The 288,358-nt window shown below is 40.6% G+C and overlaps 5 protein-coding genes across 10 annotated transcripts; 1 reads left to right on the top strand and 4 right to left on the bottom strand.

The window, feature by feature from the left end:
• Nucleotides 1–79,599: 79,599 nt before the first annotated feature.
• On the bottom strand, nt 79,600–121,923 carry opa1 (OPA1 mitochondrial dynamin like GTPase). Of its 4 annotated transcripts, XM_073476241.1 has the most exons (31): nt 121,735–121,923; nt 120,151–120,475; nt 119,790–119,886; nt 119,478–119,585; nt 117,857–117,910; nt 116,069–116,151; nt 114,080–114,235; nt 111,796–111,849; nt 111,430–111,534; nt 111,127–111,213; nt 110,353–110,466; nt 110,076–110,156; nt 109,919–109,993; nt 109,763–109,834; nt 109,381–109,480; nt 109,149–109,279; nt 108,634–108,706; nt 108,345–108,417; nt 108,145–108,260; nt 107,121–107,185; nt 106,804–106,880; nt 104,909–105,074; nt 104,456–104,608; nt 104,130–104,238; nt 103,198–103,277; nt 102,810–102,950; nt 102,481–102,597; nt 102,280–102,373; nt 101,153–101,263; nt 81,734–81,807; nt 79,600–81,515 (listed from the first exon to the last, which is right to left on the bottom strand). In XM_073476241.1, the coding sequence occupies exons 1-30, from the start codon at nt 121,761–121,763 to the stop codon at nt 81,743–81,745; spliced, it is 3,111 nt and encodes a 1,036-aa protein (XP_073332342.1). In that variant the 5' UTR covers nt 121,764–121,923; the 3' UTR covers nt 79,600–81,515; nt 81,734–81,742. The 4 variants fall into 4 exon arrangements, with proteins under 4 accessions (XP_073332342.1, XP_073332344.1, XP_073332343.1 ...); XM_073476243.1 differs by lacking the exon at nt 114,080–114,235; XM_073476242.1 differs by lacking the exon at nt 117,857–117,910.
• A 1,408-nt stretch (nt 121,924–123,331) lies between these two features.
• atp13a3 (ATPase 13A3) lies at nt 123,332–162,068 on the bottom strand. Of its 2 annotated transcripts, XM_073476063.1 has the most exons (34): nt 161,926–162,068; nt 150,839–150,919; nt 147,439–147,525; nt 147,170–147,343; nt 145,545–145,778; nt 145,164–145,234; nt 144,843–144,926; nt 144,440–144,509; nt 143,045–143,179; nt 141,760–141,832; nt 140,744–140,875; nt 140,418–140,600; nt 139,868–140,025; nt 138,838–139,026; nt 138,606–138,667; nt 137,966–138,116; nt 137,665–137,784; nt 137,333–137,350; nt 137,007–137,160; nt 136,722–136,842; nt 136,423–136,547; nt 134,322–134,482; nt 133,821–133,949; nt 133,617–133,696; nt 133,453–133,495; nt 133,231–133,340; nt 132,784–132,880; nt 132,615–132,687; nt 132,303–132,480; nt 131,958–132,136; nt 131,766–131,854; nt 131,473–131,553; nt 129,825–129,917; nt 123,332–128,469 (listed from the first exon to the last, which is right to left on the bottom strand). In XM_073476063.1, the coding sequence occupies exons 3-34, from the start codon at nt 147,487–147,489 to the stop codon at nt 128,272–128,274; spliced, it is 3,816 nt and encodes a 1,271-aa protein (XP_073332164.1). In that variant the 5' UTR covers nt 147,490–147,525; nt 150,839–150,919; nt 161,926–162,068; the 3' UTR covers nt 123,332–128,271. The 2 variants fall into 2 exon arrangements, with proteins under 2 accessions (XP_073332164.1, XP_073332165.1); XM_073476064.1 differs by lacking the exon at nt 129,825–129,917.
• A 4,711-nt stretch (nt 162,069–166,779) lies between these two features.
• Nucleotides 166,780–173,514, bottom strand: tmem44 (transmembrane protein 44). Its single transcript, XM_073477091.1, has 10 exons — nt 173,278–173,514; nt 173,075–173,201; nt 172,903–172,993; nt 172,534–172,694; nt 171,403–171,489; nt 171,134–171,304; nt 170,794–170,955; nt 170,439–170,507; nt 170,204–170,341; nt 166,780–167,050 (listed from the first exon to the last, which is right to left on the bottom strand). The coding sequence occupies exons 1-10, from the start codon at nt 173,445–173,447 to the stop codon at nt 166,862–166,864; spliced, it is 1,365 nt and encodes a 454-aa protein (XP_073333192.1). The 5' UTR covers nt 173,448–173,514; the 3' UTR covers nt 166,780–166,861.
• A 1,253-nt stretch (nt 173,515–174,767) lies between these two features.
• lsg1 (large 60S subunit nuclear export GTPase 1) lies at nt 174,768–180,777 on the bottom strand. Its single transcript, XM_073476935.1, has 14 exons — nt 180,556–180,777; nt 179,905–180,031; nt 179,579–179,699; nt 179,406–179,492; nt 179,163–179,249; nt 179,010–179,070; nt 178,339–178,515; nt 177,226–177,588; nt 176,987–177,088; nt 176,731–176,874; nt 176,205–176,328; nt 175,954–176,033; nt 175,503–175,673; nt 174,768–175,366 (listed from the first exon to the last, which is right to left on the bottom strand). The coding sequence occupies exons 1-14, from the start codon at nt 180,652–180,654 to the stop codon at nt 175,187–175,189; spliced, it is 1,923 nt and encodes a 640-aa protein (XP_073333036.1). The 5' UTR covers nt 180,655–180,777; the 3' UTR covers nt 174,768–175,186.
• A 1,798-nt stretch (nt 180,778–182,575) lies between these two features.
• On the top strand, nt 182,576–184,617 carry fam43a (family with sequence similarity 43 member A). Of its 2 annotated transcripts, none has more exons than XM_073476321.1 (2): nt 182,576–182,655; nt 182,772–184,617. In XM_073476321.1, the coding sequence occupies exon 2, from the start codon at nt 182,808–182,810 to the stop codon at nt 183,846–183,848; it is 1,041 nt and encodes a 346-aa protein (XP_073332422.1). In that variant the 5' UTR covers nt 182,576–182,655; nt 182,772–182,807; the 3' UTR covers nt 183,849–184,617. The 2 variants fall into 2 exon arrangements, with proteins under 2 accessions (XP_073332422.1, XP_073332423.1); XM_073476322.1 differs by having other exon boundaries at nt 182,627–182,655; nt 182,775–184,617.
• Nucleotides 184,618–288,358: the final 103,741 nt, after the last annotated feature.

Here is a 288,358-nt window from a genome sequence, read left to right as displayed (position 1 = left end):
AGTCATTTTACAGTCGTAGCTGGTCAAAGTGGAGTTTTATAAAATATATACAGTAGTAGTTTAGTCCTAGCAACTAAGGGGCCGGACCTCCACTGAAGGCTCGTAAAACAAATTTGGGGGCGTGTGAGATGAATGATGGAGAAGGAAGGGAGAAAAAACAAAGTTCTGCTAATCCAATTTTTAGGCATTTTCTCTAATCTTTCCTGTAAAATATTGGACAATTATCTGTTTTTGAACCATGAACAGTTATTTAAATGAAAGCATCTGATAAGTTTATAGGTGAAATGTCTCTTTTGTACAACTGCTAACAACTCATAGATATGCCAAATAAGGAATCACAATCAAAACTGTGGTTTTATCTATACCTCCCCAGGAGGATTAAAACAGTTTCAGGGGAGGCTCAGTGAATGGAAGTGAAAAAGTACTGCTTTAGTTATCAAACAGTGATAACACATAGCCTAAATGTGACAAATACTTTTGAACAGATATTTTTATGTATTTTGTGCAGACAAAAGTTATTTCAAACAGCAATATTTCACATTCATGGTTTAATTGTTGGGTGTAATAATATTGATTCCATAGTTAAAACTAAGGTTAAAACTTAAAACTAAGTCAACTAAAAGGGGGATAATTGGGATTATAATGTAGCAGAAAAGGGAGCATGCACTATATTAAGCGTAGTACTTGGTTACATGTTCTCAGTTGCTTTCCACCACTGAGTAGTAGTAGTAGTAGTAGTAGCGGTAGTAGTAGAAGCAGTTATAGTGACAGTAGTAGTAGTAGTAGTAGTAGTAGTAGTGGTAGTGGTAGTAGTGGTAGTAGTGGTAGTGGTCGTGGTAGTGGTTGTAGTAGTGGTAGTAGTAGTAGTAGTAGTAGTAGTGGTGGTAGTAGTAGTAGTAGTACTACTACTACTACTGGTAGAAGTAGTAGTAGTAGTGGTAGTGGTCGTGGTAGTGGTTGTAGTAGTAGTAGTAGTAGTAGTAGTAGTACTGGTAGTAGTAGTAGTAGTAGTAGTAGTACTACTACTGGTAGAAGTAGTGGTAGTAGTGGTAGTGGTCGTGGTAGTGGTTGGAGTAGTGGTAGTAGTAGTAGTGGTAGTAATAGCAGTGGTAGTAGTAGTAGTAGTGGTAGTGGAAGTAGTAGTGGTAGTAGTAGTGGAAGTGGTTGTAGTAGTGGTAGTGGTAGTAATAGTAGTAGTAGTAGTGGTGGTGGTGGTAGTAGTAGTAATAGTAGTAGTGGTAGTGGTCGTGGTAGTGGTCGTGGTAGTGGTTGTAGTAGTGGTAGTAGTAGTAGTGGTAGTAATAGCAGTGGTAGTAGTAGTAGTAGTAGTGGTAGTGGTAGTGCTAGTAGTAGTGGTAGTGGTTGTAGTAGCAGTTATAGTGACGGTAGTAGTAATAGTATCGAAGATAAATATGTTTGTTTCACTGCTTACTTACGTTTCAGTCAGTCATTCACACACAGTGATCCACTGATTTAACATTTGAGGCGTGAAGCGTGACTTATTTCTATGACATCAGCTCATCCAACATTCAGAGGCAGCTGATGAGGTCAGCCATCAGTGGCGTGATCACAGCGGTGAAAACAGGACAGACTGGTGCTGAGTGGGTGAACCTGGTTCCCAGACTGCATCCAGGCAGACGATGAGTAAGCTCTGACTGGCGGGATAGTCCCGTTTACCATTTCTTCTGTCGTGATCTGTCCTTCTAACATAAAACTAAATGACCTCATTTACTTCATGTAAACTGATTAGGAGCATAACAGTACAGGGCCGTGAGCTTACACTTGAGATTCAGATGCCCCCGCTCTTTCTGGGGGCTAGTTGTGATGTAGCTTTTGTTTGTGAGAGCTGTCTAGCTGTCAATTTAGAGCTAGCTATTTGCCCTGGCTAGCTTGACTTTTAGCTCACCCTTTTACCCCTGACAGTGTTTTGTACTCCGGCTGAAGGAACTGAATTAGGTATTTGAATCCCTTACTCTCTATGACAATGATTGGCTGCATATCGCCTTCAATCATTGGGCCTCAAACGGCCGCTCATCACACTTTCTCCAACGTTATCTTTGGCAGGCGAGCCATCCTTGGACATGGAAGCCGGTTACCTGTTTTTATACTACTACTAATCTGAAGAGCAGCATCACAATTTACATTTACCGTTGTTGCTTTTCCAGAGGAATTGTTCCCACACTGAGCTTTGTTTAGTGTGCTTAATTTTTCCCTTCAGACTGCTAGCTAGCAAAGCCATTAGCGGACTGTGTGTGTTTGTGTATGCAAATTAACCAATAGAATGACTAACCACTCAGGTATATTCTTGTTGGTTAACCGTTGACATCCCGGTCTCAGTGGACACAGCCAATTCAGACTCATCAGTCAAACAAATGAAGACCACATACATAATGCATTAAGCACTAAAAGGTTTTTGTTGCCATGGTTAAGAATCAACAGTCCGTGGCAGCTTAATACAACATTGTTGTTATTTAAGGTAAATATGCTCAGTATTGACCGACACAGCCAGGAGAATGTGGTTGTTTTGTGGTGAATATCTATTGAAGAGGTTCTGGTGCTGTGTGTGTTAACCACAACTGTTATACACTCAACAAAAGATTGTGGTTATTATTAAAATTTAAATAGTATTCTCCCGTGCAAGGAATTAATTCTTAACGGGAAGAAAACCGTACATCCTCCCACACATACTGTCGTCATCCATGCAGACGATGAGTAAGCTCCAACTGGCGGGATGGTCCCTTGTTTACCATTTATTCTGTCATGAGCTGTCCTTCTAACATACAACTAAATCACTTGCAAAAATGTGCATACTTAAAGTTGCAAGCTCACAGTCACACGCTGCCACACTATCAATCTTAAACAAACTTCACAGTTGTCCCTATATACACAGTCAGACATCACATGCTCCACATGTTCACTCCCTGTAATCAGCACGCACACGCAGCACATCCGCCAGACTCGCCATGCTAACACATCCGACCTCTTCCCTGCCCACAAGCCAAATATTTGCTCTTGTTCAGATACGGGCCTGAATGACGGGACAACATTTCAGTCTTTTAGCCCTCCGTCTCATACACTCCCATTCTTGCCCGTCATTAGTGCTCAAATAACAGAACGACTCATTTATTTCAGTGGGAACACGTGCAGACACCAAGGGTACTGACAAAAAAAGGCAGGGTGAACCTGAAAACAAAGTTTTGACAATTGGTCATAAAATGTTATCTTCTGTCTGTTTATCACCAAGTTGGCTGAATGTTTTATACTTTTGTTTGTTTTAATGCACAGTATGTCTCCTTTAAACTACTCCTGATACTGAGAGGATTATCTAGATGAAATAAGCATTTTTTGCTGCAATCATTGTTAGTGTATAAAAACACAAACATTTTTGGGACTAGTTTCTTCAACTTGATTTTATTGATTGTTAGTTCATCATGTTACTTTCCTATTACAGTGAAGTGAGTATCTTTGGGTCGTGGACCAAATAAGATATTTGAGGACATCATCCTGGGCTTTGGCAAACACTGAATTGCTATTTTTTCTATATTTAAGACCAAACAACTAATCGATTAAAGATGCTGTAAGTGCTGTCGTCCTTTTAACTAATTTCCTGTCCAATTTGCAGTTAGCAATCTGCTCCCTCCTCTCTACGTCACCACACTTGCAAGTCTCTTTTCTTTCTTTTTTTTTATTGAGGCAGCCCTCTTTGCCTCTTTGTTTTCTTCAGGCGTTTTTCATCGTTGGGCCTGTTTGGTAGTAAAAGCCATCATCTGGAACACTGGAATAGGTAGCTTTGTTCCTCCAGTGCCAGTAAACAGGAGGATCCTGCTCTCTGCGAGTTCACGAGCTGACAGGACCGCCTCTTTATGGAATTCTCTATCCTGATTGGATAAAGTGGGCAGAGATACCGGAACATTGATTTTCTCTTTTACTGCAAGAGCAGGGGGAGGAGAGACATGACCAAACACTCTGTAACAGTGATTACTAACACTTACAGCAACTTTAATAAAGAAAATAACTGACAGATAATTTGACTATGAAAACAATAGTTGCAGCCCTACTGCCAAGATCTCTGAACACATGGCTGGGCACCTCAATCAGCCTGTGATGTATCAGGACAATAAGTATATAAACAATGGCCTCCAGTTGGTGGTCACCATAATGTAAACAACCACAGATTTAGTCAAACCCTTGACAAAACCTCCACATGAATTTACAGTATAAATAATTTATCATGTGCTTTACCAGCTATTATCTGGAAAGACACATTCCATATATTTTATGAGATCCAATCTATATACTACACATGAGTGAAGAGAGTTGATACTTTGAATTTGACTGGTAAAGGTTTCAAAGAAAACTGCATATTCACAATATGTGGGTCAGGAGTACAGGGAGGCTAAATTGGGGAATGGGGTAATGGTGAGTCAAAGGGGTGACTGACGAGGTCATCTGAGCTGTCACAGCGCATGGACCCTCACCCCCCCGACACAAACACGCACCCCGCCCTTTCTCTAGGCCCCCGTACGGTAATTGGGCCCTCACATCAAACAGGCTTCATTAGAGGGACTCCAGGAACTGCTAATCCCCTGCCTTCACACACAGGGGGAGAACTGTTTTGTGGTGCATGGCGTCCGCCACGCCGAACAAAACATCTTGAGGAAACATCAAAGCCTTCCTCATCCGCGTCCCCCAAACTAAAGACTTATATATGTGTGTGTGTATGTGTGTGTGTGTGTGTGTGTGTGTGTTATTCATTCGCCCTCGCTGCGCTGTTGCTATCTGCTCATGCTGACGGCTGAACAGGACAGGCATTTTTTTTGCTGGCAAGTCATCTGGAAACAAAGGAGAACCTCTAAAAACATCAGACATCAGTGGGAAACAGTTGCCACTCGGGTACAATGGGGCCACCGTGATGCCTCAACTCGCCCCAACTTGGGCGGGACCCCATCACACAAACATGAACGCTCACTTTCACTCATCAACACACTTTTCCTTACACACACATACACACACACAAACCACATGAAACACAGAAAGGACTGCTGTGACAAGCAAAAGATGAGATTAACTTTTCTCTTGAGGGTTTTATCTTTAATGTCTTCTGTGGAAATTGCCCTGTAGCACACTACGTTAATAATTACACTCAAATCAATTAAAAAAAAACAAAAAACGCACACACCTCATGTCATGTCGTGACAGATGTTTGACTTTCAAACAGAGGATTAAAACAGGTACACACACAATTACTGAGATACACTCAGTGTGTAGATGTATAGAAATACTTTTCAACTTAACCTTTACAATGCAGTAACAGATGGTTATACACAGAGGCACCATGTGAAGCCTTTTTCTTTATGATGTTTTGGTATCTGTCACAGAAAAAAATGATACCCTCATTAAAAATGAATCCCTGGCTTGATCCCTGACATGCGAACGCGCAGGTGATGTCTGAAACCAGCCTCCAGCTCCTCTGAATAACGATGGAATCGAGCCCACCTCCATCATATCATTCATTCTCTTTTATTGGCCCACTAAGCTGTTCGGCAGCTGTGCTCCTGATGCCTCCATTGACAAAAACACACACAAAACTGGCAAAACATGAGAGGCACTCCGCTACCAAACCACACCTAGACCAGCTTGTACCACAGTGTCACACACAAACGTTTCTCACACACACAGCTCAGCTCAAATGTTCATTCCCACCCATCCCTTCCTATCTAAACTGACCTGGCTCATCAGTCCAGCTGACCTCTCTAGCCTCACGCACACACACACGGACACACTGAGGATGTGCCGACAGGGAAGAGACTACCGGCTCTTAATTAGCAGGAAGTTGCAGTGTCAAGGTGTCACAGGCGTGTAGTGCGGAATAGCAGTGCTGGTCCGTCCCCCTATTGATTCCCTCCGGGAATGCTTTGTTGTCGCTTTCCCAGCATCAAACGCCTGCCTGCCATTCACCGCCTGGGCCACAGCCGTTTTCCTCCCCGCTGTGTTGGGATTCTCTCGTAAATGAGAAACACAGCCATTTAGAGACTCAGATGTTCTAATTTTGACCCCACGCTTGAAAGCTGGAGGGAGAGGGAGGGTTGAGGGGGGAAGAAGGGACATCCTAATTGGCAATTTGGGATCCTCCATAGCGGACGGGCACTCGAGTAAGAAATGATTCAGCCTGCCTACTTTCATCTTCCCATCTTCAACTCATGCCACCTCCCTCCACCCCAGGTTTCCCTTGCAACCATTTATTTTCCTGCTTGTCAGGTCTTTAACTCCAGTGCTCGCACACGCACACACTCAGTAACACACACACTCAATCATGAGCGTGTACGGGTGGTCCGTGTGTCTGTTGGCGTGGGCCAGGCGGCGCAGCTTTGCGGAGAAACTCTTCCCAGGCTGCGTTGTAATTGTCGAGGAGGGCGACCTTGGCTTCCTTTTAAAATCCCGCCGAGCAGAACATTTATTTAAGGAAGCACTAGGGGCTGGAGGGGAGGAGGGGGTTAAGTGAGCAGGGGGGGAGCGACAGGACGGACCCACGGCCTCCAACATCAAAGACCGAACTAGACGACGTGGGACAGAAAGGGAGAGGGAAAGTGACATGAGGAAATGAGAGATGGCAAACCACAAGACCACATTCCTGATTTTTTTCTGTTCTGGATTGTTAGTATACATTTCCCGGAGATTAGCATAGCCCTGTCTTGTTTTTCCAATATTAATTTATGACCTTTCTTCTCATAGTCAAGTGATCTAAATGGATTACCACAGAGAAGAATGAAGTGATGAGATGGTGTCCCGTTCGCATGACTGTATCTGGTGGAGTAACGCAAGGACAGGGAGGTGAAGAGGCAAACAAGTCTGTCAGATTCAGACAGTTTGAACATTACATGTCTATTAAGCTGATTACTCCGAGGGACGTAAGAGGTGAGTGGAGCGGTGTGCTACATATGAGTCACATTAGACTGAATAAAACTAAATCAGAAGATACATTTGCTAAACTTGCTTTTCTAAAAGTACAGTAACAATGACTTTTGTGGTTTTTCATTAACAATAAATTAACATTAACACGCAGTTCATTTGATGTTTATAATGTTATATGAAGCATCTTCAATGCAGATAATGTCAGTGTAGGAGGATGTCACCCTAGGCAAAGATACGACAGGATATTAGGGATTGCCTGATATGTTTTTTCATGGTCGATACGGATACAAATACTTGTAATCAAGGAGACTGATGAACTACAGTGACTACAAACAGAGAGAGATGATAATTGTTCGATTGCGACTGGAAAGAAAGTGACTAAAAGCCTCTCAATCATCACACATAAACCTGCACGTCCCTGCAGCATTAACACAGACTGGGAAGCAAAATCCTCCAAGTGTTTCTCAAAAGTCATTAATGATGTCTGTCCTCAGCTCGGCGGCTCATCTCTCTACCTGCCAGCTTCTGTGTGTCACTGACTGATTCTGTCTGACAAGCCAAGCGTGGCTGAGAGAGGGTTAAACACTGGTGCATGAGGCAAACACATGTTAAGACACACACACACACATATGGGGCACATGCAAACACAGACACACACTGTCTGTCTTCCATAACTCCATATTGTTTGCAAGCGCCAAGGGTGGAACCTTCCTCTCTCTCTCTCTCTCTCTCTCTCTCTCTCTCTCTCTCTCTCTCTCTCTCCCTCCTCTCCCTGAGTGCCGATGCTCGGTCGGCCGCAGGGCTGAGGAATGTGTGAGAGCCATGTGTCAAATCCCCAGACTGTGGGAAAGTGCTGCTCTCTGCTGAACTCCCTCCTCCCTCCCTCTCTCCTTCCCTCCATGCCTCCCTCCCTCGCTCTCTCATTTCGCTGGACCGCTCTCCAGGCGAGCGCCCTGCCCCGCTCCGACCCTGTGCGAGTGTGTGCGCATGCGAGTGTGTGCGCGCGTGCCTGCCTGCCTCGCAGCACACAGGAAGTGAGCGGAGAGCGTCTGCCAGCGGAGCTCCGCCTGGAACTGCCGCTTCCTGCAGACAGTCTCTATGCCAACACCAAGCCCTCCACAACACACACATTCACACTCACACACAGGCAACCTCCTCAACTCCCTGTCAGGAACAGCCAAGACGCCCCGAGAAAGGAGGGAGGCTGCTCTTTCCCTCTCTTTCTCTGTATGTTTATCTGTGTATCCCGTCTCCCTCTCTCTGCCTCTTCCTCTTGAGCATAAACACTGACATCTTCTCTCCTCTCTGTGTACACTGCTTTCATTGCTTTGAGGATCCGGAGCTGCAGCTCCACTCAGAGTTTTTTCTCTGATGCTTGCCAACAAGCCAGATAGCCTTCTTCAAATAACAAATTGTTCAGCATAAAACTATAAATCTCCCCAGCATCAAGTGCACACATCCGCCGGTGTCCTCTTAGTAGAAAGTTCACTCTGCGAACATGAAATTTGCACATAAGAATTAAACACTTTAATGTGTCATCTGAGCACGCTCCAAACTCTGCTGTGATGACTTATTCATTTACATCTCAAATCAGATCAGATAACGTTTTGTTGGCATCAACATCGGTATACTTTTCAGTTAAATATTCCACTGCTCCCCTCCTCCTCTTTCTCTTCTGTTTTGTCTTAAGTGCTGTTTAATGTGCTATGGTTTTACTATGGAGTAGAACACAACAGATGTATTGGTTGGCTGATATTATTGGCCAATATTGGCCTATTACAGATATATTGGTCTTGGCGTATATGTTGTCCGATCTGTTGCCAATATGAAAACTTTTATTGTTATAGCATATTATGCAGCAAAAGATAATGGAGTTAATGTAAATTGTTAAATGCCGAGTTAAGTTTATTGTTTCAATACACGGATGTCATTTTTGGACAATAAAGTTTATTTTCAAACAGTAAAATATCACATAAAACCAGCGTTAGTTAACCACATTTGAGTGATAATTGCAAAATATGCGTGTTTATGTATAATATACTATATAGATTTGTTCATTTCCGTGTCATGGTCTTGCTTTTGAATATTTGGACACTCTTTGGAAAGATATTTCTTCTCAGTTATTCCTGTTTTGGGTGCGGAAATTAAATCCCTTTTAAGCTCACATTGTGTGCGGTGTGAACACTGTCCGCCTTCCCTGGAAACCTAGATTTATCTGTGCTTCTTCACACATAGTCAAGCTGTTTTTCCTTTTTTCTTCACGGTGTTTATGTTTCTTTCTCTGGTCAGCATTTTACAGAGCGGTGCGTTTGTCAATCCCCCTGCGCTCCTCTGCAACAGGGCCTAAAAATACACTCCCTACACCTGCCGTGCTTCACCCGGCCTACCCATGTGTCATAAAACACGTCTGCTCAGACACACGCTCACTTTCTCTCACTCAGGCAGGCTGTCCTGATGACACAAGCAGTCCTCCTGATCCGTCCTCCAGCTGGAAGAAGACAAGTAGATCTGCCGTTTCCTGTCAATGACATCCCAAGTTTCACAAAATAAAGCTCAGACAGATGTACATATCAGCCCTGTGGGACATGTCCTCACTCGCCTAAGTTGACCCCAGTGCCCTCTGCACCTTTTCAGCAGCTGACAAGCCAGTTACAAAGATGAAAACACATTGTATTCATGGATCTCATCCATGATATTCTCCTTAATACTTGAGGATTTTTATATGTCAGTTCCCTCAAAATGCCTTTTAAGTTTGTGGTCATTCTGTGAATAATACCACAGCTATTTGGGAACAAAAAGACAGCTGTATTTCTGTTAAGCTGCAAAGGATGTGCCCACTTTCTAAAGACTGCCTTCCAGATCACAATAAATCAAACACACCATCGACTGGATGAGATATTGGTAAACGTATTCGGGCTTGTTAATGGAGGCAGTTTCCTCACTATGTCTGCACAATACCATCTCTGAGCGGTGCACTCACCCACTCACTCACTCACTCACACACACAAACACACACTGCTATCCTGAGTGCGAGCCAGGCGCCAAGAGCAGATCCACAATTCGTCCAAATCTCCCTTCTCCACATCAACGCGCAGACCGCGCCAAATACCCCCACAGAAATAAAATACAAATATCCCTGGGAGAGAAAGAGAGAGAGAGACAGGAGGAAGAATAGTGTGTGTGTGTGTGTGTGTGTGTGTGTGTGTTTGCGCGCGCGTGTGTCTGTGTGCGGGTTGTGTGTACGGTATACCACGGCAAGTCCAAGGATGGGTGCAATTTAACTGAACCAGTGGGGAGGATAAGTGGCCAAGGGTTTCACGCACACACATTCACACACAGACACACACACACACACACACACACACACACACACACACACACACACACACACACACACACACACACACACACACACACACACACACAGCCCTGGCTCTCTCTGCTGGTTGAATAAGCAGTCTCTGTGCCATATTGGTTTGGGCCTCCCCCTCCTGTGTTAGACCTTGTTAGCCTGCCAGCCCTCCGTCTCATTCCCACACTCCCATATCTGGCTCTGCGGCTGGCGCTGGGATTCCCCCTCATCATAGACACACACACACACACACACACACACACACACACCCTTCCATCACAATCAACTCGGGGTGGTCATTCACTTTTTTTTTTACCCTTTTCTTCACCCACTCATTCCTTGCTGTGATCGCCCGTCTCTCCAGTCTTTTCCCACACACGCTGTCTCATCCCATTACTCTCTTTCTTTGTTGAAGCTACACGTTTGCAGCACATCAGGACAGGTTAATGTAGATGGACACAATTATGGGTTTCTTTGTGGTTCTTTGATCTTAATGTGTTTGGTCTTCAGAGGTGATCTTCTTCGTCTAAAGTTGCAACAGCGTGTCGCAGCAGTAATGGAGCGTAAAATGTCGATGAAGCTTCACATAGTTGTAGTTTGACGCATGTAGGACCAGTGAAAATCACCTCTATTGTTAGTTTCTATAAAGTTATGTTCTGCAGATTGATTTTATAAGTACTTTCAGGTTTTTTGGTCTCATACAAATCCACACTTTTTAATTCTGGGGACATCTTTGATGCTAAGCTTTCAACACAGTTTAAAGTTGCATTTCTCATAGATCACCTCTTGATCAACAGTGTGGAAAGTGCTGTCTACTTGGATATTCTGTTAATAACATTTAGGATTTTCTAAGGCTATGTTCAGACTGCCATCCCAAATCCAGATTGTGTCCAGATTCATTTTAGGTAGTCTGGACAGCAAAACACAGCATGAAATCCAGCATGGATCCAAACCACATTAGGAGGTGATTCAAATCCAATTTCTACAAATGCATTTCAGTCTTTGAAGCTCCTGTCGGATTTCAAAGTGTTTCTTGCGTCACTTCCAGTGTGACACACAAACAACCTCAAGTCCAGAGTCACAGTGGTGCAGCTGGGTTGCTAAGCAGACTCCATGCTGCTACTAGCAGAGCAGTATGAAGGACAACACAGATAACAACAGTCCATGGACACTCATGGTGTAATAAAATGTCTGCTCTGCAACTTGTTGTTTGGAGAACCAGAGGCATTGTTGTTACCACAGTAACCGGTGCAGACAGGTTAGTGATGTCAGGATCACTTGTCAATAACAGTGAGAGCAATGTGCCGTGAAGGTCTGATGTGAGAAAGAAACCTAAATCTAAGTGTCTTTGTTTGACTGTGGTGACTGTTAATAATCATGCTACTTATGTATCCTTCGTAAACAATATCAGTGTATTATAGTTGTTTGGCAGTGGTGCCTTGTTGGAAGGTTAATGACCACGTTAAGTAATTGCACAAGTCATTTCCGTCCACTCCTGTACTGTATGCTCTGACTGTATGCACCGAGCGATAAGACGCTACACACCCAACATACCGCTGAATGACTAGATGACCGCTTCCACTCATAACAACCATTGCTCGCCTTACTGGCAATGAAGCAAAATGCCTGTTAGTCAATCTCCGTGTGGGACATGTTTGCGGTTTTGAGAATGATCAAGAGATGGAGATTACTTGTGGGGGGTTAGGGTTACTTACTCATGTTTTCTCCCAAGATCCAAACTGAGAGCAGCTGGCATCATTACACGTCTACAGATTGTATTATTTCTGTTACAAACAATAGAAATATTTAAACATGTCGACAACTACATAACTGTAGAAGAATTCTGCATTTGCCAGAACTATGCTTGGAGAGATGGGAGGATCAATCGCCATCACAGAAGAGCAAAAACCACTTGAATTCTCTCTGTGTGGCAGTTTATCATTCCCGCGTCCACATGCTTTGACAGCACTGAGCCGTTGCATTGAGGAAAGTGTGTGCAAGTGTGAATTACAAAAAATATCTATATTTACACAACCCTTTTTTGACAGACTCCTGCCTCCTAAACAAACGCTAAAAAATAATCATCTTTCAAGAGTAAACCTCACACTGCCGGCTCCATTAAAGCCCACTTAGCCCTCCTGCCAGAGGAAGCGCTGCTTTATAGCGCGGTGAGGGTCAAGAGAGGGCAGATGATTTACAGCCGGCAAAGGGGCTGGACATGCTCAAACACCAGTAAATAATCTGCAGAACAGAGTTTAAACAATCTCAGTTTCCACAGCTATCCATTAATTGGACATTAAATCATGACATCATAGAAATAGCTGAGATATTTCAACTTAAAAATCTACTTGGGGGAGGCAGGTGAGGTCTGTGTGGGCATAAACTTTTTTTCTTTTGAGCTGAGGTCATGTTGGTCATGCAGCGATGAGGTCAAGGAAACAGGAGAATTATAGCTGGTGATGCACTGTTTTATATGGTTTAAAGTTACCTCTGTAATGTGAAGCTAGCAGACTGATTTACCTGTGTGTTCACTGGAAAAGTTATTGTGCGGTTAAAGCTGAAACGACAGCTCTGATAGACTTTGCAAGTGGAAATATCTAGTAATTCAAAATGAGGGTTGGCGAGGCAGAAAGGTGAGGACAAGGCGGCACTGAGGAGAGCAGAGGGAGTGGGTGAGGAGAGGCAGAGAGGGGAGGAGGTGCTGGAGAAGGGGTAAGGGAGGCACCGCGGTCATCTTATCAGCCCTGCGAGCTGTGAGTGATCTAAGTGGGCTGAGAGGAGAGGAGGGCCTCTGTTGTGCCCTGTGATCCAAGACTGTGCTTTATGGCATGCTGCAGATCTCTATCAGTGTGGGAAAAGACTGGGAAGCCAGAGGAACTGTGCTTATACGTCTGTGTGTGTGTGTGTGTGTGTGAGAGTGCGTGTGTGCGTCAATGTTTGTTTGGTTTGCGTGTGGTTTCTGCCACTAAAGCAATCAAGAGGGCAGAGCCTTGTGTGCACGAATGTGAAGTGTGTATGTGGGTGTGTAGTTTCTAGGTTTTTGCCACTAAAGCAATCAAGAGGGCAGAGGCTTGTATGTTTACAGTGTGTGTGTGTGTCTGTGTGTGTGTGTGTGTGTGTGTGTGTGTGTGTGTGTGTGTGTGTGTGTGTGTGTGTGTGTGTGTGTGCACTTGGCTGCTGCTGAGCCTGATAAGGACTATAAACATCATCCAACAGCAGGCGGGCAGGTTCACCCATACTCGACGATAAGACAGAACTTTGACCCCTCACAAGTCTAACCGACCATTTAATTCACACACACACACTCTCACACAGCGTTAATATCGGGCCATAAAGTAATATCTGCTTCTGCGTGTCGCAATTAAATCTAACGTCACTGCCATTCCATCGCTTAAAACACTCAAACGTATCACTCACCGGGAGCTCCAGTCATCTGAATGCCTTGTCACCAGATGGCTGTAAAACAGACTGATCACTCATTAGTAATGTCCTGCGCTCAGGGCTCCAGACTATTAGCAGTCCTTCATCCCTGCCGGCTTTAACTGCCATCAAAGGACGCTCATACTGCGTGATTTCACTGAGCGAGGCTTCCCAAAGGCAACAAAAACTATGAGTTCATGAGTGCGCACACTCTGGATGCCAGCTGAGAGATGCAGACACAGTCGTGCTTCAATAAACCTGCAGAGGGGTCACAGGGTGATGAAGCTACAGCTAAATCGGTGGCAGGTTTAGCTATTAGTTGAGTCACAGATGAGTTCATAAGAGAGGCGCACTCCAGGGGGTCACTGGGTAAATCATGCTCCATTTCACCAACGCATTCACACAAACACACTGACGCCACACACACACGCCCAGACTCATGCAGACACCAGACTCCATGGTGACACACTCCATCAGGGCCACTGTGAGTCACCTGTGTAGCCTGGTAGACAAGCAGCCTGAGGCGAGGCGACACGAGGGGTGTGTGTATGTGTATGTGTGTGTGTGTGTGTGTTGTGTGTGTCTGTCTGGCTCCAGTGATATCATCATTAGGAGACAGCGAGGGCCGAGCCGTCTGATGGACGGCACACTCCGCTCCCCTTCTGATCCGGCCACCTCTCACCCAAAATGACCATCATCCCACTACTTCATAAAATAACGACAGAACAAAGAAATGGATGAGGGGAGACAGTGAGGGAGGAGCAGGGGAGAAACGGGAGGTATGGATGGTGTATAAGCAGCCGGGTCGTGGCCTTGTGTTACGCCAGCCTCTAGACACGTCCACTGGGAGGAGACCTGGCCTGCGTTTGGCAATCAGCAGCCACTTACACACTAAACTTGGAGTGGACACAGACATTAAACAGCCATTACATCAATAGTATGGATGGGCCGCACTTTAAAGGTGTACTTATCATCTGCTTTATGACCAACCATAACCACGATGAATAGCAGCTCGGGTAAAAAGGGAGGGAGGCAGACAGAGGATGCAAGAAGGTGCACTCAGTTTTATATATGGGGATTTTTAATTTTTACACAAAAACAAAATCGCCACAAAAGAAACACACAAGCAAGGCTGAAACTACATGTGCTGCATGTTGTTTTAGCATCGAAAGATCATAAATGAACAGCTAACGAACCATTGCTGAGCTGACATGCAACATCGATGCTGCATTTTCACAGTCCACCCAAAATAAAAACGTGGTCATTATCTGCTATCTGGGGGGAATTTTGTAAAACATTTCTGCAGCTTCACAGCAAAATAGTGTTGCAGCATTCTTTTAAACAACTGAAGTAGATGGGGACTTGTTTTAAAAGGTTAAAAAAACACTTTTAGCTTAGCAGCTGAAGCAAAGATTCCCCCTTAAAAAAGAGTGTAGATAACATCTATTCAAATTAATTTTGCATCTCAAGACTTCTGGAGACTTTGGTTACAGTGGACAAGCTGTCTGGAACAGTTTTTCAGTTGTTTTGTAACTTATCCCCATCTACTTCATCGGCATGGGGGTGAGTAGATAATGCCTAAATTTTCACTTTTTGGTGAAACACATCAAGCCTCTTCAGTATGGGAAGGAGGAAACCTTTGACTAATTACTGACTCATTCTCAAGCTGTAGGTAATAATTACAGCACCTGCACCTTTAATTGTCCAGCTCAGATGAGTCAAGACACGGTCACCTACTGTGACGTTTGCAGCTGGTTTTCATACAAAACATGTGGCTAACCTTTCCTCAATGATCTGTAGAATTGCGAGCTAGCTATTTATCAAATATAAGCAAAAACATGTGCAACTTTCCATTTAAAAATCTCAATAGATTGAACTCAAAATGTCTGCAATGTTCACTTTATCGTGAATATGCATGTAAGTCTCAGAATGTAAGACGTTGTGTTTCCGTGAGCTCAGAAAACAGCATTTCAGACATCTACATGCAGAGAAATCTTGCAGAAATGTTTTATCTTCTCAAGATGTCTGAATTGCAGGATACGTGTACTCTTGTGTGAGTGTGCATTTACAGTATACAGTGTATCACTTGAAGACACACACACTTTGACACATGGACAGGAGAAGCAGGGGATCGAAGGCAACTCTGCATTTAATGGACGAACCGCTGCATTTCCGAGCTGCTGCCTCCCTCTGTGGGGACAGAGCCATATTTAGACAGATTTAATTGGTGCACTTCGTTGCCTTGAATTACCCACAACTTTCTCCATCACCTTTGCTAACACGTGGTACGCCTCTGCCTGCCAAATTGGCGTAAGTGCTAAACAGTGTAATTAAAGATGAGGAAATCGCAAAGGCAGTGAGGTGGCAGTGCAATATCCTGACCACGCATGAGGAAAGAATTGGATTTCCTCACTGAATTAACACTTATGTATGCAGGTTTTTTAAACACAGGTTAACCCGCTGAAAATAGGCGCTTGACTCCTTCCCACTATTAATGAAGGAGTTTCACTTTCAGCTTTTTTCCCGATGTGTCACATTCAACATCACAACAGGGAACAGTAGAAAGCAGCACAGAGCACAGTGATTATGTTGGTGTGGTTACTGTTTTGTCTCTCTTTCAAACTCCGTAACGCCATGTGCTTTACAGAAGCCAAACCGGGAAAGATATCAGCCAAAATGCACTGCACCAACGCAAGCAAGATTCACGACAGCTTCAACCAAATTGATGCCCTGCAGACGAACTTCTAATAAGCATGGAAGAGAAGGATATCACGCTGATGCTCAAGATTACCTAGAAAGATGAGGTTATTCAAACATTAGACATTAAACTCCCATTTGTTTGAGTGGTCTGGTGGGAAGAGTTGACAACATCATGTCATGTCACGGCACCCTGTACAGAGCCGTAAAAGAAGTTTGTGTTGCGTGCGTTATAGAAATATAAACTGTGGAAAAATGGCGTTTTAAACATTATTTTGGGGCAAAGTCATCAGACTTTTTTTAATCAGATTTGATTGATGATTTTATACATGCAGTTTTTATGTCCAGGTGACTATTAAAAGTGAAGTTGCGGCTCTTTCCCCATTCATTTATATATGGGCCTGGTATTGTTAGCCCAAAATAATAGCCCGAGGTGTTGCCAAGATGGCTGCAGAGTGGCAAGTCTTGCCTATAAGGATTTTGAAGAGATGGATTTTTGCACTGAACTTCGAGAAGAAAAACAACATTTCCTGTCCATTAGCTGGAACTGATAAATACCCATAACTGCTGCACAGTCATTTGACCTGGGAATGAATGAATGGCCATGGTACCCTTTTGCATTGTGAATGCCAGGTGTTAGTGGATGTTGGGGTTTTTTTTGTCCAGTGTATAAAGGATATTCAGATATGATTCAGTCTCTATTTACCTTTGTCTTATCATCAGATACTTACAATATATGCTGCATTCTGACTATCACACCACCTTCATTTTTTAGCAGGAATCATCATTAAAAAGAAGTTATATATTGGTATTTCACTGAATGTATTACAAAGCTTTGTGGTTGAAGAAAGGAAAGAAGAAAAAAACACAGCTTTGCATGAAATCACACCAGTCATTACTTCTTCGCAGTCATTTCAGCCCCCGCCATCCTCCCTCCTGCCACCCAGCACCCATCCACATGACCAGAACTTATTGCCTTTGGCCATCACTAAACTAAACCTCAACCTGGAGCCTAGCCAGGGGAAGACCATAAAGCAACCGCATGGGGTCACAGGACTCGGCTCATCATTTCAACACTCATTATCAGAGACGTTATCACACACAAACCTGCCTGTCATGTTACCATGAAATGTGGGTCAGCTGATGCAGCGTGTGAGGTGGCTGAACAAAGAATGGCTCAAATCAAAGGTCCTGCTGCTACATTGAGGAGTTTCCATATACATAAGCAAGTCTGTCACTGACCTTAAGAGCTGTTAATGTCTTTCACACCTTTAGGCTAAAGGCAGCGGTTTGAGTCACAGCTTCCTTCTCCAAACAGTAGCACCCATCTTCTCTACTGAGGCATTGTTCAACTCAATAAGGCCTTGTGCTTCCCAGCAAGGGTAGATAGGAGGCTGTTTGCACCTCTGCCCCCATTTACAGGCATCATGTCATGCCGACAATGATTTAGGAAGATGATGTTAAAACCTCCCAAATGTCAGGTGAGAATTTACACGTTAATGCAAAGTCAGCTGAGATGTAGTGGATCAGATGGAAAGGCTGGAGGGACTGTCACATGGCCGACGAAGGCAGTAGTATTAACAATAAACACTTCACAGCAAAGGAAAAGTGTCAGCAGCCACACATGTGTGTTTTAGTCACAAAGCAGTGATTTATTTAAGATTCAAATTCAATCCACAACGGAAGATCTCAAATGTAACAAAGGATGATTATGAGAAAGACAAACTGGATTTAAATATAGACGAGATGAAAGAAGAACTTAATTTCACCATTCATGGATATTAATACAAACATACCCTTTATTTACTCACGTTCTGAAAGCCACACATTAAGATCCCTTCAATGTACATGTTAGTTCTTTATCAGGGTTCAGCCGACAGACGATGCCAGTCATCGACTACTGAGCTCTGTATCATCATAATATCTGGATTAAAACAGCGTTTGTGACATGGGGGAGAGAAAATTAAAATACGTTTGTTGCTGCTAAATGCACTAATGTTACATCTCTATGTGCTGTTTATTAATTTCTTATTAAACTTGCCCAGTTTAGATAGCCCAATACACACGGACCGCTGCTCAACATTTGTAATCTATTGATCAACAGGCTGGACAATTCACCCTAAAACGTAAATAACCCACTTCTTCATTAAAGCTCATCCCAGGCCAGTATGCAAATCCGTGCAAACACCAACCTAAAGAATACTTGTTGGGACACATCAGCTCAATGCTCAAACAGTCAGGCCCTCAAAGCACAAACGGCAACAGCCGATCAAACATCAAACGATCCCCTTTGACATCGACCAGTCTCAAATCGTGTTGGACAAAGTTTGCCGTCTCCATCTCAACTCATCTTACACCAAAGAGCTCTGCCTCTCATTGTGAGTGGCATAGAAAGCAGAGTGTTGACAGAGAGGATGGAGATGGCAAATACCTCGGAGAGCAGATTGGCTCATGTCCCACATCTGCCCTGCATACTGTGGCTGCTGGTACAGCAGCCTTGAAGAGGTCATCCTCAAGTGGGTTGAGGGCAAGCTGAGGTTTTTGTGCCTACACAGAGTGATTAAATCTTGGAATTAGGGGGACAGCAGCAGACATCAAAACAGAGAGAGAAACCTATCCATCTGGGGCAATCAAGGAGAGTGAGATTAGGTGTGTCGTAAGTGTGTGTGTGTGTGTTTGAGCCCCCCACCCCTCTGACACACATACTGAAACAGTGCACTTTGCTAATTCCAACAGTCAAAAGACCTCCCATGAAAAAAGGGACTCTTTTAAAAGGTAGCAGTTGCCCTGATCCCATATCTGTTCTCTGTACTGGATTGTATTGGGTACATTAACATGCAAATATCGGCTAAATCCAGCTCTGTTTCGAGGCTGAACAGACCTTTCACAGCTCTCTGAAACGGCAGAACGCAGCAGGTCAGGGAGGAGTAATCCACATACAACTGATACCAGCAACCCAGAAAGAAAGGCTTTTAAACAGTGAAACCAAAAACCAGACACCTCTACCAAAAGGACAGGTCAACAATAAGACTTATCAAATAAGCTGTCAACAATTTATCTCCAACTAATCTGAAAATAACTTAATCAGTTTGAGTACTTTTAGGAAAAAAGTAACAATTATTTGATCCCAGTCTATTAAAGGGAATATTTCTAACAATTTGTGGCAGTTTCCATGTATTAATCACTTTTTTATTGGCTGTACGTGGGTGGATTGTAACATAACCGTCTCTCTCGGTTGCCTATACAAGCCGGTGGACTTTCTGCAACAGTCCAAAGAGTGTGACTTGGTTCTATGTTCTCCAGTGCATCGTCTCAGCGCCTCTCTAGAGCAACAGTAGCTAACGTTAGTTAAGAAATGGAGCCAGCTGATATCAACAAACGATCGGCTTCCAGCACAACACACCAGTTGTCTTTGCTCCTTTATGACAGTAAACTGTATATCTTTAGATTATGGGCAAATCATTTTCTGACATTTTATAGTCCAAACAACCAATTGATTAATCAAGAAAACAACCAACAGAATAGTCGACAATGAAAACAATCATTAGTTGCAGCCCTAGTTGTCACACTGACTTATTTTCCTCACATTGTTTGCTTGATAATTCTCACACTGCAGCCTCCTCCTACCAAATCCCAGTCGTCTATTTACCAAACAAGTCTTATTTCACACTTTGATATGATAAATTAATAAATCATAAACACAGAAAACAAAACTGGCCTAACCTCGCCTTTTATCCTAAATGATTTCACTACCCACTCAAAGAAGATTCAAATAGGTGTTTGACTAAGGGGGCTCCTCTGTTGACCACATCAACCAGAAGAGAGATAAAAATCTCCTTTTCCCTTCCTTTACCTTTAATGATGCCTTCTTGTTATCTAGCCGTGCCTCTCAGGGATGCGCCTGCCTCTCAGCCTTTGAAACTAGTTGCATTGTTTCAGGCAAGGTTCGCGCTGAGGTTATGGGTAATTGCAATAGCTGTTTTACATTTCAATCGGCGGTATAATCTCCAAGTCCCCATCTTTCCCAACACAAAAACACTGATATCCCCCTAATTCAGCCATTTAGATGTGATAATGAAGGGATCGGCCTAAAGTTTGTTATATAGCACGAGCAGCTCCACTGTTTCTGACCGTCTTTACATGGTGTTTTCTTTTTTTAGATACAGATGTACATCTTCAGGTACTGATGGTTTTGCTTGTGCTTTTAGTTGTTGCTCTAGTCTTGCATTTTCATTGCGCTACCTACTGAAGAAGTTGCATCACTGAGAATAATTTTTTTTTGTTCATTATTTCCAAGAAGTCCTTTGTCTACACTCAAACACCTTGTGAAACTTACAAAAGAACAAGGCTCGTCTGTGTGTTTGCACGTCACTCTCCTTATATGATGTTCATTTGACACAAGGGTCTTCCCTGTCAGTTCCTCTTAATGGCTGACCACTTGTCCTGAGGGAGAGTAGGCACTGTCTGACATGGCCCTTGACGCTGAAGGACCCTGAGGTATACTGGCTGGTCCTCCATGTCTCATGTTAGAAGTTTTATTTTTATTTGTGGCTGGAGGAGGGTGCTTCTCTCAACAAAGCCTCTTTCTGCTCTCTGGTTTATCGGAGAGTTTCCTTCCAATAATGACTTGGTCCCCCTCCACCTCACGCCACAATAAAAGCCCTCTGTGACATAACTGGGGGTGAATTAGCATGGCCACAATGGACAGCGGGCACAGCGACCGGACCTCCACACTTTACAGTCTATCAGGCCCGACCAGCAACCACTCTTCCTAAAGACCCACCTCTTTACATTTCTATGGAGCGACTCATTAGCTATGTAGAATCCCCTCTTTCTTAATGCATCTTGCCTCTTTGTGCGACGGCCAGTCTTTGTCTCTTCTAAATGATCCCACACAAGGCCCATTTTCTGGTTAATACATATTTACAGCCATGTAAGGTTTTTGTGGGGATCCTGTAGTTTTATGTTGCAGGCTGTCACTCTGGACACCATAAACCCATTACAAAGCTGTTTGGGGTAATTGTTTGGCCGTATACTAGTTCTATTTGTGGAGCTCAATGAGTCGGCATCTTCAGAGTGGGCAGATGGCTAGACAACACATGCTGGGGATTCCCAGGGACAACCTGACATAAACCTGACTCACATGCTTTTGTTGAAACTTGGGTTGCCAATTGGATAATGCTTGTGCAAGGAAAACAAAAAATACTGCCAACGTGTTCAGTTTTCCAGTGATGGGAGTACATTTATTGAGTATTTCCATTTTCTGCTACTTTATACTTCCACTTTACTATATTTTGGAGGCAAATATTGTACTTGTACTGCTTCAGTTACTAGTTACTTTTTAAGATTGCATGCTACATTAGCGCCAAAGTAGCACATTATAAAATTAATTTATTATCTCCGTCAAAGAGGTTACGTTTCCACCTGTGTCTGTTTCTTGGTTGGTTGGTTTTTCAGCAGGATTACACAAAAACTACGGCACAGATTTCCAGGAAACTTGGATGGAAGACTGCGTCTCTGCCCAGGATGGACCCCAATAACCTTTGGTGTGGATCTGGGATCCAAACATGTTTTTCTCACTTTTTTAACACTGCCAGTTTTTCTTTTTTCCGACATGTTTGTAAGTTTCTCAGGGAATAATGTACCGATTTTGATGAAAAAAATCAGGCATATTTAGTGACGACAATTTTAAGCAGATCTAAATAAAAATCCGGATCTAGTGGATTTATATATGTTATGATAGTTTTTGATATTGGATTAGGTATGTTTGAATTAAAGGGGACTGTTGGGCCTTGGCGGAGGTATACACTCTACTGAGTGCCAGTTTTATTGGCAATTGGATTAAAGGCTGAGTACAGAATACAGAATATGTTAATACATGTACAATTCATTTTTACTTGTACTTCTGATACTGAAGAACATTTAATATCAGATACTTTAACACTTTAACTTAAGTACTGTTCGTACGGGGACTTACTTTCACCAAAGTCATATTTTAACACAAATCTTTGCTTTTACTCAAGTATGACTTTTGGGTACTTTTAAAACACCTGTTCTGCCCAATTCACAGAAGTTATGATGGAACTGAAAAGCATTCAAAAGATTTTGTCTTAAATAAGATCATGTCACAAGCCTTACAAAGTACCATGTCGATATTCAAGTGGTTGTGGCTCTCTTTTATTTTAGAAACTCAAAATCTTGAAAGTTTAGAAAGTACCGATGCGCGATAACATTGGCATGTCATCAGTAGGCCTTAAAACGAAATATCCACATCGGCCTGAAATCAAAACTTCTGCCAATATGACAGGCTGATAGGATGATAGTTAATTATGCGCACAAGAAGCAAACCATTGACAAAGTAGTTTCTTTTTTTGCCTAGTAAATATGTACACTTTGAAAAGCATTGTGTCTGCATTCGCCAGGGGGTCATCCCAATAAGAGTAGACATAAAGGCTCTCTGCAATTTGGAGAAAAAAATATGTGCATTTTCTAGTATCAGCATTGGCCATCGGCCGTAATGAGTTGGAAAAGTTTGGCAAAAAACAATATTGTGCATCCCTCGTAGAAAGCAACTTTTTTAGGCATGTGTGTGTCTGTGCGTGTGTGGGTGGGTGGATGGATGTGTGTGTTTACAGTAGCCTCTTGGGGGGTAGGGGTCACCCGATGTCCTGAGTGAATTAAAGGGGCCAGCTGTGATACCGCCTGAAAGGAACATGGAGGCAGACAAAAGGAGAGATCCCTGCGCTCCCCCGAAAGACAAAAGAGACAGAGACAAGAGGCTGAAACCATACAATCATCTCACCATCTACAATGGCCAAGCTCCTGTAACAAGCAGGATCAGGGGGATCGGCGAAGGGCTAAGCCAGCCGTGGCCACAGGTTTCAGTGCAAGCCATTAATTCCACTCTGCTTAGCACACAATTAATTTCACTCTCAAGCAGCAGCTCAAAGCTTCGCGATAAGAAGAGGGCTGATTCCAAAACCAAGATTAAAAGGTGAGGCAGTAAAGACTTCACTAAGAAGAGCTCTGAGCAGATGCTCGTAGACCAAAGAAGTGAGAACAGAAGAGGCCAATGATGAGAAAAAGTAAAGTGTGTGGAAGGATGAAGTCAAACACAAGAAGCCCTTCACATCACTATTGTATTAACTGTGGCCAGCATTTGCTACTGACTCACAACGCACTGACTGACTGACTGACTATGCCAGTTAAGCAATTTGTCAGCGCATGCAGAGTTTTTCAATCTTCTTTTTATTGTTGACATTGTATGAAAAGATCTTTGGGACTAAGTCAGGATTTGGATGGATATTAACATCCCGACAACAAAATGAAACAATAAAGTTAACCAAGCTGAAAAAGGTGCCCCGCTGACTTTTCCATTTGAGCTAATGTGACCAGAGTTAATGCTCCTATGGGCTTAATTCAGCCACAAAAGTAGCCAAACCATGGGGATGGCTAATTGTTGGTGGACTAAAGCACCTGCCAGAACCCGAGGGAGCTCAGGAATTGCGGAACTGGTCTTTTCCCAAAGCAGAGCCCATGGTTCCGGATTAGATCCCTGGAGTGCAGACATCCTCTTGGCTCCCCTCGTCTTGTGCCCTAATGGCTACCCTACAGAGCACCGTGATTTCTGTCTGCGGCCCCTCAAGCTATGTAAAGCCAGGTTACTCCCCCAACCCCCCGTCAGACATTTTAAATACTATAGTCTCTTTAAGGGAGTGTGAGGATGTTTTTCCTATTATTAAACACTGTTGCAGCATCTTTTGACATGGTCAGCAGTGATGTTTTACATTGATCTACTACTAAAAAATGGCTTTCTGGCTTTTGTAATGCTTTGCTACTGAATACAGTTGACAAAAAGGTCACCTATAAGTTTTTATTCTTGTGGATACCTTTATGGACTGCTGTAAAGAGACTGTTTTTAGTCACATTGGAGGTGTGTCAGTGTAGCTATGTCCTAATCTGGTAAATTGTCAGAGCGTTTTTACAGAAATGTGATCGCGTTCGTTTTCAAACCTGCCAAAATGTAAAACTGGCTGAGAGATTTGACAGGGGCTTATGACCCTAATAAGAAAACCTTTCCATTCCTGATCAGAGCTTGAAAACTAATTTTGTTGATTAATATGAAAGTGACTCAACCAATTATGAAAGCTTTGCTACACCTAGAAGAAAATCCCTCATCACTGGAAATAATTTCTAAACGTGAGCACTTACAAAAAGCAGTTGGTTTGTCGTAATTTTTTAACTTTTTTCAACACAAAGACACAGTGTGTGTTCTAGTGAACAAAGATTTCATCCAAAGGAAGAAAAATTTACTTAAACAAGAAAAAATCAATTGGAGTCACAACCTAACATAACTTAAATTGGCAATACACAACTTTTTTCTTTAACTTATCATTCTGAAGTTAATACTGACTGCAACATATAATGACCAGAAAAATGACACCACCTGTGCACAGATCAGTGCCCTTTAAGCTTTGCTTTTATTCTACAGTTTTGTCTGCCACCAGGCTGGATTCTTCCCAAAAAATTTTGAATTGTGGGATAAGGGAGCTCACCATTGTGCTACCAAAGCAGGAAGGAATTGTTTTCAATGGTTTCTATCCCCAGGTAACAGTGGAACAACTGGAATAACTTTGGAAACTCTCCTGTGCAAAAGAAAAAGAACTGAGCTGATGGAGCCAGAGGAGTTATATTATATTTTACAATAATTCAGTTTCAGATCATGATGACCGAACTTGTCTCTTAAGCTGATGCAGCTCTGCCATCGGCAACATGTTTGCTTGAACGTTCATCCATCTCCATACGCTGGAAAATGCATGAAGGCTGACAATAATTTGCCCATGGGCCAGGGCTAAAGAAGAAAGCTGCGACCTGGGTTTAGTTGATGACTAATGCCCCACAACCAATCGATTGGCCAGTGAAGGTCAGAGATAAGAAGCTGGACCCGTTGGCCAGAAGAAGTCCATGACCTCTAAACCATCCATCTCTGTCCTCATCTGGTCCTGCTGAACGTTTGGCACTCAGTTCTTCCATGAAATTCTCCTCTGACAAAGCAGGCAGATGCTATCAGCTAGTTTGCCCAGCATGGCCTATTAGGACATAATACCACGCCCACCTCTCTCTCTCTTCCTCTCTCTGTGCAGCTTGGAGACCCTGACCCATCGCAAAAGACATAGAGCACATTGTACCGAGCCTCCGGCCCCTTTCAAAGTGTCAGGACCCCGAACTAAACTTCTCCAGAGATGAGTAATGGGATCTACTGGCCCATATTGAACATGCTTTGAAGACAACCCTGGGGTTTTGAAAGATGACACAATGGCTAATTTCATAGTGAGGTCAAACTTTGGACTTTATTAGATTCAACGTTTTTTTTCTGCCAGATGAATCTCATTTATTTGATCGTTTTAACTGATTCATTTACAAAATAGCAAATACTGAAAGAGAAAGTGAAACATGAATCAATAACATAAACACATTTACAGAGAACTTTAAAATAACAGAAGCAGTTTTATAGGAAAATGCCATCCTAGGGACTATTGTTTCTGATGGATGTTTCTTATGTAGTTATCCAGAAAACATAAATAAATAAATAAAATAAACCAATAAAAGCATTAACGTCGTACTGAACGTTAAGTTGGATTTCTCAGGTGTGAAAGTGATCATGTTAAAAAAAATCCTAATCTTAGAATAACCAACTGTTGAACATTTCTGGGATGACCTACACATTTCTGTTGGATCTGGGTGACAGTGGTAGAGAATAAGTACATTTTCTGAAGTACTGTACTTTACTTGAGTATTTCCATTTTCGGCTACTGCATACTTCATGGCAGTTCATATTGTGTGTCTTACTCTTGACAACTTTAGTTACTAATAACTTTGCAGATTTAATATAATAATACAAAACTTGATCAACAAAAAAATGATGATGCAATATTATAGATTTTGAGTCTTCAACAGGGGGTTTGTGCCCTCGAGGGGGTCTCCAGCGCAAGTGGCTACGAAAAATATGGTTTGATAACATTTTTTTGAGGGGAGTGTGTTAAATGTGTCTGACAATTTACTGTAACATGAATTTAACATATTATTAGACGTTTGATTTGGCAAAAAAAGAAATGAAATGCAGCACTCCGGGCAGGCAGACTGAGGGAACAAAAAATGAGGCAACAAAAGCAAGACACCAAGAGCAAAAAAACTAAACAAACCAGGATGAAGCAAGGGGAACACAGGCAGGAACAACACTTGAAGGGACATACATGGACTAAATACACAGGGTATAATTAACTAATGAAACACAGGTGAACAAGAGAAAAGGCAAGGAAAAGACAAACATAGGAGGTGTAAAAAAAAAAAGATGACACAAGGATGAAACCCACAAAGAGTTTTCAATCTCAGCAATACAGCAACATGAACTTTCATTACTATCTGTTGACTGTCTAAATGTTTGAGTATGTCCTTAGCCCACTCACTGGTGGAAACTATTTGTAAATGCTTGAAAAAAGTAAAAATACATAAATATTAGTAAGCAACTAATTATAGCAAATAAATGGTCTTAAGTGTATGAATGCGGTGTTGTTAGCATGCAATGGTATTTTGAAAAAAAATGGATGCCAGTCGTAACAGATGGTCACCTCTAACAATGCATGTGATGGATGATGGCCACCAACTATGATATTTAGAGCAATTATTGCTGATTCATCCCTTTACAAAACAACCACACCACATTACACACCTGATTCCACTGCAGCTGCTTTCAGTCTACTGAAACTGGTGACATTTCCATCCTGTTGTATTAAATTTTCCTCACATTACACCTTCCTCTCCATACATCTTCTAACATCCCGACTGGGGAGTTGAAACCTATGATGTAGGAAACTCTAAATCCCTCTCTCAACAAGATATCCTCTGCCAACTCAGGTGAGCTATATTCAGGTGCTTCTCTTTCTCACGCTGTTCTGTAATGCAAACGCTCCCAGCTGAAATTCACTCAGGCTTTCTGTAAGCCCAAAGAGACTCAGCCCGCTCCCCAAACAAGTCATTTGCCTAAGCTGGCTGTCAGTTGGGTGCATTTGTTTGCACTGAGAGTTTAACTCTGCGGGGCATGGAGGATGCTAATTGTGTTGATTCGGAGGGGGTCCCACAGGTGTGTGTTTATTGAGGAGGAGGGGAGCACCTGTATGAATACACTGGCATGTCTGCAGTTTACACAGAGGCAAGCAGGGAATCACTGGCACACCTTTTCTCTTGATAGGCAAACAGCGGTTCAGACTTCATGGGGTAAGCATCCTGCAGAGCCTTTCTTAGTTTGGTCTAATGTTAGTAATTATACCACCAGTGTGAACGTCATGCCATTAACAAAACAGAGGTGGAGACAGAGGGAGGATATGTCGGCAGGAGACTGAGTTTGGGCCTACCTGGAATTAAACATGACAATGTGAATGAATTGGTAAGACCTGGGGCTAACACGAAGGGTTTACATTATATGTAAATGAAGTAATGAATGGCTCATGAATTAAAACAAAGAACACTCAGATTACTTCTGAACCTTTTAACTTGTTTAGATATTACTTGAACTTCACTAAAACCTCTCAGAGCGGCTTTTCAATTAACACTACTCTCACTACTTTGACAAACACAAAGCTGGCTTGAAAACAAAGCCCCTTTAAAACACTACCTTCTTCACCCTGCCCACTTGAAAAGGGCCCAAATTGCAGCAGCTCAAACACAATATGGATGTGAGGCGAAAAAACACAAAAAAGGCATCTGTGACATAATATCAAAAGAGGCCATTTTCTTACATTCTGGCGGGGCTGAAGCCAGCGTTGGCCACTGTGGTCAGCAGCCATTGGAGTGGTCAGCGTGGAGAATTCTCTGTGCTCCATCATTCTGATGGCTGTGTCCAATTGCATTATGCCAGAGCAGCAGGTAGCCCTGGCTGCCGGGGTCGCAGCACTGACAGCCTCGCCCCATTGGCCCAGGGGCTCTGGCCAAGGTTAACGGGTCAGGGCCTTGTCCGGACACAGCCCTGGCTTCTGGCCAATGGGTCGAGCTGGTCAGCAGTGGGGAGCAGTGGTGGTCGGATGGATGATTTATAGATGCAGCGGACGGAGAGAATGCTAAGAGGTTGCACTTAGGGGGTTTCTTAAAGGTTCTCTAAAGGCACAATATGTTCATGCTTTAGCACTTGACTTGAACTGTTTGACTTGAGCTGCAGCCTTTAAAGACTTTTTTATACATTCTAATCACAAATCTGATGCCATTGAGTCATCTTTTATTTTCCCCTTGCATGTTTCCCCTGAAACCTTCTGCTAATGAACAAAACCTGGGCTAGCTCACATCTTTAGAAATGTGGTTTCAGAACTATCTGCTGCCAAAAGTAAAAGACGAGCTTGATCTGTCATCCTGTTGCGAACTGTTTATCGCTTGCCAACCTATTTAAGTGATTCCATCAAACTGGGACACTTCAGAAGTAAGTTTAGAGCCTCACAAGTTTTCTGGTCATGGAAGGCAGGCAAGCTCTGATTGCCCTAAAGGGTGTTTTGTTCTTGTTAGGGTATTGTGAACAGATGGACTTGATACCCACTTGCCCAAATCAAAGATGGCATTTGTTTTTGATGTTGGATGATTTTAGGGCTACACAGACGATGCAAACAAAGCCTTTTTATTTTTTTAAGTGATCTCACAAAAATCAAATCAAAAGACATTATACTATCCAGAATTTCCTGATGACTCACTTAAGCCCCATTTAGCTTAACCGAAAGAGCATGATGATGACTTTGTTAAGAAAACCAATATTCAAAAGTTACAAATTATCAGCACAAGCAGCTCAACTTTCTTTGTATCATCACACAGAGTAAACATTTGGCATTAACGCCATAAAACATCAAGGGAAACAGCTGGCTGGTTCATATTGCGAACAATGTCAACCATGGAGTGAACAAACTACGTAATTCTATATGGCCACAAAGACGAACTATTGGGCGACATTTCCCACATTCAAGGAGTCATAAACCATCCCGTGACTGCAGGAATGGCCCAGCATGTGGTTTATTTTTTGGGGACACACTTAAAGGTCAGGCAGTGAGGCACAGAAGTCTGTGAATGTATTCTTTGGGCAGAATCACCAGCTGCCATTTGCACGTGGGTGGACAGTTTGTCTCCACTGGCCTGCAGAGCGGAGGCCTACGGCCATGAAACCTTGCTGCCCTTTCAGCTAATTGTTTGTGGGTTGCTTTTAAATTTATTGACAGTCTTGGTGATATACTGCTTCTATTGTGTCCTCAGCCTATTGTGAACGGCATTAACTATGGCTCACGCTTCTCTGCTCTTGTGCTCCGTGGCTGACCAGGGGCCAGAGAGCAGTGTGATGCCCAGCAGGAGTGCCCTCGCCGTGGGCAGGAGAGGAGACCTTTACAGGTGCCTGAGCCCTTCTCTTAGCAACGCCCTGCTGCTCAAAATTTGTTGTCCCCCCGTGGGTGTCTTTCTGAGAGTGTCAGCTGCGAGACCCCTGAAGGGAGATTTGTTGATATGATAACTCGATTAGGCTCCGGGATGGATGACATGGTGGCAGAGAGCAAGTCTGCAACTCCCAGGGAGGCGCTGACTCCTCTCCTTAACCTCTCCTCAGGAGACCAGCGTTCTGCACAAGCCAGGCATGAGGCTCCCAAAAGCCCACGCTGAGCCTCCGGTAATCAGTCTCCCAGGCACAATGGTGCAGTTCACTAACCAAGCAAAGAATCATGATCCTTTTAATAATTTAAGTATAGACACAGGAACGACTAGAAGACTTCAGACAAGAGAGAACTCACTAATTAAGAGCGCTGAATGTGAAAGTTCCTTATTATGTGGACTTTATTTCAGGATTTATCATCCTCTCTCGTGCACCTTATTTTCCTAATTGGCCAGGCACCAGTTCCCAATTAACTGTAATATCATTTGATGATTGCCCTAAATTGGCATCAGATATCAGCATACAGCTTAAGTAGGATAAAGTTATGGACTCTGTAAATTGGTAATTAATTTTAAGCCATCAAAGCATGACTATTTTAGTCGTTCGGGGAGGGATATGGATTGATTCCCAGGTAGTCAGACTGGTATTATCAAGTAAGACTCTAAGGTACCCTAATGTGCTCTCAATACTGCTCCACTTCCGGAGTAATCTCAGCTCACCGGTGTCAGCCAGGGTTGCATTATAAACTCTTTTTACCCGGTGGTTAAGTTTGAGACTCACAGTGGATTTAAATCAAAAGAGCTGTTCTCCCTCGATGAGGCTGCTAAAAGCTCGGGCATATCCGTGCAGGTGTAACAGGGTCAATCTGTAACCACTGGAGAGTTAATTAGAGATAAAGTGTATGTTAATGGCAAGACCTCGCTTCGCTCACACATTCCAACACGCCCAACTTGTACACAAAGTCTGTTTGCTGACTGGTTGGTTGGCACTTGCAAAAAACCCAACTTCTTAGGCTTAGCCCACAAGCCATTAAAGCATGTTTTCATGCTTTCCCTCCATCCAGAAATTACAGAAGAAAGCTACACAGCTTGATGCTTTTTGTCTTCACAACGGAGTGAAAGCTAACAATATTACTTCCAGCTATGACCGTAAACACTCAGGTCTAGAAGATCATTACATGGCAAGAGCGCTCTCCAGCTGTCCGCACACATGGACATAATGGACACACACACTGCTCCCTCCCTCCATGCCTCTACTCAGCGCCACAGAGCCAGGCAGCGGCTCAGACAGGATGTAGCACATGTGTATCATATTAGGCAGGCCTTCCCAGCCGGCAGGCCCATAGGTGATATTAGATCTACAGCTGGCCCTCTCCCTCTGTCTCTCTGAGCTGCTGCCCAGCCTGCAGCCCTCTCAGACTGATATTTCACACATCCCTCCGCCCGTCTCACGGCCCAAGTCACAGGTGGGAATGCCTTCACGCAGAGCAACAACAAGAGATCCTGTTGTAATGAGTATGTGTGTTTTTTTCCCCCAAAGAGGAATCGCAGACAGGGGAAGCCATTCAGCGCGGCCCCTCCGGGTCACGGCAGAGATGTGGAGGGGCTGACCCGACATGGCCCACATCAAAGCCCCTGACGGACACAAACTGGCGCGGGAGAGTTCAGGTGAACATTGCTGTGTGGGGAAAGCGAGCAGCTCTGTGTTTGTCCATGGTAGAGAGGAGCTGGAGAATGTCGCTGAGTGCCAACTCGTCACCCCTGAGCAACTGCAGGAAGTAGCTGCATGATGCTTGCCATCTGTCCACGTCCAGGGGGATCATGAGAAGAAGCTAAAATATCTTTGTGAGCCAAGATGATTTTTCAAGAGAAAGCTCTTGTAAATATGAGCACCTCAAATGCCCAAGTGATATCTCACAGGTGAGCTTGAAATACTAGACTTCTGTGTTGGACATTTGTCAGACAACAGACAGGATGGAGGAGTAATAGTATACAACAAAGTCAGGACAGAGGGCACTAACGAGTACAGAGGGATGCATTAATTCTCATCTGGGCCATAAAACATCTATAAACCTGTTTCCCACTCCTCCTTCTTTTTATGCTGGAAAAACAGCATCAATGATCCACTCTGTCCCTGACTAATTAGAAGCGTCTGCTCATGGAGATAGTGGCCGACAAAAAACAAAGTATTGATTTTTGACTGTGACCCCGGGCTCTGAACGGAGCTGAACATCAGACAATGACTGGTTAATGTGTTCTTGTTATCAGAGGTCACAGATGTAACATGAGGTCAAGAGAGACGATTCACTAAAAAATAATGATGAGTTAATTTCTGAACCCTGAAAACAAAATAAATCTAAGCTAGAACTAAAATTATGAAAATAATAACTGCATTGAATTACAACTCAAAACTGAAAAGAGCATATTATTTGAGAGTTACCATGGAAATGGCAAACCACAGAAATACATTAAGCTTGATTGGCGCTCTCAACACATGCTGCTTGGCGTGTCGCCCGAGCTGTGATGCATTAATCAGAACGCAAATTCCCTCCTACTCCTCACTAGAACACTTGCTGTCTTTTTTCACACGCACTCACGCTCACCACACTTCAGCTTGTGGTGTTGTGAGTGACGCAGGGAGGGATGTCGTCAATTAAGTGCGGTCGCTTAAAAGATGAGATGACTCAAAATATTGTTTTCGTGCATATTTCCACAAAAAGAGCAGTGTCACGTCTGACATCCACAGACTTTAAGAAGTTGAAAACAAGACTCAAGACTGCCAGTGACGCGTAGGAAAATCTAATTGTCGAGCTCTATTGTTACGTAGATGACACTTACATCCCGTTACCGCCATGAGAATTACTAAATAACTGCAGCTACAACAGAGCATGAACTACGCATCTGATAATGTTTGAAAGAGTTTGCAATATGTGAGCTTAATGATTTATAAATGTTACAAATATTTACAGTACAGATGTGACAGAAGATTACTTTAATTATTGATTAATCTGCAAATTATTCCCACAATCTTTTGTCTAAAACTCAAAGACTCTCCATTTATTGTCATAAAACACAAAAAAGCAGAAACTCCTTATATTTAAGAAGCTGGAAACAGCAAATGTTTGACATTTTTGGTTAAAAAATGACTGAAACAATAACTGGATTATTAAAATTGTTGGCAAATAGTTTTCTTTCAATCAGCGAATCAATTAATCGACTGATCATTGCAGCTAGTTAACAGTTTAAAGATTTTGCAAAAGTATGACGAGCACACATAGGCAGGCATGTGATTAACTGATGTAATGTCTATTCTGTAAAGTCATATGCACACTAGTAAGCCAATGTCAAACCTCACAAATTTCTCTGTCCAGTTTTTTATCTTATTCTTATGCTTGAATGCCTTGATGACTCAGACTGAAAGCTTTCTGGTCAAAACACCCCCCAACTATAAGACGGATTATACCGTGTTTCATATGAGCGTCAGGTTTACCATAAATTGCACCAAACATGTGCACAACATATGCAGTGATATTTTAATCAATAGTCATCCGAACGTTACATATGGGAAGCCACAATTTGGAGAACGAAGCTGTTGAGTGAGAATAGAAACAGTCTGGCAGTGACAGTCGTGGATGACTTCATCACCTTTTTATCTTGCAGCAATGAGTGACAATTTTTGCAAGTACTTCACAGACGTCAACCCTGATGAGTAGGTCTGACCCATTTAACCCTGCTGTCAAGAGCACGTGCACGCTTCATGTCAAAACTGAGAAGCAATCAATGTCACGATCCTCCATTCAGAGACGGAAACTGCACAGTACTTATGGCCAGCTGTTCGACCTGAATATCCAGTGGTGTTTACCTAAACCTTATAAATTTTGCTTTTCCACAGTGGTGAACATATAAAAGAAAAGAACAAGACATCATAGGCAATAAAACTCCTGAACCCTGTACCATTGTAGCATTGTGTTGGTCGCTGGTGAGGGAGTTGGACCTTGATTTTTTCTGTCTACTGTAAAACAATGTAAGCAGCTCATTCTTTTAATCTCATCCTCCCCATTACACTGTGCACACTGTCTGTTGCATTCAAGTAAAACAAACACAGAAAAAATACTGCAGGCTACCATGAGTGCAAAAACACTTCAAGCTGCTGCTGCACGCGTTCTATCTGCCAGATCATCCAGTGCAAGTTTTTGTCGAGGGGAATCAGTTCTTCCTCCTTCTCACACATGTACATGCAGGCCTGGGACAGATAGGGCCAATTCATCCTGTGCTGAAGCCAATTGTGTCCCAGGCACGCACAGCTCTGAACATCACAGTGTAAAGCCGGTTTTCCAACAATCAATTTAATGTGTAATACAGCAACAATTCTTGTGAAAGAATCGCCCGCCACAGCCAAACATAAACTAAACCATCTTCTTCCTCAGCCACGTCTCCATTATGATCCCTGTTATTAATGCCATCAGAATGAGCCATTTCAAAGCTCTATAAAGGAATTTAGCGATTCATATCATCTATCAAAGACATTTCAGAAGTGGGCTGGCTCTTATTTAATGTTCACATGGAACATGAACTACCTAATCGCACACAGACAATAACACATTTCTCCCTGCTGCCGCTTTAAAGGAACCCCCAAAAAAGCCCTGAATCTAACCTACAGACACGACCCACCAAGCGGAGAGTGTGCAACAATGAAGATTGCTAAATCAAAGACGAATGTTTCTTTTCATTACGAAGAGGAAAAACAAAATACAATCATGTCTCCTTTACATCAAACAAGTCAGACCAAGAGAGAGACCAAACTCCTGTCTGAGCAGATGAAATTGTTTTCTTTAACCGAAGGATGGCTTTTCTGTGGGCGCATCCCAAATGAGGGGGTCAGACAAGTTAAGGCTTGTCCCAAAATGGACACATGTTCTCCATTGTCAAGCCGACTTCTTTCCCAGCCAGGAGATCAATGCGACCTGTCAGAAGTCACCCACTTGCTGTCAGACCTCAGAGTGACGCTTTAGGGGAGCTGCGGTTAGGGGAGGGGGAGGACAGCAAATTATGTCGAGGAATCTCATAGGGCTGTCTGCAGTTTTGCATTTTAATTTGAGAGGAGGTGGGGGGTAATGGTTAAGAATCGGGGCCCTCTGGAGGTGGCCGGTTGTATCCTGCAGGTAGCGGCACAAGCCGGGGGTAGATGAGAGGCGGCAGATGTGGTAGAGGCTGTATGCTGGCATCTGTTGCTCGTCACAGCCACAAGTTACACTTTGTGAATGAAGAAGTGCAGATAGAATTCAACTTCTTGAGACTGCCATGAGAGGAAAACAAGTTACAACAAGGTTGACAACAAGAGGAAGCAAATATCCGATTAATTAAACACATATTTAGGTTTAGAGACGATGAAAATCTACTTATTGCCCCTTTAAAGTAGCATTGGAGGATAGAAAAACACCAGAAAGATAATTTAGCAATTTTGTCAGAGAAGTTATGGTCAGTTTAAGGTCAGGAGTGTTGACTTCAACGACCACAGCCTTGCTGTCAATCAGTCAGGCCCTGATCTAGAGGCCATATGTAATGTAAAATCAGTGTTTGGGTGCAGCAGGCCTGATGGACAGCTGCCCCTCCTCGAGCCCCGGCTACAGCACCTGCTTTGTCTGTCTGCTCCGCTGACACGTGTCCTTCTTTGTGGCCCCATGCAGTTCCCCCACTTTCAGCGCCAAGTGGGGCCTCATCAGGCAAACACATCCGGGGTATTACCAAGGGTGCTGACTGACTGACAGGAGGCTACGTAAGGAGGGGTGGGAGGGGGTTGTTGATGAAGGAAGGCTGGAGTTTGAAAGTCCTGCACAGGTTGTGGAGAGGTCAGAGGGAAGAGGTATGTTGAGGTAAAGTAAGGCCTTGGGCATGGGCCTGGTTGGACACAGGGCAAACTACAGGTAAACAGCCAGATGATGACTTCCACAGCATGGACGGAGTGGGTGGGGTGGGTGGGGCAAACAAGATAAGCAGAGCAGCTAATCATCTGTCAACTTTTACGGCCCGTAACAGATGAGCAGAGCTGTAGCAGATAGTAGGAGGCGGCTCGGGCTGAAAGGAATGAATGGCGGCTAGAGGGGGCAGTGGGCGGGCAGCTGTCAGTCATCGGGGCGAGCGAGGCCTGGGGCACACCTGTGCACCTTTGCAGAGGGCTAGATGACCCTTTTAATGGGTTGGGTCAGTGCAGGACAGTTTGATGAGTAAAGCAGGATGGGGATGTTGTTATTCTGCATATAAAAGGACTGTTGACCCTCAATTTAGATCACCTGAGTGATAGCAGAGCAGGTCAGTGAATCAAAGGCATTGTTGTGACCTCATGCATTTTGTGGCCCTTTAAATGTGGTTTATGTTATACCAGCTATTAACTCAATGAGGAGTCACACCTATAATTACACTCTGCAAAGACAGACTGTTACATTGTTTAAACCGCTTATTTTCTCATAAAGAAGCTAGAAAGGTTCAATAAAAAAACAGGACAGCTGTGCTTGTTTATTTTACATTAGTCATTATCAATGAATCAGCCATTCCTACTGGAGATTTACAGAACGGCAAGAGGTAAGGCTGGGCAATATATTGATATCATATCATTATTGTGTTGTTAGACTATATATAGTCTTAGATTTTGAATATCGTTATATTTTGATAGGTATACGTGTTGTCTTTTCCAGGTTTTAAAGGTTGCATTACAGTAAAGCAATGTCATTTTCTCAACTTACCAGACTGTTCTAGTTGTTGTCATACTCATATCCACATTACTGATCCTTATTAATCAAAACTCTGATTGTGTTAAAGGTGCACTATGTAGGAGAATTGGCCACCTGTTGGATTCCTACTCTAAACAAATAGGGGGCAGCATATCAACAGAGTAACTGCTAACTGACGCTGACGTTAGCTAGTTAGCTCAGTTAGCGGTGCAGCTAGTGTAGAGCGTAGAGCACTGGTGGAGTGTTGGTGTTGTTTTCACCGCTAGCACAGGAGCTTTGGGCAACTGGGGGGCCGGAGGTTTTCAGGTCCACGACAGGGAGGACCTTGTTGGGAATGCTGCTAGGGAGTGGCACCATAACATAATGTCAAAACTGTTATTTCTTCACGTTCAGTCAATAAAATTAGTTAATTTTAAACTCAAAATTCTTACATATTGTACTTAGTGCTCGAGGCATTTGGTAGAAAATATGGTGATATCACCCAGTCCTAGCTTTTATGAAGTTCTTTAGAGGAGATTTCAAAATCAGAGATGTATTGCATATCGTGATATAGCCTAAAAATATCGTGACATTATTTTAAGGCCATATCGCCAGAGACATTAAAAGAAAGAGAAAGACCACTTCAGGCATTTTGAATAGAAAAGTCTGCAATGCCAGAGATGGCGGTTGCGGATTTTGTGCGATCGCAGACGGACTTCTAATAGGCATGGGAACAAAGAATATCTCACTAATGCACACGATTACCAAGAAAGGTGAGGTAATTCAAAGATTAGACATTAAAGTTGCATTTGCTCAAGTGCTCTGGTAGGATGAGCTGACGACGACGCGTCACGCTTTGTGTCGTGAAACCGTGTGCATGCACAATAGAAGTATAACCCGTGGGAAAAAAGGTGTTTTAAACCTTATTTTGGGGCAGATTCATCAAACTTTTCAAGTGCTTTCTATCAGATTTGACTGGCGATGCTACACATGCAGTCTCTATGTCTGGGTGAACATTAAAAGTGCAGTTCTGACTCTCCCCATTCATTTATATAGGAGCTTTGTCTTGTTGGTCTGAAATAACTGCCCAGGGGCATTGGTGAGACTTTGATATCACCAAGCGCTACCAAGAGGGCCATGACAACACATACAACTGTCTTCAAAATTAGAGATGATATTTTGAATTATTTTAACCCTGTACCCAGCTCTATGTATTCACATTAAACGCCACATGTAACATATGTCATGTAAATATCGAACACTGTACTCATTCTGGATTCCGCCCTGGCAGGCAGACTTTCTCATGTTAAACAAAGGAACTCATTCACTGACCGCTGAGCACGGGTGAACAACTGTACAACAGGAGTAGGTGTGGGAACATGAACCGTCTATCCTGTCCACATCTGCAGCGCACTTCCTCCCCCACAGATGAGGCAGCTGTTGTACGGTAAACTGTGCCGTGCGGCTCCCTCCTCGGTCAGAGCACTTTCCCCATTGTTAGGATGAAAAGCGCCGCAGCGGTGGTGGCCCCAGTCCTCAGGAGCAATGCCTGGCTTGAGCTTATTTTGGTTGGGCTTGCCCAAATAAACACGCCGAGACCTCGCAGCCGCAGCTGTGGGCCTCTCCCTGGCTGACCTCCCGTCCTGTGACTCCTCCACTCACAGAGAGAAAACAAGTGAGGGAGAAAGAGACAACTAGCCCGAGCCAAAGCCTGCAGAGGTTAGAAGGGCCAAATGCTGCTTATTATCAGAGTCAGGTCTTTCCCACGCCTGCAGGCCTCGTGTGTGCAGCCGGCGGCGTGCCTGCTTGCCAGAAAGTGTTTAGCTAACTCATCTACAGTCATCCTCCCACCGAGGGAAGGGGGGTGAGGTTTGGTTTCTCACTGCTGGACAGAGAGGAAGGTTTATTCAGCAAGTTTCTGTGCAAAGACTGCAAGGTTTAAAACCAAGAGGGTGGATGGAATGCAGAGCGCCTTTCTTCTTTTAACCTCCTGCTCTCAGAATGGATGAGAGTGTGAATTCGGAGTTTGACAGCTGAGTAAATTGGACTAATGGGCTGAGCATGCTGGGATGAAGGTCACATTGTGCCCTCTCCTACAGCCCCGCTTATGGGTATAAGGCTACAAACTGCTGCCTTGCTGCAAGAAACAAGGGCATGTTGTTGAGAAAACACACCCACATGTTGGCATCAAATTTTCATGAAAGGATCATCTTAGACAAAAATATCCTGGAGCTAACTATTTATTCCAATCAGATGAAAAATTGGCCTAGACACAAAATATAGAATTGTAGCTATCAGCTTTTAAAAGGACATTGTTTTGCAGGTTTTGCATACAATAATATTTTGCCAAAGACAGCCGTATATTATAATATAGAGCATTGTAATGTATTCAAAAGTCAAAAGCTTCAGAGGGAACAGGTGGATCTTATGTTGTGACAGTTGTGTCTATATTTCTGTGAATCTAACAGCTGTTGTTTGCTTTTTATATATTTAAGAAAAATATCTGTAATAAAGTTAAAACAGCCCAGTCACCAGAATAAAATGCTGGCATTGTACTGTTCTGCAAACCACAGCTACATTAGATTTGTATGTTTCATGTGTATCATATCCATCTGTCTACAATACGTATAATATTACGTTCAGATTACAAGTTCATGGGAGGACTTTTTGTGTGAAGAGGACGAGGATGGTGGTGGCGTGGAAGCAAGAGCAACTATTTTGATAATCAATTAACAATTTCAGTCATTTTTTGTGCAAAAATGTCAAAATTTGCTGCTTCCAACTTCTTAACTGTAAGGATTTACTGCCTATCTAACAGCTGTTGTTTGCTTTTTATATATTTAAGAAAAATATCTGTAATAAAGTTAAAACAGCCCAGTCACCAGAATAAAATGCTGGCATTGTACTGTTCTGCAAACCACAGCTACATTAGATTTGTATGTTTCATGTGTATCATATCCATCTGTCTACAATACGTATAATATTACGTTCAGATTACAAGTTCATGGGAGGACTTTTTGTGTGAAGAGGACGAGGATGGTGGTGGCGTGGAAGCAAGAGCAACTATTTTGATAATCAATTAACAATTTCAGTCATTTTTTGTGCAAAAATGTCAAAATTTGCTGCTTCCAACTTCTTAACTGTAAGGATTTACTGCCTATCTTTGTCATTTAAGATAGTAAATGAAGAGTGTTTGGATTTTTCACTGTTGTTGGACAAAGGAAGAAATTTGAAGACGTCATTTTAGTGATTATATACATTATATAGATTAAAACATATAATCAATTCAATTACATTCTCAGACTCACAAGAGGGTCCACAGCAATGAAAAGAAAGACAAATAAAACATACAAGATAAAACCACAACAATTCAACATTCAATTTAAGAAACAGATCATATGGGGCCACCCCGCCAGTGTTTTTCTAAGCTCGTATGAGCACCGAGAGCAGCTCCTCCTCGGGCAGGTTAAAGCCTCTATGATGCTGTTCTCAGACTCAACCAATCACTTAGTCGTGGAAACAACTGGCAGATTCATCAATACTTTTCAACCAATGAAAGCAGGCAATTTTAGTAACTGTCGGGACATTTTGCAGCCTTCTTCGTGGCAACGATGCCGGATATTTTTAACGAAATGTCGGGGTGTTTGTCAATAAAACTAGCTATTTGAATCCAAAACATGAACTTTTCCTATCCCTAAACAAAAACAGTATTTGTACCTTAACTTATCTAGAACTTAAGTACAGCGTTGTCACAAAAATGTAGCACTGAAATGTAAAGTGACACAAAGATGAATTCCTTGGTTTGCAGAAATGTACAACACCAACATTTATTCTGCCGATTGGGTTGGTTAATTATTGTTATATACATTTAAATCAGTATATTAGGAATATATATATTACATACATATACAGTATATATCATTATACCACAAACACCCACACAGTAAAACACCCACATCCACCCCCTGAATTCCTCCTACACACAAACCCACACACACCCTCCACCACCTACATATGTGTCCATCAGCTCACACAAACACCCACGCACACACATCCATCAACACTAATGAATGCTCAATCACCCACACAGTAACTCCCACGCACACAAACACACACCGACACATTCTCCAAGAACAGCAGCCTACACCCTCCTACACACAGGCACTGGCCGCTCACACACTCTTTACCCCCTGCCTGGCTCTCCTCGCACTGTCAGCCTGATGCAAAGCTGAGTCAGCAATCAGCCATTGGTGTGTGTGGGGGGGAGCCTGCAGCCTCTCTGGGAGCTCTGTGGCCTCTAGAGGGGACAGATGGGCAGAGAGAGAGCTCCTGGGCAGGTAGTCATCCCCAGAATGTGGGGGCGTCTTCGGGGGGTCTTGCCGGGGGCTGAATGGCCTTTAAATGCCCCCCCACCCACACCCACAGAGAGCATGTAGAGCGGGGCTATTGTCACTAAAGACTCAGCCTCCCTCCTCCTCCTCCCCCTCCTCCTCCCACTCTTTATGCTGAGTGGGTGCATCACAGGGAGATCACCACCTACAAACACACCTGCAGGAATGCACAGGAATGAATATGTAGTGTGTCAGCAAATGGACCGACATCTGTTCTGTGGAGCCACACAGCCTTCCTCAGTGAATATGAATGACATCGCTCCAGATTTCCCACTGAATAAATGGGATCTTGGTAGTGCTTTCTGCAGCAAAAACAACGGGTTGTGTGCTGAGTATCTGCCAGGCGTACATCCAGCCTTACAACTGACAATACAGTTGCTTTAAATCTCAGACTGTAGGCCTGTGGGATTATTTGATTTTTATTTTTTAATTAGGATTTTGGCTTCAAACGATCATGAAAACAAGATACAGAGATAAAATGTTTATTGTATCGCAATGAATCTCTCGTCTAGATATATTGGCTAACCGATATTATCAGACGATATTGGACTATCACAGATATATCTGTATCAGTGCGTGCGTTGATCGATATGCGTCAATGTGAAGCCTGATTTTTTTAAAATATTATATTGCAGAAAAGGATTATATTTTTTTAAATTCCTAGCAAGGTTTGCCAGGAAACAAGCAAGTTAGTTGTAACAGTCAATGTAATAATAATAAAATATGATCTAATAAAAAATCTAAATCTAATATAAAATATCTTGCCCTCGTTTAAAAACCACATTTGAGGGATCATTGCAAAAAAATGTGTGTATTTTTCACTCTCCTATTTCAGTATCAACAACAGCCCAAAGAACCGGGTATTGATCGGGCTCTCCTCTTGTATTTTCTTGCGTTATAAATCCACCCCTTCACTTTACAACAGTACGCTCTCTCCCATCCCTTAAAACCCAAACTCACTCTCAGCCAGACTGTGGCATTTTTAGTTCAACTCACAGCTGTCAAGTGAGGCGTCATTCGGAAAACCCAGTGAAGCCAGCCGCCGCTTGGACTTTGATGCGTGTCCATCTGTGGTATTACGCTACCGGTGCTTGGAGTGGCCAAAAAGGAAAAGAGAATTGCATTTCAGCAATCCTTTCTCACTGTTTATATATATCAAATACACAACAATATCATATTAAAAGGGCTCTTTGTAACAATTTGTAGCAATTTTCATGTATTAATCACTTTTTTATTGGCCATATGTGAGCAGGTTGTAACGGGACACGAAAAATTAGATCTTCCCTGTCCCTCTCGGCTGCCAATACAAGCCTGTGGACGATTTGTTAAAGTTGTTTGATGCTATTGGACTGTGGATTTCTTTGTGAAGGTCTCAGATTTTCTGCAACAGTCCAAAGGATGTGACTTTATTTACGTTCTTGAGAGCCTCGTCCACTAACATATACTAACAACCGGCTTCCAGCACAACACAGAAGTTCCACAGTGTCCCTTTAAACATCACATATCACAATGTTCTATTTATATATTGTATTATATATTATACAACCGTATTATATTATCACCTCCGGCAAGGAGGTTGTGTTTTCACACGTGTCCATTTGTTTGTTGGTTGGTTGGTTGGTTTGTCAGCAAGATTAAACTAAAACTACAAAACTTGGATGGAGGATGAGCCCAGAACAGACCCCATTACCTTTTTGTGCGGGAAAGGGAATCTTTTCTCGCTTATTTTAACATTGTGAGATGTTAAAGGGCGCTTTTCAACATTTTAGTTAACTTCTCAGGGAGTATGCATGGGTCTTGATGAAAGAAATCAGGCTTATTTAGGTGGCTGGTATCTACGAGTGGGTACAAAAGGGGCCTTGGCGGAGGTATGCACTCTACATAGTGCCATTCTAGTTATCATATAATTAATATAAGACATTTGTTTTTTGTTTTTCAGTTTGAATTTAAATTTGAATTTTAAATACACCCTGTGTTAAAAGGACATGTTTTTTGAAAGTTCAGTAAATCCATGATGTTTCAAAAGTGAAAAAAACAATCTCAAGATTGACCACAATGATCCTGATTATGATTTTTTCCACAGTCGAGCAGCCCTACCAGACTGTGCCCTTCTTCCAGCGACCTGGGCAGCCTCAGTTCAGCCTCGCAAGAAATAATTGAAGCCAGAAATAAAAAAAAAGTTCACCAATGAAGCAGAAAGAGAGAGTCAGAAGCTTGGGAGAAAGTTGAGACTGGGCATTAAATCTCCAGTCCCTTACTCTGTCAGCAGCGTCACCGCCACAGAGCCACGTCAAAAATTACACAGCAGCTCCAGCAAGCAGGCAATTACAGAGTGGGGTCTATGAGTGACGCCTGTGTAGGACTGGCTGGCACTCTCCTCCCTGACATCCGCAGAGGTACTTTCAATTTACAGCACAGGGTTCATTTTCAGATGAGTCCAAGAGCTGGGCCCGCTCCCAAGGCGCTCTTTCTGTTTCTCTTGGTCATAATTACATTAAATATAATCATTCAGGCCCAAATTGCTAGTTAATGGCTGTGGTTGTAACTCAACCAACGAGTGATAGACTCAGAGAGAGAGGAAGCAACAGGAGGTTGAGAGAAATCCGTAGAGGAGGAGTGAGGAGATAAAGGTCTTGTTTGCCAGGGACTCTGTCTGGGCTTGGTGGCGGGCCTGATGGCAGCGTGTCAGTGTCATTACGTGGGTGTGTGTTCAGGAGCGGTTTCAGCCCAGACGGACGTGACACACACATTCAAAGGCTTGTCAGGAGGCCACCCACGCCTGACACCAGGAGGGTGCCAGGTTCTGACACACGGAGCGTGGTGAGGCGCCAAGTTCGTCAAGAGACAGATCAGTGCCTCCTTGCCACATGTCAGTCACTATCTCTCACAATCATGTCTCACTCTCCCCTTTTTCTCCCTCCCTTCCTCGTAATCTGAATATGTAAAACAAATCATTTGTGTTTCAGATGAACGCAGCGTAACCTCACTGCAACTCCATCTTCTGAGGAGAGCATTCAAGGCGATACATTTCAGAGTTAAATGACAAATATCTGACCTCCTCAGAGAATAATTTCATGTTCCTAATCTTGAGGATTTAAAGCTCTCATGGCAAATATCGTTTACGGTAACATCACAGAGCAAAACTCTTTCTTCACATTTAATAGCTTCAGACAAAGCCCAGATGTGGAGACAGTGCCAGTGGCTGATATTGCCAAGCGTTGGTAATTTCTTCTCCTCAAGACCCCTCTACACATGAGCATCAACGACTGTGGACTGACAGGCTTCCCTCCAAAATGTTGCGTGTGGTTTCACTCCTCATGCAAATGCTTAATCACCTAACTTTACTGTTTGTCCCAACTGGCAAAGTAAACACAAGGCACACTCGGGCAGGCGTCTTAAACAAGCTGAAGGGTGTAGGAGGTTTCCAGAAATAAACCAGAGCACGCAGTAAAATCACAGCCGAGGGAGGGTCAAGTGTGCAGGATTTCAAAGGGAACCCATAAAAAGACGCAATCTGGTTTTCACATTTCCACGGAGGAGGCAAATGTGGCGGAGATATCATGCCACCACCGTTTCCAGGGAAGGGGTGCTATCGCCGACGCTTACTGTAACTCGATCTCTGTTCATGTGCGAGGATTTATGGCTGTTGTTAAATCAGCAGTTCTAGAAACATGTGCCAATGGAGGCAAAATGACGACGGCAAATGATTTTATTGATCTTCATATCAGAAAAGGGAGAAAATTGAGCAAACGGTTGACATGCAGCTTCCTCCGTCATGAAGTCGAACTGCAACGATTAATCAATTGATCAACTCGTTGTCAACTATTTCAATAATCAATTCATTGGTTAGAGTAATCTTTTAAGAGAAGAAAAGTCTGAATTAGCTCATTCTAGATTCTTAATGTGATTTCCTCCTGGTTTCTTTAGTCCTCTGTGACAGTAAACTGAATATTTTTGCATTGTGGACAAACAAGACATTTGAGGACATGATCTTTTCACCATTTTCCGACATTTTACAGACCAAACAACTAATAGATGATTGACAGATTGATCGACAATGAAAATAATTGTTAGTTGAAGCACTATCTTGAAGGATCATCTTAAGATTCATGCACAGATCCTTGTATGGCTGTATATCACGTCATAAGTGGTATCTGCTCCAAGTATTATTCCACCTGTTACGACAACCTTCTGTGCCATCAGTCACTGCCCCTCACATGCCATCAGTGTAAGGTCTCTAGACCCCTCACATTATCATCCAGCGATTGTACACTTGCTGTCTATCTCCCAGAGACCTCAACTCCTGAAGCAACACACCAAGCAGGATAATCCCTTGTCAACATGTTCCTGATCCTAGGATTGGGCTGTCCCCGGGCCCTGATCTCCCTTCTGCCTGCCTCCTTCCTTCATCACTGGGTCCCTCAGGCCGACATGGGCCCTGACAAAGCCCTAATCCATCACCTCCTGTCAGGGAAGGCCGCACCGCAACACCCCCACCTCATGGGCCAGCATTAGCCTAATCCACTGGGCCGGGGCTCCATGAGAATAGAGCGGCCACATGGCTTCACCCTGGTTCAGTTTACTCGTCCCATCTGAGTCAACACAGTCCCCAGAAGGACAGAGGGACACACCATGGAGTCCCTGGACCTATCTTGAACCATCCACTGCACCCATCAGGCGGATGAGGCTTTACCTTGGGTGGTGACGTCTGTCTGGCAGGCCTCTGGTGTGGTAATGTAATCCCTGGAGCAAACACTGGCCTCCTTACTTCTGAAGGGTGTAGCTCCGTCAAAGAGGAGAAGCACACTTTGATGATGGTCCTCATCTGTGAACTGACAGCAGAAGGAGCCTTCGTGGTGCAGAGACACTTAGCTAATGATAGCTGGAGGGCAGAAACATATGAGTAAAAAGTGAAGTTACATTTTTACTGGTAAAGTGGTGAGTCAGCTACAGTGTTAGCAAACAGCTAAAGGGGCTTTCAAACAGGCTTGTAAGTTTGGCTAATGTTTGCTAGAGAAAACTAATTATAAGTGAAACTGACAGATATCTTAAGAGCAAACAAATTCACAAAAATAACTTTTGAAAGCAGCTCACACGTCACACGTTGAGCTGAAACGTCAACAAGGGTCACTTACAGCCGGCTCAGTTGGGAGCGTTTTGAGCACTTGCTGCTGATCTTAGATCTTAAAAGAAACGTTTTCATGAGTTTTTGTTTGAATGTTTCATTCCTTACATTCATCCATACATGAAGTAATATGCTGTCAGCTCCACACTTCTCTGTTTGTCAGGAAACTTTCTTTGATCCTGCCTCTGTTTCAGTGAGCATTCAGAGCCAACACTTCCCTCTAGTGGTGGAGGTATGAACAGCACCTCCTGCTCCATTCTAGTGTGAAACAGCAGGATCACCTCTGAGCCACACTGTGTATTACAGCCCCAACAAAATTGTTCTTTATTGTTGGTGATGATGTGAAGCACTTTGTCGTTAAATGTCTGTCTTTGATTGTGCTTGTTGTAATGTTGTGGTGGTTTTACAGTTGCCACAGGCACAAAAAGAAATTCTGAAAACATAATTAACTAACTAACTAACTAACTGGGATGGGAGGGTTACTTTAAAAATGTATTCTGATACAGTTACTAATTACCTGTTAAAAATGCAGTCGGTAACATAATCCAAGTATCATAGTGTTAAAGTTATGTAACTTGATTACTTTGCTTTACTTTTGTATTACCTCAATACCAAACATATGAAAATAAAGACAAAGAGAGAAGAGAGAAAAGAAATATCAAGAAGATGACTTTTATTTTATTTATTTTTTATTTTATCTTAATAATGAGAGTGTCCTCTGTAAGAATACACACTTTCTTCTCAAGACCAGAGTGATATACATATGTGCATGATGATAAACTAGTATATCATTCTATAACATAATACAATACAATACAATATAGTTGGTGTAAAGACAAAGACAACTTTTAAGCTGAACCTGTCATCATCATCACCACCTGTTGACTCTGGGGATTTTTCATTATGTTTAAGAGGCAGTTACACCCATAATATACCATCAATACATCTATGCAACACTGTCATGACACAGTCCTCTTTAAATGAATGAAAATGTTCACTTTTAATTTATCAAATTAAAGTTGTTAAATAAGGTTCGAACAAAAATGCTCACACTGTTTGTTGTAGTTTAAAGGAATATTTCTTTAATCCAGAGACCAAGACCAAGTTAAAAATATAAACTTAAGCCAAAAAATAAAAGTTAAAAAAAAACAACAGTGAAGGGCTACAGGCAACACTGAAACTACTTTAATGATGGTACACAAGAGTTTTAGCAAACAAAAAGAGATGAAAGTGTTTATGTGGCTGTTTTGAAGCTGCTATGAGGAAAAGGATGAAAGATAATAAGTGGTCCAGTTTGTGTATATACAGAATATACATGTGTGTGTGTGTGTGTGTGTGTATGTTCCAAACGTCTAACCTTTCGTCAAGAAGAACAATAGGACGAGACTTTCACAGTTTTATTAGACTCTCTCTCAAAAGTACTTAGATTCACTTGGGAGAAAAACATGAATGCTCTTAGGGTGCTCTGGTGATTATCTGACAAATTCAGTGGTGAATAACTGAACTAATAAATAATAAATAAGACAAGGAAAAGATTTAAAACATTCACAGATTGTAATACAAAGGATTTTCCTTGGTAAAACTTTTCATGTTTGTTTTATTTTGACCAAAATCCAAGTATAAAATTGTCAAAATTGGCTGCAAATTGACCCCAAATCTTGGTGACGCACTCAGTAAACAGAGAGAAAAACACACCTGAGCCTGGAGGTGTGGGAGCCACGTGCAGAGGTAACTGAACCCAGGTCTTATTTTGCCTAACACTATAACACCCTGCATGGCTTGTCCCTTCTCTCCTTTCCATGCTGAGTTGAGTTACCTTCCCTTCTCCCGGCAGGTCTCCCTTTATCCCGAACCTATGTGATGAGCACATTTCCCCGAGGGCCCTTTCAGCTCAGAGTCTCACATTCTCTGCAACACATATTGTCTGGCCTCAGATGAACAGACAAGGAATTCTGGCAGGAAAGGGAGTTATTCTGCCCGAAGGGGAGAGGGAGCTGGTGGTGGGATATTTCAGGATCTCTTGGGGCTTTGTTGGCATCCCGTACGGCTTTGTTATCAGCTCCAGTTGGGACTTAGGGGATATTCAAGGGGAATCCTGGGCTGCGGGTGGGGCGAGAGAGACTTGGCAGTAAAATATACAAGTAAAATGTGGATTTGATTTGTGTTGAGTATACATGGTTGTTATAGTTTTATGGTTTACATCAGGACTTTTTTTCACGTCATTGTGAAATATGCTTTTCATTCCAGTTGAATGTCAGTTCGAGTAAAAGTTATTTTACGGTTCAGTTCTGATGTTGATGTAACTATCAGGTGAAGAAAAAGGAGGCAAGAAGCGAGGAAGCGTCCTTACTAAAGAGCAGCAGATTGATGATGTGATTCCAAGAAACCTTGTTTTTATTCACAATCTCATTCTTTTCAGACACTGCTCAAAGCTTGTGATCATACATTAGGGTTAAAATGAAAATCAAGACAAAATTTGAGAGTTTTGCGTTTCAGCTGAACTCTCTGTGGCTGTGGCTGGTCCAGTGGGTCATCCTCTAATTGTAGGCTGGTGGTTCAGTCTCTGGCTCCACATGTCCACAGACATTGAACGAGACACAAAACCCCATTTTCATATTGATAAAGTCAGTATGTGTATTTGTATAAATTGGTGATGAGAGGCAAATTGTTAAGTGCTATTTAAATGCAGTTCGGTCCAGACCATGATCTCATATAAAACCGTTGATCTGATCTTCCCAGTCTTATATCAACAGCTATCAATTGCAGTTTGGTAGCCACTTTTCAACCAAATTGCAACAACAAATACTTTTTGTAATTACTTGAAAAGTTGAGAACAGGTTCGATAATAATATTGATTAAATCAGAAAGGTTGATGTCATTAGCCTGGCACAGTCCTGCATAAGTCATTGCTAGCACTGACTCAAGTAAATCAGAATAATAACCAAGATGAATCCTTTAAAAAGGACATATTTCATTAAAGGTACAGTGTGAAGGATTTTAGTATGATCTCGCAGTGAGACACCAGATTGCAACAGAATGAACACCCTACCCAACGACGGCCGCTGAATAAAAAGTGAAAAACGCAAAAGACCCTCTCTACAGCCAGTCTTTGGGTTAGTCCTTTATGGGCTACTGTAGAAACATGGCCATGCAACATGGCCGACTGTGGCCCAGTCCACATTGCCTGCCTGAGCAGTGTATGACAGCTGCGTTGCTGAACTGCTGCGGCTCTCACACAGCACTGCTTCTTCCAGCCCTAGCTTTCTACATGGAGTTTGCCTTTGATGATTTTCAATAAAGATGATGCTGTGATTTTACTTCACACTTACTCACACTACTTGCGTGACGGGAAAAAAATAGGCTTTGTCCTGTATACATATATGCCGACATGAAAAGGGAGATGTTCTGCAACGCAGACACACAGCTCACTCAGGATATGCATACCGGGCATAAGGTGAATATACTATAATAATGAAAACATAATCGTGATTAATATTACTCATAATCATAAATGACTGTGTTCGATTTCTGCAAATAGCCCCTTTCAAATACTGCACACTCAACCTTTAATCAAACATAAAGACACATAAACCCTTCATACTTCCTGCATTGCAAAAAAAATAATTTAGACTTGACATACTGTTCAAATATAGAAGCAGTGGGCTGAAACAAAACTTTCAATGACAACAGTTTTCTTCTTAAAGCCCTGCTACCCTGTCACATTACCCTTCAGGGAGCAGCAGTAGTGCTGACACACCTTGGCCTGCAAGTGCTGCCTCTGCCTAGGTAGGTCACTTATGATGCTGCTGGCCTCTCAGCCTCTCAGCTGCTCCCTGTGTCCTGCACCACCTCAGCCGCTGAACAGACAGCAGCTACATTAAGCCCCTCTGCCCCACAGCACTTTCACCTGCCGAGTAAAGGCAGCCCGGATAATACGAGATCACCTTGCACCGCCTGCAGCTACACTGAGCACACAGCCCACAAATGAGCTGCTCCCAGACAATGGATTGTGTGTGTGTGTGTGTGTGTGTGAGGGTAGTGTCTGGTGGGGCTTGTGTGTGCATGTGTGAGTAAATTTCATGGTTATATCTTCGTTTTCGCGCTCAAAGTGCCAGCTTGATCTGAGTACAACCCTGTCCTCAGCTGGATGGAGTCCTGTGTCCTTTTCACTGTTATTCAGAGGAATTTTCCCATTAAGAAACCTGCTCAACTGCCCTAAAATTACTTCACACACTAAGCTGCCCTTGTCCTCACTTTAATCTAGCCTTTAAAGTCTCTAATCATTATTATGGCACTCCCCAGCTCAATGAAGGCAATAGAAACATAAAGCCTCTCTCAGCAAGCTAGCACAACACTCTAGGACAGCTTCCCCTCTCGCCTTTGTAGGGTTTTGGATTATAGATTCATTTTTGCTGGACGTGTGGTCAAATTCGTCCCTGGGAAAAGCCCTCAGTATTCCCTCCTTTCATCTCAGTCTCATTTTCAGGGTATCTAATGGTCATAATCGAGGCGGCCATGCTGGGTGTGTGTTTGAAGGAGCGGTCAAGGAGCCCCTAATCCCCTCATACACAGTTTGTAGTGGTGGCCCCCAATACAAGAGCTGATTTTGTTGCCGAACGCTGAGAGAGAGCGGGGTGGATTTGAGTTTTGAGTCAGGCACACACCCACTTACACACACACATACATACAAAGGCACAAATGCTCTGGTGGGAATCTGAGGATTCTTGGCGTCATAGCAGATGGACATTACAATGCAAGAGAGAATTCATACGAAAACTTTGAATTATGAGAGATATTTCCAAACTAGTGGTTTCCACAAAGCTTCAACAATCTACTGTGATCTTATTGAAGCATGTATGAGAAATCTATTCGTTCAGTTGTTTCAAAACTTCATCTCAGAGTTCTCAAAGTGATGAGAGGTCAGCAGTCACAGAATAAAGTACAAAAAACATATGGGGAGGTATCAAAGTAACAGAAGAAGTTTATAATAAGTCATATCATAAAGCAAACTGTCAACTTCATGCTTATAAACATGTGTACTTGATGTGAAACACTCAGCAAGCTAGTTGATGTCCACGTCCAATCCTGCAACTCTAACTTTTCACTTACAGAACTTTACATTGCATCTTCTCACATGAGCGGTGAGTGTTGGAATATAACTTTCGCTGACTTAAGTACTGTACTTGTACTTTACTTTGGTATTCATTCTATAGATGTTGGTCCCCAGAGTTAGAACAAAGCTTTTAAATATGCTGCCCCTTTGTCCTGGAGTAATCTACAGAAGGACATGAAATTGTCAGAGCCAGTAACAATGGGGGAATTTGGTCGATTATACTCTTGGTCAGTGTGTTTGTTCTTAAAACTCCTCTAAAAATGTGTATAATGTTCCATTTTTATCCATCATAAGCTGTATTTTTCTTTTTTTCTTTCCTGATCTTGTATTGTTCTATAGCTGAATATTGTAATTCACTCATTTGTAGAGTGCAGCACTGAAATGTGAATGTGTGTATGTGTTTACTTTTGTCACAATGTTTATGTCCCTCTTCAAAAAGAGAGTCATCCAGTAAAATGAAATATTTTCCTTCCTTTATAAGCTCAATATATCATTTCTGCCTCCAGGGATCTCTCCGCCAAAACAATGAAAACAATACAGGTAGTTTGGTGACATTAAGTAGCGCTGACTCATGGGAGTTGTTGTCGACATTGTGAAACAATCGCGATTGCTGATGAAAAGCTATCTGACGTGACTCACGTTTTAAGTTTTATTCATGTTATGCTCAAGTAGCCGACTTCCTTCCTCACTCTCTGACTCGTTCTCAGAAGTTACAGCAACAGGCGACACAATGAAACGCACCGTTAGCCTAAATAAAATCCACTATTGTGAATGAGAAACCCAATTATTTAGACTTATTTAGCTACAAAGTTGCAGACCTTCAAAGACGTGCCTCAGCAAGGTTTTGTCAACCAGTTATTAATTATCTAACTCAACACTGATTGCCTTTACTCTCCCATGACAGTGATGAAGTGTTTCAGGCAACAGATATGGCATCAATGAAAATCACCACAGTTCTGCACTCCTCTTTAGATCAGCAGAGGCTCCAGCTCTGCTGCTGTTCAGCAGATTACCAGAGTCAAGTGTGGTTTAGTTCTCAGCCGAATGCCCACTCCTCTCCCAGCGAGAGAGACGCAGGACTGAAGATGCTCTCTCAAGCAGCCGGTAGTGAAAGAGTGGAGACCCTCACTGCTAAATGCTGGGGGCCCTCTTCAGACAGATAGCAGCGGGAGGTCAGCCTCCGACCCCCAAGTGATCAAGTTCGCCCACTCCACAAGCACCTGGCCCCTCGGCTGGACGGCCTGTCACTCACTGACGGGGTAGAAGAAGAGGGGAGACTGGGGGGTATTATGTTGGGCAACAGGGGGAGAGGAGAGGAGAGGAGAGGAGAGGAGAGGAGAGGAGAGGAGAGGAGAGGAGAGGAGAGGAGAGGAGAGGAGAGGAGAGGAGAGGAGAGGAGAGGAGAGGAGAGGAGAGGAGAGGAGAGGAGAGGAGAGGAAATAAACGAAGATGAAAAGAAAAGAAAAGATGAGACAAAAAGGAAGGGGAAGAGATAAAAGAAAAGCAATTGAGGAGAAGAAAAGAAAAGTAAAAGAGGAAAGGAAAGAATAGAAGAACAGGGGGGTGGAAAGAAGATGGAAAAGAAAAGGAAATGAAAGAAAAGAAAATAAGAAGAGAGTAAAGAAATGGAAAGAGGAGTGAAGTGGAGTGGAGAGGATGAGACACTCAGTATTTTAACATTCACATGCACGAGTGTTTCATCCTTCAGCGCCTCCCTCAAAGCCTTCTTCTCCTCTTGTTGGAGCATTTTGGAGACCAGAGCTGGACTCATGAAAACCTCTGAGGTGGGCTCACCAGCTGAACAGCTCCCTCACCCTCCTCAGCCTCCCATGTATCTCCCACTTCCCGTGTCGGCGTGTCTGCCCGTCCCGTGGGGCTGCAGGTTTCTGGTCCAGCAGCCTGGGACAAGGCCTCCATTAACTGCAGGGCTGTGCAGAGGGCACGTGGGACAAAGGGCCCAACACGCTGTCCCTGCCCTCAGACAAGGCCTGAAACAAATGTTACAGGGCTGGCGCAGAAGGGAATCATCCGGCCGGTGTCACTGAATACATTTACCTACCTCAGAGCCTTTTCAGCCCTGTGCTTTGTTTTAGCCCAGGAAGAAGGGAGGGCGTGAATGGAGGGGCGGGAGGAGGTGGGGACTGGGGGGATGTGAGTGTGTGTGTGTGTGTGTGTGTGTGTTCGGAGGGAGGAAGGGAAGTGAACGAATGAAATGAACGAAAGAAGCTCCAGGTTTCCACAGTGACCGCCTGAGCCCCGAAAACACCACAGAGTTTCTAAGGGGATGGGAGGAGGTGTGTGTCTGTGTGTGTGTGTTCTCCCCCGACAAGGACGCCAGGAGGTCTTGTTGATTGTTGTGTTTTGTTTTTCTTTTGGCCTCTCGCTCCCTTTTCTCCTCCTTTGTCTCTGCTGCCCTTCCTGGGGTCCTTTTAGGCTAATTGGAGACCTGGAGAGCAGAGCAAACTCCAGACAAGACGTTCTCTAAGCTCCTCGACTCCAGTTTGGTCAAATAATTAACAGCGAGAGAGAAGCATGCGGTCAGTCACAAAGTCAGATGGCCGCTCTGAGTGGTTTGCTGTTGTTTCTCTTAAAGTGGTTGACTTAAGTTTGGATCCCTCACACATACAAGAGGAAGGACTGGAGTGCAGCAGAAGATCAGATCAGGAATTAGTATCAGCTACACATTCAAAGCTTTGTCGTGTTTGAGTCTTCTGAAATTTTAATTGTTAAAGGAAGATGCAGAAGTATTCATCATAAAACACTCTGCAGAAGGATCACCTAAAGGTTCAAAATGCATGAGGATATTTTTTGTAGGAGAGTAACTTTATTTCTTTAAGTTTTTAAGGGGGTTTTCTGCTAGTTATCTTTTTGTAAGAGAGGGATATTATTAAAAATATACTTTATCTTAAGTCTTGACTCTAGCTCAATACACTGTGCAGTTTAAAAGTTGACTTTACTTTCAAAAAGTCAGTAAACAAATTAATCAGAATTTGTTATTTACAAATAACACCTTTAATAGTCAGATTATCATCTCATAAATTGATTAATCGTTTGGTCTCTTGTGTTGTATAAAGTAACCAAAAGTCAGTAGTAATAAAAATCCCTTAGTTTCCTAAAGCCCAAGGTGACATCTTCATAGTGATTATTCTAACAACCATAAGTCTTAAAATCAAAAGATATTCTTTGCACAATGATGTAAAACTAATAAAAGCAAAATAAAGATCTGGAGTTTGGGTATGTTTGGCACTTTTGCTTGAAAAATAATATAAATCAAATACTAAAATGTTTGCTGTTGATCGACTAATCATTTGATTCACAGATTTTTCCAGCTACAATCTTTTCTGCCACACTGTGTAATAGTTCAATTGGCAAATTACAATTTAAAACTATTTGATGAACTTTAATTTGAGAGGTATTTCTGTACAGCCCGTGCTACAGTATAATGTAATTCAAATAAAGAGAAGACAGTATCAGAAAGAGTCCACTGACTGCACACCTCCCTCAAACACAAAACTGAAAAACTCAAACTCATCCCCTGCCCCAACAGAAAGTAATTAGTGTGTCATTTCTCCCATAATCCCTTCAACTAATCTCCTCCAATCCACTGGGTTTGATTCAGTCATCTTTTCTCTCATATTCTAATCCATTTTGCCTTTGAGTTTTTGTGTGGGTCGCAGCGCGCTGCCCTGCTCACAAAGAGCAGTCACTGAGCTATGACATTAAAGGTTTTGTTGGGCAGGCCTCGGCCCAGCGGCCCCCTTATATGGGCTCACTGTGCAAGGAAGTGCGTGTTTTCATCCTTGTTGTCATGGGGATGAACACACACACGAGCACACAGCCGCCTCCCCCTTCATCAGCCTCCCCTTGTAGTGATTTTAGCTGACATAAATTCATTCTTTTGTGCGGGATATGCTGGCTCGTCTCCCACCATGTCACTGCTTTCAGCACCTGAACTTTAAAATATGAACCAGGAAGCTCTGTGTTTCTGTAATATAAGGGTGGTGCGGGGTGAAATATGCTTTATAAAGGTATGGCCCAGGGATGTGAGGAAGGTCTTATGTATAACTCAGGCCGTGCCACCGCAAACTGCCAGCACTATCCATCAAGGCTTTCAGGGGAGTCACAGAGAACAGATGAGAAACAGAGCTGACTGCAGCGTAGGGTTAAACATGACCTCGGAAACTCACCGGCTGTAACCACACACACTCATACTGTATATCATGTATGAACTGCACGTGGGAACATGGTTACATGGTTGAACATGTTCAAGCGCTCAGTGAACACCCACACATGCACGTGTGCATATAAACATGGGAAAATATAAAGAAAGTGATGCTCGTGTGAACATGTAGGCTACTGAATGTGTATATATAGCTTAATGCTAACATGACCTCTGGATTAGGGTTAAAGATTTAATCCATATATAAAAGTAACCCTTCTCTCATAATATAGAGCTTTAATAGTGTATAAGAGAGTGTTGCCCACTGATGTGCTGACGGTAAAGACATTTTCTCTCAACTTCAGGCTTCTCAGTGTGAGGAAGTTTGAACTAAGCTGCTAACTTTACATTTCTTTTGCTGAGAGTGGAAGTCACAACACCAGACGCCACATGCACATTTACATTTCTTTCAAATATTCCAGTAAAATACCTGCATATAAAATGTTTCATAAGTAGAAGCAGTATAAGTTTATCAGCACTTAAAGGTGCACTATGTAGTTTTGAGGACAAAAGTGTAATGAATAAACTTAATAAACCTTACTAATATTGTAAATATTATATTTCTAAGTTTGACCATTTTTTTTCCAAATGGCACCTTTAAAGGTCCAATTTGTAAAATAACTGATTTTTTTAATCCAACTGATCTAATACTGATGTTATTGGATGGCGACCGACCCAACCCACAAATCCCAAAGTGCAGTGCGTTTAATGTTAAAGTTTAATGTTGAGATGGAGCTAATTTGAACCATCTAGTATACAGTATAGTTTTTATGCTTATTTTTATGTATTTTTATTTACCACTCAGTCACCTGTTTCCTCTCCTCTTGACTCTTGAGCTGCTGCTACAAAAACATTTCCCTGGTTAACAATCAATAACATTATCTCATCGTAAAAGTCTTAACCTGCAACGTAACCAGTGAGTTTAGCTGTTAGGTAGAAGTAATGGAGTAAAAAGTACAATAATTATCTCTGGAGTGTTGTAAAGTAGAAGCAAGCAACCTTGTCTCCTTTGTAAGTTTATATTCTACTAAATTGTTTTGCCAAATACATTTAAAAGTAGCAGAAATGCTCACGCAAACACTTAACTGAGATACTGTGCTGGTTACTTTCCACTATTGGTGACATATCTTTTCCATATCACTATTATTAGGAATTCATGTTTAAGTTCAATACTACAAAAGCTAGAAAAGAGCAGAAACGTTTCACAGTGCAACCTGTTCGCAGTCTCAGGTTGTCCAATACAGACTCAAACTCACTGGTATTCAATTCTGGTTTGTGGATTATCTGGGAACCAGAACATTGTTTCTGGAAAGTCATATTGCTGTCTTTTTTGTATTTTTTATTGGTTTTAGTACCGATTGTTAAACTCTATTCACCTCCATTGTCCAGGTTGGGTTTTAAAGGTCTCAGTGGCCAAAATCTCAAAACCTGGTAATGGAAGTAAATGGGAAAATGTACTATTGTCACTTGGGTGAACGGACCCTTTAATGTTCGATGACATCATGTACAGAGAACCTTGTCCGAGTTCATGACTCTGACTTGGAGCTGCTGTATTCATTATCCATCTGTCTCTCTGGCTCTCTCTGTTATTATCACTTCCTTTCCCACTCTGCCTCCTCGTGGGTTTCTCTCCATCACTCTGTCTGTCTCTCAGCCTCAGACTGCCTCTAACCTGTCTGTCTGCCACTGCCTCTGAACCGAGATATGTTTGCCACACATTCACCACGGCCATATGTCAAAATAGGGGTCCTATTGTCACACGAGACACCTCCCTCAAATCTCCATGCTGGCTAATTGAGTTTGTCTGTGAGGCGTTCATTCACTGTCAGATTTTGACAGAGAAGAGAGCCAAGTCCTTCCTCGTCAATCTTTCCCGAAAGTCAACATGGGCCAGACGTACACGCACACACACAGAATCACACACAACTACAATACAGCGCCGAGGGGTCTGGGACATCCCGCAGACAGCATCCTGTTCCCGCTGAATGGCTCTTGTGTCACAAAGGACAATTTGGCTTCTCTCTGGCCCGACTACCTGCGTGGGATCTGAATGCCTCCCTGACTGACTTGTGGCCTCAGGTTTTTGTGTTTTGTTTTGGGAATGTCTCTCCCTTCTTCCCTCTCTCCTCCTCCCTCCCTCCCTCCCTCCCTCGCTCCCTCTCTCTCTTCTCTTTCTCTTGGTCTCAAGTGGTCTGCAGAGGGTGTCCTGGGAACCTGGCTGGCTGCCCCGCTGACAGCTCGCCCCCCCCCCTCCACCACCACCACCACCACCCCCCGATTCCTTCAGGACGGACCCCCTGAATTAGCCCTTATTAGCCCACTGTCTGACACCCACTCTGGACACTCACTGGCATGCACATGCTTTACATACGCACAATGACATGTGAGGCAGACACGTTAACAGGCAGACACGCTGACATGCAAATGCAGACATATAGACGAACACACAGTGCGGACAATGGCAAAGCCTAACAAGCAGTATGCCAGAGAGAGAGAGAGCAATAGGCATGTGAAGAGAGCAATTTGCCAATTTTCAACTGCACACACAGACGAACACACACTCCTTATGTTGTCTCTTAGTTTGCAGTTGCATCTCATAAACTCTGACTTTTGACATTTGACGTGAATTTTCCCAAAGAAAGAAGCACCATGGTGCTGCTGCACAGTTCTCATGGATGTGACAGTATGTGCAACACCTGCTTTGTGTACAGTTACTGCCTATATTATGGGTTATGATGCCCTGCACTAATACTTACAAAAACAATATAAATACAAGACAGAAAGAAGATTGTGTAATGAATTGGTCCAGCCAAATTGATTGGAATGAACTGTAGTCATAGTAAAAGACTAAACAACTAGAATGACAGTCAATAGAGCCCATACCTTCACCAAGGCCCAACAGTCTCACTTAGATACCAGCCACCTGATTTTTTTCATCAATATCCATCCATTATTCCCTGAGAAATTAGTGAAAATGCCCTGTCTTGCAATTTTAAATAAAATCAGAAACAACTCCTGGATCAGTCCCTTTATTCAGATCCACACCAAAAGTTCATGGGGTCTATTCTAGGCCAAAACCCATCCTCCATGAAAGTTCTGTGGAAATCCGTTCAGTAGTTTTTTGCGTAATCCTGTCTACAAACCAACCGACCAGCAAACAAATGGACATGGGCAAAAACATAACCTCCCTGGTTGAGGTAAAAAGGATTTTGTCGGATGCCTGGTAGCTCAGTTGGCAGAGCGTGCGCCCCTGTGTACAGAGGCTGTGTCCTCGTCGCAGCGACACAGGGTTCGAATCTGACCTGTGGTCCTTAAAAAGGCAGTAAAAAAGCCCAAACATAAACTGTATATTAAAAATATTGAGCATTGAATTGGAACAAATGTGAGCAAACCTGATTTCAACAAAACTTTGATGGATGAGGGTTCTCTGCCCTGAATAGACCCCATTAACTTTCGGTGCAGATCCAGATAAAGGGACGGATGCAGGAATTTTTTCTCAACATTTTTGTTAATTTCTCAGAGAATAATGCGTGGATCTTGATGAAAACGTATTTAGGTGGCTGGTATCTACAAGGGAGTAGAAAGGGGGGCTGTTGGGCCTTGGCAGAGGTATACACTCAACTGAACTCTATTCTAGTTAGTCCTGGCTTGTCTCGATAAAGCTCTCTCTCCCTATTTAAACAGAATAAATTATCTTCTCCCATTTTTCTGGTGGTGTTTCTATCCATCTGTAAAGAAATGCATGTCCTTGGATTAAATACCAAGCGTGTACTTCTGTAGTTACAGACACAAAGCGTGTGGAAACAAAGGGTAAAACCTTATGAGGAAAATTTGTTCTGCCTTAAAAACAGTTGCATTCATCTCTGGTGTCATTTTCAGTGCACGGCACATAGTTGTTGGCTTAGTCACTAAAATATCATTTAATATATTTCACAACAAACATCTTTAATACGGTTTGTGTTGAATGGTGGTTAAGGTTCTCCTGTTGTACTGTATGTCAGTGTGTTCAGTGTGGCTCAGTACCCTCACTTTGCCTGTCAAACTTCACCCTGTGTAATACTGCATACAGTAGTGTATCTGGGACTGGTGATTCAAACTGAATCTGATACTGGAATTGTTTATTGGAGTTTCTGTTGTGAGTCAACTGTCTTCACATCGTGTATGTGCCGTGTCTGTGTGCTCCAGTGTGTGTGTGTGTGTGTGTGTGTGTGTGTTTGTGTGTGTATGCAGAGAATGTGGCGGCAGGCAGCAGTTCCCCCCTGAGGATCCTTGCTCATTACCCAGAGGTCACAGCCCACGCCTGGCCACTTCCTGCCTGACCTCCCTCAGGAGAGCAGAGCATGCTGGGCTGTGGATCACACGTGCTGGTCACAAACAATCCTACTTCCTGTCCCAGTTTGGGTTAGAGACACAGAGAGAGACATAGAGAGGAGGCATAGAGAGGGAGAGGGAGAGTCCTGGCTTCTATCTGCCACTTGCTGTGCTCACTTCCTCCTCTCTCACGCTCTCTCTCTGTCTCTTGCTCTTATTCATTAGCCTCCTGACTATTCACCCCGGCCCAGCCAGCCCAGCCAGCCCAGCCCCAGGACTGGGAACAAAATACTCACTGGCCATCTTGTTCCAAACTTCCTCCCACACTCCTCCGTATAAAGACATGAGTCATATGGGCCTGAATCAAGTTTGAATGAGGAGGCTTTTACATTTGGGACTTTCTCAGCGTATTGGGGGAAATTTGTGAAACGAGCTTGAAATAAAGTCATTCTGCTGTTCAAGGTAGCAATTTAAGCCGTTTTTTTATGATCACCACCAAACATAAAACAACTGGACTGTAGAAAGGACTGCATCATTTTGGAAGTAATAATAAAAGCCCCAACAATACTGAGATTACGAAACCAGTACCAAAACTCATATTAGAGAGTTTAAAAAATGCAATTACATATATTAACATATCAGCCAATAGTCTTTTTCCAGAATATTTTACAGTTAAAAAATAAACGAAAAACAAACTCTATCAAACACAACACAGATGACAGGCTTTTTTAAATTCCATCATTGCTGTAAATATTGTATAATATACTTATGTTCATCCCGATTATGTTTTATTCTTTGCACTCTTTTTTCTTTTGCCTTAAAGCCAATAAATGTCAATTCTGAATCAAGAAGCTTGTTTGGCTTGATTCAAAAGGCTTCTAATAAGTCCTTTCACCCTTCCATGCAGGACAGCTGAAATCTTAAATCTAATAACAGATAGATTTCACATATGCTCACTTCACCTCAGAAACTTTAGATGTATAGCATCTGTCACTATATAAGTGTTGGCCAACACAGGGTATTGAAAATCCAGAGAGGACCTTTGCTGAAAAGCTGGGCAAAATGAAGACTGATGTGCTGAATAGCATCTCAGGACATCTTATTGATGCCAGATGGGCTTTGTGAGCACTAGATTGGCCCCAAGAAAGAGACCTTGCACAAACATTATTGTTTACCAGTGCTGAGCCATTGTTGGTCCTGCGTCTGTTGCTGACGCACAAGCATCCTGCCAAATTAGACTGCAGAGGCAGGGGTGCTGCTATCCCCTCACTTTCACAGCTCCTCTGTCTCCCTTGGCTTGACCACAAGCCGCTTTTTATCATCGGTAGGCAGTCGCTACAATGACCCTCCAGGAGACTGACCCCTTGGCTCACCACAGGGGGCCCAGCCATGCCTGAGCCGGGTCAGGGCAGTGGAGGCTGGCAGTCGGAGGGCAGCGCGCTGGTGTGGAGGCTGGTCCATGGTTGTTGACTCTGGGTCCTGACCCTGGCCTGCTCCCCTCCTGTGGGGTCATGCCTAGACCTCAGAAGAGCGAGGTCTCCTGCAGAGAACAGGGGATGAGCAGCTATTCACTGAAGCTGAACCAGGAGCTGCGTCCGGCTCAGCGCTGACCACCGGGGACCGAGCAGGTCAGCCGGGCCAGGCTCCTGCTGCTGGCCACAGATCAGAGAGTGAAAGCAGCCGTGCTCATTAGGGAAGGCATTCTGCTCTGGAGATATGTGTGAAAAGTCCCAATTAGCTGGAATTAGGTTGCACGGTGCAGTGACACCCCAATTTATCATATTGATCAGACTCCTGGCGTCCAGTCCCATTCCTCATATTCACAAAGGCGTGATGGTGGGGAGCAGCACAACCCAAGCGGAACTAACGCTAAGAAAATCCAGATGGTGATTCCTGATTCATGCAACGATATCACACATACGCACAACCTGGGTGGTGCAAACATTAACATGTAGAAAAAAACAGTTCCTCATTCATCCACTAACACAGATCCCCCTTAGGAGCTTCAGCAGCATGTATGGTCAGGTCTCTGATCTGATGTGATCTCACAGGGATGAGACTGCTTGGCTTCTCTACCTGTTCACACCAGCTCACACCGTGCTCTCAGTGAGCTGTGTTTGTGTGTGTGTGTGTGTGTGTGTGTGTGTGTGTGTGTGTGTGTGCGTATCGAATTTTGTGCTATGTGGGTATTTGATGCAACAAAGCGAGAGGTTTTCCAGTTCAGAGAAAGTGAGAGTTTTACCTAAAATGAACAACCCTAACCCTAACCCAACACAGCCGTGGTTTTGCTGAAAATTACATTGCCAACATTTATTCCAGCAAATGTGTTGTCATGCTAACAGCTATTTGGAAGGCTGTAATTAGTCACACTTGTGCTTTGAGATAAATGCATAACGAGGTAATGTTTACCACTTTCATCATCTTAGCTCAGTGTGTTAGCATGCTAAGGTTTCCTAATTACCACCGACTGCTTGCCTGGCGCATAGCTTATGCCAAAAAAGTTTCTAGCTTCTGGCTTAGTTTTCTTCTGTGGGCTAAATATGTGCAGCAGTTGTAGTAGTAGTTGACATTGTAATGTCATCATAGAATCTCCTTTCTTGGCTAGATTAAAGTTTATAAATCTTAAATCTCCATGGACCAGGAATTCATGATAGCAAAAGACATAACTGACTTTATTTGCAGTTCGAATTGTCCTGTCAACAGTTTCACAGACATCTGTTTTATAATTGTGCTATGGGGAAAATGCTTTTTGGGCCTCAGGGGAATTTTGGGCATAATTAAAAAGCAAGACTGAGTGTCAGAGCTGTATCCAAGTTATATATTATACATTAGCACTAAATAGAGTGAAGAACCAAAAGGGAATGCTTGTTCTTAAAGGTATTTGGCTAAAAGAACAAATTATTGGACATACTACAGCTTCTTCCTGGTGGTGGCACAACACAGAAAGTCAAGGGATCAACAAAGTGAATGAAATTCATCCTGAGTGAGGCATTTATGTGTCCACTGAATTTCTTGGCAATCCATCCATCCAACAGTTGTCAAGACATTTCACTCAAACCCACAACCTGGTACGGTGGCATGAGATAAAAAGTAAGTGGATCTCCAGGGTCTTTAGGATTAATCCCCTGGGAACCATGAATGTCACAATTGAGAAAAAAAAAACATATTGCAATCCATCCTACAGTTGTTAAGATATTTCAGTCTGGAGCAGTTGGTGTACTGACCTCCTGACAGACTCACATTGCAATCCTTAAAGTACATAACAAAATACACAACCAGCCTGCTATGCCCTCCTCAGGCACCTCTGGTTTCAGGCTGAATAGAGAGAAAAGTCAAAAAAGTGCAGAGGTCAGGAGGTGAACTGATAACGCTCAAGGACAGGTTGTGCCTTGTTCCATAAGACTCCCCCATGTCTGTCTCCCCCTCGTCCATCCATCCATCCATCCACCCAACCACACATCCATCTCTCTCTGTCGACTCTGTATGATGGAGCTCAAGCTTGGAGAGGAAGCCCTTGTCAAGATAGGGTCCTTATCACGACTGGGTCAGCCCCTCCTGTTCCCATCATCCATCAGGCGGGCAGCCACCTGGACGACTGCTGACCCTCGCTACAACCTGATTTGACAGCCCCGCATGGCGGACACACAGGAGTGAAAGAGATAAGACAGATAACAAACCAGAGCACATTCTTGTATTCCAGCCTTTTTATTTCATGGCATAGTGTGTGTTATAAAGTCTATCATGCTTTTTTTCATCCTACTTAAGATTTGTTTCATATTATTCAATAAATGGTTGTTGAAGAAATAAATGTTAACCAGAGCCAAAGACAGGTCAAAACTGTCAAATTTAAGCAGGAAGCCAAATCTCTCCTCTGGAGTTCAAGTCAAACCGGCCTCGTCTAAGCTGCCCTTGACTGTATTTTCATGACCCGTGGAAGTGTGGAAAGCCCTCAGATCTCCTCAGAGACCCCCCCTTCCTCGCTCTGCTCCTCTCATCCTCTCCACCTCCTCCTCCTATTCTGTTTGTTTTGCTTGTATTAGTACCCCGGAGGGCCGAATTATGGATCAACGGAGGAACATCCATCTCCATCTCGCCTTAGCCTCCCGCTCGTGCTAAAATAAGTGGCCAATTAACTTGGCGGCGACCGTGTGTGCTTGTCCCCATCTGACTGTAGATTAATGACCGGCCAACGCTTTCCTTCCCCAGGCCCATTTATCAGAACCAGCAACTAGGTCACATGATGATTAAACATCCGGACAGACGTGGCCTCCTGAGGCCCAGGTCCCAGCATCGCTGTAGGCTCCCATTGGATTTAATTGCTCGCTTTTCTCTAGGCCGTGAGAGGAAAAAGGGACGACTCCATTGGCAGGTCCCATTAGCCTGTGAGGCGACGAGAGCTGAGGAGTCTGGGATGTCGCACATCCTGTGAGTGTGTGTTTCAAGAGGACTTGTAGTCCACTTCATTAAAACATACCCACTTAGGTGCAGTTGGACTTTCTTTAGACTCGCAACAGTGTTGCCCATCTGGTATCAAAGACTTGACAACCTGTGATGACCTGACACAGAAGTAGAGAGGGAGGGTGAAACTGAGGCTTCTTATTAAAGGGGAATTCCAGTTTCATACCACTTGGCTCTCATTTTTCGTGGTTGCCATCTTTTCTATTGGTAAAAATAACACAGTAGTCTGCGAGTTAATTACTTGTAGCAACATTTTTGAAAAGAAGAAATGATTTAGAAAAAGAGTAAATGCACATAATGGGAGATGTCACTGGGGGATCCATAAGAGGACTATTCTGCTGAGGGAAAGTGCCTTTAGTTAGTCATCACATTAGACAACTTAACACGTTTATCTTTCAGTAAACAATTAAAGCAATGGATGATTAACATACATGCCAGCACTAAACTCGCTTGCTGTCTGTGTGTTCTGCAATGTGTGCTGTAAATGTCACCACCGTTCTTAACAACTGCCTGTTTCCAATCTAAATTGCATGCAGTGTGTTCCAGTCCCTTCTTAAATAAACTTAAAACTAGATTAAACAAAACACCTTTTCTGGATAAGTTCTGACGTGGCGAAGAAGGAGAAGCGTTTCCTCTGTTAGCGTCTTCCTGGATATTCCCACAGGATTACCATTCCCAGATTTACTTCCCACATTCCCTCATGGATGGCCAAGGTGTCTGGTTCTGTTTCTTCTTCTTCTCTGAGATTATTGATAGTTGGCAAACAACTAGTTTTGTTTCTAGCTACTGCCCTCTACTTTGTCCATTCTTTTGCAGCCGTGCATAACATACATGTAGCCTATATCACCAACTTCTGATGAAATGACACTTTGCTTAACAATAAAATGGAAACGGGGCTTCTGACTTGGAGGAGAAAACCAGACGAACATCCGTCACAGTTAACAGACTGATTTCTTGGTTCTTGGTTTGACCTTAGTTGCCATTGCTGCTGATGTTCCAGTGCATTTTGAGGCTATTAGCACCATTTCAGATGCACTCACTTTTGACATGCATAACAAAGATGGTCCATCTATGTTAGCTTGTTTCGGTCCTTTCTGATTGTCTGACTGCTCAAGTTTTTTGTCATATTTCGTTCCAACAATGTCGCTGAGTTTCCAGATGTGAAAAGTCATTTAGTAGCTTTACAGTGATTTCATTTCACAGTCTTCAGCATGAGCTGCTAAGTTGTCATCATATGATCAAACATGATGATAGAAAGTGGTTTTATATAGACGGGGGCCTTTCAGGGGAGTGGTTAGATGGTTGAGAGCGCTGAAAAGAGCTACTACGAAGACCTGGAGTTAAGATTATTTTGTCAAAATGCTATTTTACGGTGTTCATGACCCAAATTTTGTGAAATTCATTATTTTAACTTATACTGATATAGCCTGAAATCAAAGTCGTCATGGATCTTCATCCTTCAAAACATTTTGAGATGATTTTGTATAACAAGCTTTTGTTTCAATTTATAAAAACGCAATATCCATCAAGCTCATATTTCCTTGTGAACAGACCTCCCTATTAGCTCTCTTTATGTCCCAAGCATTCATCACGAAATGTAAATACCCCGAGCATGTCAACAGAGAATTTCACACTCAGTAAAATGAGGATCCTTATTCTCTTTCTGGCCCTCAGGAATGTGTCTTGAAGAGAGGCTTGAGTTACCTCCCTGCATGCTCCCACACCACTTCATCTCCCTGCACACCTCATTGATCAGTATTAAATGTGATTAGCGCGTGTAAGTTAGCAAGAGGCGCTTGATGAAATTAGTCAGGCAGGCGGTTGTAATAGAATTAACGTGTGTGTGTCAGCCTCTACGGGCGGCCTGAGGACACGAGCAGCTGTGAGACTGGAAGTGAATCAGGAGTCTGGCAACATCTTTTTATCGGCCGCTAATTGAGTCCTGAGTCAACAAGTGGAGGCTGTATGGAGTGTGTGTGCGTGGAGGGAGTACGTTGGACTCAATACACCTGAAATCTTTTTTTATCTCCACCCACAGATTTTTGGATATGTAGTTAGAAATTAGCTTGTCTCTCAGAGGATATTCATGCTTCACATGATCTGATTTTCGGTTTCTTTTTAACTTTAAAAGATTACTCATGTTACATAGTTCATGTAGCTTCTAACTCAGTCTTTACAGATAAGGATGAGGCCCCTTTTCGAAGGCAGATATCTGATGTATTTTCTTCCATTGCTGGATGCATTACACCAAGAGGGATAACTGCGTTAGGACGCAGTCCCAGGTGCTTTCTGATCAAAACATTTTCCTCGATTTAAGCCCAGAACACGCTGGGAAAAATCGCTCAGTAAAACATCTGTCCTTCGTACTCCTCGTCCTCTCAAGTTGATCAGTTGTCTCTTGTAGGAACTCAGAGGACGCAAAAATGGGAAGTAAGGAAAGTGAATGATTTGTAGTACTGTACAAATAAACAGAGAATGTCAGTGCATATGAAGAAGTATATCAAATAGTAGTTTAAACATGGTTAAGATACTCTTGTTTTTCCTCAGTCAAAGCTTCCTAAAAAAGTTTTTGAAGATGATTTTTGAGGATTGAGTTTGCACACAATTGGGCCAGTTTAGCAATAAACCATTTTCTTGGTCACAAATTAAAGGAGGAAAAAGGGACGGAAAGAAGAAAGCAACTTTAAAGTCATATGAATGGTAATAGTTTTTTAAAAATCAAGTTGGACTCAAATATTTGGATGTTTTACGTTCTTCATGATTATCTGAGGCTTTCATCCAGAGCCATGTCATCCTCTGGTGACTATCGTCAGAAGTCGTCCATGGCTGGCCAGAGTGAAGGAGGGTATCGATGGCATTTGAAAGGCAGCAGAGCGCTGCGGCCAGTCTGACCCTGTCCTGCCCCGGCCTTTCAGCACCGGGCCTTTCAGACACCACTGGACAATACGGACTGCTCTCCGGCCTCCGACTGGCCTCTGAGCCGATTAGGAACCGGACCTGCCACAGAGGGACAGAGCCTGACACCACCCACATCCAACAACAACCCCCTCCAACCCCTTACTGGGCCTCCGAAGGGGCTGCTCGGGGCCAAGGTCAGCGGCTGGGCTGACCTCTGATCTCCCGCCATGTTTGGACACGTCCGCACACAAAGCGAGGCCCAAGGCAGCTGATTATAATATGTGGGGTGATGAAAGGGGGCAAGAGGGCTCCGGACTGTTGCATGCAGTTGTTTCAGTGTGGTTGTGTATATTTTGTTGGCATGGCGACCTGGTCAGTGACTGTCGGACCACCGGACCTTCACCGAAACCCCCTCCCCTCCCCCAGATGTGCAGCTCTTGTCCCAGGTCTCTTTGTTGGGAGCCAGGAGGGAGGAATTACACCAGGGATGATCCCGTATTACTGGGCCTGCCTGCCTTTCAGGTTGGGCTTACTTTTGTTGGCTGGCTCTGGTCTTATCCTCCTCCCAGTGTTGCCACCACTGAGCTGATCCCTTTGATGTCCTCATACACTGACCACCTAGTCGCAACAATTCACAGTTTGTCCCTTCAAAAATTGGAGGCATTGTGTCGGATTTGGTGCAAAGGTGATATGCAACACAGTGGATGAAACAGCTGCATTATAAGATGAGCAGTTCAATTTCAATATGAAGTGACAAAATGGACCTACTGTGACAAAATTGTTGTCTACTGTTGTTTACATTTACAAATACTGACATGTAGAAAGACGTACAGAGCAACATGTGTCAAAACTACAAACAACAAACAATGAAGGGTTGGTTCACATATACAACACACTGTTTCTTCAGTAAAGGGCATCGATTTTGTAATGAAAGATGCATTTTTCTAAGCATAATGTTCTTCATTGATGTGACGGCCGCAAACAAAATTACATTTACCTTCATTGTATTAAGGTGGAGGTAAATTAAAAATAAAACACTGAATGGAACAAGGATTGAATGAAAGAATGTATTTTTTGTGATATCGGTGGTGTATCATAGAGACAGATAAAAACAAGGAGGGATGATTTGAGTGTTATATAGTAATTGTCCTGTGCATTACTTATTGTTCTGGAGTGAGTAAATAGACTTCCATTTTTTGTCAACTTATTCGTACTGAATACAAGGTACAAGGTAAATTTAGGTGAGGTAAAGTCCTTGTGTCCTGTTACGTTTTTTTTTTTGGCAATGAAGTGTTGAGGATGAGTTCAGGAGTCTCACAGCTTTGGGAATGAAGCCGCTCTGCAGTCTGGTGGTAAGACAGCAGATGCTTCTGTATCCTTTGCCAGATGGCAGCAGGGTGAACAGACTGTGGCTGTGGTGGGAATAGTAATACTGGGTAACATAAACAGTATCCATATGTACAATATGTGCCATATCATCGGTTCGTAGGTTTTTCTGGCTTACACAATGTAATTCTGTATAATGGCTCTGTGCCCTCAAGATAATGATCAGTGTTATTTTTCTCTCCCTCTTGCTTTAGTCCGTCTGAATTTACAACTGGACGGTCTTCATTTCGGAAATGGTGGCAGACAAAATAGCACAATGAAAGCAAAGTTTACAGAGAACTAACCTAAATGCTGATGGTGTCATTATGTTATAGCAGTGGTTACATCAAAGGGCAAGCCAAAATCTCAAGGCACACCTGTATTTATATCTGTGTCAAATAGCCTCTATAACATGTGTTATCTAATACTGGGACATCCTAGAAGGTTTTTAAAGCATTTTTTAGGGTATAGAATTTGCCTCTGTATTGGGAAATTAATGCGCACAAAATACTGGTATAGTAAATTACAAACTCGTGCATTACTTGTTGTATAGTTGCATATTGCAATAATAATGTACGGTTGTCTCACACCATTTGGAAACCACTATGATATGATGGCCTTTGATGATAGATAATATTGTATATGTATGTATTTCAATTGTAAAATGCATTTACCAAATTTGCTTTCTTTAGTTAAGTTTATGTTCTTTTCTTCCCTTCTCCTCTTTTCCTTCAGTCAATCTACATTATTGACATGCACTTTAAAAGGTCCAAGACTGTTTTATTATTCATAACATTTTCTGTGTCTTGCTATAAAACAGTTACGCTTTTCAAGAAAATGAACCTGGGTGTTGAAACACCAGCAGAGCTGCTCCTTGTCTCTACAGTGCCCCCTGTGTCCTGCAGCTGTCCTCTCCATTTGGACTGTATTAACCTGCGACCCACAACTAACCCCTCACCTCCCGGCTATGTGTGTGTGTGTGTATCTGTGTGTGTGTGTAGTGAGACGCCTTGTGTCTGACCAGTGGTCCATACCTTTCTTACTGTTCAGTTTGCGCAGCCAGAGGGTATGTGGATGTGTAAATGTGTGTGTGTGTGTCGTGGTGGTGGAGCAGGAATGGCTGGCGGTCTCGCTCTGACACCCCTGTGTGTACTCATTCAGCACAGAGGTCGTGTGTCAGGGGTCAAAGGGTCTGTGGGGGGAGGAGGTGGTGGTTGGTAGTGGTGGTGACTCGGGGGGGGTATGGTATGGTTGGGGGGGTGCACATGCCCCAAGGTAGGTAGGCTATCTTAATTGGCCTCTGGAGACTTTGGGGAACGTGTGTGTGTGCTGTGGGTGTTTAAATGTAAACGTTTGTGTGTGTATGTGAAGATAAACCTGCTCTATATTTATGGCTGTGATATCAGAGGACGATGATGATGTGTGTGTATGTGTGTGTGCGTGTGTGTGTTTTGTGAGCAGGAATGTGTAGTGTCTTGGCAGAGAGCGCCTACAGGTGAACATCTGATGCAGTCCATATAGGGAGGAGGAGGATGAACCCACAGAAACAGATATAGCATAGATATATTTGAGACTTCAGAGGTGATGAGTTGTATTTTTGATATTATGTTTAAAGTTTCATTTCATATGAATTGCTCGCTTTACTTTTTTTAGATGCATCCCTTATGGTCGGCCTTTTTAAATTGATCATATTTTAATATATACATTGTTTTTTACTTTCCCTTTGCAACATGTGTTAGTAAGTGTGTTAACAGGGACTTTCATGTGCTGTTTGCTGTGACTTGTCTGTCTCTTTTTCGTTTTTTGTCATTATGAATGTGCAATCAAGCTAGTCTCCACTTCGGGGATTGGTGAAGTAAATCTAAGGTAAATCTAAAAACAAAAAAAGTAAACAAACATTAACAAAACTGAACAGTAAGTATAAGAGGATTTAGAAGAACAGACAGAAGTAGGGAAGTTTATCAAAAATGAATAAGAAACAGTTAACAAAAAAAAAGCGTACCCACATTTTTCCAAAATCTCTATGCTTGTCAAAGAGAAATCAGTTTGAACTGTGATATATATTTTTTCTGTGATTTTCTGGTTAAACCTGGTTAATTTGTGGATAGAAATCCAAAAGACAAAGAATAAAACAACATGAAAGTACAGCGCAAGGTGATTCATTTACATGGCAAAAAAAAACTGATCCCAATGTCCTGAGTGTTTGTATGTGGTTGTTGAAAGTGTGTTTGAGAGTCTTGAATCCTTAAAGAGCACCAAAAGCTGCTGGACTCTGCTGGTGGGAGATAACAGACTAAATGTATACATTTCTGTTCAGAAGAACTATTGGTCTATGTGTGTCTGTGTGTGTCTGTGTGTGTGTTTGTGTGTGTGTTAGGCTGCCGTGGTCCTGTTTGCTCAGGGACAGTCAGTCAGTCTTGTGCCCTGCGACAACATTATCCACCTATTAAAGTCCTGCCATTATTTACCTTCCTCCTCGGGCCGTGTCCGGCTGATAAAAGGCTGCAGTGTCTGTTTCACTCGAGGCTGGAGAGACGACGACATCTACAGTCACTGAGTGTTGGCAGAGCAAACATTCCTGAGTACCCTGGATCACACACACACACACACACACACACACACACACACACACACACACACACACACACACACACACACACACACACACACATACAATGAATAGGATGAGCACACACATTCAGCCAGGCAGGGAAGAGTCTTGAGAAACAATTTTCTAATCTAAAGGGACAATCTCATTAACACAGAGACATGCACAGCCTTGTTGCATGTGATAGTGAAGATATTAACTGATAATGGAGATTAATTGTGTTCCAGTGTCATCCTTCACTGCAGCAGTGTACAGTAAGTGCTACAGTTGCCACGACTTGCATAGGGATTGTTTCTGATGTAAGCAAGAAATGAATACACTTCATTGTTTTGTACTGACAGGAAACTATGTGATACGAGCGCTGACAGATGCCAATCAATACTCATTTTTACCACCATGCACAAGCAGCTTTGAGTAACTCTGTTTTCCTCTGTGCATTACATTGTGGGGCAAATTAGGGGGGTTTAGTACACATGTTGACTTTTAAACTATACTTAATTTTGTTTCTTGCTTAAATGAGTATGTAGAACGTTTTTGGGACAGAGCTGATAATTCATCATTCACTGTGTGCACACTGTTTACACACTTGAAGTGGGTTGCGCTACAAGGGATTAATCTAAAATAACGATTTCACAGACGGATTTATGATTTCTTGGAGCAGGCTGGCTATTTCAAATCTAATGTCACTAAGGACAGCCTCGCAAAACTAATGCAGCGTGGTTCTGAGTGCATTGAGGGAGATGGACCTGTGTTGTCCACTGATTCTGAGACATCCAGACAAAGGCAATGTTATGGAAAATGGTGTTTTAGGCTTCTTTCCCTGGTGGGAACATTTTCTCATGCAAAATATAACCATTCAGTATGGTTGAAGTTGCTTCTGTTTGGTCAGGTCAAATGCAAATAACTGAAATAGCAATATGTAACATTTCTGCATTGAAATGTCTAAAAACGACTTCTAAATGTTGTTGAGCTTGTGTACTTACATTATCCTGAATGTTTTCAGCAATGTTCAAGAAAGAAATTCGAGAAATCCACAAGTTTACTTTCTGTAACAGTGTCTTTCATTTGGTCGCCTGTCGCTACAACATCCGGGAGAGAGTCAGAGAGTGCGGGAGGAAGTCATCAAGCATGACTAAACAGAACGTGAATGAAACATTACCTCAACATGAACATTTCTGCCTGAGTCATGTAGATTTTCATCAGCAGTGTTGTTTCTTTAACAATGAATGAATGACAACAACTCCCATGATGCCACACTGCTTGCATATTGTGTTTTGTTTTGATTGAGAGACTTCTAGTGGCAGAAATGACATACTGTGCGTTTAAGTCGAAACTGTCGCCTGGATTTTAAAGTTTGGACCAGAGCGGCTAAACAAAGACTTAAAGAAAGGTTTCACACACACACACACACACACGGGCATGTCCTGGCCTGCTGTTGCTGTTGTCCAACGATGGTAAAGCTGTTCTCTAGCAACAGTCAAACACTCAGTGGGCAGCGGAGAAACCCTGACTGACTGGTTCAATATTTGCTGGTCCAGAGAGGAGGCGTGTGGAGGCTGCAGGAGGTCAGGGGGTCAGCGGGGCGAAGCGGTGGCCTTTCAGGCTGGACGTGGCTGACCTGCAGGTGAACAAACAGAGAGGCTGCAGCGGAGGAGGAGCACAACGATGACATGATCCGAGATCGATTTCACTTTAAAAGTTTTGTTTTTTATTCAATATGTACGGACGGACAACCGACCCCACAAAAGCTTGCAAGCTCAGGTTTGTTTGAATGCAGCTGTGTGAACAGCGTCAGAGAAACTGACAAGGAAGTTACACACACTGATGGCTACAACGCTTAAGTTTCAAATTAATGCAGCTATCTCACTTCTCCATGTGTGTTACATACATTCATCAGTAAATCAGGATGTTTCATCTTCATTTTGCCAAACGTTGCCCTCTCAGAGCTGTTTTTCATTCAGTTCAACATCTGCTTCTATCCTCTTTTATCCTATTTTCAACTCTTATTTTTTAAAAGGTCATGTGAAAAAAAAAGCCTTTTTGTCTGTGAAGCAAATTTGCCTGAATTCCTGACAACACTGACGATGTAACGTGGCAATTCCCCTGTCTTAATCTGATGTGATGTCAGGCGGGTTGAAATGGAAGTATTCTGGAAAACACTGCACCATTCATAAAGGTAAGCCTGTTTTACTGTTTAACTCCAGAAACACATGTAAAACAGTCTTGTTATAAAATGCAAATCTAATTAAAAGTATAATCTCAGTGAAAATCAGATCAGGACTTCCTGAAAAGAGACAAAAGCTCACAAACTTGATCACTTTACCAGCCGTGTTGGCATTTCTGCTCTGCTTTAACGCACGATGCTGCTAACGCTACAGAGCATCGCCTCAAACATTCAGGCTCACCGTGTTTGCTTTTGGTTTTAGCGCCTGCTAAGATACTATTGATGGCCAGTCAAGTAATGTCACCAGACCGTTTTTGGTCCGGCCTCACTGTGGCACTTAGACGATGAAAGCGGGTCCTCAGCGTCCCCCATCCGGCAACAAGTGCAGCCCCCTGTCAGCGCCACCCTGTAGGAGGAGGCAGATCAGCCTGACTGACGTAAGTAGTGTGGACAGATACAATTTCAGCCTGGCAACGCAGCCAGGATCTGGCAACCCTTCTCTGTGTTTACCTAAAGGCTAAGGCAGCTGAGCCCAGACCTCACCTGCTGGCCTCACTGGTTGCCATGAATGCTCATATAATCCCACTAAGTCCATGCAAACCCAGAGCCGCTTCTTGTGCTAAAAGCTCCGAGTCCCTCCCTCTCACTAAGACCTCCACTCGATTAAGAAACAGTTTGTGCGACGATCACTTTTTCCATGGCAACTTTGCGTAACTCCTTTCTGCGGAGGAAAGTTCCCACCCCTCTCTTGTTACACACACAAACCCTTTCATTTCTTCACCCACTGTTTCAGTCACACTTTACCCGTCATCTTAAAGAGGCCTTAAATTAAATTCCTCTCAGACTGTGTCTTTATGATAGTGTTCACACTGCAGACTGAACCCTTGGTGATATCTCATGTCTGTGGGATTTGATGTAAGATGTGCATGGAGCAGTGCACGTTTTAGTACCTACACTCTCCTGTCTTGTTTACAACACATTTCAGTGGCAGTGTCACTGAGGTTTTTAAACAAATATCAAATTATAATCAAATCAGCTGTTTGGCTTTGTTGTCGTTTGTGCTTAGCTGAGGTAGCATGAGGGGAAGAAATGACAGCTGTTATAGCAGAATTTTTTCCACATTTGGTTATTGTTTTGGCGTCACTGATAAATTCAGATTTCCATGTGTTTGATTTGAAAGATAGTGAACACTGACTGTCTGGTTCTGAAGCTCAGAGGACATTTTACTGACAAGCAGACATTACTTCAACTTGAGGAAGATCCCCATAAGATTGAAATATCATCTGTTAAATAAAATGTAGCCTAATGTAATTTGCAGATATTGTTCAGGCCTACAATCCTTTTAGATTTTGTCAGATTCAGGGATATATAGGCTACTGTATAAAGGGATCCACTTTAGTAGGCTAGTTCAGGGGCCTCACTACAAAAACTTCCAAAGTTTGAAATCCTCGGCCATCTTATCTCAGTTCAGAATCTAGGATTTTGGTAGGCTATCAGGTACAGAAACATGTATCCTAAATTGGGATTGCTGTCTTACATTCAAAATAACTGCCAAAAATTGCAGCACTATAGTTCAGTATGGCAAGAGTCGGAAGATAACTAACACCAATCTTAGCCTAAGAAAAGCTAACACCGAAATAAGCCTGTTAGAGAAGCTAACAAACGTGTTGACTGTTGGAGAGGCTAACAAAGATGTGAGCATGTTGGAGAAGCTAACACCAATGTTAGCCTGTTGGAGAGGATTAAACCAACGTCAGCCTGTTGATGAAGCTAACACTGTTGTTAGATTGTTGGATAAGCTAACAAAGATATTAAACTGGTGGAAGGTAACACTGTTACTAGCCTGCTGGTTATGATGTTCTCTTTCAATGTTAGCCTGTTAGCTTGACATTTTCTATCACCCTGTATTACTTATATCATGTCTTCCACCGACACGATCAATGCCTTCAACTCATCAAAGCTAAAATTGATTGCTTTTCGTTTCTTGCCCATTACAGCAATCTAGCTAGCCTGTGACAAGTAAAGTGAGGCAGCTGTTGTCATGGATACAGGCATGACAGGAAGTGCCGATTGAAGAATGGAGTTTGCAGTTCAGGTTAGGATGTGAGATAAGATGCGAGGTCTAGATAGGATAGGACACAACCAAGAGTTTGGGAACTGCTTCTGTAAGAAGATGGGATTTGTCCTGTCTTTGAAACCTATTACAGGACAAAATGAGGTCCCTGCTAGGTTTTGATGGTCCACACTAATTAATGAGGACAAATTTAAAGCAATGGTGTGATGACAGTCCAGCCCTTGTGTTTGTTTTTTTCTGTCGTATGGGGGCGACCCCCTGTGTGAGCGGACACTCTGCATCTTTGGGAATTAGCGGGAAAATATAGATCCACCATCAGGGATTTATTAATGGAGGCAGTTGCCCTCCACAATGGGCTGATTCATTTATGACGTCCCGTGCCGTGAGACGATGAGGTCATTTTATGGATTCTTTCAGGGTGGACAACAGAATTGAATGGTGAGAAACATGCGGTGGTAGGCTACTCTGCCCGGCCACCCCTGTGGAAAAACACACACACTCACACACACACATATGTATATATGCCACACCACAGGATTCACACGGTCCATCCTCCTTCAATTCCTAACATTGAAGCACTGAGTGCTGCCATAATTTATAGCTCACACAGAATAAGAACAGGGCTCTCTGTATATGTGTGTGTGTGTGTGTGTTGGGGGTATGACAAGAAGGGTCACCGACCTTTGTGACTTGGCTAAAATCCCCATGGGCCTAATTCAGCATTGGAATGGACCCCACAGCGCAATGGGAAGATGCCTCTAACATAATGAACACAAAGGCCAATTGTGACGCTATTCTCTGCAGGGCAGAAAGCAGCGGGCCCCGGGGACAGTAGAAGGTTTTGTTGGTTGAAACGGAGAAGGAAGCCTGTTGCTTCAGCAAGCCTCTGATAAGATTCATCAGCAGTGACTCAACAGTGGCAGTTTGTCTCCCGGGGCGCAAAGTGTTAGATTTACATCCACTGTATTTATCTGCACTCGTGGACTGAAGTGCTGATAAGTGACTCTCAGAGGCCAAATCAGTGTCTTTTATGTGTTATAGTGTCTACTCAGATATTACACAGTGTCTCTGAGAGTCATTACTGTCCATATTTGTTATGGTAAGTCAACCAATCTGGGACTTTCTTCTTCTGTCAAAAATAAATACAAACTGGTGCATCATAGTGCTTCAGTGGTCGTCACATACCAAAAAGGAGAAAATAACAACATGGCTAAAAGGTTTGCTATGCATGCATGCAAAATAATAACTAGCCAAAAAAAAAAAATGAAAAGCAGGGGAAAAAATATTGTTCCAATCAAGTTCAAGTACGACAGCAGAATCAAGGAAATCAACATTTTATAATGTATTTTTCAAATGATGATATTCTGTTTCAGCATGATGCTATTTTAATTCAAATGCTGCAAAACCGGTGTGTGCACAGAATTACGACATCACTTTTATCCAACTTTAAACCCACAAAAACACAAAATCTCACAAATCTCTAACATGAAAATAACCAAAACTGTTTGAATTTTGTCAAAAAAAAAAAAAGATCATGTTCATCATGTGTGGCCCAGTTGCCAAAGAGTGAGAAAATATGTTTTTATGGCCTTTTAATTAGTAATTTCTATCAAAGTCCTAAATTTAAGCAAACAGAGCAAAGGCTACACTGGACAATCAACATTTAATCATTTTAATTTAACCTTTATTTAACCAGGAGAGTGTCAATAAGATTGAGGATCCCTTTTTTTAAAACGGAGACCTGGCCAAGACAGTCAGCAGCATAAAAATACAAAGTTATAGACAGGACACACAAAAAGGACACAACATACAATAAAGAAGGGAACTACATTTCAACAAGAGAAATATCTGGGAGACTTCAGACTTTCTGAAAGGTAGCACATCACTTTCTCTAATATAAAGTCATAAATCTTTACCTTTTGTGCACTTGTATATGACCTTGTTACTTTATTACAAGAAACCAGCGAGAGACAGTTTAATAAATCATCTTTAAAGTACACTTCTTAAACCACTGTAGTGTTGGTAAATGTCCACCTGAGGTTGTTTAAAAGCAGCTGTGCGGTGTCCAAACAGCCAATTTGAGTCAGTATCCCGTCAGTTGACAGCCATGTACGTTAATCTGGTTGCCAGAATCTCTGCCTCTCCCACAACCTCGACCGACAGCTTGATAACAGAGGGAACAGAAAGATGAGAACAAAGCCGGCATCGCCAACAAGGCGGCAAACAAATGCTAACACTGCTGCTACTGCCAAAAAACGCCCATCCCCACAATTTATTGCCCTTTTCTTAGACTTATTCAGCGTTTTCATCATATACCGACCCGCCACACCCCCTGCCAAAAGAACCAGAATGTGTCTGTGTGATGAGGTGGGGGGATTAAAAAAAGAAAACGAAGCAACAAGATCGGCCCTTTCTTTTTCTTAAGAAAGACTAGAAATGAAGCTTTGTGCACGTCCGCTGCTGTGGCATATTTGAAAGGTCTGGCCTGGCTGCTTTTGTGTCACCAGCATAAAGGGGATTGAGGGAAAACACAAACTGAACCACTGTGCCGTTGTGGCTCTGGCTATTAGTCAACGTGACGGCCTTTGCAGATGCTAATGGTGTATAGTGTGTCCCTGCCGGCCTCCCTCCTCCCAGAACGTGGCTATCTGATAGCACAAAGGCCTTCAGCTGGAGGTTGACTTTTCCCCCTTTCTTTTCAAGGCTGCTACAAAGTCATTAGGCTTTTTTCACTCCTTTTCCCTTGTTTTTAAGAAAACAGGGGAATATAATAGCCACACAGAAAACAAAAAGTTGACGTGAGGCAGTTAGCTCCATGTGTAAAGCCTCAGGTGATGGTAGGGAGGATGAGGCCTGCCCACCCCCTCTACATCCATCCCTCCCCACGGCGTTGTCCTCTGAGCAATGTGGAGATGAAGTAACAACCAGGCTCTTGTGAAAGAAGAGAGGATGCCCAGGAGTGGAGGACCTCTGGACTCTGACTTATTAATCAGTCAGGCCCTCAGCTGCCTGCCTGCCTCTCCCTAGCTGCTGCCTCAGGCTGCAACATGTCTGCAGCCTGCTCCGGGTTGAGATAACAGCCTGCAGAGTTAAATACTCTGAGGGGTTGCTCAGACCTGGGGCAGAGGCCTCCTCACATCAGCACACAGGTCATTGCATCCAGAAGCAACCAGCTGTAGGATAACAGCAGACTAATGGAAACACACGTACAGGCAACACAACTCTCCGAGGACGAGAGTGAACCAGCTGATGACATTTGACTTACCAGGTTACCATCTCAATAACTACCAGATTAAATTTAGTATCTTCATCCATCAGCCTCAGTTGTACTTGTTTGGCAAATGTTAGCATGTTTAGCAGTTCACCCAAAAGTCAAGCTTTAGAATCAAACATTACAGCTCAACCAAAATCAATTAATTAATACTCACACCCTGCACTGTCACGAGCATGAGCCTCTCCTCCATGAGTGGATGCACACTTCGTTCTGCAAGTGTAGTTCACACACGTTGCTATTGAGTTTTTAAAATGTAATATTTTGGTGCTAGTCTAGTGCTATCTAGTTTAATTATGATGGAGAGAAGGCGGACATCTTTAGGCTGATATCTCACAAACAAACAATCTAGATGGATAAATATCACCACAGGCAAGAGGAAAAATATGTTTTTGATTCTTGGGTATATTCGTCCTTCAAACCTCAATTTTTAAACTGATATACTGGATGAAATAGTTGTTGTCCAGTGAAAATGCTTTGGGTAATTTTACAGGCATGTCTGTTATTTATTGCTTTAAATTTTATATTCTGATATTTCATTTTTGTTCTGATGGCTGTGGTTAAATAAATAAATGAATTAAATAATCTCTCTATTGTTATTACCATCGTTACTACCATATTTGTTTCATCCAGCCCGTATGTATGTGAAGTCAGGGCATTGCTGTAAAATAACTTAATGCTCAGTCAATCTCTCCCTGAATAAACAATGGTACATGGATGAAAGGTCCTTCAAACTAAAGTTGACAATTGTAGAGGAATCTGAGGTTATCAAGTACTGGCACCAACGTGACCCTGGCAAACCTTTAGAATTGTCTACTTCAGCTTTAACATTGAGATTTGAAAATATTTCCATAATAATTGGGCTAACTGAAAATCCTATATTCTCAGAAGCTAGAAAAGAGCAACTAAATGGACCTTGAGATGAGACCGTTTTGTCAACTTTTCTGCATTCTATTTAAGCTTCTCATTGGCTAAAGGTTCAGGTAAATGGACATCGTTCAAGGCAAAAATAAAAAAAAATAGAAAGAAAGAGGTGTAACACTGACTGTAAGTGGACCAGCTGACACGTCATGAAAAAACTCATTTTTATTTGTCAATTTTATTCCCACTTTTTTCTTTTCAACACAAATTTAATAAATAAAGCACATCTGATGGGGTACACCATGCAAACATTACTTTCTACAACATAAAACGTTTTTTTTGAACCAACTCACCAATTTTCTGTTACACAAGTGTGTCACTCTGCATACACGTGCTGTACATGATAGTATCTCCATGACTTTCCATTAACTTTACCTGTACAGAATGGACAGGATACTATATATTTATACCCATATACACATGAATGAAAAGATGGGGCTAATGCAGTCTCTCACTCCTCTTTCAGTCAAACATCAGACTGTTTTTTCAAGCGGAGAAGAGTGAGTGGATGTCTACATGGGTGATGGAAAGAGTCCAAATGATGGAGATGGAGATGCAGAGAGAGTGGATATGAGATGAAGCTGAGGAAGAAGCACAAGAGCAGTGTGGAAACATCCGGCCCCGGACAGTGACTTCAAGACGGAAGTTTAAAATTACCTACCAGCATGTACGATATTTTCCTTTTTACTTAGCTTTGAGGATGATTCCTGCTCATTTAGATACTCAGACAGGAAAAGAGAAGTGGATCGGTGCAGTGTACATGTGCATGGACATAACTGACCAACTAAACAAAAAGGACATTAAACCTGGTGCAGATTTGAAAATAATTGAGAAAACCCACCTACCCACATGTAACTGATGGAACTGGTGAAGATGGACTAGGCACTAAACTGGGAAAGACTAAAGCACAGGTCCGAAATAGAGATAGACAGTGTCATAGCTTTACAAGACAAATTATTTACCTCTAAACTGGTTCTTCTTGTATTTTTAAAATGTTACTATGACAAACCTTTTTTAATTGATGGTGTTATATGGCTGATGAGAGACAAAGTCCTAATTATTAGCACGTAATCAGTTAAAAAAAACGCAGCACTTTGTTTAATAATGTGTCTAAGTCATCTATCTATTATATTTTTTATCTATTTCTGTTTTGGATGTTGCTTTATTATCTGTCAGTTGCAACATGGGGACAGTACAGATGAAACGGTAATGTACAAACATCACACACACGGACAAAGAAATAAACAAAAGGTAAGCAATGTGCATTTGGCAAATAAAATTGTCAAATAAACCCCATTCGATCGAAAAAATAAGAAATAAATCTATCCACAATATAGTTTCCAACACCTTCCGATCGTATCTGGTTAATGAAGAAGTAAGAGTGTTGACTGGAGGGAAGCTGCATATTGAACCAAGTAGATTTAAGGTGAGAAGACATCTCATTCAGGGGGAAATGCAGAGTACAGCTGCAACCTGGAGAGATAACTTAAGTGCTTTGGGATCCTAAGTGCAACAAAAAAAAAAAAGAACTTGAGGTGGTGTCATGGCGTATTTTAGGAGCACCAGGCGAGATAAAGGTATGAAACTCTAACCTATTTCACCCACCGGGAAGAGTGCCAGTGGCGTTTCTTTTTACAGAGATCAGTGAAGATGCAAACTTCTTTAATCACATGTACACAAACACCATCAGCTGAAGAAAGAAAAAAAAAAATATGTGAGCACATAGAGTCTCATTTATTGAAAATGCGAGGTTAGATGTCTGACAACACTGTGCAAGCTTCTCATTTCCCTCCAGCTCTGATCGTGTTTGGGCTCCTGTGCACAAGTCCCGCTGTTAAGCCCAGGACAGTCTGAAAAGCTTGAAAACTGTTCCTCCATCTTGTCTCTTGGTTTAGATCCATCTTTCCATCAGTGTCAAAGCGGGACAGGGAGCCAAGCAATGGATTTTAAAATCATGTGAGTAGTGTGGCAGGGCCAGGGGGTGATGACGGTCATTTACAGATTTAGTCGTCTTTGTTCAGTGCATTTCTCTGTTGTGATCCATGAATCTACTTTCAATAGTTCTGTAAGAAAAGGAGGGAAGGGACAACAGATCAGATATACAATACCTGTAGTACACAGATTTAAGATCTTAACATATACTATTATTTAATAAATGATTAAATAATAAGCAGCAACTTGTTATTCAATAATAATTGTATTGGAATGCTTTGATGTTGCTGCATTGCTGATGATCATTTCAGTACAGGTGAGTTCTACTATCAGGTACAGAGACAAATACCTGCTTCTCTTATTTTTCCTTGTGAAGAGCTTCTATGAAGGCTTCAAGTTTCTCCTGGATCTCACGAACTTTCTCTGCAGGAAAACACAAAGTAGGTTGATTACTCAAACTCCTGATAAATACACAAAATACTGACCAAAAAAAAAAATATATATTTAAAAAAAACTTCAAACAATGTCAATTAATTGATTAGTTTTGATTCCAGAAAGGCTTTTTTAATAAAAATTCCAAGAATTCTTTCAATTCCACGGATTTATAAATGTGAAGATTCGCTGCTTTTCTCCTATAATACTTAAATAAATCAGCACCTATTTTAATGTGTAATTGTTTGTCATTTTTTAAATAGATAAATGGAAAAAAAAATAATGATTCAAGTTTCTCACATGTGAGGACTTGCAACTTGTATGTGTTCTAAATCAATGTAAAGCCATCATCTTTTGGTTTTGGACTATTGATTAAAAAAAATAATAATTGCAATGGACATTTTTTTTTCTGATGTTTAAAGGTCGAATTTGTAAGAAAATTGATTGTTGAGTCTCAATCTTAACTTGTCAAATACTGATGCTTTGGGTTGGTGAGAAAATAATCATTGGATATACATTAGCAATCACAGTAATCATTGGTTGCAGCTCCACTCAGATCAATGTCTGCTTTTTCAACTGTTGGTCTGACAATGCAAGACATCTGAAGGAAACAATTTTAGTACTAATGTACTAAATGAAGCAACATAGGACGGGCAGCAGGCTGTAAATTTGCTTTGAAAAAGAGAAATAATTAAACAATATATCTCATCCCGACAGTATATATATTCATGCAGGTGGAAATTCCCTCATATTTTTCACCAAAACACCAGATGGTCCCCTCTGACACTGACAGCCAAACCTCAAGGCAGACCTCCATCACACATCTGATGGTGAAGGCTTGTGTGCCCTTTCTCAGTTAGCATAGACCACATCAAAGCTCTTCACCCTCCCATTCTCATGGTATGTACCTCACGGGCACGTTGCTAATGGACAGAAGGAGACGCCATAACAACATTTCACATGAAAGGAGGGGAATCTACTGGAAAAACAGTCAGTCACCTCTCTTCATGAATACACTCCTATTGTCCGGGGACTGCATAAGACGAGCAATCCTTCCACCCAACATGTACTGTCACACGAGACGAGCGAGCCATCTAAAGCAGTCTTAATCGCTGATTAAACAGTGGCTGAAGGAAGTCTGTGGGCCAACACTGAAAAAAGGAAGCTGTGGCTCCCAATGCCAGCTGCACCTCCAGGCCTGGCTGGCTCTCCAGCTTCCCTGTCACCCTCGCTAATCTGTCTGGATCTCCCCCAAGCACAAACTCAAACACCGGCTCTGAAGAACAAACTAGCACTGCTCCATCTTGATCAATCAGCCACACGAGATCCATAGGCGACCTTTTGTCGATTGTTTTCCTATGAGGAGGCCCAATGAAAACAGTTTTAAAAAGACTTGTCCGTTTTCAGGGAGATGAATCATTGTGGTTTGGACCTCAGAGCAACAGTGTCCTGAGTGTCCATTTCAGGTCGGCACAAAGGTGATGACTGTGTGCGTGCTTTAGGGTGAAACTAAATATCGTAGTCAGGGGCTTGTGTGCAGCCCCCTTTTGATGGGAGCACGGCTGCCGAGGTATCCTTTTCCTGACGGGTGAAAAGCACACGGCCGTGAGAGACGCAGTCACACCCCCACACACGTCTCGAAACACTCGCAGAGCTGAGAAGTGCTGGATAACACACACATATGCACAGGTAGGAAAAATTAACTGACAGCCAGAAAAGCTTTGCCCTGAAACACACAGACCCTACACCACCTCAATGTCTGGAAAACCAGCAAGAGCTGTACAGTCATGCCACCTCCACCTCTTTTAACCTTCCTACACACTTGGTGCTGGCAGGTGGGGGAAAAAAAAAATCCCCGGCCTTTGATACTCTGTTAACACACTCAGGCAAAATGGCAGGGCGTTAGGTGGAGATTACAACACCTAATGGAGGCATTAAGGGGGCCTGTCGTGGGGCATGCTGACAAGTCACTGCAGCAGGTGTGGGGTTGAATGAAACATAACCCCGCAATATGCCATTCCAACATACAGCCGACCGCAGGGCACAGCTCAAAGGCAACTGACAGAGTTCAGCCGCGTGGGCTGTGTGCCTGACCACAGGACAACATAACTCAATCCAAGCCAATCAGAGCAGGATTACCAACATCTGTCCGACCTGAGGAGAAAGAGATGTGCGGTACAAGGGGGTGGAGTTTTGGTTGGTGTTAGAAAAGGAGGACTGTCAGATCATCAAAACATGGGAAATCCCCTGGCTCAGGCTTCAAAGCCTCTAACAGGGTTTAGATGTGGCTGATGATAAGGTGCTCTGCGGAGCCTGTGTTTCAGATGCAGACCGATTAACACGGGTCAAACATTAAGGATCCTGCCAACTGTCGGGCAGACATGACAAGCTCTGCGGAATCACTGGGCAGCAGTGGTCTAGATTAGAGGGCTTGTGATAAGAAAAGAAACAGGTTTGATTCCCAGATTGGCTGGGAAAACTTACAGTGGGCTTAAATGATTCTGCTTTACTTCAACACCTGCTGCTGAGGCAACTATTGATCCAGAGCTACAGTGGAGTACAGCACAGAGCTGTGACTGTACAGGGTGGCTCTTGTACAGAGTGTAAAGCCATGTGTGCCTATACAAATTTGACTTGACTTCACAACATATGAGACCCTTTAATCTTGTGCCACATTTACGTTGACATTAGAACTGCATAAAAAATTGAGCAAAGTGGGGGTGCCAATGTGGCAAGAAGATGTCCAGGAGGAGCGTGAGCCAATGTAATCTGGCAAGGCCCTTCAGCAGCCAATCAAATATGAGCAAGCGTACGTTCCTGGTGGGTTTCTTGATAATGTGAAGTCCATATTTCCCTGTTTACCTTGCAAATGTCACGATAAAACATATAATACGGCACCTGAAGCAACACACCAGCAACGTTATATCTTAAATTTTTTTCAATGCAAGGCTAAGGGCTGAAAGATATGCAAAAAAAAGAGTCACATTTCAATTATTTTGACAGATATTGTGATTGTGATGACAATCATGAAATTGGTATTTTTTGCATGTAATTTTCACTGAAAAATATAGAATATAATACATATAAAAATGATTATATGACTTCTGTTGGAATCCGTACCAAGCAAGCACATTTCCATACATTTAGAGAATAGTATATGTAGGCTGGGGTTCTTCATTTATAATGCTAACTTGTGACACAATTTAACTTTATCAAAAAATTGCAGCTCCTGCAACTTGAATATCACACTTGGCCATACTGCGATTTCGGTAATATTTTTTATTAATTGTGCAGCCCTACTGACAGACCCCCAAACTCATGAATCTGTTACTAAAACTTGACTTCTTTGATCGAATTTTCATCGTCCTGACAATACCACGAGATAAATGCCACCAAAAATTTTATTTTTTTAAATGCAGGTATGTTTCACCTCGATTCAAATAAGAAATAAAATCTCAACAAATCCTCATGAAGACCAAAAGAACAGACACTACGAATGTATAACTGAATGACAATCAAGTGCAGAGTAAATATTGCAGTAAGTGTAATCAGTTTCAGGATGCAAGTTAAAGAAATATTGGGATCTGGACCAAAAACCTTTGTCGTCTGTGTCCGTCACAATGTTAAGAAAATTACCAGCCACCTATCCTGATATATATTTTAGCTCTACCTAAGTTTTACTACCTGCACAATTAGAGCTACACCATGATATTTTGGAACACAGCCAACCCATGGACCATTTCCTTACAGCAGGCTGCTTAATGACTTTAAAATGAGCCCACAGCAGCTTTTAGGAGCCCAGGAGGCCACTGGTGAATGTGAATGGCGTCTTTCAGAAAAGCCAATATTCTGTGGATAAAAACTGTGAGAAACAGATATTTATTTCCCCCAGCACCATCTGTTTGCCACCAAAAGACAGCAGCAAGAGGAAGAAAAGGCCACAACAAGGCTTTCTTTTCACCGTCCTGTGGAAATGCAACAAAACACAGTGGGCAGAGTCACCATTGCCTGTTCCTCACTGAGCAGCAGTGGGAGTAGCGATCTAAAACTCCATTTAGGCCCCTGTTTACCTAAGAGATGAGCCCCAAAACACAGTCATTCAACCGCTCACCCCTTTATCTGGTCATGAATATTCCCATAATCCTCTGGCCTCTATCCCAGAGGCCCCTTCTATATAATGCTGGGTGTTGTGCGGGTTGGTGCGGGTGGAGGGACTCTCGCCCATTGACAGAGAGAGGGAGAGAGTGAGGGGAGCTTTTTTCCTCCCAATCCCCCCTTTCAAGGCCTTCTCTCGGCTGATCTCCACATGAAATGATATCTCATTCACTCTCACTCTGTAGAGTCCTCTAAGCCTGCTACGGCCGAAGCGCTGGCAGAAGGAGTCCTGAGCCACAAAGCCTTTAATTGACATGTAATTAGACTGTGAAACTGCGTGGCCCTGCTGGACAAGTAGCCAACACAGAGGTGAGGGAGAGCAGAGGAGAGAAAAAGATGAGAGGACAGGGAGGTCTGCAACTTACCATGAGATGAAAAATAAATTATTGCTCTTACTAAGGGAGATGACCACTGTTCTGTAACAGAAAGGGTGGCTGTTGTGAAAAAGTGGCAACAGAAAGTTTTCAGCGGATGAAGTTTGGTGCAAAGGTTGAGGCTACTTTAGCATGCTGCTCTTAAGATGTGCTACTGACAAGCTCACAGCATGGTCACTGGAGAGAGTGGGGTGCAGGGTTTGGTTCCTGTCCCAACCTGTCATCATTCACAAGGAAACTTTTTATATCTCATGACGGCCAGGGTCAGCATGAAGGTGGGGACACTGAACGTTTAAATGATCTGCTGTTTCCTTCTTTGAAAGCCGATCTCTTAATGTAACAAACAGAAAAGCCATTTTCCTTAGCATGCTGCTTGATTTGTCACTAAATCTGGATTGTCACGCTATAAAAAAACTGAGCCATGGGAGACATGGGCTGAGGGAGAGCGGAGATGTCGACGGCCCCAACGCCATGTCGGTGACAGAGCAATGAATCAGCCCTCGCACTCACGGCTCTTATCTATAAAACAGATGCCTGGGACAGAGCAGCCCAACCTGGGGAAAGACATACGTAGGTCTGAACAGGTCAAAGCGTGGGGTCGGCCAGAGGGCAGACTAAACAAAAACAGGGAAAAATCCTTTGAAAAGAGCCAGGTGACGACTGTTGTTGGTCTGTGTGGTACTTGTGCCTTTGAAAAGCAAGAAGATTTTAGTGCAGGGGTCATAAAGATGAAGATTGGATGTGGTTTTAGCTTTAAGCCTGACGGTTTCAACTGAGGAAAGCTAAAGCCGTGATTGTAAATGATGCTGATGCAACACAGACTAGCTGATAAACAGTTATTTCCCATGTCCATTCTTGAAAATGAACAGGGCTGAGACAGTAAGTCTGCTTATGACTTATAACATGGTGTAAATCACAATAGTCAGGAGTCCGAAGCTTTCTGAGACACACCTTTTGCAGTCAAATGGAGCCCTGTGCTGAGGCTAAGTGGCAATCAATCTTGAGTAACCACATGGAGATGCCTGGGGATGTGAGGCTGACAGGTCTGGTTTAAACTGAGATCCCATCATAGTCCCTCAGAGAAACACCACACTGTTGAATCAGCCACAGGTGTGTGAACCCAGTTAACTAATGATGAACTCCGGAGTAAGCATACAACACAAAAACATGCTCAACTTCAGCCCGGCTGATAACTGGGCGTAAATGGAAAGAATCGTTTTTTAATAACCCTCTCAGTTCCTTCTTGACACGGCGCTGACCCCAAACAAGACGACAGAAAGAGATAAGAAAGGAAAGCTCTCCTCTTCCCTTTGCTGCCCTCAGGTAAATACATGTTACCAGCTGCTCTGGACCCCACACACACACCGTCACATCCATATAACACTGAAGAGACACCTGGAATTCCTTTGAATTCCTCGAGCAAAAAGGCCTGTTCAGGCCCACTGGCTGGAGTCACTGGACAGCAGGTATTATTCTTGCAAAGACAGAAAAAGTAGTAGTTCTGCCACAGAAAGTGCCAAATTTCCCCTCATAAAAGGTAACGTTACTACACTAGAGATTTTCAAGAACTACTTCATCTTTTCCTCGAGACTAAAACATGCCAGCATAAATAAAATTCATCCTCAATAGTTAGCTGTTCTTTTTATGCACTGCATTAACTAGCATCATAATTTCAGGAGATTTTGGGCATGTGTTAATGTGACTGGGCTGTCACAATAACTACTTTTGTTGGATGATATACTGTCCCACACATAATTGCGATTAACAATATTATTGCCATTTTAAGACTCTTTTATACTTATAAAATATAATATTATAATAGCATGATAATACAAGAACATTGTTTCAAAGAGCAATTCATTTGTAATTCTTAAGAATATTCAGACATCAGAATTTGGTTGTGAAATACATCAACAGTAGAGTGCATACCTCCACCAAGGCCCACAAGACCCAGAATTTCTGTTTATTAACTATTCAACAATAAATCAAGAGGAGGGTGAAAGCTTAGGTTTGCATTTTTTCACCTACAACAGAGAAGGGAGTATATGGTTTTCCTATTACCTCATCCTAACCAGCATCTGATGTCAGCTCTTTGTGTGTGTGTGTGTGTGTGTGTGTGTGTGTGTGTGTGTGTGTGTGTGTGTGAGTGACGGCAGGATCAGTGGGAATGTGTCCCTGGTGGTCACACTGTGCTGGAAACATGTGAACAGAAGCCTCGCTGAAGTTCCCCTCCCATCACACAACTCCTTTTCTTTCCTACTTTCCCACACTTGCTCTCTCTCTCTCTGTGTCTTGCTCCCTGAGGAGAATGAAAAATGGCTTCACATCCTCCTTCATAGTTTTTATTTCTTTATCACCACTTCCATTATCACCTCTTGATCGGTTGTCAACTAAAACACACAGCTCTTTTTCCTTGTTTCTTCAGTCCACTGGATTTATTTCCTGAGTTTGTGTCTAGGGAGGAAATTCAGAAGCAGCCACATCACCTGCAGATGGTTTATCAGCCAACTAAACCTGACTGTAAATGGTGTTACAGCGACATCGCTAACATCTGGTAATGAGTGGTGTGGTTAAAATAAGCAATTTAACAAAGATACTTGAGTCCTTGATCTGCGCCAGTTTCAACAGCCGAGCCCCTTGGCTAGTGATCAACAGCTGTATTATCAAGAGTCTGTCAATCAGAGCATGGATAGCTGCGTATGTCTTAGAAAGACATTCCTGGTTGTTGACATGAGAGGCAGGATAGATGAACCAGAGTCAAGGAGGAAGCGAGAAAGACGGGAAGGGAATAAGGGGGAAGAGATGGATGATGGGAAGGTGGAAAGAAGCTCAGGTCATGACTTTGGTAAATGGGGGCAGGTGGCGGGTGGGAGCTTCGATGGAGCGAGGTGAAGGAGGAAAGGAAAGACAAGCTGAGGTGAAAGAGACTCCTGTGTTTTACAGCGGTTAAAAAAAATATGTAAGGAAGACAGAAGACAGATGTGAAGAGGAAGTGAGTGCAGAAGAGTGAATGAAACAGAAGAGATGCCACATGCTTAATCTAAGTCTTGCTTCTTATGCTTTGTCTTGTGAGAAGAGAGGGTCGTGAGGGAGGGAGTGGAGAAAGAAGCAAGTATGAAAGAAAAACTAGCAGACAAGTCATCTATTCCTTGCATTCGTCATCTAACTGGATTTAACATTGTGAATTGAAGTCCACCTCCACTGTAATTCAATTTAATTATTGGTTTCACATATCATACATTTTTTCCTCTCTTTCATATATCATACATCTCACTTCCTTCTTCACAGTACAGTCCATATCTCATTTCAAACTTATGCATGCCATTTAAAAACTAGTCCTCTACCTACGCCAACGCAGGCCTCTTTGATTCAAACAAGCTTTATCCAATATCAAATAAAACAGAAATCCACGAGAACCAGATTTTTATTTGGAACCACATCAAATTGTACTCGCTCATAGATACCAGCCACTTAAATACGGCTTTCATCAAGATCTATGCAATATTCCCTGAGAAACACTTGATCTTGCAATGTTAAAGAAAGTGAGAAAAAATTCCTTGATCCGTCCCTTTATCTAGATCCACACCAAAAGTTAATGGGGTCTATTCTCGGACAAGACCCATCCTCCATCCAAGTTTTGTGGAACTCTGTTTAGTATTTTTTGTGTAATCCTGCGGACAATCCACCAAACTGCCCCACAGACATGGGGCGAAAACATAACCTCTTTGGCGGAGGTAACTATCATAACTGTGACAACTATAAATAGATTCTGGATTTTACTTTATATTTTATTCCTATTTAATCATAATTATACTGTATGTTGAATATTGTTTTGATTCCTATTTCATGTTGTATTCGTGAAGCAATTGCCAAGACAATTTTTTTGTATGCCTTCAAACTTGGCTAATAAAACCGATTCTGATTCTAATTCTGAACTGGAACAAGGTTGGGTACTTGGTTTAATTAATTGAATTAGTTTAATTTAATACAGGACCTCTTCAAAAACTCAATTTAAGAAAAAAATCAAATTTCTGAAACTAAATACAGGCAGTATCAAAACAAGGGCAGCAGGAAAGAAGCTTTTTATCAACTGTCACTAATTTAGCAGTAGACTTGGTGCAAAGAACGCCGTCTTAAGATGCAGAAAAATACATTTACAAACGTTTTATGGTGTTTGCAATAGAAAAGAAGTAAGTATGTTAACTTCGGAAGTTGCTTTCACACAACATTAACAGCACAGGATTAGATAAAATGCAGGAGGGGCAGCTTCAACTGTGCCAGTGTTATGACAACTGTGCATCTACTGTTTGTGTACTCGATGTTCCCGGGGAGAAAATGGATCATTTGGCAGCATCTTTGCAGTCTGAGGTTTCCTCCAACGAGGGAAAAAAACAAACCTTTACACTGCTAAGCCTCCTTAGTTTACAGAGATACATAGAGATACTGCTGACTAACTAGTGTCTGTTTAATTGTGAGATAGAAAAGATAATGGCAGGCAGAGTGGGAATGAGTGTCAGAGAGGGAGCAACAGAAAAAGACAAGAGCAAATGAATGAGAGATATAGAAGCAAGCCAGTGTGATAGAGAGTGATGTGAAGAAAGACAACAACAGAGAGAAGTGTTGATGGAAAAACAAAACAACAGAGGAAGTAATTCAAATTCATAAAGGTCATATTGAAGTAAGAGTGCATGTAAGAGCAACAGTCCCCAATGTGCTGAAGAGCAGACAGTCTGCCCACTAACTCACTGCATAAAACCACTCCCACGTTCCAAAACGCAGACCAGTTGACCCAGGTCGTGTCTACACTGATGTGGATTTGTGATTTGAATTTCCTTTTTTCATTGTTTTGGCTTTTTATACATAATAAGATGGCATTTTCAAGTCCTGAAAAAGAGAATTTTCAAAAGACAATATGTACAGTTAAGATTATTGTTGATATAGAATTGTGGATGAAAAAGTGTGGATGGTGAAAACTTGTGTCAACCTTCAGAGACACAAACACAATCTGACACTGTCCAAACATCTGGTAGCAAACTGGGGAAAACTTTGTGTATTCATTTTAGGTTGTATGTTAATATAGCCAAGCAGCTGCCTGACATGGATGGCAAGCTTGTCAAAAGTATCGATACTCTGACACCTTTTTAATACCACTTAATATACAATATCCTCATTGTAGTAGTATTGAAAGTCCAGAAGCTATAAAGATATTACTGCACAGATATTACCATTAATACAAATGTGTTGGTATGTGTTACACGACACTGAGCAGGTTGTTAATTTAACACACAAAAAAGAATGTGGTATACTCCTTTGTGTCTACTTGATTTCTTGTTTTGGCATGGTTTTAATACTAGTATTGTATCAAAGTTTAAAATCCTGCATATCTTGACAACGTTAAAGTCGCAATATTTGACATTAACCAAAGATGTCTATGTATTGTGTTGCAGAGAAATCTATTGAAGTTAGCATGCTAACCATCTAGCCGCTGAACACTTTGTAGAGCTGAATTCTTACCTATTGCAACTTTGTATAATGGCATGATGATTTGATTTGTGCTGTCAATGCAGCAGGACAGAAACTTGTGTTGTAAACTGATCAAATCACTATTCTCTACTCATGGTAGTAGTCCTTACAAGATGAGTGTTAAACTGCACCATTTAATTCTTTGACATTTGAAATAAATTGTTGTGTTTCTTATTTTGATATAGATGGTGAAATGAACAGAAGAAATCTGAAAACCTTTTAACATTCACATTTTTTTCTAAATCGAGTGTGGGCACGGCCTCACTCAAACAAAATGTGCAAATTATAAAAGAGCCCAAGATGCTCATGCCCCTTTCCTGTTTCATGTGTAAATTGATTCAGGAGAACAAATTTTGAACAATTGGATTCAACATATGTTGGTCCATTGGTTGTATTTCTTGCTGGGTGTTTAGACAGCTTACAGTTAAATAGTCATCAATAACTTCAAAATAATCTAGTTTCCAGAAGCACAGCCATAAAAGCAACATAAGATAGGAACATAACTTGCCCTCATAAAGTCACTCAGAAAACATGAACCAGCTGTAAGGTCTGTGCAAGGCAACAACAGAGTGCTGACCACCTATACTCCTCTCCCCTCTGAACGCAGCGCATGTGCACACAACACCTCAGGACGATACGTCATCCCTAACAGAGGAGCACTTCTCATTGAGCCCTCACTAATCATGCTGCTCAAAGGAGGAGGAGGAGGAGGAAGAGGGGATGAAAGGAAACAAAGTAAGTATGAGGCTGAGAGGGCATTCCGGTAAGCAAGCCCAGACAACCAGAGCTTTATTGTATTCTGCTTCCACACGAGAGAAGGGAAAAGGAGAAAGTGACTGCATGTGCAAACATGCAAACACTTCACACATTAACACTGTTCTTGAAAGCACCTTCTGTTGACACCTTTAATTCCTTAACCCTCAAACAGCCTCAACACAAAAGCTGAAATCCATAATTTTTCTGCACATTGTTGCATTCATCTGCGGCTATAAGCCTACAGCGAAGATGGGGAACACGTTGTAAAACGTTGTGTGTAGGCCAGGTGTTCATTTGAATTAGCTTCCCCGAAAACGTGCCACCAAACTTTCTGAAAATGCAAACACTGTAAAATGCTTTTCTTAAAGCATAATGTGAACACAAACACAAAACAGGAAACTCACTCCAAAAATGTTGACTGTCAAACAAATCTTTGAGTGGACGAGACTAGTCATGTTTCTGATTATGTTCAATCAGTCAATGAAAAATATCTCTCTTCTTTGGTGTGCTGCAAGACACACTGGTTAACCTTTAAGATACACGTAGAGACATTTTAAAGATATATATCACAGTAACAACAATGTGTCCACTGTGACCAGATTTATTATTGCAATGATAGCCAAGTATAAATACCCTGGCTCCATAAAAATTTGAAAAAATTGACAAATGTATATAAGATTGCTTTTACTACTTGTGAAAGAGGTAGTGAAATAATTTGAAAACTCTTTAAGAATGCTTTGAAGAAGTGAGATACAGCCACACGGGGCTGGCATGTTATGGAAACTGTTGTATTAAAAAAATGAAAGGGCTTCTATGTGGTACAATGCATTGAAATAAAATCTAAGAATGATTGCTGGGTAACATGAGTGATTATAATATAAGGGTATAACTCTGGAGAATCGCTTTGTTTCCTTTTTGTCTTTGCAGCATGACACCATATGACGACTATCACAGGAATGTAAAGGCTGAATGGAAATATGCTTTAGACAAAGACAACAACTGTGTTTAACATATTATAAGGTATAGGATAAACAAAGCAGTGCTTGTTGCTCCATTAGACAAGTGGAACAGTTGGGTCAACAATAGGGAGGAGGTGAAACTTGTGATTTGCTTGTGACTTGTTTGTGTCCCAGTATAAGTATAATGTAAACCGCCCATCGAGGGTGACTTACTAGTGAGCAATAAAGAATTTGTGGGACCTCGAGACAAAAGTCAGATGTTTTAGATGAGTATTTCATTACCATTATCTCTCCACCACTAGACAGCATCAGGTTTTCTAGTTGCTATGATAGTCCTCACTTGGTAGGCCTACAAAAACATGTTCTCATAAGAATGAAACTCATATTAGGTAGGGCTGCACAATATGAATATTGATATCGCAATGCGCGCATGTACAATCGTCACATTGCAGGAGGTACAACGTCAAGTAAGGAAAATAAAGTCAGCTCTTTCACATTTTAGTTTGTTTGTGTTGTTGTGGCATTCCAGCTAAATGTTAAGACTGCAGCACTTGATAAATGCCAGTATGTAGTCTTTCTGCCACTCAGTGACTGTAACCATGGTGACTTCTGCCTACCGTGAAATCATATGCATAGCCTCTAATGAGCAATAGAAGTTATCTGGCGAAAATTCCTGTATTTTCTAATATCATGGAAAACCAAAAATCGAGCAAATGCAAATTGAGCAGCCCTAATATTAGGGTTGTTATGCTACCAATACCAATGTCGGAAATGCATGATTAAGCATCAGCAAGTAAGCGAGTCTATGCACCAATGTGCTAAAATGGAATTTATTAGCCCAAAATAGGACCGTGCCACTTCCCAGCAGAGTCCCGTTCACCTTTTCCACACAAGTAGCCAATATCCATAAACAGGGAGTCATTAGTGTAACTTCAAGCATGCCAGCAAACTTACATCTATCCTTAGCATAACAAGTGGGTGACAGAGACAATACATCGGGTTGAAAGGGCCATAAAAATCAAGTTTTTAGGCGGATAAAGATGTTAAAATATAATTATAATATATTTTTCAATGCACTGGTGTCGGATCCGTTCTCGGCTTTGGCCAGCACACCAGTTCAGGTATTGGAGTCCGTATTGTGAAGAAAAAAATGGTATCAGAACTTCTCTGATTCATATTAGGTACATGCATGAGTGGACACACACACGTGAACGACCATATACCATATACAGCACTTCATCATGGCGTCTCACATAAATGCTTTACCTTGACTAAAGCTTAAAGTCAACAACTGACCTCAAATTCACACTGAAGGAAAGACCTGATGTAATAATGTGTCAATAAGAGCCACAGTGTGCATGTGCATGCGTGCGCAGGTGCTCGTGGCAGTGCACTGTACACAAGCAGATAAACAGCCAGGGACCGCTTTTTCTCCTGCATGGTGGAGCAGACAAACAGAAAAGAACTATTACTGCGATTTACACAGCAATTTACCAACACTTTGTAGGCAAAGTGAAAGGCTGTGGGTCATGGGGAGACAGGGAAAAAAAGAGCATACATACACAGTCAAGGTAATGAGGGCTAAACGCAAAACTAATACGGTGTGAATACAAAAATGGTTTAAAAATATGAAAAGCCTTGAAGTTAACATAACCGTTAAATCTCACCAACAGCTCCCTTGAAAAGGATTCAATATGTTATAAATAACAAATGTCCCATATGATATAATTTGCTGACACAAACCTTTTAGCAAAATGGTGCAGTCATGATTTATGCTCATGAGGTTCAAGTCTCTGGAAGCTCACAATATTAAATATGACATCCAACACTTCATAATAGTGTAGTAATTCTGGAAACACTCTGGGTCCAGAGCACTTTTTCAAAATCAGGCAACTCTGCTTTTTCCAGTACAACACACTCAGACACACACAAAACACAACTTCTACAAGAAGCAATGAAGCAGCCAAGCGACATCCCAGCGGTCTCCTAAGAGGCCTGAGCTTGAACATTAGGCCTGGGCTCTGCTCCAGAGACGGCACCGTGCCATACAGCTGGTCTGGCACACGCTGACAAACACACACACCTCTTCTGCAATATACATTGTACCCCTCATTAATGGTGTTTTCACGCTCTCACTCACTGATGCACACACCTGACCTGTGTTTGTAACCTGAGCGATTCTGAGCCTGCCTGCAAGTGCAGGCAAACAGAGCTTAACAACACACTGCCCCTGGGAGCACATTTCTGCCTTTGTTAAGTGTGTTTATCCTTTCTCCCGCCTCTTATCTGTCCCTCTTTTCCCTCCTCTCTTCCCTCCTTTTCCAAAGTAGAGGATGTCAGGTGAAGGTGGGGTCTCCACTCTGTTGCTCGTTTTTTTCCCCCTCTCCCCATCTGTCAAGGGAGAGAGGGTCAGTTGGACCAACTTTGACAGAGGCAGCAAAACAGTGACAGGGAGAGTTGGAAAAGAAAGCTAGACAGGATCAAGTAGCCTGTGGTATTAGCTGGTTGACCTGTGGGGTCAGGCCATAGTTTGGGCCTGAGGCGATCTGAGCTGCTGTCTTTATAAGAAGGAAACAGCTCTGAGGAATGATGATTTCATAATGCATTGAGTGCGGTTGCTTCATAGACAGACAAACAAAATCCCTTTTCCTGTAGGACATTGTATGGCTGGAAAAAAGTGTGTGCCGGTCTTATCACGTGCCTTAACTTTGAATAACTACAGGAGAAATTGCAATAATAACAGGTCCTTTGACTGACAAGCCTCAGGTTTAATGCCTGCCAACATTAAACATGTTTGAGTAAAACACATCGGATGTATTTTGACCAATCCAAAGTTTCTGCAGACACGACTCTTTAGTGTGAATTTTGTGGCTCAAAAGACTTTTGAACCCTCAGAAGCTTGCTCACTTTGTGCTTTGAGGCGTGTCACCAAGTCAGTTCAGTCTAGACTGATGGACCCACATGTCCACGCCCACACACACGGGTCTGGGCGGCATTACACAGACAGGCCTGTGCAAAGTGTCAGAAAGCTAATGACCCAGATCCTCCACTCACCCACTAACTCAACCTGACAGATTGACAAAGCTAAAACTCTGAAACATACATTTTATGGGTAGGAGGAAAGGAAAAATCTGACATCACCATAAAATTAGGGCTGAGGCATGCTGAGAGGTATATGTAAAGAATATTGAAATAATGCAGGGTTAGAACATATTGAGCGGTGTTTAATTTTATACCATCCAGCTGCAAACCAGAGACTTTACGGTTCATGGCGCACTGCTAGATTTATCTACATCTTTTCTTCAACTCGTTTCATTTTCCTTTTACATTACACAACTATTGGAAAATAACAGAGATATTTTTGACATCAAAAGTGTGGCTGTGGCTCTGACCCTTCTACCCTCTAAATCTTGGCTGCTTGTATTGATGCAGATACAGAACCTGAAGCATTCTCTGTGCCACAAACAAAGGAAGGAATTGGTAAAAACCAAACACAAGAGATTCAGCAACCATTTTACAAGCTGTTTTGGCACTGAACCAGCTTTATTTCAGTCGTTGCTACCGATTCTACAAAAAAAACACAACCTACTTAAAAGCTATAAAAGTGAAAGCGATTGAAACCTGAGATTTAATCGAGAGCAAAGTTAAGTGTTCCCATGCTGGACCCTATGAGCCCGTGAGAGGCTATGCGTGCACAGGTGTGTTTCCACCCTATAGATCCCATGACAGATACCAACCACATTCCCACATCTATCAGTGAGCAGAGTCTTTGGTGATGGGAAGTGGGAATGTCATGCCTGTTTGGGAAAGTTTGGGATCGACTTGACGTATAGGATCTGCAAGGCCAGGCAGGTCTGGGCATTCCTGACAGTGTGTGTGGAATGGAGGGAGGACTGTGTGTGTTCTCTCTTCTCCCCTAGGCTCACAGAAAACCTGACTCCACTGCAGAGGAAGTGAACCTCTCCCCTGCAAAACAGACAGTGTGTGTTGTTTGTATCTCTTTTCTATGTGTGTCTCCATGAATTCTGAATGTGTCTGTATTTGGTACGCTTGGTGAAATAATACTCATTTGTACATGTGTAACTTTGGATGTTTATCTACTTAAATGCACAATACAATTCCTGTTCGTGTCTGATCTTGGTACATGTCTGTGTTTACACACACACACACACACACACACACACACACACACACACACACACAGATAGACCAACCACTCAAAGTTATGCGGATTGCGTGCACTTGTAAGAGCTTAAATGAAAGTTGAACAGTCTTACAGGGTTAATATCTGAATGTCTGAGGCCGCAGCAACACCAATCAATTAGATCCTGCATATAAAAGCCAAGAATATCTGGCAGCAGGAAGTAGACAGCAGGATGAGACTTTTCAGGGCCAGAGGGCAAAGCACCGCCATCTGAATCCTGTCACTACACAGCCAGTCAGAAATATGGCTAATGTACACGTCATAAGGTCAGGGTGTCTGTCAGTTGCACAGACAACACTTTTTAAACTATTTAAATTCCACGTAGAACTGGATTTAAGATCAATTTAAAAATGAAGTGACTATTACTGTCTAAGACAAGCCAATTAAAAGCCCTGAAAATTCAAACTTTTAGGGTAAAAGAACCATTCAGTCCTGAATATTATCATTTAGCCGATGATGATTACAAAAATCATGACAAACCGCCAGTGACACAGACAGAATACTGTAGCCCAGTGATTTTCAAACTTGATAAGCCGAGTACCACCCCAGAAAATATTAGGCTCTCCAAGTTCCACCATTATGACCAACATAAAAATACAGTAAAGTGGGCCTACTCTATTCAGTTATGGACAGTTCACGCAGGAGGCAGGTTTATTCCTCACGAGATTATTTTTGTTCTACAGGGCTGTTCAAAATATTGTTCTCCTGATCTGCACTTCTCTTCTTGGGCACATTTGTAGTGTTTTTGAACCTTTCATTTTACCTCTGGTTACCATCTTGCTATCACAATTTAAGTTTAGCTCATAGCGAATCATGTATGACGTATGTGCACACATTATACATGACTACATAGCAGCCTGAAACAAAAATATTCCAGGACAGACAAAACTTATTTTAAATTTTATTTCAGTTTAGGTATTTTAACAGTTTTTCAAAACTTATTTCTGGGGTTCCTCTCCACAGTTTGAAAATAGTGGCTGTAGGTACTTCTAACTACTTCAGTGCTAGCTACTGTACAAACAGACTTGTGTGTTGGCTTTTCTAGAATCAAGGGTGTTTTGTTTTTGTTGTCACATGACGGCACAGACCTGCATTGTTCTGCCTTGTTTAAAGACATTCACACTCATTTATTTAAAATTCTTCATAAAAAGAAACTACAACCAGAAAACTGGAAAACTTGCTTCCTGAGAGAAGTCTTGTGCAGTTGAGAATGACGGACTTGTTGGGGTTAATGTTTTTAAAAAAAATATATCTATAGCAGAAGGTTATGACACATTTATGAATCATATTTTTTTATTACTTCTAATTATTTAATGTAGATCATGCAAGCATTTCCAAATGTTTTAAGGATTCGTTGGTGTAAAAGAGAGATTAGTGTTGTGTGTGTGCAACTTATACTTTGAGGTAGGTGTGTGTAAATTATGGTCGAAAGTGTGTATGTGCCTTTGTGTTGACAGGAACTGTGATTATGTGTGTGTGTGTGTCATACAGAAAGTTCTGAGATGGCAGCAAGCCTTGCGTGCTGCTTTTTGAAAACAGACTTTGCTTAACGAGCAGAGTTTTGCTGAATAAGACCAAAGCTGGAGACGACTCAACCCTCATTGTATGAGCTGTTAATAGGAGCCTTCAACAAGCAGGCAGGTAAAAATTAGCGGATGTGTCTGGCCCACCCCCAAGATAAGTCCTTCAAAACTTACTAACAGTGCAGATATAGTACATTTGTACAGTTTCACTGAAAAAACACAACATATAGTGAATACTCAAATGCTTTTTAACCAATGTAAATGAGACAAGTTGCTGTATTTTGAATCCACTGTGCAGATTCACGCAAAGGCATCAGCACAAGTGCATGCAGGTTTCCCACAGATCATGCTGGGGGGAAAGGAGGAGATTGGTAACCTGCTTTAATAGCCTCTCCACAGACGATTTCTGGCATGAGTCCTGAACCAGCAGAGAGAAATTGGGCAAGAAATTCTCATGTATAACACTCCCAACTACACCTGACTGCTAGCCAGCAGTCTGTGTACTTGCAGATAAATAAAGATTCAGATAGCCATGGAAACACCACACAATATGTACAGGTCTGGTCAAGTCACTTGTGGCACAGTCCAAGATTATTTTGTGATGCACTGGTTCCAAAGCAAAGAAATCTTCTCTGTCCATCTCTGGTTACCATTAATGGCAGGCTCAAACCAAGACCAGAGCCATACTGGTGGCTGACTCATAGAAGCCTCACACAACAAATGAACAGGCCAGAAATTTGTGATATTATGTGCTTGGGTCTGGTTCATGACCTTTGAAAACACAAGGATTTTCCAAATTATGACTAATTTGCTTCAAAAAAATAAACTGAGCAACAATATTTTCCTCAAAACAAATAGACAGCAACAAAACCAATATTCTTACTTAGTGCCTCAACACTGACTTATTATTATTTTTACATAACTTTAGGTGCAACCAATAAAGGTGGCCAGTTGTCTCTTTTTAAAACTAGCATATCTATCATTTTATCATTTTTAGTGGCTGATTTCTGAATATTTTCTCTAAAGTGACTAAAAAACATTTTACCAAGTTCAAAGAACTTTTAGTAAAAGCAAGAAAAATCTAGAGCTTATACTTTCCAGTCTAATCCAGTATCAAACTTAATAGCCCTGCCTCACTCTAAATGTTAAACCACCCATAACTGCTTGGACATAATTCAAGATCACCAGAACTGGGATCTGAATCAAATTGTACTCACTCATTAGATACCAGCCACCTTAATATGCCTGATTTTCTTCTCTCACCTCAAAGTGAGAAAAAACTTCTGCATCTGTCCCTTTATCTGGCTTTTGTGTAATCCTGCTGACAAACCAACCAACCAAGGTAATTACATAACCATGTCATTAACATTTTAACACCAATCCAACACCTTCTTAGACTAGTGCACACCAGTACACGCAACCAGTTCACAATGTGGCAGATTTACTGTTTATTATATGAAGAAATGCTGCTGAGTGCCTGAGAGAAGAGCAACAGTCTGCCCTAAAAACAAGCTTTAAAAAGCAAGCTGCCAGCTGACATCCGAGTTATTTTATCAGTTTGATGGTTTAACTGAGTGAATACTATATCAGACTAGTCGATACAATTTCCTTTAGCACTACTGCCACCTACTGACAACTGCAAGACCTCTTATAAAAGAAACTTGTAATCAATACAACGTACTACAAGTTGAGGAAAGCCAATACGACACTAACCAAAGGGACAAGCTGATTGTGACAAACTGCCTCCTTTCTCATTGTCACTTGGGATCAAGTGTATGCTTGTGTTTCAATTATTAATTCATTAACATTCATATCATTGTGCTGTAAGTCTGTGTGTCTTACTGAGATCCTCAGCCAGCTGGACCCGGCGCCCTGTGATGAGCTGGCTCTTCCTCTCCATGTCCTCCCCGAAGTCATCCAGCACCTCCTTCACATTTTTCTCCAACCGGCGCACTAAGACAAACACACACAGAGACACAAAGCATAACAATCAATGTACAATCCAACAACAATCTAATTTTTCTCTCGGTGTTCCCATTAAATGACATGTTCAATGCATTATTTTTTACCATCATTAACATGGTTGGGAGAGGAATTGTCTACTGTCACAATAGGTGTTTGTGAGTATACCCGTAGCAGGACCAATGTCTTTATTGAATGGTTATTGATGACCTGGATAACTGGTTATGGATCTTGGGTGGATTATATCACAAAGTCCAGGCCGGGAGTATTGGTTGCCCTAGTTGACCAAATTTAGACCACTTTGAACTACACGGTTTCGTCTCAGGTCCTCATGGTGATCATAAAAAATAGCTGTGTCAGTTTAACTCTGTGTTAAGTCTTTCTGCGATAGAGCTGCAACTATTAGTCGATAAACTCATTAGCCAGTAGAAAAAATTAATCAGCAACTATTTTTTTAATTGATTAATCTTTTCAGTCATTTTTCAAGCAAAAATGTCAAACATTTTCTGGTTCCAGCTTTTTATAACTCAATTATGTGCAGCCTTTCTTTGTCATCTATAATAGTAAATGCAGAGGCTTTGAGTTCTGGCCTGTTGGTTCGACAAAAACGGGGTCTATGGGAAATTGTAACAAGCATTTTTCACAATTTTTTGACATTTTATACACTGAACAATTAATCAGTTAATCGTGAAATAAATCAGTAGATTAATCAATTATGAAAATAATCTTTAGTTAAAGCCCAAAGTGACCAATAGTGCCACTGTAGCAATAATGTACTGATGTACAGGAAGAGCAAAATCAAGTATTGTGTTAAAACAACAGCAGGAAAACAGATACCCGTTATGAACACCCAACCCAACTGGACTGATTAACAGGAGGGGGTAGATAAATATAAACAGGGGTAGAGAGTTTGATAAATTATCCATATTTGTCCTTTTTGTCTTTAAATGATGGAAACCTTTCTTTGAAATTCAGTCTTCTGCTTAAACCAAGTCCCTAGTCCTTACCCTCAGTGTTGGTGAGCTGCTGTCGGAGAGTGTTGGCTGTGATGACCAGCATCCTCTGGATCCTCCAGAATAGTACCACATCATTGCACTCCAACTGGAAAAAAAAAACATGCAGGCACACAGCTTAGCTTTTCACACACCGACTTTAAATATAGCTGACAAAAGAAAGACAACTCAGAATAACACATCCTCTCTCCTTACTTCAGAGTCAACAAAGTGTCTCTGGTAGTAGTAGAAACCTCTCTTGCAGAGGTTACAGTGGGACAGCGCGTTCTGCAAGAAGTGTCGGCGATAGAGCTGGTGCCATGTGTCCTTGATCTGAACAGGTAAGGAAGGCAGTAATTCAGCAGTTAATGGGTGGTAGATGTAATGAAAGATGGCACACATGCAGAGTGCATGTTATGTTATGATTTACATTGAATTTTTTTCTTTTGATTAGTAAAAACCAAGATGATTCAAACTCAATAATAAAGAGCATTTGATCTTCATTATTGACATTATTCATAACATTACAGGTTTTTTGATCTCACCAGCACAGGGTCAACTTCAACCCCTCGTCCCTCCAGATTCTTCCTGACTGTGGTGACCTCGTCATTGGCCAAGTAGGCTGTGTGGTCATCGTGTAGCTTCAGCAAGCGCTCCAGCTCATTTTTTGTTTCATTACGAATGTGCTGAAAGGTCAAAAGACATTAAATGAGTACTGTCCTTATGGTGGCAAATGGGCGGTTAAGTGTAGATGATTATTAAATGCATTCTATGTTTCCATTAGGCACTAATGTATCTGCACTAATGTGGCACAACTGGTATTACACAAGTCTAAAAAGTGCCTTATAATCCTTCGACTTTTAAGTCTCCGGTGCCTCTAAAAATCCAGCACATTTATACCCAGGCATTTGGGAAGACCTCTCAGTCTCTGACCTGTTCTGGTGTGCGATTCTTCCAGTTCAGCCACCTCTGCTTCCAGTCTGGACCCACCATATCTCTGATTACTGACTCCGCTACAAGCAGAGAGAAGAGCAAGCAAGAAAGACAAGGACAAAACACACAAAAGAGAATTCAATATATTAATAATAATAATAATAATAATAGCACTCAATAGCACAAAGCACTCAAGGACACCTTACAAAACACACCTAACATAACAACAGTACATCAAACAATACAATCAGGTAACATTGGTGTGGAAGTTAGTGCAATTGCAAAGATAAATAAATAAATATGAAATGCAATTACATAGTGCAATAATACAGAAAATAGGCAAGAGTGTGATTGCATAGTTAGTGTATTGTATGTTGCTTACAGTAGCAGCCACTTCCATTCACAATACTCTATATGTGAGATCATACGTCATAAGCGTTCATGGCGCCATAGAAACAGAGTTTCCATTGTTGCATACAGTAGTCTGGACAAGACAGCACGGAAGCACGACAGCCTTTTTCCTAATATGTGTGTCTGTGACTTGTTTAACCATTTACATCCAAAAGTGGTAAATGTGCCGCAGCAGATTCAAGAATTTGTTCTGTAATTTAAATGGATCTGACCTGATTATGTTTGAGCACTAACATCAGTTAAAATGGTTAAAAAAAAAATGCTAGCCAGGTGGAAACGGCAGCAAACATGGCTGCCACTTCCAGCTATCCTAATCATGATGTGCAATCTTTGTTTTTAACATCTCAGTAGGTAGAAACATGACAATAAATGTGTTATCATCTAAATATCCTTTATTCTACCAGGTAAAAGCATGATTGAGATTGAAATAAGTGAACACGAAATCTTATGGTTAAGACTGAGAAGGGAGTCCAGCACTGGCTAAGTGACACTTGTCGAGGATATCATCATGGTTAACGTACTGTCTTTGAGACGTGACTGCAGGGTTTCTTCCATGAACTGGATGGCTGCGTCCCACTGGGGCTTGTCTGTGATGGAACGGTCCTCTAGGGCATTGTGTTGGATCACCCTCTGACACACAAAAACAAGACAAGAACACATTATATTATCTCAATGCTATCAAGTTTTGTATCACATGATCCAGTTGGGGCATAAATGTTAGCAAGACCAGATATATTCATCACACATGATCAGGAAGTTGTGTCTACGTCAGGAAGTGTTAAATCAACTACTGCACATGCTCTCTGGTTCTATGCACACAGTGTGAGTGGATTTACTGTGTGTTTACCAGGCTGTCCTTGGCCCTCTCATTCCACTTGTGCCTCTTGATGCTCTCGTCCTTTACGGCCTCCTTCAACTTGTCAAAAATGTCGTCCTGGTCTTTGCCTTTGTATTCAGCCATGAAGCGGGCAAACTCTTCCTGCAGTGTCTCCCAGGCAACCTAGAGGAAGGCAAAGTATAGCGAGGAAAGAAAAGGCTCATATTATCATAAAGCCAGTGTCTGATAAAACATCTCTTTCACTTCTGCACTGACTACATTACAATGCTAAACTACAGAATCTGAATGCCAGTAAAATGCAAAATAATTCAGTAATAACTGAGTTAATTATTTCCTCAGTCAACTTAGATAATTTGATTTAACCTAAGTTTGAATTGATTTCATGTAATAGTCAACATCTACCTTTAAACAAGTTGGATTACATAATGACGAGCTGTTTAAAAGGCAAACAGTCTGTGTTACCTCTAGTGCTTTGTGTGGAAGCTGCTTGTCGGTCCACTGCTTGAGCTTGATGTCTACAGTGGTGTTAAAGGTACCAGAGTCCATTGTTTGGGCAGCAGGCAAATAGATGTTCTCAATCACATGGGTGGAAACACGTTCCCACAGCTTTTTCTGCAAGATGGACTCCCTAGAAGAGTAAAAGATAAGTCCAATACTTCCAGTAACTCAAGGAACCAGAGATCTTTTGATTGGCCTCGAGCTGCTGTGATTTTGGTTCTCTGTGAATTGAATGCTAGCAACATGCTGAAGGTGCTTCAACCAGATCATAGATGCATGAAACTTTTTTGTTTTTTAGATTCTGATTATTATTCTTAGATTAAGATTTAAGATGGATCTAATAGGCACGGTGTTTGTACCATAAGTGCTTCATGGTGCACAGTTTCAGTGACCTGGTAGGGTGAGGAAACAATGAGTGAAGAGATCAGTCTTGGCTGAGCTGCTTTCACTTGTGCTGCTGCAATTGCACTTGACTATAGATTCCAATACAGCTCCAGTCTGACCCTGTTAGCAACTACCAGCCTCCACATTTCACTCCATGTCTCCACGGCTGTGTGGCAATGGAACAAAACCATCCCCAAGTCCCACTAGACCAGATCAGCGATGGGCCCTCTCATTTATCATAAACGCACGCTCATATTTCATTAAGCTCCCCTTTTGTTCCAGCAAGCACCCCTCACTGTCAATAAGTGCTATCTCCAATAGTGCTGGCTGGCTGCTGGCTGGCTAACAGGGCCACCCCTGTTCCCGTCCATGGGCCATTCATCAGAGTATTGATCTGGGAGAACTGATGGCACGCACACTGGGGACGGCCATAACACAATGCATACATCTCATTTAGTATGGTATTCCTCTTTGGGGGTGAGGTTTAACTATACATTCATGCACAGATAAATACATACAGATAGACCTGCAGTTTGATCTAAAAATAGTTTACGCTCATGTCTTTGCAGAACAAACACATGATCTAATTGGCTTTAGGCAAAGTGCAGCTAGACAATTTTACAGAGTTTAGTCCTCATAAGGCGGCACGTTTTTCAGACCAATATTCTACATAGTGGATTAAACACTCACTCTAACAACAAGAGCCCGATCAGTATATCAGTTGGTTGATATTAGTGTATCACAGATATATCGTATCGGCTTATATGTTGTTCGATATGTGCCAATATAAGTACTTCTTTATCAGAGATTACAGTGGAGAAAGTTTGGGGTGATTTATAATTATTCAATTTCTCTTGAAGTTTATTGTTTCAGTGCACTGATGTCATTTTGGGCAATAAGAGTTTATTGTTAAACTGTAACATATCCTGCCTCCTATACATATCTTTCTTCACAAGTGTTTGAAAACCACATTTGAGGGATCGTTGCGAAAATGTGTGTATATCGGTCACTATATATCAAGATCGGAAACTTTTACTCCCTTATTTCAGCATTGGGCCTAAAAAAGTGAGTATCAATTGGCCTCTACTAACAACAGTAAGATGATCTCAATGCTAGAACTGACATCTGAAGAAACCACAGGAGGAATCAATGAGCATTTGAAAAATTGGATCACATCTTCACATAAATGAATACCATCTGTCCAAATCATAAACAACAAACAACATCTTGCACTTGAGTTTTTGAGAGGTTCAAAAGATAAAACTACAGTTTCAAGATTTTTGTGCTGCTAATGGTATTTAAATAAATCTATATACATTGTTGTACAGAGAAAGAAATTCAGATTGCATCTAAATGAGTGCATTCCTGAAGATTTTTTCCTATTCCCATAAGGCTGTTACATTGATAATAGCTTTGACTTTTTAAGACAGAACAAAAAATCATGAGCTCAACACATTTGCTCATCATTAACTTACCAGTGTTGTGGGGTCACTTGGCTCAAACTAATGACTTCATCCAAGATTTCATTTTTGGCCTTTTCATAGAGTTCATTCTGCAAAAATAAAAAAAATAACATCTTTATTTTTACAACTTTGTTCATGGTGTGCAACTGTTTTCTTTGGGGTGTTTTAACTCTTGCTTTTATCCTGACAGGAAACCTTTTTTCCCCCCCACAAACAGCATTTGTGACAACAGGGCCACAAATGAGCTACCTGTTCCTTTTTTTGTCATACTTTGATTTTCCTCAAGCCTCTTACATATAAAGAGCAATGAAACCGTTTATGTTTCTCACCCTGTCCAGCTCTCTCAGACGAGGGTAGTTGTTCTTCCATTCCGTCTCCAGGTTGAAACGTGATGCTGGGGTGATGAGGGACAGTGAAAATGAATATGCCATTTTAACAAACCTCAATATAAACAATCTCGAACTTTACATGTTCAGGCACATTATTATCAAGTATCAGTGGTTACACCATACATCATTGACAAAAACGTAACCTTTTCCCTTAAAGTTTCAAGATAAAAATTTTGATGTGTCTCATTTGGCGACTGCTCATTCTCATGGCTGGACAAAACTCATCTCCTGCATGTTTCTATTGCTTTTTACACCTTTGATGTTACACTCCATTACACACTAATTTTCTATAGTCAACAGGCAAATGACCATACGGAGACAGGGCCTTCTTTGTTTTAACCCGTATGATATAAAGGCAGCTTTCAGACTGTTAATGGTGCCTATCCTTTAATAAAATCGGGCGAGGACACACCTTCTGTCTAAACTGGTCCCTTAGGAGAAGAGGGGAGGGGGCCAATCACACAGTCTTCATGAAAAGTGAGATTTTAAGTTCTCATATATGCACACACAGACAGACAAAGTGACAGAGACACACACACACATACACATACATACACACACCAAGTCTGCTGTCCCTATCCACAGTGAAGATTAGGCTAATTGCTGGTTTGTGGGGCCACGGTGGCGCCAAGCATGGAGGATGAAGGCCGGCTGTGTGTGATTTGATGGGATATGGATCAATACACCACACAATAGGCCTGTGGGAACTGCAGTCTCACAGCTATAAATCTCTGGTGCTGTTAGCAATGGGCTTGTGATTGTCTAGACTAATTGCAGTTGGAAGGCAGGACTGTGAAAGGCGTGGCAGGGTGGTCTTAGTAAAGCCAATACAGGGAGGTGGGAGAGTGAGAAGGAGAGGAGGAGTAGCACCTGTTCCCTGTACATTTAATGTATAAAAAATCTATTCTATTAAACCATCCTTTGGGTTGAAAAAGTGCTGGATATGAACATTGTGCAGTCATACCTTTGAAGACATCCGCCTGCTGCTCGACAGACTCCCTAACCATCTTCCAGAAGCAGTCGGAGACGGCCAGACTCAAGTTCTTTGTGGTCACCTGGTGGGCCTTCAGCATGCCGTCCCTTTGTTGCATACATACATTCACTGTCAACTTTAAAATTATTCATTTGATTGAGTTAAAGTTTGGCCAATTAGTTGCAACTTGCCTCAGTAATCTGGAGTTCTGGAAGAAGTCTTCCTCATAGTCTTTGATGGAGTCAATGCTTTCACCGCTGCTCCCTGCACACAAGAAGACAGCAGAACAAAGTGTGAGTAAATAACAACTCACTTACTGATGGATTTATAATAAGTTAAAGAATAGATAGAATATTTTCTTAAGTAGCTCTAATAGAGGTGTAAGTGTTAGTGAATTCGGACATGATTATAACGTGAAAGTCCTCATTAAATACATTTAATTAAAGGCAGCCTGATGAATTACTCAGCAGTACATGTTACCTTTTCCTGTGACTACAGCAAAGTAACCCAGGGCCTTCATGGGAAACAGCCTGCCTTCCACTATTTGTTGGATCTGAAAGAGAAAATGGAAAACAAAGAGGACTTAGATTCTCATGCCAACCACTTTGTAGTACACCCTTCCCCAACACCAACTCACTGAGAGACCATCAAGTAAAAATGTAAGTGCTGAGCTCCCTCTTGTGGAGAAGCTACATATAACTTCACTCGCAGAGGCTAATATTTCAACCACTGATTTGAGAAATCTGCAAACGCAGCTGCTTTCTTGATTAAATTCATACTAATTAAAGATCATCAATATAAGGCCTGTAGACAGATCCTCGCTGTCATCACAACTACTGTGATGACATAAGTAAGTAAGTGCCACGGCTTTAAAATGGGTTAATAGTCAGTATAGACTTTAATAGTTTTTTTTTAACATTGAAATAACTATAAACTAAAGTTTAATTAACTATAAATTTAGTGTTGCCAATTTTTGGGAGAGTTTAGTGTCTTACTCTGCTCGGGCTGGCCAGGTTCTTCTCAGCCAAGTCCACCTTAGTCAGGACAAAGATGGTCCTCTTCCCCTGGGGGTCCATCTGACTAACCAAGTCTGTTACAATGCTCCGCTCTGCATCCACACTGCCATCTGGAGGCAGACAAGGAAGATCAGAGATATTATGACAGTGTACATATAACAATGAGGATGGTCAGGAGTATAAACATTGTTGTGGCTATGAATAAACTCACCCTGAATGCAGAGGATGATTGCGTTGGGGTTCTGCATGTAGGCCTTACTGATGCTGAAGATGGTTTCTTTAGTATCTGATGCCATTCCTGCAGTCACCGTCTTAGAGAGACACAAATAAAATAACCTTTTAAAGACTGTTATTGTATCACTGTATTTGTGAGGACAAGTTCAGCTTTGATTTTACATGACAGCAAATAGAAATCAATCAGAAGAAGAAAAGATAATTTCTAAACTAAAACTCTAATTTCTAAATTTCAATTAAAAACACAGATATGCTGTAAATAATAATATGAAAACGTGTAGCAATAATGAAAGAGTAAAATAAAATAGTACATGTTTATACATTACAGATTTTTTTTTAATACAAGAATGTATACTCACACTGATGACACCTGGTAAGTCAACAAGCACCATCCTCTGGATGCCAGGGCCTTTGACACTCAAGGATATTGTCTGACACACAAAAAATAAACATCATTATTCTATGAAACATTACAGAGGTAAATCTGAAATCTAAATAAAGACACTATGTCAAACCTCAGAGCTGACTGTCTGTCCCTCCTTCACACTCTTCCTCATCCTCAGCTCAATCTCGTGCCTCAGAGCAGCCAGCTGCAGGACAGAGGAAGAGATTTGGTTAAACACGTACTAAAATTCATATTAGGTCGACGGAATGAATGATTCTATGACTTACATCCTCCTCCTTAGTGAGGTCAAACTCTCGACCGCTGTCTTTAAACATGGCTACGTGGTGGGGGCCTTCGCTTAGTGTTACCTGCAGACGGAAGATGAGTAAGCACTCAGAAATCAATCCAATCTGGGCTCCAAAATGGATTATTTGCTGATTCTGCTCGGCAAAGGCTGTACATGCTGTCATTTCACGGCAATTTCATGACAACAAGCAAGTGTGTAAATATTTTTTTCTGTCCTTTGAGAGTAAAGGTTTGATTAGCCAGTCTGGTCCCACATACTTTGACAGGAGAGCGGGTCATCATCTCTCCTGAGCCTCTGGGGAAGATCCTGGCCTGGGCTATCATCTCCAGCACACTGGTCTTCCCAGCACTCTGATCCCCGACAACAACCACCTGAAACAGAAGAGGAGGAAACGAAAGATAAACGGATAGAAGAGAAGGGAGACCACTACACCCAATGGCAAGGACAAAGTGGAAAAGGAAACAGGTGATCAGGATCCAAGAAATATAAGATATAAGTTTTCATTAAAAAAAAAAAAAATCCTCTGCAACATTATGTAGAAATTGGTATTTTGTGCGATTTGGGGCCCCCACATTTTCTGACTGTCGTCAATACAAATCCCCGGTTTGTAACAATATGTCAGATGTAATGTAGGTGCTAACTACAAACAAAACTTACGACATAACAATGTTAAGTGTTGAAAACTTGTGTCTTGATGTAAACATGTATGTAACGCTGTGATCCTACCCTCTCACTGACGTTACATAGTGCAGAAACAAGTGATGGGGGGGCAGAGTGGCTGAGACAGAGACACCATTCACACTATTACAAGACATCACCATGATTTTGAAGTTGTTATTTTAAGGTAAAAAAAGTTACATAATGCTGCTTTAAGATACCATGTCACACAAAATAAATAACAAAAGAACATTTAACATATTAACATGTTTCTTGCCCCATTTGCATCAGAAACAACAAATGGACAAATACAGCCATCTCTGATAGAAATTCATTTTCTATAAACAGTAGATCTACAGTCAATTGCTCCTTACCCTTGGTAAGTGGTCCTGGGTGTTGTAGTTTGAATCGTAGTCAGACAAGATGTCCAGGACTTCAGAATACAAGTCAATAAGGGATTTCTACACAAGGGGACACAACAGTCATGACAATGAATCATATGTATCAGCAGCATTACAGGCAAACTTAAAAAGCATATTTCTGTATCTGTAGTATGATTGTTTTATGAAACATTCTCATATCTGACAAAATTGGAGCCTCAAAGGGAAAACTTCAAAATTAGAATTTAGTGTGTACTGTGTCTTTATTGTGTATATGTGTTGATATGTACAACCCACCTTCACTTTTCTTTGGTGAATGCCCTTATCATCTTTTTGCAGCACCACTTTCCTTAACTCTTTATTTTCCTTCTCCAGTCTCTCAAGCATGCGCTGATATTTTAGCTACAGGATAAACAATAGAAAATGAATGACTGGGCTGTATGAAGCGTACAGTACTAGTAACTATGAATGTAGGTCTAACAGATGTTAACATATTTGACTTCAGACCGTTTTTAATCACTTTTAAGGAACAAGACATACATTATTTAAAAATATTGGACAATAAAAGTGTTAAAAGACTTGGATGACTTCCATAACACCAACATTCCTCTGATCAAAGAAATTCCGTTTAGATTTTATGATTAGTAACACAATCTACTGTACCTGTGTACGCAGCAGATCTTCTTGAAGCTGGTCTATCTTTTCTTTGTCTGATGACTAGAGGTTGAAACAGAACAACAGAAAAACAAAACAGCAACAAACTGAGTTAATGCTTCCTTTCCGTTTTGAAATTAAGGGCTTCCCTTTACACTTCACAAGCATAAAATCCCACCAGCACCACGAAGGTTGATTACGTGCACACTGTATTACAGAGAGAACCAGTGTTGAGAGTCAAGTTAATGCATAAAGAGAAGAACAGAAATCAGATTTCAGGCAGACACTACTCATTCTGGTATTACTTGGCTTCAATCAACAAGCTATTGATTCACAAACAGGCACGATTCAAAGAGTGAGCCCTGAAAAATACAGCTGAATATAAATCACAGAATCATTCAGTCATTATAGCTTGATTTTCAATGATCAAGGAAAATTCATTTGATTGTTTCTATTGTACACTTGCAATATGTTTGTTTGTTAGGATGAGAGACAGGACAGAAAGCAAGAGACACAGCACACATGAACAAATGGGATTGGCAGCAGAAGAAAGGGAACTAAACAAACAGACAACAACACCAAACTACTTTACCAAAAAAACTGTTTCTTTACTACACAACAGGGACAAGAAGTGTGCTGTTAATTACCCTCTAGCGATATGTTTCAACACTGGATTAAAATGTTTTGAAAGTCCTTAATTAAGGGACTTATTTAGCATTACAAAACTGCTCATTAGCTTAAGACTTCTACTTGTTGACAACAATGTTTTATATAGCTGTGTCCATTCATGGTCGTTTCAAAAAGTGCAGCTCACACCATGCAGCGGGTTGCCACTTCACTCCATGCAGTGTTTCCGTACATGAATGGAGTGTTGCTGATGATTATCCGTCCATATGCATGAGAGCGTGAGACTGAACTACGTCACTGTGCTTCTGGAACAAGGCTACAAAAGGTCCATGCATGCCTTCTCCCAATAGCCGACTGATAAAGCAAACCTTAGCACAGCCTGACACACTATGGGGGTGATACATGGGTATTGTAGGGGACAGACTAGAGGATTGACGGGCCAATTTGTCTCCACTGCAAATATTGTAAAATGAAAATGTATAAAAAAGATTTAAAAATACTAAGACCATGGCTTAAATTAGGGTGCTAGGCACAAAACAACTGTAAAACATAATGCAGTCCACTACAACAGCAATGCAATAAATTAGTTTAGTCAGAGATGAGTTGCTTAGTTTATTTGTGCAATGTTTAATTTTAGTTTAAAATGTTGCCGTCTATGTGGTGGACAAAATAAACATTCAATTTCAAGAGAAACTGAACATTGTCAGCGTAACCAGTATTGCATTCAGTGTATGGCCATTGAGGTGGAAAGCATTATTGCGTTAGTGAATTATTTTGCAGCTGTTCATGTTGTTGTGTTTTGTGACTATTAACAATAAAATTTGGGTCTTGGGTTCTTTTATAAAAAGTGTTATTAGTCTCCAAATTGACAGCTCTATCTTTACAAATTAAATTAGTTAAAGTCCCCCTCCAGTCAAAAATATGTTTTTTTTTTCTTGTTCACTGAAAATCCAATTTTAAGGGTCTGGCCTATGAGCAGGATTTGTGATGCCACAACTAGATGGACAGCCAATCCTGGTCCAATTTGTAACTTATACAAATTAATGTGATGGTAAAACCTGAAGCCTCCAGGGCACATTCATATACTGATAATTAACTTCACAGTGAAGTAGGACACATCTTATGTCCAGAAGGAAAACATCAGAATTTTGTAGAAGGAGTAGATGATTTGTTTTTAAGGATTTTAAGGGGGAAATTATCTTTTTTGTGTGTCAGTCTGCTTTGAACAATACTGTGTGTCTGACACCTTTTGTTCTATTTGTTTATATGTCTTATTAGATGTCTGGAGGGCATCTTTAAAGAGCAACTTAACATCAGCTGAAAATCTAGTGGTTTAACTTCTCAATTTGCTGCATTTCAAATGTTGAAGTGTACTCCAAATTATGTCAGTACACTGTGACAGAACTGTTGGTTGAGCTTGCAGCTGTGACCAAACACACATCCAACCACACCCACCAGTGATGCTGGTTGTGGTCACAGGTGCAACAAATGTTTTACTATTGAAGGCAGTGAAACCCTGCTTTTCAGCCTGGTGTTAAACTTGACTTATTTTGTCAAAGTGGATGGTAGAAATTAAATTGTCCTGAAATAAATATTCTATTTCTTCTCTGATCTTTTAGGAGGCTTTGGTGGGATAGGGCGGATCTAAGTGGGTTGGGACCTTCACCTTGCGTTTCTGTTGAGGGGGGCTGGGGTTCGGAGGCGGACTGGGAGCAGGCTCTGGCGGTGGGGGACGCGCATTATTCGCTGCAGCGGCCCGCCGGACCTCCTCCTCGTGCCGCTGGATCTGCTGCTGAATAAGAATGAGCTCGCCAAGCAGACCCTGCTGGGGTACGTCATAATGAGAGACAGGTAGGAGCAGCAACAAAGACAATAACCAGCCACTGCGCTGGCCGGCCATATAGGCAAATGCTGCTCCCAAAGACAGGGCGACAACAGAGGAAACCTGGCCTGAGACTCTCGGTCACTGGCATTCGTTCAATTCAGGCAGGAGAATCACGTTACAGTTAAAGCTCAAGTTTAAAAGAATCAAGGTTTTGCCTTTGGTAATCTCGCCACCATCATCAGTGTAACCCAACAAAGTCAGTCTCTCTCAAACAGAAAGGGGAGATGCCAAACTTTGCCAGACTGAAAGCAGAGGAGGTGACTAATACCACAACCAGCACCTCTCAGCAAGTGGCAACAACAGTGACTCTGTTCTGTCCTCAACATCATGCACCACTGTGGATTAATGACTGCACGTTCACTATGATTCTGATGACACTATGACTGATTTCATACGAATGTATAGCAGTATAAAATACAGTAAAAAAGTAGAATATCAAGTTGTACTATAACGGTAAAATAATAACCAAGTTCAGAAGAAATGTTTTTACTGTGCTGTAAATGCATAATTGGTACGATGAAGGTGAAGATGATGATGATGATTAACTAAGCATAGCAAGCACTGGGACATATCTCTACAAGGAGAAAAGCATACTGTGCAGCAGGTGAAATTTGCTTTAGTTCAGGGGTCCCCAACATGAACTCGTCATCATCTTGTGCTCCGTGAAATGCTTGTACGATAACGGTTTCATGTAATTTTAAGTAAAATTTTTACTGGCACAAGTTGTGTTAAATGTGCTCATATTGGAGACCATGATTGCAGACTACAAGCAGAGCAGAGGAGAGAAAAGCTGCCATCTGTTTTTTTTTTTTTTTTTTTTTTAATCTTCTCGTAATAATATTTTTTTTTTATATGTTCACATCATGTTTTCAATTTTTAAACTTAAACTCTGTCCAGTGTTAAAAAAAAACACAGAAACATAAAAAAGAACAGAAGGACACTGAAACTGGTCACTTTGTGGAAAATAACATAACACAAAATGAACAAAAAACAGAGAGGACAGCAGAAATGAAACTCATTGGCATACAAAGTGTTCTGCCAGAGAGTCCTGTATAAAATAAGGCTGGAAAAACAACATTTTCAATGAATGAGACTTTTTGGAAAAACAGTTGAAAAGCATGACAAGTAGTAAAACCTCTTTTGAAGCAATGATAAATATCAATATGCATGATGTCTCAGATTATACTCTCAGAATGAGTGCCATACAGTATGCACATACTACTGGCAAAACCTTATAAAGGTTATGTAATAAAACAATTATATGCAAATAGGTCTGTAGTGAGACTTGCACAGAAGTCTGGTCATCTAATGTGTCATAAAACCATTTTCTTTTAACAATGCCACTTGGCGTCAAAAGCTCATCTTGTTTATACTGTAGGTTGGCAGCCAGTGTGAAATTCACAATTCACATTCATTTGAACTGATTGACTCAAAATGCATCCAAAGATATGACATTTCTCTGTATTACGAAATACATCCCAATAAGGGGTCACTTTAATTCAAGTGCTTTGTGAAGGACCTTCTTTTAGCAAATTAAGTGAGATGACATGAGGTGACACATCAATAGGTGCCTCAGGGCCCTTAACTGCTTGGTTACTTTATGCCTTGAACAATACACTCTTAAATATATGTTTCTTTTGGTAGATTTTGAATCAATTGACTGCAGTTCTTGCCACTGAAGTGAAAAGTAGCCAAGCTGCAAAGAGCTGAGTGAGGCCAAGCCGTGGCAGAGCAGAGAGGACAGAGTTTTATAAGGTTTTATAAACTTGCCTTTTTGTATTGCTTGTCGCTGGCATCTTGTGTGGCTGCAGCAGAGGAATCTGTGGCTTTTAAGGGAGGATCACCTGAGGTTTCTACCAGAGGAGACACAACAACACAGAATGAGGTTACTTACAAAAATTAATCTTTGACTTTTAAGTGCTGAATACAAACACGTTTAGGGAGACAATAGTGAAAAGAAGCCAGAGTTATCATTTAGAGCATGCCTATGATAAAATAAAAAGACAGAGTGATTCAATTTCAAATGTCTGGAAAATGTTGCACTGATATAACATGTACATATAAAACATGTACATATGTATATTTACACATATAGAAAATGTGAAGTACCAGCCAAATTTCAGAAAAGTTTAGAAAAGTGGTTATCGATGCTTCTACTTAAACTTACAGGTGGTGTTAATTGAATTGGTGGACTTCTGTGGCTATAAAATCAGTTTCTGTAGAATTAAATAAAACATCTTGACAATGACATGAAGCACAAAGAAAACTCAGTGCTAAAAAAATTCAATTGAAAGAATCAAGCTCTTTCAATCAATTTCAAGCTAAATATTCAAATACCACATTGACTCAAGCGCCTGAGTTAAGTTATTATCATGTGAGCTAACACGCTGCTATTGCCATGCACAAAGCAAAGTCTGCTTAGCCATAGAAATGAGGCCGGTGATTACAAAGTCAGCAAACTGTCATGTTATGTTTACAGTCAAATGTAATATCCAAGTACACTAAATATATAAATGGGTGAAAAGTATTCTCCTTTAGCAATGAAAGGGTTTGAACTTGAAGAGCAAAGAGCCAGGAACACTCCTTCATTTAATTTATGACTCACAGCAAAGGTGTGGTCCCATTCTGGCCCGGCGAGTGACTTTGGAAGATTAGGACTTTCCACATACCAATGTCAATGAGCTAATTGCATTTTAGGGTTATATAATCATTACTATTTATCCGAATGCAATAAATATTATTGTACCACTATTTTTTATTGAAGAAAACAAGCATTTAGTGTAAATTTGAATATCTTGATTTATTGAATGGATGCTCTATGTAAAATGTATTTTTTGTGCATTTTCCAAACATTTGAGAGAAAGCAACTACAGGCAGAATGAGCTCATCCCAAAGATTAGTGAATGTTAGCATGATTAAAGAAAGGCCAGGGGAGAGAGAGGGTGGAAGTCAAAGGAGGCAAAAACCACACAGGTAGGACAAAGTAGAGCCAAGGACAGTCAGGTTAAAGAAAGTCAACAGGAGAGGAGGGGACTACTAAAGGTATGCACGCTGGATCTGCATTTAAGAGCTTTTCCAGGAAGTAAAATGTTAAAAATCATCTATTTAACACTCTTTTACTGCACTTGTGCTTTGATATGAACTGGGGAATATTCAAGTTCAAGGATTTTAAAATAATTCAGAGAGAGGGAGAGAAACTTAAAGAGTGAGGCTTTCACCAATTCCAGTAAACAGATTTCAGCCACAGGGTAAAATTGGATGTCTACATAAAAAATAAAAGTTAAAGATGAGACCTTTTCACCATCCTAATGACAGGTCATACATTTCACTGAATACAGAACCTGTGTTAAACATGAACACTGCCATCCTTGACAGCACCACTGGTCTGCAACCTGGAAGCCAACGTCCTGGGAAGATGCCCTGTTACCGCCTTTAGAGCCGAACCATGGCAAGCAGGAACCCACAACCATGCCAATATTGTGGCAAGATGGCGGTCAAACAGCGGCAGAGAGAAAAGAGGGGAGTGGGCAGCGCTACTGAGTGCGGGGGTTTACACACCTAACAACAGATGCAGACCAGAAGCTCCTTTGACTTCACTACCCAAACTCACACCTGTGAAGAATGTTGTGGACAGGAGGGTAGGGGAGGAGGAGAAGGAAGAACAACACAAGATAAAAATCATAAAAGACAGAAGCAGAGGGATGGTGGTCAAAGCAGGGACACAGCTAAATGATGTGTATTAAAACAAAGCCGCTGCTGTGCCGGAGCTTCGAGTGAAGTAGCCACTTAATGAGAAACTGTTAAAGCAGATCAGCACACCGCAAACTGAGCCTGACCTTCAAGGAGCCCAAAATGTCAAATTTGTAGGGAGAATAACATTTTTTTGCCTGTATTTTGACATGAATATCATCTCTACCATTATCTTGTGACTTAGGAATAAATCAAGTTTCTTTGGCTGTAAGAGGAATTTCATAAGATTGTATGTCTTTTTTAGGTCTCCTAACAAGCAGACTGTTCAGCAGCTTGAAAACAAGATAAAAACCTGTTGAAAATTAGCAGTAAAATGTCAAGTTTAAGCTGACGTGATGATGAGTGGATGGTGTTATTCTAGGGTGAGCTGTCCCTTTTGTCAACATTTGAGACAGAGTTGACATATGTGCGTCATGTAGAGCTGCAACTCAGATTTATTTTCACTGTCAATTAATCTGCCGAATGTTTTAATGATTAATCGATTAATTGTTTAGTCTATATAATGTGAAAAAGAAATTGTGAAAAATGCTAATCACGATTTCCCAGAGCCCAAAGCGATGTTTTTAAATTGCTTCTTTTGACCAACAGTCTAAAAACCAAAGACTCTTCATTTACTACCATAAATTACAAAGAAAAGCAGCAAATCCTTATATTTAGGAAGCTGGAATCAATTTCGTTTTGACATTTTGGCTTGAAAAATGATGATTAATCAATTATCAAAATAGTTTTCTCAGTAACCCCTTGTACTCTACAAACAGGGATTGATCCCATTATAAGTGATTTTCAAAAGACGGTGGATGATGTAGATTTAAAAATATGAGCATTTTTATCTTATTAATAGACAGACTTGAACTGTGGCAAAACGTATAATTAAAAGTGATACAAATCAATTTTTGTGTTGTTAGCTCATGTTTTTTTAAAAATGAGGTGAAATGAGCATAGAAATATCTCCAATAGTCTCCAAAGACAAGTATTATAGCATTTCCTATAAAACTTCTGATCAAAAACACATCGTTTATAGCCCTGCAGTATATATAACCCCATATTTGGTGAAAAGGAGAGCTCCTTCACACCACCCGACTACCATAAAGAAGGGGGAGTGATGCAGAAAAAGCAGCAATTTAGAGCATGAAGCAGGCTATTTCCTCATATTATTTCATAACACTCAGTCTATGTTATCTCATTCTGCTCAGGTCAACATACTTTAAGCGTGGTACAGGGCACACAACTGGATTGTTAAATATCTTATATTCAAGAGCAGAGACCAGTGCAACTTGGGAAGACAGGTTTGCTTGTGTAATCTTCATCTGAAACTTTGACACTTAATTAGGCACTCCAATGTCTGCAAATATTTTGATGATGATTATTTAAATTTTTCTTTATGATGTAATAACTTTATGAGGACATAGTTAAGTTTTTGTTCACTCACCAGAGGACAGGAGGCTTTTAAGGAAAGTGAAGTTCTCTCCTATCTTGTCTAGGTCAGGTAGTAGCTTGGCTATTTCCTCCATCTCTGGTAGAGCTTTGGCCAGTTTATCTGTGGATGCAAGAAATAATATGTCAAGTGGAGAAGACAAAGGTCAACAGTTAAATCTCATGATGCATCATTGTATAGCCACCTTTAAGTATTTACCAAAGAATAATGGCAAGTTTTACGGAAATCAGGGCTCCTTTACAAGGACAACAAGGCCACATTTTTGCACGTTCACTTAAATCATGACATTAAAACGACATCACTTACCAAGATCAATTTGTTCACTCAGTTCCCAGACAAAATCAGGAATGACCCAGTTGTATTCACTAAAATCAGGCAGCATGTCCTTCCACTCATCATAGGTCTGGAGATAAAATGACAGGCTTATGTTATCCTCATATGAAGTTATGAAGTTTTTCCTCTACAGTTTTCTATATGACATTATAACTGGAAAAGGCTGGAGCAGCTCTTTAAATCACTCAGGGAAAGTTATTATAAAGTTCTGTAAAAAATGTTGTTTATCACCCAGCTTTGGGTTAAACTCTCTAGCTCTGTCAAAATTAGTTTATGAGCCAGAAAAGGTGAAGAATAGCTGATAAATCCTCAATTGGTGACCCTCAACACTGACCTTTTTAGCTGTGTACCCTCCTCCTACTGCTGAACCCAGCAAAATGTAGCGGAGCTTTAGCAGCCGAGCAGCGAGGCGAGCCACCCAGAAGCCGCGCTGCTGCTGATAGTTACGCCCCCCTGACCCTGGGGGAGGCTTTGGAGGCCGCATGGGCAACCGTGACATGGAGGTGAAATATCGGGCTGCCGTGCGATGAGGGGCTCGCTGAGGGTTGGAGTTGCCCGAGTAGCGATGATGGATGGCACGGGACAGAGGGTGTAGCTTCTGCAGCGGTACCCGAAATCTCACCCCCATGTTGGTGGAGACCAGGTTCCTGCAGGCCATGCTGGGATGACAAGGAAATTAGATAATAAACAACAGAAGCTCATCTTCCTCATGTGCCTTTAGACACTATATCCACTAAATATATAATCACTGTGGAAGCTTAGTCATCCCCTTATTGTATCCCTGATGATGCAGATACTGGCCAAAGAGGAACATTAAATCAAATTTTAATCTCAGGAGAATCACTCTACAGCCAAAATGTGACACTTTGGAACAGGGAAACGTAAAGCTTGTTAGTAGTATTAGTGGTCATTGTTGTTACAATAGTAACAGCAGCGGTAAGTTTGGGAAATGATGAAGGAGGTGAATTAAAGGTCCAGTGCGTAGGTTAGATATTGCAATCAACAAAATACCCTTCACCTCCCTCTATGCTATGGCCACTAAAAGCATGAACGTAAAAGACCCTTTCTATAGTCAGTGTTTAGTTTGTCCATTCAGGGCTACTGTAGAAACATGGCAGAAGATGTAAAAGGCTCCTTCTAAGGTAACGAAAACACATCGCTACTTAAGTTCAGGTGATACACAAATGAAAACACAATGATAAATATTCTGTTCCATTCCTGCCAATCAATCCTCGTCAATCCCCCTCAATCTCACACACCAGACCTTTAAACCAGCCTGCACGATACAGACAGTATCAACTAATAAGTGTGATGGAGTTCATAGCTAAGTAACTGTGAAAGTGAGTCATATCATGACAACTTAACAATTTTGTTATGTGGTCCATTTAGTAAAAAGCAGAACCACAAATACCTGCGGCATAAAGCCATAGAGAAGATAGGGTAAAGATAACGTTACATTTTACATTAAGGCAACGTTATCGTTAACTTACAACATTCAAATATATTCACAATGCAATGAGTTACAATGAGTTTTATCATATATTTATCTGAGAGAATACAAAGCACAATGTAAGTCAACCTGACAATTGTGTCCATACTGGAGGATAAACCGTTCCCCGGGTTAACGTTAGCTAGCTAACTTGTCTGGCTAAAGGAACGACAAAATCCAAAACAGCGGCACAATATGTCAGTGTCAACGTGAGGAGGCAGTTTTTGCAGCTACTCAGCTAGCTATACTATATAGATATGTGTTTTAAATATTAGTCTTCTTAATTGGACAACACATATTTGCATGAAGGAGGAAGCTAGCTTCGCTGTCCTCAGCTGTCAAATGACCAGCGATCTGTGCTTTCCTCTACCACAGCTAACACAACTAGCTAGCTTCTGTTACCGCTACCTTCATCAGACGGGAACTTACCAGGCAGCTTTACTCCCGACACGCAACATGGCGCTGTTAGAAACAGCGGGTAAACTCAAATCTCTCTTAAATTCACTCTTCAGGCACGGTTCAATTCATCTTTCCAGATAGTACACATTTGCTTGCATGTTATGGCAGCTAGTTAACTAGCTCGTTAGCTTACAAGGACACAGCCAGAATGACAGTCCACTTCCGGTAAAAGGTGCTACCGACAAATGTGCACTGACAGAAAACGCACCAGGGAAAATACTTCCTATGCGTCTAAAAACAGGGTGCACCGCTGTGATGCGACTGAGCAGGTCACAGCTTCTTACTCTACCATGTTTGTGTACACGTTAAATCTTTGGGATATTTAAATCATGTACAAATGGTTATGGGACTTTGTTAAATGACTTACCTGGGCCAGAGGAATATTTTTTGCAATGCCATCAGATGATAATAAAATAATCATGTTGATGCCTTTGTCGGACCAGTGATGTAGTGCAACCAAGTACATTTACTCAAGTATTGAGCTTAAGTACAATTTTAAGGCACCTATACTTTGAGTATTTTCATTTTCTGCTACTTTATCTTTGTACCTTTAATACATAAGTACATTTAATATCAGATACTTCAAGACATTGATTGCACTGATCACTTTTGATATTTAAGTGCATTTAATGTCAGACTAGAGTAGTATTGATATAGGTGAGTTTCAGTTTTACCAAAGTAATATTTTTAGCATTTTTACACAAGTATGTCTTTGGGTACGTTAAAAAGCACTGTTTAGGACAGTGCTTGCTATTGTGTACATGTAAATTGAATTTCTCTGCCATTCATGCTTTTGTTTCCATCATAAGAATGCTATGAAATGTGAGTAATTCCCTCATGCAAAGTCCGCAACATCACAGACTTATGGGAAATGCAAATATCAGGGTCAAAGGTGGACGTTTAAATGGGAAACACTGATAACATGATTGATAAAGAGTCATTTGAATAGACAGGTGTAGCTCGGACTAGTTAAGGACAGCGCGGTTGATTTTAAATTGATGACTAACAGACATCTGCTCAGTCCTATGATGAAAATAAATTAAGAAATGTCAACAGTTGTGTGATCTTAGGCATAGGCTGTGCAATTAGTTGCATAAGCAAAATTTTGCATGTCACACCGGAGAATCCAGTCAAATGGTTTAAAGATTTGTGGGTGTCAAACTTTCTCTTTTAGGTCTCATTTTCAAAAGAATTACAAGTGATCAATTGTTTTAACTGTTCATAAACCTCCTGATATACATAGATCTTCAACACTTGTGTACCTTAGGTTGAGAGGAGGAACTTCTCAAGACTGAAGCTGTGTTGTAAGTATCCAAATCAGAGGCTAGAGCCTCCAGTGTTCACATTTCTAGAATGCATGCATCAAAATGGGCTGATAAGGCCTCAGCATGTACGCTGAGTATTCCTCAGTGTGACTTCATTTAGGTGATCAATGTCAACTTTCCTGTAAACAATTTATCCAATATACTGGCTCTACATATAACTGCATACTTTCCTGAAGCTTCTGCAGCATTATGGTGTCCCAGTTCATACTAAATGGAGACAAATTACTCAGACATTCAGCAGACTGTTTTCAGAACATTTATTGAAAAGAAAGAAATCAAGATAAATCTGAAATACAATCCTCAGGGAAAAAGAAGTGAAAATAAATAAAAAATAAATTATAAAGTACAAAAATTTTCCAAAAAAAAAAAGTACATCTCTGCCAATAAAAACAACACATATTCCCCAGACGAGCCTCTTGCTGAGGTGTGGGCGCTGCAAACATAAAGCACACCTGACAGAGCCAACATACAGATGGACTATAATAAAAACGTTTTACCAACAGTATATTTTCATTCAGTTTGGGTAGCAACTTTTATTATTTTCTCTATTCATTACAAATAGAAACATTTCCCTGAGGAAACAACATCCACGTGAGGTTTCATACACTCAGTGGCTGATTCAATCTAAATGCCATTCGATGGTTTGTTTAAAATACATGACGTGAATTAGAGGCCAATGCTAACGGTCAGCGGTCGGTATATGTTGTACCTGTATAAGAGCATAGAGATTTCAGCATAAAATCCATTGCTTTGACATAACTGTCAGAATAAAAGGCAAAACTGTAGCGTAGACAAAAAGCAACTGTAGTATTTACACTTTGCGTCATTAAATTGATGAATTTTCTGTGTCAGGTTATGACACAGCTGAGACTGAATCATTTCACCCCTAGCAGCAATAAAATCATGTCTACAGCAGACCGCTGATACCGAGCAACTATGCACTTTTTTGCCAATTTACCTTTTAGTTTTACATGGATGCAAAACATTTTTTTCAATGTTCTCGAGAAAGAAATAAAATATATTAATTTAATGATCGGACAGAAAAGTAACAAGATTGTCAGATGTTGCTCAAATTCTGAATTCGCTAAGAGGAGGTGCCAAATATCATCAGTTGAATTCCCTTCTTGTGTCAGATCCTTGGTTTTACACAAAGCAAAGCAAAAGAAAAGCTGAAAACCTGCAGAGACAAATCTTTCCACTCTACAGTAGACATGTGCTGCATTAAATTTACCCAAGACAGAACAAATATTGACCCAAGTGCCCTGACCATACGTGACAATAACTGATTCATATTGTGAAATAAATGCCCACAATTTATGCCCTAATACGGAAGATCCAAGCTAATGCAACTCCATAACAAAACTGAAAGTACAAATAAATCCAACAGACAGTACAAATCAAAAGTAGACAGACAACTGATTGTAACACAGTACCAAAATAGTAGAAAAAGACACACCAGCCCTTTGATAATCCAAAAATCAAACATTTTTATAACTATAATCTTTTGACTTTTATGCGCACACTAGAAATGTACATCTCATATATACAGATAGAATCCAACGTCTAATATCATCATCCACTTCTGCTCAGTCAAATCATTTATGACAGAACTGAACACAGTTTAAAATATATTTTTTTCTTTTTTTCCCCACTCTTTTTCTCTCCATTTTTCAAATAACCAAGATGTGATGAAAAGTCTTTGGAAATAGAATCAATAACCATAGTATTGCATTGCATTAAATTTTGTCCTTTAAACAACATTCAATTTTAGCCTCAGTAGGTTTCCAGAGAAAGAAATTAAAGCCTGAAAGGAAATTTAAAAAAAATAAAATAAAATTCCACTGAAAATTCATGTGAACTGATGAAAACTCATGTGGCCCATGTTTGGGCACACGAGGAACATTGTTGAAATCCAACAGATATAAGTCATTGACATTTTTTGCTTTGACAACATATCGGATGCTTTCTCAAAATTGGCAGCAGTGTCACACATTTCTCTCCAGTTTCGTCTGCTATATATCCTTCTTCTCACAATGACAGTTTACCCACAAAATACTATAACAAAACACTATAACTATCCTCATCAAATAAACAATGTACCCATTAAAACTAAGGTCACATACCACATTTGAGCTCGTCATAAAAACTGTATGGATCCAAAGTTCTGTATGCCTTTGTTATAATATTACAAGTATCCCAATAGACGATGGCTTTTATAGGAACTGAGCAACTCCAGACTCTTGTTAATGTGGATATTTAACAAATCTGCTGTGATTTTGTTTCTACATGAATAAAATAATTAATGGACAAGCTAAATGTGATGTTAAGTATCGGTTAATACAGCGCCGTTGTTTGAGATATCATCCGCTTCATTTTGTCAGGGAATAAGAGTAACATTACATTTAGTTTGACATTCTTTTGACATGGCGTCTCATACAGTTACCACTGATTAGCACTCTGAAAACACTATTTGAAATCATTAATATTAAAACATACAAGTCATGAAAGGCAGGCTGCTATGTAGAGTATAGTTATACTGACATTGTGTGTTGGTGACACTCCAACCTAAACCGGTCTTCTGAATATTAAACACTGTGGCTGCTTTAAAGGTGGCTGTAAAACGTATGTTGTTTTTCCCTTACGAAGGCTTGGGTGAGCTTAATTTCAGTCATAATGATTTCAAATGGTACCAGTTTTCATGGTAGCTTACACATAATGAACTTCAGTCAGTCATGTTCTCATTAAGGAAGAAGCTACACAGTTTTACAGCCGCTGTCAAAGTTTACATGGAGTGAGTGTTTGACACCTAAAGAACAGATACATGTCAAGAAAGAGCAGTGAACATAAAATATAGCCCTTAATTCTCTATGCAGGTAGCCTATGTGTAATACATGAGTGTATATGGTCACCAGCATCCATCATATGCAGAGTGTGTTGTTGCATGAACGTTTTGAACGTGCCAAGAACTGTGAGCTGATGAGATTCACAATGCTTTGCCTTGATTACACTTTAAATCAGTCTTCCATAGGAAGAATTTTATTTAACAAAAAACAAAAAACATAAGTAGTACTACTGGCTAACTACTGGAGCCAATCTGACATGAGTTCCTAAATGTAAGATGCTTGGATTCATACAGTATGATCTCATGCATGTGACTAACTGTCCATGATAACCAGCCAGATTCATGCTACTGTATGCGTTTATTGTGCAGATTTTTTTTCAAAATACAGAGATGTTAATGTAAATGTTTCTAAATTCTACAGTAATGCTGTAATTGTAGTAATATTTCTAGTATTGCAGCCATCATGTCTTCAGAACATGATGATAGGGAGCTGGCTTCATGCAAGTCTTGGTCTGCTTTCAGTCTCCTGTCTGATATCATTAGGGGCTGACAGGACATGGCTCATAGATGCAAAAAACATAAGATTAAAGGTTTTAAGCCACAGTAATGGCCCTTGATGGTGTACACACTAGCAATCAACATATTTTGATGGATGAAAAGTTCGCTCTTATTCCATCTATTCCACTAGTGGGGCAAAAGGGTTTGGCCTGATGGGAGCACCAGAGGAAGGCCATGTTGTTCCCTGTCAGACTTGTTGGCATTGAATGTTAACAATTACCATGTGAGTGTTGGATACTAATATTTTGTATGTTAGCATTAATATTAAAGTACAACTGAGGTTGATGAGTGGAAATGAAGAGTTGTTTCGGACCACGAATGTTATCAAATAATATTTAAGATATTTCAGTCTGGAACAAAAGACTATCGGATCCAAAGGTATGGCTAAAAAGTTGGGATGAAATTTGTCTTTTTGTTTTTGTGAGTTTTTAAAATTTAAATTTCTAACCCAACAATATATATGCTAAAAACCCCGAAAGTTAAATTCAAACAAAACAGAGATCCTACCACAGATTAGTTTTGTGGTTTCAATCATCGATCTGTGATCTATAATGTACTTTGATTTCTGCCTGGGGTCTGCAATTAAACAAGTTGACTGCAACCGTTCCAAAATCCTAATCTTCTACATCTCAGTGTGCTTGAAACACCACTTGAATACTGGTCTTAAATGAGTAATTTCATTCATCCTGGAGCTCCATGGTAAGCTTTACAGCTTTTCTTTTTGGTTATGATTCTACGTCCTCTAGTGAGCACTTGCCAGGTGGTAATGCAAGCTCATTAAAATTACTCTATATCTATACAGTATGTGCGTTAGATTAAAAAAGACCACTACATGGTAGCAATCAGAGCCTCCACTGCCCATAGCAGCTTGTTGAACAAGTAACTCACTGTGTGAACATCCTTAAAGTGAGGTGGTGGCTGCTCAGAAGTATGAACATAGAGAAAAATTGCTGCTGATTTAAAAAAGACTATATGATCAGATCACACAGAGTTGGTCAGTAAAGCCACCTATCAATATATATCTGTTACTCCATGTACGTTCAACCCTACAGAATGTCTCAATTTTTAAGTGAAAACTCTTACTCTTCCACAATCTCACTTCCAGACTCTTTCTTTATCGAGCAATTCTCTCACTTGCCATTTCAGTCAGAGACACAAAGGCCAGAGTGAAACGCCTCTTTTGGGCCAACATCTGCTTCATCCTATAGTGTACATTTCCAGTGATCATCCTGAAAGGCTCAGAAATATCATTTTATACTTCAGCTAAAACTTACTTTGAGTACAGTGGTTCCAAATTTTGGAACATTTTAAGATCCTGTTATTTTAACAATGGTATAAAAGCAATCATTTTCAAGCCTTCACCACCTTCTATGACATTTCATGTATGAAGTGAGGCGATATTAAACCGTCAATCTGAAGAGGTCAGCCTGTAAATTCAACCTGACTTATTAATTCCCTCCAAGCCTCGGGTGAATGCCGCTCAGCTTCGGTGAACAGACATTGCAGTAAGGAACGGAATTACATTTACTGATTTAAAGACAAGCAAGAGACCTGAGAGCGCGCAAGTGGGCGAGTTAGAGACAACTAAAATTTTATTTGGTTCTTATGTGTGGTTGTTTTGCACTAATGCCTCTGAAACTACATTATTAGACCAAAGTCTCTTAACAGTGATGGCAAGCAATTATCCTGCAACGATTCTGTTTGAATAGGTTCACTGAACACGTGTCATATACGCGTCTCCTGTATGAAAGGGCTAGATTAGATTCTGGGGCCGGGGGGGTGCTAGGAGTTGATCATGAATTGATAGGTGGAGCCGTTTTCTGGGCGGGGTTTGGCTTCAGTGGTGGTGGTCGGTTTTGGAGGCCAGTCGGGGTCCACACTGAGCTCCTGGGCCAGATGCATGTAGCGAGCCTTCGGTGCCAACTTGCGTGGGCAGCACAGCCGTGTCAGACACTTGAAGGCCCCCAGGTCAATGGCCCCCTGAAAATACCACAGCCCCAAAAATAAACAAAATTAAATAAAATAAAAATAAACGGAGAAAAGGAAGAAAGAAAGGGATGAATGGTTCCATGAACTTCTGTCATATTTTGTTGAGATTTACTGACAAATGGAAATCGGCACAGTGCATGCTGATATAACTTTTGCATGCAACATATAAAATTTGAGGAGGACACTGCTAAATTGCAATGTGTGCATGCATGCAAGTCATTCAAAACAAAATTCAGCATGATAATAGTTTGAAGGAGTTGGCAGTACATATCTTAAAGAGTAAGCCAACTCCTTAAAAACAAGCTCATGGAGTCAAAGATCGTACAAACAAAAGGATTCCACAGCAGGCCATTACAGACTTAAAAAAAAAAAATAACAAAAATGTCCTTAACCTCATATTAGAAAATACATTTAAGGCTAGCTTGCTTATAATTGATACTGTACTTAATAAGAACCACTGACAGTGTTGACTGACAGTCATCGAACACACAACAGTTAAACTAAGATTAGTGCAGCACGCAGAGCTTAGTAAAGCGCGTAGGCTGGAACTGGAGATGCAGCAGACGGAGGGAAAGGAGGAGGCAATCATCACTTCTACAAAAGCAATGGGAAACTGTTTGAGCCATGCTGATGATAATAATTTGTATATCAATATTTGGATACAAATAATTGTATTCCACAATAATGTGTCTGGCACATATCACTCTTTTAAACATATTTTTATACTATAAAAATACAATACAATGGGGATCTACAGTACATGGTACAAACTACATAATCATATGACACTGTAATGTATATTGCCACCTTAAGGGTGAAGTTGGGTTAGATGCTATCAAACCTGACAAATTCAACATATAGACAGCTGAATATTGTTACATGGTGGTTTCTAAAGGAAGTGAGAGCATTACTCATTCACTTGACCATCAAACTTCAAAAGAAACCAATTACTTCCCAGTCATAAACCCACTTATCTCAATGTTAATGTGTTTAACAGTTTCAGGTTCAGTGTTAAGTGGGAAGTGTTACTAAAAAAATTAATAAAATGCCCTTGAAACCAGTTCTGAATCTTATGTCAAAACAGAGTCAGTGAACAGAATGATTTGGAGATAAAAACTACATCTGTTAAAAAATAAAGCCCTGAACAAAAGGCCAGTCAGGGGAACACGAGAAGGAGAGGAAAGATCAGAATGAGACTGACATCTCGCACATGCATGTCTGTGTTAAAGGTTAGAATAGAAAGGTGCAGTCTGTAGCATTAGAGGAAAAGGTGGGGACAGAGAGAGGGAACACCACATAGGAGGAAAATGAAAGGGCTTAAGAAGAAGGTTTCAGATTTTCCCAACCTGTGGTGTCGGGGCGGCAGGAGTGATGCCAAAGCTGCCCTGTTTGTCTCGGCTGAACACAAGCTTCCATAAGATGATGTCAAGGATGAAGGTCTATGGAATAGCGCAGTGGGCAGGGGAAAGAATTACAGAGAGTCTAATTTGATTTCACATAGCGACTGCTGCTGATTTTGCACACAATTGAAGACCCCTTCAATTGTTTTTGCATAGCCACAATGTAGCATTTTTAGAGTTTTCTCCCATTAAGTTGTGTGTTAATACAAGTGAGGTTAAAATTACAATAAACAAATTAGTAAGAAGAGTGCATGGATACTATTGTCTCAAAACACTGGAAACTCTGCAGGAAATCTTGCTCATGTGCAAAATTATTTTGGTTGATTGTTTTTTGTTTTTTTTTGTTTTTTTTTATATTCACTGAAAAAGGGGAAGGGGATTTTGACCGGTAGTTTAAGAAATAGCATCAACCAGGGTAGGGCTGCACGATATACCATTTCAGCATCAACATTGCGATGTGCGTATGCGCAACAGTGGCATTACAAGACATGCAATGTCAGCAAATTATCTCAAACTGTTACAGAAGTTTTGCTGCTTCATACAAGGAAGAGGAGGAATAATATGTCGGATGTGCAGTGCTTGAAGTGGGAAAACATAAGTGCTGCTACCCCCCTGCTGGCTTGTGCGGCCCAAAGAGCCGTCAGTTGGGACTGTTGGACAGGCCATGTCTGATAGCCAGTTGGACCATGTTGTTGTGTGTGTGTGTCCTTGGACACTGTCTGTATTTTCAGTGTGTCACTGAAACAAAGCAACAGACACACAGGCCGACTGACAGAGAGAAGAGCAGGCAGTTGAGAACAGAAAGCTAATCATCATGTAATGTTGATGATGTAGAGTGTATTAGGCCATTGTTAATCTCCGTATGTGTGTGTGTGTGCCGAATATAGGGAGGGCAGAAAAGAGCCGCAGCTTGTGAAAAGTGACTGTGCACCAAGAATAAAATGTAAAATTCTAAGAACTTGAAAGCACTGGACGTGAGTTTTTCCCAGTCTGATTTTACTGAAGAGTAAACGGAGCAATTTTTGAGGGCCGTGGGTAAAACAAAAAGGACTCTTCACCAGATGGTCTTTCACAAGCACACACTCACATGCGTATTTAATTTAGTTGTGGTCTACTTCTTGTTGCAGTGTTGGTTGTCTTATTAGTAGCTCACTCTATAATTTGATTATTCCTGTATTTTTTTCATATCGCAATATTTAGCGCGGAGAAGAAAAACTTTTTTTCCAAATATCGTGCAGCCTTAATCCAGGGTGTCTGCTAAGCATTGCATGTCTGGAAGAGCAGCTATCTAAAAAGGAAGGCAAAGGCATAGAGACACTGCTCCACTGAGTGTGGCAGACCAGCGCAAACTATCCATTGTCATATTTCCTTGAAGAGCATCTGTCAATCGAAAAAACAATTGCACAAGACAAATATTTGCTGCTAAAAGGACTTTCAACATATTTTCACTGTACAACATTATTTCTTCTCATAACACAAGACTGATCCTGCTGTCCAGCTGAATGAGACAAAGATGAGCACACTGCATGAAAAAACAAAAACTGGACATGAGAAAAACATCTACTGTTACCCTGTGTTCAAGTGTGTTTCTTACCTCCACCACAACAGACACAGCAGCATTGATTAAGATGATGATGAAGAGTTTTATCCTCCACTCATACGGGACACAAACAATCTGTCCAGAGAGATCAACGGTGATTATTAGCAAAACAGCCTCGTCTTAAGGCTTTACTGTATGTTTCTGCAACACTTCAGTTACGCACATCCTCATCTCCATGAAATTGGGCCTTTATAGCACATAAAAACATTAAAAGAGTATGGAGATCAGCAAACCAGTCTTCAGAGCTGAGTAAAAGTGTATGTTTCTAGTGTTTGATGTCTTCTTACCTCTAGAAACTCGTCAATGTCTTCGACGGGGTGGAACATGATGAACAGCAGGAAAAAATATAAAATCAAGGCGGACACCACAAAAGGCCCTGAGATGATGACACGTAAGCAAAAACACACAACTTTATAACATATAAAAGTAAAATATAACTATTTTAGGACATTTTGTTAGTGTGGCTTAAATTTTCTTACAATTCTTGTAGCTAGGCTGCCTGAAAGGTTTTCCCTTTGAGAAAACGATGGCAACAATGAGATATTGGAAGCAGGAGACATAGAAGAGGCTGGTGTTCTCAAAGTTTTGGATGTTGTGGTCGTCAATCTCGGTGTCGTTGAGGTCCGACATGTTGATGTGCGATGACCGGTTGCAGACACTGGATGAGAAGAGAGTTCAATTAAATTTGACTGTGTACAAGACAGTTATAATAACATATTATATTACATATAATAACATATTATTAAATTATTCTCTAATCAAATCTAGTTGTGATGTTACATTTGTTTGGTTGAGCTATATCAGCAATGATCGCAGGCACTCACTCTGTAGATGGCGTCCAGACTGTGTACCAGGACTGCTGTCGGACCCAAAGGAATGTAATGGTCTGGAAGCCCAAGCAGATGAGGATCTGGGTCAGCACAGAGAACAGCAGAGGCCCTGAGATCAGACCTGATGGAGGACGACGTGACACCAGTTCTTTCCACGCTGGGTTGAGACTCACTAAGGAGAAACGGGGGCAGAAAACAGACATTGACAGTGAGGAGAAAAAGCAGGAAGATAAAAGTTAGGAAATGTAAAAGTGTGACACATTACCACAGTAAAAACCTTGTCTTTGTTACTTTTCTTTTACTTACTGGTGAAGACAATAAGGAGGATGATGGCAATATCTATGAAGAGGAACTGAAAGTCTCCAAGGTTACTGAGGATCTAAAAAAAAAAAAGAACAGCAGATAGCACCGATTAGAGATTGCATTTCTCATTGACTCTTGAGCTACTATTGATTGCAGGAGCAGCATTACATACAGAGTAGAGGAGAGTGACACTGATGTACTGGATGATGCTGTAGAGGGCCATGAACTTGAACACACAGAAGGAGGTGATGAGAGCAGCACGTCCCTCCCTGTAAAAGTAAGCAAACACTGTGTTATCTGATGAAGAAATCAGAACCATTTTCCAATCACTATATCAATAGTCAATACAACATGTAATCAAGTAGTCAAAGCATATACTGTCAAAGAAATTAATAATTTGTCTTCCACTATGAATACCGTGTTAACAAGAAAACAAAAGATATAGAAAGTGTAAAATCTAAAATTAAATAACACAAATAAATTATATATGACCCATTGCTACACCAGTACAATGACAACAATATTGTACTGGTGCTTTAGAGACGAGATGCTTCTTTTGGGTTAATAACGTTCACCATTCATATTTTCTCTATCATTTATTTGTTATGGAAAGACAAACCTGATGAGGCTGGGGACACAGGAGATGTTGGGGGTCCTGGAGGTGAAGGGAGAGGCTACCGAGGCCTCGAGCTCTGACAGAGAGATACCACCATGAGCCCTCTTCAGAGCCTGGGTGAGGAAAGTGAGAAGTATAGTGTAAGGTATGTCCAGACTCAATTAATGTCCATTCAAACTTGTTATTGTTAGATTAAGAAATGTATTTTAAAGTGGCTGTACATACCCCACAGTCATTTGCTCCATCTCCGCACATTCCCACAAAGTAGCTGTGAGCAAAGAATAACAAACAGTGACTCCTTGCTCAATGTTACCATGTTAACCTGAAAAAAAAAAATATATATGCATGTATAAAAATGTTTATATTGTGTGTTTGACTTTAATACTCACTCTACGCCCTGCAGCGCCTCAATGAGCTGTGTTTTCTGATCTGGGGCCATTCTGGCAAACACTGTCCCATGCAGCACCAGCTACAAGGAAGAAAGCACCAGAAACATTAGGTACCGTGGATAAAATTATACTCCAGGAACAGTAGAAGCAACTTTAACATTTCTACTCTGGTTACAGAAAAGGTTGTAGTGACATCCATCTTACCTTTTGCAGCATGTCAGGGAAGTGCTCCTCGATGACGGCGAACGATTTTCCATTCATAGCAAAGTGGTACATCTCTTGTGTTTTGTGCTCGTCTATGGGACACACATCCTCCAGACTGATGTTCACTTCCTGTTAAAGTAAGCAAAGTATGAATTAGAGCCAAAACCTCAGCGAGAAAAACACTTCTTGAGCTCAGCAGTTGAAAAATGTTTCTTCTCCATCCACATGTTCAAATCTGTTGTGAACTAATCAGTAAATTACTGGTAAACCTGGAGACAAAATAAGTATAGATTTTCAGTAGACAAAATAGCCCTCATATATCAAAGTACAAACGAGTATGTTCAACTTTGCTTGGCTTTTACTTTGAACTGGCAGGGAAATGGTGTCCCTTCCCACTAAAAGTTAAATGGTGTATAAGTGTGTATGCCTGCACGCATCCTTTTATCGTGTGTGTTTGTGTTTATACAAGCATTCGTGTTAACATTAGCCCCATCGCATCACCTCCAGGCGAGGTGTCTTGCTTGGCTTGTCAGCGTATCTCCAGGTGATTTTGGCGGCTTGACCATTATGAGGAGGGAGGGCATCAGCGATGATGACAGTGTCTTGGGGAGGGATCATTCCACAGTCCCTGGCCACAGAGATGGCGGTCAGCATGTTGTCACCTGGAATGTACATACAGCACAAATTTCTTATTTTGCATTCATTTTCAACTCATCAGTTGTTTTCCACTTCATCAATTGTTTTACGAAGATCAGTTATGTTTCCTCATATTGTCTTAGGTATTAATGAATGAATGAATGAATATAGTATTGTAGAGGAACAGGGATGTTAAGGGATGTATGGCTGGGACACAAATTCATTTTCTTGGTTTTATGTCCATCCTTCCCTCTCATTCTCTGCCTTTCTCACATATACACATGCATCACAACCTTGAGATTTTCTTTGGTTTACTCCTCAAAAACCCATATTAGTATTTATATTACGATGGGGCAGAGGCTGTGACTGATGGTGGGATGCTGAATTGAGACAGGAACCGGGATTTGTGGACATGTGGAGAGAAGGAGGACTGGTTCTGAAAGGGTGTCTAATGCTGTATGTGTAGATCAAGAATCACTGATGAATTACTAGAATTGTTTTTTAGCTTCAATATCAGACATTTTCCGACAAGACTGTCTTTCCTTTCAAAGCCAGAAGACAGATAATGAGGTCAGAGCCAAGCAAGAATGTGAAATCTTATTGGAGTTAGCTTGTGCCAGTTACACTGAGCAGCAGCCTAGACAATGTTATTAGTTGAGATTACAGGTGCAGCCGAGTAAATACCTGAGGGATTAAATCTTTTGAGTGCCATTACAAAGTTTACCAAACTCATGATGCTTTCCGTGTCACAGCAACACAAGAGCTTTAAGTAGAGTTGTTCCGAATTCAGATACTAGTATTGGATATGCTGCCGATACTGCCAAAAAAGGAAGGTATCAGTAAGTATGTGAGTTCATGCACCAATCCAATCCCATGTAATTTAGAAACGGGACCCTGCTAGTTCCCAGTTAGCTCTGTTAGCTCTGCTTAACGTTACACAACAGAAATCAATTCTTCTTCGCTGCTCTAAAAGCCAACACAGGAAGTTGCAGATGGAGCTAGCAACATGTCAGCTATTTGGCAATATTTTACTCTGGAGAACCCGACCAGTAAAACAGCGACATGTTCAGTATGCAAGGCTGTAATTTCGAGGGGTGGCACGAGGGTTGCCGATTTCATCACCAGCAACCTTATAAAGCATTTGAAGACGCATCACACGACAGAGCGCGTCGAAACTGCTCCCCCCAAACATTATGAGACAATGAGGGAACACATTTCATGTAGGCTGAAAGACGTACAGGCAATGGGCTTTACTGCTGACATTTGGACCCCCAACGTGTGCCCCATGTCTTTGCTGAGCCTGCACACTGGGTGGACACAGTATCGCTATCAACATTTGCCCTTCAAAGTGCGGTGCTGCAAGCAAACGATTTCCGTGAGTAAGTTTTAACGGAATTATTTATTCCTCGATTCATTTAAGTTGCTTTCGCACTACTGTTTTAAACTGTTCTATTTAAAAAGTGGCTGCACTTTAACAGCTTTTAAAGGAATTGTTATTTATTCCAAGATTTCTTTTTTCCATTTGTTCGGTTATGACTAAAAGTCAAAACAGATACTATAAGAATGTTGTATGGCAATCTTTCTCTGCAAGGTTTTACCTGAACCAGGCCATACAACAATGATATCAATCATATCACATCCATACAGGGTTAGTGGTATTTACAGCTGTTCTCCTTCTTTTTTTTTTCTTTTTTAAACACGCACTGGTATCGGATCGGTACTCTCCATCGGCCCAAAAAGCCCGGGTATCGGAATCGGTATTGGGAAGGAAAAAATGATATCGGACAACAACTGCAGACAGGGAGAAATGTGAAGGGAAGATTGCGTGTTTTAGGACCCTGTACATTTCTATTTATATATCTGTGTTTGTTTATTCTCTTTAGCGACTATATTGATGTCATTAATGGCTTCGTTAACACCTGTGTATGTGTGTGTGTATGAGTATACTGTATGTGCGTGGTCTCACCAGTAACCATGACAGTGCGGATGTGTGCTCTGTGGAGGTCCTGCAGCACTGCCGGGGTTTCTGCCTTCAGCTTGTTCTGCATGATGATCAGACCCAGGAACTCCATGTTTGCCTCTATGTGATCCCTGGTTCAAAGATAAAGATGCACGCATTTGTACTTATGTACCAAGATCAAAATACTTCATATACACAGGGAACTCAAGAGGGCATGCATTTGCTCACAGTAGATAACTTTAAACAGGATCACATCCTGTTTAGGTATAAAATGTAGGTCAGATCAACAATAAACAGTATGCTACCTGTTTATGTTCTGGACTTTGTGCCAGGTGAGTTTGGATTCAAGTCGACGATGAGCCAGAGCTATGACCCTGAAACCCTGCTTGGTGTAGCCCTCCAAAACCTCTGCAAAGTTTTCTGGCACTGCAAAGTGACAAAGAGACAGTTAGTGAGCAGCAGGTAAAGAAGACACATCAAGTGAACCAGAAAGAATAAAAAAAAAATAAAAACAAACAAAACACAATATGGATTTTAGGGTTGATAATGTAACAGCACCAGAGCAAATACAGTCACTTTAGACATCTCACCTGTCTCTTTCTTGCACAGACTAGCCACCACCTCTGGCGCCCCCTTCATGTAGGCATCCATACGTTTCTCCCCCAGCCGACGAGCCACCACACTCATCCTCTGGTGTGCTGAGGAAAAAGGAAACTGGCGCACGATACCTATCTCATACGCTGACTGCACATGCGCACCCACACAGACACACACAAAAAGAAATATGAAAAATTAATTTATAATTTATGTCAAGGAGAAGACGAAAACTAAAAACAAATGCTAGTAAAGGACTAATTACAGAGGGAAAAAGAGGAATTTGATGAGTACATTAATAAAAAAGAAGCAGACTACTTACCGAGAGCTCATACAGTTCCTAAAATGAGAAAAAGAATCCATGAGAATCGAATATACTCATCATTCAGAGTTATAATAAGGTTGCTGTTGATATATTATGATAGTGTTTATTAATTTTTCACTGAGGCACATTAATACGCCGGTTTAAATGATAGCCAATACTCTGTAGATTTTGGCAGCTTAGTCAACTTCTATTACCCTGACAGTCAGATACAAATACTGTCCAAGACCACATTTCAGCTCTAATATTTCATTGATATAATTTGATTGATAAATATGTACATATTTCAATTTTAAGTTGTTCCTGGAGAACAACTGTGTCGCAGTTCATACCATGTCCTGCTCTGGTGATGCAACAGGCTCTGGGGGCAACAGCTGTTTTGGAGGTCGAACCACAGTGGGCATGATACGGTTGTGGAGAGATGTTTCCTCCTCAGTGGCCTCCTCCAGGATCTGGGCAGATAAAAGATTCAGAGAAAATGAGGATCAGAAAAATAAGACAATAAAAGATGTCAAGAATGTGTAGACATATTTGACAAAATAAATATTTTAGATTCCCTCTCTTTGTTTCAGTCTTTCTTGATTCCAGATGGCTATCTATCCCACACTTTCGCATTGATACAGGACAACTCACCCAGCCTGTAGCCTCAAACATTTTGAGGTCCAGTGGGTCTCCGGACAGCTGGCCCTCTATTTTGGTAAGAGAGTGGCAAGTGGCCATACAAGCCACAAACTGTGACTTCACTAGATTTTCCTTGTAGGCATTTTCCTCTGACAGGTGGAAACTAAAAGGGGCAGAAGAAACAGGAGGTGGACGAGAAAAGATGACACATTTTACACAGAGAAATTAACAAGTAAGAAAAACTGACAGTTACTTTTATGATGTGAAGAATATACTTTGTGACAAAATGAAAATGTTTCCAGAAGCAATGGATTTCAGTGACATGTATTAAAAAAAAGTATTAAACTAGTAACAAATTTCCTAAGTGGAGCTTTGTTGATATTTTCTAGTATCGTATAAGGATAACCATAGGGATGGTTTTGTTGTGATTTTGTCACTGAAATTTTCAGCATTTACAGTGATTTCAAATGAAGGAAATGAAACTAAACTAACAAAAAGATATTCAAACTTATTTTCCAACACTTATTCAGCAAAGCAATACAAGCGCAGCAACAGCCAAACTAAGACAATGACTTGAGGTTTCTAAAACACCTTCGGAATGTTTGCAATGGTTGTTACATGTTTGATAAATACAGAGTACAGACCAGCTTACCTGCCATTCTCAACCCTCTGGACTCCCCATAGGTCTAATCCATCTTCTGTCAGAGTTCCAGTCTAGAAGACGACATGAAGCAGAGTTTAACTGGGTTTGACTGAGATAAAACATCTTTATTGGCACACAACTAGAGGCAGGTACAATCTATTTTGGGTATCATCTGTGGTTACTTCGTCATCTAAGTTACTTTATGAGCAAAAACGGCCATCATGCAACCAGTAATAGTCACCTTGTCAAAGCAGACGAGATTTATTTGTCCGCAGATGTTGATCCTCTGTGGGCTGATGCAGAAAATGCCAATGCGTTTGAGGCGTCGCTGGGCGTACACAATACCGGCGGTCATGGCGGCTGGCAGCGCCGGTGGCACAGTGATGGTGATGATGTCTAGGGACTCAATGATGATGGTTTTAGCTGGCACCTGGGGCAGGCAGAAAGGGAAAAGTCAGGAAACGTCTGCATTTTTGATAATCACTTGTCTTTGATTACCACCTCTCCAGCATTATCAATACTCCTAAGACATAGATTCAGACTCAGAAGTGGCTGCTTGAATCGAAGTTTTAGAGTCAAATATGTTGCATATCATTGGTAAAGAAAAGCATTGCCGTTTCTCCTGATTGTTCATGTAAACAACAAATCCAAAGCATGGTGCAGAATGGCTGATCCACTAAGTCTGATGCTAATCCTGCAACAAGCCTATAATATGTTTTAGAGAAAGGGAATGTTTCAAACAGTTCAAGTTCTGCAGCACACAGCGATTTAGAAATGTATTACCATGCTGTTTGTTGTTAGAAAAGCTTTTGCACAATGTTGCACCATGGGAGATAATGGCTAAAATACAAGTCAGTGAGTATCTTACTTGACAGATCAAAATAAAGAGGACTCAAATGGGCGGCTCTGCAGTTCCTTATTAACCTGACATCAAAAAGAACTTGATAAGCTGACTGAGCATCTGTTACTGAGAGTTTGTTTTGGAGTGTTTCTGCCCCCTACAACACTGAACAGATAAAAGTGTGGTTGTACCAGGCAGCGCACAGGTCAGACTGTATGACAGACACTTTAAAAATGTTAGGATTAAATGCTGTTATACTGTGATACACACCAGTACAGTTTTTGTAGAGTGTATGCATTTTACATTATTGAAAAATCAGCAAAAAGGCCAGTGAATGTTCCAAGATTTGATTTTCCTACAGCTACACACTCATTTTCATCCCATTTACTTCTTCGTTTGTTTAATCTGCTCATCGCGATGCCTAGATTACCTTGTTCATGATGCTGAGGACGATGGAGTAGACAAAGCCGATTCCCGCCACAGCCACCAGACACAACAGAAAGAGGTAGGCATCGCGGTACAGCTTGAAGTCGGTGGGTTTGGGGTAAAGGATGGAGCGCACCAGCTGGCCTTTGGCTGTGCTGAAACCTGGATGAAGAAGTGAGTGAAAAGGTTTTCAATAGTCAATTTTAAACTCACTTTTGAATCTTCTCATAATGGCTCAAATGTGAATTTAATATGTAATGGAGCGCATAATTTGCTGACTTCCCGAATGGAAGGGATATATCTGACCTCTGAAATGCTGCTCTTGTAATGAACAGCAATAGAACCTGTGAGTTATGCGTCTTTAGACTAGTGTTGGTCTTTTTATTGTTCGTAATTCCTTGTGTATATGTATATATACATATATATGTATATATATATATCTTGTTTTCGGACAAAAATTTCTACACAAAGCGTCAAAAATGAATTTACATAAATTTACAGATCATCCAAACATAAACATGACTGAATACATATCCCCAAACACACACACATACCTGTGCGGACCACCACAGCCTTGACCAGTTCGCCTGTGTAGAAGCGGGTCTGGATGACGTGGGTGCCACAGAAGAGTGTGTGTCTCTTATGCTCCTCTGTGTTATAGGCACTGTCAGTGTCCTCCTCCCTCTCTCCTGGCAATGGGTTTGGGAGGTTGGTCTTTGTCACGGGAACACTCTCACCTGATGGGCGGGCAGACTGATATTAGTGCTGGAGACTTACAGGAAGAACATTATGCTGTTTAAGTTCTTGGTTGTTATGTCAAAAATTCCAACAGTCTCTCCCCTGAGTTATCAGACTTAGATTTTCAGATTTCAGCTCTTACCTGTGAGCATGCTTTCATTGACGATGCAGGTGCCGCTGACCAGCACGGCATCACACGGCATAATGGTCCCGTTGCTGGGGATGACCATCACATCACCAGGCACCAAATCAGTAGACAAAATCTCTTCGATTTCTGCCGGGAAAGGGAGTGAAATGGTAAATGTGAGCATATAATAGAGACAGGTAAAGAGCACAAAATAAAAAGTAAAAAATGATGAGTGTGGAGAAAGGTGAAAAGTGTGTAAGTGGCATATGGTGGTTGGGGTTGTGGGGGGTTGTGGGGAGGTGAGAAAGCAGATATTTTGTGTGTCAGAGCCCCAGAGTCTTGTTCAGCACATCTCTCATTACTCACGCCTATCTAGACAGCAGGGAAAAAAGCTGAGGCATCACAAGCAGAGGCTAGGGCGGCAGTTTAATGCAAAACAAAAATATGAGAGGTGTGCAATCTTCCGCAGCAATATATCTATTTGATTCTGAGTTTAATGTTGTCCTTTAGAGGTAATTCAAATTGGCTTAAGCTGGTATGACACCAGATGAGACAGTCAATGCTTGTGCATCACTTCTGCAGATGCCATCATCTATTTTAAAAAGCATGAAGACATAAAAAAAAGCATGTTCAGAGCCATTACATATATTACACCCCCTGTCTAACTCTCTGTCTCTCTCTGTCTCTCTCTGTGTCTGTGTCTCTCTGTCTCTCTCTCTGTGTCTCTCTCTGTGTCTCTCTCTGTGTCTCTCTCTGTGTCTCTCTCTGTCTCTCTCTGTCTCTCTCTGTCTCTCTCTGTCTCTCTCTGTCTCTGCATTGTCCCACCCTAGCAGCCATTTGGAAGACAGCCAAAGCAGGGTGTAATTGTGTCTGGCCCAGCACAGAGGCAGAAAAATGTCTACTGTCAGGTCTGGTTTGGAAAGCACTCATCAGAAAAGCAGGAAAATGAATAGAATAATGAATGCAGTGTATTGCTATTAGCAGCACTTTACAGAGGCCATCAGCAAAAAATAGTTTAAAATTTGACAAACCATTGTTGGCTCGGCATACAGACACACGGACAATACTGTGAGCTGCCACCATGTCGTGAAGCATTACGTATTGCTGGAAAAAAGGGACAAAGAAAACAGATGAAGAACTTTAGTCAGCTTCTTAATTCCCATGACCACCTGTGTGACGGCAAGGGTGTTTTTGTCTGAGTTTTTGAACTTTGAAGCCAGAGGCAGCAGACCATGGTCAGATGATCCTTTATTCTCGCATGAAAACTCTGGATTAGACACGAGCAGGATCGCGAGTGTGTGCCTTCTTTAAATATGCATTCCTGTGATTCCATCTGGTAACATTTAGTACATGTTGTATAGATGTATATAGCAGAATCACACTTTTGTCAATACCAGTCTGAGATACAACAAAGCAATGAGATGTACTTTTAGCTGTTCCACAAACAAATGTGGTTTTATTAAAATGTTTTATCAAAATCAATTGTGATTAGTATTTTGTCATTTATCTGTTATTCTTCATCTTTTATCTTTTATTATTACTACCCAAAATGTATCGCTGTTTCTAAATCCATTTTGTTTTTAACATCCCATGTTTTTTTTCCCAATCACTTGTAAAGTACTGCATTTTGATCTATTTGAAAGGTGCTATATAATTAAAGATTGATTGATTGATTGATTGATTGATTGATTGATTGATAGATAGATTGATTGATATACTGATAAGAGTATGTACGTGATATAAGACAATTACGTCTAATGTCAAGCCTAATTTTAACTCCAAAGTGGTCGACTAAACTATAATTGAGTCAAGTTTCTGACAGATCAGTTGGTTTGCAGCTTGAGCAGTTCCATGATATAATTTATCACACTGCTGCTATAAAAATATCTGTCATCTGACCTGTCTTGTCTGCATATTGCTGGAGAAGTAATGTTGTGGTTAACTGTAGTCTTGCCTATGTTGGCAACAAAATTCATTGCAGGAAAAACTGGCAAAGTTGTCTTTCTCTTCAAGCGATCTGCAGCTCCATATTTTTCTTTCTGTCCCTTTACTTTCTGTCATTAGAATTACACAAAATAATGCTGCCTTGTTGAGGATGTAGCCTTCTTGTATTGGAATTGTCAATGGACAAAACTGACCAGCTGCCCATGCGTACATTTAGTATGAGCACCCACCCCGATAAATTGATCCCCAGAGGTGTGAGAATTAAAGTTTGCATTGCTGGCTGTGTAGAAAGTCCGATTAAAACATGTAGTGCAAGTTAACACAATCAAGATCACATTCAAGATTAAAAGCACACAGTGTCTTAAAGCTCACCTTTTTGATGGTGTACAGAGAGGTAGCTATGGATATGACCGACATGATAACAATGGCCACAGCATAGTAGTAATACTCATCGGCACTCCACAGGATCACACTGAAGAGCTGGAAGATGTAGAAAGGGTTGAGGACCTGCAGGAGGGGACGAAGATGAGAATATAGTGACACAACTACAAGGAATTTAACATAATTCCCATTTACAAGATGTACACTTATTTATGTAGCTTGTATTAAGGTGCAAGGGAATTAGATACCAAATGTAAATAAGTGTTAACTAAAAAAGTGCTAATGAAGGACTTGACACATAGGGCCACTGGGTAATGTTACTAAAGTTAAGACCCACATTACTATGTTGGTCTGCAGGGGGCATTGGTGTTGTATTTACCCTCGTACAGCACTTCTCTTGTAGAAATGCACTGCAAATATAAACTTTTTGCACCCATTTTTCCCAAATTGAAGTAAAAGATTTAAGACTTTTTAATGCACATAAAAGAATGATTTCCATCAGATTTTAAACACAAATTCATTATATTCCATGTTAAAGAGCACTTTTCCTTTGCCCAAATAATCCATCAACCTCACAGGTGTGGCAAATCAAGTTGTGATTAAACAACATGATTAATGCACAGTTGTTCTTTGGACTGATCACTAATGTGCAAATGTGTCATCATACAGCACAGAGCTACTTTGGTCATAAGTTCTGAGCCAGTGGCATGCCGGCTGCAGGAATGTCCACCAGAGCTGTTATCCGTGAACTGAATGCTCATTTTGTTGCACTGCATGAGGCAAATGGTGGTCACACCAGATACTGACCCCCAGACCCAGCCCCCAAAACCACCCTAGAGAAGGCTTATGGTCAAAAAGTAGGTCAAATTGAAAATGAAAGAGAAACCTGGTAAAAGGAGTAATAAGAAGGTTAGAATAGTCTCAGTGCAGAGGAACAGATGTGCCCTGAAGATGAACTAATGTTGGCAGTTCATGTGACAAATGCCTTGCAAAAATGCAAATGATAAGCAAACATTTATCAAATAAATATGGGTCTGTCTTAAGGCACTTCTACAGGAGACAAAGCGTTGGTTTGATATGTTCGCTTTTGAAGTAACAACTGAAACACACACCCCAGTTATTGGGAGCAGGGCTGAAACTAAAACACTTATTTCCTTTATCTGTTCATTTGACATTATTTTCTAGATTGTTCAAAGAAATGGTCAGTGTGTAAATGTTGGAAAATTGTGAAAAATCACATCATTTGGCATAATGAACTGTTAATTGTGCAAATATCCCTGCAAAACAGCAAGATGATCAAAAAAGTTGACATGGTGTCGTTTATTCAAGGAAATTCAAACTGAGTGGAAGTAAATGCTGCCTCTGTTAATGTAAACTGGGCCATACCTCTTTGATAAGCAGCTTGAAAACAGAAGGCACTTTCACTGCAATTTCATTCACTCCGAAGAACAGTTTCCTGACAAGTGGTAAAAGAGACATTTCATGAGACAAGTGTTGTGAACCAGTCACACACACACACACAACGCTAGACACATGCACAAAGAATATAGCAGAAAAACACAACAATGTACCATGGAAAGGTTAAGGCTATGCAGGTTTTTATTTTAAACAATGTCAACACTGCTGACACATTTTCCATGATATTTAATTTTGTCAGGCCAAGGGCTTATAAACTACTGCTACTATAAACGCACACAGGAGGAAAGTGCTCAGGCCTGTTGACCAGATTATTATACTGTCTGGCGGGTCAAAGTTGTGTGACCTATCCTTCAGACAGGTGAGATGTTACCTGTACTCCTGCTGGTTCCTGGTCAGGCCTGCGCTGTGCTCCGAGTGGAGGGTGGAGCAGCTGACCTGCAGATCCTCCAAGCCGCTGTGGAGGTAAAATATGGTCAAAGCAGGGGACAAAGATTGCACTTTTAATTACATTATAATTTAATGACATTACTGTAAATGCAAAAGCTTGTTTTGCTCTTTTCAAATTACACTTGTTTATGAGTCAACAAATAGGTGTGTACCGATGTATTTATCATTACGTACTGTAAGGACAAGTGCAACCTGGTATAAAAATAGCCCATAAAGTTTCTGTAGATAATAAAAGAATGCTTACTTTAAAACTTCAAAGTTCTGCACCTCGTCATTCCAATAATACTTTGTGCTATGGAAGGTAAAATAGCGAATCTGTGGGGATAAGAATAGTGGAGTGGCAGAAGGAAGAAGAAACATTGCTTTAATTTGACACATGCTTGCATTACTGTATTGTTATGCACACACTTATGGTAAACTTTGCAATAAATGAAAATCAAATTCCAATAACATCAACGTATTTCTAACAAGCTGTTATATATTTCTAGCATAGTGTAAATATGGAGTATAATTACACATGATTAAAACATGGAGGCCCCTCTATCAACTTCTCTGATAGGTGGTCTGGCTGCCGGATTATGGTTGCCATCATTGGTGCGTTTATATTGTGGAGGAGGGTGCTTACCTGTGTGGGCTGGTAGTCAGCATATCTTTTGATGAGCTCCTGAGCGGGGCTGCCATCGGAGGGGTGAGGGGTATGTCCGTTGGCCAGAGGGGGGGAGGCAGGGGAGGAGAAGGGGCAGGTGGGAGAGGAAGGGGAGGAGGGGGAGGTGGTCTGGGTCTCCAGGCTGTGGAAGGGGTTGCTCCCTGGGGCCAGCATCACTCGCACCCTGGCCAGGAACCAGCGACGGAACTCATCCTAGTCGAACAAATACACACAAAGTTGTATTTTTTCTGGACTTTTAAAAGAATGTCATTACATTGTACGGTACATTTATGTCAAGGCACCCTGTAACACTGAGTGACCAGGAATATATAGCCGTTATGTAACATTTTTAAATATTGAGCTACATCTGGTGTGTTATTTTCAGTAACCTCATCTAATCCTAACTAAACCCTAAACCTAATTCCTATTTCTGAAAAAAGCTATAAGGCTGCAGTAGCTTAATGTTTACATGTGAATATTATTCCAAATACTTTAACCCTAATGTAGATATTTCAAACTCAATCAACACCACAATCACTTGTAACTGCACTCTCTGTACATAATGCTATTCTTTTGCACTTCTGGCTACATGCTTACTGAATTTCCTTGGCTTTGTACCTGTACTATGCACAATGACGATAAAGTTGAATCTAATCTAATCAGACATTCAGATTCATACACAGAGGGTCAAAGATGAATACACACAAGTATGAGACCAACACAGAGATAAAGGAATGCACACACACAGAGACGCACACACACAAGCACATGTGACTGTTATGGACTGTTGGACAAATGGTAAATCATCTGTACATTCCTGCTGGTGTGACTCTCTGTAGGAGCCAGTCAGTCTCAATGTATTTACTGTGCAACTACAATACATCAGTTGTATTCACTCACAGCTTTAAAAGCACATGAGCTTGAGGTTCATATCTTCTTCATGTACCAATATGCTGAGCTGTGCCTGACAGCATTTGGACTCGCTGCACTTCTGTGGTAAATAAAGAACCCTTGGAGTGTTTCGATTAAGGCACAGACTGAGTGTATATGTGTCAAATCGCAACTTTCAGATTACTGAAACAGGTCTGCAAATGAAGTTATATAAAATATTTATCATTTTTAACTAACAATTTAAAAACTCAAATGTAAACATAAAACCTCACATCTTAGTTTGATGCTAGCGAATCATCCAGGATACATCGCGATGTCTCTAGTAAGTCACATTGAAAAGGGAATCTGTTTAGAGCACTGCATGTTTTCATAAAAATATTGATATACAGCGCCAGTGTATCGATAAAGTATCACAAGAGGAAGCAATATTTATATTTCCATATCGATACTTTGTCCCATTACTGTTGTTTAGCCTATACAATGATTAAAACTAAAGATATGCCACTTGCTTCCTTAAAACCCTGCAATGATTTCTTCAATAAGTTGAGCAGCAATCCTAAAGAAAACTTAAAGATATGAAGTTTACTGTTAATTTTCATCTTTGAGAAGCTAAAACAAGAAAATACTAATTTTTGCTTGTAAAATATATGTCAAATTTTATTTATTTTTTATCGACAAATCAATTAACCATTGCAGCTCTACTTGCAACCTACCGTGGAGCGCATCAATACCACTTCGGCATCACGGGCTGTGGTACGAGTGCAGGTGGATTTGACGCACCACTCTGGCATCCAGTAGAGCAGCAGGAGGAGGAAGCCCCCTGTACACAACACCCCGACGCCCACCAGGGCCAGCCGCCAACGACACAGACGGTAGCCCTGCAGCTCCTAAAGGGTGGAAGGAGAAAAGGGGGATTAGTCCGATAAGTTGGAAAGCACAAACTCACACATTGGAGCAGATGTAAAGTCACAGAGAGGCATACCATCTCCTCCTCCTCCCCTTTGTTGAGGACCTTCAGGTCTTCCTTCTCCATGCTGCAGAACAGTTTGCTGAGCCCCTCCCTTAGTCACTGCAAACAGACAAAATGTCAGGGTGAACAGTGTGGAAAAACAGTTCAACTCTACAACAACCAGCAGAGTCACAAGATGCTTTCAAGGGATATGATACAAAGGAGCAGTGCATGGAAATTGGTGACCTTCTATCATCCACACATTTTTACAAATCTTTGCCAACTTCCTCCATTTGTAATACTATATTTGTAATACATTTATGTGAATAACTCTGCATTTCCGTGGTTGCAAAATCAAGCATACACTTCACATAAATTGACCATTACTGTGCAGCCAATGAACATATCTGGTATCAAAATAAAGTGGTACAGTGGTGGTGAAGAGACAAAGGGGTGACTTGGAGCGTTTTTCCATTACATCTGCCGGCCTCTCTCTATGTGGTTTGACTCAGGGCGTCAGCCCAGCGTGGCAGGGATTTGCATTTCCGTCAAAACAGGCCTTTGAGCTTGAAGGTGTGCCTTTAATTGACAATATGCTTGGCTTGTGTTGTGGTCAGATGAGCAACTGTAAATACTCTTCCTCCCAGTAGCACTATTGAAAAAAGCCACCAACAAAGCTTCATTAACTCTGTGACAATTTTCTATAAATTCTTCACAATAAAAGTCCTCCGTTATTTAGTTATTTAAAAGGCAAGTGATACGTAGCAATTCCCAAATTTCACAGACAAATTCGATCTGTTACAGTCCAATATATTTTAAAAACAAATGTGTGATGACCTGTGCTCCTGACTGTTCAGAAGCTTATAATTCACCTCACTGTTTGGTCATCCATGCCTTCTGGTAACACCTGAGCCCAGTGTCCTCAGACCATAAAATCTAAGCTTTTTTTGCCTTTTGATGCCTTTTGTTAAATAAATTACCTTATATAATCTTCAATACACTGCATTTCCCACTTTTCCAATGCCTTAGGAGCCAGGTTGTGACAATGTGATAAAGGATTGTGTTACAATTATCCAATCAATGTATTCTGACATCTTCAAAGACTTTGAGGTTTGCTTATCCATTTAGAGGCATGCAGTATATAACACAAATCACAGGCAGTGTTTGTTAGTAAATAATGACAAAGTCAGCTCAACACCCAAAGTGCTGCATTGCTCAACTGAATTCTGTCAAGTGATAAGACAGAACTTCTGATTCAAATGTCCCATAAAGACATAAACCCTCCGTCTGTTGGTGCTCGTGATAAGAGCATTGACTCAATGTCTGAAATGCTATTTACAACAGTCTTGCAATGCAATTCATCCAATTGCTCAATCCCAGGGCTTTAGATCAGATATTAAACTTTTTCAGTTTCAGCTATATTTATGCGAAGTGCAAGCCGATGATTTCTTACATATACAGAAAATGTTCAAGGGCATTTTAAAAAAGCATGCACTGAGGAAAAGTCCAATGGGAAATGTAATTCAATGAGAAAAAGGACTGGTCTGTGTTGTTGTGTTGTCTGTCAGTGTTGGTCTCAACTCCCAACTCCAACCTATTTCACCCAATGTGAACTCTTCAACGGTCTGTGGTAAGAGCGATAGCGAAGGAAGAAATCACCGTCAACGGAGGTAAGCAGTTCACTGGAGCACAAGGGACTCGATCCAACTACAGGAATGCACAGCACTCCCCAGACAGCTGCTCGACCTCAAAACACCTGAGATTATCTCTTAAGAGTGTCACACACCCACACAGACGAACTGAGTCATCATTTATGTGTGTTACCCAATATCAAGCTCGTCCCCATTTCCTCCTCTCAGTTGTCCCCAAGGACTAGGCAGCTGCCAAGGAAGGCACGCTGTCACTTTGTGTGTGTGTGTGTGTGTGTGTGTGTGTGTGTGTGTGTGTGTGTGTGTGTGTGTGTGTGTGCGTGTGTGTGTGTGTGTGTGTGTGAGAATTCTGCATCGATACTGACAGAGTAAGGCATCTAGGTCAAAAGATGAACAGGCCCTTGGAAATACAAGTTAGGCTGCAGACAATCTGTTTCTGTGGCTAAAAGCACAAGCAAGGTCCAACAGGTTAATTTGCCATTTAGTTGCTCATGCGCTTAATTACAAAGAAACAGTAAAGCTGAATGTGTGTGGAGTCAAACTAAGTAAGTAGTATGACTGAGAGGTTAATTAGGCTACTGGCTTTAAGGTCAGAAGTTAGGTAATCAATTAGTCTATTGGGTACACTCAGGATTTCACTGGGGCCTCTGTCAAAGCTGGTGCCAGACATACCTTTGACAGAAAGGTGCACACACACAGACTAAAAAAGAATAAAAAACACATAAAGTGACACAAACACAGGAGAGTTCAAACACTTTGACACTGAGGGGTGCTGGCATGGTGTATCAGGGCACAGTGCCCATAGCGCCACCCTGCTACTGCCTCTACCACCGTCCAACATCAACTGGTCCTGTATCGCTGCCACTCACATGCAGATTTTATCTGCCAGCTGCACCCGTGTGGACCTTTTCTCTGGCATACAGCGGGATATTTTGCTTAGGACCAAGCCCTTCCTAGTATTTTACAATAGCAGCCCCCTGGCCGGCGCTAGGCAGTGGGTGCAGCGCAACAAGAACATTCCCTCCCAAATTTGTGCTATGACTGGAATTACAGACACCAGGGCAGCATGGATACACTCTGATTAAACTGTTGTCTTAGCATGGTGACTCAGCAACAACACATCAATCCCAAAAAGGATTTAAAAGTATCAAGCTTCTGCGGTTACTGTGACCGAAAATTGTTACATACACGTCTGTTATGTTGAAATCATCTATTCAGACAAAAGAGGGTTGTGACCTCAGGGAACGTACAGGGTTCTATAATTACAGGCTCCAAACACAAAAGAGGCCAAAGTTAAACCTTGGTGGCTGAAAAGCCAGACATGTTAACCCTGTTTATGGCTCAAGTATCAATAGGTAACTCAGGTCAGGGAGAAGTTAAGTTATACTTTAATTCAGGTGAACTTGCACAAGAGAATGGATGGAGAACTGTCATAGAAATAATGTGTATTATAAATATGAAGAAATTATGGGAGCATAGTGTATACCAGAGTCAGAATAAAAGAAAGAACTGATCACATATAATCCGGATTAAGCCCTTGTCGCATAAATCAACCAACTGTGTTACCGAAGATACTTCACATAGTTAAGATATTTGCCTTGCAATCAGGTCCAAGTCATTTACAACCAGTCTGGCTGTTTGAGGGTGGATTTTTGTGGATGATGTGGCTGATAATTTAGCTACATAGGACTACAGTGCCAGATCACTGCAATGTCTAAACATTATACAACAAGTGTAATTAGCGCAAACTCAAACTCGTTTCTGGTTGATTGGTAAAATCCTACCTTGAGAGCCAGGGACACGATGCCCCAGGCGGTCCTCCTCCCCGCAATTAGCTTGCTCTCTCACCACACCAACCTGGAACCCTGGGTGGGGGAAAAAAACAACAACAAAAAAGAAAATCACAAAAAAAGTTTTTTGAGGAAATGCAGGTCTTTCCGCTAAACTGACCATGATAACCTGGAGGCTGAATGGAAGAGGGACTTCCACAAAACAGTAACTTATCCTCCAGAAGGAAAAACAATAATGGTTAATGTGTACTGAGCTGATGTTGAAGAGTTTGTCAAATCGACAAGGTAATGTAAGAGCGCATGCCAAAGTGTTCATTGTTGTACATTTTTAGTGAGCATATACTCATTTATTATTACCAAGTACTGGATAGGACTGTCTTTTAAGTATGATTCAACAAGATAACAGAACGTGCTTTAGACTTCTTCTGAAAGACCAATCACTATGAAAGTAAGTTCAATTTACTTTAATTGGCCTTGGGTGACCAAATGTGAACCACTGACTATCATTTAGTTTTCTCTGGTTGCCCCTACTGGCAATGACTTTTCTTAAAAAGTTGATAAATTAAATGAAAATGGATGAACTGTCTGAAGTTCAGTTTGAACTGAAGCCCAATAATAAACTGTCAGCATCATGGAATACCCCACAAGAGAGTATCGATATTGAAAGTATGTCGTCACTAATGCAGATTTTAGGACAAAATGGACTATAATGGACTAGACCACACAAGAGGGTGAGTGAAACATTTCCCATCATCTGAAGTTCAGATTTAAATGTCTCTGTTCCCACCAGCTTCTCTGGACTTTTACTAATCGTTGCTAATCGTATCCTGTGCCGACCCTGTTCATTTGTTACGCTTCATTCCCAGTAATTATTTCCCACAGTGACTAAAGAATGTGGCTACTGTTGATGTCAACATGCCAAGAGATGTCTTGAGAAAATACCCAAAATATGAAAGAACTGTCAGGTGACTCCTCCCAACCCTTTTCCTACTAGAAACAGTCGCATAAAACAACAACAACAAAAACAGAGTTATGTCTCCTGTTGTGAATATGGGGATGACAGGAGACAGCAGTTGTTTTACTGGAGAATAGAGGACCCTGCTAGGGCCTCTAAGAGTCAGCATGACTTCAGAGATATTTATAGATTCCTCCAGCCCAGCCTAAAGCCACATTGTTGTCTCTCATTTGATTAGTCTGCTATTGTATTAATAAGCAACGCTGGCTTGGGGGAAAAAAAACAAAAGAGGCAGCTGTTGATCTTTTTTCAAACTACAAGATTAAACAAGCCAATCATCAGTGTTCCTGGAAAGAAACTATAAGATGTCAGTATAAAACTACAACAGAGGTAGAATCTGATTCTATGATCAAGAACAACTTTTACACAGCCCATTGGCAAATGTATTATGACATGAATTATTTATCAAATTATCTGACTGTGCTGTGAGCTCTCTGTCCCTCCAACTCATTAACTGCTGTTATTGAACTGGACGTAATGTAAGTAATTGGACCTTTAACAAACATTAATACGTCAAACACAGATGCAATGTTTTTACAGCTGTGGGAATAGGGCATTTTTTAAATTGTTTTATCTACTGCTTGAAATTTGCACTAAAGATCCAAGAAATCTCAGGAACTCTTTGCAACATGTAATTAATTGCTGCCGTCAAGCTGAAGAAGTAGGCCTTTTGGGTTGGGCTTGGTTTGCCAGGGGCCTCCGAGGCAGCAAAAAGGTTATCAGGGTGCTAGAAGGGCTGCCGCTTCAGCAGTCGCAGAAGCAAAACCTCAGCTGTCGGAGTAGTTCTGGTAGGCTATGGGGAGGGACTTTCATTTGGTCTCAAGGAAGTTCTGGCAAACTGAAAAGGAAAGCAGGGCTTGGCTCAGGCTGTGTTCAGATAGAGAGCAGAACTGCTGACCCGGATTGGGGATGTTGTCGAACTTTGAGGAGGTCCTAAACTTGATTAATATGAGAGTCAGCACTATGTTCTCTGTTGCAAAAAGCTGGACAGCTCCCCGGAATACCCTCCTTAGCCTGTTGTCACTGTGACCCGACTGCGGATGGATGGATGTTCAGGAAATTTGCAGGTTAAAGCTTGTAATGGTTTGGTTTGTTGCATACTAGGTGATGCCATGTTGTTCCATCTGTCTAGACAGATTATTAATTTTACTAATCTTAACTAAAACATATCTAAATACACATACTTTACACTAGTTTGCAGTTCAAAACTTTTCTGAACCAATACCTGACATCACTAACTAGTAGCATTAGAAAACAATAAAGCAAGTCTTACTGAAACAGGTTTGTGTGGATCATTGCAAAATGGACAGCAACATCCCCAGAACTAGATATAAAAAGGTTCAGTTTGATGCAATAGTGAGACCATGAAGCCATTCTGTATCAGAAAAAGCCTAAATAAAGAAACTGTCACAAGCCCGCCCAAACTAATGGAAAAAGTTGACCTTTTAAGTTTGGCTGAGTTGATGGCGTCAAAAATGAGGATTTTGTAAGGTTCGTGAATTTAGATTTCACATGATTTGTTTCAAGAAAATCCATTATTTTGAACTGGCAGGTTCTCGGTGAGTTGGTACTGAATGACCCAACCATCAGTGAAGTTTAGTCATAAAAAGCTCATTGCCACACCACCATATATCAACAGTAGTCTGAGCTTACAGTCGTGCTTCAAGACCCGTACATGCACAATATAAGAATTAACAAAGTGTCTCAGTATCAACATTGTTAATGATCGTCTGTAAAAAGTTAAGATCACTATTTAATGAGGCTGAGCCTTTTGCAGTAGCTCATACAATTAACATATTTTATAAGACCATGGGAAAGCAAAAGTATACAAATAAATAACTCCAGGATACCCAAGACTGGACATATTCTCCTTTCCCTTTCTGTCCTGTTCCTCAACTTACAGACAAAACGGAAAAAGTCAACAATGAGCCATGACCTAAGGACAGAAGTTCATAATTCATGGAAGCATTCGGAGGAAAAAGTGTTTTGTTGCCATCATACTCTGCACTCAATGTGCTTTCTTTATCACTTCCCCTCCTACTCGTGGGGTATTATAGCCAGGCTTTGTTCCCCATCATGGGCCAATCAAGCAGTTTATCACTGTGTCCACTGGCCCTACTAAACATCTATGACCACCTATACTTCATCTGATGTCTGAACAGCTAAAAACGCTTCCTCAGCCAGTTTTAAGAGCCCACTACCACTGAAAACATAATTAACCTAACAACTCCTGCAGGTTACATTTTATATTACATTCATGCATACAGAGCAAATGCAGCAAGGCAACAAGCCCAAACCCACTTTTAGAAAAAAGGGAAACAGGGAAGATATGAACTGAATGAACTGAAAATCAATCACCTAGTCAAACTCACCTCTCAATGCAACAAACATCCATACATCTAATCCAGAGAATCAGCCAAAAAATGCTTCATAGGTAGTTAAGTTCTGTATGTTCTGCGATGATATTAGGCCTGTCACGATAATCAATAAATCAATTAATCATACGATAAATTAAAATGAGCTCGATAATTTTGCCGGCCTCGATAATTTCCATTTGCATGCTTGTTTGTTTTCCTCGTGTCTCTCACTAGAACCCTCTTGTCAGTCACTAGCCCCATTCACGCAGCCGTTTGCATGCGGGGATACTGCGCCAATTCTCCGCATCCGCCTTTGTGTGAACGTTTCAGATGCGGTGAGGGGTGAAATTTCGCTGCGCCTCCGGAGGTAGTATCAGAGGCGAACCGAGCCGGCGGCGCGGAGCGAGGGCGTGTCGATCTGATGGTGTTGGTGTCTGATAACTCTACAGATCCTTCACTCAACAAAATAAAAATAAATGTCCCACAAAGCAACGTTACAGGACCAAACAACAGGAACGTAGTAACTGGTCGTGTCTTTGGCAACTTATGTGAGGAAAAAAATACCGCAGTTATTCGTGAAGAAGTGTCTGTCAGCCTGTCGGTCTGACCGACTCTTCGTCACATTTCTGCCCGAAAAACAGCGTCTGTCCCCGGCAAAAAACTTTAACTCACCAAGTGTCTGTCAGCCTGTCGGTCTGACCGACTCTTCGTCACATTTCTGCCCGAAAAACAGCGTCTGTCCCCCGCAAAAAACTTTAACTCACCAAGTGTTAGTCGCGCGACGGTCAGTTACTGTTGTCATGGTGACGGTCAGCCCTCCCGAGAGTGAAATAGTCAGACAGCGTCCAGTTTACTGATGGCGATTATGTAATTATGTAAATGATAGAAAAACGTAACTTTGTCACTTTCCAGGATGTATGGTGTGTCAGGATCTCAATCACAACACATTATAACAGCATCCATATGATTATAAACAGACAGCTGGTACATGTTTAGATTAACAGGTAAACACCGGGGAAACACCTTGAAAAAAAACACATACGTCATCATCATCACGTGTACCGTCACGCCTCCGCATCGCTACAGACAATGGTGCTAACATTGTTGCTGCAGTAAGGAACCGTTGCTGGCCATGGCTCAATTGCTTTGGCCACAGCCTCCATCTTTATTTATTTTGGATATTTAAAATGTCTTTTTCACATTCCAATGTTAAATATTCTTTAGAAATAAAGGTTTATTGATCTTTGAAAGGATGTACTTGCGTTATTATGCCATTATTATTATATTAGTTGAAAAATGGTCTCAAAGCGACAATATTATCGTTTATCGCAATAATTTCTAGGTCAATTTATCGTCCAGCAAAATTTGTTATCGTGACAGGCCTAGATGATATACACATATTTCAGATCTTCAGTATTCCTGACATTACTACGATCGAAGCAGAGGGAAAGGGGAGTCAACATTGATTCGATCAGGGAGTGTTGCAGGACAAAAAGAGATCTACAAGGACTAAGTCTGCAAGTGAGCTCCAATCCTGTGAAAAAATCTATGAGAAGAAAAATGGAGGGCAAGGGCTGGGAAAAACACAGTAATCCTACAGATCAAAAGTGTGCTGAGTTTTAAGTCAGACCACATGCTTTTGGATTAACACTGGCAATGCTTAACAGTCTATGAAAAACTACCACTGTGCAAGAGATCAAAACACATTTATACTTCACCAAGCAGCTCATTGGTACATAATGATCCTGGGTGAGAAATAATATTTCTATACGGATGTAACAGATTATTGAATTGTTTAAAGTTTCCTTATTTCATGAGCCAAATTGTGTTTTAAATGTCATCTCAGTAAGAGGGCAAACCAAGATAAAAGATGTAAATCAGCTGGCATTTAGAACAATCACACATATGAGAAATAGGCGAGAGAAATAAATATAATTCAAACACTGTCCTCACTGCCCACTCTCGATTAAACATGCCTCTGAGACAGTTTATGTTACTTGAGATGCAATCAGACAGGGATTATCTATGAACTGTTCGTGCCTAGCGAATAGTGGGGTACTGTGATAACATGGTATAAGCTAATAGACCAAATGGGAGTCTTCCAAGTTACTTTCAAAGAAAAAGTATGCTGTTGATGGTTTTTCTTTTTTGTTTGGAAGCATCACTTGGGCGGCTGTGGCTCAGAGGTAGAGCCAGCGTCTTGTTATCGGAAGGTCATTGGTTCGATTCCCCTGGTCTGCATGTCGAAGTGTCCTTGGGCAAGATACTGAACCCCAAACTGCTTCTGATGTTCTGGTCGGCACCTTGCATGGCAGCCACTGCCATCAGTGTATGAATGTATGAATCGCTTTGGACAAAAGCGTCTGCTAAAAGCCCTAAATGTAAATGTAATGTAAATGATCACTTTTGTATCTCCAGAGCATGAGAATCTGATTTTCAGCAGTTGCTTCTTGCTACACAGCATGTCATACAGTTTTGCAACCACAAAGCGAACCATTGCAGGACCTTTACAACAACTGAGCAGTGTGTCACTGCTGTAATGTTAGATGGACTAGTGGTGTCAATAGCAACTGATGTGTGGTTTGCAGTGTTACAGCAGATGGAAAGAAAATAATTTGCCTACTATTTAGATAATTGAATAAACGTTGAAGTTATTTTTCAATAAGTTGCTTTTCTTTTTTCTTTTCGTTTTTGGGTAGAAAAAAGCAATATGGAAGACATCACTTGGGGCTCTGGGAAATAGTGATAAGCATTTTGCAGATTTTTTTTGGACACTTTATAGACTAAACAATCAATTGTGTAAATAATCAGCAGATTAATTGATAATGACAATAATTATTAGTTGCAGCCCTATCTTTCAATGTCATTGAATTTCATGAGCTGCTCCATGATGATCATCAGTAGTAGCATTTTAAGGAGCGGACCTATCCAGAGCTCTGTCCTCAGCTTTCTGTCACAGACAGCCTCTGACAGCAATTCAACATGCTGAATCTTGGAGTTGGAGCCAAGAGTGTGTTAAATGCCACAAAAACTATGAATGCTGGTCTTCTATACATGTATATAAAGACACTTTTGCAAGAGTACCAGAGACTGCATGCAGATTTGTAATAGATTTAAAGTTCAAACTTTGAGGGTGTGCATTATGCAAAGCCTTACTAATCCTCAGTAAAATATTAAAATCAATTCTACATAAAAAGAAGTGTGAAGATACGATGACTTACACTAAGATTCAAATCAAAGAGGGAATTTTGATCAGTGTTGAACTCCATCTTCGATGCTCGATATATCCATCTAATTGCATGACTCTGTTCTCAAGTCTCTGTTACTGTGTCACATTTCACAGTTGTTTCTACACTCATTTGAAGTGTTTTATTTCACTTCCACTGATGTGGCCCGCTTGTTTGTCCTGGTCTTGTTGGAGGCAAACCGCTAGACCGGCACTAGAAAGATCTGTTTCTCTATCACGCTGCTCTAGGGCTCCCACATCAAACAGTACTGGGCTGCTGAGAGGACTTTTACCATGTCAGGATATTTCTCATCTCCATTCTGAATCAACACTGGCAGACCTTCCATCACAGGCTGCTATCATAAAGATCACTTGTGAAAAGTCTTGAGGCATTGGCTCAAAGGCCTATGGAATATTGGCGCCTCACTTCTTAAACTGAGACTAAAACGCTTCCAAATCCAGTTTGGACAGGACCTCAAGGTCTCTCACTGAGACACAGAAAGGTCAAAGGTGAAAAAGGCAAGAACAATTCCTTGATTCCAGGAATTCAGATGATTATAAATGTGTAACACTGACTAAGCAAGTTGAACTTTCCCCTCAATGATACTCACATGACTCAAGACACAATGACAAAGTTGCTTTAAGTCAAGTCAAAATTTCTAACCTAATCCTGAAAGAAGTTTAAAGCAAACCAAAACATAAATATATACAATATGTTCATGCTACCTTGTCCTGGGACAGGCCATACTGAATGAAGTTACCACAGTAAAAAGCAGATCTATGGGGAGACACAGATCTTAAACTAGTCTGGTTAATCTCTTATTAGTAGACTTAATTCCAACAGAAGGAGCCACTTGCACTAAGTGGTAGAACTGATCAGAGGAATAATTGATTAGTGTGTTAGATGAAAAAATAATCAGGAATTACTCTGATGATCATCTGAGCGAAAACGCAAGCTTCTCATTGTGAGTATATTCTCCTGCAATAGAAAATGATCAACTAAAAAGCAAAACCACAAACAACACTTCAATATACGATGTCCTCTTTCAAAAAAATGACCAATCCCCAAACTTTCGACACTTCAAGTCTATATTTTTTCTCTTTTTCATGGCAAATGAGGCACAATCCCAATTGGCACACATTCAAATTGCATAAAACAATAATCCTCAATTCTTCTTATTTTCCCACTATAAATGATGAATAGACCAAGAAATCCACATAGAGATACTGAATTCATTATTCAGGCAATGTTTCCAGCACATTCAAATGATTTGTGACATCAGGGTTAAACTAACATAGAAGAGTCTGCATATCATCTCTGAATCCTACATTGTGTGATCAAAGGCTGCAGGTGTATTTGTGTGAAGGAAACTTTTCTTCATGTGCAACAAAACACTGTGTGTGTATGTCACTCCTCTCAACTCAGAGGTCTCATTCTCATTAACGTCACACAAACTAATTATTTCCTGAGCCTCATTGTGACAGGAGAGAAGACGCATGTGCCACCTAGCCCAGTGTCTCTGTTAAAATATAAACAGAAAAGTGAATCGACAATGAATACATTTGTCCTGAGGTGATCTGTACAACCTGTATTTGTGCTGCAGAGAAAAACTTCAAACTGATCAGGACATTCCGAAATTGATCTGTGACAGCTATAAAAAGCCCAATCCCTCTCTGATCTGTGTTGACTGAAACCTTTTGTGGCTTGGGCATGCCAGCCATGTCGTGGCAGAAATATGGGTAAACAAATAGCTGCCAGCAGCTGGCTAAATTAATGATATCCACACAGACTGCGTGCAGCCACAAGCAATGTGAGCACAGCTACCTAGAGACTCTTTATTAATGAAGTGAAAAAAGTCTTCACAAATGTATCAGAGACAACAACAAATATAATACACATGTATTCACAAAGCATCCATTCCCTTTACTATGACAACTAAATTACTGGAAGTTGAATGGACATCATCTGTGTATAATCAAGGTGTGACCGGTGAGATTAGACACCAGTGTCTGGGTGGCCTGATAAGTCAATTATCTGGCAAAGTCTACACCATGTAGAAGAAGCATCGTTCCAAACAAACCTGCAACAAGGTAATACCAATCAACAGAGGAAAACAAAAAAGTACAAAATGGAAAGGCAAAGTCGAATATGTCTCAAAGACTCTCAAAAATTCTGTGGCCACCAGCGAGCGAGTCGGCGAGGAGGCCTAGAGTATCTCTGAAGGCGACAGGAAGAAGCTACTGTGAAAGATCAGACAAATTGTGCAAACAACAACCCTCATCCTGGTGTTTCACCAGTTGCCGCTGTAGGGTAGACTGTCAAAAATAAAACCACAGTTCGAAATAACTCACATGATATCCTGGCTACTGTTAGCCAGAGGGCTTGTGGGGGATTCTGAAATAAAGTGTGATGGGAAAGTCAGAGTCCAGACCTCAATCAAATTGAGAATTAGTGGCAGGCCTGTACACATGCCACAATGTAGCTCTACTTTATTCCAGAGATGTGGACTTGAGTCATTGTGATTTGGACTCGAGTCAACTCAAGTCACTGGTTTGATGACTTGCAACTTGACTTGACAGAAAAAATAAATGGCTTGAGACTCAACTTGCACTTGAAAGTTAAAGACTTTTGACTATTCACTTGTGTCAAGTCAAAAGACTTGTATGTGTTCAGTTAGTTTTTTTAGCCTGGCTGTTATTATCTGATCGTTGAAAAGTGATGTAGAAGAAATACATTTTCGATTGAGGAGAAGTTAAGGGATAAATAAGCTTTCAAAAAGTTATTTCTTTTTTGTTTGGTTAGATTGTTTCAGTATATATCAATAAGTATAATTGAATTCAAATTCCCCAGGTTGCATGTCTAAGTTTCATTGGGGATGATACTGAAGCCCAAACTGCTCGTAATGAGCAGGTCGGCACCTTACATGGTAGCCTCTGCCATCAGTGTATGAATGTGTGTCTGAATGTGACAAGCAAAAACTTTAGAAAAGCAAGTCTTAAATCCAAGTCCAAATTATAAGCATAAGGTTAATGTAGCCGCAGGAACAGAACTACAGAAGTGGTTGAATTAACTGCAACATCTTTCACGTACAGTACAGTCTTGAAGCTACACTGTGCATTGTTTTACCAATTCTTGTTTACTCTTTGCTGGCTAGATTTGACTTTGACACCGCATTCATGCAGCTGTGTAATTCAGCACATGATAAAGAGCAAAAGTAATGGATAATCCAAATAGGCCACTTCGGTTTCATTCAGTTTTACTTTACACACTATTTTTTCTCCTTAATGCCCAATTTTTTCCATAACTGAATAAACAAGCTGTTCTCAGAGGAAAATAAGGTCCCCAGAACACTGTTTCAAGCTAAAAAGGTGGCAGGGTCCGCCAAATATCAAAACAAGTCTACAGTATGAAATTGTGTTGCCCTTTAAGGTCAATTTGAGTTGAGAGTTTGTTTATTTAGTTTGTTTAGGCAGTAAAAAAATGATTCTGATTAAAATTTCTCCTTGAAACTAAACAGTGCACCTTTAAATTATGTCACAGGTTGACAGACTGTTTGTACTTTTGTCAATAAATGCTCATGAGTTAATCTGTCAAAAACAGCTAAAGACATCCACTGTGATTCAGTGTTGCAAAAGAATCAAACAAGGGCGTAGTTTTTGCAACTGAAACAGGTATTTGTTTTGTAAAAGATAATTCAAGCACATGTTCTCATTCACTGAAGACCTGGAAGCTGTTTTAAGTGGATGTATTATGAAATTCAGACGCTGATTTCATTTAACTGGCTTGCACCGTACATCCTGACTGCTGCTGGTGACCTTACCAGAGTGACAGGTGTTTAAGAGGAGTAAGGCAAAGCTAACAGAGAGGAGGCGTGGTAGCCAAATGGTTTACATGTAGCTTCAACTATATTTTTTAAAGTAATGAAATGACTGGCTACACTAAATGAAAAGTTACTCCAACAAAAGAAAACTAACGCAATGTCTTAAGCCACAGACACAATCTCACACATGACATGTGCTATAGGTCTAAATTGTGACATGATATAGGTTTTCTTTGGTTTAGGTTGCACTGGGCAATGTTCACAACATCCCTTATGACACTCGCTGATGATAAATGTCCATTTGCTGACCATGAATCATGGCTACAAGCCCCGGGCGGTCAGGGAAGTGCTCCATCGGTAAAACGAGAAGACGTCGCGGGTTGTCGGCTAGCGGGCTAACGCTAGCAAAGCTTCATTGATAGCCAGCTTATTGGTGACTAGCTTAAATAACAACGTCCATGTGTCCCCCACTGCTGGTCTTGCTTTCGCTTTCAGACACTATTGAAGCGAAACAGCGTTTCAATAGCAACCCAGACCAGTTTTCCGTACACGCATCAGCTAGCTAGCGCTAGCTTTAGCCCCGCTCGGTAGCAACTGACACATGGGTGATGATGACAGCGATGTAGGCAAACCGCAAACATATTTCAGAGGAGGATACTCACCCAGAACCACCTGGACACTCTGAAGATCACCTTCGAGTCATAGTGAGACGAGAGTAGCCGTTATCTGAAGGAAAACGTCGTTGAAGAGAAACGCGGACTAGGTTTGATAGGAAAATGTTGTCGCAACAGACAGGCAGAGTGAATGGTTGCTGTGTGTTGACAGCTCAGTGGGACAGACTGAGTACTACAGCAGCGGTGAACTGGCCTGAACTGGCTGTCTGACGGCAGGAAGTGACGTGTCGTGACATCACGGTGGGGGAGGACTACGCAAGGTGAATAGCGCGCGCTTATACTTCTTTGGGACAGCATCTTTACAGACAGAGGTCCTGGTCATTGCCACGCGACTATTGAAACTGGAAAATTAAATATTGTGTAAAATTAAGTGTAAAAAATGTTATTATGTACTTTGGACACAAAATATTGACCTTTTTTTGTGAACTTATTAATTCTGTGTGGTAAGTTTCACATACATTCCCCTAACTTTGTAGGTTTTCTGTGCGAATTTAAAGAATATATTAAAACTCTGGCGCTTATTATTCATACTAAGAAAAAGGCGACAAAACCGTTAAGCTGTAATAAAAAAAACTTTTCAAAGAGGAATGATCTTCCTTCTTTTTTATATTTCTGTTCCATTATATGTTGTACATGTCTGATGTGTTTGAATATTTGATTGTTTATCAGTAAAGTTAATTGAAAAAAAAAATAGCACACCCTTTTATAACACATCAACACATTCATCCAAAAGTAAATAAGGTACAAAAGGCTGATTCACTCTCATGTGTCACATCCTTGGGTGACCACAAAACAACACATGATGGTGAGGTACTAATGAAGTAATGCTTGATTCTTTGTATAACCATATGATGCAGGGACAAAAATAGTATTTTATGAGGAGGAACAGTTTTTTATTGATATATTATGAATTTACATGTGATTCAGACTTGTTTCCTGTTGTGGTGTTCCTCACCAAAGTTGGCCAGTCTGTTTAAACATCATAAATCAAACATTTATCATAAATTATTACCACATAGTGAGGGATTACAAGATTCAAGATTTAATATGTTTGTTGTCACTCTGGTTATACAGAATGAATAATTATGAATGAATGAATGAATGAATATTTTACAGTGACATGACCCATCCCTCTTGGAATTATTCAGACACATTGATTTACAACAAATAAGACATTCCAGCATGTTAACCCACCATCATCTAGTAGCACAATACATCGACATTGCAACAGAGACATCATCAGACTCAATAGACCCCCAAATTAAAGATGCACAAACACACTCTGGTAAGGTCACCAGATGCACACAGACCCCTAATCGCAAGACACAACACCCAAATCAAATCAGATCGCTAGGTGCCCACATGTTTAATCTACATGTCCTACGTTTGTAGTTCAGACTTTCTGTAAGAAATTCAAAATTTCATGTCCAACCTGAGACATCACCGTCAGGCTTATTACCTCCAACATGGAAGGGTTGGTTTGTCACTAGGATTACACAAAAACTACTGAATGGATTTCCATGAAACTTGGATGGAGGATGGGCCTTGACCCAGAATAGACCCCATTAACTTTTGGTGCAGTTCTGGATAATGGACAGGAACTTTTTCTCACTTTCTCACTTTTAACATTGCAAGACAGTGTGTTTTTGTGACATTTTCATTCATTTCTCAGAGAATTTTGCATGGAGAGTCTTTCGGGGGCTGGTATGATTGAGTATAAAAGTGGTCTGTTGGGTTATGGTGGAGGTATGCACTCTACTGAGTGTCTTTCTAGTTTCTTTTGACTTTAAAAAGTTCTTGCAGAGCCAGTGGTTTTCCCACGGCACTAGGGCTAAAAGTATTCTTAGAACCCTCTCAGCCCCAGACTAAGAAAGCTGTTAGCCCCAGGCTAAGAGAGCATTCACATGAGCACAATCCTGGCACACTCCAAAGTGGGCTTACCCAAACTTTAGTCTACAGCTTGCCGGCTGTGCTCCAGAGCAGCTGGAGTTTGTGGTGGGGTTTTTTTTTCTGAAAATCTACTGAACACAGGGCTAGAAGGTGCCAGAGTGAAACAGGGCTAAAGTAAACAGAGTGCTCACATAGCATTTCTAAATGTAAACATTAACTAAAGGTAGTAGACATGCCCCGTGAAGCCCTGAGCTTAGATTAACCATGTTTGTGTGAAACTGTTTTCTCAGACTGTTTCCACCTGTGACAAGAAAACTGATTCTTCCAGTCCCCCTTTAGCAAGTTCGCAAGCAACTCACTCTTACATAATCTTTTATTCAGAGTTATTCAGTAACAACAAGCTATTTATTAATCAGTACATGGTTTCTGATTTATCGCAACTATTGCAACTCTTCACGATTTCATGTTACTCCTCCTGAACGATCTCCCCTGTCCCTCCTCCCATTCTGACCAAAGGTGAACAAAATGTCCTGCAGGCTCAAATCATTAAGCGTCTTCCATGTCCTCTGCAGTGGAGCGATCACTGACGTACTGGCCAAGAAAAACAGTCAGGCCTGTTCCCCACCACGGCTTCAGATGTGCTAATCCGTTCTCTTCATCACCTCTGCAAACAGAATTCCACCTTTTTATACAGGACACACAGTTTGTTTTCCTTTGGCCCACTCTCAGAAGGGACAGCGATGAGGCCCAGAGATGGAGCAATGCTTACTCAGCATTCGTCATGACATCAAAGGGCATTCATGGAGTACAAACACATCATTTTTCCTTTTGTTTATTGGATCTATTGGCAAAAACAGCAACTTGTGGTTTCATCAACTGTCAAAATGGTTAATAGCAGTTTAAGTTCCTAGCCAGTATACACGAACCAAACAAATAAACCATGAAAAAAACCATTAAAAAACAATTCCCCAAGTAAAGTTGAAGACACGTATTTTGCAGGGGCTCCAGTTAAACTCCCACTATGTACAGTATGTAGTGGTTGATATTATTCAGGATCTCAGATTTCAGCCCTCTTTACAAAGCTATACAAATGGGATTAAATTCCTACCTATCAGCAATTATTTTGCTTTAACTTATCATTCAGAAGTAAATACTGATTGCACAGTGTGATGGCTGTAGAAAAACGTGCACCATCCACATGTAGGTTGGCTCTGTATAAACAATGCTATTCGGTCTACCACCGGGGTCGATCTTTCCCACAAAAATGAGGGTCGCATCATGGCACAAAGGAAGCAAGTCTGCCATTGCACAGCCAAAACAGGAAGAGGCATTGTTTACCCCGGTCACAGTACTCAGGTAACATTGGAACAACTGGAATAACTGAGGAAACTCTACACTGCAAAAGAAAAATAACTCTGCTGATGGAGGAGGCAAAGAGGGTGAAGAAGAAGAGTGAACAGAGGAGTATTCACTTGATGGAGAGCGCTTCAGTGCTGTGTCAAAATCTTCCCACGTCGACACATGTTCCCCCTTACCACTAGGACATGAGGCAGTTCAAATTCGGCATTCTTTCTACTATATCAGTAAGTAAAAAAAACCTGCCTACCTTTTTGTACAACCTTTTTTTTTAAGTCTGCCCTTTCATAGCACTGAAATCGGGGTTTCTAGGTCAAACTGGGATTCTTAGTTGTTTGTTGCTTTGAACAGTAGCCAGGTCACTACCAGTTACCATGTTGCTGATGCTGTCGACGACAGCGGCGCCAACAGTAATACCACAGACAAAATGCTGTCTGTTTCTGCTTTAAATAAACTAAATTAATCATGAGATGAGTACATCAGGATCTGTGTGGTTTACCAGCTCAGCTAAACACTTTCCTGGGGGCGAATCCTGGTGTGAAATAAATGGCTTTTCATTGTGGGTTCATTAGTCCCATCCCAAATACAATATTATCTTTATGTAATACAATATTAACATTATCAAGACATTAAGAGGGGTTTCATGATAGGAGATATGTATGCAAAAATACACAGATAATAATAAAACATGTTGATAGTAAATTCTTTTTAGTGTTATGCAAGTCATGAGGCCTAATAGTTCATGCGTCAAACAGCTTGCTCAAAATCATTAACTTAAATGGGTAGAAGAATTACATAAAATCATATCATCTCAATATGATGTTGCGATACTAAACAAACAACATTATTATATTCTTTTTTTAATGAGCTCCCAGTCCAGCCTGTCATGTAATGTTTACAGGACAAACAAGGTGTTAAGCTACATTCATTTCTCCTGCTGATACTAGTAATTGCCTTGTTCCACTTCATTAGTTGTTTCCCAGTCATTTGTCTCAGACAACATGTCACTTGAGGAAATGTAACAGGGAGGAGTAAAATGTGCTTCAAAATGTTGCTCTAATCTGTGTATTGTTCCATTATCAGGTTCTAGGAAGTCCCTTCAGTTAAAAATGCCCCGGTCTGTTGCTCGAGCATAATCATCTCAACCACGGAGCAGGCAGATGGACAGAGGTCGGAGAGATGATGGAGAGGACGGAGGGAGTCCTGGTCGTCTAGTCTGGTGCTTATCTGCTCGGCCGGCCTTTTCCCAGTCCAGCCCTGATAACCCGGGACGACTAGCAAAATACAGGATTTGACCCAATAACCTTGCAAGGCGGCAGGGGTGCAATATTGTTTTATTAGGGGAGGTCTTTTCTGTAAAGTCTTGCTTGATGAATGCAGTCAGGACAGAGTTTTGACAGTAGCTGCAGCTGCCTCTGTGCACTGACAAAGGCAACCTTAGAGACAAACCTGTACAGCATCCAACATGGTCAACCAAATAACTGCAATTTTCACCATTCTACCAACACTGGCCTGCAGAGGTGTTGAGACAAATGCAGTATGCCACATACACATTAGCTTAAGTGTAAAACACTGCAGTAAAACACAGATAACAGGTCAGTGTTTACATTTTTTATTACCCCACACATTAAAGCACCAGATGTGTATCACGTTACTAATTGAGAGCCACATTTCTTTTTCATTTTGCTCGGCTTGCAGAAGAGAGACCCTCACCCTCTTCTGTTCCAGGCAGCATTTTCTGATTGAGTCCAGACATGGCACAGGTGTAGAACCTAAAAGGTTTGGGTTTTGTTGGCCACCCCTGCAGTGGAAACTGTTGCTTTGCTGCTGGTTCACTCCACCTGGTATTTATTTCTTCAAAGTCCCACTGGAAAATATGGACAGGTCAAGATATTATAATGGAGAATTACAGAAATAAAGAAGAAATTGAGACCTCAAGAGGAGCATGCTTTGAGGTGATTTGCCGTCAACCAGTCCTACAAATCCCAAAGAGTCCGTTTTTGATGAGTTGGGAATGAGACTCAAAAGTCAACTTTTCCTACAAATGGCACCTTTAAATAACTAAAATTTGTATTTTTACATGAAATTAATGAGAAAAGACTGAACAAACGACACCTCGTTTTCATTTTTTTTCTAACCCAGTTTTTCTTTTTTTTTTTACAGTGTAAATTCTGTTTTTTATAACTCATGTTGTGTAAGAGAATCAGCTAAATGCCAAGCATGCACATGGTTTAGAGTTAAGACCTGGCCAGCAGGCATCACACAAGAGTCCATAAACATCTCCCAAAATAGCAGAGGGTAACACTGGCCCCCTATAGACAAGGCAACCATTTTGCACTACTTCCTAAGCAGACTGGCCCAACCCAGTGCTGGTCTTTAATCAAAGATCCTTTACAGCAGAACAATTGGGCCACAAGGCAAATCACAAACAATTCCACCCCTCACTGTACCTCTCAGGCCTCCCTCCCCCCCTCACCTCCACCTCAGTCTCACCCCAGCAAAGACCCGGCACTCAGCAGAAATGTGCAAGAAACACAGAGCACAATAGACAATTCAAACCGCTGGCTGCAGGGAACCCTTGCGGCTTAGTTTATGCAGAATATCGTGTGGCTTCATCGTGCAAAGCAGGCAAAATTCATTTGTAAATATGTCTAACATTGCTCACTCCCGAGTCCTGAGCTTGTCCTTTCCGTCTTCAGCTTGATTTAAAACATTTAACAGTTGGGTAATCTCTGGATTTAATGGAACCAAACACAAAGTTATAGTTTAAAATGAGCAGTCAATGTGTACTGAAGATTAAACATTGAACACTGGTGGAAACCATCTTTCTATTCGATCACCAAGTAAACAGCTTCTGTTAATTCTAACTAGGAAGTGGAAAAAGTGCCAGAAATTGAGGAATTTATCAATTAATTTACCTGCTGTTGTGTTTGTTTAGACAGACTACAGACGAGAGATTTGTCGAGTACTAAGCAGCAGATAGATTAGCTGTTATTATCAGGAGTTTACAGATTTGGCCTCACAGACTCGCAGACTAATCTGAGCTGCCCCCAAAACACTGAATATTTGGAAGCTTCTGTAGTGTTCAAAGCTCCACCAACCAATGAGAGTTGAGACTGGATTAAGTTAAAGAGGAAGAATTTTCACACAGCCTAATAAAGTTGAAGGCTTTACCACTTAAAATACACACACAGTACATTTTGAAGACTTTGTCAGAGCCCTCCGACTCCTCGAACACACATACTTTGCTGTCTAAGGGCAGTCGCGTCATTTGCTTTTTCCTGTTTGGTGAACAGTATCAAGCTACAATTGTCTGTACCCACACCATTTGCCTTTGTTTCTGAGTAAATGACATCCTCCATAGCGTGGCTTTCTACAGCAGCACAGCTAAAGGGAGTTTCTCTTGTGGCTGTGAGCGTCAGGGCCAGAAAAGAAAAAAGCTTGTAATTTCATTCTCCCTGCAAGCTCAAACTATGCTATTATAGACGTGAACTGACCTCCAAAACAAGACTAGTTTTTGCTTTGTAACCAACATTTAATTCTAGGCACAGTTGTATGCTGCAGAATGAAGCGACGCTCCACTTTACTTTAAATCAAACCCTGCTCCTCACACTTCCATACACTTTTACCCACAACCCTGCATGCATACACAGGGCTTTCTCCATAGAGTTTGAATCATCAATCCTGAAGAATATGCTGACTGTTTTCTTCTGAGAAGAACCTCTGACAGCTGTCTCACTTACTTCCCTCAGAGTCACATGTGAAAAGCACAACGCTAGGTTTGCAGCAGCTCAAACACTGCCCTGAGTGTTACTTCTTCTTCCTCAAATTGCATTTAATCACTTTAATCTAATCTCACAGGGACAGCCGAACGCAACGAGGTATAAAGATCTAGAGATACTTGTGGTGGCTTTAGCTCAGAAATAGACAGAAGGACAAAAGAGCTGTTTAAACCCGTTAATGGAGGTGCTGATTCTTTCAGGAAATTGCGATTTTTAGTGAAACTAAAGCCTGAATATATCCAAAACGAGCTGCAGGGCACACTATACTCAGGGAAACACAGTCACAGTTGAAAGTCCCTTCAGTGAGTCAAACATTCATCAGACAATATCAGTCTCGACTTTCACCTCTTCATGAACTTCTTTGCAGTGTTGTGCAGGGGAAAACCAGTTACATGAGTCGCTATAAAAAGGCAATAAATGGAACAGATTCTGGTCCTCAGAGCAGATCATACAGGGCGATAAAAACACAGGTCAACAGCAGTCCAACACCCTCTTATATGCCTTCACACTGTCACAGTCAACATGCTGTCACCACCTAGTGGCACACCAAGAGAAGTAACACGTTTATAGTTTTATTTATCATTGGATTGGGTCTGAACTCACTGTCCAGAACCTTTTCAGTGTCCACAATTCCAAAAAGGCAAAGCTGTTCCTGACAATATGATACTGTTTGCAAAACAAATGTCTATTCAACTGTGTGAATTTAATGCTTTGCAATGCAATTTCATGACAACAGCAAATACAAACTGAAGTAGATACCTGGGGTATTCAGATAAATTATTGTTGCTACACACTTGAAGTCAAATAAAGGTGAAATGTTATAATATTATATAATATCAAGGTATTAATCAGAATGTTGATGGGGAAAGAATCTTTTGGTTCGGTTGCCGACCACAGTTTGAATGTATTTTGGATTGAATCTGGTTAGCTTGCTGACATTCATTTTGTAAGCAAATGTCATACTCCTGTCAAAGATTACTGAAGGCAACATTATTTGAAAGCAACATTTGGCGACAAGTTTATGCTATGATTTGAACTTTTTTGACACTTTTCCTTTCATCTACACTGTATTACACGGCTGTCTGACAGCAATATTAAAGAACCAAAAATGTTCAAAATGTAGTGTACACTTAACCGGATATATTTTTTAGGTGTGCCTTCTTTTAGGCGGCTAGTCTTGCTGTCGATGCCGTTTAGCAGTACAATACTGTACTATCACTTTAAGTAGTCCAACCCACCTCCAGATCAGAGCTGACTACTGAAGAATCATAGGATGTATCTGAGGAGTAGAAACTGTCGACTCTGATCACTCGCACCTTCCCAGTAAGAAGCTGGTCTCCCACCTCCTCCTCTGAAATCACCTCCTTCAGGCACATCTGGAAAAAAATTTTTTTTTAAATACATACATATTCCACTACAGTAATCACCACTGATTAAGGTGAAGAAAACATGTTGAGCAGATTCTTCATTTACTTTTCTTGCAGGTTGAATATTGACATCTATGTAACGGCCCATCTCAGTCGTCTTTTGGATGTTTTTTGTCTTTGAAGAAAAGGTTGAATAGCAGAATGGTTAAAACCAAGACAATAGTGAAAAGGCAGTATTCATCTAGGGAAAAAATAATCAATTCTTGTAGAGGAAGGCCTGCATACTGTTTTGTTTAGACTTTCATGCACAGCAAGTCAAATTCCAATATTGTTAGTGTTAACTATAAAACAATCACTTTATTTACTCGGGGAGTCTCATGAGATCTCTTTAACACTAAGAAATGTGAGCAGTAATCTTGGTTCTTCTGGTTCAGGAAAACAAATAGGACCTGAAAACTTACCTTTGCTTGTGCTGATGAGTGCACTTGCTGTTTACTCAGTCTCTTCATGACAGCTTTATCCTCAGTTGGCACGAGTGAGCCTCGTAGAAGGCTCTCTGTGTCTGGAGACAAAGTGGTTATCTGCTGTCTGGTTCCTCTCTTCCACCAATGGATGACGAGAATCTGACGACGTTGGTTTAAAGGTCAAAAGATCAACACCTGGGTGAAAATCTGTACAAGTCCCATACATTCAAGACATCATTGAAATCAGATTGTGCTGCATGTTATTTCCAAGAAATCAAACATTACGAGCAGCAGCAGAGTTCATTAGATGCAATCACACTGCTCTATTTAAGGATACAAGAAGGTCCAGGGTAACACAACATATTGCTGACAGCAGCCACGGCATGACCCCCAGAAGAAACCCAAACTGAGTGTCGTAGAGGAGTATGGCAGCAGTGAAGAGGGCACCAGCCAGTGAGCACAGCAGGCCAGAGGAAGCGGCGGCCCGGGTTAACATCTGTCCTCTGTGCTAAAGGGAAAAATTAAATCTCACTCCCTTAAAAGCCAATCTAAAGCAATACGAAGTGATTCTGACACTAAATCACTCCTGTGCTGTTTGCCACTTACTGCTCTGCGGAGCGCAGGGAACCTGGAGGTACAGGTGATGACAAAGGACAGCAGTCCAAGTGTGTAACCCAGGATTTCAGTGTTGTCCTGTCAAAAGAACAGTTTTAAGTTGTTGTAATGTCAGACACAATACAAAGCAGGGGCTAAATAAATGCTGATGGAAAGACACGTGAAGTTTCATAGTCCACAAAACATTTATGGAGCTTCACATGAAAAAGGGCGCTGCAGTATTCTCCTAAATGTCTGAAGCAGATGGGGACTTTTAAAACGTTTAAAAGTTAAAGCAACTGAAGAAAAAAAAAAATTAAATGGCACCTTGTCTGGCATAATCCAAGTCTCTGGAAGCCCTGAGATCCAAATTGATTTGAAAAGACAATATTTACACACTGGAAGCGTGGTCGAGCTTGTGCACCCACTTCAGACTAGGTGTGTGCTAATGCTATCAGCTTAGTAGCTGCAGCAAAGAGTTCAGCTTCAAAAAGCAGTGAATATTGTCTGTTCAAAACAAGTCGGGATCTCAGGTCTTCTGGAGGCTTGGATTATGCCAAACAAGCTGTATGGAGCCATTTTCTGTTTTCTTTCAGTTTTTTTTTTTACGTTTTAAAACAAGTCTCTGAAATGTCTCTCCAGAAATGTTTTGTGTACTACGAAACTTCACCGGACTTTCCATCAGCATGAGGATGAGTAGAAAACATAGATGACTGAATTTTCATTTTTGGGTGAATTTATCCTTGAAGTCAAATGAGCGAGCGTTCCAAAGTTTAGTAAACACGACCTCAACCTGCGGAGCTCTGTAAGTGATCACAAGAACTTTAAACTGGATTCTGTATGTGATGGGGAGCCCGGGGAGAGGAGGCAAAATCGGTGTCACTTGAGATCTTTTCGAGGACCCTGACAACAGCAGCAGCATTTCGGGGCATGACAAGGGCTGTAAAGTCCATCGACACTGCAGATGTTGAATTCAATATATAAAGGAGGAGTGTTTGAAACTACAGAGCGCCACGTAACAGGAAAAAAAACATTAGCTCCTAGGTAGAAGTCAGTGCTAATATTGTTCAGTGTGAATTAAGTTTATACACAAGCAGATTATTTCAGTAAGGGACTGCAACTAGCCACAGATGCGCATCTTACTTCGAGGCTGTCGTGCAGCATTCTCCTCCCGCTGACAGGCCTGTCTGCTGGGCGCTGGGTGACCCTGGACTTTAGAAAACCACCTGCAACCACCATCAGCACACACACTGCAAGGAGGTGGTGCTGCCTCCTCCGCCTCCTCCTCATCCTCAGCCTCCTTTCTGAGGGAGATTACACAAACACAGGGAGATTTCTGCAGCTGGAAACAGTTGTAACACACCCCCTGCTCATTTGTTTGGCATCTCTGATAAGTCTCCTGGTTTGCCTAAACAGTTTTGGCCTGTGGGGCGCTCATACTAGCAGGCCTGTGCTTATATTCACCTGATAAAAGGTTTGTATTATGGAGATATGGCATTACACTGAACTTACCTGCCTTTGAGTTGTAGCACTGGAGCACAAGGAAGCAGGAGGAAATGAAGTGGACTGCATCTATAGAACCTGAAACAGCACCCAATAAAATCTAGAGAAGAGGGAGCAGAAATTAGTAACCTGCAAAGAGAATGAATGAAATAAAAATAAAAATAAAAATAAAATGAATTACCTGAATGTGCAGCTGTCTGGACAGAATGGCTCCACCTGTGCTGCACAGGCTGCCGAGGAGGCTGTACAAGAAAGTGATGGTTTCATCTGGATTCTCTCTCCGAAACTTGCACCTCTGGTACGCGAGTCTTTAAACAGTCTTAACGTTAGGGTTCAACGTTTCAATGAGTTACTGGAACAAGTGCTGAAGCCAGCGATACTTACAGACAGCAGGAGAGCAGCAGAAGCAGCGCGGATAAGCAGACGAGGCCGATGGGGACGCAAAGTTTGTCCGCGTCGAGAGAGAAACAGGTGGAGGCTGAATCCACGCAAAACTCAGCCAGACTGGAGAGAAAAGCGTCGGGGTTACATCTTATCAATGTGCGCCCCCCCATGTTAGTGGCAGATGTGTGTTTACATCTCAGGATGTTAAAAAGCGCATCGACGCACCCGACGTGCAACCTCGCGCGTCGATGGCACAGCAGGTTGGTGGGAGGAGCCTGCATATTTAAGGGAGGGGCTCACCTGTGATACACCTTTGACAAAAACACTGTGTGCTGTAGCAAGGTAGCAAATCTCACTCTTGAAAACTAATTTGAAACTAATGCATTCATTGTTACTAAGTTAAAAAGGGATCAGACTAGAGGAGCGGTTGTTGATGATGGAGGGTTTTGGGGAAGATATTTTAATCAGAAGAGAAAGATCTGCATTGACTGTTTTTTTTCTTATGTCTTAATAAACTAAATAAACTCTCTTTGTTTTCATGACTGAATAAACTGAACAAACAAACTGATCTTAAAGGACAGCACAGTTTCATACTGTGTTTATAGGTGCTATTTTGTTTATAGGTGGCGGACCCTGCCACCTTTCTAGCTTCAGTGTTCTGGGGACCTTATTGTCCTCTGAGAACACCTTGTAGTTTTGTATTATCACCTCATTAATATTGTAAATATTGAAATTCTGAGTTTGAATTTATTCTCCAAATCTACATAATGCCCCTTTAAAGGGGATCTTGGAGTTAGTGGTCACTTAAATGTGAGGTTTTATGCTTTGATAAGAGACTAGTTGGGAATGGTTTCTGTGCACATCCACCTTTTAAATACTTAATATTGTTGGGTTTAACAGCCCTTTCCTTTGACGTGACACTGGGGTGTATAGTGTCTTGTGATATATCAGAAGCTATCCGCCCCTCAGGGGCAGATCTCTCATCTGTGAGCACTGGGCAATCAAGGAATTGTTTTTATCTCTGATAATAAATCAACACGGTCAACTTTATATATAATATGCTCATCTTGGGGATACATTTACTCAACAGAAAGATCCAAACATCAACAAAAGGACAACATTCAGATAAAATCTAGATGTTTAAGGGCTGCAAACACCTCATATTTTTCAGCTATCTCTGCAATTCATACACTTTTGTGCATCATCAGATTTCATTTTGGTGAATTTTCTAAGCAACATTACCTAACTAACCAGATCCAACAAAAGAGCAAATCCTACATAATGTTGCTTAAAATAACAGCCATATCCTTAAATGTTGACATCAAAATATTGATTGATGTCCATTTTTCTACTCTTAAACTGCAGCAAATAAAGCTTTTAAGGAAAATAACCACAATATGAATGTATGTGTCCTTGTAGGTTAATAAACATTTGAAGATGCACATTGAATTTTGCAACATTTGCAAATACACGTGAAAGTGAAACCAACATGAAAACATTCAATTTATTTCATAATCACAACTGTATATGGGGAAAATACAGTAATATATCTTTTTAACAAAGACTGTTTTATGTGTCTTTCGAAGTTTCTTCTAAATATAAACTGAAAATGTCCTTTTCAATGTTTTATAAAATTCTGAGACCTGGTGAGCACCTGCTGATCCAGTTGATGGAATGCTTTGCACCAATATGATTTTCTGACAGAGCAGTACAGGACATTATTATGCACCTCATTTGTTAAGATCAACACAGCCTGACACTCCATACTTATGGGATTAAAGGGCCTGAATCTACCTACAGATACTGCTCAGCATTAATTCCTTTGGAATCACATGAACTGTACTTGAGGGGCTAGTCCATTCCTGCTGAAATGATCTGTGATTAAAAGTGTTTTGATTTCAGATCAGCCTCAGGCGTCCAGATGTTTGTTCAGACGGCGTACTTTCTCCTTCTTGTTCCTGTTGCCGTGTTTTTTCCAGGGTTTTCCTGGCGCTGCTTCTGATCCAGCTTTTCCTGGGCCGACCGGTCCACTGCCTGGCTTGTAGCCCATGAAAGACTGAACCCCCTTGGAGAGCGCCCGTACATTCTCCTGAGGAGAGAGTTCACATCAATAAGCATTTAATTTCACAATAAATAACCATACTCGTACATATTTTTGATTTTCTGACAACACATAACTACCATTGAGAAAGTTTTCCTTCAAGAGGACAGGAGATGCATTATACCTGATGGAAGAAGTTCTTGTCAACCACATTTTCAATTCTCTTAATTTTCTTTTTGCTTGTTGTTGAGGAGAGGTCACAGCAGTCCATGTCTCTTTTCAGGAACTTGTTGTGCTGCGGCTGGAAGTCTTCAACATTAATATGTGGAGGAGGATGGCAGTACAGAAGCTTGCCCTGTGAGGAGTCAACATTGTTAGTGTGCAGTGAGGATGTTCTATTCAGGATGCACATATTCTAAGTAAATGTACGGATGGTAGAGCAACAACTGGCCAAATAAAAAAACAAAGTCTGAATTTCTAAAACTTGGGCTATGATTAAATTATACAAAACAATTTCACATAACAGCTACTACAATGTGCAACTATATGACACTGTCCAATCATAGTAGATTCAGAATGTAGTTAATGCTGCAGGTGAACTTAGATTAAAATAAATGTATTTCGTTTGCACTTACGCTGACATAATCCTTCAGGATGTACCGGGCTGATCTGGACTGATCAGGCTGGCCATGAGCTGTCATAAAGCCTCTCATGTCTGAAATAGAAGGAAACACAATAATAAACTTAATACAAGTCTTACATAAAAGCAGAGTTAAAGCAATGCTTTAAAAAGATAAGGACGGTGGCTCACTTAGTCATTCATTCATTCATTCTTTGGCCTATTGTTCATTCTCTATAGAAACATAAAATTTTCTGGTAGTCTCACATCCATAAGCCATCAGCAGCTCCTCGTAGGTTGGGTGCCGGTCAGGGTCTTCGTCTTCTCGTGGTCGGATGATGTTGATGCCGTAGGTGCCCTCTAACACGTGCCGAGGGATTGTCTGACATATGTGACAACTCAGTTAAGGACTAAACTACGATCCGCAGTTTGAGGTGCTGTGAGCTTCAAGATGTTCAACTTCAAGATTAGGTAGGACATTTCAAACATCGACATATCATTGTAAAATTGATGTTGATTATTTGGATTCATTACTGTAAACAAGTGAGACTATTGTTTTTATTTCTGCTACAGAATAGTTTTGCTTTTCCAGCTCCTACTGAAGAAGATACTACCTTTGTTTTCCCCCTGGGCTTTATCTCTATTCCCAGTCTCCAACTGTGAGAAACTCCTACTTTCACTTTCTCAAATGTCATGTTATAAAAACTCCTTACACAGCTCATAAAGGTCATAAACACTTCTTCCTTGTGACTGGATTGTGCAGGTGCTGTGTCAAAAAGCACACAAAGGATATAAGTGAGACTGCAGGTACGTGATCCCTCATCTGGTCGATGGGCAGGATCCCACAGCAGATCATCTCAGCTTTGGTAGAAACAAAGGAGGGCATGACCAGACCTGGGCAGTCACAGAGGCACAGGTCTGGCTCCACATACAGAGTCTGTGACGATACGATGTGAAGAAAAGGCAGCAAGAAAAAAACACACATTATGTTTTCTGCTGATGGAAAATATGACTTGAATTCACATCAGATTTAAGGAGTATTCCTGTACCTGAAAGTGCTTAGTGTGTCCCGGAGTGGCTGAAACAGACACCTTCTTGTTCCTTAGAATAGTGTTGATGGTAGAACTCTTTCCCACATTCGGATACCCGACCTGTTGAATTCACACAAAATAAAAAAGTGTAATTGCTTTACAATCCCTCAAAAACAGCTGACAATGCTTGCTGCCAAGTGCACTGAGTAAGTGAATCAGAAAACTGTCTTTCTGTACAGGGCTAACTTTTTACCCACCAGTCCGACTGTCAGTTCACCGTCTTTACACGTCGGCCCGTTGTGAGCAGCCTTAAACACGTCCAGCAGCTCATCCTTATGCAGCAGACGGCTGGAGTTGTAGAAGGAGGCTTCACCGGATGAACGAACAGTCCCTTTTTCTTCTTCATGCTCATCTTCTGAGCAGGTGTACCAGTCCTCCTCTTCTACAGATATCTTCTCCTGCTCCTCTTCCTCTGTACCACTCTCTTCATCCCCCACCGCCTCTTCTGCCTTCGCCTCTTCATCTCCATCTGCCCCCTTTTTGGTCAAGTCTTCATTGTCTGGCTGTCCTTCATCTTCTGGCTCACTTTCTCCACACTCTGGATCATCCACTTCCATGCCCTGTGAGAAGAGACATTTTGCACTTTGAAACTACGTTTATAGAGTTGAAACAGCCCAAATCTTTTAGAAATATATAAAAATAAATATATTAAATAAATTAATTTGCCAGTGAATGCACCAAAAATAATATTAAGAAAAATGAAATTAAGCATTTACACATTTATAAAAAGTGATATTGATATTTGTTTTAATTTAGCTTTTTTTTTTTATCTTTGCACTTTCAAGTCGATCAACCAATAGGCGAAAAGTTGACTCATGACACTCTTTGATTGACAGCCTGCTTATTAGCAGAAAAGCATAAAGAAATAAGAAGAAAATGGAGAAATAAATGTGTTTGTGGTAATAGGTAGAATGCAAAGAGAAAATAATACAGAAATAAATGTGTAAATAAATAAATAAATGTAAAAATGAATTAATTAGTCAATTAAAGAAGGTAAATGAATAGAGAAGCAATTTAAAACAACAATATAAATTTGTGTCACATTTTATAAATTAATCATTGCCTATATTTTATTTTTTCATTTTGGCAGTGTAGGTCTCTTTAAAAGGCAGCAAGTTCTGAGATGCTAAAGAAGACTATTCACAAACATTTTTCCAAAACAAAGTGATAACTTCCACCTCTCCACAATGTGGGAACGTGGATCAACATGGTTATCTGCTCCCAACAAATGCGATTAAATGCATTAACAAACACATTAAAATTCACGGGTGATGTTCAGAGTACGGCTTCAAAAACATCCGACTCCTCACCTTTTCTTCTGCATCCAGTCTGTCGCCCTCAGCCAGGGCAGACCAGAAAACTGCCCTCAGCCCCTCTTTCTGGAAGTGTCTGGCCCAGGCCCGCCTCTGCTCCCTGGTCAGCAGGTCTGCCTTATTCACCAACAGCATGTTTACCTTATGCTGTGACACTTCCTTTACATACAGCTCCTGGAAGCACACAACAGACATATCTTACAAAACAAAATAAAAGCAAAATGTGACTTTTAAAAAATATTTAAACTGGCTATAGGCAGTTTAAGTCTTTTATTGGTTGTGAATGCTGGAAGCATCCACAACAAACTGTATGTTCTTCTATGGACAGAATTTTTATTCTTCCGCCTGTTTTTTTTTTTGGTTCGCTACTCCTTCCACATTTTTCAACGTATTCACTCCTTTCAAATATCAAAATATGAATCTCAATTGGGATTGAGATTGCAGTAAGTTCAAATGTTAGAAAAAATTGGGGCCAAAAAAACGTAAAGATTAAAATAAAGAAAGAAATCAAAACTCGACGAGAGTGGCCAGCGTAAAGGTGATGGAAAACCAGAGATGACTATCACTGAAAAACATTGGAAGATGCAGTCACAGTTTAATTACATCCCCCACCAGCGATGACTGCAACTTCTCTTTCCCACCAAAGCAACTCTACCTCGTGTACTCACCAGGTCAGGACATCTGAACAGCAAAGGATTTCTGGCATCAACAATTTGAATGACGACGTCACTACAGAAAAACATGAAAACAGTTTTGCGTTAAGTATTACACAAGGAGAACACACTCCTTATCAGAGACAGGTATGAGCCGAAAGTTTTTACCTCCTCTCGATCACTCTCCACAGCTGTCTCCAGAACTGCAGATTCCTCTCGAATGGGGTGAGAATTAACTTCTGTTCCTCTTCTAGCCTTCACAGGTAACACTTACAGTTAGATTGCTGACACTGATAATCCTTCACGGATTTAATCAATTACAAATACTGTTCTTGGTTTTGTATGCTACTTTTAGATAGTAAACATGCAACAAGAACAAAAAGGTGGCCTAGTTTACATTAGATTACATACTGTGCAAGCTCTCGTCTCCACTCCAAGAAGCTGTCTTTCTCTGCTTGCTGAAGCGCCTCTGGACTGGTGCTCTCATCCCAGTGGGGGCTTAAAATTGGTAGAGAGATATCACAAAAATTAAACACACATTACAGCAGTTCCATAAAATCAAATAACCAGGTCTATTTACTTACCGCCGAGGAATTCTGAGGAAATGCTTGTTCTCTTCATGCAGCCTTGCCAGCCTGGTTTTCTCCTCAGCTGTTAATAAACCTGCTCTAGCTTCCACTGGCACAAACCTGACGTTGAGTTTCTCTGGGAAAACAAAGCAAGACGAAGTCAGGGACAGCAGTGGAATCAAAGTGACAGAGGTGCAGTGGATATGACAAAATTGTATATATATTTTAGCGTGCAAAGCTCTAGAACACAGGAAACATTTATCTATGATCCTCTACAACTAACATTTAAAATCAAAATCTAATTCAAGCATTTTAATTTAATTAAATTAGGTTTTATTTACCTGCAACAAATTCTGTTCCAGCCAGTTCAGCAGTGGCAAGAAAGTCATCCATGGAGCTCTGTTCTGTCACTGACTGCAGGTTCAGCCGCCCCCAGTCATAGCCATCATTCAGCTCACTGGTGTGGAGCTGCAAATGTTTAACATTAATTACGTTAAGTGCCTCAGGGAAGAGCATCTGCAATACACACTGACTGTTACGAGGAGACATACGTTTACTCTGTTGTGTTTTGCCCAAATACTCTCATGGTGGGTCCAAAAATGTGTCTTGCATGTGGGTATGTTAATAGTTCTACTAATATTGAGATTTTACGGCAAAAATAATGCTCCTATATAATTCATCTCTACGCCGACATAACCACAGGATCTTATTTAATATGAACAAGTATTAATGTAGGTGTTGCAGGTCCGCGATAAGCAAAGCAGCGATAAAATTACATTTTCTTAAGCGAGTGTGGCTCGAGCGACAAACCATACTTTCCAGAACTATTGACAGCTCTGACGAACCCTCCGTGTAGGAGATTAGATGAGTGGCAGTTCAAACATGATCGACAGGGAACTGGAACTTGATATAATTGTATGAACAGTGAGGTAATTATCTTTTATGGTTTGTTAAAGCGTGTTTAATATAAGCTAGTTGCTGCCATGTCATACCCATGAGTCTCCTCTCTTGTTTCCTCGGCCTGCCTGAAGTCTCTCTTTTATCAGAGCTCTGCCCAGTCCGACTCCTCCGCCGGCCTTCTTCTTACCCATAACTTCTGATGTTGCCACACAAAACACTCTGTTATAATATCTCACAACAGTTGTAAACGCTATCTGATACTAGCTACAGTCTGCACCCCATGTGCATCTGCGTTGTTGTCGTCGTAAGAACCGGAAGTGGGATAAACCAATCGAGTTTTACTTGATCCGGAAGAATCGACCTCAACTACTTGGATATTAATTCACAGCCTTCCTTTAGTTGAATTACTGTGAGTTTAATGTGATTTCTGAACTTCATCTCTACGAATATGAGCCAATGTCTGCTTTCTTCTAAGCAATTTAAACGACGCTGCTATGGTACCGTCCACTTGTCTGTCCGGCTATCAAAGGCGCTCTGAAGGAAATGGGACAGCTCTAACAATCGTTCCACATGCCAACGTGTAGTCCTTTAACAACCAAACAAATATTTATACAGTCCACATATAATTCTGAAGTAAATTAAATTCACAAATTAAGAGTAAGTATTACGCAAAGTAACAAGTAACCCCTCCTCCAATATCAAACAAATGCAACAGATGCAGTTCCGATGTGAACCAAAAGGTGGCAGCATAAACCAGCAGTGTATCAGAGTGACTTTCCTCCCTTACTTCCACATAAAGCCTACCAATATGATGAACTGACTGACATAGAAAATATTTGAATACTTTATATCAAATTTCTGTATTTCTCAATTTCATGTAAGATCCATGTGTTTGTTAATATTGTATTTCAGTGTGATACAAAAGCTGTACAACATAGATAAGACTTTATTAATCCCTCACCGGGGAAATACACTTGTTACAGCAGCTCAACAGTCAAAAGCAGAGGGAAAAACAGTGACTCAGTGACTGATGAAAAAAACAAATAAAATAGAATAATAAAAATAAAAGAAAAATATTAATCTTTAAGACTATTTAGACTGTTCTTCTTTCACATGCAGATATGACCAAGAAGGACAATTGCACATGATAATTGCACCCATAGTGATAATAATACACACATGGTGTGTAGCAATATAATAAAAAGGTATAGATTTTTTAAAAATTATATATTTGCACATAGACATTTGTGTGTTGGTTTGATCTCAGATGGAGAGACACACAAATTAAATTTTTAGTTAACATATTACATGCAATTAAAATTACAATTACTTGTTAAAATCTACCTTATCGTCTTTTCTTGATTCTATTCTTTTATTTATTTCTATTTTTGCATTACTTACTGTTCAGTGTTTGTTCTGTAATATCGTCTTCCTGAGTTTCCTGCTTTTGCTTGATTGTCAAAGCGCTTCGTAAACTCTGTATGTAAAGGTGCTATATAAATAAAGTTTATTATCATTATTGAAAAACTATGAGAGAACATGTCATCAAACATTGATTTTGGTGGGGTGGGAATGTGGTTATAACCTAATTATATATATATATATATATATATATATATATATATATATATATATATATATATATATATATATATATATATATATATATATATATATATATATGTATATATATATCAAAGTTCAAAGTTCAAAGTCGACTTTATTGTCAAAACTGCAATATGTACAAGACATACAGAGAATTGAAATTGTGTTTCCCTCTGTCCAGACAGAAATAAGAAATATAAGAATATAAAATAAAATAGAAATATAGATATATATATATATATATATATATATATATATATATATATATATATATATATATATATATATATATATATATATATACATATACACACACACACACACACACACACACATATATACATACATATATATACAGGCAGGCAGGCAAACGTGAGAGTTTTGTATCAATGAACACCATCTACACAAGCCATAACAGTTCTGTTCTCATTTGGTTCAGTCCCCCCCACAGTCACACTGAAATGGTTTCTCCCAGTATATATTCTATGAAGCTCGTCTCGACACAGCAGACTCTATTGTGCCCTACATCGAGACAGCAGCGGGGACACCACAATGGACAAGAGGACTTTAGAGGATGAACAGATGAAGTACGTTGTCTTTGCGCTCAGTTCTCGTAGAGTAGCTCACAAATGACCTGACAGGGAGAGAAACTCTTCTAGGATTTAGCAGTGACACAAAGTTTATTTCTTTCTTTCTCTCTCAGTAGACTTTGTTGCTGTTGACTGGAAACAGCAGGAAAATGCTGCCTTGGAAGAAGAATAAGTTCGACCTGATTGAGGAAGACAAGCAGTCCAAGCAGAAGGGCTATGCGGTGAGTCTCAACTACTCCGTGCTCACGTCCTTCGCCAAGTCCTGCCCGGAGAGCGCGCTCAACAGGGTGGGCAGCATGTTCAAGTCCAAGAGGAAAAAGGTGAAGATCACCAGCGAGGACCCCACGTACACGGTGCTCTACCTGGGCAACGCCACCACCATCCAGTCCAAAGGGGACGGCTGCACGGACGTGGCTGTGAGCAAGATCTGGGGCAAGAGCGAAATGGGCAAGAACGGCACCAAGATGAGGCTGACCATCAGCTCGCAGGGCATCCGGATGGTGCATGTGGACGACAAGGCCAGGAGGCCGGGACACTTGTACTTGCTGCACCGGATAACCTACTGCGTCGCGGACCCGAGGCTACCCAAGATCTTCGCCTGGATTTACAGGCACGAAATGAAGCACAAGGCCGTGATGCTGCGCTGTCACGCAGTGCTGGTGTCCAAGCCGGAGAAGGCGAAAGCCATGGCGCTGCTGCTGTACCAGACCTCGGCCACAGCCTTGGCTGAGTTTAAAAGACTAAAACGGAGAGACGATGCCCGACACCAGCAGCAGCAGCTCATAGGGGAACAAACCATCCCGCTGGTCCCCCTCAGGAAGCTGCTGAACGGACAGTGTTACTACAAACCCCCGGTGGAGCGCAGCCGGAGCGCGCCCAAGCTGGGCTCCATCACAGAGGACTTGGTCGGGGAGGAGGAGGAGGAGAAAGCGATGCACTTTGAGTGTGAGGACATTCTGGACACGGACGATGATTGTGTTGCCAACGGTAAACAGGAGTTGACTCAGATTATTAATGACTTGGGAGAGATGAGCATAGGGAACGACGTGCAGACACTGAAAGCTGACCTGAGAGTCACCAGACTTCTCTCTGGAGAGAGCACGGGGAGCGAGTCCTCCATAGAGAGCAACCAGGAGCCCCCCCCGCTCACCAACGGGTTCGAGGAGGTAAAGGTGCAGGAAATTGCCTGAATACTTTTAAGGCATTTCTGACGCATTGTTTTGTTGTCTCCCCAAGAAAAAAAACATTTCCTCTGTCGTCAGCCTTGTTGTTGGAGATTGTTTGTCTCATCGGTGCCTCCACGACTAACTGAGATGATCCAGAGACGATCCTCACGGACTTGGACACACAGTTAGGCTACTGAATGATATTTTAAGATTGTGTAAACACGGGGAACATGTGGGAAAATAAGTGCATGTCGTTCGAGAGATGACTGGTTGAACCGACAAGATCCCAGTGCGCCCGAAGACGCACGACACTAATTCCACCTCTTTTATTTAAGAGGATTTTGTTGTAGCCTCGAGCTTGTTTACCTTAAGTTTTTTCGCTCTTGAAAATTGCATTTTTCTGTTGAAAGATGCTCCTCATGATCCAAAAAACATTCCCCCTTTTTTAAAAGCCTTTTTTTCTCTCCCTTAAATGGTTCAGTGGGTCTAAACAGGCCTCCTAAAGTTTCCTGTCAGGGCCTTTTTTTTGTTGTTGCAACAGTCTGTTCATTTCTTTTGCACTGTTGTAGAATTCACTCAAGTATTATGTTGACTTCATGTAAATGATGTTTGTTGTTATGTTGTCCGAAACATAAATGTCATATCTTTGCTGTGCAAAAGAAAAAAACACTGTTATGTATTATGATGTAAAGTAAGATGTTTTAAGTATAAATATGTTATTTTTTAAAGAATGAAAAATGTGGTTTGTTATGTGAACCTCATAGAATTATGAATAAAAAAAAAATGAAAATGATCTCAAGCTGTTGAAGTTTATGTGCAGATTTGTGTTGGAGAACATGTAGGTCATGTTTTCCACTGGTGCTCTTTAATATGAGAGGGGATTTACCTTGAGAGTCTCTTATTGAGGTCAGATTTGCACTGCTGACTGAAAGTCACATGAAGATGGGAAACAGAGAAACATTTCTCACCCCTAATACTTACTGGAGTGCCTGCCGTCGTATACATGTATTTCATTTAATAGACTAGGCTAAGTCTTTTTTCGTCAGATGGCGTTCAGGGAGCAGGCGGCAGAAGTTATTGAGTTAAGGTACTGAAGGCTCATTCATTGTGAGCAGCCTCAGGAAAGCCAGGCCACACAGGAGGACGTCAGCACAAGCACCCGCAGTTGGAACATCACATGGGTCCTTTAATGACAGGGCAGCAGAGGCACCCGAGGTCTTTTAACACCATGGTTGCCTTTCATGTACCATTATTATGTCCTATGTCCTGTCCTCCCTTGGTGAGTCACTTCAGAGAATAACTTAAAGGATAAATTCACCCAAAAATGAAAATTCAAATGAAGTTTGGTAGTCCACAAAACATTTCTGGAGCTTCACAGCAAAACAGCGTTGTAGTTTTCTCCTAGACAACTGAAGTAGACGGGGACTTGTTTCAAAACAAATTTAAAAAATAAGCAATTTAAAAATGGTTCCATACAGCTCGTCCCGCGTAATCCAAGTCTACGGAAGCCCTGAGATCCCACACTGATTTTAAAAAAGACGTTATTTACACCCATGAGTTTTAGCTTAGCAGCTACAATGAAGATTTCGGCTTAAAAAAGGGTGTAAATAGTGTCTTTTCAAATGAGTTAGGGATCTCAGGGCCTCTGAAGACTTGGATTGGAGCTGTACGGAGCCATTTCATGTTTTCTTTTTTCAGTTTTGTTACCTTTTTAAACAAGTCCCCATCTACTTCAGTTGTTGACGAGAAGACTGCAACACTGTTTTCCCTTGAAGCTGCAGAAATGTTTTGCCGACTGCGAAACTTCACCCGACTTCCCATCAGCATGGGAGTGAGTAGATGATAACTGAATTTTCATTTTTGGGTGAACTTATCCTTTAAGGGTCAAAACAAGCACCCCTGAATCTGTATCCTGTGATGCAGCAGGTGCTTTTCATTCAAATTCACCCGACTTACTGAAATCAGGAAGGCTGCAATATTGTAATGTGTCAGCACGGCTTCACCAAAATATCAGTTAATACACGGAAGTTACACTGATGACAGATTATATAACTTCCTTCTCTTAAACGCCAGAACAGCAGGCTTAACATCTGATACTTAGAGTTGCAAAAAGACAGCATCACCTCTCATGCCAGCACATGTGACCCGTGGCCAAAGATGGATGTGACTTAGCAGCAGTGACACCACCTCTCCTGTCACTTCCTTTTCTAACACATAGCAACAGGCCTACGCACACAGCACACAGCACACAGCGCACAGCTCTCACTGGAACACGCAGATATTGATGTATTGATGCACGTAAGCCATTAGTGGTGTGCGTCTGCCTGCCAGGGCCGCACCCCAGAGCCCACACAGCTCCTCCAGAGCCAGGCGTATTCTCACCAGCACTGGCTCTGGTATTCAGTGAAAACAAAAACACGATGGCTTTGGAAAGAGATCCGGAGACAAGAGGGTTAACGTATTTCAGCCAGCGGTCGGTGAGTCCTATAAAAAGCTTTGCAGCGCCTCATTATGAATTGATGTGCTTCCAGGGGCACACAGACACACGTGCTCCAAACCCAGACTGCCGCTGCTGTGTTTGTGGCTTGTCAGATGATAATCGAGCGCAGAAACCCACACCAGTTAGTTTCACTTCCACGTGTGGTGTGATGCCCTGTCTACTGCTCACTGGGAAGACAGCATGACATCATCAGTTTGTGCACAGCTTAATGTAATTAGTGGGAGGCCAGTGCTCTCACCACATAAAGACAGAGTAAAGTGCCATTTTGTCCGCCGTTCCAGCTCCACAGCTGCGTTTCTCCCTGACCTACATTCTCTTTAGGTCAGGGAGAAATATCTCTCCTGCGTCTCACCTCTGCAAAAGCAATCACGTTCTCACACTCTTCCAAGGTTACCTGGATATCAGCCACTTGTGCACTCACACAACAAATGGTTTGAAAGTGTTTGCTGACAACAAGTGGTTGAAGAACACGTTTCAAGCTGCCCGGGGAGAGAGAGCGGAGTTCCTGGCTGATAAGAGAGAATGAAAAAAAGAGGCTTTTTTTGATATTCACATGTCACGTTCGCTTTCCCTTTGAACAAACACTCAGGTGTTTGCTTTGCCTACTGTCTGGCATGTGTGAGTCAGAGGGAAAAAAGGCTCCACATTCAACAAGAAAATTGTCTGTCAGTCACAGCGGTGAAGTGTTTGCTGTTGGTTTTTAAAGTTCTCCAATCTTCTATAAACATGAAGATTTTTTTCAGTGAAGGGTGATCAGGCATTATTAAAATGACTGAGTTCCCAGACTTTAAATGAAATAAAATAAGAGTGTGTCCTGTTGGACTCTTTATAAACATTCTTCTTCCTTTTCAAAACCTGGAGCCTACATCTCCCACAATGCAACTAAGCCACTGATTGACATCACTGGAGGTAATTTACTAGATCGCATCATCTTCCTCTGATGCCACAAAAGGCTTCATACCACCTTTTCACATGTGCAGAAGTACTCCAAATTACCTGTAAACACACATTAATGTGTTACCCTTTAAGTACACTTGACCACCTAAAAACAAACAATAAATGAATCTGCTCGGCTGTCCCTGCCTGCTTTGACACAGAGGCAGAAGACTTTCTAATTATCTGCTAGTGGAACGCCGCCGTGGGCCATCGCTGTACCAGATCATCACCGGTGCCAGGCTCTCTTTGAGCCACGCTCAAAAATGTGTTCGTCTATAATGCATGAGGACGGCCGGGAAAGCACCAGAGCTGTTAGTTACTGTGCCTGGATCTGATTACAGCAGCAGCTCTAAGATGTCAGAGGGGTTGAATCAGAGCACAGAGGCCTGGTGACCTTCTGCTGGCTGTGGAAACATATGAACAAATCTCTAGGAATAGTAGCAGAGAGCAACATGTCCCGGCATGCCTGCTGATCATAATTAGATGCTTTACGTAGACAGTGCCCTAGAAACTGGGGCAGGTGAGGAGGAGATGGATGCAACATACTATTTGTATCATGAAGGTGTGTTATTAACATGCTCTTCAAGGGTTAAATCATTCACAACATAGAATTACAGGTGCAGCGGACTGGGGGCAAAGATGTGCTGAACTTTCCTGGTGTTTCTCGGAGAGAATGATGTATTTCGACTCTTCACAAGCGGTGTCAGGCGGTGTCAGTCCACTGATGACTTTACCAGGATGCTGTGAATGTGAGAAAGACGGTGAGAGACAGAAAGAGAGAGAAAAAATCCAACACAGCAGCAGCCTCGACTCTCATTAGTTTGAATCTGACAGCTGTCCTCCAGGAGTTGTGTGTTATGTATGTGTGTGAGTGTGTGTGTCTATGCATGCATGTGGTCTATGTGTAGGTACAGGTCATTTTCATGCTCAGCTGTTCTATGAAACATTTCATGTGCTGTGTCCTCTAAGGTTGTGCTCCGGCTGTCGTGGAGGGCAGATACACCAGACATGCTTGAATTCATTATAGAGAAAGTGTATCCATTAAAAGCAACTGTGTCTGCATAACATTCAGATGGATGTTAGTGATTTTATGCATCAGTGGTTTATGCAATCTCGAAGGATCAACCTGGATGAAAAAATAAATGAATCAGAAATACAACAAGTACAAACCATTAATAAGGCACAGCGGCGCTTTGAGCAAAGTGCTAAGATTAGCATGCTAACATGCTCACCAAGGACATTACTCATGCTCAAAGAGTGCGTCCGCTGTCTTGGACATCTAGGTATGGCAACACCACTTGGACAAACCACAGGCCTCACTGCAGTAAAACTGGAAAGTATATCTAAGGGCCATACGTAGGCAACTTGCCTTGTTTGAGTTTTTCGCAGTCTTGCAGTCTGGCTACCTGTTGAATTCATACTCAAAACGAATAGGGGGCAGCATATCACTAGAGTTACTGCTAACTGCTGCTCGTCATAGCTGCTGTTAGCTAGTTAGCTCAGTTAGCCATGCAGCTAGCGGTCCAGACTGGTAGCTCGGAGGACATGGGGAAGTGTTGGTGTTTATACTGCTGGCACAAAAGCATTGGCCCAGGACAGGCGAGTGTTAGCTGCTTAGCATACTAACTTCAGTAGCTATCTCTGCAACACAGTGTGTTTGCATGCTAACATTTGCTAGTTAGAACCAAATAAAAGTACAGCTGAGGCTGACGGGGATGTCATGTGTTTTTCAGATATTTGGTTTAATTTGGATTTAGCATTTGACAAATACAAATTTTGACCCCATGTTGACGCTTGATGGTCACCAAACGTAATAAAAGTCATGCCATAGGGGCCACGAATGTCTGATCAAAAGTTTTGTGCCAACCTATTTAGTAGAAGTTGAGATGTTCCCCGGGATAACGTAAACTTTGATCTGCAAATGGTGTCCAAAGAGATTATCGTCTGGGCACAAAGTCTACATAGAAATATAACGACAGCCCAACCAAAAGTCGTTGTAATATTTTAATCTGTACCAAAGTGGTGGCCATTCTCATCCATGGAGCCACATAGCTTAAGTTTAGCTTAAGAGAAGAAGAAGAGGCAAAAATGATAACAGATGAGTGGACAAAAAGTTTTCTGGGACTGGGAGTGTTGGTTTCCCTCAGCTTGGATCATCACCTCTCCTTCCTCAGTTCATCACACACACAGTTACAGGTTCTTACAGAATATTTCATCACTGTGCACTCAGCCATCATTCGGCTACCAAAAAGAGTCTGGCCTACAATTCCCCCTGTGAGTCACACATGCTGAGTGTCTCACACGACACTTCTCGATTGGTCTCCATACAGTCTTCTCATGTAATGAGCCGTGTCTGTGTCTATGGGCCGAGCCCCATGAGGCCGTGAAACTCTAGATCTCGCAGTGTCCCTTTCAGCCACTGCTGCTCTTGTTTTCCACTTGTTCTGACACAAAAGCCTTGCCCCTGGAGAGCCATAGATTTCAGCGGGGTTATTTCAGTCTTTCCGTTCACGGGGAGGAAATGGAATAATAACAGAGGAGGGAGAGAAAATCACAGGGTGACCCTCGGACAGACTTTCTGTCTGAGCAGAATGCAGAGTCCAAATAGAGATGTTTTTTAATGCGATACCTATCAGCACCTTGTACAGTGGGAGAGAGTGAGAGTAAGTTTTGAGCACCTCTGTTCACTAGATGCTGTGGCCTACTTTTCAGATTTGTCCAAGTGTGAGGAAACTATGTTGAAATCCACATGTGCAATTTTCCTGTTTCAAATACAGACAGGAAACAGCTGCAATGTCCAACACCTCAGGTCTCAGGCTTGTCCCGTAGGATGCACGTGTTTCTGTGTGTGGGAGTGTTTGTAGGTGTTTCTATTGGCTGACAGGAAGGCCTGGGGCAAAATGCATATATAGCTCCAATCTGAGAAAAATGTAACCAAAAACTGTGAAGGTTTAAGCTCCATAAAAATTCCTTAGTTGCGTTTATCTGCTTTTGACGTAGCTGTTATCTCAACACGTCATTTTATTACCAAAGCTGTGAAAGCTGCACTTTGTACTGAGGCTGTTGAGGGTCTTAAATGTCACATCAGTGAAAGTTCACATTGACATATTTACTGACAGACTCCGAGAGCTCAGAGGCATTGATCAGACAAATCAAATCAAATTTTTCCATTTGCTCGCATGACCTGTAACAGACAGACCTTGTCACTGATAGACATGTCCTGAACACTGTATTTAGATCAATCCTGTGCAGGGCATTGTGTACAAGCATGCTGCCGCCTGGTATTGACAGACCGTTGCTGTGAGAAGGGATCAGGCGGCTGGTCATTTCATTAGCATATTGCCAGCACGTCGGTTGACATCCATGAATAGGTGTCCTTTTGACAGCCAGGCTCAAAGGTAATCAGCAGATGGCACGGTTGGCTGGGTGCAGTCACCTTTGAACTTGAAAACACAGTTATTATATCCACTTACACCCATGTAAGTACTTCGGTCACGTGAAATCTGGCTGGCTGACAAGAAGAAATGCTATTACGACATACTTTTGTGTACTGTGTTTATCATACAGATATCAAACTGTAAGTATTAAGATACCAAGAACTGTAGAGTTTTAGCATCATATCAAGTAAAGTCTCGCCCAAAAACACAAGAAACTGCAGGAAAGGGCTGACCCTATACAACTCAATAATGACCCATAATAGAGAAACTGAATATAGAAAGTTGAGGGAACTGGATATGTGCACAAATGGCACAAGGGATGCTTGGACTGGCAGCTGTTCTGGATTGCAAAGTGTTTTCAAGCTTGTTAATTTTCCTTAGTCTTGTACTGAGCATGCTTTGCACAAATGTGATTTTCAGACAGTTTGCAGGAACCTTTTTGGAAATTCTGTTGGACAGAAACACCAAAACTGTATTGCCAAGATTTAATCCTGGATATGCATGTAAATTAATCCTAAAACACCTATCCCAGTCGAGCCAAGAGTAAATTCAAAGCTGCTGTTGAACCATTTGGAGTACAGTCATGGTTTTGGGCTCTATTGAAAGTTCATAAGCTGACTTTTTTCAGTACAGCCCTCTCTGCTCTGTTAGTGCTGTTAGGAGTTTGAACACTCCTATGGGTCCACATAATTTAGCCTTACATGGTCCAAGTTCAAATTTGATAACAATGTCACTGAAAATGGCTGTATTTATTTATGATGTATCACTTAGCACATGTTTTTCTAAGGGAATACTCAGGTGCCTGGCAAAATAAATGCCATTTTGTGACCTCAAAATACCCATACTTGAGAGCAGCAGGAGCAAAAATTCATTATAGTTCTTCATTTCTTTATTTACATCAATATTTGTGCATAAAATAGTCAAAAACAAGTACTTAGGTGGAAAAACAGCCTATTCAAAGAGCGAAATGCATAAATCTACATAAACTTGAATAATTTCCATGTTTAAGCCTTAAAAAAACCATATGAATCTTTCTGACGACATGTTAACCTCTTATGGATCTCTGACCAACCGCTCATCCCAACAGATGAGCTTTGTTTTCATGTAGAAAAGAGAGATTTATGTGCTGTGAACATAATTGCATTTGTTTCTTTTTTGATATGCTTTTATTTATATCTGATCAATGGTTTCAATTAATAGCTTTTACGGTTATTTTATTATACCCTTATTTTCTCAATACTCTGTTGATTTTGCTTGTTATATAATGAAAAATATTAAAGAAATAATTGGAAAATATTCAGAAAAATTAGTGGAATTAGATTCAACTTTATGGTCATTTTGGAGCCTGTTGTTTGTGCTGCTGTTAAAACATATTGCTTTATACTGACAGCCAGGCTTTTCAATATGTTGTTCACGTCACCTATTTGGCATCATGTAGGATACAATGATCTATAAAATACAATAGAGTAGGTGTAAGTTTAGTAGGTGCATCATTCTTTTGTATCAGACATTTTTCTGTTTGCATATTTTTTGTCTGAAGAAGCGTTCTGTTCAGTCGTGTTTGTTCGGCCACTGAGCATCTCTACTGGTGGCTGCATGCTTTGCTCATGGGCCCTTTACAAACGACTGCCTTTTTCCCTGATAGTTTGACGTCGGTTTCAGAGCTGGACATCAGAAGGATCCACGTGAAGAGAGCAGAGCAGCATTCAGAGCTGAGCAGCTCCGCTCCAGACAAACAGTCCAAAGCACGTGTCTTCCTACAAGGGGAATGTAAACAAAACATGGTCTTTTGTTCACAGAAATCTCAGCAATGTTGATCAGTTGTTGTTTGTCTGAGAACCACTCCTTACACTGACACTACAATGAGTGTGTACAAACCTGTTGTGGGTGCATGGATCTCAGCTGATAGTATTTACACCACACTTTACTGTAGTGTAGTCCCTGATGTTGACTGTTGTCAGAATATCACATCCCTGCTTGGATTTACAAAATATCAGGTAATCAGATTAAATCTCTGTGAGGCTTCTCGACCAACGTACTGTCTGCGTGACTGACAGGTGGTATTTTACTGGATCTTTACATATTTTAAACACAGAAGACCTGCATCTGTCAAAGCTGAAACAGGTTAAACCGCTTTAGGAAGACAAATTCAAAGTGTTTGTGAATCGTGCAGGCTTTTGACAGATCTGAGTAGACTGGTAGGGTGAAGGCTGTGTGCCAGTTTGTTCCTTCCCTGCAGGATTGTACTGTTGTTGACACAGATATGATGTGTGTGAAACTGTAAACAACCAAAACCAAAATCACGGCTGAGGCACTTACAACAGATGATGCAACATGGCAACATCTCCACTGCACTGCTACTGCTTAATATTTTTTCAGACTCAATATCTAAAGGGGCAACACGTCGTTTTGGAGAAGAAATTCAAACTCAGGATTTTAATATTCAGAATATTAATGAGGTAATAATATTTCTTTTTTCCATAACTGAATAAACACGCTGTTCTCAGAGGAAGATAAGGTCTACAGAACACTGTCTGAAGCTAGAAAGGGGGCAGGGTCCGCCACATGTAAACAAAGTACAACAGTATGAAATTGTGTAGTCCTTTAAGGTCAGTTTGTTTATTCAGTTTAGTCAGTCATGAAAATGAAATGCTCATTTATTTAGTTTGTTTAGCCGTAAAAAAAAAACAGTCAATGAAGATATTTCTCTTCTGATTAAAATGTTCTCCCCAAAACTACATAGTGCACCTTTAACCGTCAATTTTCTTTTCTCTGTTCTGTGCTTTAAGTGATGAGACTTTGTCCACGTTAAACCTAGATTAAAAAATGAAGATCTTTCCCTGACTTTAACCAAGTGCTGTGACTTCCTAAGCAAAAACATTCAAACGTTTTATAGTGTTGTAGCAGTGAAAAATAGCTACTGTACCGCAAGAGTGAATATTGTAGGAAAACAAATGACCATAGGAGTAAATCCAAGGAGGAACAGGGAGACATGACTTCACCATACTGTGAAAAATATGCTCTTTCCCCCCTAATATATCACTGTTAACACAACTATGTAATTTCAATAATAACTGAAACATTTGTAAGTTTTAAAGTTTGCCTCACAATGTTTGGATCCACTGCCACTGCCTTGCTGGGACACAGATAGCACCTTTTAATGTGTTTTTTTTAAACCCTTTTCTTTATCACAAGCATAAAACAATTACTGCTAGTTTGCTGATATCTTGGCAAAGTTACATTGTTATTATTGCGAATGACAGTTCTGATGGCATTTTACTGTATTTCAGTGTTGCGTCCCCCCTTTGATGGCATATGATGCCTGAACCTGAGATTTAACTGAAGTCCAGCAGCAAAGTGCTAATTTTAGCCTGTAAAGCACCTCTAGTGGCCAGGGAGTGAAGCAGTGTTTTTTTATTCGATGACTTAACTGACAGCATGAAGTTGTGAATAATTGCAACCATCCATGCTTTTCTGTCTCTAGCAGATAAATGGCAAAATGGACAATACCAGGATTGCCACAATAAGGCAAGAGAAATCGCCAGCTGAAGACGGCATATTAGAAATATCTGGTCCCGTCTGTTTGCAAAAATGCCGTCCACGTCAACCGATGACGTATACGGGTCTTGAAGGGTTGTCCAATTTCATAAGGGGAGATTTCAGCCACTATAACCCTTGTGCCTCTGTTCTGAGGGGCAAGGGGGCACTCGAAAATGAAGAGTAGGGGTAAAAACTGGAAATGGGATTAAGCCACTCTATAAAGAATAGTGAACTCTTATACTGTATAACAATTCTCAATTATATATGATGTTACTTGAATTGTGATTGGAAGAAGCCGAGGATGCACGGCGAACAATAATACTCAAGTGGTCACTAGACCGATGGCAAACAAGTACATTTTAAAAAGGAACTCTCAGAAAAATTAATATAATTAATTTACTTATTAGAAATATTTCAGTTTCCAAATGTTTTCGTTTTTACATCCGCGGCCCCGTAGCTGCATCACGGTCTCATCGGTGGTGTAAACATTTTCCCAACCATGTGTGGTTGGCTCTCCTGGATTTAGCCAGATGGCAGTTCATCTCTTCCAAGCTTCTTAAAGCCTCTTAAGACACAGGCCACGAGCTCCGGGAAACTAAAGAGCAACCTTGCTGGACCTCCGCTGCCAGACTATAATCTCCCCACCCCCCCCCCAACGCTGTCTCCATGGAATTAGCATGTCATTGGGTCTCATGAGCCACACACCGTCCAGGATATGCCCTTGGCTGTTGCTGTGCCCATGCCTGGCTTACCTGTAGATGAACTTTAAAGTGGCGGTATAAGGGTGCAATCTTTAATTTGTGTTAATTGCTGTTAAATACAGTTATTAAGGTTTTTATTTGCTGCAGATTGCATGTTCCTTTACTGAAGTCTGAGTTCAGTCTGGGTTGTTATTGCATGTCATGCCAACCACAAAGCCTTTCTTCATTTTATCCTGCTGCTGCTGCCAAGAACATAAAAGACATCACTTCCTCTTCACCAGGGGATTTTTCCTGTCAAAGTGCTACCTTACAACATGTGCTTAGACCAGCAGGTTTTCATGAAATGGGTGGACTTTGTGTTACATTAACCATCTGATTTCTCTTAATAAAACATTACTGATATAGTTGGTGCCTTAAAAAGCAAACTCAGCAGTTATATTAGCGAGCCAGCTTCTGTCTGTGAGTTCATTTAAAATGCCTCCAGTTGACCTGAGTTTATCTTGGCTTCCTATTTGATGTCAAATGTTCACGTGGCACAAAATGTTCTGCTATTATACAACAGAATGTAATGTACGGTACACTCCCAGGTGATTAAAAGCATAATTGTGTGATGAATTACACACACAGTCTGACTCAAGGGCACATAAAGGCAGAGATGCAAACTGGACAAACAACTGTATGTCCTTAGAGAGCTTTGTATGCAGCAACACCACAGTGTAGAAATACTTAATAAAAGTCTTGAATAAGTTTTACTTAAGGGGCTCTGTGGAACTTCTGTGTTGTGCTGGGAGTCGGCCATAAGTTTACATTAGCGGACTCTATACTAACGTTAGCTACTGTTGCTCTCTGTTAGTTGCGCGGAGAGAGGCACTGAGACGAGGCACTCGAGAACGTGCAAAAAGTCACATCCTTTGGACTGTCGTGGAAAATCTGACCTCAGTCATTCACAAAGAAATCCACAGTCCAGCAGCATTTAACAACTTAAATAAACCATCCACAGGCTTGTATAGGCAACCAAGAGCTAACTGTAGCTGCCATGGCTAGTTAGCTCATTTAGTTGTGCAGCTAGCGGTCCAGTGGTTGCTCTGAGTGTTGGCGTTCATACCGCTAGCACGGGAGCTTTGGACATGGCCTGGCTCAGCTAACTTCAGTAGCTATCTCTGCAACACAATACATAGATGTCACAATGTCACAATTGTTATGTCGTCACATTCAGTTGCTATTTTTAGTGAATTTGTTTATGTTTTCAACAAAAATCTTACTTATTGTACTTTAACTAGTTGATATATTTTATCTGATGGTTAGCACATGAATTTCTTCTCAGGGGTTAAATTAAGTCTTAACTTTATCTATGATATTACATTGTAATTTCTTTTAAATTATATTTTGTACTATCTTGTACTAGCTGTCTGTCTGTCTGTCTGTCTGTCTGTTATTTGCATATCTTGAGAACCATTCATCCGATCTACTTCACACTGGGTAGGTTTGTTGCTGAGGATCCAAGGAAGTGCAGTGTCGAATTTAGTGCAATTTTGACTTGCAACACCTTCAATATTAATACATTTTGAATGAACAGCAAACACAGCGAGGGCGTGGCTTCATGACTCTGCAGACTGAACCTGGGCTGACACATGTTCTCTCTCAGGTGATCTCATGGAGAAGCAGACTTAATAAAATAGAGATTAGTGTGGTGAAACAACTTGCTGTTGTTGCGTTGCAGTGAGAGAGAAAAAAGCAAGAACTGGAGGTGAGATTTTAAGTTTCTCATGTCAGAATGTTTATCATCGATTGGCAGCACCGTCAGTTGCTCTGCGATGCCTCTTTTTGGTTGTTGTGGTCCGATGTAATCATCCAGATTTTAAATCGTACATAGGCTACATGTTTGATAATATCGCGTTGAGTCTGTGAGCAGTTCAGGAGGCTTAAGACTGGATCTGTAAACTCCTCACATGTGCCGAACAGCATGTTTTGAACAGGGACTGCACTAATTATACTAAATCTGCAAAGTAACTAGTAACTAAAGTTGTCAAATAAATGTAGTGGGAAAAAAAAGTACAATATTTCCCACTGAATTGTAGTGGAATAGAAGTGGAAGGTAGCAGAAAATTGAAATACTCACGTTAAGTACAATACCTCAAAATTGTAATTAAGGACAATATTTAAGTAAATGTACTTAATTCCCTTCCGACACTGCACAAAGCACAAAGAAACATAAAGACACACGCACACAAAAATACCAATGTATGAAATGCCCCACAGGGGAACATTGTTTTTTTCCGTTACAGGAATGAAGAAAACTCATTTTGAAGGCTTTTTCTCACAGAACAGACAAACTAATCAAAACAACATTGTTGAGCTGAAAGAGGAGATTGTTCCAAAAAACCACAGATTTCCTCTGAACATCAAAAGTGTGTGTGTGGGTGTGTGTGCTTACAGATACACAGCGCACTTGTGTGAAAATATGTGATAACAAACATGCCGATGACATTCTTGCAGTGACCTTTGACCTTCCTTTGACAGTCCTGTCTTGTTTTTGTGTGGGCCTCTGCGGTTGAATCATGTCGGTCCCTGAGCACCTGAACGTCAATGTCAAACAGAAATATTCTTGGATTAGTGTAACTTTACATTTTAGCTTCCTATAAGATGCTTATCTGGCTGGTTTAAACAAACACCTCCCAGCTCCTGTCGTGTTGTGGTGGCGACAGTGCTGTTTGTGACGCCGCTGCACTTTGCTGCTACGTGGGTTATCAGCATGGAAGAACTGGCTTCCTACGCAGCCTCGCTCTCAAGTTAATGTGCACAAAATGCTTTATTTGGCCGCCGCTCAGCCGACAAACATGCAATAATCACTTTATTTGCGCATGATTTACCTGCTCCCACTCAAAAGTGAGTCTCCCCAGAGCTTAATTTCAAAAGCCGTTTGAAAAATGGGACGCTGACTTTGACAAAACGATGCTGAACGAAAGAAACATTATTGAAGATATCAGCTGTTATAGGAAATCTGCTGAGAAAGGAGTCTTGTGAATGCAAAGTAAGCTTGTGTTATATAAGTGTCAAACACTTGCCATTTAACTTTTCTTGTGAAGTCGAGTCAGGTTTGTCTTTTTTAAATAGTTCTCTCCAATCTTTATCTGTCAACATCTCTCTCTTTTTTCTACAACCTTTCTTCTTTGTTTCTCCGTCCTCCTTCTCTAACTCTATTCTCCAAGTTCAGTGTTTTCCATCCTGTGTCTCAGATCCTGTGTACCACATTTTTCATCATAGTCACAACAACAACAGGCTGTGTGTGTGTGTGTGTGTGTGTGTGTGTGTGTGTGTGTGTGTGTGTGTGTGCGTGTGTGTGTGTGTCCAAGTTTCCATACAGGACGACAAAGGGAGAGTGGCAGTTTTGAGAGAGCAAGCCTTCGTCATTTCCTTCCCGTTTCCTTCACTTCATTCTCCGGTCCCCTGCTGCAAACTGCCCCCTCTTTCCTCCACCTGCACACACACACACACACACACACACACACACACACACACACACACACAAACACACAAAGAATCTGACACATTGCATAAACAAGAACGCAAAATCCTTTTCATGCACATTCACATTCTTTAAAGGCGAGCAAAGACCGTGCAGGTGCATCAACAGGATTTTCACAGTAACAACAGTCATCCAGCCCTGCAGCCAACGTCCTCTCATAAACATTACATGAATGTATTGATGAATGTTTACTACATGCATATAATTCACACGTTAATGACTGATATGTGTGCATGTGTCAGTGCACGTTATGATATTGAGCTCTGTCTATACTGTTTGTAAAAACATTTGCAGTGCATTTACAACTGCTTATATTATTGTTACACCTTTGGGTGTCATTAATCATTTCTCAGGTGCAGTCACTGGGTTCATTGCACTGGGTCAACATGTTCAGTAGATGTGAATGACACAGCAATGCAGACATTCAAGTGCAGCAGGTTATCAAAAAGGGAGTCAGCAGGTCTGAACAGAGGCTTCTCTGGAACACTAAAGCAATAATATCTGAGAAGATTTTCTTTACTGTGAATGATGGCACGGTGCCATCGAGGCCAACTGTGTAAAATGCCTTTAAACAATAACAAAAACTCTTCTGTGATTCACTTCACCGTATTACAGTATGCAGCCATCTCTGTGGGATGTGTAGCGTGTGGAGTTTATGTCTGTGTGATGGGAAAGATCCGCAGGGTTTGAAGCCGCCTGACAATCAGTTTGCTGAACACACATACGACGCGGTGCCTGTCAGACGTGGGAAAGCAGAGGAATTGCAGTGCGCTGGACTGGATACAGAGGATCAGCACATCGCTCTGTAATCTTTCAGCTTATGAAAATGAAATTGACAGATACCATTGTTTGCTCTAATAAGCAAATCGTCCTAACTCCGTGTGACAGGAATGCTCCCGGTCAGGATTCTTGTGATTAAATGGGATTGTACTTTGTGAGTGCATGTGTGCGTGCGTACTACACAACCCATGGGTGAAAGGGACTCTGTGTGTGTGTGTGTGTATGTTTGATTGCAAGCTTGTTTTGTCGAAAGAATGTAGCACAGACCAAACTTATGAACAACCAGTAAAAGGGAAACTTTACTGTTGTGAGAGAGTAATGATGATCACTTTAAAACATTGTAATACAGTTTGTGTCAACCCTGTCTACTTAGAATTATGTTCATGGACAACAACTTTTTAGTAGCAAATATTTTCAGAAGGAAACACAAGACCGCATTCTGTTTGTTGTTGGTGTAATGGGTAAAGGTTTATATTGAAACTATGTGCAAAATGTGCCTGTGTATTTCAGACCTTGCCATGTTTTTATGGTGATGTCTAGGCAACCCAAAGCACTTAACGTTGATTTGCAGTTTCGGGGAAGCTGCTTGCTTACTTTACACCAGAAGTGTTTAACTACAGCAAAACGAACATAGGGAGAAATCTTGTTTGGTTGATTAAAGCTACTTAGAAAAGGTAGTTAAAAAAAAAACTCGAATTTGAAATGTGCACGTGACTACTACTCATGAGACCACACCCATCTAACACACCTGTGGAGTTTCATGACAACGTCTGTTAACAGACAGATAGACGTGACTAGACAAACAGTAGAAAAGTGAAATATCCTTTCAGTTAAACTCCTGGCAAAGTACTCAAAACTGCTTCTGTGGTAGTTCCCACTGCAATAGTCGTGTCAAGGACCATGAATGTGGGCCAGGGGTCTAAGATGGGGGGTCATATCCCTACTTTCATCTTCCCTTTGTGACTGTGTCTTATATGGTTTTGACGCTGTCATGTTGACAAAGATTTGTCCACACACAGATAGACAGACAAATACACAAAAGCACCTGGCAAATTGCTCAAAACCACTTCTGTGTTAGTTCTTGCCACAAAAGGAGTCTCGGAGAACACATTTATCATGATGACACACAATGACGCTGTCTTGGCTGGTAACAGAAAAGTCACATGCCAGCAAAAAATTACACTTAAACGAGTTTATTGCAAAAAGTGGTCGCTTGTTCACAGATCATACAAAAAACAAATGAAAATACCCCATGGTTCATGGGAAAGTGCACTAAATGTGAGCTTTGAATTACAGAAGAGATGCAAAAAATAAAGAATCATTCCTTTCTTTTTATGGTCCAAAATATTTGTAGTTTCAGTGTTTAACTACACATAAAAATGACAAAAAAGAAATGAATCTACTTTAATCAATATGCAAGTATGAAAGTCGTTGAACTACCAGCAAGCTACTGTAATATGTAGTTAAACTATTAGTTTAATTACATGTAGTTCACTACTCCCAAACACTATGGATTTAGTTATATTAATACCACTTACTTAAGGCACAACACTTTCTCTGTGATATTTAAAATGGATTTGCCATCAAGAAATCAAAGGCTTAGAGGTGAAGATGGCCTAGTTTCTGTGTATAATAAAGGCTCAAAATGCCCTGCAGTGTTAATGCTCGGGACACCACAACACGGCTAAACTGTCCTAGGACCAGGTATTAAAGGGGCACAAGAAACTGAGAGCATGAGAAACTGAAATCCTCTAGCGAGACGAGGTGGTGGCTGAGGGTGGAGGGAACGGGGGCAGAGGCGGATTCCTCACGGCCTTGTTCCCATCTGTCACCAGAAGACTCACGTGCCTCCACCCTCCTTCTCAACCTGTCGGTCTCAACACAGCACAGCAGACTGGAATGCAGTGTCACTCATATATGGCCTCTCTGAAGACGTTGGCATTCCTCCAATAGCTTGAGAGAAAAGCAGATGAAAGAAAAATGAGAAAAGAGTCCAAAGAGAGGAAGGAGAGAGAGATCAAGGTGGAGACTGGAGGGGGTGAGAGAGACTGATACACAGAGAAATACAAGTTAAAGGACCAGACAATCTCATCTTGTCTCCTGTGTGTCTCTGTGTTGATATATTTTTTAATTCTGCTGTTCGGTAAAAGCCCCTGATTTCCCAGTGATTAGCATATATTATAGAGATCAAGACAGAAGATGAGTGTACAGTTTGCTGTCATTATGTTGCTGTAATGTACAGAGAAAATGAAAATCTAAAAGCCACAGAAGCATTTAGAAAATCTCACTAAATGTATTTGTACCTGTACCTGTACATTGAAAGAAAATTCTTACATATTGCTGGGATTTATGGAGGCCATATAAGTGTAATATATTCAAGAAGTCGTGAAGCTTCTTAATTTACTTTAAGCTGCAACTTCCTGCATGTTGCAAACCTCCGCAGCAGTGAGAGGTCGACGGAAAATATCAGAAAAAGGAGTAGAAATCTGAAGTGTAATGCTGGTAGGCTTTTCATGCTTGATTTCAACATGTGAAAAAGATAAAAGGGGTGTGAAATGGGTCACTTTCTGTGTGTTGCCTTTGGTTTGAACTGACCTGGTTTTGTGGGATCTAGCCGTGCAAATAGTTTCAGAGTTATCTGCTGAGGTTTTGAAATATCTGCGGCCACCTCAGTACAATCAGGGTGACTGGGGTTTCATTTGTCGTGCTCCAGACAATGAAAAACACACCACAGAAACAATGTAGTGGAAACCATAGGTGATCCACAAACCTCACCGTGATCCCATTGATTGCATATAAAAAAAAAACACGAGAAAGTGAGAAAATGTTATTTCTCAATTTTGCATTTTTGCATTCAATGTTGTAATGTGTACACCGTAAAATCTGACAAAGTGACTTAACTTAAAAATAATGAGGAAATCAGTTACCTCAAAATTACCAAGTACCAAGTTTTTCAGACTTTACAGTGTATGGGAGGACTGGTTGTATTTTTTTTTTAAAGGGGACCAATGTAACACTTTGCACAATATGGATTAATGCTTTTTTTAGTGGCCATACGTGAGAAGATTATAACGTGATGTAAAAAATGAGACCTTCCCCTTCTCTTTTGGTTCCTTTCCTTCAGTTTGTTACATAGGTAAAAAGTTAAGAAGCCCAACATAAGCTCCTCTCTTCCACAGAAAACACTGCTCCTGAAACGTCTCATCAGTAGTCCTACCTTTAATTCTGTGGCATCACACTGTATCACCATGTCACATAATATTTTCATGGTAGAAGTGAAGCTAACTGGAACCAATCAGAGCAGACTGCGTATTTGGGAGGGGGCCTTTAAAGAGACAGGAGCATTTCAGACAGAGGGAGAATAAGGTGCTGCAGCACTGGACAATGTGAGAAACTAAAGCATTAAAGCATGTAAACCTGTTGTAGTAGTAACCCAAAATAAAATTATGCACCTGAAAACAAGCATAATATGTCTGGAGGATGTGACTTTATGCATGTTCTCGAGTGCCTCGTGTAAGTGCCTCTCACTGCCCCACAAACAGAGAGCAACAGAAGCTAACGTTAGTTTAGTCATGGAGTCCACTAACATAAACTATCTACTATTTTACAGCACAACACAGAAGTTCCACAGAGCCCCTTTAACCAATTTCTGATAAAATACATTCAGCCACTTTGGCTCTGATGCTGTAATCTGCAACGTAACCCCATAACGCAAGTTATCAAATAAATACACTGGGGTAAAAAGTACAATATTTGCCCCCAAAATGTAGTGGCGTGGAAGTATAAAGTAGCAGAAAATGGAAACTCAATTAAAGTACAAATACCTCAAAATTATACTTTAGTACTCTACTTGAGTAATTATACTTGATTAAATTCCATCACTGCCTGCGTTTGGCTTCTGCTGGCACTAGTGTGCAGGTTGGATATACTGATGTTACACATACCTGCTGTTGTCTGCAGTGGTCGCGGCAGAAGACAAAGTGCACTCAGCCTGCATCTTTGTTGCTTCTATCAGACAGACTGGTTCAAAAACCTTAAGCTTGAAGCCAACACCACATCTCATATATATGTTTTATTTTGAGGAAAACTTAAATGTCATGAATGCACTTCACACAGTAATATGGATGATTAGGGACAAACTCTTCTATGACAGTCTACAGGATGTATTCAGGGTCATGGTTCAGCACTCAGTACAGTGATAATAGTGTACTCTATGTATGAGCAGATAGAATCAAAAGTCAGCACACATTACAGACACACAGAATAACAGTTGGATATGCATTTCAGAGCTCAGTCTTTTTTCTTTTATTCTTCTGAGAGCTTTCCCCCTCCTTGTGGAAGACTTTCCCATCAGGCTGCTCTCTCCACTTCAGAGTGACTCCACTCATTTCTTTCTCCGTCAGCCTGTCCTGGAGCTGGGAAACACAAGCCATTTTGAAGCTTTTTTAGCTACACTTAGCTTTAGCTTACAGGGATACGGGAAGTCAGTCACAGTTGGGGTACTGAGGGGTCAGGCTATATAATGTAATCATTATAAATGGTGTGCCACATTGATGTTTTTTTGCATTAATTTGAATGGCAAGGATAAATTATATCATGATAGTAATTAACAACAATTTGAGTAGACTTTGCACTGACACAGATGGCAAACGTGAACACCAACATACTGCAGGTCAAAGCACTGTCCTAGACTCCCTTGTAAAATCGCTCAATTTTGTGAGTTTTCGAGTCAGGTGGAACTATAACTTTGTGAAATGCTGTCTCTGACAAATTCTTAATTATTTGGGCCTTTTTGTAAATTCTGCAAATGTTATACATAAAGCTATTTCTTACTTTGAGTGAAAAACACTGTGTCTATCTGACCCAGCGATACACATGTTTTTTTGAATATAGAACGGGGAAGGTAGATCCATCACAAGTGGTCACTGGAGATGCACCTGCTGCCAAGTGTGAATTGTCAACTTGTCTCCTTTTGATCGGATCATCAAAGGCGCTTGTTAATGCCAGGGATAAACAGCTTCATAATTTATAGAGAGAAAATTTGTCAGATTTTTTCGTGCTCCTAACACAGAAGTCATTGTGCAATTGCAGTGGGATCACAGGATCATATTCAGGCCTGGAGTTAATATCTGTCTTGTTGACATGACAGAACAAACAACCCAGCCATTGTGTTGCCATGGTCCTTATCATGATAACAACTCGCCAAACAAAACTTTGTTTTTTGTTTTTGTGCCTGCTTTGCATCCTGATTTTATACTTACAGGAATGTGGTTTATGGTCACACACCTACCACATTGTTTTTTCACTGAGGCAAAACACACAGAGCATGACGAATAAACAAAGAAATGCAAGTTTTTTAATGAATACTTTACATCTGTCCCGGGTGAATGAATGTGTTAGTGTGTCAGGGTGGATTTTGAAGTCTCACCTGTTTCAGGATGTCAGCTTTCACAGCAGGGTCATTGAGATCCACAGAGGAGTCCCCTAGCTTTATCCTCAGCTTCACTATCTGCCTCGTCACTGTTGCACGGACACAGAATGAGGAGAGAAAACAAGACATGAGTTTGCCGTGTTATTAGTTCTGTTCATTCCAGTGGTAAAAGATAAACTCAGATCTTTTACTTGAGTAAAAGTTGTAATGCTACCACATAAAAACTACTCACCAGGTGGTGGAGGGACACTGTAGCAGACAAACGGGAGTCTACTTTCACACTGCAAAAACCTCCATTTTCCTAAATTCTGCAAAGCTGCAGCACCACATACAACGCTCATCGAGCCATGTGGGTCTGAAGCTCCTTCCAAGTGTCTGAATGAGGAGTTACTCCCATCAGACCAGTAATTGTTAGGATCTTTGTGCAAACCAAACCATGGATAGTATCCAGACGGCACCACCGCGTGCATCTCCTGGTTCTCAGCATCGCTCCTCACAGTGGCCAGGTCAGTGAACTTTTCCCTGCAGTACTTCTGAGCGTTGGTCCAATTCATGTTCAAAGACACATGCACAAATTTAGGATCCTGCTGTGTTCCTGTAGTTTGTGAAGAAAAAAAAATTAAAAATAATCATTAACAAAGGAAGAAATATGTCCTTTCTGTGTACTTACCATTATTACAGACAAATGGATATCTCGTTGAGCAGCCCCACCCCCACCATGTCCTGTCACTACCATCAGCCATACCACATAAATAACTGCCTGGGTAGCCAGATCGCCAGTTCCTATAATCAGCTCCAGGCCCAGTGTAGCCATCTGACCACCTCCAGCCAATATATTTGTACAGGCCAATCCAGACCTCAGAGTTGAGGCCAGAAGATGAAACCTTGTTGATGAGCTGGTTCATTTCTTCAGTGTTTTCAATGGTGGCCAGGTCTGTGTATGTCGCTCTGCAGTAGGTCTGAGCTTCGGTCCAATTCATAGGATCAGCTACATAGTGGTACTGATGGAGGAGGCACGAGGAGAAGATGTGCCACCCTAAGGACGAAATCAGTTTTTAAAACATAAAGTAGATCAGACTATAGTTTTACTTAGTGAAAGAGTTGACTGACCTGACAGACAGATGACACCCAGCAAGATCCTCTCCATCATGATGCTGCTCCGTGGACTGTGTGTGGCGATGTACAGCACAATGAGGAAACACTACCTCTATACTTGCTCTCTGTTCTGGTTTTCATGCAAAAAGGCACTGTGGTTGTAGACTTATGAAAAGTCTACAACCACAGTCACTCTTTTGTCATGGGCATGTTTGTTTGATGGAGTCAAAGCAGTTACTCCTAACCCTCTACTACACATTGTGTCCCTGTGGCAGCAGAAAGTCTTCCTTCCTCCACTTTATTATATCGGACAACATGTTTCTGTCGAAGCCCAAACCATTCTCAGTGATGGAGATGGAGTATTATCGTACAAAATTATGACTCAGATCAGCGTTTTTGTGATCTACTGGTCACTGTCAATAATAAACACAGGTCCATTTTATGTTTTATTTTCAATGAGACAATGATACCATATACAAAATAATAAATTCTTCCTAATTTTGTCTTTTTTATATTTTTCCTTTTGTTTCTTACTCTTCATCTGTTTAGTGCTATACTCCCTGAAGAAGTGTAGTGCTACCCTCCATGAAAAAAAGTGACAAACAAACAAACAAACAAACACACACTGCACCCTTAAACTAACCTGTATCATACAGTATTTTGCATATATGGCCACATGAAAGAAGTCATACCCTTTTTTTATTCCGTAAATAAAACCAGTCTGTAATAAAGTATAGTTTTGTAGCAGAAAGAGCAAAAAGGACTGGCTTAGTAACGGACTGAAAATCCAAAAATGACCAAAAAGCCCTTTATTCATCAGAACAGAAGCAGAAAAAAAGAAAACTGTCGGCCAACATATTGTAGCCATATTGTAGCCTGAAAACCAAAGAAGAAGAAATCACTGAGAGAATCCAGGAAGTCCGCCAGACTTTTAGGCTAATTTAGAAAATTTAAGCCCTAAATTTTCGTTTTTTAAAGGACATAACATTAACAAACAGATACACAACATTACACAAATAACATTAAGGCTGAGATAACTACACAACACAAAGACAATGTTTCAAACGTGGAGACTATGTCGTTTATAGTGATAGAGAGTCCATAGCAACCAGCGTAGCAACAACAGAACATTTTATTTTAACTATTTTCCAGCGAAACCTGAATAATTCTCCCTAATAACTGACAAGCTAAAGATCATACACGTCCACTTAACGAATATACTGAAATAAAACATACATTCATGGCTAAAAATATTATAAAAGTGACTTTTAATGCCTTAACATACTGTATTTCCCACTGATAATGAAATAAATGTCGGCCATGTTTTTTGTTTCACGGACCAAAACATTGTTGTGACAATATTCCTTTTTGCGGTGTAGGCCAATGGAGCTATTACGCATTTTAATTTAGATGATTTGATTTTCATGTAGTGGTCCGTATGTTTTCTCTTTACTTCAACGAGGTTCTTCACTTAAACACAATGTCATGTCCTTGTTTTGAGTCAGTGAGTACTGTCCTCGCATTTACTCGCAGCTGTCTGAGGGCATGCCAAATTTGATTTACGGTAGTTTGGAGTAATCTTCTATCTTGGCCAGTAACCAGCCCTCTGGCAAATCCCTGCTCCGTGTATTCCTATCAGCGCTGAGGCTGCTCCTCTGTACCTGTGATGTGACCTCTGTGACCTTCCTGTGCAGCAGAACAGGAGAGAAGTGAAAAATCCCATCAGTTAAAGTGAGACTCTCTCAGTATGGAACACGTGAGTCCGTCTAACGTGCAGCACCATCTAACAAAGGCAACGTGTTGTGGTGGACAAGAGGCTTTACATCAAACTAATGAATGAAATGGGTCTGTATAATCCTCTGCCTATATAATCTGTACGTTGCAGAGCTAAGAGGATTCCAGCGGAAATCATTATTACCATTTCGTCTCAAGCCGTTTCCAGTGATTTGGCTGATAATTATAATTAATGAGCAAATTGGAAAAAACAGGCACTTGCATGTGAGTTTGAAAGTGACATTCGGAGACAAAAAACAGAAATTCTGTATGACAAACTGCATCAGCATCACTGGCATTTAGACGAAAAGGGCTGTGTTGCATCCAAAAACGGGAACAGATTGTACTATAGATATCACTCATGGAAACCCCACCACAATGCTGCTATTCTGTTGTGACTTTCTCAAATGAGAACATCTGCAGCGGCTTGGCACATTAGTTCACAAGCTATCAGGGCAGATCCCTCGAGGTTAAACTTGCTGAAACACATCCCAGTAACACAAACACGGCATGACTTTGATTAAGTTCTCAAGGAATGTCCTTAAACTCTATACACGTTATGTTTTAGTCGCTTGCCAAATTCTTCACATTGTCTCCACCTTGTTCCCTTCACCTAACATAAAGGGGAAATGAAAAAAGGAGAAAATACAGCAGGTGAAAGTAGGTCAGAAAAGCCTTTCTGTGTCAAGTGTTGCATATGCATTAATATGATTTAAAACAGCTGCAGCAGCAACAACAACAACAACCAGGTGGGATGAGAATCAGCTCAGCTATCAAGGGCGTCCTCCCTTGAGAATGAAGGTTGTCGCTGCTGTCGCCGGTCTGGTGTCACTTATTGCACCTTTAATAAACACTTCTGCGTCTGAAGAGTGAAGTGACAAAGAGACGGCGTGCATGTGTGCAAGTATGAATGCGTGTGAGTCTTTGTGTGTGTTTGCCTGTACTCATGTATTATTCACGCTTGTGTCACAGTACACCTGTACGTTGCTTTACTCATATCAAGGATTTCTACACTGTTTGCACGTGTTGTTGAGCAAATCCAATAATTATTGTTATGGCAGAAGTTAAATTTAGATGATTTTCCACCCTGACAGTCATAACATTAATCATCAAGGCCATTTTTTTTCTGAACAGTCAGTAATATCAGCCACTTCGGTCTAAAAATAATAACCGAAGCCTTGCGCGAACATTGCAAAGCGTGTTCATTTGTTTATGTTTGTGTGTGTGTAGGAGTCACATGCAAACACACACACACACATTTACAGAGAGAGAAAGAATGTGTGTGAGAATGTGCGTGTTTGTTTTGCATGAGTCTGAGCCCTCATTGTGCAGAGGCTGACTGTCTGCCTGAATAACAGAAGCTCTCTTATCTCCACAGCGGGATGGGAAACATGGGTTTACAGCATTTGTGTTGCAAAAGCCAGAGCTCAGCGCTCAGAAACACACGAAGCTGACTCTGTCCAACACACAAGTGTGTGGTTAAAAATAGATGCCCAACACAGGATATCTGAAGCAGCCCGTCGCTGAGCTTCTGCCTTTATGGCTGCTGTGTGGGAAACGAAAAAGGGGATGGGGGTTGTGGTTGGTGGAGCTGTATAAAGATTGTGTGGGCGTGAGGGTGATCCCCTTGTTGTTTTCTCTGTCTGTGACTCCACTTTCACTCAAAACCCCAGTGTGCGCTACAGGGGAAACTATGCACAACATGAGCTGACTCAATTCTAATTTCCGGCCATTACCATGCTTGGATTATATTACTTTGATGTGACCACTGAATACAAATGACATGGCATTTTTTGTAAAGAAAAATAGATTTCATTTTTGTGACAAAGCTACCACGGGAAGAATTCAGGGTTCAGTATTTTGCTCAAGGACGGAGAATCGAACCATCAAGCCAGTGATCAATAGAGAACCCATTCTGCCTCCTGAGACAGTTGTAGGGTGAAGCAGAGCAAAGATTTCTTTATATGGTAATGTTATTATGTAAAAGCAACATTGTGCATATTTTCACACGTCTTTAAGACTGAAAAGATTAGGATTTATGGTTGAGAAAGCTGCAACAGTATAAAGTTGTAGTAATCCCATAATAGCAGTCCTTCTGTTAGTACACAGAAATGCCTAATCTGCAACACTGAGCTCCTGTGGTTTGCGGAAGAATAATGAGGTATAACACTAATAACACCCTCATTGCCAGACTTTGCATATAAAGGAAAATCTGATTCATCTGCACCTGGAAAGTTGTTTTGATTAACGTTTTGTCTTTATTAGGCAGTGAAATGTTGAGACACGTGACAAGAGAGTCAGGGAGGGTTGAACGTGTGATAATGACTCTGGGCCTCAAGAACTTGCTGTTACATGATATGTGACTGAACACAACTGAGCAGAACAACAACAGAACAACACGAAACACAAGACTTTCTCTTTTTTTTTTTTACTTTTTTTGCCATTTTCTATCCGTAAATCCAAAAATGCAAGATTGGGAATGCTGGTTCAGTTGATTCAAAATTTTGGTTTTTAGGTTGTTTTTTAAGTTTAAACTCACTGAATCAGCAAGACGAATCATTAAAGGCAAAATGTTCTGTATTTTTTGGGGCGTTGTGGTTAAAAGCAGCTTCCCCAAAGGTTTTTGTGGTTACCTTGGGAGTAGTTAAAAGAGTAGCTGTTGAGGATCTCAGTGTTTGTGGAGGATCATAAAGTGTAAGTCAAGAGTTTGTGATATAAATGGGGGTGAGGACATTTAGGGCCTTAAAAACTAAGAGAAAAACTTTAAAAATCAATTCTAAAAGAAACAGGGAGGCAGTGTAAGTTGCGAAAACAGGAGCAATGTATCTCTCTGTATATAGACAGTGACAGTGACTATAAATGTTTTAACACCGTCCACTTTAACAAGTCAGCATTCACCCATTCACATACAAATTCATACACTGGTGGCAGAAGCTTGCATGCAAGGCACCACCTGCTCATCAGGATCAATAACCATTCAAACGCACACTCATACACCAGTAGAAGAGCCACCGGGAGCATTCTGGGGTTCAGTATCTTGCACACTTCGAAATGATACTGCCGACCCTCCAATCAGTGGACGACTGGTCTACCTCCTGAGCCACATGGATATAAAACCTTTACTGTCACTTAAAGAAACTAATCTGAACACATGCAAACCTGAATAACGTTTATGGAAGTTGTGACACAACTCACCGACAGTTTCTGTCTCTGATTCAGACTCAGGTAATCAACAGGTATGTTAAAAAGAAGAATGAAAAAAAATGGTAACATGTGTAAATATATAAACATCTGTGTGCACATCAACATGCGTTTACTAGTGTATGTATGTGTGTAGTGATGGATTTATTTTGTGCATGTCTGGTTTTGTATTCGTCACATTTAGTAGCAGGTAAGGTTTTTTTTTTCTTGTCTTTCTCAGGTGTCGTTAAATGGGACTTTAGGTTTGTGTGAATGTGTGTGTGTGTGTGTGTGTGTGTGCGCGCGTGCGTGTGTGTGTGCGTAAGTGTGTGTTTGTGTCTCTTATCCCTGGTTATTTGTCCTCTCAGTTCTTCTCTTCAAGCAATATAAATGTTGCACTGCAGCCTCCCGGGTCTGAACTGACACATTCACAAAGCTGTGATTTATCACTCCGAATGGATGTGTGCATTATCTGTGTGTGTGTGTGTGTGTGTGTGTGTGTGTGTGTGTGTGTGTGTGTGTGTGTGTGCGTGCGTGTGACAAACAGGGACATTAAAAACAGATGCAGAATGAGGGACAGGGGCAGAGCAATGGGTTCACAAACACATAAAGATTTAGATAAAAATGTTCAAACATGCACTGACACACACACACACACACACACAGGAAGTGTGATAGAGGAACAGGCGTCATGGCGGAAGGCAGTGGGGCCAGAACAGAGCACTGCACTGAAATGTTTTCCTCGATTCAGTGACCTGCACTCTCCAACCTCCCACGTCACCTTTGACCTGCCTCCAAATATATAGCGAGGACTTTTTCCTTTCTTCTGTTTTCAAAGTATGCTACAACAAAAGGGAGACAAAACAATTCATCTCAGCCAGTCCCTGCATGAAGGCTCAGTAGCTTTTGCATTGGTAGTTTACCTCTATGGGTGTCATAATTTTTCTGAAATAATTACTCATTGAAATGAGATTTTTTTTGAAAAAAAAAAACCTATGTCATTTTTGATTTAAATTTAAGAGAAAATAGAGACAAAAGTTCTATATTTATTTGAGAATGAAAAATGATAAGACTGTGTCGAGTTTATTTTCAAAGTTTGGTGATGAGGAATGTTGTAGGAACTGCTAAAATTGTAATGATGAGAAAAACTAACAGATATCAGTTGACTTGAGTTTCTTGGCTAGAGCTGGATTAGAAAATCAATGCCAATTTCATACCTAAAGAGTAAAATGATGCTATAGTCAGCAGTTGGTTAGCTTAGCTTGGCACAAAGACTGGAAACAGGAAAAAACAGCTAGCCTATCCCAAGGCCAGGCCACGAATCTCCTATTTAGACTTAGGGACAGCGGCGCCACTCGGCCTTGCTACCTCTTACCTCTTTTCCACTTTCCTCGAGCCCAAAAAAAATATTTGAAAAGCTGTGACATCATCACAAAAAAAATCTACTGGCACTCATATGCAGAGCCAACTGGAGAAACACTACTGTGCAAATTCAGTGGGCTGCATAACCACGAAGTAATCCCCGGAAGCTAGAAAACTTTTTGGGCGCATGCGCTAGGTAAGCTATTCTCATTGGACTGCATAGGCAACATGTTTGTCTTCACTATCCAATTATTCTTAGAAATGTGTGGGCCAGGCACAGTAACTTCCTGGAGTAGGGGAGTTTAAAATTAATTTATTGCAATAAGTTGACAAAGGTCACTTTAGCTAACAAACAGGAAATGGAGAAGACATTACTGTTGTCAGTCTGAATAGTGGCCCTCTAACTTCGCAGCGCACTCTTGTTAAAGCTGAAGGCCTTGCTTCATACATCTACAGGACTAAAATAGCCATTGCAATGCTGTAAACAGGAAACAAGACAGAGGTTTCAACTATGTGTGTTTTCAGTGGTTGTGTGTGTGTTTAACTTCCTCTGCCACCTCTGTCTTTATTTGTCACTCTTTGTCTCAGTCATTTATCATCTCTCACTTGCTGCTCTAACTCAGTGGAGATAAAAACAGTCCCATCAGACTCGTCTTGCTATCTTAGAGAGTGGGAGTATATGTGTGTGTGTGTGTGTGTGTGTGACCTCTCTCCAACAGGATCAGCCGGCCCCGCGCACACTCAGGACTGCAGCGTCAGCTGATGGTGGCGCCACACTTTTCGGAAATTTAAGAAATGGGCTTCCACTCGCACATTGTGCTGCTCAGACTTGGTACAGTCAACAAGACAAGACAATGGCTCCAGGGAGATAATTAACTGATGTTCAGGATTATTACAAGGAACACCTCTGGAAATGTTTACACAAAAGCAAAAATAGAGTTGAAAAACCTGGAGAGCAGCCAGCCGGGAAGTGTGAGGGAGTTCCAAACACTGGCGTCTTCCCTGCTTCCTTTAAATCACTTAGCTGACAGTCTTATCCACAGTGATTTACAGAGAGAGCTTCAGTGGAATACACTCCAGTTTTGTTATCGTAAATGACATGCAGAGAAACAAATGAACAGATGGTGCAGTGTGCCCTCAGCTAGGTTTGGCTGATCAGTGATACTCTTTAGCCCAAATCTGAGTGTTGTCCGACACATACACATAAAAACCTGCTCAATAACGCTAGAAGAAGTCAATAACTCCCCATGGCACCTTTAAGACCTTCATCAGTTAATAATCATTCAGCACAAATTGCATCTTTGTTCATATGTAAATCATTTTACGGAATTACAAAAATGACCCAAATTACTCTCTTATCAATCTAAGCAATTTATCGTCATGCTTTCACGTCTGTCATGAAATTATTCTACATTTGAAAAGTAAAACACAAAGAAATCATTCTGTGTCAATATGAATAGTTGCATTACAAAAGAACCTTCAACAGTAGACATGTGTTTGGAAATTGCAAACCATTAAAGTGTCAAACTGTTTGGATTAGACCGTCGACTTTGCCAGAAACGCATCAGTGTGAACAAATCTCTCCTGAATTCAGAAACCAGAGAACTAAGACAATGGCATCTGATGTGTAGAGGAAGTGTGGATTTTAACTGTCACAGAATGGGAACCTGATATTACACCAAGTACTTGTCCATGGGCATAACAACAAGTTCAAATACCTGCAGCACACAGTTCAATCATCTAACAAAAGAAAATGTCTAAAGATAGTTTCACTTTTAAAAGAAAGATATTCAGTGCCTTCATATTTCTTTTGTTAGGAGGAGAAAGTCAGAGTAGAAAAGTCAGTCTGCTCTGCTCTGTAATTGTCCGACGTTAGATAATGTGTTTGTGTGTTCATCTTTTTAAATTCAATTCAGTGAGTGTCTGCAGGTGTTATAAGAGGAAGTGAAACTGGAGAGAACTTGAATAAAACACTTTCTCACACCCCAGCATCTCTATTCCATTGCTTATCAGTTTGATTGCTCTGCAAACGGAAATGTTTGTCGTGTGCGTTTGGGCGGGGGAAAACAATTTGAACACATATTTTAATTATTGATCATCAGAGGGAAAGCACATTGTGTCTGTGTTAGTAAAGTTTGTGGACTGCTATGACACTGATTGAACGAGTAATTGAATCTATTTGACAGAGTAAAATCCATTCTGGCTGCATCGCATTGTGATGATGTGGCAGCTTGGATTTAAGGTGGACAGAACTTAAGGCGGTTTTACCTAAATCAGTTCCACAGTGATGAGAGAAGTATCTCGATTGCTTTACTTGAGTAAAGTACTAACACAACAGTGTAAAAGTACTCCATTACAAGTGAAAGTACATTTACTCTCATACGTAAGTAACATTTTGAGTTACTTATACTTTGCTTTGTACTTCCCCTCCCCTACAGTTTGGAGGCAGTAGTTGTCCTTTTTACTCCATTACTACTTACTTTTACTGGTACTTTTGATGACACGTTTTCTGCTTCAACAAAACATTATGAAGTAAATGTTGATCGCACAATGTAATGTCTATAGAACAATATACCCATTAGCGTTTACATAGGTTCCCTATTAACCTCGCTGTCACTTTCCAGTTTTGTCTACCACCGTGCACGTGCCCGGGAAAGAGAAGGTTAAGTGACGATCCATTTTTATTACAGACTTAATGACTGAATAAACTCACAGTTAGTCCTGTTTTATTGTTATTTGCAACTCTGAGGAAAACAAAAACAATCCAATCCAAAAGGTATCTGTTGCCACTTGAAGTACATTTATTGCCAGATAATTACTTTTGATACGTAAGTACATTTAAAGGTGTAATATGTAAAATTTTGTTTAAAAAATGTGAAAATTAACAGATTAATTTTCAACAGAATGTGGAACAGTTTTTACGTCATGTCAAAGACTTCCATGTATTGTGTTGCAGGTATATCTACTGAAGTTAGCATGCTAACCCGGGGCCTGAAAACCTCTTCCTCCCAGTGGTTCAAACGCTCCTGTGCTAGTGGTGTAAACGCCAACACTGACCTGGTGGTCCAGCTAGCTGCAAGGCTAACTGAGCTAACAAGCTAACAGTAGCTACAGTCATGGATGTATAAAGTGAATACAGTTAGCAGGTACTGCTCCTATTTGTTGGGAGTATGAATTCATACAGGTGGCCAATTCTTACATATTGCACCTTTAATATCAGACACTTAAAGACTTTTACTCAAGTACTATTCATGTGGGTGATTTTCACTTTAAAGTAATATTTTAACACGATATCTTTACTTTTACTCGTGTATGACTATCGGGTACATTTTACAACACTGAGTAAAAGTCATGTAATAGAAAAGTAACACACACTGAGGGCTGTAGTGAGGAGCTGATCCCTGGAATTAGACTTGAAAGCAACAGGTTGTTGTTGATCTTGATGAGGGCCTGAGGGCCGACACGTCATCAGATTAAAATGGAAAAACTCATTTGGAGCCCGAGCGTGTCATGCTTTTTTTTTTCCTGAGTTATAATACTGATACACCGACATGTGAACAGCATTTTACTGTTGTAGCTGGTCGAGTTGAAGCTTGTTTTATCTACTTTGTATAGGTAGTTTACTGCAGTAGTTCCCAGCCTTGAGACTGAACCTCGCCTAATTAGTCACAAAGTACGGTGAAGCAGATAATAAGAAAACAAACAAAGTTCAGGAAATATTATTCACAATATCAGATTCACTGTGTTAGTGCCTCCTTTTAAAAATCTTTGTTGCTGTTTCATGTTTTGTGTTATCTCTCTATGTTTTATGTGACTTGTTTTATTGATCTTGAACTCCTGTTTTTATTTTTTATTTTATTTTATTTCATTTTGTTTTATTTCTCAATGATTTGCTATCTTCGCACCTACTGTATATTGTATGGTATTGTATTTTGTGAAGCACCTGGTAACCAACTTTTGAAAGGTGCTATAGAAATAAACATGATGATGATAAAGATGATGATTGTTGTTGATATTAATAATAATAATAATAATAATAATAATAATAATAATAATAATAAAAATAATCTGTATTGTAAAATATTGGAACTATCTGAGAAGTTTAGACAAGGAATCACTCTTTTGTATGTATATTGGAGTAAAGAGTGTAAAGGAGTAAAATAAAGTCGCAAAACATGTTATTATTCAATAAAAGTGGGTGATCAGAGAATCCACGTTGAACTGCGTCTCTCCCTTCACTCCTGTCTGCATGTACGCACATGTTCACAGTTACTCATGCACATTTGCGTACACATGGCATGCATGCTCACCCACATACTTCCACACATGCACGCTCCAGTCGCCTGCCGCACCCAGCAGAGCCTGATCTGTGTCTGGCTCCTGTCCTGCACCGTCCTCTGTCTCTGCTGATTAGCTGCACGGCTGAGGAAGTCTTACAGGAGACGACACAAACAGCGCTCTGCTCCGACTTGGCCTGTGTGTCTGGGCTATTTCCAGCCGCCGCCTGGCCTCAGGAAGCAGCCCAGAGCGAGAAGAAAGAAAGCAGAGGACCTCGACTCCCGTCTCCTCTTGGCTCAGGCTCATGTCCTTAGTGACTCCGGAAAAGAGCCCTCCAGAGGTGTTTAAATCAGCGTGGCCTCTGAAGACAACAACCTGTTCGTGAACCCCAGAGCTTTGTTTAAACTGGGACAGTAAAGGATCGCTCTTTTAGATCAAATTCGACACAAAGGGCCATTGATGTTCCAGGACGCTGGGCATTGTAATGTTGTTGACAGTATAGCTGACTCAGCAACTTTTTTGTTGCTCTAACATAGAAAGTTTTATTGCCGTGATAAATAGCTTTTTCCCCCTATTTTATTTGAAAGTGTACTTTCCATGACTTACTGTCTGTTGTAAATCTACTCTGTCAGACGTTCTCACACTTACTCACAGTCACACAGCGTCATGTCAGCAGGTGTTGTCCTGCTCACCGTCCCCACCCATATGTTCTCTGAAGAACCAACCTGGCAACCCTCCAATCACCCCAATCTGCCCTTGCCACTGGTCCATTACATCACGTCTGTGTCACTCAGACATCTTTCTGCTGCTGTCATTAGTGGTGGCCTTCACAGTCACTAACATGTTTACCAGAACCTGCTCTTATCCCAAGGAAATGGATGTGTGTGTGGTAAGTGAGGGGTGTGCCTCTAGGTAGCGTGTGTGGAGTTTCCATAAGGTATTTTTACCAGCAGCCAGGTTCTAAGTAGAGGGCTAAGAGTGAAAGATAATCACAGGGGTCCTGACTTCACTTAAGTCTAAACCGCGACTCAAGGAATAAACTGTTAGAGAAGTTAGAAGCAGTCGAGCCCCTGAAGAAATGAACTGAGTTGAACCAGAGTGCACTCAGAACGCTTCACATTTTCAAAAGAGATCAGTGTGGATGATTTTTGATGCCTTGAAACATGGTGTCTGTGAGACTGAAATCACCACCTGGGAAAGAGATAATATCTATCCCACTTCTGCATTTTTCACACATGTTTTACGAACTGATACTGTTATCAGTGTAACCACAAGAGAGCGAGCAGGTGGGGGTTCCAGGGTCAAACCTATATATTTGTGTCTCACTGAGAATATAAGAGAGGTGGAGATATGAGCCTATAATGTAGCTGCTTCCTGCCAGTTAATGGCTGACGAGACTTTTCAGATGAATTTATGTTCTCAGTGTTTTATACTGTGCTGTATGTGAAGCTCTGTATTTTGTTGACCCCTGCTCATGATAAATGACCAGTTCTCCGTCCGTCTAATCAACAAAACATAAACGTAAGCATAAAACCTTTTTTTTTTTTGCATCCTTTGAATTCTGGTGTGCAGCAAAAGACTTTGTATTATTGTCTGAGATTAGCTGATTTAAAAGCCTTCCTCAACTGAGTATAGTCTACATCACTGAGGTAAAGAAAAAGTAATGCCAACTGAATTACGTTTTCTGTAAACATAATGAGGAAATGCTTGGAATTAATGTACCTGGCTAGACACAAAATTGTTGATACTGAATGTGTAAAATGTTCACTGCTTATATCTTTTGCTTCCAGCCATATAGGCAATCTTGCAATACAGAATTGAAGCACAGTGCTTACAGCATTAATCAATTTTTTTCACGGTTGTTCTTCGGTACTGGCTGCGCTATCTGCTTTTGATGCCTTCGCTTAACAACAGACAGAAGTCTGGACGCAAATCCTGGAATTTGGCATTACAGTGATCTCCAAAGGCCCCCACAGGCTGGTTAGGGTTAGACACAAAAAACACTTGGTTAGGGTTAGAAAAAGATTGTGTTTTGGCTTAAAATACCTGTTGTCACCACAAACACTGCTGGACGTTGTCCTGAGGTCTCCTTAAAAATATCCAGTGGTGTCACACTTGTGAAATGTTGAAACACAGTCAGTTTTTAATTAATCAACATGTAACCCAGTGCAACAGTTTGGCTCATTGAGAGGTTTTTAACCGTTTTTGTACATCAATGGAGGATTAAATTATTTCAGGATTTGGCTACAGCACTGCTGATTTCCGTCTTTTCACAAGGTTTGTTGACAATAAGAAAAATAACGACGAGCCCTGGATCTGTTTTAACCAATCTCCTGCTCATATGGCAGTCGAGATTGTGAGTAATACTAATACTATGCTGCCTGCTGCTGTGAGGGCTGTAAAAGTGAGAAATTCTGGCACAGATGAATACAACTGTTTTCATGTGTTAATTTCAGCGTTCGCCTCCTGCTGGCATCCAGGACGTTCTGCTGACTGTAAGAAAACCTTTGGAGCTGGTAATCAGTGTGACCGGCTTGATTCTGTGCCAGCTGACGGGCAGGATGCCGCATGTTTGCTGCACAGCAACTCCCTGGTGGCTGCACAATGACAGTGGAAGCTGTAAACGCATTCCTCACAACACACTCATTACTAGTTTTTGACAACATGACATAACATGAGTGAGTGAGTGTTTTTTTCCCCAGGAGTTTCTCAGATTGATAATGAAATCTTGTCACTTCTGTGTAAATCCATGAATCACTGTCTTGTGATGATACGTCTGTACTTTCTGTTTGCTTTCTACAGTAACATACATCATGGTTTTCAAGTGAAATTGATGACTGTGTGCTGGGCTGTGACTGTATGTGTTGATTTCAGGATGTACAGTTACCCCAGTATGACCCGACGTTGGATGACAAATACAGGATGTGAATTTCAACATATAAAGTCTGTTTTTAGCACGTCTCATCTGATGATCCCACTTGTTTCCAACAAATTTACTTTACAAGAAATCACAGATAGAGTACTGCTCCGATACATTCACCTGTTAGTCTGTAGATCATGGTGTCGTCAAGCCTTTAGGACTTTGCTGTCTGGAACCTCATGTCCCCTTGCATCAGTGGCCCACCCTTCGCCATAACGGTCATCTTTCGTTGACTTCTTGTTCCTGTTTGATGTTCAGGATGCTCCTCAAGTCATGAACAAACAACCCAGTGATTCTAAAGAATCCGCAACCACGTATATTTTTCCTGTACTTCTGCATCACTTTTCTTTTTCATTTATGGTACAATGACCGACATTTCATGACACATGCTTCCTCCCTCTGATTCATGAAGCACACAACTGGTTTACTCATCTTCAGCTGATATTCCTGGTAATCTTTTTTTTATCATAACTGGTGGTGCATTTTGCCAATTTGTCTTAAAATAAATATTTTTTAACTTGTTAATTTACATTTTAAATATATTTATTAAATAGTAACATTATGTAGAAATTGGCATTGTGTGCGATTTGGCGCCCCCCACAGTTTCTGAGTGCAACACCACTGTCGTACATAAAAATCCCAGGTCTGTCACAGTTTGTCAGATATAACGCAGGTGCTTACTACAAACAAAACTCATTACGTTAAAACAATGTTATGTGTTGAAAACTTGAATGTCGAAGTAAACATGTATGCAACACTGTGATCCTACCCTCTCACTGAAGTTACATGCAGAAACAATTGATGGGGGGGCGGAGTGGCTGAGACAGAGACACCATTCACCCAATTACAACACACTATAGCATCAAAGTTATTCTGAAGCTGTTATTTTAAGGTCAAAAAGTTACATTAAGTTGCTTTAAAAGGTGCCATGATTCAAGACATTACTTTTGGAAACCAATCAAAGAAGCGGACGCATGCAGGTCCTGTAAGAACAGGTTTTTCAGTAGCATACAGAAGTGTCGTTATCCCCGACAGCACAATGCAGCCTAGTGATGACACAGGACAGAAACCTTGCATGTGTCATTGCAGGTATTTTACGATTAACAAATGAAGGAAAAAAGTTTTTTTTAAAGATACATGTTATGTGTCCAGCTCAGGTGCCTGGTAGATATCAGTCTTTAGTAATGTGTTCTTTCAGCAGAGAGGATGCAGTTTATCTGAATGTGCCACAGACTGCCTAAAGAACCTGAACTGAACTCTGTGTGTTCATCATTAAGATCTCATCTTCCCTCCAACACATACACAAACTCTGATTCTCTCTTTCCGGTCGCCAGAATAAATGTTACAGATATATTGAAACTTTTCTTTATGTTGCTTTTACTTTTCTTTGGGCTCAATTTTAAATTTGGTCTTGTGACAACGGCACGCTTATGCTCAAGGTAGGTTGAAGCTTGACTCCACTGCCATCCCCTCCTGATATGAAAGTCAGGTCATAAACATGTAATGTGAACATGATATGACACGTGTTGTAGAAATGTCAGTATGGTACATATGAAACATACAAATGTGAACCCATCAGTGGTTTGAAAAACAAATCATGAGGTACGAATCATTTATCATAATTGAGCTGATCATGAATCACAATTCCAAGCAGTTGAATGGATGAAGGAGTTATTTACTGACTAGATAAGGAACAATGTGACATCAAAGTTGGAAGGAAAGACACAAACAGGAAGTGACCTATTTCTACAATGAATAATTAATAATTAATACAAATAAAATAAAAATAATTTCATTCCGTGATTGTTAGAGGATAACTCTTTATGTGTAGTATCTGTTTTTTTCTAACAATGTACTAAATGTATGTTGACATCCATACTGTCTTTGTGTTTTGAGACAGTCTACCTGTGAAAATGTATCTTGGTTCCCTGGAAACAAAATCCTTCTTTTGTCTAAAGCGGATGCAGAAATCAGCAAAACAAGGCATTAGTGGCCTCAGTGCCTGTGTATTTTCAGTACATCTGTTCACTATGATTATGTAACAGCAGATGAAAACAACACAAACAGTCCCTCTCATTGGGTTTTTATAGCAAGGCCTCTGTAGTAATTGTTTGAGGAGGGATTTAATAGTGCTTTGATGCTATTTATCCTCAAGCCTTACAAAGAACTGGTGTCGCCTACAGGTAGAGATGGGCCATATAATTGGAATTACACAACAGGAGATGGTGTCATCTCTCAGCGGAAGTGAAGGCTCTTTCAATGAGTGATGTGTCATGTGTGGCTATCTGCTCATGGTTCTGTAATAAGCACAAAAGAAATATTTTAAGCCAACCCCAGTCACCAGAATAACATTTTGGCATTTTACATTTATGCAAACCAAGGATATGTTCAAATTTGTATGTGTCACATTATCAGAGATAGCTATGCTAAAAGCATGATCTGATGTCGGAGTGTTGGTGTTGTTTCCGCCCATGTATTTGTATTTTGTATTTTGGGATATCAGATCGTGCCCCAAGCGACAGTTCAAGATGACCTGTCAATATCTGTAAGCCTGAAACCTTTGGACAATTTCCAGACGTGTTTGTGGCGACCAAAATTGCTATTTTAACCCAAAACATTACCCTCCCTTCCCCTAAACAAGTTGTTTTTGTTCCTAAACCTAATCAGACCATAAGCACAACTTTGTCATGAGATCAAATCAAAAACTGAAAACAGAAACACACATTGCCAACATTTATTCTGGTGATTGGGTTGCACAGCAGCCTGGAAACACTTTGCATTTGATTTTGTTTGGAGTATAATGTGATCCTGAGTCCACACTGTGAGGAAGGGGTCATATTATAAAGGCTACTCACACTAATGACTTCCCTACTGCTCTGTCCACTGAGCCGTTCAGGGGAAAGCTCATATTCCAGGTTAGTACGGTGTGGAACAGTAAAAAGGTTTGTTGATCTCTGTACGGGCAAGTTTTATCACCCATATCTGTCTGACAAGCAGAGGCCCATCTCCAGCCAGCCTATTCCCCTGACTTGATGAAAAGTCAGAGGACGTTTCTCTGTTATGATGCCCATGGGAGGGAGGCATCGACTCCAGGCTCAGATTAAAAAGTAGAAGGGATTCATTTGAAAAAAATTAAACCTGCTCGGCGCACTGCATGTGTTGAACCCTGGGGCAGACACAAGAGAAGGTAACACACAAAGGCACAACAAATACTTCACTCCCTGCAGACACTGTCACATACAGGATCATCACAGGAACATATGGTCTGTGGCTGGTAGATTGTGAGGGATACCACGGCAGGCGATATGGAAAAAGTAGCAGCAAGAGGCAGATAGAGGTTTAATCGTGCTTGCTGTATCTCTCTTGATACAGCCCATTCCAGCCTGTAGCCTTGTGGTACACCTTAGTCGACGATACAATCATGAAACAATATTACCCTCTCCCTTTTTGTAATGTATACTTGTACTTCTGTGCAGTGATGGGATGTAACTAAGTATATTTACTCAAGCACTGTACAATTTTGAGGTACTTGTACTTTACTTGAGTATTTCAATTTCCTGCTACTTATACTTCTACTCCACTACATTATGGAGGCAAATTCACTCCACTACATTTAAAACTTTAGTTACTGGTGTTGTGCCAGTTTTTAAGACAACAATAGGTTGTCAAAAGTCAAAATATAAGTCCAGATCAATCGGTTGAAAGGAAGTTCTCATGTAAAACTGTAACCACACTAGTTACTTCCCAGATTACATGCTGAATCAGAGCCAAAGCAACACATTTCTAAATTCATTTTATCAGTACTCAGATAAATTAAATGCTGATTCCAATGATCAGAAAAATGCTGAATATCGGATCTGATAGTCAGTCAGGCCAATAATCAGTTGATCTTTAGTATGATATGAATTTAAATACATGCTGTATGTATAAGTTATTTTAATTTGTATTTTTAATACTTAGGTAAATTTAATACCAGATACTTTATGACTTTTACTATAAGTACTTTCACTTTTTCCAAAGTAATATTTTAACACGATATCTTTACTTTTACTCAACTTTTAGGTACATTTTACAACACTGCTCCTGCTGTTATTTTGGTAAAAGTAATGTAAAAGTAGTGTAATCAGTAAAGCATTACTCTTCACAGACACCAGTATTATAAAGTATCTTATTACTTTCAAATGAAAGTTATTACTAATGTGTTGAACTCAGTGTTGTACAGTATGAAGTACCCAAACATCATACTTGAGTGAAAGAAAAGAAATCAAGTTCAAGTATTACTTTGGTAAAAGTGAAAGTCACCCAAACAAATAACACTTGAGTAAAAGTCTCTGATATGAAACGTACTTAAATACTAAAAGTAATCCTCTGTAGTACAAATAAAAGTAAATTAAACATATATTAATATGTTTGAATAAACACTTGGCATTGACTTGCAGTTGGTGTTATTGACGTTATCGACCAGCCAATTATCGGCTCTGATCTGATCTGATATCTGATATATTTTTAATCCAATTGCAGATTAAATAAATATATTTAAAATGTGCTGCCTTGGCTCTGATGAAGCATGTAATTTGCAAAGTAATTAGTAACTTAAGTTATCAAATAACTGTAGTAGAGTAAACATTAGTTTTCAAATGTTGTGCAGTGGAAGTATAAAGTAACGGAAAATCTGAATACTCAAGTAAAATACAATCACCTCAAAGTTGTACTTAAGTACAGTACTTGAGTAAATGCATTTAGTTACATTCCATCGCTGGTTATATTTTACATTTCGGAAGTAACTTACCCAATACTGTCCCAGAGTGGCTGCTGTATTGCTGTATATGTTGGTACAACAGTAAAAACTGCCTTTACATCTGTTCATGGTAACGTGATATGGTTGTTCTGATGTAAATGATGTGTAAAGTTAGATTTTTACACCCCGTGTGGTATTATACTAAAACAGGTCTTTCAAATTAAATCTCAAATCTCCTGTCTGTTGAGCCGGCTGTCTCATTCTGTTATACTGTAGCATCTGCAGCGGACCTGTGAGACCCTCCAGGGCTGTACCTGCATCCACACAACACTCTGCACATACAAACCACTCTCACACACACTGACTGGCTGATGCAATCTGCTGAAATCACCTCGCTTCACGTTTTACCTGAGGAACCCCAGCAGGTCAGGAACAAAATGTGGAGCAGCTGCATTTTCAAGGAAGTGGGTACAGTATTAATGAAATATTTATCGGTAGGATCAGATAAAGAATTGAGTGGCTCTGCTGTGCTGAGAGACATAAAAGTGTCAAAATACTGAGGAGACTCAGTAGGCTGCATCTCCACTCTCCTGAACTATTCAGAGGGCTTTTTCTTGCAGTATTTGTAGTTTAGATTGTGATATATTATAGAAGATAAATGATAACAACCCATACTAAAAAGAAACAAGGCACAGGCTGTATGATACAAAGACAAAAAATACAAAAGGAAGTGAATTAAATAATTTGAGGAGGTAGGAAATGGACAAATGAATAGAAAGTTCAAGATGACCATTAATGATGAACAGCAATCGGAAATTGTTGTTAATCTCTTACAGTAGACTCAGATTACACAGATCAAGGCTAATTTATCTCAAATTTATGCCTTTGATATGTGGTGATAAAATTAACTCTCTCAAACATCCACCAGACTGATCAAGGCCTTTATTTGATATATGCAGGTTATTTTTCAAAAGATTTGTGTCTGAGCAAAATCACCAGAGACAAGTTTACAAGGAAGAGGACAGGAGAGGATTTGTGAAATGTGTAAGGGTTTGTTGGATAGATGAGATGCAGGTCGAAAGGGAAAGTGAAAAAGAAATTTCCATATTTGTCTGTATCCAATTTCAATATTAGTAGGTCCACAGATATCAGAGGAGTTAACCATGATGCAACAAAGCTCTATTTTAACTTTCAGTACAGTAGGAAGTGTCACAACCTCCATCTGAGCCAGGGTGCTGTGTTACCGTCTGATAAAGATCTATCAAAACATCCATAAAGCTTTTTTAAAGGTCGCATATTATGCTTATTTTCCGGTTCATACTTTGATTTTAGGATACCAATAGGAAATGATCGGTTACTTACAGAAATGTATGAAAATGACTAACAGATTATGTGCAAAAAACACATTATTTTTCTCATACTGTCCTTTGCTGCAGCACCTCTATTCACCCTCTGTCTAAACGCTCCATTTTAGTGTCAAAAAGTCTGTTCTGATTGGTCAGCTCTCACAGGCCTGAGCAGGCACCACCCAAAGTGTTGCATAAAGTCATGCAGGGGACATTGCTGCAACATCACAAAAGACCCAACGCCTGTATTGAAGGCACAGTTTCTTAATATGGGTTGTGTGCATTTCTCCGCTGGCAGAGGGTTGTGATACTTAACAGTATTTACATATCACCTAGAACTGCCTATAATCAAAAAAGGGACATATAAACTCACTTTCAACAATATGGGACCTTTAACTTAAACCAAATCCCCAGATGGTGTCTATCTGTGTCCAGCTATTACAAGTATGGTCACATCTCTGCGCTGAGTTCAGCAATTTTTGTGGCCCTAAATCCAAGCACACAGCTGTACGAAATCAAACCCAGAGATAAACAATGGAAACATACAGAGAGGAAAAATAGCTCTGCAGGAAGTCTAATGACTCAGCACAACTCAGCAATCATCTTGTTGTCTTGTTGGACATCAAACTACTTCACTGTAAATGAGCCAACTTGGAATTTGGAGCCAAATGGTCGACCTCCCGGTTAAATGGCAGATTTCTGAGAATATCGGACCACCAAGACGCCTGGTCTTGCCAGGATTTTAATAATCTGAAAACATTCCAATACGACATTAAATGTGTCAATCAAAATATCTATCGCTCAGTAACGACATATGTCAAAACAGACTCCCTGACACAGGTTGAATAGAAATGCTCTAACAGAATGTTGAATTGAGATATTAAGTGCAACTTTCTTTTTCTTGTCATCACTGCCTTCTGTAGTTTGATAAACAGCAGTATGGGTATAAAGAGGAGGACGATTATATATTTTAGATTTTGGGGTGAACTGTCCCTTACGCAATGTAATTAACTGGCGTCATGTATGTAACAAAACTTAACCAATGTATGTGATTTAACTTACACAACTAAAGAACTCTTTAAAACCCAAACTATGATATTTTGCTAAACCTACCTAAGTAGTTGTAGTGCCTAAACCTAACCAAACTGTCTGTTTCCCAGCATTGACAAACGTTTGTCCAGAACCCCTGTCGCTGGTACTCTCCAAAAGTCACTAATGTCCTTTTAGGAGTCCCTACTCTGTCATTTAGGTATGAGGACATGTTGACTTTTCCTACAGTGACATGTCAAAATGTGCTACATAAAAAAAGGCTTTTTTACGTTCATTCCCATTATTTCTTTGTGCTTTTTGCAAACTATTGTATGCTTTGTTTATATGATGTCTTTGTATCATTGCAGGGCAGAATAAATGTTAAAACAGCTGTAGGGAGATGTAGAGAGGAGACAGTATAAATCATTCACTTTCTACTTTTTCACAGCTGGTTAAAGAACTTAAGTTGTAAACAAACCACTTCTCTAAACTTTCTGCTACTTCCGTCCCCAGGGGTGGAGGTTAGGTTGAGGTGGGTGTAAGTGTCGCTGCATGAACATGTTTCTGCCTAATGCAAACTGTCACAACTGTCCACTGGGAGAGCAGCGTGCTGGTTATAGTCTCAGTGTGTCTTCAGCTGGGGTTGCAACAGTGTGGCCTGAAGCCACGTTCTGCTAAATGCCATAGTTACATAATGAACACACACACACACACACACACACACACACACAGATGCTCAGACCAAAAGTCTTATACAGAGTGTTCATCCCATCACAAATCAGGGATATACGTATACACGTATATTGCCTCACGTGAACACTCAGGTATGTCCACAGGTTTTCTAAACAACATCATTCAAAGTTAAGGCAGCTTCACTAGCCTGATGTGTCTGTAGTTAACATTAGCCCTGTTAGCTTCCTGGCTTGCAGGGGACTCGCTCTTTTTGGTAGACAATATAAGCAGTTCTTAATTTTCTTTATTTGTTTGTTTACTGATTCCAAACATAGCAGCTACCACCAAGGCTAAATACGTAAGCCTTTGAGGGAAGTGCCTTGAAATAAGTCAATATTTTTTCTGACACAATGGTTATATCTTAATATCTGACTTGACTTCTTGTGTCTGACAGTGTATTGAAAATGTATTCTTCCACTGAGGACATATTAAGGCCAGCCCATCCTCATTAGAAAAATGATCATATAGGTCAACTGTTAAAGCAGCTTATTTCGACCCGTATTTACGTTTCTTGTCAGGCAGTGACCTCTAGTGGCTGAAGTAATTATTACAGCAGCAAAGGAGGAAGTGAGGTAAAGTAGTATAAAGAGCAAAAATGTTAGTTTTAGTGTCTAAACTTAACCAAATAGGTTTAGTCCTTAAATCTAACCAAGTAGGTTATGTGTTTAAACCTAACCAAACCATATGACGAAGATCCAGTATGTTCATGTGGTTTTGGGTTCAGTGATATTTGTTGTGTGGGAGTCACTGGCAATCGACCTGTCCAGTTGTTTTGGTACGAGGATGTGTTGTTCAGGCTTACAGAGAGGTATATTTGGGGATGTGTTTCACTGAAAATTGTCTTGCCTTGGCTTCAGATTTGCAGCTCAACGGAATTTCACACAATTCAAAATTAGTCAGAAGCCTCCAGAAAGTATGCCAAATAAAGTTCAGTGTAGTTAATCTCCCACTCACTTTATTTAAACATCAGCAACGTCAAACCAAATTGTCATCTCTAAGCCAAATCTGAAAAAAAATCTGATGAAGAAAGAAAGAAAAATAGCATGTGTGCCCTGAAGCCCTCCATCTGCTATGGCACACAACATAAACTATTAGAGAAACAGGGACACCATTCATACAGTTTTCAACATTTTTAGCTCCAAACTGCCTCCAGCTGAAGCTGTGATGTTATACAAAAACATACCTCACACACAGACACACACAGTGTCACAGTTTTTAATGAGAAAACAGTATTGTAAGCAGTAATGACAAGAATATTGTTTCTCATCTCATAGTCACAGCCAGCATTGATATTTTTAACCATGATCTTTCATTGATCTTGACCAAATACATTCAGTTGCCGTGGATTTATAATGAGGGAATATCAAATTCAAAAACAGTGAACCTTTTGCTACTATGTTCTACATTAATTGAAATAGTTCTGTCAGATTTTTGACGTCTCACAAAATATGTTTTAACAATGCACATAAGCTGCATCCACACATAATTCATAGGAGCGTGGAAAAAGGTTTGAATTCAAAATCTAGTTTCTTTTAAAGCTTTTCCAGGAATTTGACGAGGTGTGCTGGTACACGTGTCAGCCTAGATATCTTGTGATGAGCTTTTTATTGATCTTTTCACTTCCTGCTGTGACTAAAAACATCACCAAGGAAACCCTGCTGTGCCCACAGCCAGCACATCCTAAAAAACAGCAAAACATAGTACAAACACCAAGGCCCAAAATACAAAATAACACCAAATTTACAGTCACAATAAAGCTTTTTTAAAAAAAAAAAAAAAAAAAAAAAATCTGGATTTAAGGGATACACTTAATCTATGATATTTAGTAGAGTTAGAGTTATTTTTCGAAGTATTGCATACAGCAATAATGAAAGAGTTGTTCAAGTTGAGAAAAAGTAAGACCTGACCCAGATGTAGTGTGTTTGAATCACTTTTGCTTTGGGCCTATAAGCTGCTCTCAGTGAAGACTCTGGTATAATTTCTCCTCGGATAGATGGTGACCAGTGCAAAATGTATTGGTTAAAAAAGTAAATATTGGATGTCTGAACCTATGTTACAATTACTTAATATGGTGTCCAAATCAGATTTTAGAAATCATCATAGAATTGATCAACAAAAAAACACATCAGAGCTTTATAACTTCATGACGTGAGTCCTAGTAGATTTGGTTGATTGAACACGAAAAGAAATCAAGAAAGATTAAAGAAATCAAACACGTTCTGACTCCCAACTAACCACATGCAGCAGCTTGGTCATTGGCCTAAAGCTTCAAATATGATGCTCTACCTGCCCCTCTATAGTGTCGGTTTATCACTTGAAGGGGTCAGTGGTCAGGTTAGCATGAATACATAATAAACAATGTCCAGTAAGACTATTAAAATAAATCTAGCTGACAAACAGTTAACATAGTATGATATATTTGACTGTTTGTCAAACGGTTGCAGTTTGGTTAGGTTTAGGCACAATAACTACTTAGTTAGGTCGAGGAAAAGATCATACTTTGGGTTAAAATTACACTACTGACTACACTCAGTCTTGTAACTTGTAACTTGATGTAAGTGACGTATGTTACGTCCTTTACGTATAATTGCCGAATAACATAAAATAAATTAAAAACAAGTCACTCTTAAATGGTCATACTGTAAATGGGACATGTACCCCATTCTTCAGAGGGAAAGTCCAGTGTATGACCCATGCAACCACACCAAGTCAGACTTTTCTTGCTTTTTATACTACTGAACTTCAATCCATAGAGAGAAAAATGAGTGAGCAAGTATTCATTGACGTTGTCATGTTGAGACATGTGAATGGTCTTTGGCAATTGGACTCCAACATGATGTCGTCGTAGATAGTCTTCCTGATTGACCTTACGCTAGCTTCATTGGAGTGGTGCTTCAAGAAGTGATGCTAGAAGGTTTTTCAAATCACTGTATTTCAAAACAAAGAAAATGTGATTGGAGAATAGTTTCCTCTTTTAAATTGCAGACTTTCAACAGCGTTGGAATCACTTAGTGTGTCCCCGTTTTTACTCTGGAAGGAAATCAGAGCACCTCGTTAGTCAAACATAAAGAGGGTACGGTAGCTTTAGACAGTCATGCTCCCATGCTCACAGTGCTGCAGGAGAAAATCATTCATACTGTAAATCCTATAAATATCTGAAGCTGGGGTATATTTGCCTCCACAGAGACAGGTTTAGGCTGGTGGTTCAAATTCAGATCCTTATTACCACAGCCCAGTTTGTCACAAGACCAGCTTCCCTCTGTGTGCTCCATGCACGTGATATTTAAGAATAAGAGAAAGGTGAGGCAGGAAAAGGGCAACGTGTCCTCTCTATGGGAACACACACACACATCCATGCACTGTACATGTGCACACAGGCACACACACTTCACATGATGGGTGCCTCCACATCTGTCCACAGGGAGAAGAAGATGACGACAAAGAGGAGGAGGGAGGAAGCTCATATCAGGTATTTTCTGCACATCACAGATTCTCCCATTCAGTGAAACCATTACTCCCTATAATCTATTTTATTTAACAACATCAAAAACAAATAATATCAGCACTGAAAAGGCTTTAAACTCTTGTACGCTTGTACCAGAAAACAACCAGTGTTTTATTGTGTGTTCAGAAAAGTATTGATTTGATGGTTTCCTGTTTCAAAATTTAATTATATCTTCCACTGTTTACAACCAGAAGAGAACCAGGGTTGTAAAACAGCATTGCAGGTGAGCAGCCTGCCTCATATCTGTTTCTAAAATATAACTTCCTGCATGGTTAAACAGTAAAAGTGCCTCTTAAATCTCAGGAAATCACCCGCCAGTGTTGGGACAGTAGCTTCCTGTACCAATTTGGAGAGACTGGACACAGTACAGATTTAGAAAAACATTTAAATATCCATATTAAGTCAGAACCACAAGTGTTCCCTTTAAAAAAAAAACTGTTTATAATGATAATTAATATGCTAGTTGGCCACAAGCTGAGTGGGAAAGATGCCAGTGTGCTGAGGGAGAACAACAACAACAGAGAGAGGAAACATCTGCAGAGAGGGTCAGCAGCACATAGAGGAATTTCCGCACATGGAGGATGACTCATAAAATATTTTTTTCCCATTAAGAGTTAGCATCCAAAAGAAGGAATCCTTAAAATATGATATCAATGATTTCTTTACAGGTACACAACAAAATCAGATTTTTTTTTCTGACATTTTTTTTGTTACTTAGACAACCTTAATAACTTAAGTTAAGTATGTTTCTGCAAAACCACAGATAAGTTAAAACGCAGCATTACTTTATGTGGCAACTTCATGTTTCTTTAGGTTCAATTCTTAATTTTTCTCTGGTCACAACACTGTGCTTACAGTATGGTTTGGTTAGGCTTAGGCACAAAAAACACATGTTAGGGCTAGGAAAAGATCATGGTTTGGCTTAAATTACCTGTGTTGTTCGCCACAAACCCATTTGGAGATTACCAGATGTCTCATTGAAAACACCCAGTTTCCCCCGCTGTCTTCATGTAATGTCTAGATGCGACATGATCGTAGTCTGGTGTTTGTTTTTTTTTCTTGGATGAAAAATAACAGCACTTTCTGCTCTATCCCAACTAAACATAACGAGCCAGTGGCACTTCACAATCACTTTTTTGAGTGTGGGACTGTTGAAGTGGCCACACAACCTCAGTTTGAGCCAGCAGACAGACGCTAACAGACGGGTCATCCTTGGATCAGCTTCTACGTCTCCTGCATTAAAGTCAGGGTGCCCCAATTACCAGTAGCTGTGTTTTCTCCTGACTATAGTCTGGCCTTGGTGTGAGTGCTGAGGGGAATAAACAAGGTGCAATGTAATTTAATTTATGGCACACAGAAGACAATCGAATCGTCCAGGGTTTGGTGAGGATCCGTGCCTCAATTCACTATTCGAACAAAGTAATGTGACGAAAATCCAATTTATGCACTGCACTTTCTGTGTCAACTCTACGGTAATGTTACCTACGCCTCCAACCTCGGTGATGTCACTATTAGCTTTGTAAATGTTGTTTTGACAATCACCTCAATTGTGAAGTCAGCCAGTCAGCTAGTTTAGCTGGATTCTGAAATGAAGAAAAGCTACATCAGTTTTAAGAGCAATGAGGTCGGCGCATTACTGCGTGCTTTTGCAAGACAGTGTATGCCTCAGTGGAGTTACTTGCTACCTAATGTTGCTACTTTTTCATAATTTCATAATCACCTCAGTTTTTACTAGTGAGGTGATTATCAAAACGTTAAAAAATGCTGAAAAGACTAAACAAATGATAAACACCACTGTAGCACTTTATTACTACAGAGTTGGCACAGGAAGTAATCAGACATGCAGTTTGTAAAACAGATGTATGTCACACTACATTGTTCAAGTAGTGAATACAATGAACAGGAGATGCAGGTAAATAATAGCTGCTACATTTAACATTAATGGTATATTTTGCTGTACAATTACAACTTAATTTTCTCACAACACAACATTCTAGCCATTTTTTTATGAGTAGTAATCTTTTCTGTGTATAATAATAAATAATTCCACTGTTTCCTCTTGCGGGTCAGCAAAGATGAGTCAGTGTGTAACCAAGTGGGCACCTGACATGACAGATGTTCAGGTGATTTGAAGATAAATAATAACTGTGACACATATTTTTTGCCCAGACATTTCAGCAATCATTTTTCCATCAGGTTGATGAATGTCATAAGAGTCACAGCAGATGTAGGTCAGTGTTGAGAGTGGATTTATTTGTTAACACCTTGCTTTCCTCAGTATTTGTTCGGAAATCTGATATATTGTGTACTCTCCACAAATCCAGTTATACCTCAAAATACTATTAATACTATTTAAGAAACTACAACATAACATGTGTTTGACTATTTTAACAAAACGTGCAAGGTGATGTGCTCTTTCTGTTAAAACAGAGACAGGACTTTATTGTGAGTCATTGTTTATTTTCATATTATGAATGTAAAGAGACATTTACAGGGATAGAGATGTGACAAAGCTGGGTAATACACAAGCAAAATTAGAATGTACATTTATGTTTTGATGAGATTTGAATGGGTTTTAGCCACTGAGTTGTCCACGCATCACGTGTGACATTTGGTTGGATAACACTTGTTTATCATTACCAAAAGTCTGAACACCTTCCTGTATTTTTTTAATGATTGCTGAATTACTTTTTCTATGTTTGTAGGACACAGATAAACACACCGAAACATCAAACTGAGCAGAAAGAGGAACAGAGAAAGGTCATTACTTTCTCTAATTTGAACATGTGTGTGTACGTGGGTGTTGTTCACTACAGTAATAATGGAAGCTGATAGAAGCGTATTTGTGTGTATAGAGTAGCACTTTCAAGTCCTCATCCCATCTATTTTTCCATCATTCACTTCCTCCATCCCTCCCAGGTTTGTCCTACATATGCTCCCCATTCAGACTATGAGAGTCACACGTGAGTCAAGCGTCATGTCACACCTACATACTCTGTGTTCTCCATCTGCATTCACTGGGAGGAAAAGTTTAGTTTGACGCACGAAAAGCTCTTTGACCTTCACTTGTTCAATCTGTTTTCTTTAACGCTTGACACATCAGCACAACATTTGTGGACGACAGTGAATGTACTGATGAAAGGAAGGCTTCATTTCAAATCAATGATAGCAAATCAATAATAAACATGAAAAGAAATAACGAGAAGATATAGTGAGAACATATTATCCTCTAATCCTACTATCCTAAGTTTCTCAGGATGTCTGTTCATTTTATTATTTTTCTTTTTTTAAACTAATCATGCCTAAGCAAACCCCAGACATATTCTGCTCAACTCCTTTTTCCTGATGTTTTCAACACATCAAAACAGTGACTTCTAAACAAAATGATTTTTACTGCTATTCACTATAGACCCACTTACACTATGTGTTACCTGCTTTGACCAACAGGCACTGGTGGTATAATGTAGTTTAAAGAAAATAATCTGTGTTGTTAGGATACACAGTAGATCAACTGGGAATTATAATATATACAAAAAGACTGAGTCAGAATAGGTTTGTAATAATGTAATACTACCCAAAAACATTGTTGAAGTCAATATACTTGGGATTGTGCTTTATAATCATACATTCTGTTGACAGTTAAACTCTTTGCAGTACATTTAAAAAAAAACAAAAAACAAACAGGCATTATAATTGTTCACCACACCCAATTTTGACCCCAGGCAGCATACTTTAAGAGAGAGAATTGAGAAGAAAGGTAAACTTTACTTCAACTTGATCAATATTTAATCAAAGTTATATAAAGTACTCAAAAGGAATACTTGAGCATTTTTTTGGATAAAATTAATTGATTAAAAAATGTGGTACTTTGGCCTTTGATGCAGCATGCAATCTGCAAAGTAACTAGTAACAGCTATTGGATAAATTTAGTAAAAGTGCAATATTTGCCTGCAAAATGTAGTGGAGTAGAAGACTAAAGCAGCAGAAAATGGCAGTTCTCAAGTAAAGTACTTGAGTAAATGTACTTAGTTTCTTTCCATGACTGTATATATTCAATATTTAACTCAAGCAATCCAGCTTCTTTGCAGTATAAAAGAAGCCTGTGACCTTGTTCAGACGTGTACACCCTTACATGACACACACTACTCTGCTGGAAGGTACTGTAAATCAGACGCACCACAACAATGACATAGTTCAAGGTGAGCTTCTTTGCCAGCTCTACTTTAAAAGCTGTTATATTCACTGACTGGTGATGTTCATCATTTAACAATCAACTCGAAATATTGTAGCTTTGTGAAGGTAGATATTGTGTCTTTATCTGGCTGCCGCTGCTGCTTTTACTGCTAGCTGCCGTTTCACAACGTTCATTTTTACGGTCGTCCTCAAACGTCTCACGCAGAAGATGGAGGCTTCCTGCCGTTGGAGGGCGACATGTTCAGAGTTTCTTTTCCGCTGAGGCTGGTGGGGTCGTACTTCTCCACTTCACCAACAGGGTGAGTACATTATTTTCTGCTTGTGCTAACACAGCTGTGGATATCTCGGCGCTGTTGTGTTGTTTATTGTGAGCAATTCGGCTGTGAATTGCTTTGGCTTGAAGCTAACGCTAGCTGTTTCCATATGTGCTGGCTGCTAGCTTGGATGCTAATTTGGCTGCTGTGCAGCTAGCTAGTGTTTACTAGCTTACGTGTAATATTTGCCTTACTATTAACTTTTTTTCTTGAAATACTTGAGCTAATTTGTCTTTAGGTTGTTGTTCTTACTATTCCACCACTCTGTTGATTTATGTAGTGTTGAAATTTGCCATTTTATATGTGAGTTTATGAGTGTTAAGGGCATTTATTGATTGGTTCAATTAGCCCTTTGGTTCTTATTGGCTCAGTGCAGATTCCAGCAGCGCTGAGATCCTCCCAGTGGCATTGGCAGGTAGTGGCACCGCAGTGGCAGTCTGCGGCAGTCTGCGGCAACCTGTGGCATGTCCGTGGCATCTCCTGGCACCCGCTCGGCAGTTCAGAAACGCCTCCCTTGACTCGCTGCCAATAAGGGCGGGGCCACATTTCCTGGGAAAACCCACTGGTCCGTGTTGTTTTTACGACAGTCACTCTGCTTTCAGGTGATTGTTTAGCAGTATGTTCTACTTTTTAGTGCTATTTCTATTTACTTAACCACTTCCGCCATGGAGTCATGATGAATACAAAATAAAAATTAAGGGAAACATCAGCTACTTGTTTACACATTTTAATGTACAAAGTTTTGCACAATTTCTCTTTGATTTGCACTTCTTAATATTATCTAAATATATATTAATATCTGTTCCATAGCGTAAATGTGAATGTAAAATATTGTACATATTGTACTATTCTTATTCTTATATTTCATATTTTATATTTCATATTTCCCTGTGTTTATATTATTCTTATTTTCTATATTTCCTTGGTTGTATTGATTGTTTTACATATCTAATATGAAATACAATCATGAAAACATCTAAACGTAACAGTTGCTATGCAGTGCCAAAGCCTGCCACAAGGTGACAGGGTGTATTTGCAACAGCTGGACTGACAGAATGTAACAATAGCATAAAGGGTACTATTAACACAAGCTATATTACAATATCTGATATGAAATACAATTATAAAAATATCTTAATATAACAGTTGCTACGCAGTTCCACAGCCTGCCACAACCTGCCACAACCTGCCACAACCTGCCACAGCCTGCCACAACCTGCCACAACCTGCCACAGCCTGCCACAACCTGCCACAACCTGCCACAGCCTGCCACAGCCTGCCACAGCCTGCCACAACCTGCCACAGCCTGCCCGCCTACATATCTCTTCCACATTAATATTAAGCTTACTACTTTTTAAACTTCAGGGAATATACCTATCTTGGCCCTCCTCCTTTGCATTGGGCACGCACTGTCAATTGAACGGTGTCAAGGACCCCCTGACACCTTAATTTCAACTCAAGGATCTACATGGTTGGGGGGGGGGCTCCATGGCGGAAGTGGTTAAGTAAATAGAAATAGCACTAAAAAGTAGAACATACTGCTAAACAATCACCTGAAAGCAGAGTGACTGTCGTAACAACAACACGGACCAGTGGGTTTTTCCAGGAAATGTGGCCCCGCGCTTATTGGCAGTGAGTCAAGGGAGGCGTTTCTGAACTGCCGAGCGGGTGCCAGGAGATGCCACGGACATGCCACAGGTTGCCGCAGACTGCCACAGACTGCCACTGCGGTGCCACTACCTGCCAATGCCAATGCCACTGGGAGGATCTCGCTGTCTCTCGCAGATTCTGGTCTTTGAAGGTATTCAGTGATGGAGAGTAACTAAGTGCATTTAATCAAGTACATTACTTAAGTGCATTTTTTGAGGAACTGTACTTGGCTATCTCTATTTTCTTCTACTTCAACTTCCACTCCACCACATTTTGTAAGCAAATATCATACTTTTTACTCACTACATTAATCTGATAACTTTAGTTACTGGTTATTTTCTGATTGTATGCTGCATCAAAGCCAAGTGAGTGTCTTTTTTTAAATTAGCATATTTTATGGACAATTACATAAAAAACTGATTCAAATTATCAGAAAAATGCTGACTACCGGATCGGATAATTGGCCAGGCCAATAATTGGTCAACCCATAGTACACTAATATTTACATAAATGTAAATATGTGTATAGTTCACTTTTACTTGTACTTTTGATACTTAGAAGCTATTTGTAATTTCCAGCCACCATCAAACAAATAGGGGGCAGTATTTCCCCCTTTTCTCAAGGTTTAGTTCAAACCCTTTCTGCCATTTATCTTATTTATGCAAATTCATTATTGCACGTTGTTAAAATTGTAAAGACCGAAATTATTACTACTATGTTTCTATTAGTAATTATTTTTCGGACTACTTTTTACATTTACTCCCTACATTTTAACAGAAATATTTGTACTTTCTACTCATTATATTTTCTAAACAGGCTCGCTTTAGTTTTACTGAATTTTAGGGAAATATCGATTATTTACATCCTGGGAATGTGACTCAACAATCAACTAACTTTCCTGTGTGTTACGAACAGATCAGACAAATCCTACTGAATCTGCCTTTGAGTTTAATAGTCTTTGAATTATATCACTTAAATTACCTGTATCAGAGGGATACTTTTTGCTTTTATACCTTGAGTACATTTCAGAGCCTTGTTTTCTTACTTTTACTTGAGTAAAGAAGTCGAATCAATACTTCTGCTTTTATCAGAAAGACTTGTTTGCACCAAACTGATTTTGAGTGAATAATTACCTGCCGCATAGCAGATGTTGTCTACGTGTGTTATCATTTGGATGACTGGATGTATTTTATCCTGTACAACTGACTAGATAGTATATTTCCCTGCAGTTGTTGGAGGTGCTTTATCTGGGGATGACCTCAGGGCAGTTGGCCGTCACATTGTGCTGTAGATTCCATGTAACAGCTGGCGTCAGGCTCTGTGTCTAATGCAGTTTTGTGAGGGGGATTTTATTATCGTCACTTCCAAATCTCTGCTGTGCTGAGCAGGAAATGATGAGTTCACATATCTTGATGCCAAATATCAACTCTCTACGGACCCAGTATTCTTTCCACGTGAGTTGGCTGACTGAAATAGTGATTGAGATTGAAACCCTCTGATAGTATTTCTGAATTAGGCTGTTCCACTGATGATCATTTCCTTCTTACCATCTCCTGGAGCCGAGCAGTGTGTCGCTTTGATTCTAGAGAGTGATAATTTCCTGTCAGGTTATAAAGGTCAGTAAGCCAGAAACATATATTTGAAATCTAACTGGCCTGTACATAGGGTAGTAATCAGTTCGTCTGTACCACTTGAGCTGAAATGATGAGTCAATTAATCAGAAAGAATAATCTGAAACTTTTTTGTTAATCCAGTCATCTTTTGTGATACTTGTCATATTTAATAATAAATGAAGCACGGAGGGTTTTCAAGTCAATATCTGTTGCTCAAACAGAAAATGTGTCTGAATATCACTTGGAGCTATGAGAATTTATTATGAGCATTTTTCATTATTTTCTATATTTTAAAGACAAAACAATGGATTTATTAATTCAGAAACTATCTGCAGATTAATTGAAAATAAAAATAATGGTTAGTTGCAGCCCTACAGTACATCCCATTAGCAACCTCTAATTCACTATTTTACTGCTTTGACTCAACACAACTGAATTCATCACCTGAAAGTGGGTTATTCACATCAGTGTGTTAAATCGTGTAGCAATCATTTCACAGCCGCAGTAAAACATCTATGAATTCAAATACTGTATGTTTGTACTAATTGAAAAGGAGTTGTTGCTCTAAGAAAAAGAACCACAGATGAGTATCTGCAGTAAAGAGAACTGTTGCATTATATGTTCAACAATAAACAAATGTACTTCTTAATTATTGTATGCTTTAAGTATTGGGCACCCTTTTACTGCAACGGTGTGTGAATGAAAACAAGAAACTTCTTATGCTTTGAAGCAGAAAAAAATTATTTCAAGACCTGTTCCTTAGGTCTTTCCTGTCTTCAATACAAGAGGCTCCATTCATTGACTGGTCCACTCTATGACATTCACAAAGGGCTCCATCAGCCTTCGCTCAAATTTGAAGCTGTATTGAATTAGATCTCCAATTTGGATCAATACAGCAGCTCTCAATAGGCTCACATTGACCGGACGGTGCAATCTGGATGGCGGTGGTAGTGATCAGCTCCTGCAGGATTTCAGACAAGGTCATCTTGCACATTAAAAAAGAAAAACAGCCTTCACTGAAGAGGGCAGAGCCAGTTCCCTATCTCTGCAACATCAATCCTCTCATTGTTTGGCCTTTGGCAGATTTTGACCTCATTCTTGTTCAAGGACTTCAAGGCTGTCCCGAGTTATGAAATAGGACAAACGTGACTGGGACTGGGTGTGTGTGCTCACACCCACATCAGATATATATCCACACACAGAGTGGTTGTTTATGTTGTACACATTGAGTGTGTGAAGCTGAGGGAGCGTGTGGCATTGTAAAATACATTTATCATCTTAATCGCTGTTGCCATATATGTACACACTAATGAACACAAGGCAGAACGGGGCCACACTAACACTGTTCTTTATCATCTTCTAATTACTGTTACAAGCTATGAATAGTTTTCCCACAGTGAAGTTGAGCATCTGTTTCACCCGTGTCATGTCATGTTTTTCATCAATGACTTTAGCACACTTTCTCATTCAATTCGTCTATTAAAGTGCCCAATGTAGGACATCAAATCTCTACCCTGACATCTCCCTCATACATTATGTGGTGACATCCCATTCCATCACTGCAGGAGACGGCATAAGCAGACCTTTAGAGGCTGCATGTTGCGACAGATTTGATACAGCTGATGGCATTTTCACGTGGCAGGTAGTCTATTAATGGTGATCATGATATGGTGGGAGTAGATGAGACAGCTGTGAAGAAAATAGGTTGGAAGCAGATTAGACAGACAGCAGCATCAGCATCATCCACTTGGCGCACTGCTCTGAAAGCATGAGGCCAGGCTCAGAAAGATACTCAGAAATAATCTGCAGCTATGATGATTTTTTCTTCACTGAGCAACATGATCGTCACTGTTTTCAACATAAAGTATTTATGGAAAAGATATTATCCACATGGTGCATTTTATCCTGTTCAGTCCACAATCTTTGATACTTGATTGAGGACCTGTACCTGTTGTACTGTTGTTCAGACATAAGAAAACTAAAGTTCTTAAGTTGTGACCAAAAAATTAACCATTAAACCATTAAAATTAATTAACAATTACCAGATTAAATGATGATGAAGAGCTGTTGCAGCCCTCCCCACAACAAAGATGGAGATGTAACAAAATGTAACAAAACATATTTTTAAACTTTATACATGTAACTTTATAACTAACTTTATAACAGACTCCTTGTAGATGTATGCTTAGGTGCACACTCAGCTGTTTGATAGAGCATCTGCTTATTAAGAGCACCCATCACCTTATGACTTCATGAAAATCTTATGACTTCTAAAATCTCTTGCCCACTTTAGAGAGATAATAACATGAAAGTGAACTCGCCCTGCAGGGATTAAGAAGTTCTATCAGTCAGAGCCAGGCTACCTGTCCGCCCTCCTAAGAGAGCTACAACCGCAGGACGAACCTTATTAAGGTGGAAATAACTCAAATGGATTGGAGCCACGATACGGGGTTCTCGCAGTATCAATTTGGTCCACCAAGAAGCCTGCGAGGTCATTTTGTGCGAAGATGATTTCACACACCAGTAGTTCATGTGCATTTTAGCCAAAAGGAAATTTAGCTCCTAAATGATTGAATTGCTATTTGGCATTCTGCCATAAGATGGTGATAACCCATGAAGTGGAAGAGACGTCGAGTGAAGTTCTCTTCTGTAAGAGGTACAAAGTTTGCAGAAATAAGTGAAAGGATAAAGAAAGTTCACGTTAATTAGAGCTTGTAAAGTGTTTATTTGCATTTCGAGGATGTACCTGAACTCCTTAAACACAAATCTTTCAAGGTTGGTATCAGTTTTACCACTTATATTATTAAGTCTTTTGTTTTTTTGTAATATCTTCTGCACGCAGTAAAGCCCTCTAACCAAAGATCTTTTTAAAGGCCCACTCAAAAATCATGCTTTCCACAATGAATAAATCATACAAACATTTTATGGGGCCAAGGTCAGATTAGGAGGACCCACTGAACCAAAATGAAAAAATCACAAGAAAAAAAGATCTCATAGTCTATATCACTCTGTTTGACTAAACTAAAACTGAGAATTCAGTTAAAAAGGATTATGTTTAAAATCACAGTGGTTGTATTGTATTTAATTGTATTTGGTCAATCCAAAACATCTTTTTCTGGGGAAAATTTTAGGCAAAAGTTTGTGAAGAAGGTGGGCATGGATAGTTTCAGTGTAATGTTTGTTAAGAGCACAAACCGTATTTTCAATTTAGTGCACTTCATAGGCCTTTCCCTGCGGACAAGACAGCATGTTTACATGAGTTGTATTGATATTTTTTAATATTGTAACTAGGGACACAAATTTGAAGCAATTTCTTTAGTTGTTAGTCAGCTACCTTAACAATCGATTAGCGGTTAATCATTAACATGTTTTTTCCGTTAGGAAACTGTTTCAAACACTGACATGCTCTATGTTCATTACTTGAATGATAAATTATTATTATTATTATCATTGTTATTATTATTATTATTATTATTATTATTATTATTCTGTGTAATGTTAAGAAATAGAGTAAATTAGAATAAAAAAGTTGTAGGGATTTGTCTAATTTGTAGATGAACTGAGAATCCCTGAGACTGCTGAGAATCTCATATGTCAAGTATTCATGGGAGGCTAAAAATACATTTAAATTAAACATTTTAACTGGAGTAATCATCAACATTGAAGTGAAAATCAGCATGATGCAGTACTTTAATTTAGTCTCTTTAAGCAACATATGAGCACATTACCTTATTACTGCTGTTATTTATTACAGTAGTGTTAAAAAGCACACATTAATTGATTATGATATCCAAAAACATGACCTCAGTCCAACTTACATCTTGAGTCACTTCAGACTTGACTTACATTAGAGTAGTAGTGAATATGTTTTTGCAGTTAGGCCGCTGACAAGTGTTTGCGAGTCCCTGTGAGAAAAAGACAGCTGGCATGGAAAATAACATGCATAATATTCTGGTCTGACCTCACTGATAAAACCCTCTTGAAGGAAAAAGTGACATCATATGGGAGCTGTTCTATTGGCCCGCGGCACACTCTTCACCACAGTCAACATACCATCACAACATGGCACACTCAGACAAAATTTCACAGTATTTAACTTCTAGGAACTGACTTCAGATGTGGACTGAACTTCTATTATCTCAATGTAAACAGATCCTTCTGATGATGTAACATTTTCACTGGGAACACTGGGAACACTATCAATCTGCCTTAGGCATTCTTCCTGCAGTCTCATTACTTTTGAATACACTTTTTTTTTGTTTTAACACATTATAGTCATTGGATGTGCAAAGATTCATATTCTCGTGTATGTTGCCCCAGTTGAAGCAACTGCAAAATTAGGTTTTTACCACTGAACATTGTTAGGATAGAGCTAACGTGCAACAGTAGTTCAGAAATCACACAATTAATAGTGTGACTTCTTGCTTGTGGCTGCTCCATCCAGTGTTGAACACTCTCTACCCCCAGTTTGACCACAGTACATTCAGCCGCACTGACCGAGATAATGAGCCCCTGAACTGATCTACACGAGCTTTCAAACTGATGATGAATGGACTTTCTCATGTGGCCTTTAACTGTAGACACCATTTTGCAAGTCGCATGTTAAAACATTTTCATGGCAGATTTTTGGACGTTGTGGACAATGAAGTTAATAGCAGCTGATCGTGTGGGAGGTGTGGGACTGTTTTTTTCACAATAATGTGTTAAGATTCTTCACGTGGCCTTTTTGGATTCAGTTGTACTAATTATTTAATTATGAACGTAATCCTTCTTGAAAAATTTGAATTGAAATTTGAAAACTGTAACAACTTTTGGAATGTTTTTCTGTGAGAAATACACAGATTTTTTAAAATTCCTCAGTGGTTTGACAAAGCTCCTTATTAGCATGATTTATTAGCACACTGTTGGTCACCAAGGAGTAATTCATTAATGGATAATTTGAGGCTTGAGGTCTCAATGAGACAGTGTTTTGTCATGTCGCAGTAAGAAAAGCACAGGTGAAATAATAAAATTGAAGATTGCTAAATTCCAATTATTAGCTTCAGTTGCAGGGTCCTGGTACGCTGGCTCATTGTTAGGGGTGGGACAAATTATCGATTAGGGAAATATCAATTCCACTTGTAATAGGTTATTGGTACGTCTGGCACTGAATATTGATATGTTTTATAAAAACAAGCAGGAGCTTGACACTTCTTCATGTCTCCTCGTGATGGCACTTATCAAATGAATGAAGGTAAAGTGAGCAGAAGTTAACTAAGCTGAGGTGAAGAAGAGGCACTCATAGGGGGGAAATGGCGGACAAAGATTGAAAAATTTTCACTAGGCATAGTCATATCCTTTCTTTAAACATTTGAAAAACAGAATTACTCTGCCTCCCGACAGTTTCTCTTTCCTTCCATTTTATGGTAAATGGACTTGCCTTTACAATATTTAGCACTTTTCTAGTCTACTAACTACTCAAACACTAACATTTACTCGTTCACACACTGATAGCAAAGGCTGCAAACCTGCTCATCAGGAATGATACAGTGCTTCCTATCCAAAGCGCCCCCCAATATTTCTTTGCTCAGCCATTCAAGAGAGCAAATTGGGGATTCAGTATCTTGCTCAAGGATCCTTCAACGTGAAGCCAGGGGATCTGGGGATTGAACCACGGATCTTCCAATTAGTGGATGACCCATTTTACCTCCTGAGCCACAGCCACCCCGATGGCTATTGTTATTTTACCTTGAAATGACAGACACAGACACCACATTGTGGTGAATAAATAAATAATTTATGCTTTTAGGGTTTTTAGGGGCATTTTTTCATCTTCAGTTACACAGACATCCTGATGTGTTGTGTATGATTGTCTTGCAATGTATCAGGTATCACAGAATCACTGTATCCTGATATAATCATCATTGTGATCAAGTTCATTTGAGATTATAATTAAACTTTCTTATCTGCTCATCTACTGTTCAACGGTCCTTGTCTGGTTTATGATGCTCACAGAAAACTGTCAAAGTTTTTTTTATATAATAGGTTTCAAATGTAGGCAAGTGCACCACTTCAGTAAAAATATATAAACACACAAAAAAGAAAATACACAGTACATACTGAATGCTATTCTGGTGCAGTAAAATGATGAAATTATGTACAGGCTTTTGTCCAGAAAATTGGTGACCGTTGTAAGAAATTCAATTTAATTAATTAGATTTATGTTTTCCTTTTACAGCATTTGTTAGGTGCTTTTATCCCGTCTAACTAACTTTAAGCTAAGTACTCATGAGTGAGAGAAGTACAGTACATCATCAGATTAAGTGAGGATTGAATTTCGCAGCAATGGGATCAAAGGGGCTTTTGTTAAAGAACCTCTGTGGTATCTGATAAGAGAGGCAAGAATCAAAATAGCATCATGTCTCCATCTTTTTCTCTGGAAGTCCAACCAGCAAACATTCCCTTGAGTAACCCCAATTATAGAAGTTGTAAAACAAAGCAGTTTTTGTTCCCAACATTCCAGTGTGAATAAGAGTAAATTATGTTAATCCTTTAGAAACCAACAGCAATTTGTCCAGACGATCTCACAGCAGGTATTAAGCCTCTGCCTCTTACAAAACTACAGTTACTGCATGTTGATGCAAACCTGTACGGCAACCATTACATAACGTACTTTGTCCTGACCTCAGGTGGCTTTGTAATGATGGAGGCTGAGTAGAGGTTCGGGTTATAGCCGCATATTTCACTCACAATCTCAAACATGAAAGCTCTGTCAGTTTTATGATGCTGATGTCATGTGCTGTTTGAACATTGTGACTGAGTGCATGTGGTTGTACGTGTGAAGGGATACAACTGGGAGAGAGACAGAAATAGGGAGAGGGAGCTTGTTAGGGCTCACTCACGCTAGGCAATCCATACCGTGCCCAAGTTTGTTTGACCCTCAAAGTCCAGTTTGTTTAACTAGTGTGAGCTCTCCATCCAGTGCTCAAGCACGGTACACTTCCTTGGCCCTGGCACAGTTGGAAAAGGTGTGCTTCGGCACAGTACGGTTGCGCAACGTGGACATGAAGTATAATCATCCGCCTTGCATAATCAAGAAATCCAGGAATGTGAGTGGGCCGTCTATGACCAAAACAACACAAAATAAGCCATAAAAAAGTCAGTAAAGTCAGTCATGTTTTCTCTGTGTTGTTTTCCATTGCTACGACGTGATGACGTATGGACAAGAGGTAACCGTGTTCAGGCCCGGTTGTGGCCGGAGCAATGTGAGAGCAGGGCAGTGGGGGACTGGGGAGGAGGGACAATAGTGTTTCGGCATGGTACGGAGCAACTGGGCCAAGTGTGAGTGCGCCCTTAGTCTAAGTGGTGAGATAACTTCCACTTGGCATTTTCACCAATTGTGTGCAATTCAACAATAGTAACCTCGTGGCTTATTTAGTATTTTAGAACCTCAACTGAGGCTTCAGCTGTGTACATGAAAAGTGTGGGAAATTCTTCACTGAAATATTGTTTTCTGTGTTCAATTAATTTGTAATTTTAAATGTTCAATTCTGTGTTCTCAAAATTGTAAATTCATACTTTAGTGTCTCATGAAGACTTTGTGCTGTCTCAAGCATGAGTCCTGTCATTATTTATGGTATTAGATGTCAACTTCTTGGAAGCTTTAACCTAACAATTTCCATGTCAGCCTTCAGAAAACTATACCAGAAGTACGATAAATGCAAATCAGTATTCAAGTCCCTCTCTAGCTTACTGTTCTTACAGAAAACACGTTAACTATGCTAAGGCAAATAGCACTCCACTAGCAGTTACAGGGGTCACTGGCAAATCATCAGGGGGCTTCTGAGAAAGATTTGCCTTAATTTTCTAAAATAGGATTTAAATTAAATGTGTAAAAATGGTTATAGAAATAGTTGAAACAGTGAACTAACAGTGTAATGCAATACAATTCAGCACCACAAACTTCAGCCTCCATAATGACCATACATCTGAACCAACATTATTATATCTTCATGATGGTAAGATTTATGCATGGGCTGTTGTATTAGACTAAATTAGTTTTAGCTAGGTGTACACACTTAACTTGATTTGAGAGCTCTGTTTACCTACACTTGCTAAAAGCAAAAAAAAAAAAATATATATATACCAATATAATAATATACCAATACATTTCTGAACTAATATGAAGCTATTTTTCCTTCATTCTCTTGGTATGTAAAATATTATAAAGAAACGAGAGGACATAAGCAGTATTTCTGTCTTCTGCACAGGAGGTGTAATTTCAGATTTTCTATGTCAAATTTGTAATTTCTGTTTTATGGTTTATTTGACTTTTATTGATCCCCTTCAAGAACAACTTTTGAAAATGCAAAGATTATGTGAGCAGAGGTATAAGTAGGCAACAGACTGTAGAACACAACACAACACTCTCACATGTCTCATGCCAGCTAAAGTTCTTTGTTTTAGCAAATGCATCTACTTGAGGAGTTAATGGGTTTTTCCTTCATTGCCATATCATACAGTATACATGAGATCTGAGTCACAGGGACACTGCGCACAGGATGCAGCCAGGAAGCCTCACCCCTCCAGTCAGAGATGCATTTAAATTTAGCCTTCAGTGATAAAATTAGATCACCTCTACTTCTAGTTGAAGGCTAAGCTTGTTTTGTAGGACTCTAGTCCAGGGAACAAGGAGTGAGATGTGACTCGGAGGATGCAGACTGTGAACAAACAAAACAAGATCATCCCTTTGATGCCACCTCATATACGTGACAGCACCAAGAACCAGTCGTCTTGACATTGTTTAGGTCTGGTGGCAAATGTCTGGATTAAAACACATTACATGTTTGATTACTGGAGAAAGTTTTAGGGTCAGCAGGTCCTAATGATTATAGGTCAAGATGCCCACAGCTGTCTTTCTCGCTGTCTTGGTTCCTTCAACAAAGCTGCTGGATCACTGACCTTGTGAACGTTATGACTGTAAGGGTAAGGGTTGGATGTTCTATTGGTTGTTAAAAGCAGTAGTTTGACATTTAGACACTTATTTGCTTTCTTGCAGAGAGTTAGATGAGAAGATTGATACAACTCTTTGACTAGTAATGGTAAATGTGAAGCTATATTAGCAGCCGATTAGCTTAGTTTAGCCTAGAAACAGGGGAAACAGCTAGCCTGACTCTGTCTTGTGGTAACAAATCCTTTAGGTGCCAGAATATTTCTTGGTCAATAATCAGTCACTTTCTAAGAACTTGTCATCACGGTGAAGTTGCCACACAATCTGTAGAAACTTCAAGAAAGAAGTGCACCTGTGCAAAAAATAGTCCAGCACTTACCTAACGGTGTTTATCACATAGACATGAGAGTGGTTTGGTATTCTCACCTAACTCTCGGCAAGAGAGTGAGTAAGCAAATGTACAAAATGTCAAACTATTCAAGCTCAAATATCAAACATTCTTTGGTTCTGGTTAGTTCCCCCTTTAAAGGGCAGATAGGAACTTAATTTCAGTGTCTGATATCTCTGGAAGAAACCCAAATTATCTTAAATTCATATGAAACTAGAATTATCATTAGCTGGAGTGGCAGGGATCAAATATACATTGTTCAGTTCCAGGGAAATCTTACATTTAGTGTCAGTGACTCCACATAATCATGCTTGAAAAGAGCTGTTGGTTTACACAAGACTACCTTGACATAAAAGGTGTATTTTTATAACCCAGATGTGAGTTGGTGGACAATGGTGGACTGGACTGCCAAGGTCTCCACTAGTGAGTCATATTTCATCACAAGACAAGGGAGTGGTGACAATGTTGTAATTTTAGAAGAAAGATGAAGGACGATTCAGTGTTTTATGCAATAACAGTAGTTATTTTCTACGATGCAACAGGTTGGGAAATGTATCATACCCCTTAAACATATTGGTGTCTAACCAGTGCAACAGTATCCACTTCCTGTGGATCATATGGGGATACATGATCAAGTCCTTCTGAAGTGTTTTACATTCTTATGATGACTGCAGCCAAAAATCCTGATGATGTCATCAGGATGATTTTTCTTCTGAAGACAGATTGTTTTAATATGGCAGGAAGGAAAGGAGAAGTACAGACTGTGCTATTCTTGTTGCTGCCGTTGTTTTTGAACGTGTACCAAGTTTGAACTTTTCTCTTTTTCTCGCTTCTAATTGCATTTTAGATCATACAAACTGTTATGATTATGTCACTGACCTGCCAAGAAAGAAGTTTTGGAGTACCACCTTATGTGGAAAAAATGTGTATCCCTTTGGAGAAGATAAAGAGAGATAAAATCAAGAGTGTGTTGCTGTCAGTTTTTTGGATCCAAGCCAGCCCCTTGCCATGACATTACGCATTGTGTCAGTCATCCATGCTTGCAAATGTTTGTTTTGTAGATGGGTGAAGGTACAGGAAGAGAAACAAATCCGGCACAATGATTGGTCGAAGTCTTCCTCATCTTCTTTTCAGCAGGCTTTACACGTTTGTTGGGGTTTTGCTGCTGTCTCCCGCTGTTAGACTTGAGTACCGCTGCTCAATTGGTCAAATTCAGAAGGTTTTTGCGTGCTGTGACAAAACTCACCAACGTACTTTGTTGTCAAAATGAAAACGTGCTACACAAAATACGTACAGGCTGGCAGGTCTGATGTTAAATTGCACATAAACAGCAAATACTGCTTGGAGTTCAGGACAATACTACAGACATGATCAGTGCCGGGGAATTTTGCATGGATCTTTTTGTCATTGTGTTGATCCACAAGTGCCTCATTATTGCATAAAAAGCTGAGCAGATTCTCGGTAATGTTTGTCCAGGCTGAAAATGCGGCCTTTTCAGTTATTTGTGGGGAAGTGTCGCTATTCGAGCCCCTTTCTATTAATAATTTCGGGCCTCATTTCCACTGAAATGTTATCATTACTGATTTGAGCAAACTCATTATGATTAGCTGGAGGTTGTCTTTCCTTGCCAACTGCTATCCTGACCCAAACTTTTTTCCTCCCCCCATTTATCATTGTGTGTACTGCATAATTGAGCTTTGTGTTCACACAAGCTCATTAGCTTGCTAACAATGGGTTGCTGAGACAATAATTAGACATGGTAGTCATCCTGTGTTAATGTGGTCCCTGCAGAAAGCTTACAGAAATATGTCCAACCAATTACTGTGGAGTAGTGAACCCCCCATGTCCTTGAACAATAGAGTGCAACATCATTTCCTCCTACAGAGAGGCTCTTCTCTGACTTTCAAAGGACTTTGCTGAAGCCTCACAGAAGGTCTCGCTTTCTAGCAAGACTCACTTGATGGCCTCTCATCCTCCTGTGTTGATGCAAACAATAGGAGGAATCTGCTAAATCTGGTGCATGGCTGTGCTGATATATTTCTGACCTATATAAACAATATCCAGAGGGGCTGCCTGGAACCTTTGTAGCCCCCCGGCACATCCCTTCATTTGTCTTCATGGTTCATCACAGTGAAGTACAGCTTTACCTCCCTCAGGTTTCTGCAGGCACTGGTGAAGATGGATGTAGTCCACCCGTAATTTGTGCCTCTGTTTCCCTAGACGATGCAATAATCAATAATGACCACCAGCTCTCATGTGCCCACATTAGCTGCAGTGTTAAGCTGATCCTGAATCAGTTAAATAATCACGAGGGGAAAGTCTGAAGCCACAATGTACCCATGGCTGGCTCTGAAAGACGGATCAGTGACTGTTTGTTTCCAGAAATGAAGCTCTGATTGCCCGAGTGGTTTCAGCATGTTGGCAGTTCTTGGAAGATTCAGAACTTCTGCCTAGAAATCCGGAGGGAGAAACAATATCACACAGTTCTCAGCAGTTTACCGATGCACTCAGGCTTGGAAAAGAAAAGGTGCCCTTTGTACTCGATGAGCTCAAATACAATAAACAAAAAACAGATTGTCTTCATCAATAAACATTTTAAATTAATTATGTAGTAACTGGTTTTTATTTGACATATTATTTGATCAGGCCTGTGCAGCAGTTTTGTAAGAACAAATGCAAAATAGTTAACTGCAAAACAGTGTTGATATTCAGCCAGATGACATTATGAAAGAAATTTGCATCCAAAGCAACACCAGACTATGGGACAGAGGACCAGAGGACCAGAGGATGAGGATGAGTTAGAAAGCTGATGTACGTTTACATGTATGCAAGGAACTAGATTACTGTGAGATACCAGGCTTAGGAAGGACAACAGATAATGATCATCTGCTGCAATTTTCCGATTACTGTTAATTCCCAGTTTACACGGCAGTGATACTTAACAATTCCCCCATAACCTATTTTGAACAAGTATTTGCATATAAAGTTGCAAATTAGTATTTTTCTACCTGAAATTGTCAACGTATTTAATGCTTTAAAGTTTCAGCTAATAACACTATAATCAGTGCAGTTTTGTTCACTTACAGTCAGAGTTTGGGTTGAATTATTTTGGCTTCAGTACAAGACGACACTAAGAATCCTGGATAAGCTCATGCATTTCCGAATAATCAGGTTTCTTCATTAGAAACCTACCTTGTTATCTGGTTTTTCTTAATCCTTAAACCTGATAAAGTGACCCGGGTCCCTCATTCAGATGGTGGTTCACAGATTTAGGTTTCTGCCAAGAGTAGCGAATGATCATATTACTTAAGTGCATGTGAATGCGACCAATGTGTGTGTGCATTATCACGTGTGTATGTGTTACACATCTCTTGGTGTCCAGTGGGAAGTGTGCTAATGGCAGCTTTTCCCGGTGCAGGAGGCCTCTGCAGATTAGCGTGCAGATGTTGTGTTGATTGATTCATCTGTACCTCTTGCTGCATATTCCTCAGGACGAGCAGTGGGCCATCAGAGTGTTAAATCCCTTACAGTGGGTCCCTTGTTTTATGCTGTAACTAACTCCTCAGCCAGGCATTCCTGAGAATCACACTGCAGACTGCCAAACGGAGATTGTAGTTGTGGGCACACTGCCGCTATTTTTTCCAGCAGAACTGTGGTGATTTAAATTATGCAAATATGTGCAGATTCGTCTTGTGTTAATGTATTCTAATATGGCTAATCAATCATATTGCCTGGCAAAATATAGATATTAGATGATTCTAGAAAACCCTGGATTATGTTCAATGGCAGTGTTTCTGAACAGTCATTAATAATAATATTAATTTCTTCAGTTTCTGGTAACGGCCACTGGGGTGTAACAATCATGAAACCGAGCCATGATCTACAGTCTTGGGTTACAATCCCCAAACCAACCGCTGCCACTGCTGAGTCACATTTCATCGCTTTGCTTTCATCCACCTTGAAGTGTCGGAAACCCTGTTTCGGCCCGGTCACCAAAAGGACGAAAAGTGTGAAAAATGTGTTTCTACTCAAACTGGACCTACTTTTTCTCTGTGTAGGCTTGACGTAAATCTGCTGCAGCTTTTGTTGACTGACTGCGCCTTATATGTTGCATTCAGGGGCTACTCGTAAATTACAAATGCTGTGTCGCACTCGCAGTCCATTCACATTAAACCTTTCAGAGGCTATTTGCTGCACTTGGTTGGTACGTAGACTGGGCTTAAGAGAAGTGGGGATTTTGTTTACTTAGCTGATATGTAGACCGGTCCCCAGCAAAGTCTATTTATTCATTGTGTGAAGTGTATTTGTGAAGTTAATTAAAAAACATTAAAACCATTTTAAGCAAGAAAGGCTATGAAGTAACAGAATCTTAGCACTGCCTGTTTTGACAGTTTGATCTGAGATCTTTCATTGTTTTGGTCCAACTTTATTGATTGAATGATGCACACATTTGTTTTGGTCTGAGATGCTGGTGCTCTATCTAGCGGCCATGAGTGACGTATATAACCTTTTCAGCGAGGGACAGATTGATGTTATGGTAAATAAAACATGGTTAGGGTGTGTCTAAGGTTTGGTTAACTAAAATATGTTTAAAAAGAAATGTTGGAGTTTCAGGGACATGAAAGTCAGGAGCACTCTGTAACCCCTCATCTTCACAGCTTCCACGCCATTGTTTTGCCCTGTTACATAATGCCGAAACATTAAATCTAACACTGACACTGAACGTTGACATTGGGCATAAATCATGTTCTGCAGAACCATCTGACTGAACTAGTATACACATGTGGAAAAGATGTTGGTACATCATCAGCACTTGGTATTTAAGAAAGTGTTCAAACATGAGGCATCTTAAAAACTGAGGAATGTGAGGTTGCTTAAGGGGAGTTTCCATGTTGATAGATTTTTTTGTAGATCTGGCCCCAGACCAGTACAGCAAAGAGATGAATGATTGATGATAAAATTCTGCAAACTCATCATGAAGTGGAGTCCGTTTTTTTTAGAAATGTTTACTGTCCTATAAATTCTCCAAAAGCACTTCAGTTTTAAATATTTAGCCATTTGTAAAATATTTCCCTCCAGTCTGTCTGTCTGCATGCCTGTCTGTCTTGATTCTTTTAACCTTTTAAGTTTCTTTCTTTTTCTCTCTCCTTCTTTCCGTCTTTTACTCTCCCTATCACCTTGGCAGAGTTAACTGGGATGATGAGAAATGGCTGCGGAGCCTTCAGCCTTTAGACTATAAATATAAGAGAACAACCTCTCATAAATATTTGAAGGGGACAATAACTGTTCCAGTCTACTCATATTCACACACACAAACACACACATCACTCCATTATATGCACTTGTCATGCAAAATAATCTCATAAGTAGCTTTTCACACGGACACACACAGATACACGGTCTCTCCCTCTCAAATAAACACACAACATGTACACATTATCACCTCTCAACACACCCACAAGTTCATTCATGAGCTTCCCAACTGCCTATACACCTGTCCTTGCTGCAGTGAGAAGAGTTATATGTACACCATAACTTCTAGGTTCACAGCCTGCAACATTGTTAGCAGGTGAAAGAGGGCTGGACAAAGGAAGGAGGAAGATGAAATAGAAATAATGTGCCAACTCCACCACTTCTCCATCACCTTGGCAATAAATCAACAAGCTCCAGCCAATGCAAAAGAGCATTTATTATTCTGTCTGGGTTTTAATTCACCATGGCAGACTATGCTCTATAATTGCTACTGGGGGAAAGAGAGAAATATGACATGGCAGTGACACTGGGAAAAAAAACCTACAACTTTATTAATTGCCTCCTTAAAGAGCTTGAGACTGACTGTGGAGAGTAGAATATATTTGTCAAGGGAACACTTAACTGTACTGTGGGTATTGAGTACTGTCAAATTGCATTCTCCCAAGCAAAAATGTATTCCCATATTCTTTACTTAAATGCAGATTTCTTTTTACACTTTTTTCCTCAATTATGCTTATATTTAATGTTCACAAGTTTAAGGACCCTAAGACAACAGGTCTAACAGGCGATGTGAGGCAATGTCTTCGTCGTCACTAATTCTTTGATTGGTATGTCAGGTAGTGTTGTAGTCAAGACCGCACCAACCGAGACCAAGACATTACTGAGACCAGAGAGTACCGAGACCGAGACAAGGCCAAGACATTGGAGGTCGAGACCGAGACAAGACCAAGACTTTTAGAGGTCGAGACCGAGACAAGACCAAGACCATATTTATCAAAGGAAAATCATAACAAAACATCAAAATGTGAGTTTTCTTTTTTTTAGCTGGGGGAAATCTTTACACTACCAATGATTTGAAGTTATTAGATGTTTTTGAGAGGGTCCTTTTTCACTCTTATCAGTAAGGCATGGACAAAAAGCCTATCAGCGGTGGTCTTGACTGGTCTCGTTCAAAAAACCAGAGTCCGCCCAGTCCGAGACCGAGACAAGACCTAGTAAAAATGCCCTCGATTCCAAGACAAGACCAAGAACCTCAAAAAATGGTCCTGAGACCGGTCTCGAGACCAAGACTGATCTCGAGTACTACAACACTAGTGTCAGGGTCCTTTAAATATCAAGTGGAAAACAAAAAGAAATAGAAAAGTTGGTACTTGATTGAACTACTTTGTAATATTTTCCACATTCTTACAAATTACGGGATTCAAGTAATTTTTTTTGTAAAATTAAGTGATAAAATACAGTTTTTGATCCATGCACCCCAGAATAGCACATGGCAGTGTGTTCTCATTCACCACAATAGTTATGATCTAGTTTTAAGCACAAAAACAACATGGTTATAGTTAGAGAAAGGTCATGGTTTGGGTTAAACTAACTCTTTGGTTAAGGTTAGGGTACTTTTGTTATCATGGATACAATAATGACCACTTGGACCACAACCAAGATCTTAGTTAAAAGGAACAAATGTTAGCTGTCGGTTGGAGTTTGTCTAAGTTTTCTAGTCACAGTTTCTATCACGTAGCTTTTTAAACGGAAAAGAGTCATAATTACCACTACCTTTCTGCTATGATTTGGTTAAATTTACCAACAGTATCTTTTGCACTTTTTATGCAACTGACTTGCATGATTTATATTATGTGCTCACGATAGTATGTCCTGCACACAGGGTAATACTTCTTTTAGACAGAACACAGGGTTTAAACAAGGCTCTGAAGAAGGCTCAGTTTCCTCTTGGTAAAAGAGACACTATTTTTGGCTCTGAGAGTCGACAGGGAGGATGATTGAGACAGGGTTGATGGGGCCAAGCGCTGACCCTGGACCTGCTCCGTCTGCTCCTGTGTGATATGAGCTGTCTGAGGATTACGGCTGCTCAGAACCTGAGGCCTTCAGAGATCAGGCCTGCTGTGTATTAACTCTGATAAAGTTACCAGACAGGAGCAACTGGGCTGGAGCAACTCTCACAAGAGCACACTAGAAAAAATATCTTTTAGGGTTTTTGGCTACTCATCTATTACATCAAGGGTCAAAAAACAAAACATCTTGAGGCGCTCCACATGTTGATTTTGGGAGTTATGTAATCCCAATCGAATGTAGCCTGCTGTTGTTGGTGATAAATGCCCACCTTATCTGCTGAGTGAAAGTCTGGCACTTCTAAAGCCCCTTTCATTATGAATGACCCTATTAGGAATGGGGCTTATACCACACTTTTTGCTGGATGGCTGTTTGTGTGTGTCTGTCTGCTTGATTTGCTGTCCTTGTGGAAACCAGCTAGACATTTAGACCTTTGGGGTGAGGACTAAGAGAGCTCACTTTGGCTAGACAGCAGGGCTTCTAGTTTATAATTCAGGACATCCATTAGTTAGAATCACAGGTTTGTTTTAGAATAAGAGTAAAGTTTGAGGTTAGTTTAGTGTGAGGGCTTATCGCTAAAATTAAAAGAGAGATTAAGAAGAGTAGCTCCCCTGGGATGCCTTTATGACAGGCAAAATCAACATTTACATTAACTACAATGTAACATTATGTTTTCAAATGTATCACCACCAACCCTGTTAAAGGTGCTGTCATGCGGCAGCTTAAGATTGATGACAACAGTGACCAGATGCTAGTTGTCATTGTTCAACTTGCTTTGCAACATGCAGATTATCAGGTGCATATAAATCAGAAATAATGACTGTCATCAAATTCAGTCATTATCTACTCAGTCCCATGTCAATGGAATGTCAGGTGAAGTTTCATAGTCCACAAAACATTTCTGGAGCTTCAAATCAAAACAGTGTTGCAGTACATGGAGACTTTATATAAAACTTAAAAAAAGCATAAGATGGCTCCATACAGCTCATCCAGTGTAATCAAAGTCTCCAGAGGCCCTGTTACCCAACTTGATTTGAAAAGACAGTAATTTACACCCTTTTTAAAGCTGAAATCTTCACTTCACAAGTTAAAAGCAGGGGTGGCATTAGCGCACACTTCATCTGAAGTGGATGCACAAGCTTGACCCATGTTGGGTGTAAATATTGTCTTTTCAAATCAATTTGGGATCTTGAGGCTTCCAGAGACTTGGATAGTAGAAAATGACTGAATGTGGATGAACATATTCTTTAAAGAAATAGTGATAACTTGCTTTAAACAGGTGAAGACAACCAAACCTGAGCCAGCCAAAGAACTAAAATGTAATTGTACAGTGACAGCTAGATCAGCTTATGGCATTACATGGAGAGAGGAAGCTAGCTGTCGCACACGAGAACGTCTCATCTCCATGTTTTAAATGTTTTAAAGAATGTTATATTTGATTAGAATGAAAAAAATACACTCAACCATTAACCAAACAACCTCACATATTTTTCATTCATTGTGAAGTTTAAGTTCAATATTCATGTGTGTATTTACAAAGTAACACCTGACTTTTTCATATGATGATAGGCCTTTATTATTTCATTTAATGTATTTGTTTATAAGTCACATATTTGGCACATATGATGTGTGTGGCAGGATGAAGGGGTGCCTGGGAAAAAATGGGTTCTATGGTATTAAATATTTAGCAACTACTGAGTCAGAATAAGGTCATGTTAACTGGCTAAAAAATGTTTAGGGTCAGGTTTAGGAAAATGATGCAGTCATTATGCTGTAGATCCTCTTAAAACACTGTATTGTTTGCCCATGTGAGTCAAGACAGAGTTTAGTGCATTTTGCAAAGTTGCATTTAACTGTTTTTTTTTCACTATATGTGTGGGTGCTACTTTTAAAAAAATAGAGAGAGAGAGACAGAAAAAGAGCCACACACACACACACACACACACACACACACACACACACGCACAGTCCTGGTTATCAGGATCTCACCCTGCTGTCAGTCTGGGTGTTGAAGCCAAGTTTCCTCTCCCAGAGCAGGTTGGGTGTCCCCATTGTCAGGAGGTGCCAGCCTCTCCAAAACAATTTACATCAATTGTTACATGACTTGCATACAGTTGTAACTTAGTCTTCCCATCCTTCGAAAGATGACATAAACAAATATACATACTATGTGTATGCAGAGAAACCATGGCTGGAGGCCTGCGCCAGCCAGAAAACAAATCTACCCTCATCGATCGCTATCACATCCCGTGGGCAAAACACACAGCAACTGAGACAAAGCGATAATAGGGTAATAGTATACAGTATATACCTTATACATTCTTTCTTGAATTACTTAACTTTATCATCCCACTTTCTTACTATCAAAGCACCTCAATTTACTGAATCATGAGTTTGAGAACTTTTCTTACCCAGGAGGTTCAAGAGAGGACCTGTTAATGATCACATTTCCCATTTTCACAACTAGAAATTAGCCTAGAATTCCCCTACAAAGACATTTGATGACACTGATGCTGAAACTGCTACAGTAAGCTGATGAGCATCTGTTTCACTGCGTGACATGATAATGTTTCTATTAGCTGGTAGCAGCAGATCACCTTTCATGGTCAACCGGTGCTTCTGAGACAAAAGACCGCTCACACCTTGCAACTGAGCTAGGAGCTGAATGCTAAGTGACAGTGAATAGGTGTCATAAAATATTAATTTACTTCTATGGTTGATAGTGTGTCAAGTACATAATATGTCTTATGCCGCTAGGCTTGTGAAAATGACAAACTGTCCTCTACTGTCAGTATTTCACTGTACTTGCGCTCAAAAGGCAGTTTTCCTGTTGGGCAGGGCTATTCAATAAGACCTTTAATTGGACCGGATTTTAAAACCAAGAAATGTAGATGTGGCAGACATTTTCAGCAGCATATTTAAGACCTTTTTTTAAAGGTTTGGTGATGACATTTTAAACAAACGGAAATGAATATAGTATAAAATGTCAGTGTTACCATATGGTGACTTATATGTTCATCACATCTTTAAAAATACCTAAATATACACTAGATATGTAGTTTAGATTATTTGTCATGCATCAGATTACTGAAACCAGTTCTCCAGTTGATAACAGTGTAATAGCACCTCAGGAAATGAGTCTGCTTTTTGGCACCACAGCAGTAGAAACACTTCAGTCCACTTGCCCTCAGATTGACCTTCCTGTCACTCCCACTCCGCTTGTTTTAGCTATTTGTTTTGCATGTGTGTGTCTTTTATTTTTGAGTTTAGGAGCTAAATTTAGCTGTGCAGCCTCTAATCGTATTTCACTAGCAGACAATGGGGTAATACGACCACTGCTTACACATGTTTTCACTCAGGAGCACGACAGACCTTCGACAGCACAACAGCGTTGTGGCAATAAATGTACATTGGCCATAAATTACCTTTAACAGCACTGAGGTCGAGTTGGATGTACTTGTTTTTTACAAGAGCACATTATGATGGGCTTGTATGTGTATTCTGTATCTTCGTGTAGATGTGCGTGCATGTGTGTGTGTGTGTGTGTACTTGTTTCAGTGTTAACATGGCTGTCAGCAGCTGAAGCTCATTGGTAATCCCTGCAGGGAGACTATGTTTTTCCAATTTCATTCACACCTCGTCACTGTGAGACAAAACACACTCACTCATGGATACAATTAGGTACATCCATTTACGTCACACACACACAAACAAACAAATTTGATCCTACTTTATTCAAAATTAAAAAGTTAATATTGATTATTCATGGTTATAGCTGCAACAATTGATTTTTCATGCAAAAATGTCAAATATTTGCGGGATCTTAAATGTGCGTTAGATGCTTGATAATGTTAGATCTATCTCTTTCTCTTCCTGACCCTGTCTTTCTGCTTGAGCAGCACTCGTTGAAGCCTGAAAATATTCTAAACAAATTAATAACATAACTAATCACCCTGGTCGGACTGTTCAGCTCTGTTTCAGACTGATACCTCCGGTTCAGGCTGGTCCGCATCCTCAACACGTGCCTTTTTCAGTTGCGGAAAATACTACTCATCTGGATTGAAGCAGCAAACATTCAGTGTAAGTGTAAAAAAATAACATAACATTATCTATAAGAAGTTTATTTGATTCACAGCAGCTACATACACCGATCAGCCACAACATTAAAACCACTGACAGGTGACGTGAATAACATTGATCATCTCATCACAATGCAATGTTCTGCTGGGAAACCTTGGGTGCTGGCATTCATGTGAATGCCAATTGACACGCACCACCCATCCAAACACTGTTGTGGACCAAGTACACCCCCTCATCACAACAACACTACCCGATGGCAGTGGCCCCCCAGCAGGACAATGTGCCCTGACACACCGCAAACACTGCTGAGGAACAGCTGTTGACTGGGCCTCCAAATTCCCCAGATCCCAATCTGATCGAACATCTGTAAGACGTGCTGGAGCAGGTCTGATCCATGGAGGCCCCACCCCCCAACATACAGGACCCAAAGGATCCACTATAAAACGCCCTGGATCCAGACACCACAGGACACCCTCAGAGGTCTTAAGTCCATGTCTTGACAGGTCAGAGCTGTTTTGGCTACACAAGAGGAACCTTCACAATATCAGGCAGGTGGTCATAATGTTACGCCTGATCGGTGTATAGTGTGTTGACCTCAACAACCCAACTTCATGTTAACGTCAACTTGCAACTAGTTAACTATCTAAAGAAGGCCTAGCAATCACTTGTTTGCTTAAGAGTCGGGTCGGGTCTCTAGCATTAACACACTGACAGCATTGTATTTAGAACATAGAATATTTATAATGAAACACAATATGTGACGGTCTGTGTTTTTCTGTGGTGCACCGCCACGAATTAGTCAATGTGTGGGAAACCCTGAAGTTAGTTGCAGACCTAGTTATGGTCAGGTACATTGTCATGTCGTTTTTACAAAAAATCCTTTTTTTCACATCAGACGCACAGTGATAAAACAAATAATTAAAGAAATTTAAACTACAGTATATCATAAATACCACAAGTGAATATAAAATGTTCCACCTCATGTCTGTATTGATAGATTGAGTTCATCTTCTGACGCATTTAGCTCTGTTTTTTTAATTGGCTAATGTGAGTAATATTACAGCAGACACCACATTCTGCTGCAGGCTTCATATGATCATGTCATGGCTTAAGTGCGAAGACACAGGTTTGTTCAGTCTAACTGCACTTTAGGATCAGTTTATAAAACAAACCTGCAACTAGAGATTATTGTCATTCTTGATCAACCTGTTCAGCTTGGTCCAAAAGTCTTATTTCTTGTACACTTTTTATCTTGTGTTACTATGTCCACAATAGCACAGCTTGAAAAAATTATTTGTCTGACAAAATGCAAGTCAAGACAAATTGCATTAGGGGCAACTCTATTTTCTATATAACTTCAAGAAATGTAATGACTTTAATGAGACTAATGATGATGCTGATGCAGGCATTTATGCTGACTCGCAATAACGTGCAGCCACATACGTACAAAAATGTGAATATTCTTTCACTTTTTATGCTTTTCATTCATTTTCTCACCCACATCTTTGCTGATACATTTAAGATTGCAGAGTCTGATAGAATTAGGAAAGCACTGTCACTTCTGATGATAACTCTGTCACATGAAAGGACACTGGATGTTCCTGTAATACTGTTATCTGGTAACTTTATTTATTCACATATTAGACTGTCACCTGCTGAGTGTGCTGAGTGTATAAACCTTGTCTCCGCGAACATAAGCACGTGACTGCATTTACTCATTAACACCAATGGCACTGAGAGAGGATTTACATTTGTCTATTGCTTTATTTTTAGAGGTTTAGGCATGTAGCTGACACATTTATACTTCATATTTGGCTATCCTGCTGTCCAGTCAAGCACTGCACATGTACGTACTTCCTCTAGCTGCAATTAACATATTCACGTGTCAAGACGAAGTGGCCTAAAGAAAGGTAAAAAATATGAGCAGAAAATAATGTAAAAAGCTGGTCATGATCTTAAACATTTCATGTCAGTGCTTATGTCTCAAATGTCACATAAACATATATGATAAAGACAATGAGAGACTGTACAGAGTAAAGTATAATGATGCTGTAAACTGATTCATACACACACATAGCCATTAGCTTGCTATAATCCTAAAACTTATCTGTGAGCCTTTACAGAGATGGAGGCTTGAGTAACATGAGCACAAAGCCTGCTCTGTGAGAGGGTTAGCCAGGTCCTTATGGGGTTGTAGATGTAATTTCCCAGATCAAAGTTCATGATACGGCTGTGTAACATGAAGATGTTGTGAGACAGCATTGATGGAAGGGATACAATAGTCTCATTTAGGAGGCTGGCTAGTGCTAGAGCTGGCTGCTCCTTGTCTCAACAGGGCAAGCCACATGCAAGCTACAGCTACTGCACATGGTGGAGATAAAGGCAGCAGAGTCAGACAGACACCAGTTATTTATTGTTTCTCTGATATAGTGCATGCTTTGTTTCTCAAGTGTTTTTCACTTGACATTGAGTTGAGCTGAACCAATTAGTGTCGAGTAAGGTAGAGTTGAGTTTAGAAACTTGGTTCAGCTGCTATTGCTCCAGAAGAGAAACAAAAATACATCAGGACATCAATAACTAAAATGATGTCCAAACGTAAGCAACATGGTTGAAAACCTCAAAACACTAAACTCAAAAAATGAATAATGTAACACTTGTTGTCTGCAAGTGGCGCAAGTGTCAAAAGCAACTTTTCCTTCCCTGCAGATAGCACACATTAGAAGTCCTGCATGACTCTAACATGAGCTGAGTTTAATTTAACAATTTTGCAAAATTTTCATTACAGTTGACTGAATTTAGGCTTGCTTTAAAGAGCAAAAACCAGGTACACTTTGCCTTGCTCTAAACACTTAAACTTATCACAGGAAATGAATGGTTGACCTGTAACAAACAACAGTAACAGTGGATAGAAACGCACTAAAACGATAAATGAAACATCAAGAGAACGGACAGAGCTCACAAATAAACAGCTCCATTACAAGTTTTGGTCAGAATTAGAATCTGTTATGCAAGGCCAGTCCTCTTTAATGAGGCTGTGTTCAGGACTTTGTAGAGCATGAATAATGTGTTTGCATGAACTTAACCAACTTAACAAGTTCACTTACATAACGAGGACTGTTGGGGTTTCATGCTTGTGTGCTAAGCCAAATCTTCTTGCGGCATTAGTCAGTTTATTTGTTCTTTGTTTACTGTCAAAAGGCCTTTAGGAGCTTCTTGTGACACTAACACGCCAGGGGAGCAGCAAGGGTCAACTAGGGGGAAATTTGTTGAAGCGCCAGTGCCTTTGATGGTAATTTCAACCCTGAAACAACAGAAGGCAGAGAAGGACAGTTACTACTTTTGCTTTATTATGGGTTTTCAGCACAGGCGAAAACCCAGAGAAAGAGAAGAGAAGCCATGGCTTAATAAACAAGCTGCAGAGAACAAGCTGGTTCCTTCCACTACATCAGACGCCAAAGTCTTATTAAGTAGAACCAACTTAATGAAATAGAAGGTCAGGATCTAAGTTCTTATCACTCAAAATGAGGTCAATCTGAACTCATAAAAAAATGATGAAAAACTCATAAAACCAATAAGTCACTTTCTCATTATTTGTGGTGAGAGAGTCAGGGCTGCCCAGCCTCCTCTCTGGGGTCTTGCTGTGTTCCAGAGACTATTGATCCCAGCACTCTAATGCAATCTGGCTCTCCTTTCACCACGTATTGACGCTGGGGTTTTAGACTAATGCCCTCTGAATAAACACTGATGTGTTCATGTGCAATAAATGAGAACAAATAGGGCATAACGACAACAACAGGAGAACACTGTGAGCGGTATGAGAAAACAAGCAAGCAGAACCTCTTAACAAGAAAAAAACAGGTTCAATTTGGTGTGTCACCCTGATACAAACATGAGTCAATACCCTTAATAATGAGGCCGACCAATACTCGATTTGATTTATTTAATCTGATACGATTTATATTTAAGAGTTAGGTTTTCAGTAGGTCAGTCATAATGAGGAGAAATTAATTATTGCACTAATTTTATTCTGAATAAAGAAATGCTTCAGTGTTAGCTAAACAATATCAGCTATGGAACTGTTAATGAACAGAGCTATAGGCATTGAAAATCAGTGATAAATAAGAGTAATCTATGGTCAAAATTAAATAAAAATACATTTAGATTTCATGAAGCTCATACATGTTGAGGATCCACTGTGTCATGTAGCCTCTACAATCATTTTGTTAGAGCTGAAATCTAATATGGATGGACCTCAATTAAAACAGGATCAAAAATACACTGGTGTCAGTGCTTCAGTTTGGACAGAAAATTCTCATTATATTTTGAAATAAGCAATTGTTGCAGCAATTGCAAATTCACACTTGTTGTTTTATACATGAATCTGTTGTCATATAAACTTCTTTAAAAGTAATAAATACCAGGACACTAGAGTGATATTACAAATGCATTTACTCATAGTTCAGCTTTGGTTAACTGCTGGTTAATTGTAAAATAAACCAATAATATCTGTCAGCTTCCTCCTTCTTCAAAGTAAGATGGCTAAAATATCATCAGGCTGCAGTCTTTAGATATTAAATACTGTGCAGTAGATTGTCGTTGACTTTGAATAGGGAGATTAAAATGTCACACTGCAGAGGGATGAGACTCACTAATGGATAACTAGAAATGAATGGCCTCCCACTGTTTCCTTGTGTCACTTAAGAAAGAAGTTAAGTTTACACTCATGGTTTGCTGTTGTTTTAGGAGCCTTTAGCTTAATGTATTAAGAATCAGGAGGATATAAATTCCATCAATCAAAAGTTCTACTCATTTGAGTTGGCCTAAGATTTATTTATTTCACAGCAGAGAAGAATACACTGAAACAAAAGATAAACAAAACAAGAGGAAAACATGTTATGTAAGTGTTCTCCTACCTGGCTTAGGGGTAAGGCTGAGAGAAACAATGACAATCATTATGATGTGCAGCTGTATTCAGGTTCAAAGGGATAATTTGATTGAATGCCAAAAGAGCAAGGAGACGAGGGCGTTCAGTGTAAATTACTGAAATTGAAAAGACTAGAGGAAAAATTGTCCTCTGTCTACAGACTTTTCATCAACTTCTTCATAGTGACTTTAACTGTGCTTGTATTTTAATATGACTCTTTGCCTCTTCCTGTCTGGAACTAAGTGAGTCAACTTTTGATTCATTTTACATTAAGTGCCATAAAGTGACACAAATACAGAGATAACTTTCTCTCTTTTACCTATTAACTTGAAATGTACTGAATTAAAAAAAATATGCTAAAACAATAAGCTAATACTTATTGTATATAACGGTGTATTTTGTCCGGACTTTTTCTCAAAGTATAACAACTCTAGCAAGGGACCTTGCTACAGTCCAATGATTAAAAAATAAAAATGATCTAAGGTCGTACAGGGTAAGGGTGATTCATGACTGCAAACATTCATGACTGCATCAAACATTGTTCTGAATCCAAAGTTGTGTGAGTCGAAATTACACTTGAGGCCACATATTTTCATCTTTGCAGACTGACAGAGTATAGAGCACCAGCTAGCTTGGTGAGAGGTACATAATGTAGTGAAAGTATGAACCCAGGAACTGGCATCCTATCCAAAGATCCCTTAAACTTTAAAAGTTTTGGTTTATTTTGGTTTTTCATGACTATAACAGAGATAAGACTAAGTACAGCCAACTACAGCCACATGCTCAGCTTTGTGAAGTTGTCCATAAGCAAACCAGTGGTTTGAGCTCATGTCAGCAGTCTAATGGTGTGTTCAGACCAAACGTGAGGCAAATATTTGTGCAACTAGATTACATACAAAGTCAATGATGAGATGCGAGTAGACAAATAAAAATAACCCTGCGATCAAAAATTTGATGGTAATAATCAATCCTAAAGTTGGAGAGATGTTTTGTCTTGAACAAAATGGTGGACAGACCAACTGACATTGCCATGCGTATAGTCAAATAACCGAGAGTTACATTTAGTGTTAAATAAAATGACCCTAGTGCAGGAAAGATGAATGTTATCACACAAATATTGAAATTCTAAACTGCTGTATTCGCAAGCCACAAAATGGTGTCTATGTTAAATTACACTTCTAGGCTGGCAGAATCTAAAATAGATAAGAGCTGCTATTGTGAAGATACATTGCTTTTAAAAGGATTTAGCAGTTATTTTCATACCAGTAGCAATGGATTAGCCAAGAGAAAGGGGACATGTGCCAGTCAGAAGCTCAGTGGAGCACATGAGATTAAACTGGTTTTGAAGCCTATTGATCTCAAGGTGATCCTTCATGCAACTTCTCTCCAAACCCCAAGGAGTAGAAGACTTAAAATGCTGTATGCGCATGTGTGCCTGCACAGCCATCAAGGCCATACAGCAAAGGCAGATGGCGCAAGATTCAGACTTTGAGGATTTGAGCACTTTGTCTCTGGATGCATGACCTCATAAAGCTCTCCAGGCTTCATCAGTAGAGCTGTTCAAAGTCATTAAAGACTTTGTAAGGTAAAGCTAGGAAAATGTAAAAAGATGCCTTTTAAGTAATGACATTTTCTTAGGTAAATCAAAATGCCTGCAAAAATAGTTTGTGATTGTGATCTTAAATTAATTTGCACACCAACATGATGACACCATTCTGGGTGTCTGAATGACACTGCAGGTAAGTGACATAGCTGTGTGCTGTGGTGCAATGAACTCTTCAGCCTCAATTTTAAAATAAGTTTGGAGCCGATGCCAGCTGACATTGGGCGAGCAGCGGCGTACATCCTGGATAAGTCCCCAGTTCATCAGTTCATAGAAAAGACATATAGGGACAAACAACCATTCACGCTCAAATTCACACCTATGGACAATTTAGAGTAACCGATTAACCTAACTTTTTGCATGTCTTTGGATTGTGGGAGGAAGCTGGAGTACCCGGAGAGAACCCACGCAGACACGAGGAGAACATGCACACTCTGCACAGAAAGAACCGATAACGTTGGCGCTTATTGATACTACGGTCTTTCTAAATTTAGCCCCAGGGCCTGTTTAATACCAGGTTTCGGTACCCATTACTACTGAAAGCTGGAAAAATGATAGACTGGCATTGCCAGGCCAGTTTGTAAATGCAAATCAGTCTGGAACCTGTCAGTTCGTTATGGATTTCCAAGGGGATATATCAGTGGACATTGACCAAAATGCTGAAAGCAATTGAACAGACGTACAACCAATCAGAGCAACGGCCTGCTGCTTTGTTTGCATCAGTGTTGTAATAATGTAATCAACTCCACACTACAAATTTTAGCAAGCTAACTTCTGTCCGTGGTAACCGCAGACATATTTGGCCAAAAGTTGCCGGTTAACACTTGTTAAACCAAAACACCAGCACTGCAGCAGTGCCCTTGCCTTTTGAAAGTTGGAATCAAACTTATGTATTAGCCATTACAGATCTAATATAACAATAGTGGGCTGTGCGAGCACATCCCACTAATGAGTGAAGATTCAGAAGCTCTCACCTGAAATGTGTTCAGAAACAGATTTTGGTTGACTATAAAGGTTTACATACCAACTCATCTGTTCCCAGGCTAGGAAAGCGAAGCATGACTTTATGCTCTCCTCTTATTTGCTTGATTGATTTGACGATGGTTTGTCATTTTGACTCTGTGTCTTGTGTCTTTATGAACCAATATTTAATACAACAATGTGGGTGATGTACTGATTTACTGATGGACTGAAAGTTTCTCAAGGCCATCATCTCTTTGTCTTCTAAGTGGTGTATTTTATTCAGTGCTTATAGCAGTCAGCACTTCTCATGAAGCCTTTATCACAGAGGCTTTACAGATATAGAAATAGATTTTCTTAGAATAGAGGCTTCTCTTTGTGTGTACTGTACTGTATTTATACCACAATGCATTCAGTACTGACTTATTCAGGTGTTGACATTTAAAGCCTTTATGTTGTTTCATTGAACTGTAAATATTAACTATCTAAATATGAGAAATAAATGTTTGATTTGAGAAGAGACAGACTAAAAACAAGTTAATTCATCTGCCAGTGGAGTAAGATAATTTTTACTTGACAAAAGATCTTTGAATAAGTTGGTTCAGTTTAGAAATAAGTAGGCTCCGGCAAGTGTTCAAAGGATTGAAAGAAGTAGAAATCGCTGGTTTTCAGATCAAATTACTTGAGATCAGACTTGCTGCTGCACAGTTATACATGGAATACACTGAATATAAGCAAATCATTCTTGATTTTAGCGCAATCTCAGAGCAACCATCTGTATGAAGGATCAGCATATGTTCAAATCATTAGTCCTCCAGAATTTGTAAGGTCATGAAAGGACTGATTTCAGTCTTGCATGAAAAAATGCAGCCCATTTATATGGATGACACTTGTCTTGTCTGCAACAGAGTAGCCAAAACAGAGGGCTCTGAAACTTTCTTATGGAAATATTAACTGTTATGCAATGTTTTGGCACCTGAAAGCCCTCACATTGGATATGTTACTCAAACTGGCCTACCTGGAGCAACAGTCTCCTGCACTGTTGTAATGCAGGGCTGATTTTGGTCTGATTATGTAGAGCCACGTTCACACGTACTAGGTTTAAGGTGTTTAACATTAAGCATGTAATTCACATACTGAACTCTCTTAACACTGGACACTACTAGAGCACAGCAAAGCTTTACATTCGTTTTGCAGTTTATTTACTTTGTGATATGTGTTAATGCATGCTGATGAGACTGATTTGCATTGTGGTCCTTAAACTGCATAAAGTTACACCACCACTTTGTAATGCTGGACATGTTTCTTTGAGTCTCAGTGATCATGACAATGTAGATTGACGTTCAGTTCACACAGAGTGGCATCATGGTGCCTCGTTAATCTGTCTTGGTTCTTTCCTGTCATGTGGCTAAGTGTATCTTTCATGTGCCGCATGAGCTACCATGGGTTTGTATTGTATTAACTTGTATAGTATTATCAGATGTCTGTCAGGTCTAGATTGTCCTGAAGCAGCCAACTGTTTATTGTAGCATCCCTAATCTTTACTCTGAGAATGACCTATTTATCAATTCCCTTCGAGTCCTTTTGGCTGGTTGACACAAACATGAAATGCAATGAAAATTTGCGGAGAGAATTGTGTCTTTAGACTTAATCTGACCTTCATAGACTTTATGATGTAGCAGTATGACTCCTTTATCCTGTCTGCTTGTATCGAGTTGGAGGGACGGAGGAGTGAGGAAATTTAATTCTGCCACACATGTATTTGACAGCAGAACTTTTTCAAGGTTTGTCTTTTGTCAAAATTACCGAAACTCAGCCGTCACTAACTTTGGCACCACTTGAACGTCTGCACAGCCTGCTTTCATATTAAGACAAACAAAATGTTCTGTGGTTTGAGTGTCCTTGATTTGAGTTTTTATATTTCTTAATTTTGTCTTGTTAGTCATTTTTCATATGCATTCAGTATAATGTGTTCAGATTAGAGTACAATAACACTAGTTAGAAAGAATGAGAGATTCTGAGATGAAAAAGGGCCATTTATTAAGGCTGTGTGGGGGAACAGTGACATATCATAATTGCCACTTCATTATCTCTTGGAAACTGTGGGCATATTTCCTTCCAGCTGAATTGAAAGTCCCTCTCCATGTCCCCCTCTCTTTCTCTCTGAAACATTCTTTCTCTCCTCTGTCTCCATTTCTTTCATGTCAAATTGTCCGTGTGACATAGAGACTGAGTGCAAGTTAATTATGAAAAAGACGGACAGGATAAGAGGGAGAGGACTGACCAGTCTGGCCAACTCTCCACTTTTCCCAATTACACTGCAGCCATAGAGTTGCCCCTGGCTGACTGGAGCACCAATTAACATCCACGGTGAAACCTCTCTGAGTCAATCCTATGACCTGACAACCCCCCCTTAGCATCACTGTATATTAACAGCCAGACAATGAGGCCATAATGAGATCACACCCAGGCAGAGGGTGTAAAGTACCGTACATCCCTCAGGAAAGAACTTTGGCACAACATGCTGGCTGGAAATCCAACATGAGCTCTGACAGACAATTTTGGATTATGGAGCTCACAAAAATGCAGTGCAGTGTGAACCTGTGCCAGATGGGGACTGACACCACATACTCCCACAGTGCCCCCCTCAGGAAGCCTCAAGGGACTCGGTCATAAGTCCCCTCCAAGCTGCCACTAATCTATGCTCAAAGGTACTTTTTCTAGCTTTCAGCAAACAGATCATGTTCCACCTCAGCTCACTCCATTCACTGAATTAAACCATGAAATGCACAAAAGATCTGAAAGTTAGTGAAAACATTCATGCTCAAAAGTATTTCCTCAGAAGTGTAAGTTTCCACATTATCTGGAGTCTCTGTTCTGGCATCTCTAAATAAGATTTTTTTTTTTCAGGACATTTAGGTCCCTTTTTACACCTGTAGTTTGGTGTGTGTGATCAGTTCAACGACGTTTAGAACAAACCATAGGCAGGGTTTCAAAATAATGGTGCCCAGTTGACCCGTAATTATTGCTTAGCAAATAACAAACCAAACTCAGTGCTGACTTCAATACAGTGTGGCATCGTCATGCTGTTAATAAAGTTATTATTGAATTTTCCTGTATATTATAATATTTTTTATCAATCACATCACAAATCAATCACATCTCAGCACTATTTTTGATAACCATGTAAATGAAAGGCAAATGAATGGCACTTTCTCCTTTTTATTCGTGACTTTTTGCAGGACTGTCACAACAAATAAGAATTTGTAAACAAAAACTATTCCAAGCTTTTATGTAAATATAAAAAAATAACGATCATTTACCGGGTAGGACAGCCAGTAGGCCTCGCGGCTGGGTTCTGCTTCTGTATCAGCGTCTGATGTAACGTAACTAGTAACGTTATTTTCGTCTTCCATTGCGCTCTCCTCCGTCTCCGCCATGCTGCTTTGCCTCTGTTTACTCCCGGGCGACCGGTGCCATAAACGAGTCCTTGCGGGTGACGTAAAAATGCTACCACAAAGCAGTAGCGTTGCTGCAGTTACATCGCCTTCATACAATGAACTTGTTTTGAACTCAAAATTTGGACGGTCATTCCAACGTTGAGTTGTGCTTTACACGGCGTATTAAATCACAACCGTAGTGTACGTTAATGTTAGTGTAGCAACAGTGCTAAACAAGTAGCCTACACATTAAAATTACGATATAAACAACAGAGGGTTATATCCTACGGTAGACATTTTTATATCGCACTACGATATATATATCGTAATATCGCACAACTCTAACCTGACTATGTTGCTTCTACAGTCAAAGGCCATTGTTTGTTGAAGAAACTGGCACTAAAAATCAAGCATGACAGTGAACAAGGTCAATTGAACTTTTTAAAATTATTTTCAATGAAGAAAAAACTGGTCTCAGGGCAGAATTCGTGTTTTTCTGTTTTAAGGCAACATAGTTGGGGAAAAAAGGGAGTCAAATGTCTCTTCTGGTCTCAGGGCAGAAGTTGTTTTGTAGGATTTTCCTCATGGCTGTTTAGTCTCATCTGGTCCCAGGGCAGAGACCATTGTTTCCCACAATTTTGTCTGAGGGCAGGTGAATCTCTCCTGGTCTCAGGGCAGAAGTTGTCTGAGGGCAGGTGAATCTCTCCTGGTCTCAGGGCAGAAGCCGTATTTTCTGTTCTCAGGGCAACGTAGTTGGAAAAAAGGGAGTCAAATGTCTCTTCTGGTCTCAGGGCAGAAGTTGTTTTGTAGGATTTTCCTCATGGCTGTTTAGTCTCATCTGGTCCCAGGGCAGAGACCATTGTTTCCCACAATTTTTTCTGAGGGCAGGTGAATCTCTCCTGGTCTCAGGGCAGAAGTTGTCTGAGGGCAGGTGAATCCCTCCTGGTCTCAGGGCAGAAGTCGTATTTTTCTGTATAAGGCAACGTAGTTGGACAAAAGGGAGTCAACTGTCTCTTCTGGTCTCAGGGCAGAAGTTGTTTTGTAGGATTTTCCTCATGGCTGTTTAGTATCATCTGGTCCCAGGGCAGAGACCATTGTTTCCAGGTGAATCCCTCCTGGTCTCAGGGAAGAAGTCGTATTTTTCTGTTTTAAGGCAGCGTAGTTGGACAATTCTCATATTATTGGAGTTTTAAGTCTTTTTAAAGCTGCTGTTCATGTTCAACATTGTCACTGTTCACCCACTTCATTCTGCTACATTATGAAATTACATATATTGCACTATATATTGCTTAAAATTGTAAGTGAAAGGAATACAAATATATATTAAAGCTAAACATTTAAAAAATATCAAAGCCATGCAAAATAATGATTTTATCCTAACCTTTCAGAGCTTTGATAATAAAGTTGTGGATAAATCACCACTTCTTCATAAGAAATATGACACTTAACACTTGAAAATAGTTCCACATAGTAAGTTAGTTCATATTACATCTTTAATCAGCATCATAAACTACTGATATTTGACAAAATCGGCCTCTAACTAAAAGGAATGTAATAAAAGTCAGATGGTGTAACTGGTTACACCATTTGACATTTCAATTTAAATTCAAATTTAACAGGCATTATGATGGACACCTATGTAAGCACATGGCCTTGGTGTGAAGATTTCAAACACATTTTTTTAAATAAATACTTATTTTTACAATTATTATGAATGATAGATGTTTTCCTGGGTTCATACCATTTGACATGTAACCCTAAGCACACCTGACCACACCCTAAAAATGTCAAATTATCAAGATTTCAAAGAGAGTTACTAACTTTGTCATGCAGCAGTTAGGCTAATCATGGGTCCTTCTCTGTGATATAATTTCCTGTGACATGGTCTTCTTGCACAAATTAACAAAATGGCTCCTTGAATGTTGGTTACACCACCTTGACACTTTAGGAAGTTGACTTGACAGACACAATTCCCCGAATTAATTATAATATTTAGAACAATGGTGTTCCATTTATTTTATTCATTATTAGACAACACAAAGGTAAGATTATGCCAAACTAGTTGATAGGGTGTTTTATTGAGAATTTCACCTTTTTTGAACAAGTTAAACTATTTGGTACAAAGTTTTTATGATTACACCTCATTGACATTTTTGCCATTACCCCCTGAATATTCTCTGAAAATTGATTAAATCCAGAAATTTTAGATGAGGTCTTCAAAAAGAGAATGTATGCAAGTAATTTGTACGTTTATTTTCAAATTTTAACCTTTTTAAATTCAACTGACCCATGAGAACACAAATCACGTCATTGACCCAGCAACAGACCTTGATCAGCCATTTTCTGACAAAAGGATTGATAATGAAAATGATAATTTGTTGAAAGATTAATTTTGAGCCTGTTTCACTTTCTAAAAGAAAGTCTCTACTATGTTTCCCATAGGATCTTAGAGGATCACACCAGCAGATGAATTGTGAAAATAATTAATTGTTAAAAGTAGTAGTTTTAGCTTTTTAAATCATATTGCTTTTGAATATCACATATCTACTACATATAAACTAGAAACACATACTGGTGTGTCGTCTTTTTCAAGGGGTCTTTATATAGTGGTTTGGTCCACACCAGAGTTTGAATGACAGCATTCACAACAGTCTAAATAGATAAAAACAAACAAACAAACAAACAAATGGACAAACACCAAACATATTACAATATGTGTTAAAGCTTCCTTAGCAGCGGGTAATTTTATTCACAAAGCCTTTTTTGTTCTCTTTTTTTTTTCTTTCTTTCTCCACTCTTTATCCTGTCATTCCCTCCCAGGGGCTGCTTTCTGAATCATGCATCAGTTTAACAAAGCACAAATCAACAGCACTTTCAACACTAGAGGCAACACTAAAAAAAGGGAACAATATAAAAGAAAAATGGGACGGTGAGGTATCACACAGCCTCTGACAATCTGACAAAAGCTGTTGTTATTATTTCTTTATTTTGCATTATATATTTTATGCCTGGGGTACTCCCCAACATCCCACTGGGAGCCCAGCTGAATAGGAATGTGAACAAAATACCAGAGCGGTTATGAAAAATAGTTATGCAACTGTTAGAATGCAGGAAATGTGTTACTGTAAGAAGACTGGGGACTGTTTGATGTGTCAGGTGGAGCTGGCAGTCAGTCAGAGCATCCAGTCACTGTACACAGAGAAACAGCAACAGAAAGAGAGAGGTGGGGTTTATTGTTTAAGTTGAAGTGATGAGACGGATTGCAGAGTGGGATTTAAGTTGACAGCGGAGGCCACTAATGGCTGTAATGAGCTGCAGAGTTGATGTCCAGACCACATGGATGTACAGGTCATCAGTTAACATGCATTGAGGTGAATTCATGAGTAAGCACAAGACAATTTCAGAAGAAAGTGCAGGAGAAGATTGTCGTGTGCCGAACTGTGAGCACAAAATCCCTATTTTGTGTGACATGCTCAGTGTAGAATCTGTTCTCAGTTTTTGGCTAGCAAGCCTCAGAAAGACACAGATAGGAGGAGGACAGGATGACACTTCCAGGTCAGATCAACTGCTTATTTTCTCTCGGATGGAGTTTGAATATATGGGATGCGAAGACACTGCCAAATCTTATTGAATCTTCCCCTGTGTTTACTGAACTGATTTTTGATTAACAACTCATGTGTTTTGTGGTTGATCAGAAGTTTTTTCATTATGCTCAAGTGTGGATGCAACTCTTTTCCCTTGCACGCTTGCTGGGGTGATTGTGGGAGTTTGCCCATCCAGTCTTCATGTGTTTTGTTGACTTGGAGAAGGCCTACAACCATGTCCCCCAGAGAGTACTTGGGGGGTTCTGTGGGAGTATGGGGCACTGGGGCCATTGCTACGAGCTGTCCAGTCCCTAACCAAAGCATTATCAAAGTGAGACCTGTATCTGTATTCTCAGCACAAAGTCAAACATGTTTCCAGTGGATGGCGGACTCCTCCAGGGTTCTCCCTTTTTCCTGACCCTGTTTGTGATATTCATAGACAGGATCTTAAGGCTCAGCCACAGCATGGTGGTGTGTCTGGTTCAGGAACCTCAAAATTGCGTTTCTGCTTTTTGCAGATGATATGTTTCTGCTGGCCTCTTTGGTCTGTGACCTCCAGCAGGCACTGGGGCAGATTGCAGCCGATTGTGAAGTGGTTGGGATGAGGGTTAGCAACCCAAAGTCGGAGGCTGTGGTTCTTTGCCTGAACACTATGCAATGTCTCCTCATGTTAGGGGGTGAGTTCCTCATCCAAGCGAAGGAGTTTAAGTATATTGGGGTCCTGTTCATGAGTGATGGGAAAATGGAGCATGAGCTGAGATGAGATGGACAGGTGGTTTGGTGCAGCAGCAGCAGTACTGCAGGTGTTGCGCAGAACCATTGTGGTGAAGAGGGAGCTGAACCAGAAGGCGAAGCTTTCGATTTACCTATTGGTCATGAGTGATGGGTAGTTACTAAGGGAATGAGATCGTGGATACAAGTGGCCAAAATGAGTTTCCTCCGTAGGGTGGCTGGGCTCAGCTTTAGAGGTTTTCTGGGCACAACCCTGGGGCAGACCTAAAACTCGCTGGAGGGGTAATTTGTCTCATCTGGCCTAGGAACGCCTCAGGATCCCCCAGGAGGACTTGGGAAGCATTGCTGGTAAGCTGGATGTCTGGAATACCCTGCTTCACCTGCTGACTCCGCGACCCAACCCCAGATAAGTTGAAGTCAATGGATGGATGGATGCATTTTCAAATGTGCACGCACACACAAACCTAAATAAACATGCAAATACACAGATAGTAAACCGCACACACAGCATAAGATGTATAACCTTTCACAATAATGAAAAATAGCAAAACAACAATGAATAAACTCATGGAAAATTAATTTATATAAATGAAAAACAGGTGTCCTCAATTTTAGCTTATTATTTTAGCTTATTTTAATAGAAGTCATAGTTTGATAACTTTGTAAAGTAGTGTGGGATCATGGGAGTTGTTGGCTTCATTGTTCAACAACCATGATTGCTGATGAAAATCTATCTGACATGAATCAGATGTTCATGGACAAGGTAATTTAAAATTTTTTTATTTATGTCTTCCCTACTAGCTTTCTGATGCATCATCTGGGGATTCACTGGTTATAGGGATAGGTGACCAAATGAAACGCAGTGTTTCCTTAAGCTACTGATGTTTCATATTCGAACACTGTTGGAAACATTGGGGATAATGTAAGTTCTTAACTCAACAAAGTAAAGGGCAATGGTCTAGGTTTTTTTAATGTTTAAAAATTGAAATTAAAGATATTAATGTCATGGTTATGGACTCTGTGCTGTATTTTCTATGTGTTTTGTTTTTTTTCTGTGTGAGTCCCCTGCAGAGGCTGGGCGTGGCTTCCATGATGGGCGGGAGCTTCTGCTTACTCCAAGCTCCAGCACCTCCGCCACCCTGCCGCCCAGCCTCTCTTGACTCAGCCACCAGCCAAACCATCTCACCGACCAATTACATAATAGTAATAAGGCTTGAATTTCCCAAATAATACCTCTGGTGTTGCTTTATACTGCCTGACCTGAAAAATACGAAATTGCAGGAGGGAGTACAAAGTGTTCCCTCCTCTCTATCACTGCAGCGATCAGTGTCAGCTGAACAGTGTGTGGAGATGTGGAAAGATATGCCGTCCCTGTCTTTCTTTCTCTCTCCCTCTATCTCTCTCTCCTTTCATTATTCCCCCTCTCACTCCATTAAAAGACTGAAATTAAATTGTTGGCAAACCTCCTGCTGTAATCCTGGATTCCAGAACTCCAGTACTCAAACTGAGATCACTCTATCTTTATCTCCCACTTTGCATCTCTCTTTATTTTGCTCTATTTCCCCTTCCTCTGATCTCTTTCTGCTGACAAGGTGCAGGTCATAGTCAGAGGCTAGGTTCAAGCGGGGGGGTTTAATGTAGAGAGAGAGAGAGTTGGATTTAAGTCAACAACGGTGGCCTCTAATGGCTGTAATGAGCTGCAGAGTTGAGGTCTGGACTACATGGATGCACAGGTCAACAGTAAAGATGTATGTAAATGTGTGTGAATCGCCAGTTTCATCCATATGATATTATATCCAGTAGATTCTTTGGACAATGATGAGAACTTTCCCAATGTCACAAAGTCTGCCACGATACTAGTTCAATTCAATTCAATTAAGGGGCCTGCAATCAATATGACAATTGTTTTTTGCTCATCAGCTTTATTAGTTTGTCTATGGCGAAATTTGGAGGTTGAATTACTGACAATAAGATTATTATTATAATATTATTTTGACATCATCCTAGTTATGAGCCTTTTTTTTTAAATGCGGTCCGGAGTTGAGAACTCGGTCAGAACCAAAGCACTGGATGCAGTGGATGGAGCCCTCACTCTGGACGTTGATGTTGATGTAGCGGTCTCTCTAGACTTTTCACTGGAAGCAGCTCAGTGATCGTAGGCGTAAGACAGACTGTTGGTCTGTTTGGGTCTCTAGGTCAGCTGGTTGATGACAAAATATCAATGTGGTGTAGTTGGCACACCAGTTAACTTAAAAAGATTTGGCGCTGGCCGAAAGACACAAAACTTTCAAAGTATTCGGGAAAAAAAGAAAAGGTTGTATGAAACTGGTAACAAAGTTACAGTAGATTCATGCCGTTTTTCCACTAGCACCTTTTTGCGCTCCAAGTCAGATCGAGCCATGCTGATTTTCTTTTCCATTACCAGTGTTGTGCCGAGTTGAGCTGAGCTGCGTGGAGCCACTTTGTTAGCAGTGATTCTTCGATAGCACTGCAGGGATTTGGATAAGTGCGTCACTGGTTTAAGACACATTTTCAAGCAGGTAGCCCAGTTGTGATGGAAAAGCAAAACCCTGGCTGCGCCAGGGCGGCCGCGCTGCCATGCTGGGTCAAACTTAGTTGGGCCAGGTTGGCAGATGTAATGGTGGTGAACTCTTCTCTCCTTTGATTATGAGACGGTAATTCTCGAAACTTTTGCGTTTTGCATGCTGAAAATACATACATGTCACCCACCATGACTTAAAATATCAAAAACAACTAATATGTGTATAAACAAAACAAAAAGAGAAGAAAAAAAAGCTTTAAAAATGTACATGTCTGAATTCCTCTTTCAGGTAAATTATCGTGAAGAATGTTAACTTCATGCAAATGGATCGATGGATCGTTTCAACCCTATATACCAGGCTGCATTGTATTAGAAGACACTTCTTTATTCAGAAGTTCACATCAAGATGGAAAATTGTTGTTTCAGATTTGTGTGTGTAAATATACAGACAAATTAGTTGTGCGGCCAATGGTAGGCGGCTTGTTGTGTCCTGATTATATCTGTATTTCACATTATACAGAAGACAGATCCCCGTACATGTAGGAAGCTGATGGTCATAGCAGAGTGAAGGATAGTGGACAGCAGATAGTTTCAGCTGGATCAGTAATGAATTCAGCCTGTTTGCACAAGTATATTTTTAGCCTCTCACCCAGACAGCAGAAACACTGAATATTGTCTCACTGCTATGAGAAGAGATCACCTCAGGAGACAAGAGAAGGTGATAAAGTGGTGTAAAATTCAACGGCACTCCAATAAAACTGTGAGTGACAGCGGAGCTGTGATACATGTTCTTTTTATACTTCATTCTGTCATTCACCTCACAGACAGAGGCGAACGAATAACTGCACTGAGTGGCCTTCACCTGACCCCATCTAGTTTTTTAGACTCATTCTTTAGTGACACATGAGATGCTCATTGTCATTTGACCATTTCACATGAGACAATAGAACTGTCTCATTACTTTATTCATAAAATTTGGCATCACTGCAATAAAGACGAGCCAAGTTAAACATTATTGACAGGTTAGAATCACTGTAAGCCAGCATCACCGTGACTGGACGAGTTCAATGTGTAAGCAGCAAAGAATGGCCAATCAGAATGACTGCAGAGCTGCTGTGGCTAATGAGGAGCAGAACAGCAGAATAATGGCAGAAAACACCACATAAAAAGCTTTGTTGGGGAGCTTTTCATGATTGGCTTGACTGGTACACACAGTTTTCAGTGTGCTGTGTTGCAGGAGTGAGTGGGTGGGCCTATGGAGGACAAAGCCTGTGTGGAAAAAAATAAACTTTTGAGAAAGCAATAAAAAAAAAAATTCATGTGAGATTGTAATACAGTGGCCAGCTGGCTCCACAGAAACGGTTTCCAAGGTTTTATAATCAAGGCTTGATTGTGTTAAAAAAAAAAAAAAAAAAGGAGATGAAAATAAGTGTATTTATGGGGAAGTTTGACATGCTTAACATAAATAATTAGTAGGGCTGGGCAATATATTGATATTATTATTATATTGTTATCATGATATGAGACTAGATATCGTCTTAGATTTGGGATATTTTTATATCGTGATATGGCCCAAGTGTTGAATTACTGTAAAGTAATGTTCTAAACTTACTCTAAGACTGTTGTACTCGTTCGAATACTTGCCTTTACTCACATTTCTTCAATATTGTAGCAATGACTATTATTTAACAGGAATTTGTTTAAAATATTGTGATATTTAATTTTTGTCACCCAGTCCTAGCATTTATGAAGTGCTTTTTTGGAGACTTCAAAATATAAATAAGAGAAATATTGTGTTTTTTAGAGAGAACAACGCCATCAGCGATTGATTAACTAGTGGGCTATCTACCCTCACTCTCCCGTCCACTGTCAATCACACATGATTTGCAGAGGGAGAGATGGTCTCTGGTGTTACATCCCTCCTGTGAACGCACTGATTGTGATGCAACCTCTCCCGTTTAATGTAGGCCTACTTATGCCTTTGTTCTGTACAAACTTGTAGGTGAACCTGGTTGTTGCGATGGCAGTCGGTGCACGTTTGTTTTGATCAGCTACATGATTAGTAAAAAGCTTCCTCAACATGCTGATGGATCACCTGCTGTTATGACAAAGAAATTGCGATGTGTGTTTTTTGGGCGACTTTATCAAAAACTTACCGCAGACGAAGAAAGCCGATAAGTTGCTGGTAGAGAGAAACCGAAAGCAGAGATACCAAAAGACGAGGCAAACTAGTGTGCATGCAGTAAGGTGGACAATTAAGGCAACATTATGAGAACTCTGTAGGCAAACTTTTACAGCAATTCTGAAGAAAGAGAACTGATTTTTGTGTCTCATTCTCAGGCTCTTCTACAACGTCCTTTTTCTTCAACAAGCTCTTCTCCAGTATATTTGGTTGTACAGTCACAGTTATTATCTATTACACTGGTCGAGTATGTTTTACAAAAGAGGTTGTCGAATTATAAACAGTCTGCTGTCTGGGTTGGTAATTGCACAAAAATTGTGGTAATTTTTAAAAATTGAATATTTTTAAAGGCATGATTTACAGTCACAAACGCAGAACCAAAGAGTCCTGCATGAATAGGATGAAAAAAGGATGATAAGATAAAATTGCAAAGTACTGGATAGCACAGTGTAAAAGATGCACGTACAGCTCAGCAGGGTTTGTCTGAGCGCATGCATTAGTGGGGGAGGGCACAGGCACGTGTCATGGCCACCTGCTGTGGCACCCCGGTGCCTTGTGTGGCGGAAATAGAGGACGGATTGATCACCTGCTGCACAGAGGCAACAGTCAGCAGCCATCCAGTGCCCACAGAGACATACAATGTTAGAGGAAAAAAAAATACAGAGATTAAATATATGGATATATATAAATATATGGGAAGGAAGATAAAAAGACAAAACAAGGAAATTAGGAGATGAGACAGAGAGAGAGAGAAGGGACAAGAGAAGAGAAGAAATAAAAAGAGTTTCAGAGGGCAGGAGATTAAAAAAGATTCAGAGTCAGGAAAGAGACAAACAGAAGAGTTCTTGTAAACGTTATAATAACCTACTGTTTAGAAGAAGCTGCAGTCAGGAATCAGGAGGAACAAACAGGTGGACGTGGAAGGACGAATATATGTATTTTTTTGCCTCTTGTTTCTCATCACGTTCAGTGCATGTGTGCAGCGCATGTGACGATGGAGGTCCTTTTTCATTGATTACCAGCATCACGTTCACAGGCTGTCAGTCAGGGTGGCTGCCAGTCCTGTGAGTGAGGACTGATGCTTTGTTATTCAAAAAATGAACACGAGCAGGGGAACAAAAACTTCCTTTCCTCAGACAATTATCTTTGTGAGATCGTTCAAGTTATTGTATGTATATTTTTGAATTTATTCTTTAACCAAACTTCATGAATGTTTTTTGTGACAAAGTAGTATGTGTTCACTCATTTGCTCATTTGGCTGGATATTAGTTTACTTCTCACTTCCACCTTTGACTGTTACCCGAGCCATACATTCCAAATTTGGGCAAAGGAGAGGATGCCTTCACTGTGTGGGATTAGTTGGGCTGGTAATCACCTGATTACTGACTCAGACACGTCACCTTAAAAATCCAAAAACATAATTCCCTTCCACAATAAAAAAACTGTCACTATTGCAAGTCAAATTTGCTGTCAAAATGATGTATTGACTTGCAAATTATTAGTTATAAGTTATAGAGTAGTTATTTGTTTAGAGACAAGACAGAAAGAATTTATTTTATCAAGCAATTTTCAGACATGTAATAACTAGTATTCGTTCATCTATCTGTTGAAGTAATGGCTTTGTGTCATTCAGACAGAGATGACTTTTATATTAATGTTCTTTATGGCTTCTTTAAGACATTTGTGGCCATTTTTTAAACTTTTTTTTGCCATCGAAGCCTTAATTCATGACCATTGTGTGCACAAGGGATACTTGCCACACAGACAGATTTTTCATCAATTTCATCATTTAAAGTTATTATAGTGTAGATTTAGTATAGAGTGAATTTTGTTGCCTGTTTTATTATATCCAGTAGTGTATTGAATGACAGGATGATACATTCAGAATCTATAAACTGTTTGCTTACATGCTGCATGTAAAACATTTTGCTGGGTATTCATTTATATCATGCAGCTGGCATGAACAACAAGTGAAAATCTAAGGAAAGACTGTTGGATTATTACTGTGTTTGTGCCAGTGTTTTTTCTTCTTTTGCCCTGGTCGCCTGTGGCAGACTTGGGCTTCTGAGAGTTAGGGGTTAGATTAGAATTAGAATTATTTTATAATGTGATTCAGATTTAAAGTATAACTACATACTAGACCCCTGTAATAAAAACACTCAGGGAACTCTTAACTATTTCATCATTTAGAGCAACCCTTTTCCTTTGGAGGGCCAAACCTGTAACTTTGTGGTGGGCTGCGGGCCAAAAGCAAACACCTACTGTATATTATTGTATTGTTTTGTTTAGATGCAAAATGGTACAAGGATCCACTTAACTGACTGATCTCCTTCTGTCATGCTCAGTTCATAAAAATCTAATCTATAATTATGGATCCTAAATATTTTTGAAGAGCATTTTACCTCACAGGTTAAAACAGAATATGCATTCTAATTTATTTTTTCCTTTCCCTAGAAACATCTGGCAGGCTGAATTGAACCTTATGGTGGGCCAAGTTTGGCCTACGAGCCTCACTTTAGGCATCCCTGATTTAGAGGAGGAGCATGTAAGACAGCCTATATGGCCATGCATCACGTTTTCGCCACAGGAAGGGCACCCTAGAGGGCACTTCATAAGGTTTTATCTATCATAAGGGAATCTAAGAGGACACCTTTATGGCTTATTTTTTACATGGGGCCACCAGTGGATAGTGGGGTTTCTATAATCTGTAATCTGAGATGTAAAGAATCTCCTCGACATCATCTAGTAAATTATTCAATTTTCTCATTCTTGAATTTAACACCACAGTTTTGACCAAAGTTTCAGGAAAAACAAGATACATGCCCACTGTAGGACTAAATTAGACCTTTTCCACCTCTACTGAATTTCTTTAATCATGTTGTTCTAAACCAAAGCATAAACAGTAATACAGGAGGCACACAAATAATGAGGCAGCTACAGATGAAAACAAATGGATGACTGAATATCAGCATCTGCGTGGGAAAGGGAAAGAGGATGATTGAGGGTGAGGGAGAGATATAAAGGAGGGGAGGAGAGAGGGATGGTTGCTACAGTGTGAGCAATGGAAGCCCAGAGTTGTGAATGTAGGTCAGCAATTCAGAAATGTATGTCAGTGTGTTAGGAATGAGGGGTACAACTTCAGAGAGCAGAGCGTCAGAGACGGATAAAAGAACAGAAGGTCGAACCATATGAGGGGAGTGGGCTATTGGAAAAGAGTGGAGGAGGAGGGATGGCAAGGTTAGTCAAAAGAGAGGTGGAAAAAGGGGAAAGAGAAAAAGTTAAAAAAAAAAAAGATAAAGAGAATGCCGTGATATATTTAATGGAAATTCAATTCCCTTTAAATTATGCATGGCCTTGGATTGCTCAGGGATCACAGGGTGTAACTGTGCAATTAGCTGTTGTGCAGTAGGTCAGCTGTTCCTAACAAGAAACACTGTGTATAAAATACAATACGAATTCATACATTTATTTATAGTAATGCCTCAATACTGTCTGAAATGCCAATCACTGTGGGCTTTCTGTATATTCTAAAGTGCTGATTTCAATAAATTTTCATAATTTCATAAAGAGCTATCTTATATTAAAGGCAGTTCTTCTACTGCCTTACTAAAGTCCAGGGCTCTGTACAAATATTTAGATGCAATTAACTAATTACGCACACTTTCTCTCCATTCATGACCGCTGTGCAGTTTATAGCACAAAAACAACTATCACATCGTATCTAGATGTGTTTTGTAAAATAAATCATTGGACTGGTGGGCTTTACACCACGTTGTACACAAGGTCTTCCAAAAACTACTGCATTGTTTTTAGACGCATAAAACAAAAAGGTGCTGTTCCACCAATGGAAGATCACCCTGAATCATTGCTAATGGTGGTAAAGGAGTAACAGACCCAGAAAAACAATGGAAAATCTCTTCCGACCACTTTTGTGTTGCACAACTCTCACGCAAAGATTGAGGTCGAGCTTCTGACAACATTACCCGCACTCTACAGTATCTAGTCCTCTTTGTTAGTATGAAGCAACAGTTGATACAGAGACACGTTACATGGTGCTCTGCATGGACCTGCTACTGTTTTGAATAACTGGTCTGTGTACACACAAATTAATTGTCCCCTCTCCAGTGCAGCAGCAATGCTTTCCTCAGAGAACAGCAGTGCCTCCCAAAGGCAGCCCACAGGATCTGTGTAGCAAATAGCCATTCAGCCTTGCCAGACCACAATGAGCAAAGAGAACTTTGTGTGTGAGCAAGTACATATGAGATGACAAATGATAACACAGACATTAACAAGCATTGTGTTCTTGCTCCTTCAAACACAGAGCTGGCAAGAACTTGAATGAGAGCAGCTGCAATCAAACTGGCATTGATAAATCAAACCCCCCTGCGGTGATGGCCATAAATAATGAGGCATGACCAAAGTTACGTAACACAATTAGCTGGAGGCACAGCAGCATCCATTAGCGATTCCGAGAAGAGCCAAATACCATCACCCCATTAACTGCAGCCTCTGTGTGAAGGAGACATGCTGTAGGATGAGCATGTGTGTGTGCGTGCATGCAGGCGTGAGCATTTGTAGAACTGTTGGTTTGGAGAGCAGCTGTGCATTTTGTGTGTGCACTTCAGGGCAGCCATGCATTCATATCCAGGGTGTGCTGCACAGAGATGTTTGAGATTTCTTTATAGAAATGAATTTGTCTTCTCGTGTCTCCTTCCTAGATTACAGCCAATAGTCTCTGACTCCTAATCAAACGAAGTAAGTATTTGCAGAAAATAATAGTATATTAGTGTGTACAAAAAGGAGTGTGTACACAAATCTTAGTTAAGATTTTTTGTATACTACATTTGAGTAGAAATTTCTGGACACTAAAATTGTGGAACAACGTAAAGGTTTCTGCATCGATGCATTGACGTAGCTTACGCTGAATTGTCACTCTCTTGAACTGAATTGTTGGCAGACATTAGGCCAACCTTAATTTTATATGCTGGGAGGTGTGAGGGAGGCAAAGATCAGCAGCGAGTGACAAAAACGCACTCAGTATTTTGACTGGGTGTGATTTTAGTGGGAGGCATGAACTGGACAAGACTAACACAGTGTGTAAAATCTGCTTCACAACAATTACCAACCACGTTAGCTGTTTTCACCTTGAGCTAATTTCTGACTAGAACCATAAAGAATACAGTGAGCCTAGCTGATGAGCCAAGAAATGAGGGAGTGCTGTCAACTTTGCTGTCCAACTCATGGACACATCGAGCAAGACTTTATGAATGTTGTGTGTGTGTGTGTGTGTGTGTGTGTGTGTGTGTGTGTGTGTGTGTGTGTGTGTGTGTGTGTGTGTGTGCATGTATGTGTACTAACACATATGGTATTAAAGGAATACTGTGTATAACTGAATATGTACCAGTTATCGTAAATCAGAGTTGCTGCGGCCAGTGTCACCCCAGCAGAAGTCACAGCAGACAGGAGTGGGTGGTCCAGGCTGCTGGACGGGGAGTTGTGCCAGGGCTGAACTGGCAGTCTCTCTGGGGCAGACGGAGGAAGTGGCTCTGCCATGGGGGCGGGACGGGGGCCGGGTGGTTGTACTGCTATTCCTGTGAGATCTCGTTTTAATGTGTTTTCAGGCATCAAAGACTTTCACAAAGTCAGATTATAAGATCATCAGCAGATGTCCCTTATTTTACACTGGCTGCCTGTACATGTGGAGTTTAAACTGTCCATACTGTATGTGTGGTGTATGAATGTATTTGTGTTATCCATGTGATAGACTGGTGACCTGGATGTATCATGCCTCTTTCCAAGTGTATGCTGGGATAGACCCCAGCTTCCTTGAACTAACTGCTAACTAAGAAAGCAGATCCTGCAGACTTAGAATAGAGAGATTGGTTATTTAAGTTTTAAGATAACATAATTTATTTATGCATGTATGCATAAAGCTCAGTTTAAAATATGTGTGACTTTAAATATAAATACAGACAGAGGAAGTGCATGCACAGTCATAGAGCTGTGTTGTGTGGTGACTGGATGAGTACAGATGGATGTTTTTTTCAGATGAGAGCTGAACATCAGCCACAGAGACAGCGAGGCACAGACAGAACATGAGACAAAGAAAGACAGAACAAGCGAGAATATATTTTCAGTATCCTCCATCACCACCCACACCTTTTAATTCAGTGCCGCTGACAGCTGCTGATGTCTTCACGATCAATAGATGTGTTTATTAACCCTGAATGCTGCAAAGAACACAGAAAAACATGTTTCATAATCCAGTGTTTTATCAAATGATATCGACAGATTTGAAGATTTGTAGATTTGTAGAAAATCAAAGAAGAGAAAGCAAGTAGAACAGTTGACAATAAAATATATTTTATTTGGTGAAAGTTTTCATCTAGATCACATTATACCAACTATAAAGTGTTAAATATGCATTAGACAGTCTCAGTGTCAATCCACAGTGCTCAAGTTGAGCCACAGTTGTTGCTCAGTCATTTAAACGGCAACAGTTTGTGCTGAAATCAATTAATTCAAATGAAATTGCAACAATCAATGGATTTGTTAGCAGCATAATTTCATGCAAATTTTTATAGCAACTAGCAAGCCAGCTTGACAGTGGTGGCCTTTAATTAAGGGAATGTAGAGCCAGAAAATTCGAAATGAAGGAAGCTATCATAGCTTGTTACCTGTGCTGCATGACCCGTTGTTTTTTAACCTCCTTTGTATGAACTTCTCCACAACAAAGACATGGTTTGCAGACAAATATCAGACAAAAATCTGATGGTACAAATATGTCTTTCGAATAAAGTGTGTGAACTTGTTCTCCTGTTAGCAACCAAGCTATTAATGTTGCTGTTTGACAGCAAACTAACAGCTAGTCAGCTTGCAAGCTAAAAGAGCTTTTTCTTCTACCCTGAAATTAAGATAAGCTTGGAGAGCTACCAAGTAGCCTTAGCATGTTCCTGGCTGGCTAGTGTGTTAGTCAGGGTTGGAAATGAGCTTTATGTCCACCAGCCAAATGACTAGTGAATGTTCAAATTTTGAAAACCACTCATTTGAATACCATTGTGTTTGTGGCTGGTGAGTGAAGCAAATGTAGCAATCATTTGCATATTTTACCAGCATTTGGCTTGTGCTAATTTTGAGCCCTGGTTTTAGCAGTTAGCTCCTCAGCTACATTTGTTAGCCTAATCTACTAGCGTTGCTAGAGCGCTATGCCCTACATCACCAATCACTTCTGGCTTGCGGCTGAATTTCAGGACTATATGAAGTTAATAATTATTCATCAGGATTCATGTTTTTTGTATTTTAGTTTCTGTAGTGAGGCATGTGAGAGGACCCAAGTTTCATGGTTGGTCTGCAAGTAATCTTATTACGGAAGCACAATAAAGATAAATAGACCACAGTGTAAGAATTATTGAATCAACTATTCTTCTGTCCAGGGACTGAACCTTACCAGACTAACTATAAAACAGGATGTATTTGCAAAGCTGATTAAATCAACCAATTACTGTCTTTCTGATGGAGAAGGGATGTAACGGTGTTCAGTAGTTGGTCAGCTACAGTTCTCCTCTGGTATTATTTTACATCACCATCAGTATGTGTCATTATGATACACATATACATTAGTGGTAGATGTTGAAGGAAAAAAAAGCAGGTGATGACGAACAGACAGCTGGAACGTGACTGCAGGTATAAAGCAAGTCTGTGTTGTGTGTAAGGTCTTAGAGGAAATGTGCTGCACGTGCATGTCAGGTTACATTCATATTAAGCTTTTGAGACACACACTAATACACAGGCATACACATACCAGCAGACCGATGAAAGATCAGGAGACAAACCTGGGCAGCTGTTTAGTAGACACACACAAGGACACTGTTGCTTTAACAGCATATGGTCTGGATTCCTCATATGCACCAAGGTCATCTGTGTCAAAGCAAGTTACAATAAAGTCTCTTTGGGTGTACAGACAGTGCTGTCTAGGTAGGGCCCTCCTATTCATACTGAAGTAAAGCTGACTGTAGATTGAACAAACAATACACTGAACCACCACCTCTGCTGATTATAATTTAATAAAAGCTTTTATTCTGACGTGGAGCAAAATATTCCCTGAGCAAAACACACCATGCATGAAATAGTTGAACATTTATGCCCGTGTCAGTATTTTCTCTGGCAACCCAGCTGCTTTTTTGAAGTACCTTCACCTGAGGGAGAGGACTAATTTTCATTAGTCATCCCTCTCTTCACAAAGCAGGCTCATCTGTGATAAAAGAAACCAGTACAAAGAGAGAAAGAGGAGTGAGATTGGAACAGTAGGAGCCCCTGTGTGTTGTTTTGATACAGAATGTGGGTCAAACTCATGAAGGCCAGACACTTTACCTGCCATGTCAACAGAAAGCCCCTCCGCCTGCCAGAAGGAATTAATTTATTCAGTGGCTTTTAAATCTGGCTGTGTACTCTTGTGTGTGAGTGTGAGTGTGTGTGTGTGTGTGTATGTGTGTGTGTGTGTCATCATCATCGCCTGACCATAAGAGATTTTAATCAGTCAGCTGCTCACCTGCACACATCCGCCCCCCCTCTTTTTTCTCTCTGCGTCATTCACAGCTTGGATGTCATTAATGGCCTTTTCTGTTCCATCTCTAACATTCGTTAATAGTCTTTCCTCATAAAGGTCGAGTGTTTTGAAAATTAAAAGAAAAAAACTAATGTTTTGTTATGAACACTTATCCAAAAATTGTGTTTCAAATTCATACATCAGTGTGAGTGAGGCAAAGATTCACTCCATGGACCAGAAGGAAAAAATAATAATACAGTCCAGGCTGAGCAGGATATATTCAGGACAAATTGTTTATTGTTTTCTCATCAGGTGGCTGTTTGTCTTGATACCTTCCACACGAGCATAGATTAGTTGATGAAAACAGTGTCCCAGGGCCACGTGAGAGCAACATTCAGGTGTATGTTTTGCGTGTGTGCATGTGCATGAAAACATGTAGATGTTTGTGCGTATGTAGCATAGAATGGAACTATTTATTTACTGTAATTATACAACAGACATTTAAGGATATATATGTAGGATGTAGAATTCTATAGTGAGAGACTTGATTGGATGTAGGCTGATTTCAGTGTGACTGCTAAATGAGTACAGTAGTACTGATGAGCTGATAACATATTCAACTTAAATGCTTTGCCATACTTAATGCAAATGATTCATATCTGTCCGTGTCTGTGTGTCTGAGTGATGTAAATGCAAGAGTTAGCAATGGAAGCAAGATTTTGTTT

This window comes from Pagrus major, chromosome 11 (assembly GCF_040436345.1).
Source record: "Pagrus major chromosome 11, Pma_NU_1.0".
Classification (NCBI taxonomy): Eukaryota; Metazoa; Chordata; class Actinopteri; order Spariformes; family Sparidae; genus Pagrus; species Pagrus major.
Note: the sequence above shows the minus strand (reverse complement) of the source record. Positions and strands in the feature narration are given on the sequence as shown.

Excerpts from the sequence above, each read along its gene's own strand:
- opa1 (XM_073476241.1), bottom strand. The coding sequence starts at position 121,763 with ATGTTGCGTGTCGGGAGTAAAGCTGCCTG. Across the intron at positions 110,157-110,352 it reads TGACCCGCTCTCCTGTCAAA|GTAACACTAAGCGAAGGCCC; the intron begins GTATGTGGGACC and ends TTCCGTCTGCAG. Across the intron at positions 104,239-104,455 it reads AGAGGGCCAAGGACAGCCTG|AGGGTGATCCAACACAATGC; the intron begins GTAAACACACAG and ends TTTGTGTGTCAG.
- atp13a3 (XM_073476063.1), bottom strand. The coding sequence starts at position 147,489 with ATGGAGAAGGAAGACCTGAAGGTCCTCAACAAAGGGGAGGAGGAGGAG. Across the intron at positions 140,876-141,759 it reads TGTATGCCGAGCCAACAATG|AAATCGAAGAGATTTTGTCT; the intron begins GTTTGTCAAATT and ends CTTTCCCGGCAG. Across the intron at positions 138,668-138,837 it reads ATCTCGTCTGCTTTGACAAG|ACTGGAACTCTGACAGAAGA; the intron begins GTGACTATTACT and ends GTCGTCTTCTAG.
- tmem44 (XM_073477091.1), bottom strand. The coding sequence starts at position 173,447 with ATGGGGGGGCGCACATTGATAAGATGTAACCCCGACGCTTTTCTCTCC. Across the intron at positions 172,994-173,074 it reads CCAGACAGCTGCACATTCAG|ATTTTATTGGGTGCTGTTTC; the intron begins GTAATTCATTTT and ends CCTCTTCTCTAG. Across the intron at positions 170,508-170,793 it reads ACTCATCAGCACAAGCAAAG|ACAAAAAACATCCAAAAGAC; the intron begins GTAAGTTTTCAG and ends TTTTCTTCAAAG.
- lsg1 (XM_073476935.1), bottom strand. The coding sequence starts at position 180,654 with ATGGGTAAGAAGAAGGCCGGCGGAGGAGTCGGACTGGGCAGAGCTCTG. Across the intron at positions 176,875-176,986 it reads GACACACTAAGCACTTTCAG|ACTCTGTATGTGGAGCCAGA; the intron begins GTACAGGAATAC and ends GTATCGTCACAG. Across the intron at positions 176,034-176,204 it reads GCTGCTGATGGCTTATGGAT|ACATGAGAGGCTTTATGACA; the intron begins GTGAGACTACCA and ends CTTCTATTTCAG.
- fam43a (XM_073476321.1), top strand. The coding sequence starts at position 182,808 with ATGCTGCCTTGGAAGAAGAATAAGTTCGACCTGATTGAGGAAGACAAG.